The sequence below is a fragment of the Meleagris gallopavo genome, chromosome Z, assembly GCF_905368555.1.
Source record: "Meleagris gallopavo chromosome Z, MGAL_WU_HG_1.1, whole genome shotgun sequence".
Lineage (NCBI taxonomy): Eukaryota > Metazoa > Chordata > Aves > Galliformes > Phasianidae > Meleagris > Meleagris gallopavo.
In genome coordinates this window covers 55849195-56094382 of record NC_139435.1, presented here as the reverse complement: position 1 = coordinate 56094382, position 245188 = coordinate 55849195, and the positions used below count along the sequence as shown (strand labels likewise).

Sequence of the window (245188 nt, the reverse complement as noted above, 5' to 3'; positions counted from 1 at the left end):
GGGGGCACGTGGGCCTGCGCTCAGCCCACTGCCGGATGCAGCCAAAACAAAACTGGTGCAGGCACGGCATCACGTAGCTAGTGTCATCCATAGCGTCCAGGCAAATGGGGCAGAGATGGTCCAGCTCGGTGGCCATGCTGTCCAGCTGCTGTGGTGGGCAGGAGAGCGCAGGGGATGAGGGGCTGCTCCTCAGCCCGCTGCTGCAGCAGCAGGGGTCGCGCTAGGAAAGGAAGAGAGGCCACGGTTACTCGCTGACCCCGTCAGCGGACAAACAAGTGCCCGGGTCCCTCAGGAAGGAAACCCTCCCAGCTGGGCTGCCCAGGCTGAGGCGTCCCTTACCGGTTCCCTTTGCTGCTGCGGCCTCCTGGGTGCCCCGGCTGCCTGAGCCAGGCAGGGCGGGGAAGAAGCTTCAGTGGCTCTGGGGACGAGCACTGAGAGCGGCTGTCGGCAGCTCCCAGAGCACGAGACCAGCTCCAAGGCTATCCTCGCTGCTCGCTCCAAACCTCACGGACACGCTCGGCTGGAGTGCGGGCACAAGGCAGAGTGAGAGACTCTGTGCCCGGCTACAGGCAGTGAGGGCCAAGAGGTCACAATCCACTGCTGCGTATGTCACTATCCCTCACGTAGGGGATGGGTGCCAGTGACGTCACAATGGGCGAGCATCATCTGCAGCACTCCAAGCCCAGCAATGGCATCCGGGTTTTCCGCAGTGCCTCTGTCCCTTCCGTTCCCTATATTGTGTCTGCTCGCTGTTGGCATTTTGCAGCAGTGTCTGGGGCTTTGACTGAGTCTTCCCACGTCGCCCCAGCCGTGACAGATGGAACCCACGTGATGGCTAGTAAAGATGAGAGAGTCTGAGAAACTTAACCGAGTCCTATTTCTCAATTCACCACTCAAACCTAAGTGTAAGTAGTGAGAGGCAGTACAAAGTACTCTAGCAGATACTACTCTCTTGGTCTGCGCGTTGGAGTTCCTCTCTCTCGGCCTCTAGTTTGGTTTCTTCCTGTGTGGCCTTACAATATCCTAGTATTTCCTGTGGAAAACAACTCACGTGGGTAGACGCCTTAGTAAATACAGGATGTATTTTCTTCTAGAATTTACTTAACAAATGTATTTCCCCGAGATGCCATCGTGCACAATCATAGAATCATTTCAGTTGGAGGTGTGGAAAGTGAAAAGTGTTGTTTCTGCATTGATCACTGAAAAGGGGCAATTGAGCTAAAGAATTAAGCTGTAACGTAACTTTAGAATTAGCTGATGTGGAATGCAATAATAGCGTATACATATTAGCAACAAATTTTAGAAACATAGTTACTGGACTGCCTAACACATACTTTCTCACAAAGCTGCAATAGAATTTAAACGTTTTAAACAATGTGGGTATAGTGTTCTGAACTAGGAAACATACTGTGAAGTTGTTCATTTGACCGGCAAGAGTGAAATATATTTAACAAACTTTCAAGGAGTCAGGGCCTTGACACAAAGCAGAGCTGTCCCACACTGTGGGAACGTGAGGATGCCACGTGCAGGCTCCAGGATACTCCCCTCCATCGTCCTTTCAAACGTATCTCATAGAGAGATAAGGACAAATAAATGACCAGAACGATGACTCAGTGTAAAGGGGGGTAATTGACAAGGGGGGTAATTAAACAATTAAGAGGCTGTGGTTGTAAAACAGTCACCAGAGAGTTATGGTCAAACTTGTTAGGAAAGCAATTGTTGGAAAGCAATTAATCAATTAAGATATTTGTGTCTGAACGTTAAAAGATTTGTGCCTACTTGGTATTTGTATGACTAGTGAAGCGTCGCAAAAGAGTGTAAACCTGCAGTACTCAGCCAGTGAGGAACCAGGGCAGAAAGAGATAAGCGTCGGGCAATAGGGGATAAAAGATGTAATTAACGCTGTTTTCTCGGTGCGCTCCTGCTTGCAGGACGCCCGCCATTGCAATCGCAAATAAAATCTGCTTTATCAGGGGAACCGTCCTGGAAAATTATTTGGATATTTCCAACAGAAGGGACACTTGAAGGTCATCTAGCCAACTGTCCTGCAAGGAACAGGAACTTCCTTAGCTAGATCAGGTTGCTCAGAGCCTGTTCCAGTGTGACCTTGAACGTACCCAAAGATCCTGCGTGGTATCCACCACCCCTGTGGCCACCCTGTTCCACTGCCTCACCACTCTTACGGTAAAAAAAAAACGCTTCCTTCTCACCTTGTCACCATCTAAATCTCCCCTCTTTGAGTTGGAAACCATGTCCACTTGTCTTATCAACAAACCCCAGTCTGTGCCCTTCTTTCTGATAGCCCCCGTTTAGATACTGACAGGTCTCCACGGAGCCTTCTCTTCTCCGGGATGAACAATGTTGTCATGATTCTGTCATGAAGCCGATTGAGAGGCCCTCGCCCCAGCAGCTGTGTAGGGCCAGGCCCCGTGGTTGTTGAGTCACAAAGGGAAAGAGGTCCTGCAAGACTGGAGGGCAAGGAGCCACGCTTGTCAAGTTCTCCCTTGAAAAAGTGGCAGGAAGCTGCAGGTGGGACTTCATCTACGCTGTCCCGGAGTGCAGGAGGGCCCTGGGCCAGAGGCAGGAGTTTCTGCTGGGGAGGCGGCTGGGCCTGGGGCAGCTGCGGGGCTGCCCTCCTGCCCCGGGGCAGCGATGCGTTAGAGCCAGTTGTTTGCCATTTTTGATCGCAGCTATCGTTCTGCTTGTAACTTGCAGGTGTAGTGCTGAGTAAGAGCAGTGCCCTTGAACATCTGCCATTTTGCCTAATCGAGGTGCTTGCTCCTAGTTACTTGCAGGCGTATTGCTTCTCTGCGATAAATGTCCCTCCGGACCACAAGACTTCCGTCACAAAAGCAACGTCCTCAAAAGAGGGGCGCGATTCCAGCACAGTAACCAACCAGTAGAAGCCAGGTGGACACTAGGCGTCCTCCTGCAGGGGAACTGCTAGGTCATGGCTTGCACTGGTGATTGGGCACCTGGTGAAGGGGTGAGGCTGGCCTAGGGAGCGCAGGCAAGTGGTTGGCACTTGTGCTCCCTATGTGACCGGAAGGGATGGACCCACCGTGGGCTCACGGAAGGGCCAGCCGTTGTAGGGAGACGTCGCGGTTTGGTGATTCCTTGTCGTCGGTATTCCACGTCAGAACATCCTGTGGACCAGTGTGGCAGTTAAAGAGTTAATGTTCTGGTCCCGCTTACTGTCCCTTATGGGCACTGTGAGTATCGCGATGGGAGGGGAGGGGCGGCATCCCCGGAGGACCTGGAGGGAAGAGGAAGTGAGGTGGAGCTCCGGCCAGGACCCGAGCGTCTGCCTCTCCTTCGGGCACCGGCTCAGCCGTCTCAGCTCCCACGGAGAAAAGCACGTGCTTCCCTTGCACTCTCGTGGTTTGACTCGTACTTCGGGTACTCTTGTCTCTCTCGTTTGGTTTGGTTTGGTTGACGTAGTAAGTTACCGTTCCTCCTCAGATGGTTGCCGTTGTGTTTTCTCTTCGGTAGAACTATCTGCTAGCTCTCTGCCCTTCCCCCTCTCCCGGAGCGCACGTGGCCCGGGGCCGGCCGGGTCGCGTGGCAAACCGTTAGTAGCCCTTCGTTTTTTTTCCTTTTTCCCGGGGCCTGTCACGGGCCCCCTGTCACGGACTTCTCTCTAGGGATAACCCCTTCCATCTAGGGATAAACAGGAGAGCGTGTCTGGGAGCCGGGCTGCCTCCTGCAAAGGGGTGCTGCGTGGCCAGAGAGCTCCTTCCCCATTCCTCCCTCTGCATGTGACTCTGGGCCTACTTGCAAGTAGTTTGCTGGGTATTGCCAAGAAGCTGTCACAAGCCATTTTGCTTCTGCATGAGCAGAGCACCTCAGAAAACCTGTGCCCAAACGTGGTCAAAGTGAGGAGGGGGGACACCTTCCCGAGCAACCATCAAAGACCCACCCTGAACCCTGTGCGCAGGTGCAGAAGACTCAGTTATGCTTGTGTAACCTTGTAAGCATGTCATATATCAATGGGATGGGTATGTGATGGGTGTGGAGTGAAACCTTTGGGACTGTAAGCAGAAGACAGTGTAAGGACACGGGTGCGTTTGATGTGTGGAGATGAGCCAGCTTGTGCCCTGCGCAGAAATAAAGCAGTGCCTCCTCTGTCAACGTTTGCCTTTGCCATGGTGTTAAGGGAGGTTCTAAAGGAACGGTAACAGCAGCATGGGAGGCCTCCAGGGCCAGCAGAGGTCGGACCTCCCCCGTGCACAGCGCTGACCACTAAAGGCACCGGTAGCAACACGGAGACTTTTCTGTAATTTTATTGCAACTCTTTGAAAGGGTAGATAACAGCAGGACAAGGGGAAATGGCTTGAAGTTGAGGGAGGAGGGGTTTAGGTTGGATGTCAGGGGGAAGTTCTTGACAGGGGGAGCGGTGAGGTGGATGCCCCGTCCCTGGAGGTGTTGAAGGCCCGGTCGGATGGGGCCTCGGGCAGCCTGGTCTGGTGTTACACGTGGAGGTTGGTGGCCCTGCCTGTGGCGAGGGGGTCGGAGATTCGTGATCTTTGAGGTCCCTTCCAACCCGGGCCACTGTGTGACTGTGTGGTCTGACAGTCCGAGCCCCTGAGGGCTGGTTGTGCCCCAGCTGCAGGCCCGGCCCTGTTCTCGCCAGCTGCTGGGGCGGTGTCCTAGTGCTGCCGGCAGGGTGGCCTCTTGGCAGGAGGTGCAGAGGCCTCAGAGTTGCTGGCCCTCCTCTTTGGAGCTCGCCGAGGCGCCCTGCATGAGCACTCCCTGCCCGTGCCGGTGCTTGAGGGACCTGGCACTGCCTCCCCCGGCTCCTGCTGGGCTGCTGCTTGGCCCGTCTGCCATGGAGCCGGGATGGACGGAGGCTGGCTGGGACCCTCACTAAGGGCAGCGGTTGAGGGGACAGGAAGCTCCTCCTCCACATTGTCTTCCCTGGTGCTGCTGGAGGGCTGTGGGCCGGGGTCGGGAGTCTGTGCTGGGGGGGCAGCTGCACCAAGGGCAGCTGCGGGGCTGCCCTCCCGTCCTGCGGCAGCATGGGAGGCCTCCGGGCCAGGCGGATGTTGCACCTGCCTGCTGCACAGCCGCGCAACTTGCACAACGAGCCGTCGCACAAAGCTGGCGGCCCGGCTTTGCAGGGAGCAGAGCAGCCGCAGGGCCAGCGCTCCCTCGTTCAGGCCAAAGATGCGCAGGCTGGAGATGACAAGGTGGAGTGCTGCAGAGGCTGTCCTGCGGTCAGCCCCAAAGAGCTGCCTCAGCTCCTGGCGCAACCAGGGCAGTAGGGGCTGGAGCACAGCTGGGTGCTGGCGGAACACAGATGCCCCGGTGGGCACCGCAGGCGCAGGCACCTGCCCTGCAGCCCCTGCTTGGGGTTCGGGAGCTCTCCCTTCCTGCGCAGGCCATCTGACAACGAGCTCTTGAAAGTCGTCGTCCGCACGCACCGAGTGCAAGATGGACTCCACCGTGCCTTTGCAGAGGGGGCACGTGGGCCTGCGCTCAGCCCACTGCCGGATGCAGCCAAAACAAAACTGGTGCAGGCACGGCATCACGTAGCTAGTGTCATCCATAGCGTCCAGGCAAATGGGGCAGAGATGGTCCAGCTCGGTGGCCATGCTGTCCAGCTGCTGTGGTGGGCAGGAGAGCGCAGGGGATGAGGGGCTGCTCCTCAGCCCGCTGCTGCAGCAGCAGGGGTCGCGCTAGGAAAGGAAGAGAGGCCACGGTTACTCGCTGACCCCGTCAGCGGACAAACAAGTGCCCGGGTCCCTCAGGAAGGAAACCCTCCCAGCTGGGCTGCCCAGGCTGAGGCGTCCCTTACCGGTTCCCTTTGCTGCTGCGGCCTCCTGGGTGCCCCGGCTGCCTGAGCCAGGCAGGGCGGGGAAGAAGCTTCAGTGGCTCTGGGGACGAGCACTGAGAGCGGCTGTCGGCAGCTCCCAGAGCACGAGACCAGCTCCAAGGCTATCCTCGCTGCTCGCTCCAAACCTCACGGACACGCTCGGCTGGAGTGCGGGCACAAGGCAGAGTGAGAGACTCTGTGCCCGGCTACAGGCAGTGAGGGCCAAGAGGTCACAATCCACTGCTGCGTATGTCACTATCCCTCACGTAGGGGATGGGTGCCAGTGACGTCACAATGGGCGAGCATCATCTGCAGCACTCCAAGCCCAGCAATGGCATCCGGGTTTTCCGCAGTGCCTCTGTCCCTTCCGTTCCCTATATTGTGTCTGCTCGCTGTTGGCATTTTGCAGCAGTGTCTGGGGCTTTGACTGAGTCTTCCCACGTCGCCCCAGCCGTGACAGATGGAACCCACGTGATGGCTAGTAAAGATGAGAGAGTCTGAGAAACTTAACCGAGTCCTATTTCTCAATTCACCACTCAAACCTAAGTGTAAGTAGTGAGAGGCAGTACAAAGTACTCTAGCAGATACTACTCTCTTGGTCTGCGCGTTGGAGTTCCTCTCTCTCGGCCTCTAGTTTGGTTTCTTCCTGTGTGGCCTTACAATATCCTAGTATTTCCTGTGGAAAACAACTCACGTGGGTAGACGCCTTAGTAAATACAGGATGTATTTTCTTCTAGAATTTACTTAACAAATGTATTTCCCCGAGATGCCATCGTGCACAATCATAGAATCATTTCAGTTGGAGGTGTGGAAAGTGAAAAGTGTTGTTTCTGCATTGATCACTGAAAAGGGGCAATTGAGCTAAAGAATTAAGCTGTAACGTAACTTTAGAATTAGCTGATGTGGAATGCAATAATAGCGTATACATATTAGCAACAAATTTTAGAAACATAGTTACTGGACTGCCTAACACATACTTTCTCACAAAGCTGCAATAGAATTTAAACGTTTTAAACAATGTGGGTATAGTGTTCTGAACTAGGAAACATACTGTGAAGTTGTTCATTTGACCGGCAAGAGTGAAATATATTTAACAAACTTTCAAGGAGTCAGGGCCTTGACACAAAGCAGAGCTGTCCCACACTGTGGGAACGTGAGGATGCCACGTGCAGGCTCCAGGATACTCCCCTCCATCGTCCTTTCAAACGTATCTCATAGAGAGATAAGGACAAATAAATGACCAGAACGATGACTCAGTGTAAAGGGGGGTAATTGACAAGGGGGGTAATTAAACAATTAAGAGGCTGTGGTTGTAAAACAGTCACCAGAGAGTTATGGTCAAACTTGTTAGGAAAGCAATTGTTGGAAAGCAATTAATCAATTAAGATATTTGTGTCTGAACGTTAAAAGATTTGTGCCTACTTGGTATTTGTATGACTAGTGAAGCGTCGCAAAAGAGTGTAAACCTGCAGTACTCAGCCAGTGAGGAACCAGGGCAGAAAGAGATAAGCGTCGGGCAATAGGGGATAAAAGATGTAATTAACGCTGTTTTCTCGGTGCGCTCCTGCTTGCAGGACGCCCGCCATTGCAATCGCAAATAAAATCTGCTTTATCAGGGGAACCGTCCTGGAAAATTATTTGGATATTTCCAACAGAAGGGACACTTGAAGGTCATCTAGCCAACTGTCCTGCAAGGAACAGGAACTTCCTTAGCTAGATCAGGTTGCTCAGAGCCTGTTCCAGTGTGACCTTGAACGTACCCAAAGATCCTGCGTGGTATCCACCACCCCTGTGGCCACCCTGTTCCACTGCCTCACCACTCTTACGGTAAAAAAAAAACGCTTCCTTCTCACCTTGTCACCATCTAAATCTCCCCTCTTTGAGTTGGAAACCATGTCCACTTGTCTTATCAACAAACCCCAGTCTGTGCCCTTCTTTCTGATAGCCCCCGTTTAGATACTGACAGGTCTCCACGGAGCCTTCTCTTCTCCGGGATGAACAATGTTGTCATGATTCTGTCATGAAGCCGATTGAGAGGCCCTCGCCCCAGCAGCTGTGTAGGGCCAGGCCCCGTGGTTGTTGAGTCACAAAGGGAAAGAGGTCCTGCAAGACTGGAGGGCAAGGAGCCACGCTTGTCAAGTTCTCCCTTGAAAAAGTGGCAGGAAGCTGCAGGTGGGACTTCATCTACGCTGTCCCGGAGTGCAGGAGGGCCCTGGGCCAGAGGCAGGAGTTTCTGCTGGGGAGGCGGCTGGGCCTGGGGCAGCTGCGGGGCTGCCCTCCTGCCCCGGGGCAGCGATGCGTTAGAGCCAGTTGTTTGCCATTTTTGATCGCAGCTATCGTTCTGCTTGTAACTTGCAGGTGTAGTGCTGAGTAAGAGCAGTGCCCTTGAACATCTGCCATTTTGCCTAATCGAGGTGCTTGCTCCTAGTTACTTGCAGGCGTATTGCTTCTCTGCGATAAATGTCCCTCCGGACCACAAGACTTCCGTCACAAAAGCAACGTCCTCAAAAGAGGGGCGCGATTCCAGCACAGTAACCAACCAGTAGAAGCCAGGTGGACACTAGGCGTCCTCCTGCAGGGGAACTGCTAGGTCATGGCTTGCACTGGTGATTGGGCACCTGGTGAAGGGGTGAGGCTGGCCTAGGGAGCGCAGGCAAGTGGTTGGCACTTGTGCTCCCTATGTGACCGGAAGGGATGGACCCACCGTGGGCTCACGGAAGGGCCAGCCGTTGTAGGGAGACGTCGCGGTTTGGTGATTCCTTGTCGTCGGTATTCCACGTCAGAACATCCTGTGGACCAGTGTGGCAGTTAAAGAGTTAATGTTCTGGTCCCGCTTACTGTCCCTTATGGGCACTGTGAGTATCGCGATGGGAGGGGAGGGGCGGCATCCCCGGAGGACCTGGAGGGAAGAGGAAGTGAGGTGGAGCTCCGGCCAGGACCCGAGCGTCTGCCTCTCCTTCGGGCACCGGCTCAGCCGTCTCAGCTCCCACGGAGAAAAGCACGTGCTTCCCTTGCACTCTCGTGGTTTGACTCGTACTTCGGGTACTCTTGTCTCTCTCGTTTGGTTTGGTTTGGTTGACGTAGTAAGTTACCGTTCCTCCTCAGATGGTTGCCGTTGTGTTTTCTCTTCGGTAGAACTATCTGCTAGCTCTCTGCCCTTCCCCCTCTCCCGGAGCGCACGTGGCCCGGGGCCGGCCGGGTCGCGTGGCAAACCGTTAGTAGCCCTTCGTTTTTTTTCCTTTTTCCCGGGGCCTGTCACGGGCCCCCTGTCACGGACTTCTCTCTAGGGATAACCCCTTCCATCTAGGGATAAACAGGAGAGCGTGTCTGGGAGCCGGGCTGCCTCCTGCAAAGGGGTGCTGCGTGGCCAGAGAGCTCCTTCCCCATTCCTCCCTCTGCATGTGACTCTGGGCCTACTTGCAAGTAGTTTGCTGGGTATTGCCAAGAAGCTGTCACAAGCCATTTTGCTTCTGCATGAGCAGAGCACCTCAGAAAACCTGTGCCCAAACGTGGTCAAAGTGAGGAGGGGGGACACCTTCCCGAGCAACCATCAAAGACCCACCCTGAACCCTGTGCGCAGGTGCAGAAGACTCAGTTATGCTTGTGTAACCTTGTAAGCATGTCATATATCAATGGGATGGGTATGTGATGGGTGTGGAGTGAAACCTTTGGGACTGTAAGCAGAAGACAGTGTAAGGACACGGGTGCGTTTGATGTGTGGAGATGAGCCAGCTTGTGCCCTGCGCAGAAATAAAGCAGTGCCTCCTCTGTCAACGTTTGCCTTTGCCATGGTGTTAAGGGAGGTTCTAAAGGAACGGTAACAGCAGCATGGGAGGCCTCCAGGGCCAGCAGAGGTCGGACCTCCCCCGTGCACAGCGCTGACCACTAAAGGCACCGGTAGCAACACGGAGACTTTTCTGTAATTTTATTGCAACTCTTTGAAAGGGTAGATAACAGCAGGACAAGGGGAAATGGCTTGAAGTTGAGGGAGGAGGGGTTTAGGTTGGATGTCAGGGGGAAGTTCTTGACAGGGGGAGCGGTGAGGTGGATGCCCCGTCCCTGGAGGTGTTGAAGGCCCGGTCGGATGGGGCCTCGGGCAGCCTGGTCTGGTGTTACACGTGGAGGTTGGTGGCCCTGCCTGTGGCGAGGGGGTCGGAGATTCGTGATCTTTGAGGTCCCTTCCAACCCGGGCCACTGTGTGACTGTGTGGTCTGACAGTCCGAGCCCCTGAGGGCTGGTTGTGCCCCAGCTGCAGGCCCGGCCCTGTTCTCGCCAGCTGCTGGGGCGGTGTCCTAGTGCTGCCGGCAGGGTGGCCTCTTGGCAGGAGGTGCAGAGGCCTCAGAGTTGCTGGCCCTCCTCTTTGGAGCTCGCCGAGGCGCCCTGCATGAGCACTCCCTGCCCGTGCCGGTGCTTGAGGGACCTGGCACTGCCTCCCCCGGCTCCTGCTGGGCTGCTGCTTGGCCCGTCTGCCATGGAGCCGGGATGGACGGAGGCTGGCTGGGACCCTCACTAAGGGCAGCGGTTGAGGGGACAGGAAGCTCCTCCTCCACGTTGTCTTCCCTGGTGCTGCTGGAGGGCTGTGGGCCGGGGTCGGGAGTCTGTGCTGGGGGGGCAGCTGCACCAAGGGCAGCTGCGGGGCTGCCCTCCCGTCCTGCGGCAGCATGGGAGGCCTCCGGGCCAGGCGGATGTTGCACCTGCCTGCTGCACAGCCGCGCAACTTGCACAACGAGCCGTCGCACAAAGCTGGCGGCCCGGCTTTGCAGGGAGCAGAGCAGCCGCAGGGCCAGCGCTCCCTCGTTCAGGCCAAAGATGCGCAGGCTGGAGATGACAAGGTGGAGTGCTGCAGAGGCTGTCCTGCGGTCAGCCCCAAAGAGCTGCCTCAGCTCCTGGCGCAACCAGGGCAGTAGGGGCTGGAGCACAGCTGGGTGCTGGCGGAACACAGATGCCCCGGTGGGCACCGCAGGCGCAGGCACCTGCCCTGCAGCCCCTGCTTGGGGTTCGGGAGCTCTCCCTTCCTGCGCAGGCCATCTGACAACGAGCTCTTGAAAGTCGTCGTCCGCACGCACCGAGTGCAAGATGGACTCCACCGTGCCTTTGCAGAGGGGGCACGTGGGCCTGCGCTCAGCCCACTGCCGGATGCAGCCAAAACAAAACTGGTGCAGGCACGGCATCACGTAGCTAGTGTCATCCATAGCGTCCAGGCAAATGGGGCAGAGATGGTCCAGCTCGGTGGCCATGCTGTCCAGCTGCTGTGGTGGGCAGGAGAGCGCAGGGGATGAGGGGCTGCTCCTCAGCCCGCTGCTGCAGCAGCAGGGGTCGCGCTAGGAAAGGAAGAGAGGCCACGGTTACTCGCTGACCCCGTCAGCGGACAAACAAGTGCCCGGGTCCCTCAGGAAGGAAACCCTCCCAGCTGGGCTGCCCAGGCTGAGGCGTCCCTTACCGGTTCCCTTTGCTGCTGCGGCCTCCTGGGTGCCCCGGCTGCCTGAGCCAGGCAGGGCGGGGAAGAAGCTTCAGTGGCTCTGGGGACGAGCACTGAGAGCGGCTGTCGGCAGCTCCCAGAGCACGAGACCAGCTCCAAGGCTATCCTCGCTGCTCGCTCCAAACCTCACGGACACGCTCGGCTGGAGTGCGGGCACAAGGCAGAGTGAGAGACTCTGTGCCCGGCTACAGGCAGTGAGGGCCAAGAGGTCACAATCCACTGCTGCGTATGTCACTATCCCTCACGTAGGGGATGGGTGCCAGTGACGTCACAATGGGCGAGCATCATCTGCAGCACTCCAAGCCCAGCAATGGCATCCGGGTTTTCCGCAGTGCCTCTGTCCCTTCCGTTCCCTATATTGTGTCTGCTCGCTGTTGGCATTTTGCAGCAGTGTCTGGGGCTTTGACTGAGTCTTCCCACGTCGCCCCAGCCGTGACAAATCTCCAGATCTGTATACAGGACTGAGGTGTCAACAAAACCTATGTCTTCCTCTGAGGCAACAGGACACGGGCCTAAGTTACTCTCCCCACAAGCCAGCACTGCTGCTCTGCCCCTTCCGTGCACTGGTTCCTCCCACATCAGGTCAAAGACGGCCCGTGGCTCGCCCCTGGAGATTTTCTCCTGTTCTTTTGCCCTAGCAGCAGGGCTGATCCCCTCTGCCCAGCACACACCAGGCTTAATCCAGGCTCTACTTCCTTTCTGAGATTGCAGACTGATACAAGGAGTGACACTGCCCGTCCAGACGGACTCACTGGAGATTACGGAGGCCGTGAGGCTGGAGCACTTACCCAGCAGAAACGGCTTGTGTGGCCAGCACCATTTGTCATAGGGCAGAAAAGGAGAATCAGAGTCATAGAATCATAGAATCACAGAATAGCCTGGGTTGAAAAGGCCCACAGTGATCAATAGTTTCAACCCCCTGTTATGTGCAGGGTCACCAACCACCAGATCAGGCTGCCCAGAGCCACACCCAGCCTGGCCTTGAATGCCTCCAGGTCTGGGGCACCCACAACCTCCTTGGGCAATCTTTTCTAGTACCTCAACACCCTCTGGGTGAAGAAATTCCTCCTAACATCTAACCTAAACCTCTGCTGTCTCAGTTTCATTCCCCCTTACACTATCACTAGCCACCCTTGTAAAAAGTCATTCTGACCCTGTTTGTATGCTCACTTCAAGTACTGGAAGGCCACAATGAGGTCTCCCTGGAGCCTTCTCTTCTCCAAGCTAAACGATCCCAGTTCCCTCAGCCTTTTCTCATAGCAGAGGTGCTCCAGCCCTCTGATCATCTTAGTGGCCCTCCTCTGGACCCACTCCAAGGGCTCCATGTCCTTCCTGTACTGGGGGCCCCAGGCCTGGACGCAGTACTGCAGATGGGGCCTCACAAGAGCTGAGCAGTGGGGGACAGTCACCTCCCTCTCCCTGCTGGCCGCCCCTTTTTTAATGCAGCCCAGAACACAGTTGGCTTTCTGGGCTGCAAGCACACACTGCTGGCTCATGTCCAGCTTCTGGTCTGCTAGGACCCGCAAGTCCTTCTCTGCAGGGCTGCTCTCAAGGGGTTCTTCGCCCAATCTGTATTACTGGGATTTTCCCAGCCCAAGTACAGCACCTTGCACTTGGCCTTGTTGAACCTCATGAGGTTCAACATTCTAATTCAGATGGGCTGGTGGTTGGACTTGGTCTCAGAGATCTGTTCCAGTCTTAATTATTCTGTGATTCTGTGTGTGGTAAATTCATGGAGAACCAACAGAAAACCAGGAACTGCCAGCAGCTGGCAGCATTTCCTGCCTCACGATGAAACTGATACCACTAATTAGAATTTTCTCTTGCAGCAACCATGTCTAAACACCAATATACCATATCTACCCCAAACCTGTTTTTTCCAAACAAAAGTAATATGTTGTTCTGAGGTGATGCTTAGTATTCACTGACGCATAGCATTGCCAATATGAGTATGCAATGCCAGTGATTCACTTAGGTTGTGTTACAGCAAACAATGTTTCCTTTGCTGTACAGTTGGCTGCTCAGCTCAGGACACCTGACACCCTGCAGCAATGCCTGTTCATTGCAGCAAAACAGAGGCTCATTTACTCTACTCTGCACTGAAGCCTGGAAGGAGTTACAGCTGGGAAAGCAGTGGTAGGTCACAGTAGTCTGAGTATAGTGCCACATCCCCATAGCAAGTTCTAACATAGCAGTAAAGTACTCACTCTACTATTTACACACCATACTTCACCTAGTAATGAGGAGCACTACCAGGCTAGCAGTGATATTTAATTGCTAGAGATACTTCAAACAGGTTGTATCAAACTATTTGCAGGTATGTATATGTGTGTGAGTCCATCTGTGTGTGTATAAAATGTTTTTATTTGTATCCACAAAGAATGGATTAAAATCACAATAAACAAAAACAATACCCTTGCATATTCTTTTTCAAATTATCTGCCAACATTAATTTTTAATTTTTAATATTTTCAAGCTTTATCAGGCTGTCTTGCTTAATCGTTTCATTGCAAATGCCTGATGTACACATGCAAAATGCAAAAAACGACATTACAGACATCCTGTAGGACAAATAAAAACAACATATGCAGCAAGGCTCTCGTATGATTCTAGGCACAAGCAAGAGGTTTACCCATCTTGATTGTTCTCTTTTGTAGAATGCGGAATGCAAAAGAAACACAAAAGCACTTAGCAGGACAAGATGTTCCTGCCACTTCTCATTACTCACGTTTAAATACTGTCGTGCACCAGAACAAAAATACCTGTTTGTCTCAGGAAATACCTGTGTCAGAGTACCAATTCAGTCTGTAGCTGGTGATAAGGAGAGAAGAATTTAAAAAATGGCAGGAGATAGACAGTAGCAGTGAATTGTCACCACCCTCAAATTTTTGCGCCATGACCATCACAAAAGCATTTTCAGTACATGAAGAAAAATGAGAAAATTTTCTTTGTGGTGATGCCTTGCCCAAAAGATGCTCTTCATTTCCTTAAAAGTGTGAAACCACAGACAAAATTCATACTTGCGCTTTTCCAGTACATTCTTTTACATATTTCACACACAGGTACCAAGCTGGTTTCCAAACAGCTTGCTTAGAAAACTTCACTAGGGTTTTCTGAGAATCAAGGTTTACTCTTACTGACTTGTCCATCTGTTCATTCAAGAAACACTTCCAACAAATGCAGCCTGCCCACAACTGCAGTGTCAGCCTTCATTGTGCATATTTTCCATGTGAACTCTGTCGTGTGTCCCTTTTTTATCCCAGTACTCTGGAAGATAACAGCAGACACAGAAAAACAGACAAAGCAATCTTTCAAACTATCATAGGAAGCCTCTGTCCCACTGATACGAGGAGATAAAAGGAAAGGCCTGAGAGAAACTGAGCACTTTTAAGAGATAATTCAGGGACAGATCTAATGCTTTGACTGGAGAACTGAGCTTGTGACACATATAGCAAGAATTGACACTACACTGACATCAAGAATGCTGTAGAAGACCATGTGGTATAAGACTGACTGTCCTTACTTTCGTCTGGTAAAGAGATTGCAGCAGATCACTTTATTTAATGTAGTATTATCATTCATCCTGACATCACCTTTTCCCAGCCTCTCTGTCTCTTCTACATCAATACTTCTGTTTCTGTGGGAGAGTCACATAAATTTATGTGCCTAATGTCAAAGAATACCTATCCCCTTGTACTCAACCCCATTGTGTCACACCTGGCACATGACATAGCACAAACTGTTCAAGAAAATATAATTTTGTATGCGTTTCTTAATGAATACTGCTGCACAGTGTTGCTTGCTCCAAGAATCTAGAACACATCTCCATATCTTGGTAGTCCTCTTTCCCCAAAAAAAAGTCTCCTCAGCTTTCCTGTGGGTTTTGCTCCACAGTCCTCAAGCTGGGCTTTAGTCCTGAAGGAAGAATGCTTACCAAAACTACATTTGCTAAGGAAAAAAGTCAAGGCAGAAGTATAATAGAGCAGGGAAAAGGTACAGTCAGTCTCCAGAAATGTACACGGAAGAACTGCCATTGTCTGGAGGTTCAGAAGTCAGCCACACACCTCTTTACATAGTCATAGCAGTATGTTGAGCAAAGTCACTTATATTTGCTGTGCCTTGCCTGTCTGAACACAAGCTGTTTCACTCTATTTATCTGTGTTGGGACTGCAATATTTCTTATTGTCTGCACACCATCGTAAAGTAGTAAAATAGGACCCTGAGTGTATCACAGGACCACTGTCCAGATGGAATGTCTGCATATTGAATACTGAATGTACACCCATATTTCCCACTAAACGCAGCTTCCAGACACGGTCTTAGTTTTACATCTAGAATTCAACAAAAAAACCTCTGAGAAGCTCAGGCCTCTGGCACGTATAAAGGAATTATCCTGCAGGACCTATTCACTTTATAGTACAGTTTCTTGACAAACACAATTGCCCTTGACCTTTCTGAGAGGGAGGAGAGGAACCCTACACTCTTCTGAACAGAATTGCAAATAATTTCAACTGTGAATGAAAAAATCCATACCCATCATTTTCCTGCTCTGACCTCAGATGTCCTTTACCAAAGGTAATGCTCAGGAGTTGTCTGAACAGTGTTCCCTCAGTGCAATCAAGCACTCAGCAAACAGCTACAAACAGCTTTTACTGGTGATTTTACTTCAGCTGCATCCTGAGCAAAAGCTTTTTCCATTACGATCAGGTCAAACCTGGATACATTGAGCTCCATGCCAAAATAGAGACAGAATTACATTGCTTTTGCTGCCAACAAAGAGGGAGGAACAACAGAGAAGTCTTTCAGAGAGCACAAAGCCACATTTGGTTCATTCTTGTATTAGCTGCACACTCCTTCCAGGAAGGAACATATCTGATCAAACTGTGAGTGGATGCACTCCATCTTGAGTTATGATTATGCAGATAAATCCTGAGAGGAAAGAGTAAATTGGGAACACTGTCATAAATTCATCTTCATCAGCAAGTTCTGCTTCATCTCATATATCAGAGCAACCTTGCTCAGATTTCAAGCCTTATTCAGAGATCCTTCTGTAATTCAATCACATTCTAGTCAAGCAATGGTGATTTTAGTCCTCATCTGGCTGTTGATAGGATGAAGAGAAGATAATAAATTTCTATTCACACACGATGTTTCTGCAAGTAAGAGTTGTAGAGGGTTAATACACATATTACTGTGACTGTAAGAACTGTGACTGAGAGAAATAACACCAACAAAGGCAGGAACACTGGTTTACTAAAATCAATCATCTTGAAAAGGAGAATGATCCTTAGTTAGTGTTAGTGGACCCCAGGGTGTCAATATGACAAGTGTTGCGCAATTGTGTTGGACAGCTTGTGCTCTAGAGCAGGCAGACCAAATGTGGGCAGGTGACCTGAGCTCAGACGAAGCTGGAGCTACAGAAAGGTCTTTGGCAGAACTAAAATCTCTGAAGCCCTTTTCAGTGTTCTGGTCAGCTGTTGTGCTGCTGAAAACTGCCCTGCATATTCTTCTTGTTCATGAGTTATCTCAGCTCACGTCCTCAAGAAGAAAATCAAAACACTAAGGCTATGATGCAAGACATATGTATATAGGATGAGCAATCTAATGTTTCTTACATGGGTGAAGCATCAGGACAGATACAGAAAATTTGCTTAATTGGGTTAGGTTTTTCTGATCCATATTCTAATTCAACTGCATTCATTTGTATTTACTTTTATGGAGAAAATTAGTTATTCTTAGTGACTAAAATTTGTGATCAGTTTTTAGACCTTCAGATGGTAGCAGTTCGATCCTCACAGTGCCTGTTTCTTGCAGTTCGCTAAAAGTCTAGGTGGAGATAGTTTGATACATTCAAACAGGTTCCAGACAGAACATCTTACACTGCCAGGCCTGTGAGAAGTGACAGTTTGCATCACTCATTTTGGCTATGCAAGTAATGTGCTTTAACTGGGGACATGAAAGTGCTCTCTAAGAGTAAAGACATACATTTCTGACAGTTTGTGTTTGGCAGCAGTGTGTTTGGCACCTATTCCCTTGTATTTGGGAGCAATGTCATGGCTGAGGGATGAGAAGGGAAATGGAGACAAGGGTCTGTGCTGTTCTCAAACTCATTTGCTAGTAGTTGCTTGTAGGGATAGGAAGCAGAAATGGATTATGTAGAATACTAGTGGACACTAGTAGGATGTGTATTAACAAGAAATGGTGATAACATAAAATTCTTTAAAAAAAGTGAAGTTAAGCATATCTGCACAGTATAAAGAAGATTTTCAGGTGTAGACGAAACACAGAATGGCCCGGGTTGGAAGGGACCTCAGGGATCATGAATCTCCAACCTCCCACTACATGCAGGACCACCAACCTCCATATCTAATACTAGACCAGGCTGCCCAGCCCCCATCCAACCTGGCCTTGAACACCTTCAGGGATGGGGCATTCACAACCTCTCTGGGCAGCCTGTTCGAGCACCTCATCACTCTCTCTGTAAAGAACTTCCCCCTGACATCCAACCTAAATCTTTCTTCCTTCAACTTAAATCCATTTTCTTTCTAGCCTTTCAAAGGGGTAGAAAGGGGGTTGACTCCCCTCCAGATTATAGGTTCCCTTAAAGTACTGAAAGTTTGCAATTAGGTCACTCTGCAGCCTTCTTTTCTCCAGGCCGAACAAGCCCAGCTCCCTCAGCCTGTCTTTGTAGGGGAGGTGCTCCAGCCCTCTGATATCTTTGCTGCCCTCCTTTGGATCCCCTCCAGCAGCTCTCTGTCCTTCTTGTACTGGGGGCTCTGGACCTGGATGCAGTAAACACTGTCCCGCTCCAATTTACAGGAGGAAGAGGAGGTTCTTTTAATAACTGTATACCCTGTGTGAGATTAAGAAACAATGGTTCAAATGTTGGTCCGACCAGTTTATTACAGATCTTAATCAGGGAGATGGGGAAGGGGAGGATGGACACTACTATGAATTAGGGTAATGGGGAAGGGAAGGAGGGCGATAGAAAAGATAGGAAAGAAGAAGCAAGAAGTCTTTGTAGGCAGCAAGAGGGAGATAGTCACCACCATGGATCCAGCATTGTTTGTAGTTCAGTTGTTGATCTTCGGTAGTGGTGGGTCATCGGGCATTGTTCTTCTGTTGACGACAACAACGGCAATGGTGACCATGGCGATGATGGCCCGTTTTCAGTGGTTTCAGAGTGGTCGAGTCAGCTGTCTCTGGAGTGACAGCTGAAATCCAAAGTGGTTGAGTCAGCTCTCCTTGGAGTGGCAGCTTCTAGCTCTGAGATCTCAGCAGAAACTCCTTTGTTCCCATCTTCCGGGACTTGCCAGCAGATAAGAGGGAGCAGGGATGCCAATCTGCATCCTGTTTTTCACAGGACACGATGGTATCATTCCCCAATTTTCGCATACCAAGCTGGAGCTATTTAGTCACAGGCCAGATCTTCTGCCAGTAAACACTCCTGAGCACTCTCTTCCAGAGGCAAGCAGCTCTGGAGGAAGGGGCTTTCAAATGTTCCCAAAGTGATGTCGATTGTCACACAATAGCACCCATCACTGGCCTCCTCAACAAATCAATGAGAATCTTATCACAAGAAATACCTCAGGAAGCAAGCTTTGAGCCGAAAAACAAAGAAGGATACTCACCCACACTCATTCCTCATGTGATCAAGCATGTCATCCAGGAGGATCTGTTCCATTTTCTTCCCAGGCACAGAGGTGAGACTCACCAGCCCATAGTTCCTCAGTTCCTTCTTGCTTCCTTTCTTGTAAATCGGAGTGATGCAACCCTTCCTTCAGTCATTCAGGACCTTGCTTGACAGCTATGACTTTTCGAACATGATGGACAGCAGCTCAGCAGCCACCTCAGCCAGCTCTTACAGAACCCTGGGATGCATGCCATTCAGTCCCATAGACTTGTACGCATTCAGTCTCATGAGGCAGTCTCAGATATGCTCTGCCCTTACAGTGGGGGGGGATTTACTCTTCCAGTCGCCACCTAGAGGTTTAGGGATGCAGCGTTCAGGGACATAAGAAATATTAGAATCCTGGCTGACAGTAAAGACTGAGGCAAAGAGCTCTTTCAGTATCTCAGCCTTCTCTTCATCCATTTCAAGCCAGTTCTCCTTATACATTTACTAAAGAAGGTACACTCATTTTGGCCTGTATCTTCTGGCCAATGTACCTGTAGAATATCTTCATATTGTTTATCACATCCCTCATCATGTTCAGTTCTGCCTGCACTTTGGCTTTCCTGATCCCATGTCCACAAGTCCAGACAGCATCCCTGTATTCTTCCCAAGTGACGCACTCATGTTTCCAGAGGTTGTATGCACCTTTCTTTGCCCTCAGTTTGCCCAGCAGGTCCTTGCTGAGTCATGACGGTTTCCTAAATTCTCTGCCCGCTTTCTTATTCAGAGGGATGGAGAGCTCTTGTGCTCTCAGAAAGGCATCCTTGAGCAGTAGCCAGCTTTCCTCAACATCTTTGTCTTTAAGGACAGCATCCCAGGAAATCTTGGCCAACAATTCCATGAATAGCCTAAAGTTTGCTCTTCTAAAGTTCAGGGTCCTGACTCTACCCTTTGCCAGGCCTATATTCCTTGAGATCACAAACTCAACCAGGGCATGGTCACCACAGCCCAGGCTGCCCCCAACCCTAATGCCTTTAATGATCTCCTCTGCATTGGTGACCAGCAGGTCCAGCAACGCTTCATCTCTGGTAAGTCTCTCCAATACCTGAACTGGAAAGTTATCATCAATGGCTTCCAGGAGTCTCCTGTATTTCTTGCAGGTCGCTGTGTGGTCTTTCCAATAGATATCCAGACGGTTGAAATTCCGTGAGCCGTGAGCATGATGCCTCCTGCAGCTGAAGCAAGATGACCTTGTCAACAGTCTCCCCTTTATCAGGTGGCCTATAGTGTACCCTTATCACTAGCTAGTCTTTATTAGTCCTATCCCTAATTCTAACCCATGGGCTCTCAATCTGCTTGTTTCCCAGGCTGTGTGCATTGGTATAAATGCACTTCAGCTGTGCTTTCTGTCTCACCACCTTTCTAGAGGATCTAGGATCCGCTAGAGCAACAGCATCCCCCTGCTCTTCTCCATCCCTTTGTATCTCACCCTCTTCTCCCATCAGGTTTGGTATGAGCCTTCAGACTACCTGCTCAACCCCAGTGGCCTTCATTTTGTCCCCTTCCCCCTTCATACCTAGTTTAAAGACTTTTCAATGAGTCCTGCCAGTTTCTCGGCTAGGATCCTCTCACCCCTTGGAGACAGGCTACTTCCATCTGCAGCCATCATGCCAGGTGTAAATTTCCCCATGGTCAAAAAACAAAAATTCCTGTGATTGCACCAACCTCTAAGCCATTTATTTATGAGGTAGGTTTTTTTGATCCTCTCAGTATCCCTTCCCACAACTGAAGGTATAGAAGATAAAAACACCTGCAGCACCACTCAATCACAAGTCTGCCACCAACTCTGAGACAGGATCAAGAGAAAGCATGTTGCAGAAATAAATTTCTGTAAATGGAAGCTGTCTGATGGTTCATGGAACTTCCAAAACTACTTTAAAAACAACAACAACAGCAAAAAAAACATTTGCAGAGTGAAGAATTTTGGGACAAACTATGAAGACATCTGGGAGGAAGGATCATTCCACACTTCAGTTTCCTTGTGTCTGCAATCACTGTTAGTAAGAAGTCTGGATATTAGGGGATTAGGAAAAAATCCTTCCTCAAAATAGTGGCAATACAATGGCACAGGCAGCCCAGGGAGGTGGTGATGTCACCGTCCCTGGAGGTGTTCAAGAACTGTGTGCATGTAACACTGAAGGACATTGTTTAGTGATGTGGTGGATATGCACTGACAGCTGGTCTAGATGATCTAACTGGTTTTGTCCAGCCTTAATTATTTTATTCTAGGAAGATACTCAACTGACAGATATCCAGGCTAATATAAAAGAGACTCATGGAGTCCTTCCTTTCCAGATGCACTGGGTTGTGTTTAACCAGCAGGAACTCTGATGACTCCTTTCTAAACTTCAGAAAAAAACTTTAAGAAACCTATCAATCAGGAGCTCTACTGAAAGATTTTACTGGATCTGGCTGGGCTCAAGCTAACTTCCCTCCAGTGGCCCAAGCAATGCTGTGCCTTGCACCTGAAGTCAGAACAGCACTGTTGCTGAGCAGTTCTGGGACTGCAGCCAAGCAGTGTGGCACAGCATTGGGGCTGGCTCTCCAGCTGCCCCCAAGGGCCAGCAGGTCAAGGTGGACAAGAGGTCAGGGGACACAGTTGAGCCAAGTTGACAGGAGGGACACTCCATTATGTGTGATGTCAGTCTCAGCAAAAAAAACAGCTGGGGGAAGAAGTTGGGGGCACTCACTGTGAAGGTATTTGTCTTCCCAAGCAACTGCTACGTGTAACAAGGCCATGCCTCCCAAAACGTCGCTGGGCATCATTTGCTGGTGACAAGTAGATAATTACTTTTTTTTTTTCTTCATGGCCTTTTCTTTCCTTTCATTAGACTGCCACTACCTCAAATCCAGAAGTATTTTTTCTCTCCATCTCATTTTCTTTCCCCCAACCTGCTGAGAAGAGAGAGTGAGAGAGGGGCTGAGGGGTAATTGCTGCCTACCAATATTAAACCTCAGCATGAACTCAGTGCTGCATGTAGGAAGTAGAAAACACCTAGGCTTTTGTCTTGATAGTATTTAAGACAATAGTAAAGCAAGTCTTAGAGCACATAACAAGCACTTGTAAAGTGGGGGAAGGAGAAATACAGAATTTGTGCTTTTATCTTACGCAGTTCACATCGTGCTGAATTGGTGTCTGTCGCTAATCACCTACTTCCTACAGAAAGGAAATTTGCTAGTGTTCTTTCACCTGGATTTCAACAAAGCATTCATCAACTGCCAGACATGAAATTTTTACTTAGAATGGAGAGATGGGGAAATAGCAAACAATGCTGGAGTTAAGTAGACGACTGACAAAATGAAGGACAGGAGCAGATAGCACCAAAAGCATTGAGAAAGACTAAGGATCTGAAGCAATTTCAAGGAAATCACATTGATCACACTGATGCTGGTATGTGACTGAAGGTTTCCAGTACATACAAGTATTTCTATGGCTAAGAAAAGGCAGCAGAGGAGCATGAGTCTTTTAAGTAGATTTCTGGTATCTTGAGTAGTGACTAAAACAGTCTTTTGCATTCATTTAACTTTGATAACCATTTTATCAAAAGTTTAAAGCAATTTTTGTTTGAGACCTCTGCCTTATGCATACTTGGCTTCAAAGTAGCTGACAGCTTCAAAATTTTGGAAGGGAACAGAAAAACTGCAAATACACCCACGCACATTTCTCTATAGTCTTTTCCCTCTAGAAAGCTTGGCTTAAAATATTCATCTATGTATAAATAATGTATTAAATTATTTATAATGTAGCACATTTAATTATAATTAAATATTAATTATAATACTAAAAAGAAACAGGCTAAAAAGATCATCTGAAGCATTGAAAGTACAAAGCATTAAACAAGGTTGTCATTCTGCATCACTAGTAGATGATCAGAGCTCTCACATTAACCCCCGCAGCTGGCAAACCTTTGTTTGAAACCAAGTTTGGGAACTCTTCCCTGTGGAGGACAGAGGGGAAAAAGGCCATCTGAGCTGGCATGGAGATGTTCTCTGCTGTTTTTGCTTAAAGTGTTGAATCCATCTGCCTTGAAGATAGAATGAAGTAAATGTATAAGGGGAAGAGAAAAGCCAACATACAATTTGAAAAAACAACAACAACCCCCACCATCCCCCCCCAAAAAAAAAAACAACCTAGAGATTCTGTGGCTCAGCACCAAGTGTTCAGTTTCGCAGTTCCCCTGTGGTGGTGGAGGGCACAATCAGCATCTGTGCAAAGCTTTTTTGTCAGACCTGGAAGAACTCATGCCAACATCGGACTGCCTTGCTCTAGATGCATCTTCGGTTACTGACTCACAACAGCACTTCAGAACAAACAACATAGTCCAGCTCCGTCAGGCTATGCACAACACTGTGTGAAAAGTAAGGCTTTAATGGAAAATGGACACACTGAAAGCCAAAGAGACAGCAGGAAGATACTTCTCCTATCCAAGTGCAGTACATCAGTGCACTGCAGACTCAGCAGGGATATGCATGTTTTCTAGATTCTGCCCTTTTCTTTGGCTTAATCAGATTATTCAGAAATTCAAAGTGTCAAAATATGACCCAGGAAATGGGAGTCATTATGTAATTGTATGCACTTAACAGGTCCATTTGGGAGACGTCCAAGTGCAGATGTAGCACTTCACATTCTCTATAATTAATTAACAAAATAACTCTAATTTTCAGGGAAAAATGTTTTGTTTCCTGCTATCCAGGACATAGTTTTTCTCTTTTTTTTAGATTTTCTTCTTTTTTTTTTTTTTCCAAATCCACTACCCATTTTCTTAGCACATATCTCAGTCATGATCAACAGGCATTTCTGGCATTAGATGTCTATATTTAGTTGCTGACTTTTATAAGCAGTGTTATGTAAGACATTTGATCTGACTTTTGCTGCTCTGATACATTTCAAGCATGGAAGACCACAAACTTGGGTGAAAATTTGAGACAGAAGTGATCTTACAGAAGTTAAGCTACACTAGATGTATGTAGCTGCATTTCCCTCTTTTTGTTTTCTACAGTAATACAGTCACACTGCTGGAGGTGCAGTAAGAGAGAGCAAAGTCATTTAAAATACTTTGCAGTCAGGTATATCTTTGTCAGTTACAGACTTTAACAATATGCTATCACATGAAGACTACTGGTTTTCTTACACAGAACACTTCTTCACCTTTAAGCTTACCTTTAAACACCCTTTTAGTAAACACTGTGATTCTTTCTGAGTTTGCATATGATAACATTTTTCTCTTTGGTTTTCCAGTAAAACATCTTAAAAATAATTCTGCACTTTTTCCTTTCTGTTATCATCATAATTGAATTACATGTAGTGGTATGCATGTGACTAAGAATCACATGTGCACTCAGAAAGACTGCAAAAATAAATAAATAAATAAATAAAATTAATAAACTGGAGGAGGTAAGTTCAAATAATGCCTATAGATTTGGGACCACTAAGTTGAATAGCAACAAGCTGAAGTCCAAATGTCCAGTGAGATATATACATCCATTGTGATATTCATGAATTCATAATTTTACTTGACAGAAAATATTGAAATGTGACCCTGCAATAATTTATTATACGGGTCTTTAAGTATAGTTGCTGTTAAAAAAAGGTTTCCACAACTCACAAAAAACGGTATCTTTCATCAGTCCTTTGCTAATTTGGCAGATCCTATTTCATCAGACAGGGCCTGTACTCTCAGGAATCCTTCTCACAGAAGGATTCCCCAGAATCTGGGAGACAGTCCAATTATAAGTTAAAGAAATTCACAGCAAGGGTGGCTGACTAAAGATAGCACTCTCTGAGACTAACAAGAAAATAGAGAGAAGGAGTAAAAAAAAAAAAAAAAAAAAAAAGTGAGAGACAGAGAGAAAGGGAGCTTCTATGTTTCTCTCTTCCATGTGAGGAGAATTATAGGTGTTATATTATAGGTGTTATATGGGGTTAGTGAAGTCAAGAGCCCAAGGATTGGGTTTGGACTGGTTTGTCTTTCTTCCTTTCTTCTTTTCTTCTGCTACTCTCTCTCTTACCATCTGCAAACTCCATATTTATATGAAAAACTTGTATTTTTTAGGTTTACATAGATTGACAAAACAGGGCTCTTAAGTTAAAGGTCTTTTTGGAGCACTACAGAAGAGCATGGAAGGTTGGTGTCAATCCTGCGCTGACTTAGGGGAGTAGCAGATGGTGGCTTGTCCTGGGAACATGGGGGAGGTTACAGAGAGCCATCAATTTGGAAATCCCTCCCAGAGCAGGATTATCCAGAAATAACAGCTCTTCCCAGCTCTCTTTGGTACTGCCAGATGCCCAGAGGAGGGAATTGTAATGTCATGCCTACAAGGCAAATTAAATGACCGCACCTTCCCATTCCATGTCTGTCACAAACAGTTTGATTTTGATCCCCAAATTGGTATAGAAAAGTGTCCAGTTAATTCAGAAGCATTTGAGAGAGACTGCTGATCAAGCCCATTTACTCTTCTTTGTGATTAAGAGCTCCTGACTCACACTTAGGCAGGCTGGGGAAACCTTACTGTTCAGCCCTTGCAGGCTCAGAAATGTCCTTCTTGCTTCAGATAGCATCACCTTGAGTCAGCAGATTGCCTGAGTGCAAGCTGGGAGCTCTGTGTTAGATTGCTGTTCTCACATGCACTCCTAAAAATGATTAAATTAACTACAAACTTAGCTGAGCACAGCCTGTGTTGGCAGCTTCTGTCAAGCATGGGACAGATGTTGCACAGTATTTTGCCAGTAGATGTAAGTTTAGTCCAGGAAATATACTTTACTGCATCCTCTGTAGTCAGAAATTATGGTGTTTAGTGGAAAGGGGAAATAAAATGGAGGGGAAAACACTGGGTGAAAAATCCCTTTGCTTGTTGAGTGATCAGACCTTAAAGGTATAGCCCATAATTCCGGAGTCTCAGAATTTGTCTTGGTCTACTGAGATTTTACTCTAGTTCAATGAGACTCTCATTTTAACAGCAATTTTTAGGAAATTGTCAGTATTTAATAAATAGTAATAACGCACACAGCAGAGAACCATGGTGGGAAAGTCTGCATTATCATTTCCCATCTTTCAAATGCTTTTCTATACAATTTACCCCTTTCAACGTAGGTTATCTGGGGAAGTCCGAAATTGTTTGTGAAGTACTCTGCACATGAAAAGCCTCTGTTTAAATGTCACATATCTATTATTTACAGTAATAATGCAGGTGCCACAGCAGATAAGTGTAACTGCCTTTTTGAGGCTCATAGATGCTTCCCACCAGTAAGAACAAAGATGTGTCAAGTTCTAGCTCCAACATAAATACATATAACCTCCTTTTGCGAAATTCTTGGCTTAGCTCTAAGTAAAGTAGAAGGATGCCAGAGTGGCACAAGGAACAGTTATGCAGGCAGGAGTTGAAGGTTAATGTCCTCTACATTAGGGGCACTCAGCAGTCCATGATAAAGAAAGACATCTAGCACATAAGCATGGAAGAACAGTTTCTCACTGCCCGTACAGTGCAAAATAGAAAAGGTTGTAAGATGTACATTATTTCAGATGATAGAAATAAGAGCAGCAGCAACATAGTTTCTAGAATAAGCAAACAAGCAGTATATCAGCTGCTGCCTGCAAATTCAGTGAACAAATTCTTCCCTTTGTCCCAGGAAGAAATGTGTGAGAGGATTCTACTCTGAAGATGCCACCAAGGTCTTCATCCTATTCTGCTTAATGGGAGAAACTGTGACATCTCCTTTGCTTTCATCCTACCGTTCCCACAGCCCCAACCAGCTGCTTGAAGACAAGCTGACTTGAATAAGCCCAGTTGTCCACACACCTCCTCACAGCTTGCTGGCATAATGAGGAGAAAAGTCGTCCTTTGCTTCCCTCCCTGCTCCTCGTATCACAGCTAAGCATCCTTAGAAAAAAGAAAAGAAACCCAAAGGCAGCCAATGTCCTCAGCATCCAACCAGCAGGCAAGGCAGTTTCATAAATTGCTGCTCTGAAGAGTCTCAAGGGAAACAAGCAGGGAGCACCAAGTGGCACAAAACCCCTGGAGCAGCAGGCCAGCTGAGACATTATGGCTCAGGACTCAGTGCTAGATTGTACATGGAGTCACTCAGCCATCAGTATTACTGGTCAGTTGGCACCAGACAGCCTGATCTCCTTCCAGAGGGCTGGAGATCAAATCTCCGATTTAATGGCTCCAATTAGCAAGCCTCAGCTAGACAAGCTCTGACAGACACAGGAGAGTTTGTTCCATCAAGACCCACTTTAGTTTCAAGCCCTGTTCTGTCCTGACAAGCTAGCCTCCTTCAGAAATTGCTCCCACAAAAGCTCTCACTCCAGTTTCACAGAGAGTGTGTAGGTAGTTCCTGAAGACAAAGAAATGAATATTAAGCAGTGTTCATCCCCAAGTTAGTGATTAGTTTCCTACACCTGCATTTGTCTAAATTAATCTTCAAATTACAAGCAGATAGTCACAGTTTCCTATACTTCCTTCCCCTGGATATCTATATTCAGACTCATGGGCACATCCCTCCTCCTCTCTGCGTGAGTAAAGATGTCAGTGGGCCTGCTGATTGATTGATGGCAACTTGCATATAGTGCATCCACACCTGCCTCAAGCCAAGAATCACCACCAGTATTTGCTCCAGCTCCAAACTGCTCTGGAGCAGTTAAGTTATAAATTGACTGGCATTTACAAAAAATAAAAATAAAAATAAAAATAAAAAATAATAAAAATAATAATAAAATAAAATAAAAACAAAAAAAATAAAAAGCGTGACAGTTCTGCTTCCAGAACTTTGAGTAAGGACTGCTGTTATTGCTGTGGCAGGAAAAGCTAGCCAAAAGCAGCACTCAGAGAAGGAATGTGGGCTCAAAGCACGGTCTCCCACCTGCTCCCTACCCTGCAGCTCCATGGGAATGCAAGAGAGGAACAGAACTGCAGGTCCAACTCTGTTCCCACAAGCCAGATGGGTATGTCATGTGTTCACAGCACTATGGTACTGCTCTCTTACTCCCGCTACACTGAGGGCTATGACTGAGAAAAAAATGAGTAAGGACAGCTCCTCTCCCATTTTAAGAAGACTGCATTTTCACTTTGCCTTAAAGAGCCCAAACATGCTGTCTGAACAGTGAAAGGCCACCCTGTCAATTGATCAGGTCTTTGAAAGGCAGTCGTAACTTTTGCAAAGATGAGTACATGAATTAGACAAGCTGGTGGCCAGATATGATTTCAGTGCCATGCAACCTGTTCTGATGGACAACTCAGAACAATCTACAGATCACAACAACCTCCTGCTGAGGTTGAGGCTAGACATAGCCATTCCCAAAGGCAAACAAAACTTGCATTTTTGTAAACCTGCCTTTGTTAGATCTCTACTGCATAATGAACCATTTCAAAAAACATCTGAACTTCTCTTGCACTAACCAACTCTAGAATTCTGATCAGCTAAGCAGTACCAGATTTGTTACATAAAACATGAAGTACACATCTGTATTATTTTTAGTGCCATTGTAATGTGACCAGGTTTCAAAAGTGTGACTCCTTCTCCATAAACCTGTGAGGGATAGATGTGCTTTTCTCCATGAAGGAGATGGGGCATCCAGGCAGCCCTGCTTATGGCTCTTCACTCATGTAGAACTAAAATTAGGCTTCTGCTTGGGTACACACTTGGCCTTCTTGTCGTCCACTGTTATCTACAGAATGGCCAGTAGAACAGGATGTTTTCACTTGTTTAAGTAATTGAATACAAATATGCGAACTATACTCTGTTCATTTTAGTTCATCGTGTCTGCAGTCAAGACAGTTGAATGAAAGAAAACACAACCTCTAATTGACAGTGCCCTCTCCAATTGTGGTACCTGTATGGAGGATCCATGCCACATCAGCAGTAAAAACAAACAGCAGGTACTGCTCGGATGGCTGAATTGTGAGCTGCACATAAAGATTTACTTTTACCAAAGTGCTGGAGCAGGTGGAGCAGTGCCGCTCTGACATGGAGAACTGTGGGCATGGGCTCTCCAGCAGCCCCTGCTACCAAAATCTGGCCATGCAAGCCCAGTACAAGATTACAAGTCATTTTCTAATGACTTCCACACACCAAAATAAATAAATAAATAAATAAATGAATGAATGAATAAGTAAGTAAGTAAGTAAAAACCCAAACATTGTTATTTCTACTTTGCTAACAGAGTTAGCTATGGCTAAGTAACAGCTATATTGTTAAATACAGCAGCTAACCCAGTAATAGCTATATAATAGCTACTTGAATTTGTATCAGCTCTTATACCCCTAAGCCTTAATATGTTCTCTGCAGAGGTGGACCTAAACGGTGAAGTTTCTTTGTGGTTTTGGAAGCAGAACCTGTAATTATGTTACCCAAAATGTAACTCAGATTTTCTTAGTTGTGAATGCTGCTGCATAAGTTTCAGCAGCATGCAATGCTAGTAGCATAAAAAAGGCACTGTTGAACAGTAGTGAATCAAGGCAGGTGGCAATATTTGTCAGAAGTACTGGTCAGATATTGAATACCTGGCCAGATATTTTCTAATATTTTAGTGACGAGCTGTAGGTCAACCCTCTTGAATTCACAGAATCCCTGATGTGTCAGAAGTGGTATGAAACAGAGACAGGCATGAGAAATGCATGTTTTTCTCAGAAAACTACACATTCTTGCATTTGAGAGAGCAGCGGCAGGTGTGAGAGCCGCAGGGCCCTGAGCGTCACCGAATCCCGGGGCCAACGGAGAGGAACACCATCGCTCTCTTGCTCCCTGCCCGGGTCCAACTGGGGCACACACCTCCGATCCGGTGCCAGGGAGGTGGGGAACTGGAGGGAACCTCTCCTTCCTTCGTCCCTTTGCCCATTTGTTCGGGGGAGCCTCTCACGCTGCTCACCGACCAGGGTGGACTGCGCTGAGTGCAGCAGGGCTCGGGCAACGGTGGGGTGCCTGGGGTCTGCAGCGATGTTGGCTACCCACTTCAACCCGTCTTGAAACAAGGATCAGAAAGTCCAGCGTGCAAACGAGTCGGCAGCTCACACAGAAGCCCATGGCATGATGAATGTTTCAAGGTACACCATCCTTGGGGATCTGTGAAGGCTCAGCATGAGTATATTGGACCAACCACCAACATCAGGCTCAAAATATTGATTGACCCAGAACATGAAATGGAAAGAGTAAGCATGTACTGTGAAATCTGCAGAAGGCCCTGGGTGCACCACAGGTCCATCTCACCCACCTCGCCAGAGAAGTGGAGCATGAATGTGTGAGCTAGGTCCTGAAAGATGATGAACTATGCCTAAGCAGGACAAAGCCACAGGAAACTCTGGAGGATGTCCTGACATGCACGCTAGTCATCCAATCCAGGTGTAGGGGCAAAAGAGCAATCGAACCATATAGTAGCTGGTTCTCTCTGGAGTTCTCCAAAGGACAGCTGGTGCTCTCAGTAGTGGGGCAGTTTTATCTGGTAAAGTGAATGATTAGAAGTCTTGGGGCTGAAGCAATCTCAACCTATTCTCAAACTTGCAATGGATAAGATGCCCAGCTCACAGGCATGGAGCTGAGCCATGGAATACTGGCTATCAGTAGGCCTTCCAGCCTGCCACCAGGTTTTGGGGCCAGTTTGGCCCAATTCTATGGCTAAATGCAGCGGGGGGGGGGACTATCTATCTTTGTAAAAATTTGATTTCTCTCCTGTTTATAAACACCTTTTAAATATTGGAAGGCCACAGAAGACCAAGACACTGGAAGACAGAAAACCAATTTTAAATTTGAAATTTTAGCTCTTGTGTCTTCACTTCACTTCCATGTGACAATCATCTCTTTGGTAACTTTTTTGATGATAGCTCCAGCTTTACTAACAAGTAATTAGTCATATTGTAAGGTCTCTCTTTCAAAAAACCTGAGAGCCAAGATAGAGTTTTTACCCTTCTGCTCCACAGGAGATGTCCATTGTACCTGGACTCAATCTCAGAAATAGGACTGTAGCTTGACAGTAGATCTGGTCTGCAAACAAGATCTGACAAATCATTATCCAAAACAGCCTCCCCCAAATGGTGTGGTGTCACTTCAAAATAGAGGAGAGCCATTATGGACACATTAGACCAAGGCAACATTCTCCTATTTTCATGAACTCTCAGGAGATCAGTCCATCATACTTGGTAATGGTTACTTTTGGCAGAAGACACAGCATTTAGCGGATGCTTTAATACTTCAGTCTTTTTCTTTGCCTTCCAAAATAGCTGCAATCTTAGATGAACAGCCAGGACTGTGCTAGTTCCTTCCACTAGAGATTTGTCACCAGACACTACAGATTTCTATTCTACAGACACATTCTTCATCACTTCTTGCCATGCTCCAGACTCCACAGGCCCCTGACCTTCAGTGGCAGCTTCTCAAGAACAGGGCATGGATGCAGGTGCTGGCCATACGCCTTGCACAGTTTTCGCCTGACAAGCTCCTTTTTGCTGCAGCAACTCCATTATCTCACCCTACCTTCATTTCATCTTCTACTCACTGCATGAAAAATGGTTTTCTGCTTCTCTTTTAGCATGTTCTCCAATCCTACAGATAGCTTCACACTGCTCCTCAGGGCACCACCAATGATCCACATGCACATGTTCCCCGTATCAAGTTCCTCTACATCTTGGCTTGCCTTCCAGTACACTCATCCAGTTTGGTTCCTAGTTGATAGGCCTTGTCCTCAAGCAGTTCTTGTGAAGTGTCCATCAGCCTCTTCCTTTCCTAGCCTCAGCTTCTCTGCTCATATCCAGTCTCCAGGCTTTTCCAGTCACCTTCACGATTCTTCCCTCCTCCTCCTCCTCATTCTCCTTTCTGCAAATGTCTGTCTCTAGTACTCCTCATGTTGAACAATTCCTTCACTCACACTGATTTCACTCCTTATGGCATTCCTGCCTAGACAGGAAGTTCAGCCTGGAGTTGCACATCCTGAATCAGAAGTAGTCTGTACTTAACAGTGTGCACACCTACTTGCACCATTTGAAACAAGAGTCTTAAGCATGTGAACCTTGCCTGTGCTTTGTCTGAATGTATTAAGAATGACCAAGATTCTCAGAAATCCACCTGGGAAATACCTGACTCAGATGCTATCACCAATATCACGTGAGTTAATTTACAAACCAGAGAGTTAGACAGGTTCATTTGGTAGACAGGGATCTATCTAGCATTTTAGGGTAATTTTCAGTGTCTAGACTTGGACTCCAGTAGCACTGAGTCAACATTACAATAACTTCGAACAGCAAGTGCCACAACCCTAGACATGTTCATTAGTCCAGATTAAAACAGCACTTAACGAAGTTCTCGTTCATCACAGTGAAAACCAGAAGGCATTTTTCCTCCGGGGTTTATATTCACAGATCTGGTGCTATGAACATTTGACTTGTAGTTCATGGATATTCAGATTTGTAAACAACAGGAACATTCATCTGCACGACCATTTAGCAAAGCAAATACCAAAAATACCCTTGCCATTCACAGGAGTGCATTCAGATAAGCAGATACAGTGGATAAATAACATTGTGCTTTGTACTTGTGGCCTAGGGATGATATATGGGCATTAGTGAAGCGAGGCAAATGAAGCTAGATGATGCCTTTTCCTGTTTCTGCACAGCTCCAGGGGCTTTCTTCACAGGTTCAACTTTCAACTGTTCCTGCGTACAGTACGTCAAAATGGTCAGCTGAAAGCTGGGAAAACCTGCCTTCACCCCTGCATTGAAATTGACAAGATGCAAGCCACTTCCAGAGTTCAGAAACCACTTATCCTTATTAGCTGAAGAGGATGTCTTATTTCAGAGTCCTGTGCTCTATTGTTTAGCTTAGTGAAGTTTGCTTGTGACTCTCTTCTACTGTTCCAAGCACAGATTAGAGAATGTTCACCCACCAAGTCATCTACTACTACAGTCTCACAACAGAGAAATCATTTGCTTGTTCCATCTACTTTTGGGACTCTTTGGGGATTAATACAGAACTCAGCATCCCTGCAGAAAAGCTTCTTCAGGCACCTCAGAATTACAAGAAGCATGCATTTTTTCTGCACTGCAAGGGAACTTTGTCATCTGTGGAAATAACTGCATTGTGGAATAAAACAAAGTCTCCAATTGTTTCAGTGTCACCTGAAGCATAAGGGAATCTGACAAATCTGCCTCCAAGAACAATCACAAGCGACATGATCTTTAGGGCCCAATTTGTTGTGTGTGTTTTACAGAATGATCACATGGAAGTCATTATGTGTTAGAACTGCCCTAAGGAAAGCTCAGCAAAATGGGCCTGACTGGAAGAATACTATTGATCCCAATGCAGAAACACAAAAGGCATCAGACATCTGAGGCATTGCCCTCTGCAAAAAAAAAAAAAAAAAGGAAAAAAATCTCTTCTTGCTCATGACAGAAGAGAATCCACTTGAAGAAGTCTCTCCAGGCAGAAACCTTACTTCATCCCTTTGGAGAAATAAAAATCTGCTTAGAGGTAGTGAGTTTGCTCTCATTTTCTGAGGGCAAAAAGCTAAATGCAGGTTTTCATCACTTGTTTCTGCCCTCATCTAGCTTCAGGCTCAGAACAGATTTAAAAAAATTCAGCACAGTTCATCTCTTTCCCAGTTTTTGTTTGTCTCTCCTTTTGTATTTAGAACAGTTTCTCCTCTTTGTCAGACTACACAGGTCCCTTTATCCTTTCGATTGTGGTTAACGCTTTGGTACCTCTTACAGTCTAGGTACAGAATTACCATCCGTATCAGTACTGTCTATTGAGCAACTTGCTCAGCAGTTGTTCATGCTTGTCATTATACTGAGGAGACTGAACCCTGTGCACTTATCCTAAGGCATCTGCAGTCACAGTTTTCCACTTACTCTAACTGTGGGATAGGAATAAGTATGAAAAGAGAGGGAGCTTACACAGGACAGCAGTAAGTCAGAAAAAAGCTCCTGGGTCCTGATTCTCAACCCCTTGCTCAGTTGCTTGCATTCAGAGTGTTGGTATTGTGGAGTAAGGTGAATATGGAGTTCAGTTAGAGCACATTTGGTTAGTGCAGAACCCACTGCTTCTGATTTTTAATGAGTGCAGTTGTTTTGTGCTCTTTAAGGTGCTTTGTTTCAGTTCGTTTTGTTTTTTGTCATAAAAGCATTGAGACATTTTCACCCGCACTCACATTTTCATTCTGTTCTTTATTTCTTATTTTCTCTGGATCCTTTGCATTTATATGACTCCTTGCAATTAGCACAACATCTCCATTGCATTTCCTCTTCATTGTAATGTACACACAATAATCAAAACTCTACAAATCTTTGAGAAACTGTACCATTTATTCCAGGAAATGATTATGATTTATTGTGGACTCTTCAGAGTAATTTTGGACAACCTCTACAGAGTGAAATACGACTAAAGAACTACTCAATGCCTTCTACATAAAATAACTTTTTCAGAAGACTGAACTAAACAAAAGAAGTATATTCTAATTCTTATCTCTGTTCCCTGCAATGAGTTTATTGGGTCTACCTTTTATTACTTCTCATTTGTTTCCTGGAAACAAACATTTATATTGGAGATTAGTAGATCCAAAATAAATTGAAGCAAGAATATGTGCCGGAACAGGCACATACAGACTGGGGATAAGAGTTTGGAGAGCAGCCCTGTGGGAAGGGATCGCAGTGTTCTGTCTGACAGTGAGCTGAACATGAGGCAGCAGTGTGCGCTGGAGTCCAAAGGGCCAACCATAGCCTGTGTGCAGCAGGCCCAGCGCTGCCACCAGGTGAGAGGAGGGGCTGCTCCCCCTGCTCTGCATTGTGCGGCCTCACATCCAGCACTGAGTGCCACAGTACAAAAACGACATAAATCTGTAAGAGAGTGTCCAAAACAGGGCTACAAAGATAATGAATGGTCTAGAGGGTAGGATATATGATGAGAAGCTGTGGTTCCTGTGTGTGCTCGGCGCAGAGCAGAGGAGCTGAGGGGAGGCCTCATGGCAGCTGCAGCTCCTCACAGGGAGCGGAAGGCAGCGCTGAGCTCTGCGCTGTGTGACAGCGACAGGGCCCGAGGGAATGGCATGGAGCTGAGTCAGGGAAAGGGTCTGAGCCAGAGGGATGATGGGCATGGAACAGGCAGCCCTACTATCCTAGTAGAAGGATATCATCGCCTTCCATTGCTGCACAGGAAGATATGCCTTGTGTTCTTGGTGATGTTTCTTTCAGCAGCAGTAATATCTGGTCAGGGATAATTCTGTTTTGGATGTAAAAACAGTTGACCAAGGCCACCCAAACTATCATGAGTGTGCCATCCTGTTTGAAGTTTCTCCTGGTGTGTCTGTGATACTGCTGAAAACATAAAATATGAATACGCAAAGGAGGCACTAAGAATGTCTTTGCAGGCAAGAGCACACAACTAAATGGCTGATCTGGGTGTTTGTTTCCAGAAAGTAAGGTAGTATGATTGTCCAGCAGTAGCTCAAGCATTAACTCTTAGCATCAGATATCTTGTCTTCTCAGAAGTGAAATTCATGCAAACCCTTTGGCTGCATAACATTTTCCATAGACTGTGAATGGTCACCCCTAGGGAGTAATATTTTAACTCCGCAGATGCCTGTCCTGTTCTGGAGACTAACTGATGCTTCCTTAGAGGATACACTTCCTCACTGCAGAAAAACTAGTTTCCCCCAGGTACATCCTTACCTAGTAGCTGCATCCAATTTGCTGTTGTAGTCCGTTCCCTTGAAGCTATGTTCCTCCCTTTTACCCTTTCTCCATTTTTTGTGTCTGAAGGTCAAGAAACAGCACCTAGACAAGAAATAGGCTCTTCCTCACAAGTAGGAAGATTGGTGGTAACGGGGATGCTGAAGAAAGGTGCAAAATGAGAAAAACTTTTCTGCAAAAAAAAGGAGAAACAAGAAAAGCAAATAAAGAAATTAATTAAAGGAAAAGGCCAAAGGCAGCAGTTGAGACCTTATCCTTCAATGACCCAAGTGCACAACAGGCAGCTCTGCATGACCAGGAAACCCATACACCCTAGCACGTCAGGGAAAACATCTTCCAAGACAAGCCAAAGTCACAGCATGTCAATCACAAATTTTGATTATAACAGCAACTGATAGCAGCTAAAATTTTTGGAGAGAGAAGCTAGTGTTGAAAAGTAAAGCACAAGTCTTCCATTGTCTGAGTTTCAGCACAAGAATAGGTGCTTTAAGCAGTCATATGGCTCAAAGTGGGGATGGAAAAGAAGGTAAAGGCACTGCTTAGCTTACTGTATTTCTTTAGATGTAAGCAAGTTCCAGGTTCTCTAGACTTTTTTGCATTTAATTTGATTTTGTTATCAACAATCAGTTTAAAAAGCAAAGCACGAATATTTTTTCACTCACCATAAAACACAAAAAACAGTTTAATGCCATTTGAAATAAATTATTAGGAGAACTAGATCTGTAGTGCCACTTCACAGATTGGCTTTCAAGACAATACGCTATCTCAGAGACCTTTCTTTCACCTCATTATTATTCAAAGGAGTTCAAATCAAATGAAGCTATCAGAAAGCAGAATGGCTTTCCCATATTAAAATTATCAGTGAAGTGATAAATTTTAGTGCTTGATTACATTGCATAATTGCTTCAGGTTGCTTAATTGGTACAATACATAGTGACAGAAATGGTGAAATGCCAAGAATAACGCATTACATGAGAACAGGTACCAGGCTGCGAATGCAAAATAGTTGTAACTAAGAGCTGCAGCTGTGGATGTGTCATTTGGTGCAGAGGTTTCCACAAATCACACAGTAATTTGGATCAAATCTCTTTTTCAATAATAGGTACACATGCAAATACCCTCAAGTCCTAGCAGGTTCTGCCTGATTTTCTGCAGTGAGCATTTCCACTGTTGTGCTGCTAATTTACTTGCACAGTATGTCTCTTCAGTTCTTCAGACTGGAAGTTCAGCAATGTAAGCAGCTCCTAATGATAACAAGACAATAGGCAATGTCAGTAAACTAGGTGGTAAAGTAAAAATAAACATATACTTTCCTCTTATTCCAAGGAATAAAGCTTTTCTGGAATGTCTTACACTCTGTTCTCTGAATTTCCTAATGATTTTATAAATATGTAAGCATTTACATTATTAAACCAGTATAGCAAGTATACAATTGTATCAAAACTTGCTCTAAATGAAGAAATAATCACTGTAGGGGTCTACTTTCATTTTTCCCTTTTCCTGATTTCGGTTTCACAGCTCCGCCACTGGCACTGCCGCAGACACAAAGAACTGTGAAATAAATTCAGGAGTTATGTATCCAGTAAAGCTCTTGAAGAATTACTGTAATGAGAACACAATGATCAAGACAGACAATGCATAGTTTGAAACTGATTAGGACAATGGTATAATTATGCTCTGGAGACTCAGCATGGCTGTTCAGTTCCTACTAAAAACTACCCAGTCAAATGCAAAATATCGTTCTTGAGAAATAACCACAGCATTCAGAAGAAGCATTCAGTGATCAACTCTCTTGCCAACAAGAATCATTACAACTGCAGAGCCATTCAGCAGGAGATGTCAGATGGGCACAGCCTGGGGTACACTGGAAACTGTCACCATATCCATTCTTAGGAGCTAGTCCTGACTCAGCACAAATACACCTCTCCCTCTTAACAGCATTGCAGCTCAGTATGCCTCAGGAACATACAACTTAGGAAAAAGACTTGATAAAGTAGACAATAAACATATTCATCTTTCTAGAGATCTGGTTTGTTGTTTCTACCACCCCCTGGAGAAGGAGAAGTGCTTCTCCCTTGGTTTGTGAGGTAGCTTTCTTTCTCCATTAACTCATCCTGCTGTGCGAGTGGGAGCTTTGCATGTGCTTTGCAGAAGCCCTTTACCTCACAGAGACCTTCATTCCCTGACACTTGGGATGTTGCATGATCTGAGGATCCACGGTGCACATTAAACAGAAGGTGCCAGCTCCCCTGTGAAGAATGCTGCAGTGGAATACATTTGTTTGTCACAAAAGCTGTCCTCAAAAAGAAAGCACATAAACTGCATACTGAACTTATCGCAGACGGAGCGTCATACAAAATACAGTTCCTAAAACAGCTTGGTCTACATATTCAGGAATATAATCATTTCCCCTGATTGCCTGTGATACAACAGTTTCATTCTGCTAAGTACTTCAGAATACTGAAGTGGATAGTGTTGGTTTAGGAGAATATGTTCAATAAAATTTAGGAAATAGAGGAATGCATTTTGGAGTCCTTCAGTCTTGTATTTTTGAATCCTATGCTTACTCTTACCTTGAAATTCTTTGTTTGAGCATTCCAATCTCATGGTCCATTTGCATTACAAGCAGATTATGCTCCTTCTTCACCATCCTCCTTCATCAACTGCACTCATTTGTATTCTTCCTTCACAGAACTAATGCAGCTAGCTAGAATGTAAATCCAAGCTCATCTTCCTCATTCTCCTCTGGAGAACAATTGGGAGGGCAGAGAAGAGAAGAATCAGTCAAAGGTAAACTTAGATAAAAAGCTGAACAGTGACCTAAGAAGGTAGAAACATCTCAGGCATGCTTAAAAGTATTCTCATAGATGCTCAACTTGGCCTTGAAATTCCCATCCTGAAGCATTACAGAAAAAGTCCTGGAGCAGCTAGAATTCCTGTCCTTAAGCTGTTTGTGTATTTATTTTCACACAGTGTATAGTGACCTGTGAAATACAAGCCATTTTGAGTGCATAGAGCAGATATTCACCAACATAGATAGCTGATGGTGAGTGATCTTACCTGGAGTACCTTTGAGAACTGCAGCCCACCACTGCTCTACATACATGGTTTCACAAACCACAGCAGTGGTAAACACATTATATAAGCAGAAAACATACTTTTTCAATTATTCCAAACTGCTCTTTCCTCGATGTTCCTTGTCTCAATGGCAGATTACATAACACTCAAAAGTCACACAAGTGAGAGCCAGTTTCTTTACCTGTGAAGGATGTACAGTATTTTAAAGTCTTGTATTATGATTGCTGTCGGCAGGAGATGAGAACACGTTTTGACTATATCAACAAAGATACTCCATCTACCTTAAATCCACCTGAGCTTTCAAAGCATTAAATATATTCCTGTATGACAGAATCTCCAGATAAGGAGTTCAGGTTATGTTTCTGAAGCAAGGCTCCCAAAACACCTTAAGCCCTATATTTCATTGTACCACTTGTGCACCACACCATTAAGGTGCTGAAAGACTAGTCGTTCAGATTGCCTTGATCTGCTTTTGTCATTTCCTGCATACCCAGACATTTCTAATCTATGCATTTGGTAGCACCTTTTCTCCTGCCACCCCACTCCTTCTCCCATCTGAGAGGGTACATCTCTCCTAAGCCAGTATATCTTCAGACCTTAAAAGAGAGGGAGTATGCTTTCCCTCCAGCATCTGCACAGCCCTTAATACCTTACAGAATTGCTGACAGTAAATTGATATTAATTATGAGGAAAAAAATTGTGTTGGCTGAAAAGGCAGGACAGATTACTGCTGCAGATTTGGAAAGACACTACAAATTTCATGCTAAGGATGAAGAGGAAAATAGAAGCATCAAACCCTTGCCATTCACAGTTCTTAGTTCATCTCTTAGACCAGCCAAAGTAGTGTATTGAATACCTGTTCCCATTGAATATGTTATCTGTTTCAGCAACACTCAGCTTAGTTTGTCCTGGTTCTTTCCTAAGCTCGGACAGACACAAGTCCATCTGATGCTGGAATGGAACCAAAGTGAATTCAGGTCATTTTATATTGTTGGAGAACTGCAGTAAACGTAGCCTTTTCCATGGAAAACCTCAAAGCAGCCATTACGGGGAGCTGTAGTCTCACTTTGCTAAAAATCTAGCCAGTTGCAGCACAGCGTTAAACAGTTGATAAGAACCAAAATTCTGTGTCCTATTAGCAAAGAAAAACATTGAATTTTGTATTCTTCTTTAAGAGGAGACAAGGTAAAGCATATAACCATTTTGCTAGCAAAAACAAGTCTCTCTTAGCTGCAGACTTAGATCAGTTAATCAGTGTAATTAACCATCCTAATTAACATGGTTAACTGTCTGTTTTGACATCAGCCAATATCTAAAAATCTCCTTGTTCAAATTTTTAGTATCATATGATGAATTTATATCCCATTAAACCCAAAACACAGTGGAATTGGAAATATCTGAAATAGCTCAGACACTTTAGTTTCCCAGATTCCCTCCCTCATGAGGGAGTTCATGAGTTTAAATATATTCACATAGGAAGCTTTGTGACTCTTCTATACACTACATTACAATACTCAGGGAAATTGAGTTCCCATATAACTTCTATATTGCCAAATTCATGGATATATTCAGGGAAAAACTGCAAGAAAGCCTCAAATGTCAAGCACTCAGTTACACAAGTTAATCTCGCTTTTATGTCTTGTGATACAGTATAAACACAAACTGAAATATGGACAATTTCAAATAGACTAGAGATTTTTGACAAGAGCATAATTTTAGAGGACTCAGTTCTTTTTTCCTCACAGCAGACTATCAAAGTGAATCTTCATAAACAAAGCTAAAATGGTTCACAAATGGCTATTGTACAAGAATTAATGAAATAAAACTGCTGGCTCTGAAAAATGCATGCAGAATTTATAAGTTCATATTAGCTACATCATGCAGAGGCTAGTGCACAAAAGTTCTGGGTTGTTTTTTTTTTGTGAAGACTAAGAGAGTAATTGATAGCAGCAGGTTATACTTTGAACACAACTGGAAAGGGAAACAACAGATAATAGTTGATAAAAGCATACCTTAATGGTGTTTTAAAAAAAAATATATATATGTTGCTTTTATTCAGGAGTAAAGTTGAGATTGGGCATTAAAGATCAGAGAAAGAAGCAGGAAGCTATGAAGTCACGCAGTCGAAATCAGAAATTGAACTTCTTTTTAGTTTCAAAACTCTAACAAGGATTTAAACTTTTATTTAGAAAAACTAACAAAAACAACATCAACAAAAATCACCTCTACTGAAATTTTTGGTGTGTTTTATAAGGTAACCTATTAATTTGTAAAAAGGATATTCACCTTCACAGTTAAACGGACTCAAGTACACATGAAAGCTGGAAACTCAATTATAATATAGGTGGGAGGAGAGTCTGCTTCTTCAAGTACACTCGGCCAAGGACCTTTCCAATCAAAAGAGTGATAATAAAAGGTAGAAGCCATAAGCAAGACCATCTGGAGACACATACTTGACCAAAAATGTCTGGGGTAGTTGTGAGGCTTGGAAGACTACTCATAGGTAAGTGAACAGCTAATCAAAAGGAAAATGCATAAATTGTGAGCAGGAAAGCTGGGTCTTGGGTTAAAAGCAGGCTGGAGCTTTTCTGCTCTGAGAAACAAATATTTTGTAATCATTCAGAGAAACATTCGATCACATTTTAACAGCACGTGTAGACTATGTATGAAAGGACTGAGAGCAAACATCTAATGGCATCTGTATTTCAGCAAAACTTCTTTTTCAGTTATGAGTAACTTAAGTTCCACAAGACCTACCCAGGTAAATCTGTGCTCCTCCAAAGGCAAAAGAAAGGCCACTTGCTTTACAATTGCTTCACCTGAAAAGTAGGATTAGGAGAAAAGACACACTGAGACCTCTGCCACACGGTAGCCTGCAGCAGGCTCAGAAGCACCATTTCTGGGTGACTTTCCATTTTGAATGGGGAAAAGAACAAATTCCCACAGCAGATCAAACTAAAGGAGCAAAAGTTCTCAATTTTTGATCACTGCGGCTGTGGGAATATAGTGACATTCTTTTCTGGCTCAGATTCTGTGACAACACCATATGGAACTGAAGCATTGTGAATTCTCTCTCTCTTTCTGATAGGTTAAGAGACAAACTTGCAGCTAACTGGTGACTAACAAAGCAAAACTGCAACAGACTTGTGAATGCCTCAGAACAGTGTACTGTACCACTCTTGTGAAAGCTGCAGAACAAATACATGTTGTGTGCCAGCACAATGGACCCTCTGCAGCCACCACAAGAAGGAAGAAGTATGGCTGGTACATCATGCATGCAGTATGTGCTACCAGACACACTCTGCCCAGCAACAGCTCCTGGCCCAATTGGAAGAGACAATCATACAGCATAAAAGGCATTGCCAACACCACAGCTGACAGTGCATGACCCATCACATCATTAACCACCCCAGAAAGAGAAGAAGGAGGAAGACAGACCTTCAGGACATCACGGGATCCACAGCGGTGACTTTCTTTTCTTTTCTTTTTTCTTTTTCCTCTCTTGTTCTCCCATTTTTTAATAAATAAAGGCACTATCTTGCTCGATCAAAAGCTTGACTCCATGCTGAGTCTTAATTTAGAGGGATTGGGATCAATATAATGAACCACAAGCCACTTCAGTTTGCAACAATGGGTGAACAAAATTTTCCTTAGAGGAAACCAAATCAGCCAGAGAGAAATCCTCTGGAGTGAAAAATAAAACATTCCCCATATTTAATACTATCACTGGAGGATAAATGCTGGAGAGGAACCTCAAAATGAAGACTACCTCATAGAAATGTTCATTAAGGTCCCATTTCTCCAGTCTCCTGTTTTTGTCTGTGATTACAGAAGAACTTACTTTGCTGACCACTTCGATACATGTAACAACAACTGGATGGCTATTCTGAACAGCTTTCTTACTTCGGCCAGGTAGAAATAGAATGTGTTACTGATCAAGGTACTTGGGAAGCAAATACAGTGACAACAGATAAGTCCCTCACAGATCTACACATATGTAAGAAGGCAAAAGAAAAACTGAGAAAATGCCGAGATTTTGTTGCATTAACTGTGATACATTCAGGAAAGCATAAAAAGACCACGGGCACAGAGAAAAAAAAAAAAAAAATCAAGAAAGATTCCCCCATATTCCCCTAATGCATCCAATTTTGCACAGTTCTACAGAGTCTCTCATAATTCATTTCCTTAATCCCAGGAGACCCAGGTTAGTCTAGTTAACCTCCTTTTCCACTAATTATAACATTCCAGTTGAAAGTCTGGAAGGCTACATCTGGTTATTGCAAAGATCTGTCCTTCGTGGACAGAAGAGCTCAGCCTCCATATTAAGGCTTTTGTATCAGTGTGTTTACTAATTTTTCTGCCTCTCAGATTCATCGCTTATGTTGAACAGCCGTTAAGCAAATACCAAATACACCAAACCAGATAGCCTCATGTCCCCCATACACTGCAATGCTGTAGTCTGGTATCTTTGTTGTAACACTGGGAATCCTGAGGATAATCTCGGAAATCCTTGGAAAATGGAAGGGTTTTACTTTAAGTTAAAAGAGTGGCTACAGGCCTGTACTTAATTTTTTTATTATTTATGTTATTTTATTTTCAGTTTATATAGCTTGAACCACGTGCAGGAAAATCTCGTTCTCTGAGTGAATAAGCAGCCTCCTTTACTATTTTTTGGAGAAAGGAAAGAATGGAGTAGGTTAGAAATTCTTATTTGTAGGAAATCAATGAATAAGGTTGATTCCTTATTTACATGAGAATGTGATTTAGAACAACATTTTGTTTCCACAATGAATGAGATAAAATAGGAAATGGATATCTGAGGAGGTTAAAAATAATGAAGATATTTTACTACATAAGAATGTTTTGCAGATTGGCATGTCCATCTTCTGCTCTCCATGTTTATAGAATTGATTACTCAATATAGGGCTGGATATTGCATAGAAAAACAGGAAAAAGAACTGACAAGAATATCAAAAGCACAGACCAGAGAAGTGTCAGCTGTCAGAAGGCAAAAATAGTTGTGCTTGCCAAACTTCCTTGTATAAATATCTGCACTCACAAAGAGCCACCAAAGATAATGATTGATGGACATCTCCTAACTAGGATTCAGCTTTCCCCTACCCAATTTTACCCATTCTGTCCTGCAGTGAGCCAGATCTATCATCCAAATGCCCATCACCTTAGATACTGAGTTTCCGAATGACTCCAATTATTCATAACTTCCCTGATAAACTTGTACATTGTATCAGAGCACCTTCTCAGTCTCTCTGAACAGCTCCTTCTGAGCAGGGCTGGGTAGGTTGGGCAGGTTGTCACAGGCTAGCTCAAATGTTGTAGTATTCTTTTCTCTACATTTCAGCTCCCAAGCCACAGAGTACATCGTTCATCCGTGACAAGAAACAAAATTCTGCGTCAGTAGAAGTGGGCAGTATCACTTGAAGATAACAGATGCCATAGCTTGGCAAATCACTTTTGCTGCTGAATACTTATCTAGGATTACTGCTATGAAAACAGCCCAAAATGCCTGAAGACATCTGAAACTTTTTTCTAGAAACAGCTCTGTATTGACAGAGCCAGATTTTCTCTGCTTCTTTCATCTTAATTCATAATTTCATTATGCAGACCAAGAAAAAAAATACATGCAATTAGAAAATTTCAAAATCAGTCCATAAATAGGAAGGGGACAAGCCCACAGTTAGCTCAGTACTTAATGGAGCTGCGTAATATCCACAGCAATTAAGTTGCAAAGTACCATAATTTACATAAACAAAAAAATGGGGATGGATGTAGAAATGTTTGTTTCATAAACAAATTGAATACTTGTTTAAAAAACAAACAGCTCTAATACAAGATAACACTGCCTAGTAATTCTGGCTGCTGCTTTTACACAGTTAAACTTCCTTCCAGATGGAGTGCATTTGGGAAAAGAGATGGACTGTTCCTACCAGAGGTAGAGTGCCCACTTCAGGTACAACACATTAAAGATGTCAAGAGCTATGGAGTATCTAACAAACATTTCTTCCACATCAATGGCCACCAAAAGAGCAACAGAGAAACAGGTTAAATGGGAATCAGCCCAACATTTTAAGTGGTAGGCTACAACCCCTGAAACTTCAGCAAGAATGTTAGAAATCTGAGCATTTATACTCTTCACCATCATGAAAAGGTGCTGACAAGAGTTCTACATAAGACAGCCTTTCCCTCCACCATTAGCAGGAGTGCTGTCTGGGTCCCATAAGAAGAGAGATGCATCAAGCAGTGCCTAAAGATATCTTTGAGGAATATCAGCCTTCAGCTTCATTGGCAAAACTTATTATGCACCCTCATCAAATATCCCAAGTTACATGCTGGTGTTGTAAATGCTCAAGAGGATGGAACCAGCTGATCCTAAAGTTCCTTCACAGCCTTGCTGTCTAATTTGAGTATTTAGGGAACACTCTTGATCCCAGTGCCCAAAGTCCGACTATGTACAGCTAGCATTTCAGGAGCTAGAGAGAACACTCCAGTCCTCTAGACTGTTTCTTTTCAGCCAGTTGCCTGACCGTAATGACATCAGCTTCCAGCTTACTGTGAAAGTCCCAGACAGAGTGCTAGAAGAACTTAAAGGTATATAATTATCTGCAGGAGAAATATTTAATCTCTCCTGTATGAGCAAATATTGATTTCTTTGTTTGTTGAAACACTGCAGTGTCCCCACAGGGCAGAAACTGCAGTTTTAACCAGCTCATTTTTGAAATTTTTCAGTATTCTGCTGCTATGACTGCCACTCCAGACAAATCAAGCGCAGTTCATCTTTCCCGTCTGTACACACAAGCCACAACAGCCAAAGTGTGAGAGAGAAGCAATGCCAACCCCTATTTCTTCAGGTTCCTCTCATTAATGTTTAAGCAGACAACCAAAGGAGTACGGTATCACCAACCACAAAGAAGGCTTTTACTGCTGATAAGTATGAATTATTGGCATTTAGAATTAGTAAATGGTATGTAGAGGAAGGAAATTCCTGAGCAGTTCCAAAACCTGAAAGCTAAAACAAATTCAGTCCTAGAATTGTGTAAATGTCACAGAAGCAATTTCAAAATATTTTCCAGCTCTTTTCCCTGGGGAACTGAAAGCAGCTTAAATTTTAAGTAACATTATGCAGTCAATGTCCTGTGATATTTGCAGATCTCATGTTTCTCCAGAAGAGTCAAGTTTTCCAGGAAAATGGTTTCATTATTTCTAAGTCCTGTCTAAACTCTCAACTACTTTCAAAACTATTTATTGTGAATGGAGAATAACAGAAGACACTCCAGATCAGCTTTCTGACTTTGCTGCTACATGTTTCACACCAGAATCCTCCACCTCCATGAAATAGACTGTGGGTGCTCTCTGTGCTCCAGGTTGCCAGGCCAAGGGCACAGCGTGGTACATGACGTCCATTCTCATACATCACAGCATCTCCCTACAAACTGTCCACAGCAATGCACTCACAACACACTCAAGTCCAGAGGCACACAAACCTCATGGGCCACAGCGCCATATCCTACTAGGATCAGACATGATCTGACCCCAACCTCCCTTCCCTCAGGAAGCTGTAAGCTATTTGGGATCTGGCCACAAGTGGCTCCCCTCACAGCTCTTCACACGTCAACACCTGCATAAATCCTCTCCAAGTAGCAGTTGGGCCCTGGCTGATTCCAGGCTGACATTATCAAGCACAAATCTCCATCCTGTTCCTGGCAGTGCCACCTGCTGAGTAGATGTGCCATGCCAGCACATATCGAGCCACACTGTCCTCTGCCTAAATGGATCCTCTGCCAGCGCAGATCCAGTAAATCCTTCAAATTCTTTTCTTCTCTTCCTCCTTGCACTGGATGAAAGCTACAGTAAAAATAAAAAAAAAAAAAATCAATGTTCTGCATTGCTAGAAAAAGGCTAAAATAATTTAAAAGCAAATAACAGAACAGACTACAAAGCTCTTCTGCTCTCAGTTGAGGTGTCTGGCAGGCAGCATAGACATGAAGCTCACAGTTTTACAGCCCATGGTAACAAGTGAAGACAGAAACAAATATTTAGGGTTTTCACCTGAATGAGTGTTTAAAAACAGAAAAGCAAGTCTCTTGGGCAGGTCTGCCTTTCCTTGCTGTGCAGTCAGTGCAAGGCCAGAGGCAACAGAATTAACTTCTGAATGTTAGCAGTGCTGATGCTCATGAGAGGTGGAATTTCTGTGAACTTCAGCGGTGGATGGGTCGTCCTCTAGGATTTGGTTTGCCATCGACATTGATTGAGCACATTTTCATGCCCATTACAATGTTTAAGCAGTTCTGCTGAGGCAATTCTATTCAAGCCTATAGCTCCCTGATGCAAGATTTCACACATTTAATGGATGTGATGGCCTCAAAGATTCTCCTCAGCTCCTCTCTAAACAAATTAGCAGCATTCACACTTGATGCCTATGGACCTCCCCTCATTGTGGATTAGAAATTATTTACATAGATTTCTTGGGCTTAAACAGATTCATAGCCCTTAAAGGACTGAGTATCTATAATTTGAAGCCTGACCTCATTGGCACTGCACTACTTTCAGGTTGTTACCTACTTACTAGAAAAGTTCCTATATAAGGAAACTTCTTGTGGACACAAATTGTGTAAGAGGATACTTAGCCTTTGGCAGTCTTTAAGTGCTTGGTTTCAGGTATTCATACAGTCATATAGTCTATCTCTGCTATGTACCAGTTAATTTGAGTAATTTGAGTAAGTTTTCCTTAGCATTTACTTGTAAGTCTTGGGTTTGTGCAAGGTTGTATTTCATGTCCTAGCACCAGAAGTTGGTTTGTCTTTTCGAAGTTCTAAGATTTATCTATCTCATTTTGGGTTGAAGTTTTCTGTGACTCATTTCATTCCCTAGGTGGTCTGAGAAAATGAATCTGATGACTGTTTCTGAATTCTGCACACAAGTAAGACGCATTCTTTTGCTGGTTTCAACTTCAACCTGGTAACTCACCTGGCTAAAACATTAGATACTACTCACATTTTAGCTCTCCTATATGCAGTGGACCTAGCTAAGATATATAGCTAAGGTTATATTAAGAGAATTCACATAATGGCTCTGCTTTCCACTGTCGACAATTTGTTGAACTGAATGTTTGTGCAATTGCCCTTGGTGTCACCTGTCTGTACACTGCCTGAGTACAGAGAGAGTTCCACATGCAAACACTAATGTTTGCATTGTCCTTTAACACCATCCTTCTCCAGCTGTAAGTGGAGATTCTCTTGTCCTTAGGATAACCTGCAAGATTTGTAATGGCTTTCTTGGGATCAGCTAGGGTCCTAAGGTTCTGTGGGTACAGAGACCTTGTTGAAATACACTTCTGCTTCACTGCCTGAGAAAGAGACATCACAGGCTTCTATTTCCTATTTCTAAGGAATTTCTATACAAAATTCTTCTCTGAATAATGTTGTTAAATCCAGTGTTAAAAATCAGGAAAGGCATAAACAGATAAGAGATTTGGATTAAATCTTCACGTGCACAGGTAGCTCTATTGTCAGCCCCAAATTTGACAAAAAGTCTCCAGAAAAGAAACACAAAGAAGGTTTCAGAGTCCAGAGGCTGCCAGGTTAAACAAAAATTCTCCTCTAATGTCTCTGAAACAGAATCTGTGCCTGCACGCATAATAAAAGAGCAGTGAAGAACAAAATCACAAGCCAAAGTTTCTCTTTTCCACTCCAGTGTACTTTTGGATAAGAGGAAATCAATAGTAGCTGTGAAACTCTCTTCTGAAAGATCAGCTTATAAGCACAGCTCCCTGGTGCCCTGAGGATGTCTGTGCTGTCCCTGCAAGCAGGTCAGTCTGGTCCAAGGATGAGAAAATCCCACAACAGAGTACACAGCAGTAAGATAAGCCTTAGATCTCTGGTAAATTGAAGGCTTATGGAAACAGGGGAAGGGGACATAGATAATCCAGGAATCTATTTTTTAACTCCTTTGTCTGCAGCAAAACTCAGAGAACATTTCCTTTTTTTCCTCCCCGTTCTCTTTGTTCCACAAAAATTTCTTTGCTGCTTGAGAGGTTCACAACCAAAAAGGGATATCTTAGGATGAAATTTGTCCTGCTGAATAGCAGGTACTTAGTTTTCTCTCTCTCACTAAAATCCAAGGCTTTAGCAAGGTCAGATCTTTGCAGCTTCATCATCATTCTGCAAGTCAACTGCTGGCACAGGGACCTAACTTCTGGCCTGCTACCACAGCATCCACAGACTTGTTCTTAGGAAAAGTCACCTGAAAGTGGATATGAGATTCTAACTTCCATAAGCCATGGAAGATGCTTTCTCTTTCACAAGATTGCACTGAGTTGCAGAGGTAGGGAGCTGAGATTTGCCAATGCTCAACTGTACACGAGTTCAGTGTACCAATGGAAGCAAGCTCTTGAAGAGCCGCATGTCAGGCTGTAAAATGCTGCTGAAGACTGAGCTCCTTTGCACCTGGAAAGGTCATTGTGAGGCTTTACTCTGAGGGAGTCAAGCTGTAGCAATCATCCATTCACCTCTAATCCTTCTTCCTATATACATTCACTCTCCGAGCACATTGCTCCTTGCTCAGTAAGAACTTGTAAGTTCAGAGAGACTTAAGCATGATTATATAACAGTATATTTAAAAGTTATACAAGCAAACACTGAACAAGCAGAAAATTATTTAGGCAGCAGCTTAGCCATAATTTCAAGATTCCACCTTTCTTTTCTCACTGTGAATGTTTTCTCAAAGCTGAGAAGAATTACTGCTAATAGGACCTCTTCCTGTGCTTAGTCTCAGCAGCTTCACTAGGCACAGAGATGTGACAAGTGTGTTCACTCTTCCTGCAGAAAAGAGGTTCCCCAGAGGAATTCTCTGAAACTTGGGCAGTTATCACCAATGGCACAGAGTCCAGGTGGACGCCTGTAGCTAGTGATGTTCTCCAGGGTCCTGTTCAACATACTCATCAATGACCTGGATGAAGGAAAAGAATGCATCTTCAGCAAGTTTGCTGATGATACAAAGCCTGGGAGAAGTAGCTGACATATGAGAAGACTGCTGCCATTCAACAAGACCTGAACAGATTGGAGAGTTGGGCAAAAAGGAACCTGATGGGATTCAACAAGAGCAAGTTTAAGGTCTGTATAATCAATGGATATACAGATGGTATAGTGTACAATCAATGAATATACAGATGGTATATTATATCCAGGAGCTTGGCTGATGTAATTATTATACTGGAGTAGGAAAAGAAGGACACTCACCCTGTCCTAGGATCATGAAAGAGGCTCTGATGGAGCAGATCTCCAGGGAGATCCTTTCCCACTGGCAATCAGCTCTTAAATGGGTCTAGGAGAGGTGGAGCCAGGCTCCACCCCTTCCTGCAGCACAGGTGAATTGCCTTCACCTGTGCTCCCATGGCTGACTCATTGCTTGCCTCAGGTGATTAATCAGAGGCTCAGGCCATGATTCAGCAGTCCCATACAGGGTCCTCTACCTGGAGAGGAAAAACTGCATTCATCTGTAAGGGTCATAGGCTGATCTGCTGGAGAGGAGCTCTGTGGAGAAGGACCTAGGTGTGCTAGTAGACAACAGGCTGGCCATGAGCCAGCAGTGTGCACTGGTGGCCAAGAAGGCCAATGGTGTCCTGGGGTGCATTAAAAAGAGCACAGCGGGCAGATCAAGAGAGGTGATCCTCCCTCACTGCTCTACTCTGGAAAGGCCACATCTTGAGCTCAGTCCTGGGATCCTCAGTTCAAGAAAGACAGTGAAGTACTGGAGAGAGTCCAGTGGACTGCCACACAGATGATGAGGATCCTCGAGCATCCTCTGTAGGGGAAAAGACTGAGAGACCTGATGCTGTTTGGTGTGGAGAAAAGCAGAATGAGAGGGGACCTCATCAGTGCTTATAAATATGTAAAAGGAGAGTGCTAAATGGATGGGCCCAAGCTCTTTTTGGTTGTACTCAGTGTTAGGGTGAGGGGCAATGGGCACAAACTGGAACACAGATCACTGAAATAAATCTGCCCATAAAGGTTGTGGAGTCTCCTTCACTGGACCTGTCTGGATATCTTCCTATACAACCTGCTGTAGGGAACATGATTTAGCAGGGATTTTAACTGAATGATCTCCAGAGGTCTATTCCAATCCCTACAATTCTGTGATCCTGTGACCTCTCCTAAAATCACTGAATATTTGGCAAGGAAACATCAGCCTTACAGTTCTCAGTAAAACAATTCTGTTTAATGCAGTGAGGTACTCACATGAGAAATGCATGAATCATCCAATGATCCAGGTAAAGCTGAAGACAGAGATACTGTTCATGTAACAGAAAGCCCAGCACCATCATTTCTCAAAGACTACTTAGAAGAACATTCCACGTTATAGAGCCAGAATCTAATCTTCACTCACTTTATTTGTGCAAGCATTGACAATTTCCCGCTATTTCCTCATCACACTTCAGGTTCAGGAAAAGTTGCCAACTTGCTTCAATCTGCTTTCAGATCCAAGTTTTTCATGAATCCAACTTCAGCTCCATCTCTGATCCACAGTTATCAAATGCTGTCTAATCTACTTGGCACTCAACACCAAGAGTCTGAACTAGAGGAAAATCTTCCCATCTGCCAGATTGCCTGAACTTCAGCAAAGGAAATCTTCTTGGTTTTACATTGGAATCATTCACAAAAATGACAGTGAAGCACCTGAGCGGAGCTCTGAAGGGAGTATACAGAGCCATTAATATCTATGACTTAATTTTTCTTTCATTTTCCAGAGTTCTCTCCCTGAATGAATGGTTTACCTTGTAAAGATGCTTTCGTCATGACCACCTTAACTATGACAGCAGTATTGACTCTGACATGCTTTGTAACATTTTGTTTGTGATGGGCTGCATCTCACAGAACGTAAAGCTATGAGCACAAGTATTGACACGAATTTTACTACAGTATAAAACAGACTGTGCAAGAAGAGAACAGAAGCTTAAATATCAGATAGCACTGAGAGACTCCCATCAGCATTAAAGTACACTAGCTGCATTGGGAAACACTGCAGTAGTAAACAGACAATATAGTTCTGTTTACCAAGTTAGCCTAAATTGCTGAAATCTTCCCCGTCTGTCCATAAAATGATGCAGTCTTTGCTTCAGGTTACAGCAATTCTCATCTAGAAGGAATCAACTGAAAAAATTCAGTTTCAGAGACCACCTGCAGAAAAGGAGGCAGAACACCATTCTTCTACTCCTTTGTTTCCAGGAATCAATTTGAGGAAGCAAATGTTCCTTAACAGAAAAACTGCAAAACAAAAGAAGCATCCCTTACCAAGTAGATAACCAGAGATTAAAAAAAATAATGATGTTTACTCTGCTCCTATACACAATCAGACTTTCTAGAGTCACAGAAAAGTCCTCAGTCATAGGCATAGGTTTAGATCTATTCTCTGTAAAATACCAAATTTCAGAAACACAACTGAATGAGAATGAGACAACATTATACATGCACTGACATCTGCCTTGATCCCCAAAAATTTTGTAGAGAAAAGCAGGAATTTCTTCACCAAAATGTCATTGTGGAAACTGAGGCTGCATAATTTTTCAAGGAAGACCAGTGGCAGATAAACATGTAGTCATATCAATTATTACCAGCAGAAAGGTAAATGCAAAAGAACTGGCCCCACAGCACCAATACCCAAATACAAGGGCTTGAATAGATTCCTGAGCAGCATAAATGCGCTAAGAAAAAGCCATCAGTATTCAATCTATAGGAGAAGATTTTTTTCTTCAAGTGATTCACAGGAAGACTTTTTAAGACAACAGGAGATATATAATGTTCTTTTTTAAAAAAAGAAATGTGTATAACCCTATTTTTGTTTCAAAATTCACTTTTTTTGAAGAATGTTTGCATGCAGAGACTGAGGGTTTCTTTTTTTCCATTTTCAGCCCATAGTTTATTTTTAGATCTAACCTTTCTTTATGAGCTAGGAAGGAGAAAAATTAGGCAGCAAAAATTCCCAGAAGGGACTAAAAAAAAATGGTGTTGCAGAACATCAGTTCTTGAGGAAGACCTGGAGTGACCTAGCCCATCCTCAAGTCCCCATGAGATGATCCCCTCTATTGGCCTGTGAACACATTTTAGACCTCTGCCCTTCAGTAGGTGACTATAGACCTACCTTTCTCCCTGATCACATCATACATTATTTCCATCTATTTCCAAGATCATGGGAGGATGCTGCAATGTGCAAAAGCCTTATAGGAGGCAGGCCAGCTCACACTTTTGAATATCTAAAATTACATCCATTGTATGGATCAGTGGAGCCTGGCACAGCGCACTGGAAACTTTAATTGTTTAGAAAACACTGTAATCTGGAAACATTCCTTAGTTACAGAGGGGAACAGCAGAATATTTCACAGAAAGAATATCAAATAAAGAAATCTGTTTTACTCAAAACCCATTTAAGCGCTTCCAGGTAGAATTTATGCCACTGTTGACGATTTAAGCTGTTTATGTAACAAAGGAAAAAGGGAGCATTTTTTCATCTTACAGGTAGAGTTAGCTTGATTCCAGGACAACACCATGGATCCAAGAAGTTTCTTATTTTTGAATGCTTAGCCCCTCCTTAGCCCCTTATTTTGAAAAAGAACTATCACAGATTGAGAGAATCACCTTAAGTGCAAATATGTGCTTAAAAATTTTGCTGGACAACAGATGCCATCACCAGAAAGTTCGATTTTGGACTATATCAAAAATATAATATGGATAACTGTCCTAAATGGCAGCCTGTTCCAGCAGTCTGGGTTGTCTTCAAACCTGGAAGCTGTATCAAGAGCCTTTTATTGCCACTTGGCAATAAAAATCAGTCAGATTGGAAGTGCTTACCCAGCATGGTTTGAAGGAAACAGCACTGGCCTCAGCTGGACAAAAGCATGGACTGCAAGGGACTGTGATTTCTCATGTCCTTTCATCTGGAATGGCAGCAGCTTTCAGTCTCACCTCTTCCACAAAGGTACTGCCCAGCTGATAAGGTCAGTCAATCCATTACCTGCTTTGCTCACACTGATCAACATAGTGGTTTGGACAAGCAGCAAATGCCATTTGCTATGCTATATGTGTTCCCTCCAACCCACCAGCTGGGAAGCAGCTGCACTAGCAGAACAACCCATTGCTTTCACATTTCTCCAGAAAGTCCCACACTGCCATCAAAGACAACCAGCATGGGAAGCCACTCTCAAGGACAGCCCTCACAGCAGTGCAGGCTGCAGGGCAATCCCCAAAGAGTGAAGCCTGCAGAGAAGCAGAATCCCTTTTTATTGACAGATGTGGTGGTTTCACACCAGTAGATATCTCAGCTCCACACCGCTCTCACTCCCTCTCCTCAAAAGGACAGTGGGAGAAGATATGATACCTGCAGGGCTGCTGCTCTCTGGTGCCTCATTCCACTCTCCTGTCCGCTGCTGTGCAGCAGTTTAGCCCTTTCTTTACTCTGCTGAAGGAAAGTGTTTGCAAACACTTTTTTTCCAGCAAAGGAACATCCAGCCTGATTCCCAACCACTGTCAGTGGCTTACTGAGCCAATTCTTGGTGGGTCCCTTCAATTCTGGGCAAAGTTTTGCTAACAGAAAGTCAGGTGATTTTACTACTAGAAAGCACCAGGCCTGTGGGTTGTTCCTCCCACAGCCCAACCTCAAAACTCCTGGTTCACAGTTTTCAGGCACTTTAGGAGAGGCTCCAACACCTGCCTTGTAGTTGCAATAAAGAGCCTAAAGAAGTATTTCAGAGCGCTTTGTTGAAACTTGTGGCATAGCAGCCATCAGATGGAAACCCATGTGGGTTTTCATCTACAGCAGAACTGTATTCAAAGTGCCTTTTACCCGTTCTTTAAGATGGCTTTTTTGAATTTCAGAAAGCTTTGGGAAATACATAATATTTTTCCTCTCTGGTACATATAAGGAAGGCTACGAAGATTCTGAAAACCTTGTAGTTGTTTTTTTTTTTTCCTTCTTTTTTCTTTCTTTTTTTTTTTAAGATCTCTGCAATACTTCTTCCACATGGGCTAAGATATGGGATGGTCCAAAGGAGCAGAAGCTTTCCCCAAGACTGAACATGTTTTGTGACACACACGTGCAGGTACATATGTAAAGGGCAGGATTTTGCCTTTCAGTTGGCTTTCTTCCCAAAGATGTGAGGGTTCCCAGCTTCCATTTGTATGAAGAAGGCTAGAAACCCCTTATTCCTGAATATTACATAATGCACCTTCGAAGGAAATTTGAAGGATTTCATATTCCCCTTCTCATCACTTACAAACTCCACCTACTGACACACGCACCACAACAGTTCTTCCTTATAACCCCTTCCACTTCTGCAGCATTTTCTCTTTTCTTTGTGTCATAACAACACACAGCGGCTGCTCTATGCTGCTCATGTGAGTTCAGTAGGAAGAAGAGCAGAAAGGTGGTTCTGAGCTACATGCCTGTCAATTCAAACCATCTAGACTGCAACACAATGCAGTTCTTAAAACCGAGGGAGACAAAGAGATGTGCCAAATCAAGTGCATTTCTACATCTGTTTCCAGGGTATCACTGAACCTCATGAAGGGGAGTAATGGAAACTGTCATCACAGAGCTGTCTATAGAGAACTATGGGTCAACTTATCTTTTCTCAAACACTTGGGAACTGCAAAAGAGCAGATGCTGCCACAGAATGGGCTTGTAGCTGTGATTCATCATAGCTGCACCACTACACATCCAACATTTTTTGAGAGCGACAACTCTACTCTACTGGGAAAGAACAATCTGGTGCTTATAAATTCATATGCTGAGTCCTGAGTCTGACTTGTGGGGAAGAGGGAAACATATCTGTACGTGTGCACTGGTCATTGAGCGAACAGAAGGGGAGCCCATGATGGTATCATGGCTCTTTGTCAGTCTCCTAAAGGAAAATGCCTTTGTGACTGTGAGGCCAGCACTGTTGAAAACTTTCAGAAAATCGTGAAATCACAATATACAGGATAATGGCTTTGGACAAGGGGGGATTCACAGCATTGTATTTCAGAAGCTTTTGTACTTTGGAGATAAGGATAACATTTTTCTGTTGTATCAAAACAGAATGGTTCACAAGATGTAGAACACTAAATGCATCTCTCAATTATGCTTTTTAAGGAAGTAATCATTTCTTTTTCCTGTCTATCTGCTAGTATAATGAAGCCTTCACTCTACTAGATGCACCTCTAATGATAACTTCCTGCTAGCACACAATGATTGCGTTAGGATTGTGGCCAAGGCTCAGTTCTGTACTAAGAGAAAAGTTTAAGGCTGTATTCTTTGGACAAGAATGGCACAGGAAAGATTCTGTATAATACATATTATTTTCCAGACAGCCCCTGCTGCTCAGGAGAGCAAAAACAACTGGTGCAGTCCCAGGGCAGTTGAGATAAGCAGTTATGATGGCCAAAGGTAAAAGCAAAAGCTGTTCTTAATGCAATTCTTCAATTAACAGCCAAGTCATGTCTCCCAGACGCATTTGCTCATGCATGGGGAAAGGTTTAGCTGTACAAACGCAACCTTCAGTGTCAGGGATCATTTTTTCTGTCCACTAGAATAGTCAGACATTACCACAACTGAGAAAAATATCCTTACCAGATGATAAGTCTATCATCATTTCACTTCTGTTAAAGTAACTGACCTTGACTTCAGACTCAATTAACATAACCTCCTTGCTTGCTTTTATGCTGCTGCTTCTCTTGTTTATGAGTCACCAAAAAAGGAAGTGAAAATCCTCCTAATTTCTCCACTTTCTGTATTAATTTAGGTGAATGTCAGTCTGTGGTTACTGGTGTGCTCTTCCCACAGAGAAGTATTCTGCCAATAATTTGCCCATTATCACCAAACACCTTTCAGTTCCTCACTGAAGTGCTCCCAAGTAACCTTTTGTCTCCACTCCCCTGCTGCTCAGAGCAGCCAGCAGCACTGAAATCTCCTCTATTCCTTTTTCCCCAGAGCTCCCCGGTAGCCAGGGGAGGTGCCTACTTGTCTCTTTCTCCCTCCTCCTACATCTATTTTTCCCTTCCTACAGAACTGAGCCTTGGCCACAATCCTAACGCAATCATTGTGTGCTAGCAGGAAGTTATCATTAGAGGTGTGTCTAGTAGAGTGAAGGCTTCATTATACTAGCAGATAAACAGACAGGAAAAAGAAATGATTACTTCCTTAAAAAGCATAATTGAGAGATGCATTTAGTGTTCTACATCTTGTGAACCATTCTGTTTTGATACAACAGAAAAATGTTATCCTTATCTCCAAAGTACAAAAGCTTCTGAAATACAATGCTGTGAATCCCCCCTTGTCCAAGCCGTTATCCTGTATATCGTGATTCCACGATTTTCTGATAAGTTTTCAACAGTGCTGGCCTCACAGTCACAAAGGCATTTTCCTTTAGGGGACAGACAAAGAGCCAGCAGACATGTGAATAAATCAGACTTATCAAGGGTGGGTCACATTGGTGTTTGTGAAAGAGATCTCTGCCTCACAAACCTACCACTGTTCCTTTGATGACTGGGACAACTTGCCAGCTTGAAACAGTTTTGATGGATTTCAACACAGCCCTCAAAAGACCCAAATCTCCCATAGAAGAACAGGTTACACACAAATAAGTGGTTAAAAGAGAAGAAATAAACTGTAGGAGGAAGCAGTATTTTTTTTCCAACAGAGAAAGGTCCCCAAGGAGATGTGCATTAGTGACCTTTGCTGTTCAATAGAGTCTCAAAGAAGTTGTAAAACATCAGAAGGGAATAAGGAGGGCAGAAACTTCACTAATAACACGAACCTAATCCGAGCCATCTAGACAAAAGCCAACTTTGCATATGTACCTGGTAATATTCAGTGACTAGGCAATAAAACAGCTGATGAAATTCCATGTAGATAAGCACAAAGTGATGCAGACATAAAACGATGACCTCTGAGCTAATCATAACCACTCAGGAATAAAGTCCTGGCTAGTAATAAAGGAAAAATACCATGCTCAGCAGTAGACAAAAACATCGCATAGTCAGAATTATTACAAAAGGGATAGGACATGGTAGAGGTATCACAATTACTGCCCTTTATAAGGGAATAGACCTTGAATGCTTTATGTAAAGTTTTTCTGGCACTTAGGAAAATCAAATGGATCTACAAATGATGCCAAAAGACAAGAGGAATCAGATCAGATGTTCAATACAGCTTCTGCCTAATGAACAACCCAAAACATATCTGGAACAGAGGGAGAGGATTATGACAATGGGTAAAGATTATGGTACAGAACAGAAAAAAGAACATGTGTGGTGTTACTTGAAACAGCAAGGAGCTCAAAGAGAGCAGTCAGGAAATTAATATTCTGCTGCCTGGTCTGGTAAAGAGTTGAGGACATCACATGAATCTATCATCTATTTGAAACAAAGGAAAGGAGGTGACTTTTGAAACAACATGTAATCCACCTGTGTAACTCCCCCCCTACCAAATGTGAGAGGCTTATGTGGGTTCAGAAAGAAACTTGGAGAAATTCACTGATAAAAGCCGGTCAGGCAGTTAGCTTAGATCCTCCTTCTGAAAGAGTCCAGGATAAAAAGCTAGGAAAGAACTGCTTCGTGCATGACCCTATTACACAGCTTATGGCACAAGCTAGCTGCTGGGCAGGGCCCTGAACCAGGGCCAGACCTCTGGTCTCATATAGGACAGCTGAAGTGACTACCCTGGGCAGTGACACAGACATTTGAAGAACAAATTATGATCATCCTAAGGAACAAATGTTTTGGACATGCCAGGGCCTAGCAGCAAGCTCCAAGTGCTGTCTCTTTGGGTCTTTGCCCCATTTGAAGCTGAAGCTGGAATTGTTTATACTGGTTAAGAAGCATGAGCTGCAATGATAACTCACAGAAACTGCAGACTCATAGTTAGGTTAGGTATGTAACAACACAACTAAGTCTAACTCTAGACTACAGCTTGCTTTCCCTATTAAATGTTGTTCTAGTATCTATTCCATTATGCATCACAGTATCTGAAGAATGGGGGTAAAGAACATGAAGGACATAGACCTTAGCTGAAGGAAGAAGAAGTTTATGGGGTTAAATAACATCAGTAACACTGATGTCATTCTTTGCAGTGTGTTTTCGAGGCTGTGTGCAAACCGATCTAATTATAGATTATAATTATAAATTCTAGCATGCTGGAATACTAGCACCTGCCAAAATCTATGATGTCAAATGGTGGACATAATTTAAAACAATATAATTGTAATTCTGCCAAGAATCGGCCCTGGCATACTGTATTAACTAACTAAGAGCTGCTCATCAACAGTCTTACTGAGGCACTGCCATTTTCTAGGTTTATAACACCCACATTCAAGTTGCACTATTCCTCTCTTGTTTTCTCCTTGCTCTAAAGAAAGAAGTGCTCAATTCCACTTAACCTCAAAGTGCACAGGTTGCATGCCTTACGAGTAACTTCTGTCTGCAGTCTGCCCACAAATCAAAATGCCTTCCTCTTTGCTTTGCATCCCATTTCCACTGTAAGTTTCAAAATCCTCCACTTGGGTAGTTCCAGCATGGGATTTTTTGCCAAATATTGTCTTAAAGTAGAAGTGGATACTGAGAGTAACCGAGTTTTTTGGTGGTCTTTCCCTCTTTTTTGTTTACATTTTCATGTGCCTTTCCTGCTGCCATGTGTTTGTAGTGATGGACCATCTAGTACATGATATCATGAGGGAGACTGAAGTCTGCTTCTGTCTGAAACAAGAAACAATTTCCCTTTCTCCCTCTCCAAGTTTCTGCCTTCCAGTGTTGGGAGGGAAGCACTCTGAAGCACATCACATCAGGGTGGTGATAAATGAAATTCACTTACTAGACAGAAAAATCACAAACCTGCACAGGTCAAATAATGAGATGTCTTCTGAAGCTCTACTGCAGAGTCATCAGTGAAAAGTATCATTTTCCATCATCCCTCACACCTCCCTACACACACATATTGTTCACTTAGTTTGAACTCCTGCGCTGAGGTTTGTACTAGATCCTTGCCAGGGAGGGGAAGATGTTTGCTTGGTTTTGCTTATAAAGGAAAGTTCTTCCCTGATGATATGGCTATTGTGATTCCCAAGCAGTGATTATCCAGCTTCTGTCTATTCCTTTTCCTGTTTCCAGGTGATCTCCCCTAATATCTCTCTTCAATTTCTTGGTCTTAGGAGCTGTACACATGGAGAGCAGGGCTCCTAGTGGCTAACCAGAATGCTTGCCTAATACAGCTTGTGGTTCCAGCTGTGAGCCAACATTCCAAGCACCATTCTGGGTTCCATTGCTATGGAAGTTTCCTTTGGACTGTAATGTGACCCTTTGTCATGGCAGGCCCAGGCAGGCAAGTTGGCAGGGAGGCCCTTGGACATCTTGCTTCTCCCAGAAATATCTGTCCAACCTCTCGCCCAAGGGCAGATCTCCTATATCCCAATGGGAGTTATGTCAGCATAAGGCAAAGGAGGTGCCAGTTGATTTCCAGTATCATCAGCTCCAGTATCATCAGAGAGTATATTTAAAGTCAGTCACAGCTTAGAATGTTAGCATCCAGACCTTTGTTCACCATCCACCACTTCTGGGAAAGGACTTCATTCTGTAGCAGCCTAAGGGACATTTTCCTTACTGCCGGTGGTAGAGCTTCTCTGATTTCAGAGGAGAGAAACAATATTTCCATTACCAACCTCTATGCAGAGTTTTGCTTGGTTAACCTGTCCTTGTTGCTTCCGGCACAGTTGCTTTCAAGGGATTATCCTCACCAGCTATGCCCAGATCTTTTCAGTCCCCACTGGGGTTGATTTCCCCAACTGGAGCTTGTGACATGGCCAGCCATCCCTGCAACAAGACCCCTCTGTGTGGTATCAACATCTTAGCCAGTTACGTCCCTTTGGAGGTGGAAAAGTACTGCAGGTTTGGCGACACTGCACAGCCAAGGCTATCCTCACTGAAGCGCTCTCTTAGCAAAAAGCCATGTCAGGATTTTGGATACTTCAAGCCAAGGGTCCTATCAGGAACAGACAAAGAGATCTGATTGACAATATTTCATTGAGAGTCACCCTGGACCATTATAATCTGTAAAATTGACATTCTGTTTGGAAATCTAATAAATAATGGTTATTTCAGCCCCAGCTCATCATGATGACCAAAGGCAGAAAGGTGTGTCTTTCCCATCTCTGAGCTTCATCCTCTGTGTCTAACTGTACCAGGCTGAGATGCAGATAGACTCCACAGACAACATAAGGATCACATCCCTTTTTTTGCAAATTGCATAAAAAGGGAATGGAACAGATGTCATATGCTGCTCCTAGTCAGAGAAAATTATTTTTAATTGTAGATTATGAACCATATGTTTTAGTTCAAAGTCCAGTGTCACTTTGAGCAAAAATCAAATATATCTACTCTATTTCTAGAGCTTGGCAGTACATTAAAAATTATGTTTGATACTGAATTTTTCCAAAGTATATAACAGTAATAAATAATAGAGAAATAAGAAAAAAGGTAATTGTAAAATATGTAGTGGTACTTCTCCCTGTACAAAATCATCTACCTGACATTTTTAGTCTCCATAGGCTAAAAAGTTTAATTAAAAAAGAACACAGTTATCAGATCACTTGCAGAAAATTCATTTCAGCACAAATTTCAAGGTGGAATCTGGCTCTCCTGGGGCAATGGTAATTCACTTTTCTGGCCTGACTTCTGGAAGCAGACTAAGCAAAGCAAAGGGAGAGTGACACTAAAGTAGACAGCTATGATCATAGAATTATAGAATCATTTGAGTTGGAAAGGTCCCTTAAAGGCCATCTAGTCCAATTCCCCTGCAGTGAACAGGCCACCTATAGTTGAATCAGGCGCTCAGAGCCCCATCCAGCCTGACCTTGACAGTCTCCAGGGATGGGGCATGCACCACTTTTCTGGGCAACCTGTGCCAGTGCCTCACAATCCTTACTGTAAAAAACTTCTTCCTTATATCCAATCTAAATCTCCCCTCCTTTATTTTGAACCCACCTCCCTGTCCTATCAGGATCTGTATGGTGACATTCTCTGCTTGGATAAAGCAACAAAACAAGGACACAGTCTCAAAAACAGGAAAGAATCAACAAGTTTGCAGGAAAATAACTGAAGATTATATTTATACATTTTATTTTGCCTTGAATTATCAGATATTTTAGTACATTTGGCTGCATTACGCAGAATAAACATTTTCTGAATGCCTACAAGGTTGTTTTTTTTTTTATTACCCACCCAAATCACATTACTGCAGTTTGACTTTAAGGCCGTGGTCTGCAAAATTAAGTAATTGAATTTAAGTGGGGAATAAAATCAGTGATCGATGCTGAAGTAGTTTCACTAATGTATTTTGGGGTAATTTTGCCAGCTGGACTGGTTCTTAATATAAATCAAGGACAGCCAAGCGCAGCTCATTGCTCAAAGAAGAAACGAGTCACGTGAGCAGACCCTGCAGCTCAGCACCACGTCGGCTACTGAAGTGCCACTGGGCGGACATGGGGGCAGCGGCCGCAGCATCATCCCAAGTAGGGTGTGCCGGGCGTGAAATGTCCTCACTTCCATTATACCTGTGCTGAATTAAATACACCGCTCTCCCAACAGGAGCCATGAGAATCACAGAATCATAGAATTGCTCAGGTTGGAAAAGACCTCCAAGATCACCAAGTCCAACCACAACCTAACCATACTACCCTAACAACCCTCTGCTAAATCACGTCCCTGAGCACCACGTCCAAATGGTTTTTAAATGCATCCAGGGATGGGGACTTCAACCACCTCCCCGGGGAGCCTATTCCAGTGCTTAACAACCTTTTCTGTAAACAAGTTTCTCCTGATATCCAACCTAAACCCCTAAACCAAATTCTCATCTCAAAGGTTCTGAAATAGCTAAAAGCCCAAGGCAATGAAAAAATGGCAGAAGATCTGCACCCTTGTGCTAAACAAAAGATGTTTTATTTTACAAAAAGGTGATGAAAAGAGAATGCTGGTCCTTTGAAGATGCAAGATACTACTCAGAAATACTAATTTCAGTTGTTTTGGCTTAATTAAAAAAAAACAAACAAACAACAACAAAAGAAAAAAAACCAGCCACAGAATGCCAAAAGTAATACATGTTTACCACATTTCCTACCACTATGGTAGGAAACGTCAGTGACAGATATTCTGGCAGACCAGGAATGCAGAAGAAAAAGTAATGCTGAACCGTCTGGGTGTTAAACCATCAGCCTCAGCTGCCTTTCTAAAGGAGATGCAATGCAAACCCTCTGCTCATAAAACCCAGGCCAGTAATACCGGCGATCTGAGTGAATGAAGTGAGCTAGTGACTGAAGCCAGAAGAGATGTCCACAAGTTACCATACAGAATGTGAGACACAACTTCAACTTTGCAGGTGTCCATCCTTCATTAGCATTCTTGGCTGTACTGATTTCTTTTGCACAGATGAAAAGGCTTCCCAGAAAATTCTCCTAAGAGAAAAACCTGGATGGTTCATACATATACCCTCTCTGCACTGCAACTTCTGAAACAGAAAAAGCCTTTCAGGGGCACCATAGAAAGGGAACTTGTGAGCTTTCTCTGCACCAGGAGAGTCTCAAGGGTAAGAGTGAAAGGAAACAGAGATTCCTTTTACCTGCTGCAAGCCATCTCTTGGTTAAGCCTGAACAGAAATGCCACTCCTAGAGAATCTTGCTCCAGAGTTATAATCAGAGATATATATTATATATATTATGTGTTCAGAGTTAGAATCACATATTTAGTGAGTTACAAAGGTAAATGCCAGCCTTGGCAATCAGGATGTACACAGGATGTGACTCTCCTGTCAGACTGCCCCTCTCCTTGTGAATTTTGAATCTTGTTGCTTTCAAACAGTGCCACTTCCCGGTTTAAATGAACCACTGCACTTCTAACAGAGATCAGAACAGTCGTGGTGTGGACTAAACACATTGCCTGAGGTAGGAGTCAGTGCAGTAACCCAGCCTGCGCTGCTCTAAGGGACTGAAGTCCTGGGGCTGAAAGTGAGGGACCTTGAGCCAGGAGAAAGTCTTTCCAAAACCTCTTCCATTTCAAGAGTACCTCAGCCAGTTCCAAATCCATTTACTCCTTGTGACTAAATCTGCTCAATAACCATCAAGCTAAAGCACACTGCAGGTATCTCCAGCAGCTCCCTGGTACAAACTCTGCTCATTATCAAGCTCATGTAAACCTCCTGCATTTCACACCTTTCTGTTTGCTGCTCATCACTTGTAACATTCCTCCCAGAGAGTTAAATAAAGTTTACAACCATGAAATAAACAGGAATCACTGTTGCCTTCTCAAGGCTGAGTGCACTGCTTACATCTAAAGTGAACTCCTCATCCAAGGGTCAACAGTTAATTTACTTTACTTATTAGCTGTGAAATCTCTCATGAAACCACACAGCCCTCCAGCTTCTCTCAAAGGCAGGTGATAGTCGGCTGCAGGTGTAAAAAAGGAAAAGCTTGAGCACAAAGAAACACGACAATTATTTAATCACTTGCACGCATTGCTTCCTGTGGTACTACAAATATTTGCAGAGCATCATCTCTGTCTTTCTTCAAATGCAGGATAGATGGCCATAATGTAACTGCAGTGGTTGGTTATTAAGAACACCTCCCTGCAGAGACTTGTGAAAGCGGTTTATGTGATGCAGCTTATACCTACCCCAACCACCTGAGATGCCCTTGAAATATAGCTCAAGGTCAACATGTAGTCTTCTGCAGGCAGTGCTGGCTCCTTTCAGATAGAGGGGTCCAACCTTTTGTCCTGCCTGGGCCATGCTGAGTGAAACGAAATTGCCTTGAGCTGCGTACACATATGTTGCTCTGAAAGTAATGTCTTGTATTTATTTCCATGGAAATTACAAGCAATACAAATAGCACAATAACACTATTTGATAGAGCAAATTTTCAGCTACCAATCACTATTTTTCAATACAATAGCAACCATTAGCTGTGCATTTTACCAGTGATGAAGAGCCTGCGTGCCACACTTGTAAAAATGTATAGCAGTGGAGTGACTCACTGTCACTGTTGACACTGCTGACACGTACTACCCATCACCTCACCATGCTCATCTTCACTGCTTGTTCTCCATAAACATACAGCAAGTGTTGATGAATGTCAGTGGATGCCCTTTTTTCCACATGGAGGACACATCTTTGCTTTATCCACACTTCCATGTCAGCTGCCATTCTGTCAGAGTGCCCCTCTGCTGCTATCTGTCACACAGCAACAACATGTGATGAGATATCGGTGGGAAGGTTCCACCTCTACTGCCATGCCACCACTAACCATAGCTGATGGTGTGGGCAAACATACTGAAATCGGAGGTATTACTTTTGGAGCAGCCCTCACAAAATAAACAATATCGTTATTATAAGTAACAAAAAGTATTTTAATTTTCAATATTTTTCTGAAAGAAAAAAAAAGGTACAGAGCCATAGAACTAGTGAGATATGTGACCTTGTTTTGGTGAAACTAATGCATCAGTCAGGTTAGATGCAGCAGATAATATCATTTGTGAGGTCTCAAGGTGTTTGTCAGAGATTTTTGGTGAACTCTTCCTCTACTTGATCCTTGACAACTGTTCACAAATATGCATATTGCCAAAAGGCGATGACATGAATAAGGTGTAGTTGTGAAGTGAAGCATATTTCTCCCTGGTAAAAGAGGGATTATGAAAGCCTGGTAGACAGACAGTGTCAGATTTTTGAGTTGAATATCTGATTGCAACTCTTTACACTGTATTTGAAAATTTACAGGCCATGTATTTCTACTAACTGAAACTGGTGTCGTAAACATAAATTAATGATTTTTTCGCAGTCTTGAAATCCATTCTCAAACTCCTTTATCAAACCAGAAAGCACAACTGCATATTCTTTGCTGTTCAGAGCACTGTGGTTAGTCAGTGTATCAAGATGCACACAATATTTGCCAGCCCTGGAGTCAGCACTGGCCAGCACTGTCCACCTCACCCCCTGACTTCAGTTGACACAGTGCTAATAGCACACTGATGGTTTGGCTGTTGCTGAGTGATGGGCTCCTCTGCATGGAGAGCTGCCGCCTTTAAACTGTGGGGTAGTTGGCAGGCCGCGCTGCCAGTCGGGCCCAGCTGTGTGTTAAATTTGCCTGCTTTGGCACAAAGCAGTTAGAGGTGCCCCTGCAGAAAGTGGTGCTTTTCAGCTTTAGGTTATGTTCCTCAGAGCCTATGAAAACCTGGGAAGAGCTCCAAAGCAACCCAGTGTTCCAACACTAACTGGACATAGACCCATCATCAGTTTTGTATTGAGTATCTGGAAAAACCTAGATTCACCTATCTGTCCTCAGGGTTTCTGCCAGTCTCTGCTGGTCCCATCCTCTCAGCCCCATTCATTCTGTCCCAGCTGTAAGCCAAGCTCACTAAAACTCCTCTGTACTCACAGGCTGCACAAAAAGAGCTCAGCTGGATGATGAGAGCTTTTCAAATTGATAGTCTGAAACTGGTCAGGTTGGAGGGAAGGCATCAAACATTGCCTCAAATTGAGCTCAGCTTCTGTTGTCCTTCCTACAATTCACAATTAGCTCAAGAAAATCGGCTACAGAGAATATCAATAGGGACAGTCCTAGAATGCAAATTGGCAGGGGGTACAGTGAAAACAACCATTAATTGCTTTTTGAGTGCTCTTTAAATGACAGCTCCCCACCCCCCCTCCCCTCCTCCCCACCTGCCACACAACAGAAACAGTCCACCTCTGGCTATGAACCGCTTCCAGGCTGCCTGGAGAGCCTGTCACTTGGAGGAGCCATCAGGTAGCTGCTGTGCTGCTGTTAGTACCAGCAGCATCCCCTGGCAGCTCAGCATGTACCTACTTTGTCAGCTGTAATTCATTATTCTTGCTCTGGAGAAACTGATTCCAGCCCTAGCAAAGACGAACACAAGAGGAGAGGAATCTATGCAAGTATAATAGCTTTCCAGAAATGATTCCACACTATCATGTTAAAGAGAATAAAACCAACAAAGCATATGGTGCTGATGCACCTGTATCACCTACCTCACAGTTTGTATTCTCAGCAAGGGACTTGCCAACAACACAGGAACAGTATTCTGCTAAAATTCAGCTGGATCCAAGAACCTAAACCAATTCAGTGCTGCCTTTTAATGTGGTGCAACCCGGTTAAAGGCTGTTTTTCTCATTGCTAGGGACCAAAGAGCAAGACATGTGAGGAGCGGCTGCAGTCCCTTGGTGTGCTCAGCACAGAACAGAAGAGCTGAGAGGGGCCCTCATGGCTGGCTGCAGCTCCTCACAGGGAGTGGAGGGCCACACTGAGCTCTACTCTGTAACAGGGACAGGGCCTGAGGGAACGGCATGGAGCCGTGTTAGGGGAGGGGCAGCTGGGGGTCAGGGAAAGGGTCTGCACCACAGGGCGGTGGGCATGGAACGGGCTTCCTAAGTGGGCACAGCCCTGAGCTCAGGGAGTTCAATGAGAGTTTGGACACCACTCTCAGACATAAGGTTTGAGTTTGGGATAGAGTTGGACTGGATGGTCCATATGGGTCCTTTCCAACTTCGGATATTCTACGATTTTTCTCTCTTATGGTGTCTTTCCTCTGTTAATGTAATAGCATATTGGAAATTGTTTAAAAAAAGAAGAAAAAAAAGATAATGCTCTGGAGACACTTGTGAACTCTGCACCAAGAAATCTGGTGTCAACTGCCATTCCCCTGCTCTCCTAGAAATGTTGCTTTATGTTTTTAAATGCTGCTCCAGTACAAGCACAAGAGATTTCTTAAGCACAAGAAGAAAAGCCTTAAAGTGATAGCATAAAAAATCTCTCAAAGGTCTCTTATGTTTTTAAATCCTTAACTTAAGACAAGTGTAACACAAACACAAAAGTTCAAGCAGGCAAAATTCTGAAATGCCAATTTAGGACAAGAAGTCAGTGGCCATCTGGCCCTCAGACTTAAGTGGCTGATGGTGGTGACCGGCTAAATTCCGTTGTGACACCATTGCCCATAGCTGAAGATCTGTCTGGAATTCCCTCAGTCAGAAACTAGACACGCAGCACTTGGCACACATTCTGAAGCACAAGGCCTGGCATACCTTACAATGCAACTTTTCACCCAACAATGGAGGCAGTATTACCTGTACAAGTGACAGTGACAGTCTGGGCCCCCACTCTTCTTGCCCACCTGCTGCAGCGCGCATTCTGAGCTTTCCACAAGTGTGTGCAATTTCCGTGCACAAGAGCACTGTCTGACCTGTGTTTTTTGTGTCCCATGTGTGTCAGGGATGACTCTGCCCGGTTAGAACACATATGAAACATCACTCCAAAGACAGTTTCTTTGCAGAATGAAATTACATGTACTCTGAAAACTGCACCAGCTAAGCCAGGGAACAGCCAGAACTTGGCAGTAAGCTGCTATGTGGCATACATCTCAGAGCTTTTAAAAGAATTTGAAAGACTTTTGAAGTCTGTTCGATGACTGAAATTTTATTGGAGAGATTATTAAAATGGAGTTCTGTTGTTTGGCAAAGCAGCCCTTTCCACATCAGCAGTGCAGCAGAGGCAGATGGCCGAGCATGGGAGGAAAGAACCCCAGTGAGGGTGAAAACAGAACAACTGTGATGGAAGGACATTCTGAAGAGGGATTGTCTCCAAAACAGCATTTGGGCACATGGAGCCAATGGTCCTTCAGCTCACAAATGGTTTGAATTTAGTTTATACAGGAACCAGAAAAGTAATTAATACCCTAAACTTGAACACCAGAGAAGAGCACAACTGGTGGAAGTGCCAGGTAAACGGACACAGCAGCCCGTTGTCTGAAATCAGATGTTCTACATCAGCTCTGAGCTACTCTAAGCAGTTGTGTTCCAGTTTCCAGTGTCCCCACACAGCCCTGTGATTATCAAGCATTACTGACAACTTTCTCTCCACAGCCTTCCTTGCACAAAGGACTGCACTTAAGGGATAGCACATAGATTTCTTTAAAGTGCTGCAGGTCCTCAAAAGCAGATTGGAAGAATTCAGTAGGCATGCTAAGGAGAGTTTTAGAAGTAATTTGCTTTTGTTGTGGTTTAACACAATGTAGATGGTGGTTTCAAATAGCTTATTCAAAATACCTTGTCAATTTCATTGCCTAGTTTTAAAAAGAAAAATCTTCCTGATGTTTCTGATACAACACCTGATGGACTTTTATGCTCTTTAAGGTTCAAGGCAACAGCTGCTAAATAACAAAAAAAATAAAGCAGAATTATAACTTCTTCAAGTTGGCATGTAAGTGAGAAAAACAAGTGTTGTGTTCCCAGTGCCCTGAATAATAGCCACACTAACCTCATTGAGCCCTCTGATAAGAAATGTGCCATCTGTGGGTCTGGCACTCACTCTTGCAGATATTTGGTTGCTTCTTTCCAAGTACAAACTGGGGAACTGCTTTGCTCAGAACACAAAAGCTATGTCAGGGGCTCCTTATCCTGTATAAGCCACCATCTCTGCAGAATAACCATGAAGTCCAACTGCCAGGCATTCAGCTAAGCTGAGACTGTGCATCATTGTCATCCATGTGAAGACAAATTGCAGCAACAGGCATCCTGAAGAACCCTTCCAACATGAGAAACGGGCAAAAACAAATTGTTTTTGCAGCACGAGGAACCTTTTTTCACCTCTATTTAATTCTGAACAAAGACAAATGTGTCCTTGGAAGATTTATCTTCTTTCCACTTCCAGTCCTAGGGATGTCTGAATGCACAGGAACTCAGTAGTTGCCAATAAATTTGCATTCCTGATCCTTAAAATAAATAGGCTGAGAGGTGGCAGCAGGACCAAAGCAATAGGAATGTCACAGGGCTGCACTGTCAGGCTTCAATGTCCCACTGACAGCAACTGGGGAGACTGGCACCCAGGGTCATACAGAGGCCTAAGCCCCCTGATGGAGGGATCTGCCCTATACATACATGTAGATATTATCACTATTTCCATTTTTCACTCAAGGTTCTTGAACAGTTTTTCAGGTTTATGCTGCAGGAGAGGCTGCTGTGAGCTTGAGGCCTGAGAGTTGCAGGAAACTCCCTCTTACAAGTTGCTGGGATCAGAATCAGTGGTTTAAACAGTCTTGCAAAAAAATGTAATCCTGACTTGAATTTTCCCAGTGCTCAGCTGTCTTCTTTGCCACAGAATTCTTCCAGTAGATAAATACATGTGAAGTTTAAAGGCCACAGCGTACATGGATATACACAGGTAAGTGCACTCTACACATGTTGTTTCTGGTGCCATTTCTGTGCTTGCCATTTCTTTGGCTTCCAGATAGAGGAGACTGTGAACATCAAAACTACTCTCTAGATCCCTAAAGACCTGTACCATCAATCTGTTCTTTGATCGACAAAATAAACTAAAACCTGTAATTTCATCCACTTTCTGCTCCATCAAGCATGTACATCTCATTTGGTGTATTCAGAGGACAACCTTTCAGACTTGCAACCCACTACTGAGAATAGAGCGCAGCTTTGTGTGCTGGACTGAAGTAATCAATTTTGGAAGCAGATTCAGAGGGTTAAGGACAAACAGTGACTAATCTGCCAGCAGGATTGCGTGGGGGATTTAAACAGCACCTCAAGACAGATTTTGCTCCAGTACGGACTGACTGAAAGCTGACAGAATTCAACAGGCCTCACTGAACCCCAAATTTGGCTGTGCTGCCTAGAAGCCACACTGAAAGCAAGCACAGTGTTGTAAGCAGAACACTGCTCAGCATTTGTGGGTTTTTTTGCTGCACTGCCCGGATATCTCCTACCGTTCTAAAACAAGCTGAAAATGGATCACCAGCTGGCAAGGAACACAGATTCAGAATAGAAAATCTTCGCACAGCGAGGTAAAAACAAGTACATCAGCCTCAAGAAAATCCAAAAGCTTTTCTAGATCAGCAGGCAGGTATATAACTTTCATGCCCATTGAGCAAGAAGCTGGGCTTCAGCATGATGGAGGAAAAAAAAACAAGAGGCTTCCTGAATTACAATTCTTATGGTGAAAAATAAATCTCAACATCCAACCTAGTGCTAGGGTAGCACATTTTTCTGAGCCTGATCTAGGATAATATGCCACAAGCTGTTGTTCCATGTGCACTGTAGCACTGGCATTCCCTGGGCTATAGCTGTCTGCCATGAAGGAGGTTCTGCAGAGCAGCATCCTGCACAGCTCGGAATCCATCAGACCAGCCTGCAGAGGCTGAAGACTGGCCAGGGGCAGTCCTCCCACACAGCGTCCCAATGGCCTCAATGGGGCTTGGAGAAACCTTGACCAGCGGAAGCAAGTAGCAGCATCCCTGCTTAATTTTGGCTATAAATTATGTGTGAGCAGATGGGATAAATCTGTTGTAAGATCTGGTTATGCAGAAATGCTCTCCTCCTGAGAGCAGGCCTGAAGCAGAGCTGCTCTGCATCCCACTGTTAATATAGGCTCACTCTTCTGATGACACCTGTCAGATGCATCCTGAGGACACAAGCAAGGCCACCTCAACCTCCACTTTCCCAGATGGAAGCACATTTCACTCTTCACTGTTACAGCCAGAGAAGATAGAAATAAGACAAAGGGTTGTCCTTATAGTTGATTCACCCCACCCACTGCCTTGCAAATGTGGATCAATAAGAATCTTACCAAGGAAAAAGAAACAAAAATCCGGAGAGCAAAACAATACAGAAATGTGTGACTAGCAAGCATCACACTATCTGTAGACACTGCCTACTGCATCCACTGGTCTGCAGATAGACAGTAGCAGACAGCAACAGGTTGATCCCAAAGCTCTGCAGTTTTGGTCAGATGAACAGTCCAACATTGTCCTATTACTGTAAATTGTCCAGAAGTAAAAAAAAAACAAGCAGGACATTTGCAGCTATGTCTGTTCAGAACCCAATAACACACAAAGGAAATGCATGTGGCTAAAGCAAATGTGCACTGTCAGTGAAAAGAGCCCTGCTCTAATGCTCCAGCGTGTGCTCAGGCTCCACGATTCATTGCACTGCTCAGTCTAGGAACAAACAGCAGCTTTGCTGGACAGTTACAACTGTTTTTTCTGAAGAAAGAAAGACCCTATTGCTATTTATAGCTGTGTTTGCCTTCAGACCACGCAAGTTCCAGGGCAAAACACAGCTCTTCTTACAAAGAAAGCATAGCTAGTGTAGTAGTCAGAAAAGAAGCCCAAACAGGATAAAAGCACATTCCTATGGCACTGTAGAGCAGAACTGCTGGTCACTGGTGCCAGAACAGCTCTACCACATGGGTGTCACCTCTCACAAATAAGCATGTGCTGCTACAACACTCAGCAGCCCCCAGACCAGGAAAAGCGGCCAAGGGAAGATGAGCAAAGTTGGTGAGGCTTCTTCACATCCAGCAGGGAGGGCTCACCACAGTGACAAGGACAAGCAACCCAGGGAAACAAAGGAAGCAAGGCCAAGGAAGTAAGAGAATCAAGACAGGTTTTGGGACAATTTGCTAATATCACAGAATCACACAATTGCAGGGGTTGAAGAGACCTCAAGAGATCATGGAGCCCAACCCTCCTGCTTTAGCAGGTTCCTTACAATAGATCACACAGGCAGGCATCCAGACAGGTCTTGAATATCTCCATAGAAGGAGGCTCCACAACCCTCTGGGCAACCTGTGCCAGTGCAGCATCATCCTTACCATAAGGACACTCTTCTGCATGCTTGTATTGAAATTCTTACGTTCAAAATTTAGGCCACTGCTCCTTGTCCTGTCACTACACAATACTGAGCCTGGGTTCATCCGTTTGCCCATTAAGTATTTATAAATATTAATCAGATCCCTCGAATCTTCTTTTCACCAGGCTGAACAGACCCAGGTTACACATCCTGAACAGGAGATGCTCCAGGCCCTTCATTATCTTTTGTGGCCTTCTGCTGGGCTCCTTCTAGGAGATCCCTGTCTTTCTTGAACTGGGGAGCCCAGAACTGGACACAGTACTCCAGATGTGGCCTCACCACAGAGTAAAGAGGCAGAGTAAAGGGGGATGATTACCTCCCTCAACCTGCTGTCCAGAGTTTTTAATGTATCCCAGCATACCATTGGTGTTCTTGGCCACAAAGACACACTTCTAGCTCATGGCCAACCTGTTGTCCAGCATATCACAGTCATGATATTGAGGCATCAGTCAAATATAGACGATGCTGAAAGAAGAAAACCATATTGCAATTCAGAACTGAGAATTTCCTGTAAGGTTACCCATCATAGAACTCCCACTCTCTTGGTAGTAACTCTTCTCACGTGTTCAGCTTGAAACGCTCAAAACTCACTAACTTTCTTAAAGTTTTGTGAATCACAATGAAACTATGTAAACTTTTTGTGAGCCTGAGGATCCCAGAATCCCGAAAGCTCTTGGAGAGCGAAGGTGAAGCAGTCATTGGTCTACCAAAATGCATGCATGAAACAGAAGAATGTATCTTTTCTAGCTGATGTGAAAGCAGAACCAGAAGACACATTCTGCTTGACATCCATGTTCACTAATATATCATTAGTCTCTTTCCAGACACTCTGGGAATCAAAAAACACATTTCTCACAAATCCAAGTAACACTGTCACAATCCATTGCAGCTGTTTACAGAGACATTGCTCAAATGGGAACACAAAAACTTTCAGAGAATATATTATGCTGTGAAACACAGACTAAAGCAGCCAGTTCTGCAGGCTGCTGAGAACTAGCAGACCCACACAGAAGTAGCAACAGTATTTGCTGCATCAGCAGTCAGCATTTTTCACAACAGCAATGGTGTGATCTTCGCGCACCCAGAATCAGAGATTTTGTGCTCTTGTGAATAAAGCAGGCCAAACTCAAGGCAAGGGACAGTAAACTTTGCATCCAAGGGGAGAATAACTAAATAAATAATATTAAAGGCTTCCACGAAAATGAAACTTTCTGTTCATCAAGTGTGGGAATGAAGGACTGCATGCTATGGACAGAGGCAGAGAACAAGAACAAGGCTTGTAAGGGCATCATCCTGCCATTGGAATAACCCAGTCAACCTTACCACTGAAGGCAGTTGCTTGGATTTATGTTTTGTTCTTATTTTCATAGAATATGAACATATTCTATGTAAATAGAATATGTACATTTAGGTACATCTGCATACAAGATATGAAGCACAGATGTGCCTAATTCAAGCACAATCAATACAAAATCTCTAAACAATGAAAGTGCAAAAATAATGTGAATAACTACATGTATTTACACCGCTATGGCCCTCATCCTACTCTTCGTAGAGAGTACACCTGTAAACTTTTTTCTCTACCAGGTCCAGGTAACTGCTTGAATTTCTAGTGGAAAAGCTAATTGAGAGGACTTTTGAAAAAACAGAGGAAAAAAAAAAAAAAAGGCCAAATGCATGAAAGACATGCCAGGACTTTCCACACAGCCATGCAGAGTTGCATTGTGTTATAACCCCATCCAGATATACTCATATATTCAATTAATATATTTTATCTTTTTCTGACTACTCCTATCTCAAGAAACTCACAGTCATTGTACAAAAAGAGATATTCTTCTTGTCAACACTGACTAATAGCAAAATACTCAGTTAGTGGAAGAAGTTCTTCATGTTGGATTACATTCTGGGGGAAAAATGTAGTTTGCTGCTCATTAGCTATAGGACAGATCTATGTTTTCAGGGCTAGCTGCACAACTATTAGCACAGTTTCTTACTCTTAAGCTTAGGAACTTCACAGTCAAACAGGAACCGTTTCTGCTGTCATTTAGCAGATTAGCATCGTGTTCAAGTAGCAACAAGAGGAGTTAGTTCTACCCCATCATGTGTTTCTGTTGTTCAGGTTTTCCACAATCCACAAAGCAAGCTAGTTTTAAATGACTCATTTCAAACTAACATAAAGTACTGATAATAGACGTTAAAAGTCAAATAATTTATTTTTTTTTTATGTCCAAACCAAAGCCAGAGAACATTTTGAATTACTACAAGTATATTTTACATGGAACAATATGAAACATTGACTTCTAAAACAATTTTTGCAACAAGTATTTCAAAAGTCACATGTACAACAGATGCTGATGGCATTGCTTTAATCATTCCTTAAGTGAGGTATACACGTTAAGTTAATCCCCATGTAAACCTGAGCAATTTCTCCATGACATAGATGCCAAAGAAAGAGACCACAACTTGTGTGCAGTGTTACGTTGCTATAAACTTTTGCTTGTATAAGAGAAGCAGAGGTTTTCTTTTCCTAGCTACTCCAGTGTATACAGGGATCAGAAAATCTGTAATCACACAGGCATGAAATAGAAGCCCTCTATTCTACTCTGTTCTAGCACATCATCTCTGCACTCCTGGAATAGCTGCTGAAAATGTAAGAAGGGTAGAAGCAAGCTAAACCAGGGCCATCACAGGTTTGTTCAGTGATAGATGAGAGCAACCAAGAGCATGAAGTAGAGGGAAGTGTTAGAATCACAGAAAATGAGACCATGGAGGATTTACAAGAAGTAACACTTGCTCAGAAGAATTAGTGCTAACATTTACCTACTTTTAAGTGACTACATATAGGCAAAGGGACCCTTTTAAGGTGAGTGTCTCATGAGGGTGTTTACATGAAGCTAAAGCGGTGGCAAATGGCTGATCTCCTCAGGGCAATTACATATTGGTACTATCAGTGCAAGTATGAGCTATATGTCAGAACCTCTGACTTCAAACCAGCCCACAGTTGCTGGCAATTGCATACAAGCCAATAGCAAAAAAAAAAAAAAAAAAAAAAAAAAGCCTTAATAGTTCTCTCAGTATATAGACAGCAGTACACAAGCTATGCATTTGCATTACTGCAAAGATACTGCAAGAAATTCAACTACTGTTTTCCCATTTAATGTAGTATCTGGACTAGGTATTTTAATTAATTTCAGCTAAAAAAGAAAACTCTGCATCTATGCTCTGCTCAGGAATTTAAATAAATCTCAGGGACCTTGGGCAGGGGAGGAGGAAAGCTCATGAATTTACCAAGATGGCAAGCACCAATATTTGCCAAATACCACAATAGATCATTTTTTCCAAAGGCAAAGTATATTTGGGTCATAGTAAGTTTCCTATAGGCAAGAGAACTTTCTTCCTAGCAGCTCACAAAGAGGTGACACAAGTGTGACAGTCCCCAAATTAAAATCAAATATGCATGGATATTCTTTGTAATTTGACATGTGACGCTAAGTCACGTCAAATCTTTCATCTAGAATGCTGCAGTCTGCCCTTGTGCATCAGCATCACCAGGCAAAGTCAGACTGAAAGCAACACACAGTTCTCATAAGTACATTTCTATCTACAAATACATATAGACATCAGGGTAACTATGTTTTTCCTGCATGCAGCTGAAGCCATTTCATTTCCTAGCTGGCAGTTATATGCCATATGTTTGTAACAGGCACATCACTGCTCTGAGCAGTGGGGTAATACTTCAGGCCATGCTTTTGTTTGTTTTGAGTAAAATGGGTTATAGACATATCGACTGTGACCATGTCATGCCACAAAATTATTTATTGTTTCAGTCATGCTGGGTTGGTCAGTGCCATGATATTAGGCTGACTAGCTCCTTATATTCCCGAAGGAAAAAATGGGACAATAACTTCCAGCTTGACAGGATTTCAGTTAGTTTCTCTGCTTTTATTAACAAGCATATAATATTAATTGGCAAAACACTGAATACAAGCTTCACTATCATAAAATCAAAACATTAAGCAGTAATCCAAAAAGGCTTATTCAGACAAAACTAGCCACCAATAGTACAAAAATTACACAGCAACACAAAGCATAAAAAATTGTAAACTTTCAAATGAATCTAAGCCAAAAATATGGTTTTACACTGTGACAGTTTCAGTATCTTTATTATGCCACATGAGAGAATAAAGGCTTAGTGGTTGCACTGGCTTATTGTCCCTCAACTGTAAAATAATTTTGTTGCAGAAGGAAAGAACAAACTCTCCTTTCTTTGAATAAGTAACTTGAATTTAAGGTTCTAGTAAACCTATGTTTTCAGTTTCAAATAAAAATTAATTATGCTGGAACATCATTCCAGCCTTTAAAAATCAAGACTCCATCCTCCAGCCACAGCTACCATCACCTGAACGAACCCTCTGATCTCTGCAGAATCATTCAGGCTATTTGCAAAGTTAGCTATATAAGCACTCATGAAACTGGACATTTACTTCCCACCTTCTTACCACTCAACTGGGTAGGCCACTGTGGCTTTGAAAGATTTTCAGGAAGCTCCACAGATGAAACATGATCAAATAGCAAGACTGGAGCTTTAATTTGTATACAAATAAATCATAAATCCATAGTAAAATATTACTATTAGCTTGCCACAGAAAGCAAGTTTCTAGAAAGTATTTGTACTGATTGCAAGTTTTCATGAAAGCAGAGATTGAAGTATTGTTCCCATCTTCCTTAATGTTCTCTCTATAGTTTTTACTTCAGCAACAGATGCCAAGACCTCTCAGATACAGTTAATTATATCTTACGCACAGATTCTGGTGTATAGGACACTTTTTTTTCTCCTCTTATCAACTTCATGCAAAGGAACTGAAGCATTAGCATCTCCAGTAAAATATCCAAACTGAAGTTATCACCTGAGGAAGTAGAGAAACTAGATTTTTCTGTACAGTCCAGCCTTCTGTACAAAATGCATCTTAAGTATCGTTGAGAGTACTAACTTATAGTATATAAGCTTACTAATATTCACCTGCTGATGTACAGACTGGTTGGCTTTTTCCTATTATATTTAGCTTAATGGTAAGATGCATCATGCTGTAAAGCAGGCTAGTTGTATGGTTACATTTACCATCCAGTCGGAAAAAATAAAAATACATCCATCTCCTACAACTAATTATGTTCTTATGAAGACAAAAGAGCCAGATAAGCTTTCAAAGGCTCATAGCCTATTGGAAAAAAATAGCACCATCGTAGTTGTAGTCTGATATTTTTTATGGTCCCATTATCCCCAGAGATTATAGTGTTGTGTACACTATTGCACGACCAAAAAAAATAAATATTTTCAGATTTGATGGTACACAAAGATACCAGACATAACAATGGCACAAAACATTTTCAGATAGGCTGCAAGTCTTGCCGATTGCTTCCACAGTTCACATTAAGATTTCTTGCAAGATCATTTATTTTAGAATATTGCTGACAGACAGTTCTTGTACTCAGACAAATTTAAATCCCGCACTTCACTCTTAAAATAAAATAAAGAACAAATAAAAAAATAACCTTCCCAGAACAACAGTCCCAAATAAAACCCCGTTTGAACAAATCAAAAATTCCATCTACGTTCCTTTTTAACGGTAAGTAGATGCTACATTTACATTTTAAACATATGCCTAATAAATGCATGTTTCAAACCTATTGCACAAAAACATAAGTAATGTTCTTTATCCATACAAAACAAAAACATACAAACAAAAGCTAGTTAAACTCGATGTAAAAGGAAGAAGCTTGTAAAAACATCTTACAATTTCATTTATATGCCCGTACATAAGGTTGGACCATTGAAATCAAAAATACTTGGATGGTAAAATAAGACAGAAGGCTTAAAATAGAATAAATAATTTTATAGAGTTAACTTTTAACATCCCAAATCTTATTTAAATTTAATATCATATATTCTATCTGAATTCTGTTTTTAATGAAACTATATTCAATGAGACTCTGAGCATGGGTGATTCATCAGTCTCATTGCTGCTGAGGGTAACGTAACAAGATACTTCTTTACTGCAATTATTTACCAGCGTAAGCAATTGTGAAAACTACTTCACAGTAGGGCCATCTTGACAAAATCCAAAATAAACTGAGTATGATCTCACTAGGACAGAGAGAGATCTATGCTGAGTCTAACTTTCCGTTCAAGTTTGAACAGAACTCCGGTTCCTATATAATCTTGATATAAATTAACTGTCTCTTAAGCTTCGCAGAAGTGAAACAGAGCTCTGACCCAAAGGAGGCCTCCCTCTCAGTTCAATTCAATTGCATTGTCGTTTTCTAGTAAGGCTAGAGTAAATAAATATGTGGTCCAGACACAATCCCAACCCCTCCTGAGGGAAAGAATATCTATAGCAATGATGCTATGACATATGATTTAGAAAAATAACTGGGATTTCTCTTATATTTTTCCTTTTCTTTTTACTGAAGAGGCTTTATCAAATTAAGGACATTGAAAAAGCAGTTGCACACAAATGAGGAAACAAACAAACAAACAAACCAAAACAAAACAAACAAAAAAAGCATTTGTAGGTATTAATACTGCCTTGAATTTACCTATCTATATAGTAATCAACAGAATTTTCAATATACTGGTAGCACCATTATATATTCAAGTGATTCTAAAGAGAGCTACAAACTTCCAAATACATATTTTGTACTGCAGATTATTATAGCAAGAGAAAGATTTGAAAGGCTTCTGAATTTGCTTTTTTGCAGCTGAGTTCTCAGCTGTACAACTGAGTACAAATTAGTACTGTTCCAACTGCGGTGGAAAGTGGTAAAATCCTAACACGCTTTATAAGCACTGCTTCAGAGTCTAGATGTACAAAAGCTTTCCACAGTACACTCCTTCCCAGGTAGGCAGATCTCACTCAGGAAGCATGTGTGTACATAAAGAGTGTGTATATATCCACACACGTACACATACAAAAACCACCTTAATCAACGTACTCTCTGTGAGCTTTAATTCTACGTCTACATCAGGTGCAGAGAGTGGCCCATTCATAGGCCTGTTTATACTCTCAGTTCCTCACTAGCTACAGCTCGTCCCTTATTTACGGGGGAACGCTAACAGCATGAACAGCTCCAGAAGGGCCCAGCATGTTAATCTGCATGTGCATTTGTAACACCTGCTTTCAGTGTTTTCATTAAAGATTGTAAAAAGACAGACTCTTGATCTCATCTGCTAATTCGTGTTAACCAAAGGTAAAAGCTGAAATAGGTTTGAGCTGGAAATGGCAGAACAAAATTGGAGCCGAGTTCTGATCCCATTGCTCACAGGTGCATGCATGCTCACACCAAAGGCCTGGATATGGAGTTCTGCCTAATGCAAGCATTCAGTCTACCTATCATCTTGCCCTCACATTTGCAGCCTTTTTTAGCATTTGCACCTCCCTTATATCCCCATATTTCAGCAGGCTCCCTTTTTTTCTCTGCCTGCATACCTTTTGCTTTACTTCCCATTCCCATTACATCTGTGACTATAAATAAAAATGAGAAAGATATTTTATCTTTGCAAAGATAAATAGAAAATGGAGCATCCCTTCTGCAGCAGCACAGCTAAGAAAGGAGGGCTGAAAACTCCAAAGAATGAAAGTGCAGGAGATATGCTAAGGAATGTGGTGCTTTGAAAGCTCAAGAAGGTGACTTAAAATGCTGAGATAAACCTCTTGCACTATCAGCTTCCTGTTATCAGTAATAAATTATACTTTCTTGCTGAAGAGAGGAATAAGCACAGACAGACAAAGCAAGGCAGTTACAAGCAAGCTTACTTTCTTATCCAAAGGCAGTTTATAAAAAATAATATATATAGCAGCTAGCATTTGCAGCTGATTGGAAAACCCTTCCAAAAGTTAGAAGGTTAACTGTTTCTAGATATTAATAGTATGTTTGGAGTTCTAGATAACTCGACACGCTGGCAGCCAAACGCTCTTGTCCTATATGTGCTATACAGTATACAGCTTGCAGAAATCACTTTCAACTCTGTTTTTAAAAAGGTGACAATTTCAAAAAGCCTTACAATGCAGTGAACACTGCTAAGTGCTATTGAGGGTGCATTCCATAACACAGTCATGTGGGTATATATATGTACACACATACATGACATTTATGTTACCTTGCATCTGTTAGGGCTGATGCAAGTACTGTTATCAATTAAGGCCAGAAGGTGTGAAAATAATCTTGTCTGACCCTCCAAAACAGTAAGTAATTGTACTAAAGAAAACAGAACTGTTTCACAAGAAAATAGGTGAAGAAAATACAAAGCTGTTACTAAAATATAAAGCTGCTTCTACTTCTCCAAGGAATTTTTAATCAGTGAAAATTGTGCAATATCACCCAATGTTGTTCAAGAGCCAGCGTTTCATTAGCCAGAGAGAATAAGTTCTCTTTTCAGTAAAAACTGATTTCTGCAAGCCACAGCAACATAAGAAATGTTTATATATATATATTTATATATATATATATATTTAAAGTTCATAAACCTAGCACTTTTGAGTATTTATCATTATGTGGTGCAATATATGCCACCGCAAAATATCAGGGCACATTAAAATCAGCTGCAGAGATTACTATTAATCTTACCAATCACCATGCAAAAAAGAGCGTTAAAACTTTACTAAAACAGAAACTAAGGGAGAGCAACAACTGGATAAAACCAACAAATAAACCCATTGTTTTCCCAGATTTTCAAAAGTTTTCAATGCAGCATAATAAATATCACCAGTCACTATATCATTAGTTATGTTCAATGACCCACAGAACTTGATTAAAGCCAATGCAATCAGGCATACTATATAAGACAAGAACACTTTGCAAAAATATATTTTTAAATATTCAGAATGTGAAAAGTAACTAAATGCAACTTGGTGTCAAAAGCAACATTTTAAAATCACCCCATAACATTCTAACTTATTTCTGTGTAACTGTAAGAGATGAGTCAGGCTGAGCTACATGAAACTGTGAAGTGTTTTCAATATCTGTAAACCTAGTGCTGGTAGTGTCTTGTTGAGTTTTGATTTTTTTCATATAAAATAAGTATAAATATTTTCTGTCCAGAAATCCAGATAACACATCCCCAGGAGAAATATTCAGAAGGACAGTCAGCTATGAAAGCACTACAGTCTTCCAAAATTATACGGCTGATTCATATCATATGTGATTAGTGATGCACTAAGAAGGTGCCAGATGATAGTCTCTGCAAAAAGCTCTGTCCAGAAGGACAATAAAGTTCTTCTACAGCAAGTCCATTTTGGGTCTGTAATGTAGCAGTAGAGGTGCTTTCTGCAAGACAGAAATATAAGCTAAGTTAAGAGACAAAGCCAGAATTCATCTTTCCAGTAGATAAAACTTTTGTTTCATAAACCAACGCTTAAACAAACTATCAGAATAGCTGTCTGATCAGTCAAAATTGCATCAAGACAAGAAGGAATTTCATCTGTGAAACTCAAATCAAATGGAGAATCCGTTCCCTTTTGTCAGGAATAGATCACCTTACAATCAGTTCTATCAACACTATTTAACTCAGGAAACCTACTAAGAGAGAAATGCAAATGCCTAGAATATATACTTATACTGTGTATAAGAACACAGTACTTCATATATTTAATAGTTCAATTCCTCTTCTGTGAATGTATCCACTGTTTCTTTTTCTACATAGGTAAACTTTTAAACTTCTAACATCTGCAACGTGTCACATCAAGGAGTAGCTCACCCTGCAAAGAATCATTTCCATTTGTTCCGGAGCCCCTATGAGTCTCATCTTACTCTCTCCACTTATTTCAATTAAGATGTCAGTACACAGTTGCCTTTTCCATTTGATTCAAAAGTACACAAATCTCCATGATAAAGATAAATAGTAGATCAATTTGATGCTCTTGTTCAATTATTTATTTTTCATAAAAATTCCTAGCATTTTTTTCTTACATTAGGATTTAAATCCTCACAAATTCAGTTATCTTACAATTCATCGTTGTTTAAAGTTCAGCACAGTATTATCCCCAGTAACCTACACTGAACTTGAGGAATCATCCATCAATCTCTAATCACACAGAACTGTAAAGGCTTTCTTAAATTATTTGTGATTAATCTGACTTTGCTATCCCAAATAGCCATAGTATTGTTATTGAGCTATTACTGCATTTTCAAACCTCTTTCCTGATCACTCAGGAACAAATTCTAGTAGGATTCTAATTGTGAATTCTCTGCAAATCAGAGGCTGACCTCTGCCTTCTATCTGTATCTGTATGCAGCTGTATGTAGAAAAAAAACTGTTTTACTACACACAGAGAAGGAGACACTTTCCTACTCCCACTTGCACATCTTTCAGACAGTCACCCACAGCCACGAGGTGGTTCTATCTCAGTACAGACTGTAAGCTTGGGCTATGTTTCTTGTCCACTATTCCACCTCTTATTTCAAAGAGCATCAAATACACATACAGTGAATCTGTAGGTGTGACGATTCATAAGTGCCCAAATTTGCAATTTGTTCTTACATCTATTTCACATGAGATGCTATTATTAATGTGATAACTAACACTTATATTGAATGCTCCACTTTATTATTCAGCTGCAAAGGGGCTGTTTAGAGAAACAACAATCAGTAAGTTAAAGATGTACCCAAACACATTTAACGTGCCATGTTTATGCCTACTAAACACTGCTGGAATTCTCCTTAATTAAGGCAGGCAAGCACTGCAACTACTCTTTCTCCCTGAGAAATAAAGTTATCCTGTTCAGCTACAGGAAAGAACCATTTTGAAAATTTCTGCCTTTCCGGTATCACAGTTCCTTTCCCCGCCTACATAGAGTACAATCAGTTTCACCTATCACAGCTAAAATTAATACTTTCTTTTAGCTTCCAATTAATTTGCCAGAGTTGATCACAGTTTGATAGCTGACGCGACAAACCATTTTCCCTTGTTGGTTGTATTTAATCGAATTTAATACTTACTGTTTAAAAACACTGCATTAGATAGCTATGAGGTTGCAGTTATTGCTTTGTAACTGTGAGTGCCACATATTTTAAAAACATTCTTAATCTAGACATTTTATGATTTATTTGAAATCACTGTCATACCTTAAATCTCCATCTTGTAACAACTACAAACTTGAGCGTGTGGTCCTTGCCAAGAATCTCTTCATTGCATAATATGTCCAGCTGGCAAAACAAAGAAGACAGTTAATGTGTTGAGACACAATCTGTGAAATGTTTTTTCAAACAATACTACAAATGTTAGGCATGATTTCTTTTCTCCAAAGACGACGGAACTATTCATCCTGCAGTTGCTCTGCAGACAAAAGTAGTTTTAAAAAAGAAAACAATGTTTTTTTCTCAAAATAGAAGTGCTGTACCTGTCTCTAATGCACTGCACGAACTGGACTTAACTGTTTGTTTGATTTACCTTCCCAAGCAGTGCTAATGCCCTCTTCCCAAAAGCTTTACATCATTTTATTGGGCATTCTAAAAATCTAGCAAAACTCAGCCCTTGAATAACTTGCAGTAAGCAAATGCCTAAAACTTAACGCTTGCTATCACAAATCAATTTCCTGGCCCTAATACACTAACTGCACCACAATTTATATATCCTATAAGAAAGTGGGAGAGGTGGCAGAAGAATAAACAGTACCTGTTACAGTTTGTTCCTTCATTAGGAAGGATAATAGGCTGTTACATCAGAGGCTACTGGCATGGGACAGGGGGCCTTGAACACAAAATCAAAGCTCTGTCTTAAAAAAAATGTCTAATTTAAAGGGGAAAAAAAATCCCCTTTTGAAACAGTGATGCTACTGTTGGGCACCAGCCACAATTCAACAGCTTATAAACCAGATGAGGACAAGAAAGAAGATGCTTCAGTTTTGTTTCAGGTAGCCTAGGTAAGTTGGGGGGCACAAAAATAGAGTGGTGTGAAATTAGAGAAGCTGGAATGCAAAAACAATACAGATACAAACCAGCTGCTGAGAAGTTTGAGTAGAAAAGTGTTGACACCCCAGACTGGAAAGCAAATGACTGAGATGAAAAGAGTCTATGAGCAAGACCCAGAGAAGTAGTCAACAGAAGTTGCATTACATGTTTGCCTTAAGTGTTAATTTGAAATCTGAAATGAGAAAAGTGTGAAAAATTGTCTTTCTTTTGGTACAGTTCACCGTAAGTTCTTTACATGATTCCAAGTATTCCCTTGGAAAGGAAGGGTATAGCACTTTGCTTATGGTAGGCAGAGACTTCACTGACAGCACAGAAAAGAACAAAATATTCATGCTGCTTTCCCTTAAGGTCAACATCAGTAGTGCTTAATTATTTGTTACTGACTGTCCCCTGCAGTGAATGTGAAACTTCTGCAAGGGCCATGTATATGAAACAGCCATATATGCACCTGAATATAATGTATGAAATAAAACTCCTTGAAAAGTCTGTTTCAGTGCATGTAGAACCTCGTAACAAAGCCATTTCATCCAAGTATGGATGTGAAAAGATGCACTGCAGACTAATAGGCAAATCCTTTATAAGCCCAAACTACATTTTAATTGTAACATTTAGGATAAGGAGGTGGTGGAAGAAGGAAAATCTACAGGAAATAAGACCATAAATCCTAAACTGAAAGTGAAAAAAAATATTATGTTTGTAGAAAAATAACTTGTTTAAATTCACCTCCTTAGTTTACAAAAATGACAATACAGAATACAATTTAAGACACTGCGTTTGCTGCTACTTTCAGAAAGTAAAATAAGATGTTGCTTTGAAAAAGAACGATCCCTTTCTTTTGCATATAACTTTTTATGCACAGAATTCTATTTGAAGATTATAATATTACCTCATTAAAAGAAGAAAGGTTTAGTTTTTTGGCAATGAACTTCTTTAGATGCAGGACTGTTGCTTGTGCTGAACAGCGAATCCATTTTCGTTTTAATCCACGCAGTTTGCTGCTGTTGCATTCCAAGCAGATGCTTACCTTCAGGGAAAAGCAAGCAGTCAGGGCTGGGTGCAAGAAGTTACTGCAGTCCTCATTATGTATTCCGTAAGCAGTTTACATTAATACAATGAAGTGAAAAATACTAATATTCCTTAAAGTGAAATGCATGCAGTCCAATTAAAGAAAACATTTCCAAAGAACTTGTCATTTAGTGATAAGCATGCTTGACTAAAAATTCTTCTCTTAATGATGGAAGAAGTATGTGTCAGTGCATATTCACAGGCTGCCAAAAACTCATGAGGGCCCTACATCTAAAAAGAGTCTGAAATATAATAAGAAAATTGTTTTCAATTCTTAACAATTGCTTATACTGTAACTTCTTGCTTTTAATGCAGTTGCTAATTCCAGAGAATTTTAATGTAAGTTTAAAAGAAAATAGCAAATTCAAAAAGAATGGACAAAAATGACGTAACATACTTATAAAATTCTAAGGATGAGCATCAAAATAAAGTTTATTCCATTTCTATGCTTCAATTCTCACTTTTCTCATCTCTCAATTTGTTATTTAGTTTAAGCTCTGTGATGATTCACTTTATGTGCTAACAGGATCTAGTATTAGGCACAATCCCTTTGGAAGCTGTCTTGTTGTATAATTGAAAATTAATCCAAGTTAAATTTACACTGGAGACATAAGGGAAAAATATAAAAGGCATGGCTGGTATATCCTAGCAAGAGATTTCACTTTCAAATGTGCACTGTATTTACAACTTGATGATGGACTTTCTGGCTTTCATACTATTTTGATGGTATAGAACTATTAGAAAAGAGAACAAGGTTTTATTCATAATTATTGATACAATTCAGTTCAGTGTATTAGAATAACACTGAGATACACATATTCATAAAAGGACCCAAATAAGCTGAATCTGTATTAATCTGAAAGCCAGTAAACAGTTTGAAACTCAATAAAATGACAGAAATAGTAGGTTTTAACAAAAGTGCCTTTAAAATATTATCCATTCCTGCTGTATCCCAACAATTAACTCATACTTACACAAAATCATGGTGCAACAATGCATCTTGTTTTTGGCAGAGAACAAACAAACAAACAAACAAACAAAAAGCTTGAAACAGTTGCTTTTCTTTATTAATTTAACAAAGCCCTAAAGCTAAAACTCCAGATACAAATAAAACATGACCTATGAGCCCACCTGTTCATCGCTTCGGTGGTAGTCATTATCTTCTTCCTGTTTTTCCTCAGAAGTTTCTTTGTTTGAATTTTCATCTGTTTTAGTTTCACCTTAGGTAAGAAAGCAGATATGTGGGATAACACTTGTCAGAAGATTCTCATGTTAACATGATTGAAACAGCAGAGTTCATGACTGCAATACAGAATAACTTCTCAGACAGTAATTATTTTGCTTAGCAACACAAGCTGCCAACAGACCCACACATAAAAGACCAGAACAAGTATACACAGTAGCGTTCAGTTCAACTGCTAGCAGTGCAGGAGTTGTGTAGTTTCACTGAGTCCCCATGCGGGTACTACTCTGGAGATAGCCTTCACCAAGAGTGAAGGAGAAGCTAAAAATAAAGGTTACATGAACAAATTAGAGGCAAAAGCAGCCTACGTGCACTGTGTTGTACAGCATGATGAAGCAATTCTTAAAAACCAACTGGACACATACCTCTGGCAGACCTGTTTGACAGTTATGAGCAGCACTCTACCCAAGAAAGAATAAATAAATAAAAACATTTACCATTTCGATGAGAATCCAGATGCTGCTTTGCAGAACATGTCTCCCCTTTGATGTCTCCTGGAACTTCCATGCCCAGTTTGTGATAAAATTCCCTTTGCTTTTTCATTTCCGCTGTTTAAAAAATTGTAAATATTAACCCCTGTAATGAAGTTCTAATACAATACTTCTGAAGTTATTCCAAATCTCTCTCTTCGCAGGCTATCAGCAAGTAGCGATGTTTTCACCACTTAATCCTCTATCTCTGCTATTGCATCAAGTCATGGCTGACCTTATTTGCCAGAGTCAGAATACCAGTCATCTGTATAGCTACTATGATAACATTCTTATTAAAATGAGATAATTTTAAGTACTGTGCTTTATTCTGAATCCCTCCCACAACATTTTAGTCAAACTACCGTTTTTGAATTTTTATTTACTGTTCTGATTTTCAGTATGCTAGAAATAATTTTCATATAATCTATTTAAGCTTGCTTATCAATATCTGAGAAATCCATTTTTCATCATAAGTGAATTAAGATATTCTATTTAAATGAAAGTTGTGACGTAAATAAGTGGCAAAAATATGTTGTGACAAAAATATCATAGGGTAGTTACTGTAAAGTTTATATGAACTTGCTTATTTGAACAGATCCACTCTCAAAGAGAATTATGACAATACGAACTAAAAGCCACCTGTTGAGGAAGAACTCGCTCAGTATAGGAAAACTTCACTGAAACTAAAATCAGTACAGCATTACATTCTACCTCTTGAGAATTCTGGAAATCTGGCATAATAGATCTATGTCCACAGTTTACAAAGAAAAAAAAATGGCAGCTGCATTGTGCCAATATGTAAAAGCTGAACGAATGTTGTGGTTTAGCAGTAGTTGTGGTTTAGTACTTTATGATTAAATATCCCATTTTGCATTTTTTTTCCTCTCCATAAAATTACTGCTAGTACAGATATGAAGCCAAATCAATCACAAGATATAGAACTAATGAAAGAACAAATTTTATGCTGTATATTTTATTTCTCCTCAATTTCCCCTCTCTTCTGTACTTCATCACTTGAAACTGTGAGATTTTTTATTTGGTTGTGGGTTTTTTTTGCTTGTTTGTTTTTTAACTGTTACAGAAGTATGTGCAGAACTGTGTCTAAAAAAGGGATCATACTACAACTTACCTTCTTGGAGGCCTGGCACAAGTTTGTAAACAATATCTTGCATTGTTCTGTCATGACTATCAAGGAGGAAAAAAACAGAATCAGAAGTTTCACTCAACTATCTTGTTTCAAAACATATATGCTAAGCAAGTCTCAGTGCTAAAATGATTTAAAAGCTCTAACTCTGTTAAAAAAGAATTTCAATTCTCAAGCTTTACATGAAACAAGAGACGAGAATAGTTAGAAAGGAACGGAGATAAAGACTAAGATAGAAGGCTCATGAAAGTAAGAGGAAGAATTAGGCTTTTCCCTTCAGCAGCCAGGCACATGTCACCAGTAATCTCAAAATTCCTTTAAACTTCAAGGTAAATACATTTTTAGTAGAAAACAATCACAGATAGTATGTTTTTTGTATCTACAGATTCATCTCTCACCTTCCTGCATTATCCCTACTAGCTTTAATAAAAATGAAAGAAAATAACACACACACACATAAAAGAAAAACGACAACAACATAAAGAAAATTTGATTTTGCTCTTAAGCCATGCTTTTATCTATGAAGCCCATATAGATAATATGCCCCAAATGAAAGAAGCGTTAGAAACTCATACATGCCACGACTAGTTGAAATTCTAAACTCAATAGCAAGCTCACAAATATAAATCTCTGTTTTAAATCATAATTTACTTACTCTTTACCTGCAATTTCTACATTAGTCTAAAATAAGTCACAGTATGAAAGAAATACAGCATTATCCTAAATTCTAATTCATAAATAAAATCAGAAACAATCTAGGTATCTGTCTCAGCTGCTGCAAGGTCATTACCTCAGTAGACCTTGCAATATGAAATCCTGGATCTGACTTAAATAAGACAACGGGCTTACAAGAGTAGTCTCGGGTTTCTCATCACCTGACGTGCACTTCACAGCAGTGGAGATCAGTGAACAATTACAGAAATGGTAACAATTCGAAGAGTGTAATGGATGATTATGTATCTCTTGAAGTAGGACTACATGGAGAATCAAAATATCATTAATTCTAAAATTCATATAATTTCAAGCAATAGCAATCCCATTTATACTCGCTTGGATTTTCAGGCGCCACACGGGTGTTTTGGCAACATCTCCAAAAATATTTCAACAGAAATGAGTGAACCTACCAGCACCTCAACATCAGAAGTGAGCATTTAACATCATTAAGAATTGTAAAAGAGAAAACATACTTGGTTTATAGATTCTTCAGACAAGGGAGATGAATACAAGTGAAGAATTCATGTTTTAACGCATACAGTGAAACTTTTGACTAAGAATTATTTATTCCATAAATAAATAAATAAGACAAAAGTAGGCTAGGCAGATTATTTTAGTCTTAAAGGGACAGTACTTTATAATCATTACAGGTAGAATACTTCCTTTAAAGTATTCTGTGACCAAGAACAACTTGTGAATTCCTTTCTATATTTTCTCAATTTGATGCTCTGCTTCCTGGCCCCTTTTGGCTCTGAAAACAAACTTCTAAGCCAAGGTATAGTATTCTTGTAGCTTTACAGTAGATGAAGATGCTGTCCTGAGCCACATAAATTCCTCCCTTCCTATTGGCATCTACTTGTGCATTCAAAGCATACACTGATAATACCTGACACATACGTATCATATACTATCATATGTATATGTGTATCAGACACTAAAAATAGTTTTGCTGATTTAGTAAAAATATTATTTCTATACATGTTTCATCTATGTAGCTTCTATGATCCAATAAAACTTGCTCAAAAATTAACCAGGAAAGTGCATAGTTTGCATGTTCTTAAGCCTTAAAAATTCTAACAGATGTCAAGGAGTTGAAAATTCATAGGAAAGTCTGATCTTGTATAATAATTGTATATAATTTCATTCAACCTTACATTTAAACTTATAGCCTGCTGATCAGCACATAAGACATTTCAGGAGAAAGCTGTCCTGTATAAAAAGTTTAAAACAACCTAGAGTGAAATTAGTTGCATTTCTGCTTTCATACTTACCCAATATACTGCAAAGGGTGGCTCTGATGTATAACAATTCTACATGTCGGACAGGTGTTGTTTTCTTCCAAATATTTCACCAGGCAGCTTCTACAGACTGATAAAAAGGACATTCATTATTAAAAAGAAATAAAACAAGCATACTGAAAAATAGAAAAGCTTGTTTTTATATCACTGCAAAATGCTTGTTACTGAAATATACATAAGAGCGATTTTTTCCATCATACAAGCATGTCTAACCATGCAGAATGCAGTTTTCAACATTTTTCATAAAGGCTCTTGATACAGGGAAGTGCTGCACTTAGAATCAAAGCACCTTTACACAGACAGAGTCTGCCTAATACAGCACACAACACACAATCCAATTTCGGAACTTACTAGAACAGCTATTTCTATCAGGTCAGCTTGCAGCATCCAGTTTGCACAAATGATATTACAGGCACTATATGCCACTAAGGTACTAAGCCAATTTGCTTTAACCATGGCTGCATACAGAAATAAGGTGTGTGTGGAAATGAAACTAGGACAAACAAGTTAGTAGTATTTTTTTCTTTTTTTTCTTCTTCTTTTTTAAGAATAGAAAACTCTGGTGGTAATTTCACTTCTAACTTTCACAGAGTACATGACAGTACATAACTTCTCTCAGAAAAATAATTAAATGTGGACAGATCTTCAGTATTCATAAAAAGAGGGTGGTGAAGGCTGCTAAAGCACTGCTACGTTATAGAGCTGAATGCCACTGAAATGTTTTCCAGCTGTATATGCATGCTCATCTGCACCTGGTTCAAAATAAACTATTTATTAAGAAACAGTATAGGTAATATACACCACTACATGATTTCCTGACACACTTGAAGTTCTAAATAAAACTCCAACTTTATATGTTAAGGAAAAAAAAAAAAAAAAGCATATTACCTTTCTCTTGGGCAACACCAGTTCATTTAATTTTGGTATTAATGCACTCATTACACAATGTAAAAGAATTTCTGTAACTACAGTGCCATCTAGCTCTCAGATAGGTTGTTGGTACATTTCAATAAACAGCTGGTAATATCAAGAAAATTACACAGCACCAAAGCAGGTATAAGGACTTTTTACTTTATACTGTATTTTCACATTCATAATGACAGTACCACAGCTGGTAGAGGTTATGGTCATGTCAAGACTCATAGCTTTGAACACAAAGCATAGACCTTGCATAGCAATATGTGGCAGTGGAATGCCACATCAGCAGTTCTATTTTCCTATTTCAATCAATCTTCCAGTCTGGAAGAAGTGTACATGAATTCCTACCAAACAGAACTCAGTGTAAGTCAGCCTAGATTCTGATAGGCGTATTAGTCCACCCACAGCAACTAAATCAATGCAATTAGATGGCTTATCAAGAGTTCTGCAGTCTTCTAGATTGATTTTTTGTTTTGTTTTCTTCTCAAGGTCAAGTTGGGATTAATAAACTCTCCTGAACATGGAAGTCCTAGAAATACAGAACAGATAATATGCAAAACATTCTGGAGTCTGAAACAATAGTATTATTAGAGAATTTCAATGAAGTGGGCTTTCAAAGTATCCCATCTTCATTTATCCAAATAGTTGGACACTGATTGTAGCCCTAAACTAGTATATTTTCTGCTTGCTTTCACAGTACACTTAATCATATCCAGGAACATGCACTAGAAAAGGAATAGGGAAGTTGATTATTTATTTGTGCAGCTCCACTCTTCCTGACAATTTCCATTCTGTATCTAGTTCAACAAATAGTTGTTCACCATCCTCATGAGCTCACAGAATACTACCTTCTGTTTCTCATTTCAAAATATCGTTTACACATAAACATCACTGAATATCAAATTGAAAATATGAAAGTTTATAAAGACTTACATATATCTGATGACCTAGAACTCTGACCAAGAGACCAAGAGGAAACTAGGAAAGATTTAATAATGAATTTCTACTATTGAATGTTTTACCTACTCATTTAGAGGCCTGCCTGATACCAACAATCTAGAGATAGAGAAGAGAAATGAAGTATAAAAAGAAGTGAAAAAGTGTGTTTTTTCTCAAGAAGATTCTCACCGCAGGTTTCAACTATTCCTTTTACTGCTGAAAAGTCTATGAATGTCCAAGGAGAGGAATACGAAGAAAAATGAGGTAACTGCGTAGTTATGAGCAGAATCAGAAAGAAAATTACAACTCAGCAGAGAATTCATTATCTCAACAGGCAAGGCACTTTCAGGATAGATTCTGCAAGGATGCTTTCTCAGGAGTGTATATCATTAGTATTAACATACACAACATAAGTATGGAAGTGTGACAAGAACAATAAATTTATTAAAACTGATAACATAACTTAGGAATGATATACAATGGAAAATGTAATCTTAGCTGAGATTACTTAACCTTTCTAGCAAATTTTAGGCGGTAAATAAAACAAGTTAAACAAAAACTTTCAGTGGAGATGAAGCCATTGCAATTAAATAATTAATTCTCTTCCAAGAAAGCTTAGGACAATGAAGATATTCAAACAACATACTAGTTTTATCAGAGTAATATACTATGACAGATGCATTTTAAAATGGTTTCTGAAGTTGCATGCCAAGTACTACTAAATAGACTAATACAGGTCTACACGAACAAAACTAATGATGTTCTAAGCTCTTAGCAGATAAAAGCAGACAAAGAGAGAGTCCAACTTACATATATGTGTTGGTTAACTGAAGAGATTCTGAAGACACAGCTCAAAAAATACTTTTGCTAAAACCTTGTAATATAAAGATATCTTTGAGTGAAGCGTGACAAGAGCCCCATAAATGAAAGTAAAAGGCAAGAAGGCTTCACAGTGACTGAGAATAAAGGCGCTGAAGGGGAATAGTTAGAGATAGTTTATAGAAGTAAGAATGTAGAGCTTGTTATAAAATAAGGGATGGCAGACACTGGGTCTGGGATAGCGAGGGGGATGAAGGCCATACAGATAAGGTTTGAGAACAGCCCGAGGACATCTGGCAGAGAGATGATTAGATGTCCACGGGACTAGAAGAAACTGTTTTGCAGAGATGCCCCTCCAAAAGGTCAGAATTTTACAGCGAGGAAGGTCAGAAGCCTTCGCTCTTCTTCGAAGAGAACAAATCTTCATCCCACAACCCACTACGCACGCGCAAGAGGGGAGGGTTTGCATGGTAATGAACTCTCGGGGGTGTAATGAATATGTAGCCGAATTCGGGGAAAACTATTGATTACGTATTAGTTTGGCCTGTATCTGTAGTACTGTAGCATTTTTCCAGACGGTGTGCAAGCTCAGAGGAATTATCCCCCTCGCACTAGGGCTTTTGTGCAATTGCCAATAAAACATACCTTCCCTATATCCTTACAGGCTATAGGGTTTGATTTCCACACGTCAGTTTGGCACCCCAGATGGGACGTACAGTGGACCAGCTGAGAGAAGGGACACCTTTGGCATGCCCCGAGATTTCTCACAAGGACTCCTTTTTCTCATCCAATCACTGCGGGAGCAGACAAGGACCACCGGCAGACCAGGTATGTGACTGGGAAACGGGACCTGTAAGTCATACGCGAGGAAGAGAGCTATCATTCCCCCTTCAGTTGGTTGATTGGTGACAGGATATAGTTGGTATTCTGAAATGTTGCCTGGGCTCTCCTTGCTGTGGTAGCAGGAGTTTTGGGTTTGCATGCTCGTTTACCATCTATTGCTATATTTGGTACCGTGTATTTGAACAAGTCACTGTATTAGTACCACCGAAATATCCTCTGAGGAATTCTGAGCTTGGTTAAGACTGGTCTTGTGTGTCCTCAGTGAGTGTGGTGTGAGTAAGACATAGCAAAGCTACAGGGTGAGAGTGGAGTCCTGACCCGTGCTTCTGTCCTCCCGTGAGGGAAATGGACAAATGGACGGGACAGACGAAGTGAAAATTTGTCTTTGTCTTGTTATCTGTTTTGTTAATTGTCTCGTTACCTGTTGTTATTATCTTAGTAGTTGTAAAATACCAAAGTCAATTGGGAAAGGGAATGGGACAAACTGTTTTGATGATATAAGAAAGTGTAATTGTTAATGGTATATGGAAGTAGAATTGACAGTATGTGGAAGTGCAACTGAGGGTACAAATAGTGGAATAACATACAAAAGAAAAAGGGTTAAAGAGAAAGTGAGTTCATCTGTGTTAGCATGAGAGCAACCCCCCCGCACCGTTCCCTCGCGAGCAGAACTTGGTGTGAGAGAGTGAGCTGCAGATGGAGACTGCTTCTGTAAACAGCATTACTGACAAAGGGGGAGGTGGAGGAGTAGGGCGCTGGAAGTGAGAATAGCCTTCATCTGCAGAGACCTACAAAACCCGAAATCCCAGTGTTAGCACTGGGAGCCTCTGGAGAAGAGGCGGTAAAACTGAAATATGATGTTAGTAGTTGATGTAATGACAAGAGTTTGGGATGTGAAAAGTTTGGGAAGGAAACAGGCTGAGGAAGGCAAAGATGTGAGAGGGATGTCAGGACTGAAGGGAGGTGAGCGACATAAAGGAAAAACAAAAAAACTGATTGAGAAACAGAGATAGTAAGGAAACTGGGAATAACAGCAGTGTTACAGCACTAGAGCAGGGCTGTAGGACCCAGAGATCCACTCAGAGAGAGGTGGGGGGTCTGGGAGAGTCCAGGGAGGGCTCTGCCCCACTGGAACAAAAGCAGTGTGCAGAGAGGGAAGAGGGAACCATCTCTGGTTGCAAAACTGAAGGATGGGAACCTGGGAAGTTTGCCCTGGCAGATCCACTGGTTAAATTGCAGCTAGGGGAGCAGGATAATGAGGTTTATCTTTTGGTGGATATGAGTGCCTCTTACCACCTGTAAATGAATTTGTAGTAGGAGCTAATGCCCAGTAAGAAAAGGCTTACATTTTGGGATCAATTAAATGCAGGCTGAGAAAACAAGTAGGAATACATAAATTCTTGTACACACCAAGTTACTCTGGCAAGAAATTAAATAAAACTGGAGCTAAGGATCAAAAACTATTAACTGTTGAAAATTGTAAGTTGGGAAAAACAAGGTTGTAGTCCCAGAAGTTACAGAAATCTTGAATAAAATACGCTTAGGAATGTGGGTATCTGGGATACTTTGCAGAGCTAAAAATGCAGCCCTAGATAGAAGTTAAAAGCAAGGATTAACCCAGTCAGGATAAAGCAGTGCCCTTTTAGGATATGTGACTGTAGAAGGATAAAAGAAATAATAGATAATTTTTGGAGTTTGGATTACTAATTGAATATGAATCCAACTACAGGACTCCAAACCTGCCAATGAAAAATTTGAAAGCAAGTGCTATAGTTTGGTTTGATTTGAGAGCAAGTAATAGAATAGTTGAATACTCTCAGTGGTAGCAAATCCATCCACTTTATTAAGCAAGTTAAGGAATGAGTAGGTGAGGTTTACCTGCTGGATTTGAAGGATGCCCTTCCTGCCTGCTTTGGCAAAAGGAAGTCTAAGGTTATTTGCCTTTGAATAGGAAAACCCCAATATGGGGAGAAAAGACTCAGTTAACCTGGACAGTGTTACCCAGGGTTGCGAAAACAGCTCAGTGATTTTTGAGAGCTGGTCAACTCGTGAACCTGAGACTTGAGTTCCTCCATCCCACAGTGAAACCTTACTGCAGTACATGGATGTCACAGAAACAAAAGAGGACTGTGTGCAATGGACTGTGAGTTTGCTGAATTTCTTGGTTTAAATGATTATCAAGTTTCTCAACATAAAGCACAAATAACTCCATAGCAAGTGACGTATTTGGTATATGAGATTACAGCTGGACTTCAAACCTTAAGGACTATCAAGAAAGAAGCCATCTGCCAAGCCCCTGAGTCACAAACTGCCAAGGAACTTCATACGTTCCCAGGAATGACAGGATGGTGCCAACTGCGGATACACAGCTATGGACTGTGGTAAAGCCAAAATTTTATATGAAATGTGGAGGCAAGGAGGGCATTCCCTCAGCTGAAAGAAGAACTCATGAAGGCCCCCTGCTCTGGGGCTACCAGACATGACTAATCCCTTCTACCTGTTCTTGCATGAAAAACAAGGAATAGCCCTGGGAGTCCTTGCCCAGAACCACGGACCCTATCAAAGGGCAGTGGCACACTTCTCCAAACAGCTTGATGAAGTGAGTAAGGGATGGCCGGGGTGCTTGAGGGCGGTGGCTGCACTGGTACTCAATATTCAAGAAGCCAGTGAAGTTATGCTAGGCATTATAAGAATAAGAGTTTTAATATCTCATACCGTGTCTGCTGTATTGGAGGTAAAAGGGGGGCACTGGCTGTCATCCCAAAAGTTACTGAAATACCAGGCCATCCTGATACAGCAGGATGATGTAGAAATAATTGTAACTAATATTGTCAACCCAGTATCTTTCCTTAGTGGAACTCCTGGACAACCAGTGTTTCATGACTGCTTTGAAACAACTGAAGCTGCATATTCCAGCCAGTCAGACCTGAAGGACAAACCCTCAGAAGATGCAGAAGACACCTGGTTTACCAACAGTAGCAGTTTTGTGAGACAAGGAAACCGTAAGGCAGGATATGCAATAGCTGCTACTGACAAGATAATGGAAGCACAACCATTACCTGTGGGGTCTTCCCCGCCCTCCCTGAAATAACTACCTGGACAAGAGTCTTAATTATATGGACAGGTGTTAATTATGTGTTTGCGATGCTACACGCTCATAGTACCATCTGAAAAGAGCAAGGATTGCACACCCAAGGAAAACAGCATGATGTAAATCTACCAAAGAGCGTATTATATTATTTATTGTGAAGGACATCAGAAAGGTAACACTGTACAAGAAACGAACTGAGATGGTGGGTCAGGTGACAGAACTGTAGGTAATTGAAGAAGGCTTTAATTCCAGACGGTAAACTTAAAATCTCTGAAGCTGAGTCAGAACATGTAAAATACTTTAGAGGGAACAGGAATCTAATTAATGATTTAGAAGGAAGGGCAACAATGGCAAATTGATTCCTCGGAACTCCCAAGAAAAGGGGAGTATCTTGGTATGTTGGTATGGACTGATACCTTTTCACAGTGGCCAGAGGGCATTCCCTTAGAACTAATAAGGCACGTGGGGTAACTAAAGTATTGTTACAGGAGGTTATTCCAAGATGCTGAGGAACTACTTGGTCTGCCAAGGAAAGTGCACTGTCAAAATTTAAAGTCAGAAAGAAAAGAGGAGTCAGTTACTAATTTGCTTTATCTCAGTGTACACGGGGTGGTGTCTGTGGGAAGTTGATGTGCTGTTACGTTGTTGTGTGCTGTTACATTTTGTATTTTGGTTGCAATAGTACTATGTTTTGTGTTATATTTATTTGTTTTCTGTTTATTTATTTGTTATTGTTAAATTTATGATTGTCACTCTTCTCCCTTCTATTTGGATCAACCTTACATTTCTATACTTAACAGAGGCTGCTATTAAGGAAGGTAACAACACTCTCATTTCTGGGCATGAATATCATAATGGGAGTAATATAATGAACAGGTGTTGTTTGGGTGGAGGTTTCTGGTGCTGTGCGGAGACGGGAGAGCTCAAACTCTCACTAGGCATAGTGAGAACTATTTGGAGCCAGTATCAAAGTCCAAGGAGGGTTAAAAGGGTAAATACCATTGGTAAGGTATAGTACAGGGTACCACAGCTTCCTGAGAGTCCTTACCCCAGTCTTAGAAGTAGCTCAGCTGGAAAAGGCTGTAGTGAATATCTCTGCAACTCTAGAAATAGCAGAAAATGTCACAACAAACTCGTTACGAGCAATCTAATCTTTGTCCAAAGTGGTACTCCAAAACAGGATGGAATTAGATCTATTAACAGCTAAAGAAGGAGGAGTATGCACAATAATAAATCAGAGTTGCTGTGCTTACAGAAATAAGGATCTGAGAATTGAAACAGACTTAAGGAAAATCTGAGAGCAAACAAAAGTCCTGCACAGGACAAGTATCAGTAACACTGACTGGGCAACAGATCTTGGGGCTCGCTTTCTAGCTGGTTACCGAGTCTAGGATGGTTAAGGTGGCTTTTCTTGGCATGCATTGTACTGGTACTATGGGTGGCCCTTACCTGCAGGTAATGAGGTGTTCTGTGTGCCTGTACCAGAATACTAGAAGGGAGTATGAGGTATGGAAGAGACATGAGTTAAGGCAAAAGGTGGAAAATGGGGCTTATTTCACATGCTAAGAAGTAGTAATCTAGCAGGTAGAAATCTTGCTAGATTAAAGAAAAGGGGGGAATTGAAAGGTGAGAAGGGCCCCATAAATGAAAGTAAGAAGGCAAAAAGGCTTCGCAGTGACTGAGAATAAGGGGGTGAAAGGGGATAGTTAGAGATAGTTTATAGAAGTAAGAATGTAGAGCTTGTTATAAAATAAGGGATGGCAGACACTGGGTCTGGGATAGCGAGGGGAATGAAGGCCATACAGATAAGGTTTGAGAACAACCCAGGGACATCTGGCAGAGAGATGATTAGATGTCCATGGGGCTAGAAGAAACTGTTTTGCAGAGATTCCCCCCCGAAATGTCAGAAGTTTACAGCGAGGAAGGTCAGAAGCCTTCGCGAGGAATAGAACAAATTTTCATCCCACAACCCACTACGCACACACAAGAGCGGAAGGTCTGCATGCTAATGAACTCTCGGGGATGTAATGAGTATCTATCCAAATTCCAGGAAAGCTACTGATCATGTATTAGTTTGACCTGTATCTGTAGCACGATTTTTCCAGACGGTGTGCAAGCTCAGAGGAATTATCCTCCTTGCACAAGGCTTTTGCGCAACTGCTGATAAAACATACCTTCCCTATATCCTTACCGGCTATAGGGTTTGATTTCCGATAAAACATACCTTCCCTATATCCTTACAGGCTATAGGGCTTGATTTCCGCATGTCATGAGGCAGCTACAGAGGACATTTAATACTACTACCATGAGTCTTTTGATTGGAAGGTTAATTCCTCAGATGATACCTACCTTGGCAAAGGAAACTCTGATTCAAAACAAGTAACAGTTCTGGCACTGCCACTTTGGACTAAATTCCTCCACAGAAGGAATGATTTATGTTGAATCTTTCTGGACTTTTATTCACCACCATTTTTCAAAGCTCATCACTCCTATATTCCATTATGTCAGCAACAAGATATAGGGATATAACTTCCAGAGAAACTCTTTGGTTTCTGTTGTTGCTGTTTGTTTTTGTTGTGACCCTTTTTGTTTCTTTGTTTTAAAACTAAGGCTTTGTGATGTTCTAATGCCTAATTCACTGCTGTGAAACTTGAAATTCACAGTGCAACATAACAATCTCAGTAAAATGTTCCAGAAGAAAAACCTATTTCTAGAGTAGAAGGAAATTTACTTATTCCTTATCAAACATGTCTGCTCTCTTCATAGGGTCAGGAGACAAGAGCAAGGAGGCTGCAGGTAGAGAACATATACTGTGTCAAATGTCACGGAAGAGAGAACTATGCATACCACATTCTTTCAGCATGAAAATAGGCTGCATTTTTGAATATGTATATTACCACCTCTGTATGGCTTCAAGTTCATGCATTACAGCTTTAACATCCTCTCTTCACTCAGTTTGTAAAAACAACAACATCATTTTGTTAATTGTTAATTAAAAAAAAAACAGTGGAGAAAAGCACATATTTTTCTGGCTGCTGCACAACAGACTTTTGAATTTCATCTAAAAATCATGTTGCACATCAAGGAAAAAAAAGCAATCTCTTGAATGTAATTATAATCATACTTACATGTATGTAAGCATTCTGTTACAGTGGTAGCATCAATCAGGTATCCATTGCACAGACGACAGGTTATATGGGCATTAATGTCCCAGAGCTTAATCTTTCTTGTTAGCATCTTTGGTGTCTACAGAAAAGAAACCATACAGAAACACAGTTGCAGTGATGAAGTAAAGGAAATTTGGTGATAAATTATTAACTATAATTCACTTTAAATATATGTTTACACAACTTAAGGTTCTCATATAGTCTATAGTCTATTTTCTCAGTTGCTCTGAGAAAACAATTTACAGAACCTATGACTTAAGAAGCACATTGTTACCTTTAAAATATATACACATATATATTTATCTATATACGTATGCATATACCTATAGATATATAGAACATATATATATACTATATATAGAACATACACACACACATATGCTGAGAAGACAACTAAGAGAATTTATTGTCACCGTAAGTTGACAGCATCAATTAAATGGCAGGCTAAACTGGCTTATAACTTAGTACACTCGCCTCCTGCACTTCAGATGTGATCACATTATTACACTGCTCTCTGTTATGGCTCATAAACACTAATAGTTTTCATCTAGTTTAGTAGGGAATACATTTCAGAATTTTTATGCTAACTCATTTGCCCAAAATTTCACAAAGAAATACTTTAACAAGCTTGTCTTACCTTTAACATATTGTATCTTTTCTCTCTTGTTTATTGAAGTGGTATTAAGCAGGAAGGACTATGCATCATAAAGCAAACCTTCATACCAATCTGATCTAAACTAGAGTTGACAAAGTACTTTATGTTCCATTATAACATTGGAAAAGCACATAATTTATCACAAGCTCGTGAAGTTCTGTATTGTCCTATGCAAAATGTACTAGGAAGAATTCTAGTATTCGTGGTTAATTAACAGACAAATATCAAACTTGTTTTATGGTATCTGAGATTTCTTAATTAAGGTAGCAACTAGCTTCTGACCGAAGAATGCAAAGCACGAACTCTAGAACCCAGACCCAAACATATGTCAGAATCTATTCTAGAAACTTAATTACTTTTCTAAATCTTAATTTATAGTTTTATTTCTAACTATTTCAAAAGTAGGTGCATCCTCAACACTTTCAATCTAGCCTATGAGGTATCCAGATAAAGAAGCTACTGCATGAATTATTTAACATTTCTAGTACTCACGGAAAAAGGTTTTTAGCATCATTCTTACAAACAGTTCAGGAGATGGGTTTAAATTACTGTTCATGTAGAGAGCACTTTATAAATCTCAATTCACAATGCGTAAAAGAGAAGTTAAGTTACAAGGATACTTAGGTATTGCTAATACAACTCTACTTGTAGAGACAGGAATGCAGAACGAAGTGCTCAGGATTACCACAGATTGACTCCAACCATTAAAGAGGCAGAAAAGTCAAAGATATTACAGAGAAAACTGAAGCAAAAAAAATATATATATTTTCTAGCAAAAGCTAGATGCAACCTTTTCTGCCACTACAGTAGAGACGTAGTTATTACACTAATCACATGACACAGCACTAGAAAAAACCTGCAGCAAATGTAGATCAATTGAGATGGGACATAATATTAAGAGAACAACAAACAAACCATACAGAGAAAAAGTAAAAATGCTGCAAAGTGTAATAAAGTCAATTTTACCAGAAAAAAAAAAAAGAAAAAAGGATGAAACATCCTCCACTGACCGGATGGGAAGCAAAATTAATCACCCCTCAGCAACAGAAAAAAATACATGTTCAATAAAATATCCAAAGCATGTATATCTGGCAAACTCATGAACTGAAATGTTAAATAAAGTTATCATCTGATATGAAATCATATAATTTCAGAGCACAGACCAGAATGTGAATTTTTAAAACATCGTTTTCAGAACATAACAGCACTTTTTCACAATTTAACACTGCAAATATTAGGTTCCTGTAAAAATTAACAAAGCAAATCTGTACAACACAGTGCTTCATTTGTTCTCCTACAGTTATCTTCTTAGATTGTAACATACTAGAGCAAGTAATCTCAACCTGAAAGAAGTGTAGATATCTTCCTGACTCTCTGTAGACTGAACAGTGACATCTGATCTAAAATGGAAGCTTTTCCCTCCTCACTTAGCAAACAGGTGAACATTAGAATCAAAATACAATGCTCCTCCCTCAAAATCTTGTCGCTGGAACAGAAGGAAGTCACAGTTATCAACCCTAGAATCATGAAACACTCTGAACAACAGATGCTTCCTAATAATCTGAATCTCACCTGCTTTTACAGGAAACATAATACACAGAGAAATGATCACTCAGCAGGCTACAAAGATTCACAGGATCAAGCTGACTGGAAGTAACTTCCCCAAAGTTCTAATCCCACTTTGCACTCAAAGTGACACAATTTAAAAGTGAATTACTCTTGGGCACAGTCCTGCTGCACTAAAACATATCCAGGAATGGATACTCCACAGTCTCTCTAGGCAATCTGTTCCAAGTTCTGACCAATTGTCATTGCCAAAAAAGTGCTCCAAGTATTTAATGGCATTGAGTGGTACTGCGCTGTAATTTGTGTGCAATTCCTCTCATCCCAAGTATGCACCTCTGATAACAGAGTGACTCCATTTTCTTGATTACTGTCCATAAGCATATGAAGATAGCAGCACCATCTTCCCTTACACTTAGAGAAAAAAAAAAAACAACTTAGGACCTTTGTAAGCACAGCATATAAAAGCAGCAACATCAATATCTCAGACAATAGCTGAACAACCACTGTTAACCACTGTTAACTGTTAATATTTAGTACTTTGCACTGGAAAATATTTTTGAATCAGGACAAAATTATTTGAAAGTGTACTGCTTTAAAGAAATAGGAAACCTTCTGGAGTTTGAGAGACCTGAATCAATTCTTGAAAGAAGTCTTGTTTTAAAGTGTTTTAACCCAGCAGGCAGCTAAACACTACAAAACCATTTACTCGTAAAGTGAAAGAAGCAGAACTCACGGAATGAGATAAAAACTATTTATTAAGACAGAAAATGAAGAGAGAAATAGCAGTAATTATCATTATGTGTATGCATAATTACATATATGTACAAAGCCAAGTGATGCACGAGCAATTGCTCACCACCCACCAACTTATCTCCAGCCAGTTCCTAAGCAGTGGTTGCCTCCTGTGCCAACTCCCCTCAGTTTTATATTTTTTTTCCACATGATGTCATATGGTATAGAATATCCTTCGGCCAGATTAGGTCAGCTGTCCCGGTTCTGTCCCCTCTCAGTTCCCTGTGCTCCTCCCATCCAGCACTTTTACTGGCAGAGCAGTACAAGAAGCTGAAATACTAAAACATTATCTGCTCTTTGCAGCACTGTTAAGCAGCACCTGAACCATCATGGTGTTACCAACATTGATTTTCTTCCAAAGCCAAAACACAGCATCATAGTGACATCATTATGAAAATCAACTCTGTTCAAACTGAAACAGGAGACAAAAAAAAAAGAAAAAAAGAAAAAGAAAGAAAGGGGCCCCCAAAATCTGGGCTAGATGAATTTTCTCTGTGAAAAACTAACCAAATCTGCTTTCCTAAAATATGCCATTGATGAATTCTGAAATGGATAAGAGAGCTATCCAAATCAATTTTGAGGAGACTGCTTTCCTAGCAGCTGTGCAATAATGAATTATTAATGAATTATTTAGAAGCAGCCTATCTACAATAGAGAAGAGGCAGTCTAATACGCTGGAACATGGATTCCATGAAGCAAAAAGTTCCATACATCCTGCCAACATGCCAAAAAAGATCACTTGAACCAAGAATCATGTTTCTTCTTAGTTCCAATTGACATTATTTGACACCAGATTGTCAGATCATCATCAGCCTCTGACTGTCTAGTAAGTACTACATCAAGGAGGAAACACATGAAAGGAGGAAACACACAAAGACAACTACAGAGACATCTGCACTGTATTTCTTATCAGTATAAATAAATATAAACAAACAAAAATGAACACAATCAGAAGATGCTGGCAGTGAATATACATGTGTCAGTCAACTGGTTTTAGTCATTTTAGTGCTTCATCCACTAAGGCAGCTTTCCATTAAGATGATCAGGCAGTGTATTACAGATCTCTCCAGTACAACTGTGCCGCCAGCAAGACGTGGCCAAATGCCCCTGTGTAATGCTTTTACCTTTCAAAGAGACTGCAGCACTGAGAACAAATACTAATTGAAGTTCAAAGAGAGGATAAGCAAAGAAACTCCTCAGAAGTTTGGCCTTATCATTAATACATATACTAGTTAGGAATATTTGGGCCTACATGAGGCATACCTCTCAAACCAGCATTTCTTTTCAGAGTTTGCCATCCAGAGACCTGAAAAGATAGAAAAATAGTCTGAAAGTTAACATCCAAAGATCCTCAAAATCCAGCTGCCACGTAGAGGGGGATGGGGCACGTGATTCGTATCTGATTAAGAAAGCAGGAAAAGTCTATCAGAATTAGAAAGTTGGAAAAGAAACTTCAAAAGAAGAAGATGTCAGTCTCCCACAAGACTGTGGGTACCACAGAAGTCCAGCTAGTCCTATTGCCATGTGAAGGCAAAATCTAGAGAAATACATTATCTTCACAAATGACAGAAGGAAAAACAAACAGAAGGATCCACAACCATGGCCTACTTAGATAGTGATAAGTTTGAAAAAAAAGAAGAAAAAAAAAAAAAAAAACAAAGAACAAAAAACATTTGGGATTGGTGATCCACAGCCAGATAAGAATTATTGTCAGCTTTCAAGCTACATTTATAAGTAATCTGTAATATCTAAAAATACTGTAGAGGAGATACTTTATATTTCCAGAATCTCTATGATTTTATTTTGGAAAATATCTACAAAAAAGATGTTTGTATCACCTTCGAGAGAGGATAATCTCATACATATATCACAGAATGAGAAAAGAAGGAAGTTTTCCTTATGAACTGATTCACACAAGGAAAACTCAGATGTTAAGATACAGGTAATGAGTACTATTGCTTCCATCCTCCTGTTCCACAAATCAAAACACAGCCTGCAGATGCTGATTTTAGTGTGACATTGGTAAGGGAATTAGAAATACCATGACACAAAATATTTACAGTAGCATTAGGCACAAATGACAATGCAAAACAAATAAGAAATTCTTCACAATTGTACTGTGAGGTGCTTTTACTGCATTCAGAGAAAAAAATACTGCTAACTGAAAACAAGGCAAGGCTGCATCAGATGCTACTTCATTGCACCCCACAAAAAAGATCTTCACAGAGGAAGTAAGATGCCTCATATGGAAAGGAGGAGAAACAAAGAGGTATCTGTGATCTGCTGCAAGATTTACTTTGCAGCACAACATGGAGAACACTGCAGCCAACTACACAGCTGCTAAAGATGGAGTTAAAAGTTTAACACCAGTCTAAGAGCACACAACAACATAAATCTGTGAGCAACATGATCTTCCAAATAAACTGGCATGCACCTTCTCTCACAGCTGCTGGGAGAGGAGAAGGTCATACCTGAGTTAAGCTGGAAGAAGAAAGTGGTACTTAAATGGTAAGGAAAGAGCCAGCAGACAAGGTTGTCCTAAAACTCCACCATATGCTTCCGGTTCCGGTACCACAATGACAGTGATGCACTACAAATGCTTATTTCAAAGAACTTCAATACGTTTAGAGATATTCATTGAGAACTGGGAAAGCAGACTCATCTGCTGATCCTGGACACCAACTCGTTAGAACAGAGCACTGCTATTCCAGAATGATTTTATTTAAAGGCTTCTTCAAACTGCTACTGCTATTCTTGATAATTTAACAGTTTATCTAACTGTAATTCTCTTTTGTACCACTCAGCACTGTAAGGCAAAACAGGTAGTTGCCTTGACCAGTTACAAATCTAGAACTAAAGTGAATGTCTGAAGGATTCACAAGTCATTACAGCATCACTCTATTTAAAGCATAAGCATTTTGTTTTCCTTCTGCTGAAACATAACATAATGTTACTTCATTAAAAAGTAGAAAAAATAGAGCTCACAGAGAAGAGCCTGAGGAGAAGCAGCTGTATGCAGCAGATGTTACTAATTTTGCAGAATAATTACTGAAAGGCATTAAGATTATACAGCACTGGAAGCAGAAAGAAAACAATGGCAGGTATGCCTCAATTACAAGATCTATGCCATTAAAGTGAAAGTCACAGGTCTAAGAACAAAATATTAAACTGAAGTAACTTTGTGCAGACCCAGAACTTAGTAAATAAATGTTTCAAATCAGGATTTAAGTCTGCAGTAGATTTGTTAGTAACTGCATGTGGATGAAATACAGCACACACACAAATATATATATATATAGCTAAGAGTATCCCTTAAATTTTAGAAAACAAAACACCAGTTTAATATTAATTATCTTCACTTCTACAAACATTTCCATCACAGGACAAGATATTTTATGAGTCAGACATTTATTGCAGGAGAACAGGCATGATCAAAGAGCTACTATAAAAGCCTGTACGGGGCTCTGGAGAATAACAGGGTTATTACCTCAGGTAAACAACTTCAGGTGCAGGACACCTTTCTTCAAGGAATGGAAGGACAGAGTAAACAGAGTATTTGTAGATCTTTTGGCTTCAGATATCAGTAATTTGCTTCAACTGTTTTCAGGTTTTATTATTATTATTTCATGTCAAACAATTTATCTGTCACTTAAAACAGTAATTTCAAATATAGTGAGAAGTGAGAAGGTTCTGAGTTTAGTAAAAATGCATAGATAGTAGAAAAGATTCTTCCAAACTGAGTTATAAAATATCGTAAACTTAAACAAAATTCTTTGTCTTGTATTTGCCAAGCACTATTTAATAAAAGAACCTACCAGAAACAAGTATTTTTCTTAAGCAGGCCCAATGCTTACATTTGCTTTAGCAAGCCAACTTCTGATAAACAGCCAATAAGAAGCCTTTTTATTACATAGTTCATCCACTTAATTAAATGTTAAAGTAGCAAATGTGTACAAGCATTCTTTTTAGTGTAATGCCAGAAATTCCTCACATATCCTAGCAAGTCATTTTTCCTCTTTTAAGAAATGTATCAGCACCAGCAGATGGCACTAGTTCCCTAACTTCATAGAGCAGGTCCACCTACTAGCTTCAGCACTGAGGATATAAAACCAGTGCCCAACTTTCAGCTTGCCTGGTCCGCATTGAGCAAACAGGAATTGTCTTAATGTTTTTTACTTATATATAATGCGTTTTTTATTAAAATGTAAAAAATAGAGAGCAACAGAAACATAAAACCATTGCGATAATGTTTTTGTGATAGTACTGCATCAATGTCTGGTTCAACTGAAATAGCCACAGTTCTTAGTGAACTCTCAAGGCCTGCACCAGATCTTTAATGAAATATTGCTCTTTCTGTACTTTATCCTTGACAATAATTCTTCACAAATGTATGCACTCCAAAAAAGTGATGACATTATTAAGGCATGACTGTGAAGCATGGGATATTTTTCTCTTAAGAAAGTCAAATAAAAAGACATGACCAAATTTTTGAGTTGAACATCTGATTGCAACTCTATACATTCAATTTGAAAAATCAAAGGTAATGTATTTATGTCAACTGAAAACGGAGTCACAAATATACCCAAAATATTTATGACTTTTTGGAAATCCCAAAACCTATTCTCAAACCCCTTTATCAAATTAGAAAGCAGGTCTGCACATTTTTTGCTCTTCACAGGACTGTGTTTAGCTAGTGCATATTTGAAATTATCTGCTGTAACTTGAGCTTGCCATAATTCAAGTTTTATTTCAAACACTATTATGCTTTGAAACACAGCACAGATTAAGTTGTTTTTCACTTTGAAGATGTATGCTTAGCACATTTCAATGAGCAGTCAAATCCACCAAAAATGCTAAACCTATCAGCCATTTTCGATGTTCACATTCTGGCACAAGTTTCCGTTTTGTTATCAAAAAGGACTTGATTTCAATTTGCAAACCATTACATTTTTTTAGTATTTTATCCTGACTTAGCCACCTTCCTTCAAAAAAGTAAATAGGTGTTCGCATAGTCAACATCCATATTTTTAAGGAACTGGAATTGTCGATGATTCAACCCACTGGATTTTACAAAATTCACAGCTTTGATGATGATTTGCATGACATTATCCATTTGTAAAGCTTTCACACATAAATTTTCATGATGTATGACACAGTAATATTTCATCAAATGTGAGTTGTCAGTGGCAATTGCATCTTCTTCTATTAATTTTATAAGTCCTTTTTTCCCAGCCATCACTGAGGCACTATCAGTAGCTATACCAGACATGTTGACAAAGGTCGAAGGAAATCAGTTTAGCATATTTTTTTACTGCTTCATACAAATCAAGCTATCTATTGTGCCTTTTAATGGCACCAAAGAAGCCATTTTCTTTATTACCTCTAATGAAAATGGCAAGTTGAGCCATATCTGCAGCATCAGTACTTTCATCTATTATCAAAGCAAAAAAATTGAATTCAGCAGCTTTACTCTCCAAATTTCTTTCAACAGATGTTCCCATTTCTTCAGCTCATCTGGCTACAGTCTGGTGATACAAATTGATTTTAGAAAAATATGTTTGTTTGTTTTTCTAATCAGGACACATTACGTCTGCCATGCTTTCCATACATGGCTTAATAAAGTCACCATCAGTGACTTTTATGTCACTGGCTTTTATTTTTTTGCAATTAGATTTGCTACCACATAACTAGTTTTTAATAACAGAGTATGTAAGAGTTTTATCTTTTTAAAAAAGATATCAATGAGATAACAGACTTTTTTCAGTTCTGCTATTTTGTCTTTATGAAACATTCCTTGATATGCATTACATTTGGCAGCATGTTTCTGCACATAATGTAAACTGTAATCTTTGAAAACTGACACAATTTCCTTGTAAATTAAGCATCATGCCATATTATTTGTCTTGACAAAGTAGTACCCATCTGTCCATTTTTCCTTGAACACTCTTCATCCATGATTCCTCTTTCGTGGAGGTTCTGTTTTCTTCTGTGATGCCCATATGCAGTCTGAAGTATTTGTATTGGGAATCATTGTGTTATACTCAGCAAACAGCACAAGCGCATGTCAGAAGTAATACACACAGGTTTCAGTGTGACTGAGTGGATACAAGGGGTGCAAGAAGCAGAGTCAGCACTGCTCTGTGCTCTCCCCATGTCCAGGGGCTGGGCCAGGCCATGTAGTGGGGAAGAGTCACTGCCACGATGATGCAGGGCAGTGTGAGCTGTGCCAGGCTGCACGTGGCTTGCAGGCCATTGGTTGAACATGCATGAAAAAAAGCATGCAAGTAAAACCCACCCAGCCTTACAAATCTGTTGTTCCTGCTTTCCCAAAACAAAGAACTATTGAGCACAAATGAAGTATGCAGTTTTATGCTGAGCAGCTTAATGGGGACAAATATAAGCTACCTGACAGATCGAGAGTCTTGAGTTCCATTAGAAATTGAACTATACGTTTTTCAGCATCTCAAAAACTAAAATGGCCTGCAAGAATTGGATGCTATTTGCTTCACTTTTCTGAGTATCTGTCTCGCTGCTATGCGGCTACCACACTACAAAAATTCATATGCAATTGATCCCAGAGAATGTTTTTAAATGATTTTATAATCCATCGTTACAGTACTTCCCCAAGGAATGCCACTTGACTTCTCACCCAATTTTAGCAATAGCTTCTTGAATCACAAGATTCGAGAGCTAGGACAAATAAGAATATAAAACTATTACTGTATAAAAGAGAGCTATGAAGATCTGATCATCTGGGCTTGTGGAGACAGGCTTTGACAAGCTGATGGATCCCATGATGGGCCTTGAAGTAGTGAGGAAGGGTATAATTCACCCATCTTCCTCTCTGGTCTTGAGTGTGCAGATGAGCCATACCACGGAACCTAACAGACCTCATTAAATATGTTCACAAGGCAAAGTAATGCTGTTCTAGAAAGGGTAATACTGAAACTGAAGGTGCAGAACACAGGACAGATCGTCACAGGTGGCCTCCAGCAGGTCTGGTGCCTGGGGCTGTTTCTCTCTGTGCAAGACTTCACCATTTCCCTTGTTGAACTCTATTTGGTTCTTCACTAGCTTGCCCAGGTTCTCTGGATGGCAGCACAGCCCTGTGGTTTATCCACCATTCCCCAGGCCCCATTGCTAGTAAATTACATGTAGAAAGTAATACAAATGTTTGAGATGCAGAAAAATAATCATCAGGACACAGAACTGAAGCTACCTATTTAATCTTTATTCACCTGGCATACTTATCAGACTTCATGTTACAATCAGAGATGAGGCTGTTTCTTACTTTACCATAAAATATTTGTATTTGATTACACAAAATAAGTTATGCCCTGGTATAAGCTGTCAACAGAGATAACAGAGATGACAGTCTAACTTTCTGCCTTGTGCTGTACTATTAAATCACACAACATGGGGGAAAAAAAAAGGAATTAAGTAAGGTAGAAGAAATAGCAATACTGCTGAAGACAAGTTAAAGACCCATAACTGAATCCCCTACCCTTTCACATAAACTTCAGTAATGCATTTTTCATTTCATTTTATATAAAGGAAAAAGGAACAAATACCACTTCATCAGAACTGCTGTAGTAATTAACGTTTTTAGAAAATTCACAAAATATTAAATACCATAAAAATGTTACTATAGCAGAAGAATAGTATTCACATTCAATTTCATTTCAGCATCTTTAAATCTTTCTTTTAGAAGCACCCTACAGAACATTCTTGCAGCTGTACATGTATATATACATACTCTCATCTATGTTTATGCATGCATATGTGGAGGCAGAGAAAGAATGAAAGCACACTTAAACTGTACAAATGGTAATTTGAAAAAGCATAGAAATTAAGTACTCTGCTCCTATAAAGCCAGTGGAAGATTTTAGCACTGAATTACTTTAGCTCTGAAGGTGAAAGCAAACAGTGTGATGAGATAGAAGACTAAAGTCTTCCTGACTACGAGGATTGAAAATAGCATCATATGAATATGGATAAAGAATCAATATTAAATCAAAGATAGCATTTTAAAGGATTCTGTTTAGGACAAGGAACAGTAAGTATATAATACCTATATACAAGAAGTAAAAAGTAAGAGAAAGGCAGATTTTTAAGTATAGAAAATATATATACACACAGTAAATTCAACTTCTCTACTTCTTCATACCTACCATCACAACTGCCGGCCCCATTGTGTCATACCGTGTATCTTTCCTCCCTCAGTCTTCCCACTACCTTAACTCTTTTTACAATCAGAAAACAGGTAAATACGTATTATAGTCAAAAACATGTAGGAAAATGTAATTATGGAAGGAACCATATTCCCATAATTCAGCAAGAAGAGGTCTTTCAAGTGTCAACAGATGGCAGGTATCTCCTATCAGAAATAAAACATGATCATGAATGAAAAAGTATGCACGATGGATTATTTTCCTTTTTTTAATATGAATTTTAAGTTTCTTTTCAGAAGCTAAATAAGTGTAATTACACTGAGCATACAGATTTCAACGATTTCCTTGTATAAGGATGCATTATCTTAAAAGTCAATACACACAAATCACTGCTACAATTCTTAGAAACTACTTCTATATTAAAAAAACAAGAAAAAAAATTATAAAAGCGTACTAAGTAAAAAAATGAAAAGAGCTGACCACTGTCAAGAGCACTCAGAAGAAGAAACAACAATAACAAAAATCATGCATTCATGTAATTAGCCAAAAATGTACAAAACAAAAGATGAATCCAATTCTAAGAGGACATCAGAGTGGCTAAAAATGACTGCTGTTTTTAGTCTTTTCTTGAGGTGTATTAGAACACAATTTTTTCAAATATTATAGCCATTTCACAAGGAGCACACTATAGTCAGTGTTCCTAAATTGCGTCATTCTCGTGTGCACTATTATTGTAAAGCCTGCCTGTGAACACATAAAACACTATCACAAAAATACTGGGACATTTAGTATTATGAATTTATGTGATTTAAGGCACGGCAAAGTTAGTAAACATTTCCTTCTCACAGTGGACATTAGGAGGTCCCACCACAGGGGTCAGAATTTCCGAGTCCTCTACTGACATTCTTCAGACATGGCAGAAAAAATGATTTTGTGAAAAGCTCTGCAGTGAACAACAGTGCCTCTGCAGACTTGCAGGCTAAAAGTATATGATTTGGCCTACACAGCAGCATTAAAACTGTAGGTTTTCCTTTTCTTGCAGCACCAGCTGCTAAGGGAAAACAGCATCTTCTCACCTCCAACTCCAACCTTCCCAATCACTTTTGACCCTGACACAAGTGATACAGTGGGAAGAACTCAGCAACAGAAAGGCAAGGGACAAGAAGGCTTTGGAAATGTCAGAACTCTTTCAAAGAGTAGTGTCTTGCACTCATTTCTATTGTTGTGCTCGCACTGAACTGTACCAAGACTAGAGATGTGGTACTTAAGCTATGTTGTGATCTACTGCAGTAATGTTAAACCCATTCAGAGAAAGCTAGGTTGCAATTATTACCTAGGAATTTTCTGTCCTCTTTTGACATACCCCAGTTGATTCAGTACTATTTCCGACAAAAAACAACCACTATTAATTACAAATAGGAAACGTAAGCATCGTTTGTAACTTCTGCACTCACTGGTTAGCAGATAATGCAGTGATACCTGACCGTCACAGAAACAACAGGCTTACATTTTATCTCAGCCAGTACTTTCCTCTCCACAACAAACCACTTCCACAATGCTGCTTTCACTGCTTTTGAGAGTTGCAAAAGTACGCAAATACTGACTAACAGCAAGCATCTCTGAACAGCTGCAGCATAAGCAGAGACTTCACTTAGTACTAGATAACCTGAAGAAGTGATAGAATCTCATTAGAGGAGGTGGTTTAATGTAGCAAATGCTCCACAACATCAAAATTATTTTTGAAGGTGAAGGTGCAGAACACAGGACAGATCGTCACTGAGTATTGATCTTCTTCCAGTAAGTTATTTCCTAGGTGGCCAAGGATTCTTCACAAGCAGTATTTTCTCCACACAAGAACTATCATTACAAGGCATTCCACTGAGCAGTAAGAAATACTACTTCCTCCTTAGTCTCTCGCAGCTGTTTATGAATCATATAAATGCTAAATCAAAGTAAAGTCCTGGCAACTAAGCATACACCTGAGCTGCAGTTCAGAAATGAGAAGAAAAAGTTTAACCAGCTAAAGATTCCAATTACATATCACCGAGGCACTTAATTATTAGATAATCCACAGTCTCTATGATTCTTTTAAGGAATAAACTTTAAGAAACGCTTTTCTGCTGTGAGGGTGACAGAGCACTGGAATAAGCTGTCCAGAGACTGTGGTCACTTCCTCTCTAGAGAGAGTCAAAACCTACCTGGATGTGTTTCCGTGCAATCTGCCCTAGCTAACCGTACTGCAACAAGGCAGGTCATACAACTACAGAATCAGAGAATGGCTTGGGTTGGAAGGGACCCCAAGGATCATCAAGTTCCAACCCCTCTGCTGCATTCAGGACCACCACTTTCAGATCTGGTACCAGATCTGGTCAGACTAGATGACCTTCAGAGGTCCCTTCCAACCTCAACCCATGTGCTTGTGGTGCATACGTGACTTGCCTGCCCACAACTAGGTTGACAGCTTGACTTCTTCAACTAACACAAAGGTCTCTACAATTTCATTTTGAAACCAACTGCAGTCAGATCTCTATTCTTCCAGAATCACTACTTCAAAACAGAGGCTTACATTAGTTTCACTTACAAGATATAAAGCTATATTTTAAGAATTTCACGAAAAGACCAGGAGGCTACTGTGTTAGCTTTCTCAGCAAAAGCAAGTGTCAATATTTAGTTTTGCTTTTATATATTTCAGTACTTCAGAGGTTTAGGGGTTTTGTTTTTGAGACATATCACTGTTCCCTAATCAATCAGAAACCTTCCTTAGAAGGTGTAATTTTCTACGTTGCAGGCAAGTTCCTGATTTCTTCCCAGAATCTAATATTATCTGATGTTTGTGTCAGAAATACAGTTTCAAAATACTTTCAGTGCCGAAGATATTCACAAAGCCAGTCATATAATTAAGTAAAATGTAGCAGAAAAAGAAGAACAACTACAACGGAACCTAAACCTTTAGCCTACTAGCACTGAAATAATAGTTCTTATGAAGAACTACCAAAAAAGAACAATAAAACTTATTTTGTAGTCAGCAAGCAAAAGCCCCTTCAAGACAGATATCCAGAAATTTTCAATTAATGTATAAACACAAGAAGCCCTATAAGAATAGGGAAGAAAATTATAAAAGAAAACCACTTCATGAGTCCTGTTTTAAACTGGTTACGTGAGTCTATCATTTAGAGAGCCTGTCTGCTGTTCTTTTTGTTTTCTTTCATCTTTTGTCTTGTTTCCATAAGTGATGAGTGAAATGTTTTTCCTTTAACTTCCTGCAATCACAACAAGCAGAGGTAAAACTGCCTCTGTGGAATAAATACAAACTGTTCTTCAAAATTACTCTCAGTATTTTAGTGGTAGGTTTTATTCTAAACACATTTTTAAGTCAGAAATTCTTACTATTCATTAATCATTTCACATTACTCTTAATTTTAAACAATTAAGATATAATGAAGAATCAAAGAGTAGCAGATGACCACAAAAACGGAAGTATGAACATGAGCTTTAGATAACTTGCTTGAAAGAATCATGATTTAAATTTTCTAAAATACTATGACACGCTCATGCTAATGTAAGCCATTAGATAATTATTAAAAAAGGGGGAAAAAAGATAACCACATCATTTTCTGGAAAGTATCTTCCAGAGTCTATGTTTTATTCACTTCTTTGATCTACTAAAGAGACTTGAGAACAGAATATACTTTGGTCTTTCCTGAGGAAACCAGACTGACAGGTTAAAGGGAAACTACCTGGGGTGTAGTCACACCATTACTAATAGTTGCACACAGATGGCTAAGATGTGTACACCCTACAGTGAAACATATTTGCTTTTTACACATTTGTCTCAAAGAATCACATAATCGTAGGTGTTCAAAGGAACCTCTGGAGACTATTAAACCCAAACTCCTGCTAAAGCAGGTTCCCTACAGGAAAACATCCAGGGAGGCTCTGAGCATCTCCAGATAGGAAGACTCCACAGCCCCTCTGGGCAGCACGATCCAGTGCTCTGTCACCCTCATAGTAAAGAAGATTTTCCTCATATTCAGATGGAACATCACATGCTCCAGTTTGTGTCTACTGCTGCTCGCACTGTTGCTGGACACAGCTAAAAAGAACCTGGCCTCACCCACCTGACTCCCAGCCATCAGCTGCCTTTAAGGTCACTGTGCTGCATCCTGTTTATCTTGGAGTCCACCAAGACCTCCCAGGCACTTTCCTGCATAGCTGCCTTCCAGTCAGGTGGCCTCCAGCAGGTCTGGTGCCTGGGGCTGTTTCTCTCTGTGCAAGACTTCACCATTTCCCTTGTTGAACTCTATTTGGTTCTTCACTAGCTTGCCCAGGTTCTCTGGATGGCAGCACAGCCCTGTGGTTTATCCACCATTCCCCAGGCCCCATTGCTAGTAAATTACATGTAGAAAGTAATACAAATGTTTGAGATGCAGAAAAATAATCATCAGGACACAGAACTGAAGCTACCTATTTAATCTTTATTCACCTGGCATACTTATCAGACTTCATGTTACAATCAGAGATGAGGCTGTTTCTTACTTTACCATAAAATATTTGTATTTGATTACACAAAATAAGTTATGCCCTGGTATAAGCTGTCAACAGAGATAACAGAGATGACAGTCTAACTTTCTGCCTTGTGCTGTACTATTAAATCACACAACATGGGGGAAAAAAAAAGGAATTAAGTAAGGTAGAAGAAATAGCAATACTGCTGAAGACAAGTTAAAGACCCATAACTGAATCCCCTACCCTTTCACATAAACTTCAGTAATGCATTTTTCATTTCATTTTATATAAAGGAAAAAGGAACAAATACCACTTCATCAGAACTGCTGTAGTAATTAACGTTTTTAGAAAATTCACAAAATATTAAATACCATAAAAATGTTACTATAGCAGAAGAATAGTATTCACATTCAATTTCATTTCAGCATCTTTAAATCTTTCTTTTAGAAGCACCCTACAGAACATTCTTGCAGCTGTACATGTATATATACATACTCTCATCTATGTTTATGCATGCATATGTGGAGGCAGAGAAAGAATGAAAGCACACTTAAACTGTACAAATGGTAATTTGAAAAAGCATAGAAATTAAGTACTCTGCTCCTATAAAGCCAGTGGAAGATTTTAGCACTGAATTACTTTAGCTCTGAAGGTGAAAGCAAACAGTGTGATGAGATAGAAGACTAAAGTCTTCCTGACTACGAGGATTGAAAATAGCATCATATGAATATGGATAAAGAATCAATATTAAATCAAAGATAGCATTTTAAAGGATTCTGTTTAGGACAAGGAACAGTAAGTATATAATACCTATATACAAGAAGTAAAAAGTAAGAGAAAGGCAGATTTTTAAGTATAGAAAATATATATACACACAGTAAATTCAACTTCTCTACTTCTTCATACCTACCATCACAACTGCCGGCCCCATTGTGTCATACCGTGTATCTTTCCTCCCTCAGTCTTCCCACTACCTTAACTCTTTTTACAATCAGAAAACAGGTAAATACGTATTATAGTCAAAAACATGTAGGAAAATGTAATTATGGAAGGAACCATATTCCCATAATTCAGCAAGAAGAGGTCTTTCAAGTGTCAACAGATGGCAGGTATCTCCTATCAGAAATAAAACATGATCATGAATGAAAAAGTATGCACGATGGATTATTTTCCTTTTTTTAATATGAATTTTAAGTTTCTTTTCAGAAGCTAAATAAGTGTAATTACACTGAGCATACAGATTTCAACGATTTCCTTGTATAAGGATGCATTATCTTAAAAGTCAATACACACATATCACTGCTACAATTCTTAGAAACTACTTCTATATTAAAAAACAAGAAAAAAAATTATAAAAGCGTACTAAGTAAAAAAATGAAAAGAGCTGACCACTGTCAAGAGCACTCAGAAGAAGAAACAACAATAACAAAAATCATGCATTCATGTAATTAGCCAAAAATGTACAAAACAAAAGATGAATCCAATTCTAAGAGGACATCAGAGTGGCTAAAAATGACTGCTGTTTTTAGTCTTTTCTTGAGGTGTATTAGAACACAATTTTTTCAAATATTATAGCCATTTCACAAGGAGCACACTATAGTCAGTGTTCCTAAATTGCGTCATTCTCGTGTGCACTATTATTGTAAAGCCTGCCTGTGAACACATAAAACACTATCACAAAAATACTGGGACATTTAGTATTATGAATTTATGTGATTTAAGGCACGGCAAAGTTAGTAAACATTTCCTTCTCACAGTGGACATTAGGAGGTCCCACCACAGGGGTCAGAATTTCCGAGTCCTCTACTGACATTCTTCAGACATGGCAGAAAAAATGATTTTGTGAAAAGCTCTGCAGTGAACAACAGTGCCTCTGCAGACTTGCAGGCTAAAAGTATATGATTTGGCCTACACAGCAGCATTAAAACTGTAGGTTTTCCTTTTCTTGCAGCACCAGCTGCTAAGGGAAAACAGCATCTTCTCACCTCCAACTCCAACCTTCCCAATCACTTTTGACCCTGACACAAGTGATACAGTGGGAAGAACTCAGCAACAGAAAGGCAAGGGACAAGAAGGCTTTGGAAATGTCAGAACTCTTTCAAAGAGTAGTGTCTTGCACTCATTTCTATTGTTGTGCTCGCACTGAACTGTACCAAGACTAGAGATGTGGTACTTAAGCTATGTTGTGATCTACTGCAGTAATGTTAAACCCATTCAGAGAAAGCTAGGTTGCAATTATTACCTAGGAATTTTCTGTCCTCTTTTGACATACCCCAGTTGATTCAGTACTATTTCCGACAAAAAACAACCACTATTAATTACAAATAGGAAACGTAAGCATCGTTTGTAACTTCTGCACTCACTGGTTAGCAGATAATGCAGTGATACCTGACCGTCACAGAAACAACAGGCTTACATTTTATCTCAGCCAGTACTTTCCTCTCCACAACAAACCACTTCCACAATGCTGCTTTCACTGCTTTTGAGAGTTGCAAAAGTACGCAAATACTGACTAACAGCAAGCATCTCTGAACAGCTGCAGCATAAGCAGAGACTTCACTTAGTACTAGATAACCTGAAGAAGTGATAGAATCTCATTAGAGGAGGTGGTTTAATGTAGCAAATGCTCCACAACATCAAAATTATTTTTAGATTTTGAGAAATGTTTTTTAATCAGATGGACTTGCTAGCCTGAATACATGGTTTATTGTAGAAGTTTGCATATGCACTATCATGCCAGATGCCTTTCATGCAGATTACTGAAGCATATGACTACAGTGAACTTTAGTTAATTAAACTTTTGTATAGAATATCTTTTTATTGATTACAACCTTACAAAGTCAATCTTCCATACATTGTCTTGCACGAAAAAGCTTCTGAAAGTTGCCACTTTTGAAGAACATGTTTAGCCTTATCTGTTGTGTAGCTTCCTTGATTAGCAGAACTCCAGAACTTCGTATTTACATTGTTCCAAGAAGCTCTTAATGGAATCTCACTAAAACAGCACCTTCCACAATAGGTGGTGTTGCTTCAGGGTTTTGGGACATATTGAAAGTGACTCATGAAACTCTATAGAATCTTCTGCTGGATGGAGAAATTCATTTATTTACAGGAAGGTTAAAAGAGAGTTGGAGAACACTCAAGGGAAGAGCCTGTAGTGCACAGTGAAAAGTATGATTTTCCTTTGGCAGCAACAAGCCATTAGTTTGGCCCAACTGCTGGTGAAACCACAGCCTTCAAAACTGATCAGCAAGCTGTATTCAACCCGCCTCTCTCAAATAAATCACACTTGAATTGTTATCAGTGGACTTCTAACATATTTCTAAGAGCAGGCTAACAATCTGTGGGATGCAGAATAGCATCTATGACACAAGTTCTGTCAGAGAACCTAGATTTCAACAAAGTCTTTGACACTGTCTCTCACAATAGTCTCTTGGAGAAGCTGGCAGCACACGGCTTGGACAGGTATGCATGTCTTCTATGTAAAGAACTGACTAGAGGGCTGGGCCCAAAGCATAGTGATGAATGACATTAAAACCTGTTGGTGATTGGTCACTAATGGTGTTCCTCAAGAACCAGCACTGGGGCTAGTCCTGTTTAATATCTTTACTAACGACCTGGATGAGGGGATTGAGTGCACCCTTAATAAGTTTGTAGATGACACCAACTTGGGAGGAACTGTCAATCCTGCTGAGGGTAGTAAGGCCCTACAGAGTGATCTGGATAGGCTGGATAGCTGTGCTGAAGCCAGTGGAATGAAGTTCAACAAGACCAAGTGCCAAGTCCTACACTTTGGCTACAGCAACACCAGGCAACATCCTAAGTTTGGGGCAGAGTGGCTTGAAGACTGTGAAAAAGAAGCTGGATGTGTTGGTTGACACCTGGCTCTACATGAGCCAGCAAGGTGCCCAGATGGCTAAGAAGGCTAACAGTACCATGGCTTGCATCAGAAATAGAGCAGCCAGCAGGAGCATAGAGGCAACTGTCCACTCGTACTCAGCTCTGGCAAGGCCACACCTCAAGTACTGTGTTCAGTTTTGGGCCCCTCACTACAAGAAAGACATTGAGGCCCTGGAACATGTCCAGAGAAGGGCAACGAATCTGTGGAGGATCTGGAACACAAGTATTATGGAGAGCGGCTGAGGGAGCTGGGAGAGAAGAGGAGGCTCAGGGAAGATTTTATAGCTATCTACAACTGCCTGAAAGGAGGTTGTGGTGCAGTGGGAGTCAGTCTCTTCTCCCACATGACTAGCAATAGGATGAGAAGGAATGGCCTCAATTTACACCACAGAATGTTCAGATTAGATATCAGTTATTAGATATTCTTCTCTGAAAGAGTGGTCAGATACTGGAACAGGCTACTTGAAGCTCAGAAGGTGTTCAAAAACATCCAGATGAGGTACTAAGGAACATGATTTAGTGGGTAATATTGGTAGTAGGTGGACAGTTGGACTGGATGATCTTAGAGGTCTTTTCCAGCCTTTCTGGTTCTAGACAAGAACCACTGACTGGCTAGATTTGATTCTACAAAATCAATTTTACATTTCTGACAAAGAATCACTGCCTTAATTACATACAAATTCTTTTTTATGTTCTGCTTTTTCCTTTTTTTAGTGCTAAGGGTATAAGGTCATTTCTGATCAGTGCCCATTAGAATCACTTATAAAACTTGGAAGAGGCCTTAAAATATCAAAGTCCTTAAAGACTGTAAAAATATTATAAAAAACACAGCATTATGTCAGGAGCTAGCTTGCTTTTATTAAGGAACACTACTACAACCTTGTTGAAAATTTAGATCCAAAAACAATTAAAAAGGCACTTAATTTCCATTCAGATCTCATGGATCCAAAACAAAAACTTCAGTGAGATTGTACAAGAGAGGACCTGAACACACATCATTTTTTTATAACGTTTTAAATCAACGCATTTGGGAGAAAGCAATTTATGACTTAAGCACAGCTGAAACAGATTTTAATCTTCATATTGTGCCCTCTTCAGAACAAATGAGTAACTCACAACACCAACATCTTTAGTTGTCACTTGAATTGATGCTGCATTTTCATGGATTGCCTTGTAACTCCATCTGTATGTGGAAGCTAATAAAAGCTTGAAAGGAACTTGGGAAGTCCATCATGGTGAAGCCAGAAGAAGCTTAATGGACCATGTCATCAACTAAAAAAAAAAAAAAAAAAATCCAAACCACATTATGTTTTGATGATTGTTTAAAAATCTTGCCCTTTCTCCTTCCCCTTATAGCCTTAACTTTCAACTTACTTTGTTGAAAAAAATCTTAATTCTAGGTATCAGTAAAACATCCAGATATATGCAATGTTGTGTGTTTCTAAAATACTGAAACCATCCGCTTATTAACAAATAAAAGGTTTATCACTAGTTCGTAATTGCTGGGTAACTCAAAAACATATTTTTAAGCCTTTTATCCAAAGCAGTTACAGAGCTTTACTAGAAATAAGCGTGCCAATCTCATAAAAATATTGCCTGTTTTTAAGAGAGAAAGTTCCTTCATAGAGGAACTGAAAAAAATTCAATTTGATATTCAGTAAAAGGCCTTTAGGAATTCAGGTTTTCAGTCCTTGACTCAATCTTTTAGGATGAAATCTGTGACAAGAAGTTACCAGCAGGTCTGAAATAGGAAGGTACTGCAATTTAACTAAATAAACATTTTATAAACAACCATTTTTCTTTTTAATGTTCTCATGTAATTTAACAAAATCTAGATTACAGCACTTAACCATTAACCAATCCAAACAAAACAAAGATTTGGAAAAAATTATATATTCCTGCCTTTTGCTTAAACAATTTCATTTATCAAAACTTTCAGCTTCACTGATCTGTCCAACAATCATCTTTGAGTTGCTATGAAGATGAGTAATGAGGGACAATGGAATTGTCCCTAGATCACTAAGATGGATGGCAGGTATTTCTGTGTTTTTCTTGCATTCAACTGTACACACAGTAACTTACATACAAGTAGATACTCGATATACAGACAAAGGTGCTCTGCTCTCATTCACCTCTTTCAGAAGTAAATTGTAGCATCCATTTTATAGTTACTGACTCCCCTTTGAATGCTTGCTGCTGCAGATTACTTAATGCAGACACACTCCTGACATTCCAAGTGACTGCATATATTAAAATGACTCTCATGTTTAACTTCTTGTGCAGAAAACACATGATTTCCTTGACATGAAATTATACAGCTGAATTTTAACCAATAGAGCAGAAAAGCTACTTCCTTTCTACCAACATCGAATCAGACTTCTTTATCTTTCAGTATTCAACGAGATAATTCTTACCTTGAAGTCTTGAAACATCAGTTTTGGAAAGATGCTCTATCTTTTTAAAATATAAAAAATGCCAAAGTTTATTAACTTAAGATCCAAAAGAAATACAGTTGTTAGAGTGGAAGACATCAAGGCAATAAGTGTAGAAATTCAGGATCATCTAAGTTGGGACTTGCAGGTGCTGCAATAGAACAAAAGCAACAGAGGACTGTGCACATCACCTTCAAGGACAGAAAGATTTCTCCTTGTTAAAAATACAGAATAATGTGTTACTAAAAGGATCCTTTTATTAACACAGTGATATACAACTGTTTCAATAATACATCATCCCATTAACAGTTTAAGTACACTTGTCAGTCATTGTCAGTGGGAAAAAGAACTCATAGCTGCCAAAGTTCATTCCAATAGCTTGTATTTATTTCTCTGTCAACATACGTTGCAAAGGGCTGCATTCATCATCTAAAATTTACTACTTTACTTTGCTGTTGTGGAATGTTTTTCAAGTACTTAAGTGATCTCCACTCACTATCTCTCAGAACATTTCATTTTGTTCAGTATAAGCAAGTTTGCACTGCTAGATATCATGAACTGAAGAACAACAGTCAATAATGAGTCTTCACTACTTAAATCGAGCTAATTCTTAAAATGGAAATCTTTTTTGTTTTAGACACTGTACCAAATTCTGACACTGTTGTTAATTTCATAGCAGTCAGTATTCACAGAATCACAAGGTTGGAAACAACCTGTAAGATCATCTGGTCCAACCGTCTCCTCATTACCACTGCTACCACAAGCTACTAAATCGCAGCTCCTCACTCAGATGCCTCTTGAACACTTCCAGGGACGGCGACTCCACGACCTCTACGGGCAGGCCGTTCCAGTGCCTGACCACACTCTAAGAGAAAAAGTTTTTCCTAATGTCTAACCTAAGCCTCCTCTGATAAAACTTGTGGCCATTTCCCCGGATTCTGTCCGTTGCCTGGGAGAAGAGGCCAAACCCCTCTTCACCCCAACCTCCCTTCAGGAAGTTGTAGATGCAGTGAGGTCTCCCCTAAGCCTCCTCTTCTCCAGACTAAACAATCCCAGCTCCCCCAGCCGCTCCTCATAAGACTTGTGCTCCAGACCCCTCACCAGTTTCGTTGCCCTTCTCTGGACACGCTCCAGGGCCTCAATGTCTTTCCTGTAGTGAGGGGCCCAAAACTGAACACAATACTCGAGGTGCGGCCTCACCAGTGCTGAGTAGAGGGGGATGATCACCTCCCTGCTCCTGCTGGCCACACTATTTCTAATGCAGGCCAGGATGCTGTTGGCCCTCTTGGCCACGTGGGCACACTGTCGGCTCATGTTCAGCCGAGCATCAACCAACATCCCCAGGTCTGTCTCTTCTTCACAACTCATCCCCAAGCCTATAACGCTGCTTGGGGTTATTGTGGCCAAAGTGCAGGACCTGACACTCAGCCTTGTTGAACCTCATCCCATTCATCTCAGCCCAGCGATCCAACTTATCTAGATCCCTCTGTAGGGCCTCCCTGCCCTCAGGCAGATTCACACCATCTCCCAACTTGGTGTCATCTGCAGACTTACTGAGGGTACACTCAATCCCCTCATCTAGGTTGTCAATAAATATATTAAACAAGATGGGCCCCAGTACCGACCCCGGGGGGACGCCACTTGTAACAGGTCACCAGCTGGACTTAACTCCATTAACCATTACCCGCTGGTCATGGCCCTCTAGCCAGTTCCTTATCCAAAGAAGTATATACCTGTCCAGACCACGGGCAGCCAGTTTCCCCAGAAGAAGCCTGTGAGAGACCGTGACAAAGGCTTTGCTGAAGTCTAGGTAGACTACATCAACAGCTATTCCCTCATCCACCAGACTGGTCACCCAGTCATAGAAGGAGATGAGGTTGGTCAAGCACGACCTGCCCTTCACGAACGCGTGCTGGCTAGGCCTGATCCCCTGGACACCATACACGTGCCGTGCAATCTCACCCGAGATGATTTGCTCCATTACTTTCCCCGGTATCGAGGTCAGGCTACCAGGCCTATAGTTCCCCGGATCCTCCTTACGGCCCTTCTTGAAGACAGGAGTCACATCAGCAAGCCTCCAATCCTCCGGGACCTCTCCAGTTAACCAGGAGCGCTGACAGATGGCTGACAGGGGCTCGGCAGTCACCCCACCATCCCGTGGACTTGGACTTGTGACGGTCCAGATGGAGGAGAAGCTCTCTGTCTCCACCTGAATTGCCAGGGATATATTCTGAGTAGGGTCCCAGACTTCCAGATCAGGTCATAAAATGCCCAGGGGATAACTGGTCTGGGTCTGGCTATTAAAGGCAGTTGTAAAGAAGGCATCGAGGACCTTAGCCTTCACCTTGTCTCAGTGGCCACATTCCCTGCTGCATCAATTATAGGATGAGAAATTTCCCTGGTTCTTCTTTTGCCGTTGATGTATTTATAAAAGGATTTTTATTGTCTTTTACTGCAGTGGCCAATCTGAGTTCAATTTGGGCTTCCTAACTTCCTCCCTGCATACCTTAGCTACTCCCCTGTAATCCCCCAAGTAGCCTGCCCCTTCTTCCAGAGGACATAGACTCTCTTTTTCTCCCTGAGTCTCAACATAGTTCCTGGCTTATCCACACCAGTCATCTTCCCCTACAGCTCGCCTTATGGTACTCAGGGACAGCTTGTTCTTGCGCCTTTAAGATTTCCATCTTGAGGAGTGTCCAGGCTTCCCGGACCCCTTTACCCTTGAGAAACGACTCCCAAGGGACCCGCACAACAAGCACTCCAAACAGATCAAAGTCCACCCTCTGGAAGTTCAAGAAAGTAGTTTTACTGGTCATCCTTTTGACTTCTCCAATAATAGAGAATTCTACAATTCCATGGTCGTTCTGCCCAAGACGGTCCCCAACTTTCACCTCTCCCACCAGTCCTTCTCTGTTAGCGAAAATCAGGTCTAGCAGGGCACCACCTCTGATAGGCTCTCCTACCAGTTGCATAAGGAAGGTATCTTCCACACAGTCTAGAAACCTCCTGGACTGCTTCCTCTGTGCTGTTTTATATTTCCAACATATATCAGGGAAGTTGAAGTCTCCCATGAGAAAAAGTGCTGGCGATCGCGCGACTTCTGCAAGCTGCTCACAGAATGCTTCATCCAACTCTTCATCCTGATTAGGTGGTCTATAACAGACCCCCACCAAAATGTTGCCCTTACAGGCCTTCCCCCTGATCCTTACCCATAGACACTCCACTCTGTCATTCCCAACCCCTAGCTCTTCAATATCAAAACAGTCCTTAATATAAAGGGCCACACCACTACCCTTCTTGCCTCGTCCCTTCTGAAGAGCTTGTAGCCATCTATCACAGCACTCCAGTCATGGGAGTGGTCCCACCATGTTTCGGTGATAGTAACAAGGTCGTAATTAGCCTGACAATCGCTTCCAACTTTTCCTGCACACGCTGTGTGCATTGGTATAGATGCACTTCAGTCGTGTCATCTGCCTCACCCCCAGCTCAAGCAACGTTCCCCTAGGCTCATCCCTTGAGAGTCCTGTTTTGTCCCCTTCCCCCTTCGTAGCTAGTTTAAAGCTCTTTCAATAAGCCCCGCTAGCTCCTGCACTAGTATTCACTGCCCCCTTTGAGATAGGTGGGATCCACGGACAGACAACAGGCCAGGGGCCGAGTAAACTGCCCCATGATCAAAGAACCCAAAATTTCCAGCTCGACACCAGCCTCTGAGCCAATTATTCACTGCTCATGCTTTCTGGTCCCACTCAGTGTCCCTTACTGCTCCTGAAGGTATAGAGCAAAATATCACTTGAGCTTCCGCTCCTTGAACTAAACGCCTAAACCCCTGAAATCTTTTTTCATTGTTTGCAGGCTTATTCTGCAGGTACTTTATGTTTAGAAGATACAAAGTACAGGGAGTATAAATAGCAGGGAACTCAGGCATTATTATGCAAAGCATACAACAAATTTATTTTTAATAGATGTTGATGCAAACAGAATTTTTTTTCTACTGTGACCATATTCAGAGTTTCACAGGAAACTGTTGCAACTACTTCTCAGTGCTGTAAGACCTTAAGTACAGCAGCGGAAGAAAAGGGGAAGAAAAGCTGTGACACTGACACCACTTAGGACACTTCAAAGCCTGAGCAACACCAGTTTTCCTGACAAGTCCTTATTAGTTTTTTATTTCCAACACACTAGCTCAGAAACAGAGGGTGCCAAAGCACTTGTGCTTAAGTCTCTAGCAATCTGCTTCCTGAGTTCCACTAGCCTGATTGAGGAATCAGACAACAGCCTATGGTAATTCAGTTCTGGCCTCCTGCGCTCCTGTTCTCTGCCCCGTTCCTTGAAAACAAAACAAGAAGAAAAAAAAAAAAAAACAACAACAAGAAAACAATGGTTTCAGCACAAAATAAGCCACACTGAAGAACTGACTTTGTCCAAAACTATGCCAAGACATAATTAAAGTATTTGCCCCAAAACCGACATGCAGGAAACTTCATCAAATGATAAAAAACACATCAGTACAATTTTACTTCTCCTTGCTAACACTAATGGCACAAGCCAAGACAACCTTCTGTACTGGGTCCAGCTGGGCTGGAGTTACCTTTTCTCCAGCAGCCCACACAGCTCCTTTGCTTGAAGCAAGAGCAGCAGGCAGTGTGGCACAGCACACAGCCTTTAGGTGCCCCCAGGACCAGCAGGCCAGGAACAGTGGGAACACAGGTACAACAGCTGATCCAAAATGACCAGAGGGACACCTCATCCTGTGTGATGCTGCGCTCAGCAAGGAGAGAAGGAAGAGCTGCAGTGCACTCTACGAAGATGTGTCTTCCAAGCATCTGCTACATGCATGAGGCCATGGCTCACAGGATAGGTGGCTGGGCATCATCTGCTGATATGAAGTAGAGAATAACTTTTCTCCTTTTACTTCTGTATGGATTTTACTTCCCTTTCATTAAGCAGCAAAACTAAAAAAACCTCACTTTTTTCCTCTCTATCTCATTTCCACCCATCTTGCTAAGAAGGAAAGAGATCAAGTAGCTGTACGGTAACATGGCTGCCTTACCAGCATAACACCAGTTTCATTATTCAAAGTGTTTTACCTGCAAAAGGCTTGATTATTTTTAATAAGCATGGAGAATAGGGCACAATTTCTGAAATATATTTAGTCTTCTTCAATTCAGATGTAATGATGATTTCTTCCTAAAAATGTTCTATCCCACGGCAGGGCAAAAAAATCTACTCAGTACAGAGCAAAGAAAGTGAGCAAGCACCTGCCATCCCCAGGAGAGAAATGGATGCACAGCTGGGGCAGAGCCAGGGTGCTCAGCTGAACTCCGACCCTGCAGCTGCCCTGTGAAGCTACAGTCAGACCTATTGAGAACAGCCTACCACATAAACAGCACCTAAACCAAAGACTGACACTTGAGTAATAAAAGTACATATGTTTGTAGTAGGAGAACAAATAGTTGAAGGAATTAGGAAAGAAAAAGCAAGGTTGGTGCATTAAGAAGACTGTAGCCAGCAGGCTGAGGGAGGTGATCCTCCCCTCTGCTCTTCCCTAGTGAGGGTACATCTGTAGTACTGCGACAAGTTCTGGGCTCCCCAGTTCAAGAAAGACAGGGAACTTCTGGAGAGAATCCAGCAGAGAGCTGTATAGATGGCAAAGGGCCTGGAGCATCTCCTGTGTGAGAAACGGCTGAGACACCTGGCAAGGTTCAGTCTGGAGAAGAGAAGGCTGAGAGGGGATCTTACCAGTACTTATAAATATCTAAAGGGCAGCTGTCAAGTGGATGGGGCCAGGCTCTTTTCAACAGTATCCAGTAACAGGACAAGAGGCAATGGTCACAAACTGGAACATAGGATGTTCCATCTGAACATGAGGAAAAAACTTATTTTCTGTGAGGGCACTGGAACAGGCTGCCCAGAGAAGCTGTGGAATTTCCTTCTCTGAAGATAATCAAAACCTACCTGGACACTTTCCTATATAACATAACTATAGGGAACCTGCTTTAGCAGGGGGATATATCTCATGACCTCCAGAAGTCCCTTCTAACTCCTATGATTCTGTGAAAAAAAAAGTAGGTAGGGAAACAAAGTTACTCTCCAGGAAAAAAAAAAAAAAAGGTCATTTAAGACTGAAATGGAATCTGGCTTACTGTGCTGTTCTGTTTTTTTGTTTTGTTTTGTTGTTGTTTTTTTAAATTCTTTTTTTCCACTCAAAATGGCATAAACAATAAAGAACAGAAAAATCCCTACATTTGTGCAAAGCGCATAAGAAACTTTAGTCCAACATTACTCTATCCCTACAATAATTTTAGTTTTTCCAGCTCTTGTCTTATTAGACTTGCTAACAATACTGGCTTAATTGCATTAAAATATGAAAGAGAACATGAAAACCATCCTGAGTTACTGATATTCTGGCCCAACCATCTTAACAGATTTTCATTTTCACAGCTTTTCAGCAAGTTAGTGCATGACTAGATGTAGCAAACAGGACAGACATTTGAAAGTGGTTGGTTTTTTTCGTTTGGTTGGTTGGTTGTTTTTTTTTAACCAAGCACACACAACATTTGTAACTACATTTCATCTTATCTGCCTGCTCCTCATAGGCCATGCGTTGGGGACCTACCACACTGTTCTGGGGATTGGTCACACAGCTCAAAGGAAAGGTACCACAGGCTTTTGGCAGGCTTAATGAAATCATTAGTTAGACCAGCTTATTAGCTAATTAAAAGAATCATAAAGAAATATATGTATCCGTGTAAAGTGAGTACTGCATTTTGACATAAAAGTCAACATTTGTATCTGTTCTAGCAATCTGTTCTAGATCCTAGCAATTTTACTTATTTCCCCCCTTTTTCTTGTGAGGATTGAAAACAATCATCTTTTTCAACTTCCCTTTCAACATCCTTTTTTTTGTGTGCCGCAACAACAACAGTAAAAAATTCTTCAACCTTGCTATGCAAAGAAGCTCACATTATCAGCAGAATAACAGTGCTTGAAAACTTTGTGATTAGAATTTTACCCTTAAAGTGATCACAATGATTTTCATTTCCTTACCATTAGGTATACTGTTTTGCATGAGTGAGAGTGAGAGAAGAGAGAGAGGAGGGTCAAGGTCTAGCAGTATGAAAACATGCCTTATTTTTCACAAATAAATACCATTTCACAAAGAAGGATGCCTGCAATTATCAAACTGTTCTGCATTTATGTTTCCTGGCCATCTTGCAGCAAGTAAGGATTGCCAAAAGTTAACTGTCAAGACATTTTTTCACTGCATAATCTAATCATGTGTTACAGTCGAAGACAGCTTCATGTAACATATGAATCACCATTCACTCATTCCAAGCTTGGTGTTAAAGAGACTATCAACAGGTAGTTTTGCAAATTCTGTTAAAAACAAACAAACAAAACAAACAAACAAACAAAAAAACAATGTTGAAAGCCAGACTACAGAAAAGAGCAACACCATCACATTACAACCATCTCGTCTGTCAGCCCTAACACTGCAATGTGACACCAGTTTAAGAAACATAGTCCTCACAGAAAAATCCAGTGCAAAACGGTGGCACAAGAGGATTCAACACTTATAAAATTGATTTTTTCTGTGACCCAATCCCTGACTCTTGTTTTGTTTTGAATAACAGCAGCAAAATTTTGCTATGCAGTGAGCTAATACTTAAGAGTAGCCAAAAGGCCTGAAGGTCATTACAGCAACAAATTAAAGTGTCTCCACAGAAGACTGGTTTCATTTGACAGCTGCTTTTCTGCTGTTTTGGAAATTACTGGCAGTTAGTGTCCCCTCCCTGCTAGAGAAGGCCACCTTGAGGCAAAAAAATCCTAACACATCATTTAGGTGCTCATTTTAACAGCATAGAGCACTAGCACAACACAGTGATGAAGACACCTTTAAGCCTGTCAATGTAAGCTGAAAGTAGCAGAAGAGGAAAGAAAAACTTCAGAAAAAAGCAGGTGTGCTAGATCCCCCCGCTTGCTGTTAGCCGCAACTCCCTAGGGCTGTTCTTACACTCCAGAGGCTTCAATGGCATATATAAGATCTCCAAAGATGCTAGCCAGTATTTCACTTCCTGACTTACGCTCAGTAAGATTTACACTTCAACAGAGTAGTCATGAAAATGTTTTCTAAATTGCCCAATACCAACAGCTTAGCCCAATCTCTGAGAAAAAGGAAAAAAAAAACACCACCATTTTCCTTTATCACACCCTACTCAGCAGCAGTTGCACTTAAAGTAAGCTTCACATACAGCAGCTAGCAAAAGAATTAACCATCTCTTGAAGTTTTCTTTCTCAGCTCCATATAGTTATTGCATCACATACTTAAATCCAATTTGTTAGAAAACAAGCCACTGAACAGGTTAAGTCATTCATCCTTACCTTGTCACAGTAGTGGTATATTGCAGGATCTAAGATAGGGTAGTTTTAGTCCATCAGTGAATTGAAGATATGTTCTGCGCTGATATCATTGCAGAAAATTCCTCAGAATCCCTTACAATAAGGCACAGATGCCAGCTTACATACATAAGTGATGAATACTGATGAAAAGAGAAATTTAAACATACCTAGCTGCGAGCTACTGGTTCTCTCTTTACAGCTTTAAGTATATATGATAGCATTAACAACAAAGACAGCATCAACAGCCAGCTGAAATAAAATAATAAACTTAATAACAAAAACAAAAATCAGTAGAAATCTAGATCAGCAGTCGAATTTTTATATATATATATTATGCATAATGCCTATTTACTATATATATATATATATATACATATACATATATATACACACAGTAAAAGAGACAGTCATGTGGAAAACTAATATAAAAGCAAATAATCACTGAATGGCTGTTATGTTGTCAGGAGCCAGGTTCACACAGCACCATTTCATATGGACATTAACAGATAGGTTCTGCAGTATATGCACTTTCTAGTTCACAAGAGCAGATCAAACAGCAACAAGTTAAGAAGAAAGCACCTGTAAAAAGTTTTAGCTGACAGATGACTTGCATTTTTACATGAGTCTTTTATTCATTCTATATGAATAACTGTCAGCTATCCATCATTAAAATATCATTAACTTTCAGAATTACCAGAATAGATGGGTAATAGAAATTCAAAGCGATGGCTTTATCAAACAGACAGAAGTCTACAGCCACATGCTGACACATACTATTCAAACAGTTAAGGAAGAAAATATCCTGTGAAAGTGTTCTGTATAACCAGGAACATCTCATGCAAGGAATATTATCAAGTAAATAAATAAACACCACTGTTCTTATTGTGCCATCACCATTAGATTCCAGGTATGCCTCAAGGCTCTCCCAGGAACTTTTAAATGCAAAATCATTTTTATATTATATTATTACTTCCTACCATGTGTTTCAAACACAAGACAGATATGTGACATGCACAGTAGAAAAATGGAAGAAGCTCTCTTAGCTAAAGCTAAGAGAGGAGTGAGCTGACTCCCCCCACACACTATTTGCATGTTAAAACTGTTAAATCTCTGCAGATGGTGATAACAGATGACTAACTCAAAGGTTAATTGTCATGGGAAGCAGTAAGTGGCTAGGGAGTCTGGGAGAAAATAAGTTAATGACAGTGGCTACAGAAAAAGAATCTGAAATATTTACATTTACGCTTATGCTTCATATTTCTACATCTTAAAGACAAATCTCAATGAGTCTTTCCATTCACTTCCAAAAATTCAATTCAGTATCAACTTCTGTTTATGACTGTTGAATAAAGACTCTAACAGGGTGGTGCTTTAAGAACACTAACTCCACTAGGCAAGTCATGTGAACCATTCTGTGGCTGGAGAAATGGAAGGAGGACATGCAACACTGGTAGAAAGTGTCTTTTTGTGGCTCCCAGAGATAAATTGCAAAAACTACTTCATTTAAATACCGTAATTTATTTACGTACTCAATTACAGAATGCCTTATAAGAATACAAAGTTGGCCAAGCACTTATTTAGGTCCCATTGCAATAATTCCAGTAAAAAAAAAAAAAAAAAAAAAAAAGTCTAGGGTAAAATGTTATGGTTTTTTGTTTTTTGTTTGTTTTTGTTTGTTTTTTTTCAAAACACAAAAGGAAAACAAAGTAATATCCTCTCTGAATCTGTGACACTTCTAAATTTCAGCCATTTTCAGGTCTTAACCACACAACCCATTGGCAACAATAACACTTTCAGAATTTGACTGTTACATATTAGAAGAAACATACTCCTAATAAACAATTTCTGGTGGCATCATCTATGCTTGTGCCTCAAAGATTACATTAAAAAACTGACTGCAACTAATATAGAACTTTCCACGCCCACCAGTTTCAAGATATTCAAAGAATGAAACCTCCAGGTGCTAAGAATCACTTAACACCACGTGGATCAGTAGGCATAGATGACTTCTGTTGACATCTGTCAAATTAGAGAATCTGAAGTGCAGGAAAGTAAACTAAAATTAGTTTCACTAGCTATCCAGAAGCTTTTCATATGATCAGCCACCATTTATGCTACTTTAGAAATAAGCTTATAGGGACATACAGTCATTTTCTTGTGGACAGTGGTCAAGATAAGATGCTTGAATAACTCATTTTAGGAATATAAAACGTAAGTCTTCTGTGAAATTATTATGGAATAATCTGATCTTGGGAGTGACATCTACCCGCTCTATCTGGTCAAGAAAAACATGGACAAGATGGGCAAGATTAGAAGGGCAAGATTAATAAATTGGAATGTATACAAAAGATTTGATTTGGTGCCACCAAGACTATCTAACAAAGATAAATATTATTTTTAAAAAATACCTTACAGTTAAAATATTCCTGATCAATAATTAGATCCAAACTTTTGGCAAAATAAGCTATTAGAACAGTATTTTGAATAGGCTAGATTTGGTACTTCACTGCAGGGATAGATGGATAGATGTAGATTGCAGTAATAAAATTTAAACCTTAGAAGTGCAGATTCAAGTTAAAGTAATGCCATTTTATCAGGGCCAAACTCATTAGGAAAAGAGGGTTGGGAAGAAAAAAAAAAGTGTATATATGGATTTTTCAGAAGGAAAAAAAAAAAAAAAAAAGGTCTGAGAACAGGACAGGCATAGTATACAAACACAGCAGAAAGACCTTTTTTTCACCAAGGTTTTAACTAGGTACATCTAAATCCTCATCTAACCCAATACAAAAAGCATGATCATGAAGCTTTAATTGGTTTAAGATACAAGACATCTTTGCAGTCAGTCTTAGGAAACTGTTACAGGAAAAGGTGGTTTAGTTATGTCATTCATTTAACAGATGAAATGCATTCATGCATACTGTTCCTGTAAACTTTCATCTCTAAACCTAGCGCATTTATTTAATGGAGTACAATTTCTGACCATACTGTTTCCATGCTAACACAAAAGAACAGTTTCTCATATGCAGACTTTTGCATAGGACCACACAATGTGCACTTGCAGAAGAAATTCTAAGCTAGCATTCAACAAGTGGTGATGTTATGCTTGATCTTCCCAGAGAAGAAGAGTCAGCTAAGCTCAAAAAGCTGTACACGGGAAAGGATGTGCAAGTCCATAAACAATCAACCAGTACAGTGAGAAAGACTACTGGAAACGCTAACTGCAGAACTGGGTGGCTTTCATAAGCACAGTCTGAGCTGATCATGCAAACAAAACGGAAGAAATAACTCAGGGATGCAAAGAGAATTACTTCAAGGATTAAGAAAGAAAAATCATAAGCCCAAATCCATTATTATTACATCTGGAACAGCACAAAGGGAGTCATATGAAACACAGGAATTTAGTTAAGATCTCAGGCCATTATGACCTCAACTCCGAGAACATAACTTTGACCTCCAACCTCCCTGTGTCCAAATGATTTTCAGGCAAAGCCACTCTGAATGAAGCAAATTTGCTACTGTGTTTAAAAAATAAAAATAAAAAAAAATCTTAAAATAAAGCTTGCTAATAGCCACTGTTAAGCACAACTAACAAAATTGGTAGAATGAAATAAAATTTTTAAGTGCATTTCTGCTGTCTAGTAAGTTAAAATAAATTTAACACTGTCCTTCAAGTAAGTAATCAATTGAGCCCTAGCAGTCATCATGTCAGTCAGGTACTTAAAGTAACAGATAGTTGAGGTACACCAGGAAACATCACAGCCAGTTCTTCATATGTAAAGAATTTACAAGTTAGTCCACTGTATTGTAGCTTTCAGTTTGTTCTTTCAGGTGACAAACTAGGGAAAGAAAAAAAAAAAAAATGATGATATATGAAAAAGTAAAATAAGAAAAAAAAAAATAATCTGCAAACATTGCACTGGCCATACTCACATATTTTCACCAGTAAACGATTTTTGTGGTTACAAACAGATTATGAACATTATGGGAAAACATAGCAGAGATGACTTGTTAAAGCATAATGTCATTGTTAGTTGAGCACTCGAGATTTGCATTTTATTCTGTAAAATGGTAATCATGTAATAATTGTCTGAATATAGTATCATACACTGACTGATTATGAATGAAGAGTTCTTAAGTAAAACAGAAAAACTTGATGACCACTTGCAAGTCAGCAAATAACATGACATTCATTACAGTGACCTGAAAATATAACCTTCCTCTAGTTGACCAAGTACAGCACAGCACATCACTGCACACAAACAAAACACACAGAATGCTTCCCACCTTAAACAGAAATGAAATGATGCTATTCCAAAAGCAAGGCCATCCTCAGTTGTAAACATTATGGATGGTTATGGCCACCAAAACACAAGCCCTTTTAATGCAGACAAAATTTTAAGTTACTTTCAATCACAAAGGCAGAATATGAAGTAGGTATCCGATAATGACAGCCTAAATACATGTCTACAGGAATAAGATGTCTGTTTCTCGTCATTTTAAAGAGATGGAGAAAGTAATGGTAGAACCACTTGCACTTGCCTATTTCTTCCTTACAGTTTCACTTGCACTGCGATGCACACACACACAAACACACACACACAACTCCCCTAAACACCTTCCCCCACAAGCTCTGTCAGTTTTTAAGTGCTATTTGAATGAGAGGCAGCCATTAATGTGTTAAGCAGTCATCTTTTCAGCACAAAGAACAGGTAACTCGAACTCACCAGTTTGTCACTCCCTCTACTTTTGGATGACCTGTGCTACCCCATAATTTTGAAATACTTGTTCTGATTAAAAAAAAAAAAAAGGTGGATAAACAATATCACTGATAATGCCACTGTTGTTCTATTCCCTCCTACAATGCTGCAATATGACTGCAAGAGGTCTGTGCGGAAACAAACTTCAACCAAACTTTCAGTAGCAAATAAGGCTTTCAATCTCATATGGTCTCACCACACTGTGTACTTTGTTTTCAGACTGTTGATTTAAATATAGAAGCACTTATATCCAGCAAAACTAATTCATGAATCTAATTCAGAGAAAAGTAGCAATCTTTCTCTTGGCCACTTAGAGTAAATTACAGAACAAACCAGTATTTACAGCACATCTTCATTCAGACATGAAGCAATGCTATGTATCATAACAGCAAGGAATGCTTTTAATGCAGAATAATCCTTTTGTATCCTTTTTATTACACTTACTTCCATGTATCAATTAAACTTACACTCTAATATACAAAACTTGTGTTTTCAAAGAGGGAGGTGTGAAGAATATGACACTATAAATTTACTTCAAGACAGAACTTCAAGAGATGTCTTGCTTAGTTAAAAGATCCTAGACACGGGCAGTTTCTTTCTGGCTTTTAACTTACTTCAGTCAAGCAGTCCTGAGTAAGTTTCCTCTGTATTTCCTGTAAACCCAACAGTGTGCCTAACCTAGCAGGTTGGAGTGGTTTGAAACATCATTATGCATCCTTACTAGCAATAACAAAAACAAAACCATGTTCAAATCACTGAACTAGTCAGGACTACTGACTACATTCTTTTGCATCTTCAAACACCATTATCAGCACAACCTTTTATTTAGTACCTCTTCTTCCAATTGTGTGTCAACTGGACAACATCTCCAAAACAACAGCAACAACAACAACAAAAAACCACAAGGAAAATGTTTAATACATATAAAGAATATCATTACATTTTCCTTACATTTGTAAGCCAACATCTCTCAAGACAGTGGCTAAGAAATGAAATGCTATCAACATGCATATTTTTCAAAACATTACATTCACAACCACTTTGCACGTTATATCTAGCTCAGAGCTTTAATGGAAGTGCTTCTACTTCTTCTTACAGCCAAGTCAGTGTTTTATTCTGGAACCATTACAGTCTTAGGAGATCTCTGCATCTCCCTGATGTGAGAAAAAAAAATAAGAACAACAAAAGCTAAAAAGGCTACCTAGATTAAACAGTCATTTGGGGAAAGAAAAAAAAAAGTGGAAGCTGTTGAAGCAAATAAAAAAACGTTACCTATGTCTCAAGTATAAAGTTGAGAGGTGACCTTCTCTTAATGATTCTACATAGTGTGAGTAGGCTGAGCAACTGCAGCAACTACAGAAGACTTGGGAGTATTGGTGGAGGTAAGCTGGATGTGAGCCAGCAACATGCCTTCACAGCCCAGAAAGCCAACTGTATGATAGTCTGCACCAGAAGCAGTGTGTTTAGAAGGGCGAGGGAGGTGATCTTGCCCCTCTGCCTTGTGCTGGAGAGGCCTCACCTGGAGTACAGCATCCAGATGTGGAGCCCTCAGTACAGGGGAGACAGGGACCTGTTGGAGTGCGTGCAAAGGAGGGCCACAAAAAATTATCCCTGCCCCTGGTAACACTTGAGGTCAGGCTGAACGGGGCTCTGAGCACCTGACTGAGCTTTAAGTGTCCCTGATCATTGCAGGGGAGTTGGACTAGATGATCTCTAAGGGTCCCTTCCAACTCAAAACAGTTCTATGATTTTATGATTCAATTCCATACTAGCAAGTTCAGGAGATGATACTTCACAACCTTTTAAGAGCAGAAATCTTTCAAGGCGTAGTAATTACCAAGACCTGGAGTTGCATTGATACAAGTTGGTTTTAAGACAAGATTTTAAAAACATTTCATGTTGATTGTCTATGCTGACATTAGAGCCACCAGATCAGGTTGGCTGCATAAACCCACATACAGAACTTAAATAGATTTCCATCATGTAGAATAATGCTTTGAAAGCTGCATCCTTCCAAGGTTCCAGTTGCAGTAGCCTTACACATCTCTTTAGAAAAGGGACAGGTGTTTTCCTAACTAAGTACATGGTCTCACCAAGTACCTTCAGTTCTACTCTGTTCAGTTCTGTATTCTCATAAACAGACTGTAAGATAGCTACAAGAACGACTTAAATTGAAGGAATGAGAGAATGGTTTGGGCTACAAAGGACCTCAAGTATCATCTACTTCCAAGCCCTCTGCCATGGGCAGGGCTGCCCCCCACCTGCTCAGCTGTCCAGGGCCCCATCTGACCCAGCCTTGAGCACCTCCAGGGGATGGGGCACCACAGTTTCTTTGGGCAGCTGTGCCAGGGCATCACCACCCTCTGGGTAAAGAATTTCTGCCTAACACCTAACCTCAATCCCCCCTCTTTTAGTTTAAAATTGTCCTCCTTTCTCTTATCACTATCTGCTTGTACAAAAAGTTGATTTCCCTCTTAAAAGCCCTTTCAGTACTGGAATGCCACTATCAGGTCTCTCCTGAGCCTTCTCCAGGCGGAATAAAACTAGTGGAAGGGTGCAAGGCTTCTATTTCTACTGATTTTGTCACCAACCAAAGGGCTGTGTGAATTGCCCTAAGATGCTGTGAGCTTCATGGTACAGACTCCTATCTGACCTGCCACTAAAAAAAAATAAATGTAAAGTTCATAGGTGCCCTACCAAATGGCAACAACAGTTTAGAAAAAGCAAAACAAAAACAAAAAAAGCCACAGTACCTGGTAGCAAGAAGACCTGTAACAATGCATTTAGCAGGCTTCAGAGAGAGAATCAGTTTGCATTAGAAGATGGATGAGATGAAGTAGTTACGATGAACCTATGTTTGAGAAGCAGCTCAACTTTTCTCCCCCCTCCTTCTCTGTTTTAAAACGTAAATCTTTTCATCCACAACCTTAGCTGTTCTGTGAGACTCCAGAAGGCAATTGTGAAAGGCAATCTGGAGAAATACTGGAAGTATTTGCTGTTTTTCTTGGATGTTCAAGAGCATACAGTGACAATAAAATGGAATTTCTCAGTCCTCGCTCCTCAGACACATCTATTTCCTGCAGAAGGGAGGAAATGGCTAAGCTGCTTCGACACAAAGCCTGCATATAGCGATACTTCCATACTTCCAAAAATACCTGTGAAGCAGCAAAAGAAGACCCAGGCTGTGGTAACAGCAGACCCCCACTGCGCCTCGTTCTGCACGATCGCTCTGAAGAAACGCCCCTCGCTTCGGGTCTTGAAGGAACCAACCTAAGTCACTAAAACTTGCAGAAAACCACCAGAAGCTGACCACGCGAAACGCGCACACCCACAAACCTCGGACTGTGCGCATCCAGCCACTCCAGCGCCAGCAGCACGACTTTATTTCCCGTTTCTCGGGGCTTCAGGCTCCCCCACGCCTAGCTGCGTGCCCCCAGCCCACGGGAGCGGCTGCGCGGAGATCGCAGCACACAGTTCCAATAAAGCCATACGCAAGCCCTGCGCTCCCCACCCCCCCCCCCCCACCGCAGCCCCCGACGGCGCACACAAAGTTGACGCGCAGCCCTCACGCACACGGAGGCATCGGGGTCGCTCCCTCGCCCCTTCCCACCCCCCCGCGGGCCACACGAACCCCACGCACAGGCCGCCCCCCGCCCCGGGGACGCTGCAGGCCCCGGCCCCACTGACCTGCCGGGGTGGGGGGCGGCGCCGTGTCCGTGTGCGGGGAGGGGCGCGGTCTCCGGCCGACGGAGGGGTCCGTCGCTCCGCGAGCTGCCGGCGCCCTGCCCTGCCCGTCCTTCGTGAGGAGAGGGAGGGCGAGAGGAGAGGAGGGCAAGCAAGGGGGGGGGGGAGGGAGAGAGGGATATCGGCCCCTCTTCCCCTTCCCCTCGCGGAAAATGAAAAATAAATAAAAATTAAAAAAAAAATAAAAAACGATGTGTGGGGGAGGTGTTTAAAATTAAAAGGCTCGGCCCGGAGTTTAAAACAAAGAGGCGGAAATAGCCGAGCGCGGCCCGAGAGGAGCCGAGTGGGGGCGCCGAGCTCAGGGCGCATGCGCCGGGCTCGGAGCTCGTTGCTCCCTCCCCCGAGGAGAGCGGCGGCCCGGCCCACGCGCGTGCGTGCCGGGGGGCCCTGTGCCGGGGGCGGTTGCCGGGCGGGGCGGGGCGGGCCGTGCTATGATGTCCTCGCTGTCCTGTCCCCTCGGTGTCACCGCTCCTGGTTGCTCCGGGAGGTGCGAGGCTGAGGGAGGAAAGCATCTTGGAGTGTGCGGAAGGCGTGGAACGAGGAGAGAACGGGAAATGTGTGAGAGAGTGTGCGTTGTGTTATCTGGTGCTATTCGGCTCTGGTGGGGTCCGTGCTGCGCTCACTCCGCTCCTTGTGCGGCTTATCCTGTGTTCCTACTACAGGCCTTCCTATAACATGCAGCTTAGACCGTGGGTTAGAACAGCGTAAAGGTGTATCTGTCACAATCGGACCGGGTAGAAGGTGCAACATTTCAGCAAACTCCTATCGCCCCTGTTCTAGCTGGCCAACTGGCTATAGAGTTTAGAGGTGTATCTGCTGTGGCATAGCTTTATCCACGAGCCACGCTCCCTTCAGATCTGCCAGCTATGTCATGGACCTATCCACAGCCACACATCTTCAAGGTCTGCCTACTCAGGTGTAGATTTACTAATGGGCCACAGCTTTGTACTTATTGCAGCGTGGATTTATCCATAGCCGCTGTTGTTTTGAGGTGTACCTGCCCTGGCACGACGTCTTTAATTGGCCGCAGTCTTTTTAGATACTTGCTGTGCTGCAGTCTCATCTCTGGCCACAGATGCTTCAAGGTATTCTGGCATGGCCTTATCTGCAAACAAGAATGCTGCAAGGTGTACCTGCTGTATTGCAGACTTTTTCATGGCCACAAGTGCACCGGGGTTTATATTCTCTCATGTGGACTTATCCACAAGTCACTAGCTCAAGTTCAGTCTGGAGTTTCAGCCTGCCAAGTACACCAGCATAGGAACAGCAGCAATGCTTTGGCTCTCTACCAGCCCAGGCACATGGCCATGGCTGTTACCAAAGTGATCCCAGGCAGAGCAAAACAGTATGCGAAGGAGTACAGCAAAGAAATGCAGCAGAAGGCAGCCAGTAACAAGCTCTGAACTCTTAGATACAGTAGGCAAGCAAGTCCCATGGCAAGCACAGGAGCCTACCGATTTGCAGCTAAACAGCCATAATATCTATAAATTTGGTGTAGCACACTCTATGCTCCAATCAAATCTTGTCTCCTCCAACCCTTTGTGCCACACAGTGGGCCCAAAAAGCACCTCTTGTGTTTAACAGCAAGCAGCCGAGCCCTGCACAGACACTCACTCACTCTCTCCAGGTGGGACAGGAAAGAAAAATGAAAAGATAAAAGTGTAAGAACTCCTGGGTTGAAGTAAGGGCAGTTTACTGCTCAAAGCCAAAGCCACAAGAGCAAGCAATGCAAAGAAAGGGACTTGATCACTGCTTCCCGTTGGCAGGCAGGTGTTCAGCCACTTCCAGAACAGCAGGGCTCATCACATGTAGTGGCTTCTTGGGAAGATGAATGCCATCACTCCAAACGCGTCCCTTTCTTCTTTCTTTACACCATATATCTTATGTTGTGTGGACGAAAGCCCTTTGGCCTTCTTGGGCCATCTGTCCTGGCTCTATCCCCTCCCAGCTCCTTCTGCAGTCCCAGCTCCTCACTGGCAGGGCAGGGTAAGCAGAGAAGTCCTTGACCTATGTAACTGAAACATCTCTGTGTTATCACTGCTATTTTCATCAAAAATCCGAAACACCACGCCATACTGGCATCTCTAAAATTAACTCTGTCTCAGCCAAAACCATGATGGGACAGAAACAGCAGTAACGGACTATAAGAGTGTAATTATAAACTGCATGCCTGCTTATTTATTTATGTATTTTTGATACCAACTGTTTCCAGAGCCAAACACTATGGATTCAGAAAGCCACTATGTCAGAGTCAATAGATACGGTTTTCTTCTGCTAGAAATGTATTTTAGAAGATGAAACCTGAAGCAAAGTGACATGGCCATGTCTACTCAAGTAGTTAATTTTCTTTAAAATATCCCTTGTCACAAGTGAGTTGTGACCCCGAGAGAGATGAGGCACCAATTTGCTCTCTTTTCAGCCTTTTTCCTGTAATATCAGTTCTAATGCCTTTGGCAATGCTGCTTCAGAGTATGCTAGTCCATCCTATCTGCTTATAAAAGCAGCCAGTAACAAGCATGCTTAACATAATGACAGTCCCCAAGAGAGTAATGGAGCAAGTCTACCCATGCCATTTCTGAATACATGAAGGAGAACATGTCATACCAATGGTAAATTGCAGTGGACCAACTTAGCTACCATTTATAATGAAATAACTGGTTTGCAAATGCGAGGAAAGCTGTAGATGTCAGATAGTTTGACTTCAGCAATGCTTTTGATACAGTCTCCCACAGTATTCTGGCTCCATAGTAGGACATTAGTGTCTGGATGGGTGAAGACTGGGAGGGTGAAATGTTGGCTGTGCTGTTGGTCTCAAAAAGTATTGGTTAATAGGTGGCACTCTGCCTGAAGACTGGTGACACATGAAGTTCTTCAGGGGTTTTCTGGGAACTGTTCAGTACTTTTGTCAATGACTTGGACAATTAAAAATAATGTACATTATCAAGCTTGTGGACAGCACCAAACTGGCTATATAGTCAATACCCTGGATGACAGGGCTGTCGTTAGGAGGGGCCTAGATGGGCAATAGAAATAAAATTCAACAAAACAAAGTCCTGCACCTGAAGCAGACTCCCTGCACAGGACAGGCTAAGATCTGTCTGACTTGCAAGAAGGTAAGATTGTCGAAGATACCTTATGAGTTCTTATGAGACAACAGACTAAATGTGAGCCACAAATATGTCCTGGCAGTGATGAGAAACAACAGCATCTTGGAATATATTAGCAGGCCATTACACAGGAGGTTGCAGTTTCTTCTTCTTACTTGTCACTTGTTAGAATAAGTCTGGCACAGAACATCCATTTTTGGATGCATCAATGTGAAAAAGTTATTGATAAACTTGAGCAAGCCCATCAGAGGCCACCAACAAAGGAGAGGGTGTGAAGAACATGTCCTACCTGGAGAAGCTGAGGGAACCAAACTAGTTCTGCCTTGAGAAGAGAGAGCTTCTCAAGAGAGAGAAGAGAGAGTTAGACCTGCAATAGCATTGACAAGGGAGTTACATACGAAAAGCAGAACTATAATCTCTAGTGAGATAAACAGCAGGAGAATGAGAGACAGTGGTCATAAAGTGAATCAGTGGAAATTCTGTTGGGACAGAAAGTGAAAAAGATCTCTCTGAGGACAGCTTAACTTTCAAAGAGATTTCCCAGATAAACTTGAACCTCTTAGAAGGATTTTGAACCAAAGCTAGGCAAAGCCCTACTTTCAGAAAAAAGTTTTACCTCTGGATGTACTTCTCCACCTGAATGTTTCTGTAATTCTCATTTTAATTGTCAAGCAGAGAAATAAAAAATGTCCAGGCAAATTCAGGTTAACTGAAAAAAAAAAAAAAAGAGAGAGAGAGAAAAAAAAGAGTACTTCAATTGGCTAAGTCATCCTGGGAAGACAGCAACTTTCTCAATCTGCCCAAGAGCAAAACTGTGTCTTAGATGATATGTGAATTCACTGACCTAGGTGACTAAACTTTGACTACTTTTTCTGTATTCACCCTTCACCTTGGCTGATATACATTTTGTATATGTATATAAAAATATAATCTCATATTTTGACATCTGTTTTACACCTTTTCCTCTTACATTAACAGGTTTCTTCTTCACAGCCTTCACTGAATATGTGTATCAAGAGTATAAAAAAATTCCCCCTCCACCAACATTTGCAAAGCTGGCATGCATTTAATTTAAAGTTTCCATTCTTGAAGATGCAAGATGCAAGAAAATTGAAATTTATTTTACAGACTTGTAGGACGTCATATTGCTCTGGGAAATGCTTAGAAAATCTGAATGTGCTTCATTTAACAACACCAGAATTATGCAGGTGCTTTTCTAGCATAAAGTCAGTCATGATATTTTGGAAATACAATCATGATTTTTAAAAACTTTGAGAAGACACCATCAGCATTTCTCACTGAATTTGTAGTGTTTTCTGCCCCATAAGCCTCCTTTTCCCACTGACATTTGTTAACAATAAAGAGAAGGTGCACAGCATTTTTACAGCAGAGTCACAGACTGGTTGAGGATGGAAGGAACCCCTGGAAATCACACTCAGCAGCCTCCTTGCTCATATAGAGTCAACTAGAGCGAGCTATATTACTTCCTCTATAACTAGATCAAACACTGTCATTTTGACAGTACAGATTTTAGTGTGATTATTCTAATGTTTGGAAGTCAGCATTATAGTTTGATTCTTACTCAAGAACCACTGGGAGCTGTGTTCTGAACTTCACCTTTACCACGAGTAAACTCTAGCTTCAGAGATGATATCTATTAATCCTGTCATTAAAAATCCAAGATTTAGTGGATCACTATAGGAAAACAAGCAGAGGATTCAGAAAACTGACATGGCTTGGCAAAAACTTGCAGATCAAATTGCGGGATAAGAAAAACACATACAGGCAGTAAAAACAAGGATGTTTTTACTGGAATGCTGTCTGGACATGCAGAGGAGGGATCAAGAAAGCCAAGAATGCACTCAGCAGGGGATGTAAAAAACAACAATAAAGAAGAGATGGGCCGTAGAGAGTGTACACTCTCTGATACCTGCAAAGAGAGAACTGAGTACAACAGACATGGAGAAGGCTGAGGTACTGAGCAGGTTCTTTGCCCCCGTTTTCACTGGCAGCCAGACTTCTTGCATCTCTCACACTCCTGCATCTCACATCCCTGAACCTCCAGGTGAAAGCAAGGGAAGAAAAATCCCTCCCATTATAAGACTTAATGTGTACAAGTCTATGAGGACAGACGACGTGCAACCCATGGTTCTGAAGGTACTGACAGTGGTTACCAAGCCACCATTCATCATAAGTGAAAAGTTGTGGCTGTCAGGTGAAATTTTCTGACTGAAAAAAGGGAAACATCACTCTCACACTCAAGAAATGGAGAAAGGGAAACCCAAGGTATTTATTCACCATACAGAATATCAGTGGTTTATGGGCTGGTTCGGCCCAGTTCCATGACTAACAGGGCAGAAGAACCAGCAGATCCACATCCCGCAAAGGGGTGAGGGAAAAGGATAGGGAAATGGGCCCCAAAATTAAACAGCAGCAATGATCTGAGGAGAAACAAACTAATTTACTAAATAAGATATCAGAATGCAAGATAACACACTATAATACAATACAATTAGAATTGGAGCTATTAAATCAAATACAGTGAGAGAAAGTGTGTCCAAAAAAGCCTGAAAAGCCTTACACTAATGCTGAGGCGAGGCGTGCGGTCAGGACGAGCAGCAGGAAGGAGAGCCTGACAATCAAAAAGGGAAAAGAGAGACATCAGGTGACCTTGCCAGGGGTTATATCTCCTCTCTAAACACAAAGTCCTCTGGGGTATGTAGGTCTTCTTCTCTTCTGGGACAGATACCCAGAACTGCAGCATTAACTCTTTAACTCCCAGTGCACTACATGTTGTTATGATGTGGAATACCAATAACCAAAAATCATAAAACCATAACATGCTTTACTCTAATGTACAAACTGTTCTGTTTGTTAAAATTGATCCAACTCGGGACCTATGCTGTCCCAGAAACATGATAATAAGCAAGGAAGTCTACCATACAAATCTTGTGCTGGGGGAGCTGTAAATCAGAGGGAATTTGAAAGTTTGCTTCTCCACAAATTCAAACATGTTCTGAATTAATATCTTGTTATAAATTTAATGTAAATGCAATCCATACCTGTTTTTTTACTCACTATCTGCTATGTAACCTCTTTCATGTGCAGAGCAGTAAGATACTTCTGTTTCTTTCAATAACCTTCAATCTTTATGGTTTTTTTTTTTAATGAGTTGAACCTTTCTCCCTGTTGTCGCTGCTGTAGAATTGACAAGGCATGTTGTCACAGCCTCTAGCTGAATAGTTTTATCCCTGTTCTGATCTGCAGCATTTTTGATGATTGAAGGATACCATAAAGCTCCAAGGGATTTAAGCCCAAGAGACATGTATTTAACTATACTGTCAGCCATTTCAACACACCTGAGCTCGGCAGTCCTCTCTGTTGTTTGGCTTTTAAATTCCTCTATCTCCCATTGCAGAACAGGTCCTGATTTTCTCTCAGTTTTGTCAAATTCAAATAAATCAGGTTCATTAAGCCCTCCAGCCAAATGCATTTATCTGCAGAAGACAAGCTGATTCACTGTTTGTTTGGAAAGGATGAAATACATAATTTTAACAAACCACTTAACAGAGTTGTAGGTTTGTAAGTATTCCTGCTGGTGAGAGATTAAGACTAATGGCAGACCATGTCTGCAACCGTTAACTAGCAACTAGAAGCTTCTGATTATATATTCTTCCTCACCAAAAGACCTCAGAATCCCTCAAAAGTGAGAATCAGATTGAAGAATGGAATTAAGAAGGGATCTATCGATTCAGAAAATACCTGTTTCTTACCACTAATTACATGCACACAGCTCAGTTCCCCTCAGGGGTTTATTTTTTAAACACAAATGATTTTGGCTATATTTTTACTGTCAAATGATGAGGTTTACACTGAGAAACAAACAGACATTAAACACAGTTCCTGGGAGTTCTGCATCTGGACTGTTCCTCTCAGAACGTGTAGCTTCTCCAGTAAGAGAAAGGCTATTTCCAACCAACTGCATAGTGCAGGGCATTTTGCCGACCCTTCAACTCTCAGCTGTAGTTTTTGAATTAAGGAGGAAGCTACCTTTCGACTGGTTCAGTTCAGCAGAGGGAGCTACATTTTTAATGACCATCAATTATCATTTGGCTGCTAACACCCTAGTCTACACATACACAAAACACTGGTAAGGTTCTTTGTTGCCTTCACATGCGTTATCCTTAGCACCACCACAGTAATTCCGTCAGTTCAGTTTCAGATGCACTCCCAGACAATCTGTACAAAATCAAAAGCAGAGAAGCAGAGTTAGAAAGATCAGAAGTAAATATTGGGAAGAGGAGCAGGCTATAAGGGGATGTGAACATTTGGGAAAAGGTTTGAAAAATCTTCAGAAATGATCCTAACTGCATGTGCCACTCATGAACTGCAGGAGCGAGGGTCTCTTAAACAGAAAGGCTACAGACTATTAGAATGCAGTACATGATGCCCTTTCCCTCGGGGATTTCTTTCTTTTAATTTAAGTTGAAGCTTTGTTATGATGCTGAGATGCAAGATTCAATGACACTACAGTGAAACTTGACATCTGGTTCTGAAGGGATTGTACAGGGAAAGCCAAAGCACAGATGGAACTGAACTTGGCAAGGCATGCGTAGAATAAAAAAGAAGGGATTCTACAGGTACTCTGCTCAGAAGAGACAGGCTAAGGAAAGTGTTCTCCTTCTGATAACTGAGAAGGGAGGACTGGCTACAACAGACACGGAAAAGGCTGAGGTATTCAGTGAGTTTTTTTCCTTAGTCTTCAGTGACAGTCAGGCTCACGTCTGTGAATCTCTAGGAAGGGTCTAGTGGAGCAAAATTCCTTCTACAAAGAGCAAATCTGAAGCCATCCAATGAAACTGAACTTGTACAAGTCTAAGGAGATCAATGACATGCATCCTAGGGTTCTAAAGGAACTAGTTGATACAGCTGCCAAACCATTCTCTATCATATCAAAAGTCATGGCTGTCTAGTGAAGACTCTCATGACTGCAAAAAGGGAAACTTCACTCTCATTTTTAAAAAAAGGGAGAAAAGAAGACTTAGGAAACTAGAGGCTGGTGAGCCTCACCTCTGTGCCTGGAAAGATCATGGAACAGATTCTCCTGGAGGAGATGTTAAGGCGCACGCAAGATGAGGAGGTGATCCATGATAGCTGCCACAGCCTCACCATGAGTAGATCACACGTGACCTGGTAGCATTCTATAATGGAGTGATGGCACCAGTTGATAAATGGAATCATGGAATCACGATCCATCCAAGATTGGAAAAGACCTCTAAGATCATCCAGTCCAACAATCCACCTACCACCAATATTTTCCACTAAGCCATATTCCTCAGTACCACAGCTAAGCATTTTTACAGGGACAGAGAACTCTACCACCCCCTGGGCAGTCCATTCCAGCACCTGATTACTGTCTCAGAGAAGAAGTATTTCCTAACGTCTGAATCTCCCCTGAGAAACTAACGCGGTTCAACAGAGCCATGTGTAAGGTGCTGCGCTTGGGCTGTGACAATCCCACATATGTGCACAGACTGGGAGAGGAACTCCTTGAGAGCGGCCCTGTGGAGAAGGACTTGGGGGTCCTGATGGATGAAAAGCTGGACTTCAGCCAGCAGCTTGTGCTTGCAGCCTGGAAGGCCAATAGCATCCTTGGCTGCATCAAAAGAGGTGTGACTAGTAAGAGAGTGAGGGGATTGTCCCCCTTTGCTCTGCCATTTGCAGCTCTATCTGGAGTACTACATCCTGCACCTTGGGCAAATGATGTGGAGCTGTAGGAGTGTGTCCAGAGGAAGGCCGCAGAGATGATCAGAGGTCTGGAGCTCCTCTCCTATGAAGAAAATTTGAGGGAACTGGGCTTGTTCAGCCTGAGGAAGAAAAGACTGTAGGAAAACATTATTACAGCCTTTCTGTACTTTAAGGAAGCTAATAAAGATGACAGAGATTTGTCTTTTTACATGGGCAGATAGTGGCAGGACAAGTGGCAATGTTTTTAAACTGAAACAGGTGACATTTAAATTAGATATTAAAAGGAAATTCTTTGCTCAGGGGGTGGTGAAAAACTGTGCTGAGAAATGCTGTGGATGCCCCATCCCTGGAGGTGTTCAGGGCCAGGTTGTAGGGCCCTGGGCAGCCTGATCTGGTGGGTGGCAGCCCTGTCCATTGCAGGAATTTGGAAGTGGATGATCTTTAAGGCCCCTTATAACTTAAGCCATTCTATGATTCTGTGAAACTTGACAGAATTCACTTTCATCTCATTATCACTTCATTTCATTTTCATTTTCATTTTCATTGACGTCATTCACTTACATTGGCCAAAGCACCCTTTACACAAGTCCTTTTTGTCTCATCTCTCTTCAGGTTAATGACTTCTTTTTCCAAGAGGTTGCTTCAAGACCAATGCATAAACCTAACAGGCTTAGAAACCATGCTAAAAGAATGGGTGCAGCTCTGCATGGCTACGTATTTACCCTGCTGAAATTTATCTTTGGTTATGTTGTCCCATACATAGCTTCAACCATCCACATGTGTTGCAAGTCACAGAACTGGATATAGGCCAGTGTGCAATTCATGGTCAACCTGCTACTCCCAACTATTTTTCTGTATATGATCAGTTTTCATCAGGGCTTCTCCAAGCAGAAATATCTTGGATATTGGCTAAAACTGCTGAGCAAAACCAACCTAATACAGAGCTCCACTTATTTCCATTTTTCATTCCTTTTTTTTTTTTTCCTTTTTTGTCTGGGATAAAATCTGCCAATCAGCAGACAGATCATATTTTTAAAATTACAAAGGAGAAGAAGATTCATTTGTCTTCAATATATTCAAATATATTGCCTGCATATATTTTTAATATTTGGCTTTTTTTTCCTTCTATTGAATATGTGATAGAAAAAAAATACTCCTCTACACAAAGCATACCTTGTGAACTGTTTGTTTATACTAAAAGTACTTACAGTTTTATATTTGATTATTTATCTTAGTCAGCTGTAGTTATCAATCACCTCTTACTCACTGATGACAAGCATTTCTATGCATCTTGCCTGAAATTTCAGGCATCAGTTCTAAAAGAATTGTCTAATGAAGATAGAGTGACAAGAGGCACACTCAGGTATCCCTTTAGGATACTCATTTGACTGAATGGAGTATCAGGGATCTTGGCGATCAAACAAGAGTGCAAGCAGGCATGCAGTGTATTATATGTTTCAGTAGAGTTATGTACAGCATGTGATCAGACAGCACTCCAGCTGGAATGCACCACCATTTGTGGAGGACAAAGCAGTACATCACTCCTAATATCATCTGGAGATGTCCCAAGTAATTAAATACATTCCTTCGTTGGACAACAAAGATTCTTCAGTTAAATAAGACAAGAAAAAGGGAGGGAGAGAGGGAGAACTCAGCATAGTTTTTCACCACCCCCTGAGCAAAGAATTTCCTTTTAATATCTAATTTAAATGTCACCTGTTTCAGTTTAAAAACATTGCCACTTGTCCTGCCACTATCTGCCCATGTAAAAAGACAATCTCTGTCATCTTTATTAGCTTCCTTAAAGTACAGAAAGGCTGTAATAATGTTTTCCTACAGTCTTTTCTTCCTCAGGCTGAACAAGCCCAGTTCCCTCAAATTTTCTTCATAGGAGAGGAGCTCCAGGACCAATGTGGAAATGTTGATCCTGCCTATGGGAATTTCAGGCTGGATCTGGTCTTGATGAAAACTCTTGGAGGTATCTGTGAAGTAAACGTGTGTCTCAGCTATATGAAGCGTGGGAAACAGGCTCCAGCCTGTTACCTTTGCACTGAGAAGAGCCCATGGTCCTGAACTTTGGTGGAACTCTAATTCAGTGGGGTTGACAGCAGGGTATTATGCGACCCAAGGACAGGACCATCTAAGGCCTAAAATTTCTGATAAGCAACATTTTATCTTGTGGGTGTAGATACCATGTTATATTCATGCAAAAAGTAAATCTCATTTCACAGTCTGTGAGTCAGTGATACGGGTTTTCCAGTTGTTGATTCTGTTGATCAAACGTCATACTTGAAGAAAGAAATGTGAGGAAGAGCATAGAAATAAACAGGTCTAAAAGATATGATCTAAGATGACAAGGGGAGAATGGAATTAGTCTAAATGCAGTTGAGGGAGACACGTGAAAAATAGATGAAAGTTCTGAGATACTTGGGTAGATATTTTTCCAGTGTCCAACTATGAAGACGCAGAGAAGGTGTTTAGTATCTTGGATAGCCAAGAAGAGGCTAAGGAAGCATCCACCAGAGGCTCGCAACAAATATGTCCATAAATCCAGCTGATTTTGCTGTGGAAAGCTATGGAAAAAAAAAAAAAAAAGCAGACAAGCCAAAAAAGCCCCCACACGACAAACAAAAAAGCAACCAACCAACCAAGAGATTAATAAATAACCAAAAAAATGAGAAGGCTTCCTCATAGTTTGTTTGACTTATTTTTACTTCTGGGAATCTACCTTTCAGCATATCCTCTAAAATTGTCCTGATTCGAAAGGGCCATCATCAAGACTTCACCTTGAGTGAACTTCATATATTCACCAGCTACTTCTATTTAGATTTCAAATACAGGAACTGTTTAGCAATTATAGCATGCACTTCTGGGAATGAAGTATTTTCAGTGAACAATTCAAACTAGTTAGCCTCCAGACATTTCATAGTAAACCAAAGAGGTAATATTTAGCAGCTCCCATTCAAATTCTTCATCTCTTCCTGATGATGCAGCAGCTGTGTTTGATTTTTACATTCTGATTTGTTTTTTTGCAAATGTCTAATTTTAGCTTCATATTTAGTGTGATAGGTCTCACTGGAATTTCCCGTGGTCTGGGGTGAATCATTGCACTGAAGAGGGAATAGCTTATAGAGTTCCACTCTAATTCTGCAATTTTCTTTCTGTATTCATCTGATCATCTTATTCCAGTTGTATCTCCTTACTATATTCTTAATCTGCTGGATGGTACTCCATTTCTAAAGTCAAGCTGGTTTCCAGTTTTTTAATAACATCTTTTAATGCACAACTTCCAAATGAAAATACCTAATTTTCTCTTGTTACATTGGCATCTGCAAGCATGGAAAGGTATGTCCTGAAGTGGAGCAGATTAGATGGGCTGGACTGTTAATTCCCCCAGTGACAAAAGGTATTCAGGAGTACAGTGAATGAAGATCTTACTTGTGAAAGGATATGGGGGATTCAACCTATACTATCCCAGGTAACTGATCAGTCTTTCTCACAAGGATGAGTCTCTCAGCTTTTTTTAGAGCAGGATCTGCTTACATCACCACTTAATTATCACCATCCTCCACAGGAGCATATAAGACACTCAGTTTTGGGCAGAAACTCCCAGGACTGGAACAGATTCAGACATTTATAACTGAAGGAGAAACAAGATGTCTTAAACCAGTTTTGTATTGACTTATCAAGACCTATATCCACTTATAGGATTTTTGTTTTCCAACTTAACCTCAAGCTTACTAACACAGTGAAAAATAACTCTTCCTTCCCCTAATGAGGACAGAGCATAACAATTTGTTGCAAAGCAATTTGTTTTTGGTTGATATTGGTGGTCATACACCACAGGAAAACTAAAGCGCACTCCCTGCCTCTGCAGTGTTTACCGTGGAATAGTCTGTACTTACTACTTCACATAGGAAGAAGAAAGAGATGGAGACCAAATGAAAGAAGATATGCGTAGTGGTGCGTATAAGCCAGCCCTAACAGTGCTGTGTATTTGGGATAGGTCTTGAAGCTGGTGTTTATCAGGGGAACTGGCTAAGAGTAGTTTTAGACACCTCAAATCAAGGCAGCTCTCTTGTAGATATTCACTTAGAGTATTTGGTCTGTTCTGCTCTTTCTTACCATAGAAGCCAGTCATTAAGTCTTCACCTGGTTCCTCCACCTCCATGTCATCTGCTACTTCATGGCAGATGGAAACAGCATTTTTCACTTTTTCTTTAAGAAAAATATTAACTGAAAACACAGGGACAAGTGGGAGCTAACTAAAGATGAAATTCAGTCATCCCATGAACATATTTGCAACATATGGTCCTGCAGAATTTGAGGCTCCATATATTTCCATATATTTCTCCATATATTTATTGTCTTGAGGGAACAAAGAAGGCAGGGAGAAAGAGGAAACCTTCATCCCCAGCACAAGCAGGATGTTTGTTTTGTGTTCAGAGATTATTAATATTTTAATATTAATATTGTCTGGTTGCTGAGTCAAGCAGAGTCCAGCTGCCATGTATGCAGCAGAAAGAGGATAATCTCTCCTGAGGAAAGAAACAGTAGATCAGCAACTGAGGAACAACCAAGGTGAAATCTCAGTGTTTCCACAAATGTCTTGTGTCATTCTGGCTATAGGGTTTCCTTGGCAACCCAGCCAAATTAGGAGAAGAAGGAATTCAACCTATCTGAAAGAACTACACTGACCTGGTCAAAGCTTTCCAAGTTTTTCTGAGGTACTAATGAACTAGCATGAAGGAGAAGTCTGCAATCCATCAAGGTGGAACACAACACTGAAATGGTTTGCTTAGCAGTGTTAGGACGTACAGTATAAATTGGGAACCTCACAACAAGGAAGGAGCTAATAGGGTGCTTATGTATAATATTCAAATGGATGGAGTATCTTTCCTCCAGACACTTTTGTACTAGGCCACACTTTGAAGGTGCTTCAACTTTTATGACTGAGAAGAGTTTTTAAAAATGATAGCCACAGTGTCTGATGTTCCTTCAAATTTTGGAAGGTTGATAGACAGTAAAGCAGAAGTCAAGATTTCAGTAATGCCTTCAAGACACTGCAGTAAATAAGTGTCCTCTCTAAGAGGAAGAATGGTTGGCAGAAGCATCAGAAATTATTCTCTTCTGAACTCAGACAAGCTTAACATGTGACTGACCTGAAAATGGATTTCAGTTTTCTCATAAGTCACAAAATGTTTCTTCCTATGAATAACAGGAAAAAGTAGAAAACAGCTGACCACCACAGGGAAATACCACATATTGACATTCTCATCTGCCACCTAATCTACCAATAAAACTAAACAACTGATGGCTGAAAAGAGCATAAAGTGAGTTGCTTTCAAAAGTATCAAATACACTTCAGGTACTGTAGTCTGATTTTCAAGCTAGTATCATTTTAGCCCCTTTTTATACTCTCTGAACTCTAGTTGATAGTATTACTTCAGAAATTTAAGTACATAATAAAAAATAACAGTTCTGTCTGTATCTAGGAGACAAGGATGGCTCAAGGTTATGAATAACCACCAAAAAAAAAAAAAAAAAAAAATTAAAAAATTGTTGTTCTCCTAAAAAAGAGCTCTGTACTAAAGTGTACTAAACATAGGCACCTAGTCACAACTAGTGGGAGCAGTACACATTTCCCACCCACTGAACAGCTTTCTAGTTTAGGTTACTACAGATAGAAATTGGAGGCCAGAACTAAATAGGCATCCCACTCAGCCACCCCAACTAAGGGGCAAATGACCTCTGTTGGAGCAGCGTGGCAGACAGCTGGAAGGCAGGGATGACCACCATTTCACCTGCATACACCTAGCCAGACTCCCACGTGTTTGCTGCCACTTGCAGAACCTTGCCCTAGGCAGAGCCATCTGTGCTGTCTGCTTCTTGGTGTCAGTCCTGGAGAGATATTACTCAAGGCAACAAAAATAATGGCAGGTTTTATGTTTAAATTATTGAGTACATTTAAATTATTGAATTCATTTTCTGCCTACAATACTGGAAGTGTAGGTTCCCACTGAAATCATGGACATGTGGTCCACACTCCCTTAACACTAATAGGCAATGTTATAAACCAGGCAAGCGCCATGTAGTAATGCACACCTAGAAAACAATGTTATGCTACTCTTCTTCAAAATTATTTCAAACATTTGTCTTCTCTTTTCATCTTGGCTCTTCCCATCATGTTCTTCTCATGCTTAAATTTTGCTTTGGAGGAAGCTTGTAGTCCACTCTATATTTTCACTGAAACATGTACAATGCCCTAAAACCAGGAAAAGCTGGGTTTACTTAATACTTTGGTTGAAGCAAGAGCTTCTGTAAGCTGCACTTGCCACCACATCCACACGTACTGTATCCAAAATTTATGCTCCTCAAGGACTTTTCAGCCTCAGACTCAAAACATGGTTGTGCAGAGTCAGCACTTGTCTTCCTGAGTGTAGCATGACCTACCAACTCAATTGTGGAAAATGCCCTGTGGATATGGGTACAGCAGTGGAAGCAGATCAAGTAGCAACAAAGAGGCCCATCCGGGCTGCTGCTATGTGGCAAGCCATCGCTGCCCAAGAGGAAGATATTGATGTAAAAGTATGTCATGTAGATGATCACATGCCCAAGAAATACACTACTGAAGTACATCAGAACACTGAGCAGGAAGATAAGACTGCAAAAATAAAAATTGCTCAAGTAGACCCAGTCTGGGAAGGTAGGGGTGAGATGTCTGTGGGTCAATGGGTCCACAAAACTTTAAGACATCTAGGAAGAGATGTATACAGTATACAGACAGGCTCATGATTGCCTCATGATTGAGGTGTTGACCTGGTAATTCAGACCGTTGCAAAAGTCACACATGAATGTGCTGCAAGCAAGCAAGCTATGCAAGTAAAGCCTCTTTGGAATACAATGCTATGGTTAGGATTTTTATACAGTGAAGCATGGCAAATTTACTGCACTGGACACTGCCATGAATATATCATACAAGTGCTACATACTATACTCATTACAGTGGAAGCAACTACGTGGTGGCTGGAAGCACACCCAGTATACCTTGCCACCACTTGAAATGCCTTCTTGGAGCTTGAAAAGCGAGTTTTGTGGCATCGTGGTACCTCAGAAATAATTGAGTTAGACTATGGGACTTTCATTCCAACCTTATAATCTCCCAGACAGAGCATTGACTGAATGTTTCATATTCCCTATTAGTAATAAATCTTTGGAAATGTTTGGAGGTATAATAAATTATGCTGAGAGGCATTTGGTGTTGGGGCATAGCATTGCGCTACGGGAGGTTTAGGTTGGATATCAGGAAAAACTTCTTTATAGAAAGGGTTGTTAAGCACTGGAATAGGCTTCCCAGGGAGGTGGTTGAGTCACCGTCCCTGGATGTGTTTAAAAACCATTTGAATGTGGTGTTCAAGGACATGATTTAGCGGAGGGGTTTTTAGAGTTAGGGTGGTATGTTAGGTTGCAGTTGGACCTGATGATCTTCAAGGTCTTTTCCAACCTGAGCAATTCTATGATTCTATGAATCTAAAGAAGCCACTTGAATAGTTAACACCAGAGCAACTGCCAGCCATCCTGATGCTGCTCAAACAAAGCCACAACACACTGTGGGAGGAGGGTATGCAGGGAAATGGCTGGGGAAGGCAGAGTGAGTTGCTTTTCTCCTAGGAAAAGGCAATCCTATTACCCTGTTAATGGCATTGTTTTTGCTTAAAGACCCCTGTGCACTTGGATGGGAAGATCAGTTTTGTGTCTCAAGGAGATTTAACCTTAACTAATCTGTAATCTAAGTTGTATGTTGTAGAAAGACACTGCAGACCAACAGGAGTTAATTCCATGGGGAACTGGGTGAGTGCAGCAAATATTCAAGCAAAGCTAAGCTGGCATCCAACAATCCAGCGTGCTGCTTCTCCTGGCCTGACCGACCACCTCCACAAGAGGCCTAAAAATTTACAGTTTGTCAGTTTGGTAAATGGGAGTAACCATGAAACGGGCAGACAATATCTATATATTTGTCAAGGGGCAGGGTATAGTGGTCATGAGAATGTATAAATCTATTATGTTGGATATTATGATGATCAGAGGATATAAATAGACTAAAGGAAGTGTGACACAAGTCTTTCATAGACTAAACTAGAAAGATGGTATGAAATTATATGGAATAAGAGGTGGAAGTTGTACAGGGTCCAGTTGGGCTGGAGCCACTCTCCTTGCGTCAGCCCGTGCAATGCTGTGCCTTGTGCTTGAAGCCAGAGCAGCACTGTTACTGAGCAGTGCTGAGGCTACAGCCAAGCACTGTGGCATAGCACTGTCATTGGCTTTCTAGCTGCCACCGAGGACCAGCAGGTCAGGATGAACAAGAGGTCAGGAGGGAACAGTGTCAGAAAACTTAACTGACCAGGACATCCCATACCATGTGATGTCGAGCTCAATAAAAGCCGGAGGAATGAAGGGGACTATCATTATGAAGGTATTTTTGTCTTCCTGAGTGATCACTACATGTATGAGGCTGCTGCCTCCCAGAAGATGGCTGGGCTTCACTTGCTGGTGGGAAATAGAAAATAATTCCTTTCTCTTTTTGCTTCTATGTGGACTTTGGTGTTTTTTGAGCTTTTTTTTTTTTTTTTTTTTTTTTTAGGGGAGACTGGGGGGAGTTCTTTTTTCTTTCATTAAGCTGCTCCTGTTTTAAGTCAGTAATAATTTTCTCCATCTCACTCCCTGCCCTCCATCACTGTACTCACATACATATACTACATCCAACATATGTGCTCCTCAGGGCTGCTTCAGCCTTAGAGGCAGTTGTGGAAAGTCAGTACTTGATAGTCATCTTGAATGTGAGCATGAATATCAGCATGTTAGGTCACTGGCAAGCAGTTATCTGCTTTAACAAGATATGCTTTTTAAATATTCCTACTCAGAACAGAAGCTAAAGTTTTTCAGCCTCACTGTCTTTCAAGGACATCTATTTCAATGTATACAGTTCAGTTTGAAAGAACATGTCTATTTTTGTGAGGCTTTGTGCTCTAAGTCACCACCAGATTGGGCTTTGCAGTTCTTCAGGTTGTGGCTGGAGAGTCACAGACTCCGTTGCTGGTGCAGAAGGAGATCTTTATTGTACGTGCTTACAATGCCTTTGTCACACGTACCAACCAGGTGGCTTGTGCATGTTTACATCTGGTGCAAGTAGCTACTAAGCTTGTTTACTCATTTACTTTCTTTGTCCCACGTCAGATAGATAGAGATTTGAAGAGAAAAGGCTTGTCTATGAAAACTGTAGAGTGGGCTTCCCTCAGAAGTGGCTGGGGTATTAATCTTAGGACAACAAGAATGAGACAAAATAATTTGTAAGCTATCAACTCTGAGTGAGATTTTAAACAATTCAGAACACAAAACACTTCCCCAGATGAGGGGCTGAATAGAGTCATGGAACCGTAGAATCATTAACTTTGGAAAAGACCTCCAGATCAACTGAAGATCAACTCGTTCAACCATCCACCTACCACCAATATTTCCCCACTAAATCATGTCCCTTAGTACATCTAAATGTTTCTTGAACACTTCCAGGGCAGCCCATTCCAGCACCTGGTCACTCTTTCAGAAAAGAAATTTTTCCTAACATCCATTCTGAATCTCTCCTGCTGCAACTTGAGGCCATTCCTTCTCATCCCATCACTAGTTAACTGGGAGAAGAAGCCGACATCCATCTTGCTAAGACCCCCCTTCAGGCAATTTTAGGGAGTGACAGGGTCTCCCCTGAGTCTCCTCCAGACTAAACAATTGCAGTTCCCTTGGCCACTCCTCATAAGACTTGTGCTTCAGATCACTCACCAGCTTCATTGCTCATAGTTCCAAGGCTGACTGGTGAAAGGTCTTCTAGCTAATGCAAGTTTCTCCAAATCTTCAAGTTAAAGAAGAAATTTAGCTCCAACATCCAGTGCATAACCTAGGCTACTTGGACAAGCTGCCACAATCACAAGTTGCTTGCTTCAGTGACTATTTATCAGCGACCATGCAGACAATCATCAGTGTTTCTACTGATAGCTGTGAGGAGCCTCACTACAAAAATAACAAATCAGTAAGATCACAGAAAAATAGACCTAACCAGAACCAATGGGGAAGTTTGAGGTTATGATATGCTAAACCAAGCAGAACGCTGAGAGGGAATAGAAACCATGTCCTAAAATACATTCTGACATGCTAAGAGGCTCAGCTGACAATAGCACATCTCAAATGACAAATTTGAATACTCAAGTTCTGGAAATATACATGTAAATTACAGTTTAAGAACAGACATTCAGCCTGCTTAATAAAGTGGAATGTAGTTGTACAGTCAACAGGCTGGTTGCACCTTCTCATGCACTGACCCCAGTGTCTGCAGGGCCACTTCTCTTCCATTTATCACCCCTATTCCCCAGTTGCTGTTGCACAGTAGTTTTAACCTTTTCTTGAATATTGTACCACAGAGGTGCCATAAGCATTGCTGGGGGAATCAGCTTTCCCAGAGGGTCCCATGGAACCGGCATCTGAAGCGGGAACACCAATGGTCTTTTCTAACACTAGCAGCCCCCAGCTACCAAAATGTTGTCATGTTTATGCAGGTGAAGAACTCTGTAGGTTGAATCTGAGATTCTCCTTGGGAAGTAAAAAGCATTTGTTAACAAGAGGGAAATTAAGAGGAATAGTCGTGCCTCAAGCAATGGGCTATTCAAAAGGGAAGGAAGGCTGGGAGATGTGCACCTTGGGATCCATGAGACAAACTAAGCAGGGCAAATGAAAAGATAAAGGCGCTGGGGGAAAAAAAAAAGTTAATACTAAGGGAAAGAAGAATATTGCATAGAAGAAGAAGAGCTGTTCTGAAAGTAGGAAGGGAGAAGGGGAAGGAAGAGGGAAGGTGGAGGAGACATAAGGTTTGTATTTGTTTTTTAAGATTTACAGAAAATGTAGTACCTATACAAAAACGCTTGTTCCCCATTTATCACTTCTAGGTATCTATATAGCAAACACACTGCTTCCTTGAACTCATTTTAACAGTGTTTATTAGGTAATAACATAGTGGTTGGTCTCTCTTCTTTTAGGCTTGATCCAAGAAGAGTATATGGCAAAGGCACAAGGCTGCTACTTTACTTGTGCGATTTGGATTGCATTTCCAAACCAACCCAAATGTACTGCTTTCTCTTGTGCCTTCCATGCAGGAACTGCACTAAAGTTCAGTCAATGTTGTAAATTTACCTCCAACTCTAAAAGGGCATTTTGGCATGTAGACTTTATTCTACAAGCCAGCCACTGTAAATCCCAGGGATTTCTGGGTTGAGCTCTTTCTGTGTAAGGAATCTCCAGGCTGGGGCCCACAGGTAGCCTTTAGCCTTTACCCAGCAGAATGTGAAAAGTCCTGTAGTACTTTCAGGTTTATGACTAATATAACTTTTAAAAAGTAGTTTATATTGGAAAATCCTAAAACTTGTGTAATGTGTGTTAACTGCCTCCTCTAAAGTCTCCTTCACCCCTGTAATATTTGTCCTGTAACAGAACCCTGTGGTGCAGGAGAAATAAATAAAGTGTCTTAGTGGAAAAAACTTACACCCCTGAAGATCTGAAACTTGTTTCTAGAAGCTCTCCTGCAGTGGCCACATGCAAGAGTGGAAACCATCCTCCCAGTATCATGCACTCTCTGGACAGTACTAGGAGCAAAAGACCAGTGAAGCCCTGTCTCTCATGCCCAGGCACCTGGTGTGCTAAGGACTGCAGCTCCATCTCTCAGGAGTGCTGCAGTAAGGTGGTGTCTCCTTGACCCCAGTAAGGTGGTATCTCCTCGACCAAACTGCCTGCTGCCACAGACTTTGTGATGACTGGAGGCTGTGGCCACTACTTTATTGTGGAATATTTTGGAGACTGGAGAAGCATTGAACAGATTTTAGGAAGGGAGAGAATGAACAAGGACTGTTTACATAATCTGTGTTTCTCAGGAAACACAGACCAAAACAAGAAGACTACAGCTTAGTGTGAACCATACAATTTATTTAGATCAGGCATTCCCATAAAGGAGCAAATCATGGCTTCGTGGCACATGTAGCAGTCATCCACTGATTAGCAATCCCCTCCCAGGGGTTAATGAGTCAGCCAGATCACCCACGCTATGAAAACTACTGATAAAGTTTACAAGGCATGTCATTTTCCTTGACAAAAAGGCAGTGCTGATTACTGAATCTTAGTCTGCTGAGGTCCCTATTCGTAGGCAGGAATGTATTTATCCCTTCTGAACTCTGAAGATGATGTTATTCACTAGTGACTAATGGATTAGAGTGTTTTGAAGAGGTGCAGTACAGGAAATATTACATGCTCACTCTCTGAAAATCAGGCATCAGGTTGTGGTTTCTTAAGTCGATACCTTTAGCCTGTTTTGAAATGTTTTGATCTTTAATTTATATTTGTTTGTTTGTTGTTTATTTTTAACGAGAAGCAAAACCAAGATAACAACATACTTTCATCTTTAAACTTCCATTGTAGTTTCCCTGAAGCTTTTTTAGGCTTATATGAACGAGTGCCACGTTTCTCTAAGAATGTAGAATGCTTAGGCCATTTAAACAAAACTGAAGGTTATTCTGTACTACCAATAATTATATTCACCTGCTTAGAAAAGCTAGATTCTAAGCAGAACACTTTTCTGCCTTCTTCAAGCTTCACATGCTGACTTAGTAACACTGTTTTAATCTTTTTAGGGAGCTAGTCCTTGCTGCCAATTTTGCAGTGGGGAGAAGGGGGGAACACCCTGGTGGTAAAGGACATAAGGTCAGCACAAGGCTAACATGGACGATATTGTTTCTGTAGTTAGCACTCTGTGAAATGAGGTTCAGCCACCACTGTCAAACAGGTTTGCAACTCCAAAGTTTTGCATCTAGATCCATGGTAAAGACATTCACATTATATTTCCACTACAAATAAAGAGAGAGTTAAACTTTTACCTGCGAAGTGAGCAGTCTATTCAGTGGGCTGTTGCATGGCTGTGTGGACAATATTGGGACCATACAAGAACAGGACTACAGGTAGCCAGCTGCTCTGGCCTCTTCACTTTGAGATGGCCCCCCAGGATATTCTTAGAGGAGGATTGCTGCCCTTTGGCAGCACTTGGCAGAGGGCAGAACTGGTCCCAGTGCGATCTATTCTGCAAATAGAATTTTTATGAGTAATGCAGGTTTGAACTGGATCCACCACTGAAGGTAAACCTCTAATAGTTAATCTCTGTCCATTTATTTATAGGTTCACATGACACTGGGCAATTCAAAGATATGTTGAATGCTATAACATACAGTTCCCATCTGAGTACTTTCAGCATTTGCAGACTAAGCAGCCATCTGAAAATTTGTAAAAATAGCCTTTTTGGCCAATAATAGCAGCTCAATTACCACAGTATTTGAAATACATACAGTGTTCAGAAATAGTTATAAAAGCATTGCAATAAGAAAAAAATCTGCAGGAGCTGGGAGACCTACAGCTCAGTAAGTGGCCTCAGAAGCAATTAGCCCTAAACCTAACACCAGGTAGACACTGAAAATCCTGTGGCTCTACTGAACAGAAAGCAGTACACGATGCTACTTTTTGAGAAATAGTTCTGGTACAAACAACACAAAATCTGAGGTATATCCTGATTTGGAAGTATGTATAGTCTTGGAATGGTGCAGCATGCAGGAATCATGATACCCTGAAGAGGAGATCCATAGAAACAGCTCTGCTGGAAACAGTAGGGAAGCGCAGAAGTTACTTCCACCATCTGACCTGCTCTGGTTCATTTTGGGTCCCCGGGCTGTCATTGGCACCTGTGTGAGCATAAAACACATTCTGACTTCTTTTCCCAACTGTCCTTCCCTCATTAAAATTCTTCTTTTCCAGCCTCCCTAGAGGTGCTAAGAAATACACTGGCACCATGGGTTTCCGAAGGTACTCATTTATCCCTAGTCAGAAGACACCAGCCTGGGACAGGACCCAGCCCAGATCTGGCATGTCACAGCTCTTCCCAGTGTTCTCTTCCTCCCACACACCCCATGAGTCTCCAGAGAGTGGGTTTAAACACTGACAGGGTTCTTGTTCATAGCCACTCCTCCAGTATGTAATGCCCCTGACAGCATAGCTCCATCTGTGCCACATTTCCAAAAGCATGGGGGTGGATCTGCAGCCTGCAGAATTATTTTCTAAGACTTCCACAGACTCCTGCAGCCCCAATTGGGCAGAAATCTGAGGGCAGAGAAGGTGCTGTTCCACCTTTTTCTCTGCCCACTGACTGAGTTAGCCTTAGTATCAGGAACCAAACTACAAACACGGTGATGATGAACCAAAATGCAGGCTCCTACGAAGCAATGACTGTGATTAATACACTGTGATCATGCCAAGACGTGTGGGTTAGCTTGCTGCAGTTCAGATTTAAAAAGAAAATTGAGAGATGCTTTCTTATTATGAGAAATGCATGGAAGACTCATAGTGACAGGATATTTCTATGGTGACCAGTACAGCACCATATTTAGACTACAACATTAAGAGCGGTTAATGGTGGAGTCCTGGCTCTTGAAGCAACCAGATCTTAGGTAAGCTAAATGCACTTTAGAAGGAACAAGATTATTTCATTTAAAAAAAAAAAAAAAAAAAAAAAGTGTATATAACAGACTGAAAAACTGTTTCGGATGTGTACAAATTCAGACATAACAGCTCTTGGATTCTCAAGTACAACTCTGCAGTAACACTGATTTTTCAGTATTTCTAGTGCAAGAGTCAGAAAACAAGAGGAAACAATAGACACACTTGTGAATCTGGATACTAGAGGAATACAAAGGCTGTATTTTCAGCTTCTCAATAGAAAGATATCACAGTTGTTTTTTTTTTTCTTTTTTTTTTTCTTTTTTTCCCAGCATGCACATTGAGATTTTGTTACACCCAAGCCACCTATCTAGATTTAAACCATATATTGTTTCCTAGAAAATGTCCCACCTTACTTGCTGGTCTTTAACACAGACTTATAGAATCACATAGGCTGGAAAAGACCTTCAAGATCGTCAAGTCCAATCATCAGCCTGACCTACAGAGTCCCAGCTCTAAATTATGTCCTGGAGGGCCACCTCAACATATTTCTTAAATATCTCCAGGGATGGGGATTCTACCACTTCCCAGAGCAACCTGTTCCAATGCTTAACCACCCTCTCCATGAAGAAATTCTTCATAATACCCAATCTAAACTTTCCCTGTTACAACATGACATCATTTCCTCATATCCTATCACTTGTCACCTGGGAGAAAAGACCAACATCCCCCTTGTTGCAACATCCTTCCAGTTTCTTTTAGGTTGAGGTCTCCCTTCAGCCTCCTCTTCTCCAGACGAAGCAGCCTTGGTACCATCGGCCATATATCTCAATTTCCCTTCACCAGCTTTACTGCTCTTTTCTTACTTTTCTACTTCTTCTTTACATGCTTGAACAACTCATCACCCTTTCTGTAGTGAGAGATCCAAAATGAAATACAGTGTTTGAGATGAGGTCTTGTCAGCTCTAAGTACAGAGAGACAATTACTTCCCTAGCTCTACTGGCCAAACTATTTCTGATGGAGGCCAGGAAGCCATTCGTCTTCTTGGCTACCTGGGCAACTGGGGGGTGTCATTGGGTGCAAGTGCATCCAGCTTGATGATCTTTTTGAGCAGCTGACCAGGCTGCGAGAGGTGCCTGGCTGAGGTGTATTCAGCAGTTGGAGAGAGGGATTGACATCTGGTATTATGCACTGTCATTGGCAGACTGACAGCCCTGCCATAGGATCCAGCAAGGGGAAGAAGATAAGCAGGCTTTCAACTTGACAGAGGGCAAACACTAGGATGAGAGAGACTAGATCCTTGTCTCTGCATGGAGTAGAAGGAGAAGCCAACCCCTTGCCCCTGAAGCTTTACTAACCAATAGATATGAAGCTCTGGGAATGGAAGGAGAAAATTATATGAGTAGTTGTTCAGAAATGAAAAGGGGCAATCACATTAAGAAGGTTTAACTGAGATCCTGAGTCACAAACAGCGCCACTAAAAAAGGCAAAGAGCCTTAGTAATTGGAGACTCTACTTAGGGGGACCGAGGCACCCATCTGGTGCCCAGATAATCTCTCTAGAGAAGTCTGTGCCTGCTGAGGGACCACGTTCAGGATATCTGGGAGAGGATACCAGGTATGATAAAGCCAGAGGACTACAATTCACTCATGGTTTTTCAAGCTGGGTCACACAAGACTGTGACTAGTAAATTTAAAAATATCAATAAAGACTTTACATCCCTTGGGAATCTGCTGAAGGGATCAAGATGGAAGGGATGCAGTGTTCTCTTCAATCTCCCCAGTTGGAGACTGAGATCTGGGCAGAAGGAGGAAAACCAGCCAGCTGAATTAATGGCTGCATGGATAGTGTCACACTCAGGGCTTTGGCTTCTATGATCTAAGACACACCTTTGGTAAACTGGGCACGTTGATGTATGGGGCAAGAATATACCAAGGCAGCAAGCTCTTAGGGCTCATCACCAGTGCTTTAAACTAGATTTGATGGGGAAAGAAGAATGTACTGCTGAGTAACAGAGAACAGTCAAGGAATGTTGTCATTTTAGGAATCAGCAAGGTTTTTTGTAGGATTCCTCTAAAAAGATAATATGTCCAATAGCCCAGCTGAAGTGCCTCTACACAAATGCATGCAGCATGGGAAACAGGTAGGAGGAGTTGGAAACTGAGATGCAACTGAAAAACTGTAATCTTAATGCTACCACAGAAACATGGTGAGATGAACTACAATACCATGTTTGAGAGCTGTCAGCTTTTTAGAAGAGACAGGCTAAGGTACAAGAGTGTCACATCCTGCCCTTAAAAGGAAGGGAAGGAGTGTCCAGATTTGCAGATACCCCTGGTTAGATTAAGGTAAAATGATACACAGACGTCTGCATACATCATTACTTTTAATGAGAGTCTAAATTCCACAATCATCCCTAGAATGTTGGCACTATAATACTTAGAATCTACCTTAAACTGTGTGGCTCAACTATACAACCTTAAGGAACGAAAATAAGTCTTGCAACTACTTAACAACTTTATGACTTAACAACTACATAATACATAGAGCTCTTAAGAAGCCAAAATAGGTTTTGCAATTACTTTACAAGAGACGAAGAGCAAAAAGAGAAAACTGAGGAATACAGAGAAACAATGAGTCAGAAAAATGAACAGTAAGATTGATCTCCAGTTTATTTCAAAGGCCTGTTTTGAGGAGTTTCGGTGTCAGCCCACATAGCTGGAGAAGGGATGGGGGGTTAAGTGTGTTCATCTAAAGGTCACAGTCTCAAATGGGCATACAGCAGTGATGACCAACAAGAAAAAGATGAATAAGAGGATCCCGGATTCGCTCTCAGGCAATCTTTAATGCCTGCTAGGTTTGCAGTACACTGTGCTAAGGTCATAGATAAGTGAGTTTGCAATAACAAGTTTGTCAAAAATAAATTTGTAGCTAAAATTTTCTTGTGGGAAGGGTAGGTCGGTTTGACACCAAAGCAGGACTAACCTGTTAAAGGATGGGATATCATACTTGCTGATATCAGACTTCGACTGGTTGTCATGGTGACAGCTTTGCACTGCAAATGTTTGAAAAGTACCAAGCACATCCCAGTAAGTGTTTTTTGATGGTCCTTTACAGAGGCGTAGGGGAGTTGCCCTCTATGTTAAAACGTGAATTCTGCATTTTTATGGGGCCTGATGATACAAATCACAGGGCTCTAAGGGAACTAGCTGATGAGGTTGCCAAGCTGCTCTCCCCTATATTTGAAAAACTGTGGCTGTCACGTGAAGGCAAAAAGAAAAAATAATCATCATTTCAATTTTTAAGAAAGGCAGAAAGGAAGACCTGGGGAACTACAACCTAGTGAATCTCACGTCTCTGCCTGGGAACGTCATGGAGCAGATACTCCTGGAAGCTATGTTAAGGCATATGCGGGAAGAGGAGGTGATCCAAAAACTGACAGCACAGCTTCACCAAGGGAAGGTCTTGCCTAAATAATCTGGGGGCCTTGTATGTTGAAGCGACAGCATCAGTGGACAAAGGAAGGCCAACTGATGTCATCTTACTGTCTTAGGGGAACTTATCTCTACACTTCAGAGAGATCTATTTGAAGGCTTGACTATTAGATGGATAAAGAATTGGTTGGATAGTTGTAGCCAGAGGGCTTTTGTAAATGGCTATATATCCAGGTTGAAGCCTACAATGTGTGGTGCCTCCCAGGGGTCCGCCTTGGGACTGGTGCTCTTCAGCATCTTCATCAATGACATAGACAGTGGGATTGAGTGTACCCTCAGCAAGTTTGCAGATGACACCAAGCTGAGCGCTGCAGTTGACACAAAAGAAAGGATGCTACCCAAAGGGACATGTACAGGCTAAAAAAGTGGCACGCAAGAACCTAATGAGGTTTGACAAGGCAAAGTGCAAGGTGCGGCACTTAGGTTGAGGTAATCCCTCAACCTAAGAATTCACTGAGAGCAGCCCTGTGGAGAAAAGCTGTGAAGTCCTGATGGACGAAAAGCTGAACTTGAGCAAGCAGTGCATAGTTGTAGCCTGGAAGGCCAACAGTATCCTTGACTACATCAAAAGAGGGGTAGCCAGCAGGGAAAGGCAAGTGATTTTTCCCCTCTACTCTGCCCTTATGAGGCCCAATCTGGAGAACTGTGTCCAAGCCTGTGGCCCCCAGTACAGGAAGGATGCGGAGCAGTTGGTGCTGGTCCAGAGGAGGGCCATGAAAATGACCGGAGTACTTTTCCTGTGAAGAAAGGCTGAGGGAACTGGGCTTGTTCATCCTGGAGAAGAAAAGGCTCCAGAGAGATATTACAGTGACCTTCCAGAACCTGAAGGGAGCTTATAAGCACAAAGAAGAGTGACTTTTTACATTGTCTGATACTGATAGGACAAGAGGGAATGGCTTTAAATTAAAAGAGAGGAAATTTAGTTAGATGTTAGTGAAAAATTCGTTACTTAGAGTTTGGTCATGTGCTGGAACAAGCTGCCTGGAGAAGCTGCTGATGCCCCATTCCTGGAGTTGCCCAAGGCCAGGTTGTACGGAGCCCTGTGCAGGCTGATGTGGTGAGCGGCAGTCCTGCCCATGGCAGAAAGTTGAAACTAGATGATCTTTAAGGCCCCTTCCAACCTTGCTCCAACCAGCTATTTTATGATTCTATGATTCTGTCGTCACTGGTGTCTGACCACCAACTGGATTAAACATAAAACATTAAGTGTCTCTTCCTAAAATAGGATAAATCTGGACAGACTAGTTTGAAAAAGAATGAAAATACAATTTTACTTGGTAGGCCTGAGGCCAGGGTGATTTTCTCAAGTGCTTTGCAATAAGTAGTCTTTTTCCCTTATCTCCTCCAAGGTGAGAATCTTTAAGGCTTCCCTTTTCCTAGGTCAAATATCCTGCTATGAAGAAAGAGACTTTGGCTTCTGGTGGGTGCCTTTGATGCTGTCCCTGCGCACCTCTGGCACCATCATTACTGTTTTCCCGCCTCAAGAATGCTGAGTTCATTTTGTATGCAGTGTTACAGCACCCTACTCATTTCTGTCACATCTGTGACTTTCTTCCAAGGAGTCAACACTTTTCCTGCTTTGAGGAGCTCAAAGTGGATGTAGAGCCCCAGATGTGGTTGGGCGCAATGGTGCTAATGCAAGGGGAAAAATCCCTAGCATAAGAAAGAGGTGGCACAGAAACACATTTAGGCAACTAAGGCTACTGAACCTATTCAGAATAGTGACATTGGTTCTTCTCTGCATTTAACTAAGGAATTTTTGGGTCAGAAATTGGGACACACATGATATGGATTTTGCCATAAGGAGACAGAAAATTAGGAATGACACAACAGTTCTTCAACACTGCACCAGCCCTGCAAGGAAAGGCAGTTTATAATAGTCCTTAAGGGATGCTGGAGTAATGTGTTCCTTTTTGCTGCCTCTTACCTAAAGGTCAATTTGATTTTCCTTGGCCCTGTAACAGGGAAAAAAGTGACCACTGAGAATATGAGTAATGCAATTCATTGTCAGTGTTTCTGCAGGTTTAAGCTTGTGTCATCTATTATGTACCACAAGACCCCTGAAATAATTGCTCTAATTCATTTTGTTCTTCATTACTGGCAGATGCTGCTGAGTAAAACAAGGATTCAGAGTCTTGCATAATAAAATGAATGCTCTTCTGCTGCCTGTCTGCCCAGGACAGAAGGTTTCATTGTCTAACAGAAAAAACTGAAAGGCTGCCTAACACTGCCACCTTGGGATGCCTACACACAGCATCCAAATTCTTAAACATTGCTAACCCAGTCTTTCAGTTCATATTTTTGTAAATACATTTTAGAAAGAACACTACAATTGTGTTTTATCAGTTCAAGTAAGATTTAAATTTGAAGAACTGAAACTACCCACTTTAGCCAACTAGATCCTGTATGTTATACTCAGCTCTACCACAATTATTTCAGATAGGAAATTTTTGCAAATAGCCCTGGAGGAGGAGGACGCAGGACCAGTCATTTGAGTGACAAGAGCTTATTGTTCATAAACTACAGCGTCAGCTTCCTCATGTCAGGGAGTTAAGAAACTGAATACATTTGCTGTTTGCAATCGTTTACCACTGGCCTGGGAATCACTGAGGGCTTCTAAATGTGGGCAGTTTGCAGACATAATATAAGCACTCACAGCTGTTAATTCCAGCTCATCTTCACATCTTGAGCTGCTGTCAACAATACGGTGAGGTGAGGCAGTCTTCCTGCCAGCCAGCAGGGCCCAGCTGGGCTGAGAGGACTCTCCTCCATCCTCCAACTGCTGCCCTACACCAGACCTAATGAGATCCCAGCAGCTGGGCTTCTCCTGCCAGTCTGAATCCACTCACTAGGAGTTTGCACAAAGAAAACTGAAGAGAAAATGAAAATGGTGAGGCACACAGTGCAGTACCAGGGGCACAGCAGAACTGCTCCACTGAAGCTAAGCCACTGTGGGTTTCCTGTCTTGCTTTGGATGCTTTAAGACTGAATGCTTAGTAGACCAGGAAACATAGGCCTCGTGAGATGGGATAGAAATGGCTGTCAGGTGACACTGCTTCTGAGGGAGCTTGTGCTGGAAATAAGGGTAATTTTACACTGTCATGAAGGAAGACAAAAAATGCCTGGTGCTGAAAAGGCTGTTATTGAGGAACATCCTGCCTACTGACATTGTATACAGTAGTAAACACTCTGTACAGATGAAGCCTTCAGCTGGCATCAATAAACCTGGCTTCAATAAAAAATGTACAGCCTCACTATGAGTGCAGTTTTGGGATCCACAGCACAAAAAGAACATCAAACTATTAGAGAGTGTCCAGAAGACGGCTACAAAGATGGTGAAGGGTCTGAAGGGAATGATGTATGAAGGGTTTTATCATCCGAATGAAAATCTGACTGGGAAGCCAGCCTATAAAGTGCTCTCTTTCAGTGACTCTGGTGTCTGAGAAGAGCTTCGTGTCATTCATTGTGGTGATAGGTCTACAGCAGAGGAGTAAATGGACAACCAAGAGGAAAAACATGCATATGTTTTTCTTCATAAACGTTTAATACAGCTCCAATGAACTGTGACATAACGCAGCAGAACCAATGCTGAATCTTCTAAAAAGCACCAAGGAATAAAACCCATTTGTATGTATTCTGGATTAAACTTTCTGCAAAATTCAGCTGGATCCAAGAATCTAAACCAAGTTAGTGCTGCGTTTTAATGTGGTGCAGCCCGGTAGAAGGCTGTTTTCCTTACTGCTAGGAACCAGAGGGCAAGATGTGTGAGGGGCAGCTGTGGTCCCTTGGTGTGCTCAGTGCAGAGTCGAGGAGCTGAGGGGACTCTCAGACATAGGGTTCGGATTTTGAGTGGTGTTGTGTGGGGCCAGGAGCTGGATTCAGTGATCCTTGTGGGTCCCTTCCAACTCAGGATATTCTGTTATTCTATAGTTCTATGAAAATAACTATAGTCACTTAGTACATGGGATGTGTTGGCCATGCAGCCAAAATAAAAGCCTGCCAGCAGTGAGATGCCAGGCTTTCAGCTGTGCTGTCCTGCCAGGGCTGTGGCAAACTGTGGGCAGGAAACATCAGTGCAGCCAGTGTGATCAACATGAGAAACCCTCCTGAACAGCACAGCCTCTGGGCGCTCTAACTTGCCTTTTGTAATGATGTTTTCTCACTCAAAATATCCTCCCATTCCCACCCACAGCAAACCACCAGTGGAACTACCAGCAGGAAAAACAGGCTGCACAGCAGAGATAGACCATTCAGCTTGGCTCAGAAGAAGGTGAAGCAAGTGTCAGTTCATTTTTGGAATCCTTTAGGATACTGTTCATAAGAAAAAATACATTCCTGCTCTGAAGTTATTTCATGAAGCCATTTTACAAACCATATGCAGAAATAATCTGAACATGTCTGATGTCATTTATTTTGTCTTTAACATTTTTGTAACAGAGACATCTTGTTATTCTGTGCTCTATGCAGACATTGTTCAAAAAGATGCTTAAAAAAAAATTAAAAATTGGCCTAATAAGTCATTCTTGCTGCACATAAATTGAACAAACATAATTCAGCTGCTGAATCAGATTAAATGGAAGAAAGATGTGAAATTCCTGAACACTGTGTTTTAGAGATGTGTATAGGGCAACAGTATTTCCAGCTCACCTCCAAGTCAAGCTTTATGCTAAGCACAAATCTGGTTATAAAGACCCATAGGGGAAGACATTCTGGGCAGTGCAGAAACTATGTAATGAACAGGGACTGGGATTTCCAGGCCCTCCCTATTGCAGTCCAGGTCTCTCTGCGATGAGATCTGCTTCTCATGGTACTAAATGAGTGCATCTGCATGTGAATGTTAATCTTTCACTAATAAGATCTCTCCAAAAAATGCAGCAGTGAATTTCCAGTCTTCTGGAAAAAAAAAACAACTTTGAAATTAACTGAGGGAATCCTAAAACTTGAAGATCAGGAACCAGTGATATTTAATTTCTTTTGAACAAGATACTTAGTTATGGGGTAGCCATGAAAAAAAAACAAGGCAGAGCAAGCATTAGCTCTTCTTGTTTGGTGAATGCGTAGGTCAGACAAATGGGCCAAAAGCTGATTCCCATTGTATTACTGTTGCATCTCTTGAAAGAGCATTTTATGTAACACATTTTCATTCTAAATGCGCTATTGTCTGAAAGTTGCTCTTTCCCCAATTTGTCCAGGACAGAGAAGTTTCATAACAGCCATTTTTTCCATTTACACTTTTTGCTTGCTCTCCTGCCAGGCCTGTAAATTACTTTACTAAAAATGACTGGGTGGAGATAGGTACCTTCTTGTACAAAAAGAGTTACTGTTTTGAACTGTGCCTTGGCCCTTGGTTTTTAATGCAAACATGCCCTGCAGAGTGGTGGTAGCATCAGATTTGGGAAGCTATTTTCCCCACTTCTGAAGCAGCGACCCTGCAGCAAGCTGCTGTTAGACACCTTGACTTCTAGTGTCTGTACAGAGAGACAGAAGATGCTTCAAGCAAGAGGCGGGCAGCTTCCCATTACAACTGTATAAGGTATTTTTATTCTGGGGGCTGGGCAGATTCAACCAAGTATGTTTTCCAGATTTTTTAAGGTCTGGGATATATCAGCAACATACAACAAATATGTTAAAGTAGTGTTTCTTTACACACTGGCACTATCAAAAAAACTTATACAGTAACATTCAAATGTATTTTAGCCTATTAGTTCCTCTTCAGTATGTGTGGCATATATTTCTGTGTCTTATTAGTGAAATTAGTGAAATTGTGGTATTTTTTGGTTTACCTTCAGCTACACAACATCACAATATGTACTTCCATTTGTTTGTTCATTACTAACTCCAAAATAATAACTCTGGATTAGGGATTGAATGTTATCAAACACCTTTGCTGTTTAGTGATATTATTCTACCTAGTTTTGTGTTTTCCTAATTAGCTAACACGCTGTCATTCTAGTTTGTCAAATTAGACCTAGATAAAAGAAAAGAGCATGAACTTTGTCCTAAATACGTACTTGAAAAGCACTATAAGAGCTTCAGTGGTTGTTTAGCTATGAATATATATGTTGAATTTAAAGGTAGAAAATGGACTTTGTACTACTGCTTTTCAGGCTGCCAACTCTGCTATATGATAGGCAGAAACCAAACAAGAAAATTAGCTAAGTCTGAACATATGAATGTCTTTGATTTTAAGAATGATATCAGCAAATCCTGTGTATGATAGCTTCCCTTTGGAAAACGAAATTGTGAGAGAAAGATTGTATAGCTAAGTTGGAAAGAGAGAAACAGCACTTTCTGCTTTTTCAAAGATGTTTGAAACGTAGAGGGGAACCTTATTATTTGACAGCCTTTGCTTTCACACTAGCACATGCAGATTGCAGCAGTTGTAACAGGGCTCAAGGCAGAAAAACGTACCTATTTGTGTTAGAAAACAGGTAATGGAAGCCAAGATCTTAATCTCAGCCCCAGGACTTACAAACTTCTCCAGCGTTAGAAGTGATAAGCATAAAGCAGGGGAGTACAGGGAAAGCTTATGAACACACCGTGGTAAAGTGCAGGGTCCAGGGAGACCGTGGACTGCTGGTAGAAATCAGTATATTGTACATCGCTATAGATATGAAGTCTGTCTTGATTGGTGACGAGTTAAAAGGAGCCAATTGGAGGGAAAGCACATTTTAACATACAGCCTTCTCCCACTTGATTTTTTTGACCCTCCTTCTAGATTTCAATGCTGAACTGAAAGCTGGTCTTGATTAACTGAATTCCTTATCTCATGCCGACTGTTCAGCAACTCAGCAGAGCAAATAGTTATTTACGGAACTGATACTGGCTGGCACTGGAGAAAAAGTTTTAGAGAGCAGATTGAATTACTGCCAGCAGCCAGCCTCCTCTTCCACAGTAGCAGCCTAGTGGCTCAGGAGGCAGCAGGAGCTTCTATTGTGATTCATGGCACTTCAAATGCAATAAAGATAAGGGCACGCTCCTTTCCCGAATAGCAACTCATTCCTGAATGTACTGGTGAAAAATAAGCAACCTAGCTCTGAAGAAATGAGTGCATGCACTCATCCATTTACATTAAAAAGATGGGTTCTTACTGGCAACCTTTCAGTCACCAAGAGAGTCTACCTAAAAATGCAGTTGATGGCCTGTTCCATGTACAAATACACAGCTGGATTTTAAAACATTCATGCAATGTAATTTTACTGTATGGTTTTTGTATAGTTCTATCTTTGTATGAGTAGAGTCAGCACCGTATATTCCAACATCAGCCTGAATGATTGGATGCATTGGCTTTGCTATTGCAATTTACATTTGTTTTACAAGCAATCAATTCTGCATGAATAATCCTTATCAACCTGCGTCTTTTGAATTTTATCCCATGATCATTTTATGAAAAATCCCTTATGATGTTCCTACGTAACTGTATAACATACCTCCTCAGCAACTGTAAAGGCCAGAATAACACTTAAATCTGAATGAGTTAGATTTCTGCTGGAATGAAAAATAGTTTCAGGTCTATCACTTAGAAGGTTTGCAATGTGTATACTCTATCAGGCTAAATCAGATGATGATTCCCTTTTCCTATTCTTAAGCCACAGGATGTAAAAAAGAGTAATAATTTATACAGATGCTAATTACTCCCTAGGAGTATTCAGAATTATCTGCAGCCACTCTGATTTTAAAAACTTGTAGTATTAAAAACATGTATGCTAGCATCTGTGACAGCAAGGAATAGAAAACATGTCAACTGCTGCATGGTTCTGATGTGAGATTAGCTCTACAGGATCAAGAGTAACCAGTGACTCTGCAGGAATTCCACGTGCAAAAGGAATTCCACGTAACAACTGAAGATTTCTATAAAATCATCCTGGCTTTAAAATTATGCATTAAAACAATTATGCCTTGAAATGAGAACTGAGTTTTTGTCCAAGGTGGGAAGCAAGTGCATAGTTCAATATGAGAATAATAAAAAAAAAAGGTACTTCATGAAATACAATCCCAGTCTAAAAGATTTAAAGTAAGACCTAGACTATTTCTCACACATCTTGTAAGCAACCAGGCAAGAATTATTAAAACTGAAAAATGGAATAAGAAAATAGGCATTAACCATCTGAATTTTACTTTCTGATCTGCTGTAGTAGAAGTACTGAGAAATTGTTCTTTTTACAGAAGCTGTAGCTCCCATAGGTTTCTGTCCAGCATTCACTCTGCCACATTAGTCTCTTCTCTTGGACTTGCTGTAATATCCAGGGTACCCTGCATGAGCCCACCTTATTCTGACTGAGTGGATGGGGGAATCTGGAGGCACTGAGGGCTGTGCTGAGCTTGAAAAAGGAGTTAAGATGCTAACTGCTCAGTCCATCCCTGGCCTGGAGCTTCTGGGGAGTTGCCAAAAGAGAAAATACCTGAGCTCCCACTACCTGCCCTTTGCGCAGTACTGGTCATCTGTCCTCCCAGGTGCCAAGTTTTACAAAATTTATGGCAGAATGGAATAGTATAGTTTATTTGTAAGGGACCAACAGAGATATGAAGTCCAACTGCTTGACCACTTCAAGGCTAACCAAAAGCTGAAGTGTATTAATGAGATCATTATCCAAACAGTTCTTGAATACTGAAAGCCATGGAGCTTCAATCACTTCCCTAGGAAGTCTATTTCAGTCCTTAATCACCCTCACTGTAAACATTTCCTAATGTCCCATCTGAGCCTGGCACATTTCCATTCTGCCATCAGCTCCCAGTAGCAGAGCCCGGCACCCTCTTCTCATTGAGCTGCAGGGAGCAGTGAGGTCAGCCCTCAGCCTCCTCTTCTCCAGGCTGGGCAGCCCAATGCCCCCAGCACTCCTCACAAGATTCCTTCTGCCCTATCACCAGCTTTGCTGCCCGCCTCTGCGTGTTTTCAAGAACCTAAATACCTTTTTATATTTTATATTGTCAAGACCACAGGAGGAGAATCACTTCTTTTGACCAGCTAGTTGTGCTGTGTTTGATGTATTCCAACATATGGTTTGCTCCTTGGCTGCCCAGATACAGCTCTGGCTCCTGCTGAGCTGCTGTCACCAGCACTCCCACGTGCCGTCCTGCTGAGCTGCTCTCCAGTCACTTGTCCCCATCTGTGCCTGTGTTCGGCACTGTTCTGTCCCACGTGCAGACGCAATACTTTCCTTTGCTGATCTTCATGCCACTGCTGATTATCCAGTGCCTCAAGGTATCTACATCTCCCTGCAAGACCTCACATTATTAAGGCATCATTAAAAGACATCAGTCATTGGGATTTACAGCCTTCCATTCACCATGATTGAAGATGGCCAGCAGATATAAAAGTTATCAGATAATAATGCTGGAATTTAGCACCCTAAGATCTACATCCCAGATGTTGTGCTTGGCCCCTTCTCTGCACAAAACTGGATCTCCTGGAGCACTCTAGAGATCAGTGAGTGATCACTTGAGTTACTCAGACAAATCACAGATCTTTCCCTTGGCAAAGAGTAGGATCTTCTAATGCAGTATTGAGGAAGTTGTTCTTTCCCAAATGCTTGCTAGCTCTCATTTCCATTATTGTTGAGGATATGCATGATAAGTATGCTGATCCATTTCTCTACCTTGTGGTCTGGATTAGGACCCATCTTATTCTTTTCTGTTTAACAATCATTTCTTTTCAACAGCTATTTCGTAAACAGAAGAACTGAGACTACTCTTAAGCAGGGCAATTATTTCTCTGAAGCTTTCAAATGCCACTTCCTGCCTGCAGTACCTAATAAAGCCTTGAATTGCACAAAATAACATTGCAAGATGACAGTAAATTAACCACACTTGCCTGTGTGTGCTGCAGGATGTGTGTGAGAACACACTGCGTGTCCTGTTCTCTGGCACAGGGGCTGAAAACCAATACGTTGGGGATTTCAGGCCTACAGAGACAAAGAAAAGGAGAAAGAAGTATGCCACAAATCCTTTGCACTGACTGCTCTGAGATCTGCTACCAGAGCCTCAGTTGCCCTGTGTATTATGTTTGCTCTCTCTATCCCCATACAGGGGGTAAAACAGAAAGAATACATCCATGAATTTGACGACTGAAAAGGAAAAAGAGTTTTGAGAACTTGTCTGCAGTCACTGACGATCATGCACGGCAACATCTTCTTCAGTATTTTAAGTAGTGTTTGGGTAGGGAATTCCCTTTGCCAGGGAGACCATCCAGCTGAAAGTGTGATACAAAGAATGCAAGTCACATGGCAAATATCACAATTGTAATTATCTCACACACACACACACACAAGCCTTCAAAAACACTGCAAAGTGCACTAAAACAGCTGAACACATGCAAGAGAGACACAGATCATCCAACCACTGCTAGTTTTCTCTTGTGGGAACAAGGGCAAGGGAAGAGGAAGAGGAGAAAGAGCAGAACCAGGAACTACAGTGCACAGCTCTTTCTGGGCATATGAACAATGATCCGTTGCTACGTGAATGTGTTGGCCCTCTCTGCCGGGCACGGGCAGCAGCGCGGCCACCAGCGGGGATCGTGGCACAGGGACCATCGCCTGTGCTGGGGAACGCAGCGCCCACAGCCCTTCGGGAATGGACACGGCTCCCAGATGCCTCCAGAAAGCGGTGTGCTCCCACAGGGAGATTTCTAATGGCCTTGGCAGGAAGAGCTCAGTTCTATCCACAGACTAATTTATTGAAAAGGTAATGTGTGAAATCCTTTTAAAGAACAAAGAACAAAGGGAAGGCTGTATCACTAAGACTAATTGTTAAAATTGCCTTTTGCTTCAAGATGGAACACTTACTTCGTTGGATTTTGCACTGACTTTACTTTTAATACTTTAAAACTATTGTCAGAGCTAATGATTCTAAAGTAGTTTCATCTACTGATGTTTACAAAGACAATAAATTGGTTATGTTTTCCATGGGAAAAACAAAATGATAAAATACAATTTATCTCCTTGAGACATTGATCCTGCAAGGCATCAATAGAGCTGACAGTGCACAAACAGTATTTATGTGGTTGTAACAATAATATATTTGCTTCTCTTATGTAAGTGGGTAAATTTGATACAGATGTAGATGGAGAAAACCTGGCTCAAGGATGACTAAATTCCAAAAGAAGAAAACATGTGAAAATATCAAGTAACACTTTAAGCCTTTCATGAATTTATCTTGGGCTTCAGAAAGAGTTAGCAACACAGATATGGCAAGCATGAGTGCGCTTGTCTTCTCATTCTTGGAGTCCCCCAGTAGAAGTAGCTAAGGCATATGTGATTTATTTTGGCCAAAGAAAGTCCCACTCATTTGTAGAATGGACTCTCAGCAGCCACAGCAGAGCAGGAGGAGCCCACCCCAGGCCAGGCCTGACTAAGAGGAGATCAGCCCTGGGCAGCTGGCTCTCTGCCCAAAGAATTGGATGAGTATCTTGCTGTCTCCTTCAGTACCTGTCTGATCTGACTCTTCTGTTTTGCCAAGCCAAGCAACTAATCTCTCTTTCTGGAGAAAAGCGTCTGTTTTTGCAGTCCACGAACATACCCGTACAGTGACTCCTGCCTTCCAGCTTTCTCTCCATACCTGCCAGTTATATGAACTTGCATATATAATAGTTTCTTGCAATCTGAAAAATCAGTTTCGTTTTGCTATGTGTGTTTAGCAAATACCCTGTTTGTTGTTTTTTGTTTGCTTTAAATATATTTTTAATATGTGATCTACTCCAAAATGGGTCTTAAGACTGGTACTGTGATGGTACTGAAATGGAGATTTCACTAGTTTCTTCAAAGGCACCTCCTGGTGTGCACTGTGGAAACCAGCAGGATGCGTCCAGGTATCCACGGTGAGTCTCTGCAGTCTTCTCTGTCATGAGAAATGACAATGTACAAATACAGACTGGTGACAAAAAGATTAGCATTAAAAGGTCTAGACTGGCCAAAATCCGAAAATCCATGCTTAATATCTGGCCTAGAGACAGAACAGAGTAGTGGCAAAAGCACTACATTTTTTGTGGAGCTAAAAAAAATATAGTCTTGCTATTTTAAACAGTAAACAAAATGTCAGAATAAAAGCAGCTGGAGCAATCCTGATCACCTTCCTCACCAGCATACATTTTGCTCTTAATGAGTCTGTATGGTCTTTAATTACACTTGCAGGTACCACTTTTGACTCTGCTTCTCAGAGAGTAAGGAATGCACTCTAGCATGTAAAACCTGTGGTGTCAGCAGAAATCAGATAATCTGTGCAGCAAGGGGAAATTATAAATACTCAATATAAATGAGTAAGATTGCAAATTACTCATTACTATTCAAGCCAAAGATGCACCTATAAAATATCTGCCTTAGTCCTACAGCTGAGGACATTTTATTCTCATCTCCTTCAATGCACAGTATGGGAAGAAGCAGTTCTTCATTCCACGACTGTTTACAACAGGGAAAAGGTCTCTGAAGTCTAAACCAAGGGCAAGAACAGGTCATCTCAATACTCAGAAAAAGAAAGGAGACCACTTTGGCTAAGTATGGAATCATGGCTGAATTCCAATGGAAAAACAAAACAAAACACAGGAGGTGGAAACAGCAATGGGGACTACAAAAGGGAAATGTAGAAACATTGCTTGAGTATGTAGGGATGGTGAAAACCAAAGCTCAGCTAACGCACAGATTTGCGCATCAAGAGTAATAAGAAAAGCTTCTGCTGGCAAATTAGAGGTAAAAGGTTGAACATGGAAAATGCAGGGCTGTTACTGAACAGATGGATGATTTAGTGAAAGCAAGCACAGACAAACTTGAGGAACTCAGTGGCTACTTCACACTAATCTTCACAATCAAGGTCTTTTAGGCCTCAAGACCTGGGATACACGGAGGTGTGGAAGACAATTGGTGAATGAGTGAGAGATTGCTAGAGAAAAGCTAACTCTCATAATCACAGAATCACAAGGTTGGAAAGGACCAAGATCATCTAGTCCAACCATCCTCCCACCACCATTGCTACCACAAGCCTCTAAACCATATCTCGTAGCTCCTCACCCAGGCGCCTCTTGAATATTGCCAGGGATGGTGACTCCACCACCTCCCTGGGCAGGTCATCCCAGTGCCTGACCACTCTCTGAGAGAAAAAGTTTTTCCTTATGTCTAATCTAAACCTCCTCTGGTACAGTTTGTGGCCATTTCCATGGTCCTGTTTGTTGCGTGGGAGAAGAGGCCAAACCCCTCCTCATCACAACTTCCTTTCAGGAAGTTGTACAGTGCAGTAAGGTTTCCTCTGAGCCTCTTCTTCTCCAGACTAAACAATCCCAGCTCCCTCAGCCGCTCCTCATAAAAACCTGTGCTCCAGACAGTTTCATTGCCCTTCTCTGGACACATTCTGGCACCCTGCGCTATATGAACAAGAACATAGCCAATAGGTTGAAGGAAGGGGCTGTTCTGTTCAACTCAGTTGAACTCAGTACTTGCCAGCTATATCTAGAGTACTGTGTTCAGTTTTGGATCTCCCAATAAAAGAAACACATCAATAAACTCAAGTGAGCACAGCAGGGCCACAAAGATGGCCAGACGCTGCATCAGTTGCTTGAAGAGGAGGGGCTGAGGGAATGTAGTTTATTCAGCCAGGGAAGGAAGGCTTTGGTGGATGTGGGAGAATTGTTGCAACATGCCTGGTCTGCTTGCAGTGTTATGTGTAAGGAGGAAAGGGTAATGAACAAGCTGAAAACAGTGTAGTACAGACTATATATAAAGAGAAACCTCTTCTTCATGAGGACAGTCCAGCAGTAGGATGGGTTGCCCTAAGAAGTTGTGTTCGCTCCATCTGTGGAAGTTTTCAAGACCAGGCTGAGCCCTGAGCAACCTGGTCTGACTGTTTTAACAGGAGGTTGGACCAGGCACCTCCTGAGGTCTTTTCCAAAAAGAGAATTACCCTATAATTTGTGAGCGATCAGTACTACAAAACTGCTTTGGATGCAGAATCCTCTCCCAGTCTCTGTCATAAATCATTCCACACCCATTTTATAACCAAGGTACAGAGCCTTTAACTACCCAGTTGTTGATAAACCTTCTTTCACACAGCAACTGTCAAGAAAGTTTTTTCTAGCCCCACTCAGCACACATGCTGTGCAGTTGGGTATATCCAGTAGATATCACATATGATCCCATGTCTGAGACCAAAGAAGCCTCAGTACAAGTGTCTTAAAACTGCTTAGCTGAGATGCACCTGTGACAACTGGCTCAGACTGCCTTTTTCCTGAGAACAAAAGCAAAGATGGCAAGGGGGTACTGGATATGCTGGGTTGGGGAAAGAGAGGGTCGGAGGGGAAGACTGATGGAGATACACCAGGCAGAAGCTGAGCACCAACAAAGAATAGGCAGGTGCAGGGCAGGTGAGGCATACAAAAAGAGGGCTGAGAGACATCTCTGTGCCTCACTCTCTCCTTGCATTCTCCTCTGTCCATGTTCCTGCTCCCCACTCCGCTCCCATCAGCTCCCCGCTGACACCACCGAGCCAGCTCACCCCAGCAGAGCGGGAGCTGCCAATACATACCAACAGCGGGCATTCATCGCCATACGTTCGGCACTGCGCGCCGCTGATGTAGTTTCCATTAGAGCGGGGGCGAAAAAGTAACCCCGGTCCTCCCTCCGCCCCCCTGCCGCCTTGAACACCGCCGGTCTCTCCCCAGCGCCACGCCCGCTCCGCCGCCCGGGACGCGGTGGCAAAGGCCCGGGACCGCCCCGGGAGGCGCAGAGCGGGGCGGGGCCGAGCCGAGTCGAATCGGGCCGAGTTGAGTCGAGTCTGTCCCAGCCGCGATGGAGAGGGGCGAGGCGGCGGGCCTGCTGGCAGAGCGCGGCCCGGGCCGGCTCAAGACGTACCGGCGGAGGTGGTTCCTGCTGGCCGTGGTGTGCCTGCTGAACTGTTCCAACGCCATGGTGAGCGGGGCTGGGAGGCACCGAGCCCCTCAGGCGCGGGGGAGGCCTTTCTAACCGGCGGGATCCGGCGGAACGGCGCGCTGGGGAGGAGGGCTGCGCGCATGTGAGCTCGTGGGGAATCGAGAAGCACCGCGGTGAAGCTAGGCTGGGATGGAGCGCAGGTGGAAGTGCTGATGAGACTCCTTGCGGCCCACTGAGAGGCTCAGAAACGAGTCTGTGAAGGACGGCTTTAGGCTAAAGGAGTACGAATTGGCTGGGCTTCAATGCTGACCTGGGTCAGTAGGCTTATACGTGCAGAATAAGGAGCGGGTGGATCTCCTTCTGGGGTTTGCTGCAAATACAGAATGGTAAAGGAGAGATTTTGTACTAGGCTAAGGAGAGATTTTGCACCACGCTAAGGATGACAGAGCTGTGAGGGGTCTGGAGCACAAGTCTTATGAAGAGCAGCTGTGGGAAGTGGGATTGTTCAGTCTGGAGAAAAGGCAGCTCAGGGGAGACTTTATCGTTCTCTACAACTGCCTGAGAGGAGGTTGTGGTGAGGTGGGGTTCAGCCTCTTCTCCCAGGTGACAGTGATGGGACGAGAAGGAATGGCTTCAAGTTGTGCTAGTGGAGGTTCAGGTTGAATATGAGGAAACATTTCTTACAAAGAGCAGTGATGCAGTGGCGCAGGCTCCCCAGGAAAGTGGGGGAGTTACTGCTCCTGGAGGCATTCAAGAACCATGTGGATGTGGCACTGAGGTACGTGGTTTAGGGAGTATGGGCTGACAGCTGAACCTGGTGGTCCTAGAGATCCTTTCCAACCTTAAGCAGAATGGTGCAGGAACTTACAATTGCCCACAGATACTTAATTCTGAAAGGCCTAAAGAAGGAACGCTAGATCACACCTATTTGTTGAGCAGATGAAATAGTTATCAAGATAAATATTGCAGTTTCCCCATACCAAGTCGGATGCCCAAATCTTCACTCACCAATTCATTGAGGACACTGTTGATAGTTGATCAGGCAGTGTAGATTTATGTGCTTGAGGATTACTATGCCACAAGTGCATGCTCTCTGGCAGCCAAGGTTGGCATATTCATTTGTGGGAAGGAAGAGTGGAGTGCATCTTCCATGATGCAGAAGTGCCGTAGTGGAGAAATGAAAAAATACAGTGAGAATCTGGCTGTATACTGAAACACCAAAAAGCTCAGATACCTTCTTTAGGCAAAATCTCTGTGTCCTCTGAGAGTGCGATAAGTTGTCCTGCAGAAAAGCAATTTGAAGCTCTGCTTGCAGTTCGGTCAGCACAGCACAAGTGCATCATGTAACAGGAAGGCACCACTGCTAGCCTGGATGCCTGTCCTGGCTAGGAGTGGAAGTGACAACATAGGGAAGGATGCTGTACAAAGCTGTTACAGGCTCTCCTGGGAGACTTGAACTTTGCAAATAATTAATAGTGAACTGAAGAGATACTTGAAATGGTCCTTCAGCTACACATGCAAGTGAACCCACATCTTGGGTCATGCTGCTGGAAGGAGGGTACTGTTGTCTGTCTGCTCAGTCTTATGCCAACTTCCTGATTGTTGGCAGCCTTATTTTACCACAATAGCAACTTGGGCCAGAACTTCCCCACATCAGAACTGTGTGCTTAATAGATACCTCCGGTACCAATACTGTTTTGTAAGCCTCTCTGGAATTCACAAGTATGCTGACACAGAAAGTTGTAACTACGTGTTTTCCGATGCAAATGTTTCTCCCAAATGTTGCAGGTGAAAATCACATCAAAACAGAGGGAGTGGTTGAAAGGCCATGAAATCAACTTGGCTGGTTTCTGTTTAAAAGTTCCAGATGGAAAGATTAGCTTACCAGTTCCGTGGCATGAAAATTGCCATGCAAGTCGAGATGTGTCCTTAATTCCTGCTCAGGTGCTGCATGCAGTACTTTGTGGTGGGTATTCCGGTGTCGGTGTGTTTGCAAAATGCAAATGGTGAGCACACCCAACTTCTGAGCTCTCTTATTTGGAGAGAGCAGGTCACCTCATGGGATGGACTGAGCTTCTGTGATGACACCTTGTGTTCTCCTCTTAGTCATGCACACATGCAGCTTTCCTTTTTAGTGGCCTCTGGTGTCAGTGAAAGTGACAGACAGCAGGCAGCCCTGAGAGGAGGATTGTTGTCGGTGTCATGAGGACAGTGTAGGAGCAATTTGTCTGCAGGAAAGCACGCTCAGTCATGTAACAAGGGCGGACTGAGAAATAAATGTTTCTTTGTTCATTCTGTTTTAAAATTCTGATTGAGTGAAGCTGGGCCTGACCATGTGATGATGAAAAGGAAACTACCTCTGCCCTACATCATCTCGTGAAATTCTTTCTCTGTGAGAGAGAATATCAGGGTAGATAAGGAAGGCTTTTACACCAGAGAGAAGTTGTCTCTTCCTTGAACCTCTGTTATTGACCTGGGCTTAAGAGCCTCTGTCTGTGACTGCTCTGTGAAGTGAGTACTGTCTTGCTGGATGTTGGTTATAATATCTCTAAATACTGCTGTTCTGGAAACTGCTAGCTGCAAACATAGTGTAAGAAACCCTTGCGTCGTTTTTATAAAGTCCTTAAGTAGGCATCATCTACTTCATGGATTTTCTGCCTGAAGTCCTGGGCTATGTGGCACTTCTGACCACATCTGGGCTAAGCTTAGGTGATTGCTCTCCAGATGTCTCATGCCACCACTTTTGAGTAAGTGACATTATTATGTGGATGCTCTCCATGTTTGTTTTGCTTAACTGACACCATGTTTTTGAGTGTGTGGGTGTTTAACTTAAAGCTTTACTGTTTACTAGTACCCAGGAAGTGCTGATTGCTGAGGCAAAAGCCTCTTTCTCTTTGCCTCTTTACTGCTGAGTTCAAAGGGTAGAAACTGCTTTGCAAGAGGAACTTCTTGCCTTAGTGCTGCGGACAGAGAAATGCATAGCAGAATGAGTCTGGGAGTGCTTCCTGCCCTGTTCTGTGCTTGTCAGCTTGAGGAAGGTGAAGAGGAAGGAGGAGGGAGCAGCAGGCAGAGCTGGCTCACACGTGGCTGGCTGGCTCCTGACTTGCTCTCCTGAAGGACTTGTACCACCACTTGGTGCACTTGGAGAGGAAGGAGAGCCAAACAAGTGTGCTGCAGGGCTTTGCGCACACACTCCTCGCCCACACCTGTCTGTTCCAGCAGGGCCCTTATAGATATGCATGCATACACAGCTGCTGCTGTCCAGTGCCTAGTCCTGCCTATCTTCCCATGGTCTATAAGAGGCTGAAACTGACATCCAACCTGTCTGAAGATCTCATCTCTGTCCTTACTTCCTAGGCTACTGCATTAGCATGGATGGCATTAGCTGAGGCCAGAGGCTGTTTGCTTCTAGTCTTTGTGTCCATTTTGATGATCAGTTAGCTCGAAGAAGAGAAATCTGGTGTATGGCTTTGGAGGATGAGTACTGTGCGTCACATGGACATCCATGTGACAGGAGGACATCCAACGTCACTTTCATGGCAGCCACACTGCCTTGTCCTGGTGCATGGGAGAGAATGCTGAGACTAGGGAGCTGCTGCTGCCTGATGATTGCTGAGCTGTGTCTGTTGTAAAGAACAAGGTCCCTTTCTTATGAGCAGTGGCTTCTTTTCAGACTGTACAGGAAAGGTGTTAAAGGAGTGTTGCCACACTGTGCACAGCTATACAGTCTGCCTGACAATGAAAAACACTCCAAATGGCAGCTAGTGCAGCCATTAGCATGGCAAAATGCTTGCACCTTATTTGGTTACGCGTGCTTTCCACTCTGCAAAATATTTTGCTTTTCACATCTAAAATCTTGATTTGTTGGTGTTTATGGAGGTAGACATTGGTTAACAGCTTGCATTTCATGAAAACCAACGTTTTTCTACTGTATTTGGTGAGGCTGTTTGTATATGTGATGTATTAACATACATATGGTGTTCCTTGAGATCTACCAGTCCCTGGGTTGCATTTATTTATGCTGCCCTCTCCAGCTGTTACTTAGTGAAGTGTTGAGTCTGTGCTGCTGTTAGCTGCCCCTCATCCTGCTACCAGTGCAGGCAGGGAGGTGTTGGCATGCAGCCTATCAGTAACCTCCTGCAGAAGTGGGAGGGGGGACAGATGCTGGACTCCTTTGGAATGGGTGGAGGGAAACTAGATTGTGAGCATCTTACCAATGTAATTAAGTTGCAGGGATGCTGAAAATCTGTTCTGGTAATGATGGTCATGCTTACTTATTTTTGCTCTCTGTTCTGCAGCTATGGCTGACATTTGCTCCAGTGGCTGACCAGACTGCTGCCTACTTCCACATTTCTCTGGAGATGGTCAACTGGCTCTCAGTAGTGTACCTACTCATCTCAATCCCCTTTGGTCTGGTGGCAACATGGGTTCTTGACAGCGTGGGGCTCAGATGTGCTGTGAGTTGAATCATTCTGTTACCATGAGGGCTTGTCACCCAAAGATGGTGGAGATAACCTCTCTGTGGGTCTAGCAACACAAAGCACTGGCATGTAGATGCTGAATCTTGTCTTGCTAAGTGCAGCAGAGGATGGCTGTGTGGCAAGCTCAGTTCTAGTTCAGTAATAGCTGTCACCACCTTGGAAGGGAGGGAGTTGTAGGAAAATCATAATGAATGTTGTATTTCTCCTGTTGTTTTTCTGCTTGGGATTTTGTTGCTTTAGCTATCTGACAGGGATAGATAGCATGATTCAACTATGTAAAGAATTCAGTGAGATTGGATGGGGTTTTGTAAGGAGTGGTGTTAGCTGAATTATTGTGCTTGTAGGGCCAGTTTAAGGAATGGCAGGGCCAGATGCAAGCAAGCTAATGACTCCTGTGAGCTCATAGTGTGCTGTGTGCAAAGCCAGCCTGGTATCTCAGCACAGTCTTCCCAAAAGCTGTGAGGTTTGAGATTGTGGCACTGAAACAAGCACTAAGGGAACAGAACACTATCAGGACCAGTATACTGGATAACTCATTTCCATGGTCTTTGGATCATCACAGCAAGATATATGGGTGATGGCAAAAACTTGAAAACAGAGTGAAAATAGTGAACTTTGGATTTCTACTAAATCCCACAATAGTATCTGTTGTCTTGCATAAGCTGCATGATGGCGTAGACCAGGAAACCTTGATCCTTAAAGAGTCTGGTAAATAGGTTATCTTTGGATCAGGAGCATCCTGCAGTGATCCAAAGGGGTGGGGACAGTCCGCAGGCAGCTTTCTGTGCAGCCATTATTAACAACTCAGTGTCTCCCAGAATTCATCTGAGACCTTGCTTATGCTATGCTGTTGCATTAAGTTTTGTCCTTCGGGTTGCAATGCACAACCCATGGCTGTTTCTGCTTGCAGGTGATCCTGAGTGCATGGCTGAATATGATGGGTAGCATCATCCGGATGTTCAGCGTCCTGAAGTTCATGAGCTTGGGTTCCCAGAATTACTGGTACCTGTTTGTTGGGCAGTGTCTCTGTGCTTTGGCTCAGCCTCTTGTCATCTTCTCACCAACTAAGCTGGCAGCTTTATGGTTTCCAGATCACCAGAGAGCAACCGCAAATATGATCTCATCCATGTGTAAGTGGTACTATACGGTAACTTTGTTACCTTCCAGAACCTGCTAGCATTTGTGCTGCTTTCAGAGACAGCCAGCAGAGGAAACCTTCTCTACCACAGCTTTTAGGCCTTGCAAATGCAGCTCTGGCCGAGCAATAAATCAGTGCCTTCAAAAGCCTCACACAGGCAGGCATTCTCATGCTACCAAGCGAGAAATGGGCCTCAGCCATGTCCAGGTGCAGAGTTATAAGTGAGGTTCCCAGCCTCCTTCCCCTCTGCCATAACAAGATGACTATCTTTGCTGAGGATAGCCCTCAGCATTACTAAATCTCAAGTCTGCAGTGGCTTTACCTGTGCAGCTTGTTGAGCACCATGTCCAATTTGCAAGCTATGCTTGTGGTCACAGTAACCAAATTCTGTAACTAGACAGAGGTGAGGCTGCAGCAGCAGTTTTGTTCACCAGTTCATCCAGTAGCAAGGCTGGGCATTTTTTCTCAATGCATATGTTTTACACGCATACACATGTAAAACATACTTGATGGGCCATGCAAACACACTGAGTGTGCTAAGTGCAGCAGGACTATGCACACAGAAATCATTTCTCACTTGTAAAGTCCCTAAGCAAAAATTTCTGGAAGCTGGGAAACTGGAGGTACTAGATCTGCTTTCTCTGACCTCATCCCTTTCTTGATTCCTTTATCTGCTGCTAGAGTTAGGGTACTGCACTTAAAAGACGTGTTGTCTCCTTCTGTGTGACATTTTCCTTGACTTCTCTCTTCCTTGAGACGTGCCCAAAAACTGGGCTGACCTACTGGTTCCAGCTGTCAAATCATTACCTGGAGGTATGAGAAAGATCCCACACTGCCACAGAGTTGTGTCAGAAGGGATAAGTCAGGGGAAAAGGCCAATTTAGAAGGACACCTGTACAGCTTTCCCAGTGCTGCTGGTAAACTCAGACTATGAACACTTATTTAGAAGGATGGATATATGTGATGTTAGAACAAGGCAATTCTTTTCGCACCACCTTCCCTAGAGTAGGGTACACAGTTACTTCTTTCCCAGGACTGAGATAGATCTTTACCTTCCTTCTGGAGAAGGAGCTCTGTTGTAAGTGTGTTGTGATAACAATACTACCAGAGGAATTCAGAAGGTGCTGGTGGGCACCACTGGGCACTGCGGTCCTTTGCTGCGATATGAAGGATCACAGAGTGTAGAAATTTGATTGTTTTAAGTGAGAGAGCAGCCAGAGCAGCTAAATAGTATACCATTGATGTAGTGACCTTAGACCTTACATGAATAAGTGGATTTAATTGTGGGAATTAATAAAGCTGAAGAGCTAGGAATAGTAGATACTCAAGATTTGAATCTGTTCAAACTGTGGCTTGCTGAGTTATCAGTGTGAGGACTGAATGGGCTGTGATAATTATCTGCTACGATGCCTGCATATTGCTGTCTAGCAGGCTTTCATTAGTAGTGTCTGGTTACACCCATTACTGTCTGCTGTATAAAATCAGAATTTCATTTTTAAAAAGAGTTTGAATATTGCCTAGAAGGAGCATCTGCCACAGCCTGTTCATTTACTTCAGTAGTTAATTACCTTACTAACAAATGCCTACACGTTACTTCTCATGCTCGTTGTGCCCTGGCCATTCAGTCGTGTTGAACCTGTTTGGCAGGAAGTTAAGGGCAGTCACCTCAACTTGGCTTTGTCTAGGAAGACTGAAATGCTCCAGTGCATTTTACAGGCACATTTCCCTTTTCCTTTTCACACATATATCCATGTCTGCTCTCAGCTTGTTTCAGTTTATCAATATCCATTTCCTGTGTTAATGCTAGAGCAGTGCTCAGTGTTGGAGTACTGTCTGCACCAATGCTGTATGCAGAATCTGGCCCTGCCAGTATCTCCACAGCTTCTGGCAGTACCTCTAAGCAGGATTTGCTGTTTTTTTGCGTGCAGATAGAAACAGATCCTCCACACACGATCCAGCTGAGTAGTTGAGATCACTACTACTCATCGGTGCTCCTCAGTGTTTACCATATGCAGTCCTCTTATCATTCCAGAGACCTGCTCATATAGAAGCAGTGCAGGGCCTAGAATGGATCCCTGTGAACACCATGAGAAATTCTCCTGTTTGTATTTTACCCAACTATAGAAGCTTTAATACATCTCCTTGGGAACTGTTCTTTAACTATTTCCATTTAGAGTTACTTTGGATAGTATTTCACCTGGATTACATCAGTGAGTACCTTCCAAATACAGAGCAAGAATGCTGTGATTGTTGTGTGCTGTAACAGTATTAATGATGCTTTGGCAGAACTGCCCTTGTTCTATACAAAATATTGGTGTAATTCAGTGGTTGAGCTCTGGAATGTCCCACACATCAGTAATACTCTCCTACTGGACTCTCCTACACTGGTAGAAGGTGTGCGCTGTGTACATGCTATGTGCTTATTGGACAGTCTTCACAAAATGTAATATGAGGCTGCTCTGGCTGGTTCCCTAGCTGTATGGATTCTCATTATTTTAAAAGGACATTTTGCTGACTTTTTGTTCCAGACTAAATATTCATACATCTACAGTGCTATCAGGTCCTGGCATGTTTGCTGCTTCTGAGAATAAAATTGACAAGCACATCCAGTGCATGTGCCAGAAGGTAGCCAGACAATTCTTGGCACCTACCACTTTTTGATATGCACACTGTTCTTGTGGGAGAAGGGTAAGATGAACCAGCTGTGGCTCAGCTCCTTCTCCTGAACTGCAAGTGCCTGCAGGATGTTGGTTTTCTACTTACTGTGAAAAATTAGTCTTTTAAGACTGGCTGGCTGTGACAGTGGCTGATCATGCTGCAGGAAGATACAGATGAATATGGAAACAAAGGTGCTAGTGAAGCACTCAGAAGACATTGAACTTGGAGGAAGGCTGAGAAATGACATGTGAAGGCATCACATTGCATTCAAAAGTGTCCCAGCTAGTGCTAGGATACATGTTTTCCTAGCTCCAGACTCAGGTGGGATTCTGAGGTTGTCTGGATTTCTCCTGTGTATGTTGCTGTTCCTATATAACATCAAGACATGTAGTGGTTCATCTTCATTAAGTCCCTATGTTACTGGAACAGCCTTGTGAGGGTGCAGATACCATAATTTGTATATGAAAATCAATTTCCAGCTCTAGCTCTTGTAGGAAAATGGATGTATAAATGGATTTCCCGACGATGAGGGAACAAATGTGACAACAGTGAGACCACACAGTTAACTTCTCTCACATGTTCATCTCCTGGTTTCTCCATTGGTCTGACTGTACTTGTTGCTTTTTTGGAAGCTGTTACTCTGGTACTGAGTGATGGTATAGACTAATAAATGATTATGACTGCTTGCATGAAAAACATCTTTTTATTTTCTTCTAGCCAATCCCTTGGGTATTCTTATAGCAAACGTTCTGTCACCGGCACTAGTTCCTGAAGGAAGGCACATCCCATTGATGGTAAATGAAACTGATTTTATCAGCCACTGGGATTGGTTGGGGTTTGTGTTTGGAACAGTAGACCTGCAAAGACATGTAACATTGCTTTGCTTTCTGTTGTGTAGCTAGGTGTTTATGCCATTCCTGCCCTAACGGCCTGTGTTCTAGCCACTGTGGGGATTCGTGAGAAGGTTCCTCCAACACCTCCTTCAGCCAGTGCCACTAATTCCACCTCTCAGCCTTTCTTCATGGGGCTCAAAATGGTAAGTGCTGTAGCAGAGAGAGGAACCAGTGTTTAAATGAGAGATGCAGCTTTGACAGGCGGGGATGTGTTAAGGAATCTGCTGAGAAAGTAGGCTCTGAATTTCGCTCCATCAAGTCTGCCATGGAAGGTTCTCTTCCTCAGGGAGTGAATTCTGCTCACAACAAAGCTGTGAGGGATACTATCTGACCATGTAGCCATGGACTGGTTGCTCTTTAGCCAGTACAAACAAGAACACTGGACTCCTCCAAGAGGACTATGCAGCCTGAGCTTTCTGAGGTGGTAGCAGATACGGTAACAGATGAAGAAGAATTTGGGCATTGAAGAGATCCCTCCTTCTTACACGGCCTCTGTTTTTTAACTTGTCTGCTGGCCGAACTGACAAGGGGTTCCATACTCCTCTGATACTCACAGGGTTGCCCTCAGCATTTCTAACTAAGTGGTCAGAGCATCTAACCCCCTAGTCTGTTGTCACAGCCTGGCCCTTTTTCCTTCACCATTTGTTTAAGTATGTTAACTTCTTTCTCTAGCTCCTGAGAAACAAGCCATACATCATCCTGGCAGTGTGCTTTGGAGGAGGAATTGGGATGTTCACCTGCTTTTCAGCTCTGCTAGAACAAATCCTTTGTGAAAAGGGTTATTCAAATGTGAGTTTTCTCCCTTCCTCTCCACTGACCACATCTTCTATGATCCAAATGATTTCCTTGATAGGTAAATCAGAACAAAATGAAGACAATTGAATATGTTGCATTGTCTCATATCTTATTTGCATGTAGTCTTTAATGTATGTTAAGCAGTACATTAATGCCCAGCACAGTCAGTCTTTCAGTGTAATGGATGATCTAAGTTTTTATTACTGCCTTTGTCCAGGCTCACCTTTGCAATTTAAAAATCTTTTCTCCCCAAACACTGTTTAGGATGTTGCATTTTCCTAAGCTGTTCTAGAACACAGATGTTTAAGCAGCCTTCTGACACCTTTCTCAGAGAGGTGTGGAGGCTCATGTGGGCCCTAGAGTGAGCAGGCTGCTGAAGGCTGGCTGGTGCAATTGCATTTTTACTTTAGGCAGTCTTACATGAAGCCAAGGCAGTAGGAAATCACAGGTACTGTGACATATCTGTTTCTCTTTTTTTCCCAGGGTACTGGCCAGGTGCAGCTGTCACAGCTGTATGCAGGGTTTGCACAGCTGGTTCCTCCTGCTGTCTTCCTGCAATAGCAAAGGGCTGCACCAGTTCCTATGTTTCCCCTTAGCACTTTAGTCCCACTACTTGTGTCCTTCTGGAGTCCTCTTAAAACACTCTTAACTCCAGCTGCTAGATGTCTGCACATTGACTTGCCTTGCTGCATGCACGTTCAGCCTCCCTTGATTTGTCATCCATTGAGACCTCAAGATTACAATTATCCTGTTGTCGTACACATGTAGCAGCACTGATTCTGGGCCCAGTTGTTTGCAGCCCACAGCCTTGCAATGAAAACTTGCTCTGCCTCAGACACTGACCCGCAAGCAGCAGGCAGGTGGGTCAGTCAGTGACATTAAAACCTCACTCCTAACTACTGTGTTTTCTCAGCTACTTAATTTTTATGTCCACTAGGTATTTGCTGGCATGGATGGTGCTCTGTTCACAGTGTGTGGTTTGTTGGGTGCCTTCCTGCTAGGACTGTATGTCGACCGGACAAGGAATTTCATAGAGTCCACTAAAATCTGTTTCTGTCTGAGTGCCCTTGCCAGCATCGTTTTTGCAGTGGTGAGTTCTCCCTTGCATTGCGCCACACCCATAGGCTTACTTCTGTTGCCATCTAGTAAATCATCAGCTCATAACAGGGTCATTTGATATCACAGTATTTATTAAGCTTTTATTAACGTAGGATTTTTAACAGAAAAACCTTTTTCTGGAGATTTCACAGAGTAACTTTGGAGCCTCAGACAGAGCTTCAGGACCTAAATGAATTGATGCAATTTACTTCCTTACGTTGGATCACTTCTTTCCTACCCCTCCTTTTCTTCCTCACCCTTGTCCCATACAGATAATCTACTAGTCCAAAGCAGTAAAATAAAACCCACCCATTCAAATCTGCTAGATGTTTTGAACTCTGATTTCAGACACAGTTTGGATTTCACAAGCTCGATCTAGGCCTCTGGAGCTGTGCTGCAAGACACCTGCTGTTTCTTTGGGAATTTAAAGCATGATTAAGGAATGGGGTTACCGACACTCTGGCTGCAGGGCTTATGCTCCTAACTTTCCTAGTGGTGACACAAAGCCATTTTTTTTCCACCAGACCTAGGAATGAGGCTGCTTTGGGCACTAAACTTAGCACCAAAGTTTGTAGATAATTCAGGTTTTTTCTTTATGTTTTTTTTGTTTTGTTTGTTTGTTAGTTTTTAAATATCCTAGTATTACAAACATGAATCTAACATGATAAGGAATAGTTTTAACTGTAAACTGAGCTGTAGTATCCCAGTGAATTCTCACATGTAATTCACTGCAAATGCCAGTTCTGAAATGCTTGTCAAGATGAGTGTGTGTTTTCCTCGGTTGTGGAGATAAAGTAGGTGCACTTGGGGTTAGTAACTGTTCAGAAAATAATGTCACAGAACTGTGACTGCATCCACATTCTTCACATAATTCTGCTGATCCTCTGTTGCCTTGCTTGAAAAGCTAAATGTTCACTGAGTAGCAATTTGTTGACTCTCGAGGTTTGAAGAATAAAGAAATACAGTGCTGGTAGTTAGCAAATGCTTGGGACTTCCTGCAGGTCATGAGTTCAAAGACTTTCTGTGCAGCAAAGTTGACAGTAAGATTTTTGTGCTATTTTTCTGCTTGCAGGCTTCTCGGTTCAGAGATCAGGCCGTTGCTCTGGCCATCTCCAGCTCAATCTTTGGTTTCTTTGGTTTTGCCATGTACCCTGTTGCCATGGAGCTGGCAGTGGAGTGTTCCTATCCTGTGGGAGAAGGCACATCTACAGGACTGATTTTTGTTGCAAGGTAAGTAGACAGGTTAAATCGGGGTGACAGTTGAACGTGGGTTCCTGCATATAACAGGTTCATGGATGCAGAGAGAGCAGAATGAGCATCACTGTCAGCCGTGCCACTGCCTTTGTGCAAGGGGTGAGGTGGCTGGCTGAGCTGTGGAGCTGATGAACTTCCACTAAAGGTTTTGGTACTGTTCTGCTGCAGGAATGACTGAGCCCTAAGCAATGTTGTGCCTGCTCAGTACCACTTTTGTGTAACGAGTGGAGCTGCAGCAGCAACAAACACCAGTCAAAAAGGGGAAACAGACACTTGATTTGAAAGCTCTTGTCTCCCACTGATTGTGAACTTCATTGCTGCTACCAGCCAGCTGTGATGAGGAGGAGGCTGAAATCTTTTTCCCATCCTCACCCCTGCAATGAGAGGTATTTCCAAACCTCTGTCCAGTGACTAAGCCTCAGCACGTTGACAGCTATAGTTCAATACCTTCCCACCTTTGCAGTGATTGCATCGTCATCCTGCTGTGTTGGCAGGGTGTTCTGAAAGGCTGATGTGGCCTGTGAACCAGAGCTTGTTAGCCAAGGGTGTTGGTCAGGAACAGCTGATTGCAGCTTTCTCCGCAAGAAGGACTCTGTTTTGGAAATGGGCATTGCTTTCTTTTATTGAGGAAACTGGATTTGTCTTTGTCATTGGCAAAAAAGGTAGTTACTGCATACTGGCTTCTCTCCACAGCCAGATTGAAGGTGTGATTTTTATGATTCTGCTGCAAGCCCTCACTGTGCGTGTTTCTAAGGACCCATCTTCTACCTGTGCTCTTGACCAGGATGGAGCCCTAGACTGGACAAGTAAGCACATCTTTAAGAAACAATGCTGAATGCTCAGCTGCACACTGCACTCTCCAGTCCCACCCATGTGTCACTGATAAAGACCTTGCAAGACTGATTTCTACTGCACCTGTCTCTGAGCTTCACCACACAGCTACTTTTAGCAGAAAATCCTATCCATGTAGCACACACAACCTGTGCTGCTATGCAGTGTGGCAGGTCAAGACTACATACACACTTCTGCATGCACAGATGTTACATGGTTTGTAATGTGCCTGCGCAGCTTTGTTCTGACTTATTCCACACTACTGTTCCTAGTCAGGAGAGCACAGAAACTGAGATGAAATGGAGCACTGATATGCTCGCACTGTAGGCTAAATTCTCGTTTTGATCTCCTCATTTATGTAATACTAACATCAGTTCATAGGGACACACTGTAACACAGAGGCTGGCAAGCATTTTTTTTTTTTTAAATCTTCAGCTGAGCAGAAATCCCCAGAACCAACTTTACTTGCTGACAGGGAACAAGACTTCACTGTCCCCAAAAAGCAATTTGGGCTCTTCAAGATGGTGAGGCTCAGAAAAGCCATTGATGTCCCATCCCTGGAGGTATTCAAGGCCAGCTTGGATGAGACCCTGGGCAGCCTTAAGTAGGGAGTGGCAACCCTACCCGTGACAGAGAGTTGGAAATGGGGCTTGTAGTTTTCTTCACTAGCCCCCAACATGCAGCTGTACACACACATACACACAAACTCCCTGCGTGCAGTGCTGTAAGACCTCCAACCTCTGGGCCATGCAGGACTAGAGTCCTGGCAGATTTCAGTCAAATCATCTTTCAGAGTCCTTGTTATGTGAAGTGGGATTTGGCTTTCACCCAACCAGTGTTGCCTAGTCTTAAGCTGTACATTGTCCTCAGGCTAGCCTTAGGAAGATTATCATCTGGACCATGCGGTTGCTCTAGACTTTTGCAACACTGGAGAATGAGGATTCAATTCACCAGCTAAAGGTGTATCTTGTTTGCAGCTCCAGTCCTGTTGATGGCGGGCCTCTGCAGTGCCATGGCTTGTTTCTATGTCATCTTCTTTCACACTGACTACAAGCGGCTCCATGCTGAGACAAGCAGTAGTGACACGGTCAAGGCAGAAGATACAGGATCAGATGTTCCTGAAGTCTAATCCATCTGAAGAGGGCATACCAAGGGACCAGTGAGGGAAGGACTCAGGCCTGTGAGCAGGGTTCAGGACTGCATGTGCTCAGCTGGCAGGCAGGGATATGGGTCCTGCTGCAAAACAAGCACTTTAGATTTCAGAAGCGGGGGGCTGCAGCAGTCATTGGGGCACATTTGCTGTGCTTCCCCCAGCCTGGTATTTATTTGTGAGTGTACCAATGGGCTGCCAGAGAAACCAAAGAAGAACTGGACAACTACACAGATAACAGGGATTTTTCGCTGACTTGTTTCAAGCTGAAGAAATGTTGCAGAGGACAGGAGCATCATATTTCACCATTTGTGCATGTGTACTTGAATGAGAAGAGAAGCTTTCAGAGGGGTGGAAGCACTTCCTATCACAAACATGGTAGGAACTGTGGTTCTCATATAGTGTAAAGATTCTTCCTGTTAAGTGTGAAGCTAATTGTGCTTCCTAGGAGGCACAATAGTGTGGCAGGAGCTACATAATTCTGTTGCAGTGAGGAGATGTAAGTGTATGATCTGCAATATAAATCTGTTGCAAGTAAGATACTTAGTCCTCTCTTAGAAACAGGAAAAGAAACAGGACTGTTAGAGAAAAAATGAGTAAGCAGCAGACATTAAGTATGCCAGTTTTCCTTGCCCTGTCTGGTCACTTGCCAGATGCTGAGACATTTTAGATCAGTTTGTTTTAACTGGGCTCCTGTTGTTTCATCATCTGTCCTGCAATTCTATTGATTCAAGCTTTGCGCAAGAAGACAAACTCACTGATGTGATTAGGGTTGTGTGTCCCACCAAGCCAAGACATGCTTTCCCATAGGAGGGCATGCAGAAGTCAGGTCACTTTTTTGTGAATGGTGTGGTAATGCTTGGTGGCACAGAACTGGCAAGAGAACTGGCAAGATGACCATGTAGAGAATGGATGGCACCTGCACGAGTTCCTGCAGATTACAGGGTTTTTTTTTGAGGAAGATCAAGTAAGAAACAACATCAAAAACCTTCAATTTCTCTCTGCAACTGACAGCTATTCTTCTGTGTTTGAAGAGATTGTTATTGACACAAAAGATCCCTTTGGAGTTCAGTTATGCTACCAATTGCAGTGGGTACAATGTTCTTTTCATTTTATAACAATACTTGCACAGCAGTCCAGTATCTTGCTTTGATGTTCAGGTCTTAACGTATAACTTCAGGACTTTCTACCTTCGAATATTTTGGTGCTAAAAAAACTAGATGGTGGAACTTGGGGATGTTTCATACCATGCAGCTTGCAGGGGGATCTCAGAATTGTTGACCTCAGAAAACAGTGACTGTTTTTCTCCACTCTGGTTAGATGATCACAAGGCAAAGAATGCACTTTCCCTAAGAAATAAGGTAAAAAAAGAACTCTCTCAATGACTGAATTCTCTTTTGTGTTGACATTTATAGCTAACCACATGCTCTGTTCATTGCCAGGATGATCTTTAAAGGTTCTTTCCAACTCAGATGATTCTGTGATATGGAATTCTCTCACTTTATAAAACAAATTCCTGCATCTTTCTAGGGAGTCAGCTAATTCTTACAGCTCCAGCTTTGCTGTCCTTTGCAAGCACTGATGTCTGTCAGGGTGAGCAAGAAGGATGTCTTAAACTGAAGTGAAGCAAGATGAATACAGATCTGTCAGAGGAATGAAATTAGCCATCTTTGACACTAACTTGTTGGTAATTTCTGCAGCCCTGGAACTAATATATGAAATTAACACCAAATACACCCATTCACTTCTGAGTCCTGCTGTACTGGGAAGCAAAAATTACTTGGTACTTCATAAATTTATGTATTAACAAATGCTTATGTTTTTTAATAAAGGGTCATTTAATATTAAGAAAAAAATCATCTTTTCTGACTGTATTTTACAGATGCAAGGGTGCATCACATCTGCTACAGCAGAAATCAAAGGTTTCTGTGCTTTGCATTTGTGCATTGTGTTTGAAATCACAGTGTTGAGTGGTATCTTACATCTCTAAAAAAGGCAGTATGAAATTAGCTGAAGGTGATACTACAGTTACCTTTATGCACAAGGACAGGTTAAGAGAGAGAGATAACTAATAGCAGGCATCTTCGAAATCTGTAGTCCTAGTGAGAATCTACCTTATAGGAGTCAAGTACTCTTATCTTTATCCAATCATATAAGGGAGATTTGAAAGGCAACATTTTTTTCTCCATCAGACATACAGGTGTGCAAAGCTTATTCTGCACTCCTAATATAATGTGAAGTGGGCTGCTCCTTCACAAGTGTTATCATATACTCACAACATACTGAAAAGGCATTATGAGGCAGCTAACAGTGGAGCTAGGTAGTTTGTGCACAGCTTGCACTACCATTTACTTGTACTGGTTATGCTAACTTATCGTTTAGTCTCCAGAACAAGAGAGTCAAATTTCTGCCCAGGTCTAGCCATGGCTACAGCTAGCTTACTGCTCTGTGTCCTTCTCAAGGGTGCATAACTCAGCTGCTGCTCATAGGTATTGGGAAGCCTATGGAAGCTGAAATCTTCAGGATAGAGGAGTTTTGATGTTAAGGCATGGACCTGGCATGCTGGATTGATGGATATGTGTCCTCTTCCTGCCAATGGTCTGCTCTGATGGCATTAGCAAGCTTTCTGTGACCCCAGTAACTCTCATTAAAGGCCTTGGTAGTAGGTATCACTGGTACTGCAGAAAACCAGTGAAGATGGGTGGTCCTTGCAGTGTTCTGGTCTCCCTAGAGGCTTTCTGGTTTTCTAAAAGGCAAAGATGTAAAGGTAATTTGATGGGTCAGCCAACTGCTCCCATCAGGTAATTCTGGATCTTAAGGGAGTCCTTTGTGAAGGGATACACATTCTTTCCACTGTTCTCACAGATGAGACTAAGACAACACTACTGTTACAAGAAAACCGGGAGCAGGACTTGAAGACCCTGCAGCAGCTCATTTCAAAGACTTTCTCATTTCAAAGAATGACTGTACATGGTGGGAGATGGTTGTAGGCTTCCTACAGCTCCTCAGAACAGCCAGCTCTCTGCCCTCTTGATGCAATCTCCCCTTGAGACTGTATGGGCCTGTCAAATGAAGGCCAAGTTCTCAGGAGTCTAGGGGTGAACGTGCTGCACCCTGGATACCAAGCATTTCTCACCAAACAGTTCTCACCTGCACTGTGCTGTAGAGACCAGATTTAACTGTAGATGTGAGGAAGGCAGAAGGAGTTGTGCAGATAAAAGCACTGTATAGGATGTTCCTTTGAATACAGCAACATAAGAGCCCTGCGGAGAGGTCAGATGAACTGCCATGGGGTGAGCTGCCAGTCACCAGTGCTGCCATGCAGCATTTCTGATGGAGCATGTCAGTAAAAAGCCTGCTGCCTCCACAGCTATTTGCCCACTAGTACAGGAAGCCAGCACCGACAAGACTGGGTAACCTATGATATAGACTAGGGTATAGTAGGTGCACCTCTTGGTCTGTAGCATGTTAAAAACAGGTGGCCCTGTTCTCAGTTCCAGTGTGTTCACATGGCTTTGCAAACAGCTCCCTCTGTAGCTTTGGCTCAACTCAAAATGGTGGTTTAGGATGGAAGAAAATATGTCCCAGCACCACATATGCTGCAAGAATGAACAAAACTAGACTACGTGGGAGGCTTAGTGGAAAAAGAATTTGGAAGGGTTTTAGGAAAAATATTAACTTTCTGCCTGGGCAAGTTTCTCTCATGTACACCGTGTGAGATCCCGTTTCAGGAACTCTCAGACTCTCAGATCAGTCTCTAAGAGTGTGGTGATAGAACAAACCTGGCCTTCAGAGTATATAGTTGTGACCACTGAAGACAGCAAGGTACTTCTGTGGGGCAGTCCTGAATTTGGAGCCTGTAGTTTCTAGACAGGAAGAACCAAGGCAGTAGCAGAAGGCAGTAGAAGGCTGGAAATAATGGGGCTTCTGGAGCATTGGGCATCTCAAAACTCTAGAAATCCCCTGAGATCCAAGCACAGAACAGCAGTAGGCAGACAGCATTTTTTATAGTCAAATCCCACTGGTGGCAAAAGTCAAGTTGTTGGTTTTCCTGAAGCCCAGACATATGTGACAGCTAACTCACTCTGCTGTTAGTGGGAGCAGCTGAGGCTTAGGGCCTCTGGTAGCTGTATTACATTGCTACCTCAAATCCATGGGCTGGTATTACACCATCACTGCTAGCCTCTTTCTGAGACATGTCTGTGAGATGTAGGTGTAAGATGTCAGATTTGGACTCAGGAGAGCTGGAAACCTAGGCTGGGCATCGTTTGGAAGGGATCAGAAAGGAGTTTGAAGGCCCAGAGTCAGTATTTTTTGGTGCTTTTGGAACCCAGAAGCAGGGTTGGGGATCTTTGGGTACCTTTGTTCAGAGTTTGGGTCTTTTAAGGGAGTATGGAGAGCTTGGACAGATTTTGTTCTTTAGAGTCCCTGAAGCATACTTGGATGGTGCTGGAAGTGGAGTTTCAGGAGTGTTTTGGGGCCATAGGACAGGTTCCAGCAATCAAAGGCAGAATTGAACATCTCTGGAGATATTTGTTCATGATTTGGGATCTTTTCAGGCCCCTGGGTATGGTTTGTACCGGTGTGGGGGAGGCCTCTTGGGGCAGGGAAGCAGAGTTGGTTGATCTGGGACATAGGGGCAGGCATGGGGATGTTTTTTGTCCCTAAGAAAGAGGTTACCAGGATCTGGGGGCTTAGGAACAGGATTCAGCAGTAGGGACCCCTTGTGGCAGATTAGCTTGTGCTTTGGGAGCTCTGAGGCAGGGTTGGTAGCTCTTTGGTAGCAATTGAGTAGATGTGGACACTGATGACTTGAGTTCTTTGAGTGCCCTGAAACAGGTTATGAGGGTGTTTCAGGACCCTGATATCACTGAGAAAACGGGATGCTGAAGCTGTGTTTGTGGGAGAGATCTCAGGAGATGACTAAATTTCTCCTGGGGCACAATTTTGTGTGTTTTGGGTTTGGGGTCTTTAGAGGCACTTGGGTGTGTAGCTGTCAACATCGCTGGGAGCTTTTTCAACAAGGTTTGTAGCCCTATGGAAAGGTTTTGGGCTGGTCTCTGGGGGTTGTGAATTAAAGCAAGGTCTGCTTGAGGTTCTGAACTGATTTGGAGTTTATTGAGAAAAACTGGCCAAGCTATGGGATCTCTTGCAGCCAATAATTATGCAGAGGTTATAAGGATATGTGAAGTTTGATGGAAGCTTTCGGCAGTGTTTGTGGACCCCTAACCATGCTTTGGTGGAGTCTGGGCTGTTCCAAAGCAGAGTTTAAGGTGTTTTGTGTCCCTTGAACTGGTTAATAGGTGGTCTTTGTGGGCATTTGAACTTGTTTTGAGTTATTCTGTGGGGTTAAGGGAAAGGCTTCTGGGTGTTTGAAATGATGACAGCCCTGAGGAGCATTATTAAGTGTTGGAGGGCCTTGAAACAGTTTTTTTGGTATTTTTTTGGTCTAGCACAGACTGAGGTCTTTGGGGTCAGTGATGCAGCGATCAGGAGCCCGGGAGCAGTATTTCGGTCATTTCGAGCAATATCTCGAGGACCGTGAAGCAAAGCACTGTTAACAGCGTGACGCCCACTCTCAGGGCTACCACTACGCCCCCGAGCCGCCTCCAACCCCACAGCCGGCAGCCTCCACGCATGCGCAGTGCCGCTTCCTCGGCGGGCCACTCGATAGCCCGTGGCCGCACGGGGGCGGTGGTGCCGCGGTGGAGGCGGGGGTGGAGGGGGTGGGGGGAGGGAAGAGGAAGGAATGACAGAGGAAGGGGGCTGACAGGCGCGTGGATGTGCGTACGCATGCGCAGTGGCCGGTCTCCGACCTATCGGCACAGCCGAGCGCATGCGTTTGTCTGTATTGTCTGTATCTTGATTAGTGGTCAGGAGTCGTGCGCGTGCGCATGGTTCTGCCCGCAATATGAGCTGAGCGCGGGGGGAGGGAGAGGGAGTGCGCATGCGCTTGGTTGCGCCCTCAGTGCGCAGCTCTCCGCGGTGCGGTGTGCTGTCCTCTCACTCGCAGTTCCCGTCTGCCACCGAGCTGCGTAGGCACTGGAGAAAGAGAGGAAGACTCCCAGACACAAGAAGAGTCCATCTGTAGCTGTCTCAGCGGCTCCTCCGGCCTCCAGAGGTCCTGCTGGCAGCTCTGGTACCACAGCGCCCAGTTGTGATTCAGAGTGGAGGAACTGTGGCAGCCATAGCGCAGAAGCAGACAGGAGAGGGCACACACAGCTGTCGGCCGGCAGTGGTCAGGTGTTCTTGCTTCTCTTTTGTGGGAGGACAGAGCAAGGGCTTAGAGCTAGGATGCTCAGCCCCTGGGGATGAGAAGTGCTGCACACCTGCCGGGCACCACCAAGGCTTACTCCTCTTCCAGTAGCCACAGACTCATTTTCCACAGCAGGGGCAGGTGTACCTGGAGTGCAGAGTGAAGATGTTCTCTAAACTTGGAAGGGTCATAATGCTGCATTTCTGTCGTCTTGTGGTGTAGAGGTACTTTGTCTGGGTTCACAGGGTGCTGCCAAGGCTGTACGCTGTGTTTTCTGCTCCTGCTTTGCACAACCATGTGCAACCTCAGGCTCCCAAATTAAGGCAGAGCCTGCCTGCCCTTCCCGGCCACAGCACAGGATCCTTTAGGGGGCTAGAAGCAGAAGTCAGCTGGCAGCTAATGGCACATAATTAACAAACCAATAAGTAGCTTTGATTCTAACTGTAAGCCATGGACTGAGCAGTCCTACCTTGAGAGAGCAGAGGAATCCGCCTTGGGGAGGGGTGGCAGCTCAGCTAACATCATTTACAGAATGGCATTCAAGGCTATGGTTACCCTAGGAAGAACACATGCACTGGCTTGTAACCATGTTTGTATTTTGGCTTGGCTTAGGTGACATTTCACACTGTCACTGCTATATTGCTGGTCTTGGTAAAGGAGAGCCTTCAAGGGCTGGAGTTTGTGACCAGATGTTTCCTACATCTCCAAGGTAGATACTCAGAGATGAATCTGGTGTCTTTATGCACAAGCACAACCCCTAATTTCACAGGGGTTGACCCCAAAGTATATGTTCACAGAATCACAGAATGGCCAGGGTTGGAAGGGACCTCAAGGATCATGAATCTCCAACCCCCCTGCCACATGCAGGGACACCAACCCCTGCTTCTGTCCTAGAATATGGAATCACTGAGGAAAGAGGAATAAGTGAGGAAGCACAAGATGAAAGCAAGTGAAATCACTCAGCTGAGTAGCTGGGAGCATATCCTTTAGCCAACTTATGCTCTGGCAAAATACCTGTCATAAGTGTTGAAATAAGCCACAGATTCAAGCCACCATCGGGAGGCATCTCCCAGCCTCCTTGGGAGGGGATTGCTTCAAATTTACACTGTCCACTGCATTAAGCAATTTAATGGACAGTTACGATTTGTGAGGAAGGAAATAGGTTTTGTTCAAAGTGTAGTAGATGCCTGTTGTGCTTCTGGGCTCTGCTGGATGAATGGTGAGGATGTTTCTCTTGGAACAGCAAAAATCCATTTTCTTCCACTTTCATTAGCAGCATTGAGATTGCTCAGCGTGTCACATTACAAAGTAGTGCCTTCCCTCCAGATGTTGGTGTCTGGAAATATGGTATGATCCATTCAGCCGTTGTGCAGAATATGTGATTTTGCTGGGGTTATTTTTCTTTCTTTTTTTTTCTTTTTCTTTTTTTTCCCCCTAGGTAGTGGTTCAATAAAGTGTCTTCGTACTCAGCAGTCCAGTGGAAATGGATTTAGTCTTCATCTGTCTCTGGATCTGACCCCTAAATGTGGTGGTTTTTTCCCTCCTGAGGGGTTGCTGTTAACAACAGCACACGAGCTTTGTCCAGAGTGCATGGTTACTCCTACTGTGGCATTCTTGCATAACTGAAGAGCCTGCAAAATGTTGAAACTTGGTTTTAAATAGTCCTATGAAAAAACAAAGCTGCCCATCTGGTACATTAGCCGACAGGCAGAGTGAGTGTCCTCCCCTGTCCTGACTCTTGCACTTTGTGTTTAGCTGGTGCTGCATGTACGTAAATGTGACTAAAACTAAACACAGGCTGTCAAAGCAAGCAATTCTGCTTCAAGGGAGGCAAGTAATAAGTCAAGTTTTACAGTTTTCATTTTCAGTGACTTCTGAAAATGATTGCGTGAAAGGCTGCCTTTTCGTAGCTTCATCAGCCCTTCATCTGGCCTGTTCATTTGCCTTTCATCTTGCAATTTACAGATTATCCATACTAGCAGAACTTCTTAGAACCAAGAAATGGGACACTTGAAAATGTCTCATAGAGTGAAGGGGAATTGTCAGGAAGTTCCTGAATTAGGCTCAGCACAGGAAAGGGTGGAAGTTTCTGAAGTTTTTGGTCATTAAGTGGTTACAACAAGCAGTAATCCTGCTTGTGTTTACTTCAAATAAATTGTGAGGAAGAGCAATATGAAACTATGATGGGTAAAATAATTGAGGCTGAGCTAATAGGAAGCAATTAGTTACCCCTAGTTTTACTGACACGACTTTCTGGTTTTGCTTTACAGTGGAACTTAAGAGGATCAGCAGTGATTTTCATGTCTGTGAGTGTTGCCTACAGCCTTTTGTTTGTGTTTGTTTGACAACTTTCTGCATAGTTTACCAAAGTGGTAATTAATAATACTGTAATTGCCTACCATATAAAACTAGATAAAACTGTTTATGAACATATTGCATTTAGTTTTAGATATATGCATCACAGGTGTCCATGTGGCAAGGTCTTCCATTTCTAGGGATGTTTACTACTGTGATTGCATGTGATTCACTGGAAACACATCTTGTCACTCCTTTGGACGGTCTTGGGAAGGTTCTGCATGGGGTTGGTATGGATAGCTGATCTCATGGTGTGGCTTGTGGACAGTTTAAGTACTCTGGGAGCAAGCACATAGTTAGCTGCTGAGCTTGTGTTGATACCACTGAGTGTTTATTCCTGAAGGCATGGATTTCTGAAGACTCTGGCAGGCCTGGGTCTCACAGGAGCAATGGCAGTGCTGTGCTAAGCCCTATGGCTGCCTTCAGGAAGGCAGGTAGAATGGGTGGGTTACCGTTGGCTCACCCATCAAATCACTGCTATACCTCCTTCTCAGCAAGAGGGGGAGAGAAAATGCGTAGGTTGAGATAAGGACAGGGAGATCGTTCATCAATTACAGTCACAGGCAAAGCAGACTCAACTCAGGGAAAAATATTTTGATTTATTGCATATCAGTAACAGAGTGGAATAGTGATAAATAAAAACAAAACTGAAAAATAGCTTTTCTGCCTGTATGTTTTCTCATTCTCTTCCCTACTCCCCACTCTTCCATCTCATCCTCCGACAACTCTGAGCAGCACAGTGGGGTGGAGAATAGAGGTTGTTGTTAGTTCACAGCACTTTGTGCTGCCCCTTCCTCATGCTGCTCCTGTGTGTGGTCCCTCCTGAGGGCTTCATGAGTTGCTTCAGTGTTGGTCCACTCCACAGAGTACAGTCCACCAGGAATAGATAGCTTCAGTGTAGGTGTCCCGCAGGCCACAGTTCCTGTCAGGAATCTGCTCCTGCATGGGCTCTCCATGGACTGCAGCTTCCTTCAGGCCAGATCTGCAGCAAGTGGAGTCCATTACAGGCTGTTCAAATACAGTCCTCCGCAGGCTGCACAGGGACAGCCTGCTGGTCTTCTCCACAGGGACACTTCTCTAGTGAGGAGCACCTCCTTCCTTCCTTTTTCTCTTCATGGCTGTTATCTCACAGCTTTCTCTGGCATCACTACATCGCTGCTGTGCAGTGGTTGTTTTGTTTTGTTTTGGTTTGGTTTTTTCTCCTTTCTTAAATTTGTTATCACAGAAGTGTCGTCAGGATTGCTGAGGTGCAACCAGTGAGAGGTCTGGGTGGAACTGGCTATGACTGGAGTCAGCCCCATATCTCTTCTCACATGGAAGGCCAGCCCTCAGCTCCGTGCACTATCAAAATTGTGCCACATAAACCCAATACATCAAGGGCTTTCTTGTACACTGAGGGCCGCTTATGCCAAGTTTTCATGTTTCTGATCTAGCATCTTGTTAGCAGTCCTGGTGCATCAAAACCTCCTGCAGCCACTCACAGACATCTGTGACGGGGACACTGACGCACTCAGATGGAAGAATACCCAGCACCTGGCCCTGGTGTCTCTGGGATAAGTGAGTCTAGCAAGTATGTGGATTAGAGAAACACAGGACCTATGAGGAAATCTTAAATTTCTTTAGAGAGGGCAGAAGTCTGTGTCTGAATAGAGGTGAGGACAAGAGCAGTGGAGCAATATCATGAACTGGAGCAGCTAGAATTGAAGTGTCCAGCCAACTATTCTGTTTTCTATTCCTGCCTATCTGTTGCACAACAGGATCTGAATTCATTTACAAGTGTATCAACAAATCCAGCCAGAGAGAAAATGACACTGAGGTGTGTATCCAGATAGATAACTTGTGAATCACGGAAAGGATAGAGATCCACTCTGACTAGGCACACCTGTGTTTAAAAATAAATAGAACACTTCTGCATATACTGATGTCTTGATTTCAGGACCTGCATTAATGTTTTACTCTCTTTTCCAAAGAGGATACTTGTCCTCTGCCATGCATTCAAAGATGCCTTCACTATTATCTTGCAGAGCGTGCTTTACTAAATCTCTGTCTCAGCAGCATTGCCACCATAAGCAGCCCCTTGTCTTCTAACTGTGCTATAACATGCAGCTGCATATGTCTGGCACCACAGTGGCATGATTTCTGTCCTTCTCCAAGACTAAAGATGTTCAATTACAGTGAGCCATTCCTCTCTGCACAGAGAGCAGATGTAGATGCTTCAGCTTCACGTGCACTCATGCTGCTCCCTGTAATCTATGCCTGCCCAACCTGGTGGAAGAAACACCTGGGCTGGTTCTACGTGTCACAATCCATCTGGCAGCCCCCAAGCTTCAGGATGGCCTGCTTATGGCATTGGTGGGGGAGGCTGCTTCATCATGGCATAGGGTGCAATGCTAGAGACTTCACTTCTGGCATGGTCAGGTGATATGGCTACTTCTCACTTTACTGCTCTCTTTCCTTATCACAAATTTTCAAGCTGCTTTTTGCTTATTTTCAAGCCAACTCTTTGTGTCAGAAGTCTTGTCTATGATTCCTTAGTTACTGTTTAATCCAGCTGATGATCATTTTACTCTCTAGCGTTATCACTTCGGGGTTTCTCAGCACCTGGGACTTCTCAGCATAGTTTAGTGAGTTTCATTCACATGGACATCTCAAATTACACCCCTTTCTAATCAGATATTATTATCCATGCCATTTCACAAAGGGATAAGTGTTTGCATCCTCACATCTCTCTGTTACTCTTGCAAGGTATCTGATCCTTAATGGCATATTCTCCAGTATTGACATGTTGATCCTCCCCTACAGTCTTCAAAGTGCATTAGCTTCCCTGTGAGTGGCACTAACAAGCCTTCAAGACTCACTTACTGCTGCTTCTTTACCTATTGTAAGAGCAATTTTCTTGCGAACTGCATCTCTTGTCATGATGTGGTTGAGCACTGCTTCTCCATACCATTGCAAAAGTTTCTTTACCCTACTGTAATTCTCTGATTGGAGTTACCTGTTTAATCATTTCCTTCAAACAGTGTACTCCCTCACTCCCCCTTTACCACACTGAGGCCAGTGTTTGAGTCTCTGTATTATTATTATTTTTTTTTAATACAATTGTGAGTTGTCTGTCTTCTCTTCCTGGACAAAGTGTACCCTAGGAATGTGTGTTTTGATTCATTTCAGAAGAACTGAGCAAATCCTGAAGATTATTGTTGGGAACATATCAGAGTATTTTGTTTAATTTACTATGTCTGCTTTTCAGAGCATACTTCATTATCCTTGAACTGTCTGGTTTTTTTCCATCCTCTCAATTTTATGTCCCTAACAAACTGCAAAGGTTTCAATTTTTGTATGTCTCAGGATCAGATATCCTTGTGCGAGAGTACTGTCTTATAGCACCAAATGGCATGACAGAATTAACGCCTCATCCATCCCTAAATATTACTTTTGTCTTCAACTGCACGTCCAGCATAATAGAAGTGACTGGAGTGAACAGAAAGCAGCTGCCCTGATTCCTGAGGATCCAGGCCTGGCAGGGGTTGTCCTGCAAAATTCCAGCTTTAACCTGGCTCCTGCCAGGTCGTACATGGTGCCATCAGCATTTTGCTGCTAGGTGCTGGTCTCCATATTCCTGTCAAATCCTACTCAAAGACAGAACCATATTGCTAGATACTTCCTGCTTGGAGTTTCTCTAGGAGGTCTTCTGAGTGGCTGAAGAGGTGAGAGTTCTAACAGACGGCTGAATATGAAGATGCTACAGCTCTTTTCACCCAGACAACACAAAGTACAGAAGATGTAGCCCCCTTCCCCTCTGCCTGTGTCTCAATGGTACACAACTCAAAGCTAGACAGACACAAGCAGGGACTGAGCGTGTGCCCAGGAGGGACTCATTGCCCCTGCTTGGGATTGAGATTGTGGGGAGGAGGGAAAGATCGCAAGAACTCTCAACCCAAGCTGAAAAGTCCATTGGCAGAAAAATGCAGGACACCCCCTCCTGTCCCTGGCCTTTTGAAATCCAGCACAGACTACAGGCTGGCAAAATTGCCCAAAGATCTACATGGTGTTTCCATGTCCAGACAGTGCTTTCAGTGAAAGAGAAGTAGGTGCCTCTGCAGAAGATGTAAAAACAGTGAAAAAAACTGTTAAATGTCATTAATTGTATTCATGGCTTGCCTTTATCTGGCTCATGAATAGAGTGGAGTGGGGAAGCAGAGCAACTGAGCTGGGGAAAGCAGGGTGTTTACAAAATTCCCAGCTGCAAAGCCATCAGCAGTGGGCACGTGGAGAAGGGAGAATGAGGACAGTTGTCTGCCTTTCATGGAAGTGCTTACAGGAAAGGGTACACTGAGGAGGACATGAGTCTGACTTGGGTTATGTTCCCCAGCTTCTGTGTCTGGGATAGGGCAGAGGAATTGCAGGGAGATCATGCTACAGGTGTGCACTGCAAGTTACACGGGCAGTTGAGAGAAAGCAGAGGGGGGACACAAACTCATTTTTCTAGGAAGCAGCTCTAGAGGCACTCGAGTGCAAGCACTGGAAGCGCTGCAGACGTGCTGTCTCGAGTTAGGTACAATCTGTGGAGATGTGAAAAGCATCTCCCTGGCAGCAGTGCCCCCCCTCCATGCAGCACACACACAGCTGTGTGCGAGGATCGCTGGCATTTGCTTCTGATCAAGGAAAGGCTTAGAGTGCCTGGGACTCTGAGTCCCAGGCTAAGCAGCTAGCCCCTTTGTGTTTTGATTTAGTGAGCCAGCACTGAGCTGATTTGGCTCCTGGGGACTGGAGAAGCACACAAGATAATGCACTTCTCTCTCCAGGTGGGAAGCTGGTTTGGTGCCTTATTACTGTAATTGCCAAATCCATCAGTCACTGCAGACTCTCCCTTGGACTTCATCTTCTTTTACCCTCTGCTCTGGAAAGGATAGACAGCCAGTTTGGACAATGCTTACTGAAAAGTGCTTGGGATTTTTTTATTCTGGACTGTGTCTCTGGGCACCCTTGTTCCTGTCTTTCTTTAAAGGTAAGGTAAGCTTGCATGTGGTTGTCCATCTTTATTATTTTCCCCCTAAACACCAGTTACACCCACCCCAGCTCTGTTTTCAGGACTCGTATCTGCATGTAGTTTAAACTTCATCAGAATCCAGTATTGAAGTTGAGGGGAGTTTTGTAATCAGTTTGTCTAAGTCTGTAGATCTTATGCTACTGAGCACCCTCTCTCAAAAAAGGAAGAAGTGTACTTTTTTAATGACAGCTGAGCTGCTTTCACTCTCTGAAGTTAATTGAAATGATTGCATTTGAGGACAGAAGTGTTCTTTCTTTTTAAATTTTTATCAGTGATTTTATTTTTTTTTGGTGGAGAATGAGAAACTGAGGCTTTACAGGATGGATATGAGAATCATATAGGTGAGTTGCTGAAAGAGTGTTTTTCTACAGAGAAAATACTATCAGAAGAAAAAATTTAACTGTTTACTTTATGTGCATGATTTGCTAATACTTGCGGCTGCATAAGCACATGAATTTGCTATTCATAATTTAATGTTTTTCTCTTCTATCTTTTAGTTTGTTTCAGTAAGAATCTTTCCAGACCATGATGGGCGTAAGCTAGAAATATTTAATAAAAACAATAATGGGCTCCTGTAGGCTGAGGTGTTACCGGTGACTAACCTGTCTTCTGAAGTTTCTGCATGTTACAAGTGAAAGTAATACCTGTGTTCCAAAACATGAAGGATTGCAAATGATAAAAATTTTTGAAGTGAAAAGGAAAGCTGAAATCCATAGTTTTTAAAGATGTTCAGGTTTCTACACAAAATATGCTTTCTTATCTAATACCTTTTTATATGAAGCATACATACCTGCAACAAATGTGAATTTTAAAACTGAGTATTGCAGTGTGTTGAACCGTGTTGTGTTATCTGTGGTTTCTGCATAAAGAAAGGAGGATTGTCTTTATAAAGCAGAAAATGTAGTTCCCATGCTTGGGAAATGCAAAAGCACAGGAGAATTACCTATATGTGATGTTGCACTGGACTGTAAGTGTCACATAGTTCACTGGTTCACCTGAATCTGCAAAACAACTGTGAATTTCACTGTTACAGCTCCACATTTCAGCTGCCTGATGCAGCAGTAGTATTTCAGAAAATGTTCCTCCACCTTGCTAAGTTAAGAGATTGCTACCCTTCTAAGACGTTTCTGTGCTACTTCAGAGCTGAGCTGAAATCCAAGTGATGGCTGCTAGTTATTGATTTAGCTCTGTTTATATACAGGCACTCAAAATATGTCCTTTCAAATAGTTAGTGATCACTAATTCACTGAGGAGGATGTTCAGTTTTTGTGAGTAGCACTTGACTCAAACTGCTTTTATAAATAATTGAGAGGATTTTTTATTAGGTGCTTTTACCACAAGTTTACAAGTATGTACTGTTACAGATAACTGCTAATACAGCATAGAATGAACCTCTAATGAAGATGGGCCATGTTTACTCTCTGCTCTATGGATATATCTATTTTCTTCAAGAAAAAGAAAAGCCACAGCAATTGGGCAGTTGGACCAGAAGAAAAAAAAGTTGAGATGATCTTAACGTGGTATCAGTAGCAGAGCCTTTTAAGTAATGAACTTCAGATGAACTCCCACAGGACTGCTTAATGCATGGATGTTGCAGCAAGCCTGTCATAATTAACATCACTCTCAGGTAGTGCTGTGTTGTTTCAACAGAATTCGCAGTATTAGTAATTTCTCACAACTGAAAGCTCCAGGGGAGCTGGCTGACAGGCAAGTTGTAAAAATGATTAGGAAAAAAATGGCAAGCCACAGCAACAACAAAAAAAAAAAACAAAAAATCACAAGTCTTTTTTTTTTTTTTTTTTCCCCCCATTCCTTTCCATGACTTTCTGCATCAGCAGCTTCATCCTGCTGCTGGGAGCCCTTACAGATGTGGCTTCCTTGTTAGGTCATTGCACCCCTTCTTGCCAAAGTGCCCCCAATGCTTTTTTGGGGGCTATAAGACCTAATGAAGATAGGCAAACTCGTCATCAGCTTCCTTGGATCCCAAATTACTTATCTCATAGCCAGATGTCCATTCCAGGCCCAATGCAGAGTCTGAAAGAGCATCTATAGGATGGAAGTGCTCTGTGAATCCAGCAGATGCATAGCAATTTCAAGAGGAATGTCTGGAAAACACTGCTCCAGGGAAGGATGGCAAGGAAGGGATGAGAACCACACCTGCTGTTTGCCTTATGCGTGGTGTACTCTGAGAGTCAGGGTACGGATGACTTGCAATGGAGTTCTCCTGAGAAACATATTCCATTGACCACACTGAGACCTAGCCTCCCCAGGCAATGTTTCCTTCAGCTCAGTGTGCAGTTCTTTGCTGGGTTTGAACATTGAAGTTAAACACACACTTTGCTGAATATCAAGCTGAAAATCTCCAGCTAACCCATGTATTCTAATTACTCTGATTACTATTTTATGTACACCCTTTTGTTGTTGTTGTTTTAAAGTGAAGCTACTTAACTGCCACACACCCCACACAGAGCAGGGTCAGACCCCTTAGTTTCTGTGCTCTGTGCAGGCTGACATTAGAGCCTGAGTCTGGCCATGTGATTTTGAGAAGTCCAACCAAGACAAAGGCAAGGTAAGGACAGAGATCCTCCTCTGCAGTCCTGAGGGAATGGAAGGTCTAAGAAGTATGTAACACATCCTGTGGCAGGGAATGCTGCAAACAAGCTCAACAGCTAAAGGACAGAAATGATGAAATAATTCAACATGACTTGTTTCACACCAGTTGAGTAAACCAGCTTCTCTTTGGCTCATTTACCATAGAGTTGAATTCCTATGTTACACTCATCTTGTGCTTGATCATAGTTCTACAGACTTAGAATGATCACATCAGAATACAGCTGGTGATCTTTATAAGCAAATCCTCACTAGGACACTGGCTTTGGTTCACTTCTGTGCAAGCGGGTGCTGTTTCTGCAGCAGCAAAATCATTGGCAAGACAGTCCCAAAAGGCCAGATTTTGCTGCCAGGCTACAGTTTCTTTACTGTGAGCTAGTTAGTGACAGGAGTTCAGAGATCTCTGTAGCAGGAAGATTCAAGGCGCTGTTTAAATGCTTATCTGTGAAGTCTAACCTTTGGGGGCCTTAATTGCATAGGACTGATGGAACTGCAGTGAGCTGTGAAGATCAGACTGGTTTAGTCCGAAGAGACTGTTAAGTAGATGCTAGAAGTTCTGTGTCTTAACAGAATACCATGTACTTTCATGGCAATTTAGGTATTCAGTGGAATGGCTTCACCTTCATAAACATTAGCAGATCAGAACCAGATATCAAAGTCAGATAATCTGTAGCCTTTCATAATCTTCATTTGAAGTTTAAATGTAATGTTTAGCCCAGATCTTCCAAGCTGATCCTCTCTGAGTTGTGTCGCTCCACTGGTAGATACATTATACAAAAGATAGCAATGCAACTGGCAGTTAAAATAGGATTTATATGAGGAAGACCTTTGCTTGCAGATGTTGGTGTCTTTTTCCATGTTGGTTTAAAAAGATTCCATGCATGACCTTGCAGAGTTGGGAAATTACTGCTAAATTCTTGTCATTGCTGTATTATCTGGAAGCAAAGGCACTGGAATCTAGTCACTCTGAATACTGAGTGTGCAAGGAGATGACACATACATGGATTTAGACAGGACTGAATATACTGCTTGTGGCACAACTTCGTCCATAGGCATTGCTCTTTTCTGTGATCAGAAATGCCAGAGAAGAGGTACAGATCAACACTCTTACAGTAGATAAGCAGAGCTTTAGGCAAATCTGTGAGTTATGGTCTGCAACAGTTGCAGACCAGATGGTGCGTCTGGAGCCTTCATCCATGCTGCAGCATAGGGGGACATACAGTGGTTTCAGAGCAGAAATTTGTACCCAACATTCAGGTTCTAAAGGTGGCTCCAATTTTTTTGTTTGTTTGTTTCTCTCTGTTTTGTTCTCCAAACAGAGGTGCAGAAGAGGATGAGTTAGCAATGGCAATAAAATATTGGATGATTTTGTCAGGAACTTTTCCAAGCCCAGAAAGAGAGAGGTACTTGATATTTATATGGTGCAGCGGGTACAGTGAACAGCAGCATCCCTTCTCATACTGTGTGAAGATGACTCTTCCCAGAGTCTAAGAAAGGAGTTACATTAGTCACGAGGCAGGAGATACAAGCACAATGGCTGTGATTTTCAAGGGAACAGAAGTACTGAAATGCCATTCGATTTCACTGTATGGTCTGAACTAAGGTTTAATGCAGTATTTTACCTATCTGTTTGAATTGATAGAGAAAAATTTCTAGAGTGTTTAAAGTAGATCAAAACCTTGGGTTCACTCCTGGTATGGTTGTTCAAAGACAACTGCATAATATAATTAAGGAAGGAGTAAAGCTACCTTAGATTAGTAGGGCTAGGAATGGCGATCAGCAAAACCCAAGGGAGTGAGCAAGGTAGACAAGAGTTTATTGCTGCTGTGGGACACACTCCTGAGCAAATATAGCTCAAAGAGTGTTGTTTATCAGATACTTGTATTGTCATTCAGGACAAGAGCAACTCTGGTCCCTTCCTTTGACCAAAATCAAAACATCATGAAATATAATGGCAGATGGGAGGTTTGTCAGCAAAAACAACCTAAAGCTATAATTTGCAGGTTGGGTTGACAAGAGTGTAGACTGTGTTCCCTGAAGTTCAACTGTGGCTGTGTAGAAGGGAATCTCTGGATCACTTTGATTTTCACCACGCCAAGAGAAAAAGATGGTTTGTAAGTTGGAAAATATGTATTTGTGGCTGCTGGAGTAAGTGAAGATTTGGTCTCTGGAGTAGTAGACTTTTAGATCATCAACTTGTAGAATAATTCAGCTGAAAGGGATCTGTAGTTTGCTCTGTCCAGTACCCCTTCTCAAAGCAGGAACAGCTCAGTGGGATTAATTCTGGTGTCATCAATCTGGGAAGATCTCCAAAGATCATGGTCTCCCTTATGTTGAGCATAAGGGAGGAAATAGACTGCACTGATCTCCTGGAAATGAAATGGATGTGATTTCTGTCTGGTTGGTGATGTACCTGAGCACTTCACATCAGAGTCTGGCTCCATTATCACAGAACCATAGAAGCATAGAATTGCAGGGGTTGGAAGGGACCTCGAGAGATCATTGAGTCCAACCACCCTGCAAAAGCAGGTACCCTACAATAGGTTGCACAGGCAGGCGTGCTGACAGGTCTTGAATAGCTCCATAGAAGGAGACTCCACAACCTCTCTGAGCTCCAGTGCTGCATCACCCTTACTATAAAGAAGTTCTTCCACATGTTGTACGGAACTTTCTATGCTAAAGACTTAGGCCACTGCTCTTTGTCCTATTGCTACACACCACCAAGAAGAGCCTGGCCTCAGTGATTTGCCTCCCAGCTCCGATTAGATATTTATAAACATTTATCAGATCCCCTCTCAGTCTTCTTTTCCCCAGCCTGAACAGACCCATGTTACTCAGCCTTTCCTCATAAGGGAGGAGCTCCAGTCCCTTTGTCATCTTTGTAATTCTCCACTGGACTCCTTCTAAGAGATTCTTGTCTTTTCTGAACTGGGAAGCCCAGAACTGGACACAGTAGTCTAAATGTGGCCTCACCAGAACAGAATAGAGATGAAGAATCATGTCCTTCGACCTACTGCCTCAGGTCACTCTTTTTAATGCACCCCAGGATACCACTGGCCTTCTTGGCCACCAGGGCACACTGCTGCCTCATGGCCAACTTGTTATCCACCAGAACATCCAGGTCCTTTGTGTGCATTGATTTTGGCTAGATGCTCTCTGACCAGATCCTCCTTGACCAACAGAACGTTTTCCTTTACCCAGACTCTCTTACCTCCAGGTTTGGGGTTCCTGGTAGCTAGTCTTAGCAATGAAGGCTGAAGCTAAGAAGGCATTCAGAAATGCCTTCTCAGTGCCCTGTTACCAAAGCACTCACCTCATTTAGTAGGAACCCAATATTTTTCCTAGTCTTCCTTTTACTGTTGACTTACTTAAAAAACAAAACAAAACAAAAAAACCTTTCTTGTTATCCTTTACCTCCTTTGCAAGGTTTAATTCCAGCCTTCCTCATTTTATCCCTACATGCCATGACAACATTTCCTTTATTCTAAAATGTAGTATATATAAGAGATGTGAAAAGTAACCTGGAGGATTTCTTTAGATACACTGGTCAGAAGAGACAGGCAAAGGAGAGTGTACCCTCTCTGATAAATGAGAAGGGAGAACTGGCTTCAACAGATATGGAGAGTTCTTTGCCTCAGTCTTGTCTCACAGTCAGGCTTCCAACTTCTCTCATGTCCCCGAACCTCTAAGCAGGGGTTGGGGGGGCAAAACACTTCCCAGTATAAGAGTGGAGCAAATTTGGGACCACCTCATTAGGATGAATGTGTACAAGTTTGTGGGGCCAGGCAATATTCATCCCAGGTTTCTGAAGGAACTGGCTGATGTGGTTACCAAGCTGCTCTCCATCGTATTTGAAAAATTGTGTCTGTGAGGCAAAATCCCCAGTGGCAGGAAAAAGAGAATCATCACTCTCATTTTTAAGAAAAGCAGAAAGGAAGATCTGAAGAGCTGCAGAACAGTGAGCCTCATGCCTGTACCTAGATAGACCACTGAGTGGATCTCTCTTCAAGATATGTTAGGGCACATTCAAGAAAAGAAAGTGATCTTAGGCAGCCAGCCATCTAGTAGCTTTCTGTGATGGAGTGATAGCATCAGTGGACAAAGGAAGAGCAACTGATGTTTACTTGGACTTCAGCAAGGCCTTTGACAAGATCCCATACCACATCCTTATTTCATCGAATCATAGAATCACTCAGGTTGGAAAAGATCTTAAAGATCATCAAATCTAACCGTTGACCTAACCGTACTACCCTAACTAACAACCCTTCGCTAAATCATGTCCCTGAGCACCACATCCAAGCAGCTTTTAAACACATCCAGAGATGGTGACACAACCACCTCTCTGGGGAGCCTATTCCAGTGCTTAACAACTCTTTCTGTGAAACTGTTTTTCCTAATATCCAACCCAAACTTAGTCTGGCACAACTTGAGGCCATTTCCCCTCATCCTGTCACCTGTCACCAGTGAGAAGAGACCAACCCTGCTCTTACTGTAAGCACTTTTCAGATCTTGAAAGAGAGCAATAATGTCTCCCCTCAGCCTCCTCTTCCCCAGACTAAACAGCCTCAGTTCCTTCAGTCTCTCCTTATAGGGCATATTCTCCAAGCCCTTCACAAGCCTTGTTGCCCTTCTTTGGACCTGCTCCAGTACCTCCATGTCCTTTCTGTACTGAGGTGCCCAAAACTGAACACAGTACTCAAGGTACTGTGTGAGCACTCTAAACTGGAGGGAGATGGATTTGAAAGGTAGACTATTGAGTGGATAAAAAGTTAGTTGGAAGATTGCAGCAAAAGGGTTGTGGTTTATGGCTCCATGTCTGGATGGAAGCTGGTGGTACATGGTGTCCCCGAGGATTCTGTCTTTGGACTAGTGTTCTTCCACATTTGTATCAATAACATAGATGGTGGAATAGAGTGCACCCTCAGCAAGTTTGTTGGTGACATCAAGCTGAGTGATGCATTTGACGCAACAGAAGGAAGGGACGCTATCCACAGGGACCTTGAGAAGTGGACCTGTGTGAACCCAATGAGGTTCAATAAGACCAAGTGCAAGGTGCTGCGTTTATGTTGGTACAATCCCAGGTATGTGTACAGAATGGGAGAACTCATTGAGAGCAGCCTTGTGGAGAAGGACTTGAGCGTTCTGGTGGATGAAAAGCTGGGCATGAGCCAGCTGTGGTGCTTGCAGCCCAGAAGGCCAACTATATCCTGGGCTGCATCAACAGAAGAGTCATTGTTACAGCGAGAGAGGAATTATCACCCTCCGCTCTGCCCTTGTGAGACTCCATCTGTAGTAGTACATATACATCTGGGGCCCCAAACACAGAAGAGGTGTAAAACTCCTGGAACACATACCAAGGAGGGTCACAAAGATGATCAAATGGCTGGAGCATCTCTCCTCTGAGGAACGGTTGAGGGAGTTGGACTTGCTCAGCCTGAAATCATAGAATCATAGAATTACTCAAGTTGGAAGGGACCTCAAGGATCATCAAGTCCAACTGCAGCCTAACCATAGTACCTTAACTCTAACAGCCCTCTGCTAAATCATATCTCCAAGCACCACATCCAAACGGCTCTTAAACACATCCAGGGATGGTGACTCAACCACTTCCCTGGGGAGCCTATTCCAATGTTTAACCACCCTTTCTGTAAAAAATTGTTTCCTAATGTCCAACCTAAACTCACCTTGGCGCAACTTGAGGCCATTTCCCCTCATCTTGTCACCTGTCACCAGTGAGAAGAGACCAACCCCGCTCTCACTGTAAGCACCTTTCAGGTACTGGAAGAGAGTAATAAGGTCTCCCCTTAGCCTCTTCTTCCCCAGACTAAACAGCTCCAGCTCCATCAGCCTCTCCACATAGGGCTGATTTTCCAAGCCCTTCACTAGCCTCGTTGCCCTTCTCTGGACCTGCTCCAGTACCTCCATGTCCTTTCTGTACTGAGGTGCCCAAAGCTGAACACAGTACTCAAGGTGAGGCCTCACCAATGCCAAGTACAGGGGCAGGATGACTTCCCTAGTCCTGCTCACTACACCATTCCTGATACAAGCCAGGATGCCGTTGGCCTTCTTGACCATCAGGGCACACTGCTGGCTCATGTTCAGCTGACTGTCCATCAGAACACCAAGGCCCCTTTCCATCAGGCAGCACCTCCCCAAACCTGTAAGGGTTGCCTGGGTTGTTGTGACCAAAATGTGGGACCCGACACTTGGCCCTATTGAAACTCATACAGTTTAACTTGGCCTATCGATCCAGCCTGTCCAGGTCCCTTGTAGTGCCCTTCTCCCCTCTGGCAGATCGACACTGCCTCCCAGCTTGGTATCGTCTGCAAACTTACGGAGGGTGCACTCAATCCCCTCATCAAGATCATCAATGAAGATGTTAAACAGAAGCGGACCCAGTACTGAGCCTTGGCGGACACCGCTCGTGACTGGCCGCCAACTAGATCCAACTCCATTGACCATGACTCTTTGGGCCCGGCCATCCAGCTGGTGCTTCACCCAGCGGAGCGTACACTCATTCAGACCATGGGAGGAAGAGGGAGAAAGCAGCATGGGTAGGGACAGCAACGCCAACAGCCTTGTCAATAACACGGAGACTTTTTCTTTTTTTCTGAACGTATTTTTATTTTCTCTCCAAACAGCAGGCTGGGAGGCAGGTGTTGGCCTCCCAGCCCACCAGGGGCGTGCTTTGATGGCAGTGGGATGACGGCCTAGCGCCGCCGTCGGGGCCGCCTCTTGCGGGGTGGGGACGAATCCTGGGGGCTGCTGCGGGTCTTCCTCTTCGGGGCGCGCCGGGGCCCCCCACACGAGCGGTCTCTGCTCTGGATGGAAGGGCCCGCTGCTGCTGCCTGCCCTGGCTCTTCCTGCGGCTCCTCTGCTGTGGTCGCAGAGGCGGTGCTGGGGTGCCCAGGTCCCCCAGTGGAGCTGCCGAGCAGCTCCTCGGTGCCAGAGGCAGGAAGATCCCGATGGGAGGTGCTGATGCTGGAGCTGGCTGCAGGGCCGTCCTCCCGCCCTCCTGCAGCATGGCCGTCCCGCTGGTCCAGCTGGCAGCGGATCAGGGGGCCATACAGGGCTGCGGCGATGCTGATGAGGCGCTGCACGAGGGGCACCACGTTGCCATTGGTGATCACCTCCAGCTCCTGTACCAAGGCCGCCTGGTCGAGCCCGTGCTCACAAAGGAGGTTCACAGTGGCCCACAGTCCCAATTGCACCTCCCACCAGTTGTCGCCGGACATTGCCCGGATCTCTTCCTGCAGGCAGAGGAGCAGGGGTGCGAGGTCTTCTGGATGTTGTTTGAAAAACGCAGCCCAGACCTCGGCTGGGAAGTTGTGCTCAGGTGGAACGAGCACCGGCTCTGCAGGCCCCTGCTCGTCCTGCAGGCCATCATCTGAGTGTCCCGTGGGCTGCGGGATGGAACACTCAAGATAATCGTCATCCGCCCTCATGGAGTAGCGGATGCTAAGTATTTTGTGCCCACATACGGCACAACTCGGCTGCTGCTTGGCCCACCAGATGGCACAGCCATAGCAGAGCCGGTGTTGGCAGGGGGTCACACAGGTGACATCCTCCCGACCTTGCCCGCAGACGGGGCAGGTCCAGTTGGATGGCACGTCCATGGTCCCGGGCTCTGCGGTGGGCTGGGGAGAGCTGAGGTCGGGAAGCTGCTCCCCTCACTGGTGCTGCAGCAGGCAGAAGGTATTACAAACTGCAAAAGAGAAAGAGAGGCCACAGTCGCTTGCTGCCCCAGGGGCAGGCAGCAGTGATGCCCCCCGCCCCCGGTCCCTCAGCAAGAAACCCTCCCCCTCCTCTTGTTTTGCAGAGCGGGCTCTGGGGCCTACTGCTAGTCCACCGCTGGATGCAGTGGAAACAAAACTGGTGGCAGCATGGCATGGTGTATGCCACGTTGTCCCAGTTCTCCAGGCATATGGGACAGTAGGTGCCTAAGGCTGCTTCCACTCTTCCACCAGTTGCAGTGGGAATGGAGGAGTGGGAGATGACAATTTTCTCCCCGACACTGATGCTGTGGCAGCAGGTGTCTCATTGGAAGAGGACAGGAGACCCCACGGGCATGGACCAACCTGGGGAGGGTTCCTCAAGAAGCATCCCCCCAGCTGCCAGCGTGAGGCATTGCCACGCTGCCTACCTGCACTGCTGCACGCGACTCTGCACAATGTCCCGTCTGCCTGCTCTCAGCAGGGTCAGGGTACAGCACAAGTGGCTCTGAGACGGCCGCTGAGAGCTGCGCTAGCAGCACCCAGAGCACGTTCCAGCTCCAAACTCGCCCTGTCCACACTCCAATCCTCGCACACACGCTCAGTCGGAGGCCAGGCACGAACTGATCGGCTGGGCTGCCGCACCTGCATTAAAGCAGGGTGCGCCGAGCAGTCACAATCCATCGCACACTGATGTCACAAACATCGCTTGGCCGTGTTGCCAGTCCTCAGCTTCACTCTGGGTCGTCAGCACCCGTCCCACAGTGATGCCGCCATCCATGGCTTGGTCATCACAATGAGCTGGCCTCACCTGCTGCACGTGTGCCAGCAGCACTCCAGCCCCAGCACGCGTTTCTGGGCCTTCCCCAGCACCTCTGCTTGTTCCATTCCTCCCCACATCTCATGTGCTTGGCATCAGTGTTTCACACCAATCACCAGTGCCTGGGACATGTCTTCCCATGGGCCCCATCGGGTTGCCCAGGCCACGGCACGCAGCCCCAGGCATGTACAACAAGAAGGTTTATTCAATAAAAGGTCACACTTCCCTCTGTCTCTTGGACTAGATGATTGTAGAGGTCTTTTCCAGCCTTAATGATTCTAAGAGGTTTGGCCTCTTCTCCCAGGCAACAAACAGGACCCGGGGAAATGGCCACAAGTTGTATCAGAGGAGGTTTAGGTTAGACAGGAGGAAAAACTTTTTCTCTTGGAGAGTGGTCAGGCACTGGAATGGCTGCCGTCCCTGCCGGCAGTGGTTGAGTCGCTGTCCCTGGCAGTGTTCAAGAGGCATCTGGATGAGGAGCTGCGAGATATGGGTTATTAGCTTGTGGTAGCAGTGGTAATGAGAAGACGGTTGGACCAGATGATCTTATAGGCCGTTTCCAACCTTGTGATTCTATGATTCTATGATTCTATGATTCATGCAAAATATATAAATTTCAGCTGTGGAAATTAGAGAGAGAAAAGCAGACATCCAGATGCAATCTTTATTCTGTATATATGATGCAGATGGAGCATACAGCATAGGATCGGACAAAATCCACATCATTTCAACATCTGCATTAGCTACTCTTGTATTATATCGTGCTCCTAACTGGTGTGCTAATGAAGAAATGCCAATACAAAAAAAAATAATCCTCAATGAAGCAGCAGGTTAGGGCATCTGCATTGTGCTTGCTAGAAGAAGCCCACACGTGTTTTGTTAGTGCTGTCGTGAGTGCCAATTTCTGGTGGTGGAAATAAAGTAGTGATTCTACACCCTGCCACGGGACCAGAAGAGGGAGAAAGCAGCATGGGTAGGGACAGCAACGCCAACAGCCTTGTCAATAACACGGAGACTTTTTCTTTTTTTCTGAACGTATTTTTATTTTCTCTCCAAACAGCAGGCTGGGAGGCAGGTGTTGGCCTCCCAGCCCACCAGGGGCGTGCTTTGATGGCAGTGGGATGACGGCCTAGCGCCGCCGTCGGGGCCGCCTCTTGCGGGGTGGGGACGAATCCTGGGGGCTGCTGCGGGTCTTCCTCTTCGGGGCGCGCCGGGGCCCCCCACACGAGCGGTCTCTGCTCTGGATGGAAGGGCCCGCTGCTGCTGCCTGCCCTGGCTCTTCCTGCGGCTCCTCTGCTGTGGTCGCAGAGGCGGTGCTGGGGTGCCCAGGTCCCCCAGTGGAGCTGCCGAGCAGCTCCTCGGTGCCAGAGGCAGGAAGATCCCGATGGGAGGTGCTGATGCTGGAGCTGGCTGCAGGGCCGTCCTCCCGCCCTCCTGCAGCATGGCCGTCCCGCTGGTCCAGCTGGCAGCGGATCAGGGGGCCATACAGGGCTGCGGCGATGCTGATGAGGCGCTGCACGAGGGGCACCACGTTGCCATTGGTGATCACCTCCAGCTCCTGTACCAAGGCCGCCTGGTCGAGCCCGTGCTCACAAAGGAGGTTCACAGTGGCCCACAGTCCCAATTGCACCTCCCACCAGTTGTCGCCGGACATTGCCCGGATCTCTTCCTGCAGGCAGAGGAGCAGGGGTGCGAGGTCTTCTGGATGTTGTTTGAAAAACGCAGCCCAGACCTCGGCTGGGAAGTTGTGCTCAGGTGGAACGAGCACCGGCTCTGCAGGCCCCTGCTCGTCCTGCAGGCCATCATCTGAGTGTCCCGTGGGCTGCGGGATGGAACACTCAAGATAATCGTCATCCGCCCTCATGGAGTAGCGGATGCTAAGTATTTTGTGCCCACATACGGCACAACTCGGCTGCTGCTTGGCCCACCAGATGGCACAGCCATAGCAGAGCCGGTGTTGGCAGGGGGTCACACAGGTGACATCCTCCCGACCTTGCCCGCAGACGGGGCAGGTCCAGTTGGATGGCACGTCCATGGTCCCGGGCTCTGCGGTGGGCTGGGGAGAGCTGAGGTCGGGAAGCTGCTCCCCTCACTGGTGCTGCAGCAGGCAGAAGGTATTACAAACTGCAAAAGAGAAAGAGAGGCCACAGTCGCTTGCTGCCCCAGGGGCAGGCAGCAGTGATGCCCCCCGCCCCCGGTCCCTCAGCAAGAAACCCTCCCCCTCCTCTTGTTTTGCAGAGCGGGCTCTGGGGCCTACTGCTAGTCCACCGCTGGATGCAGTGGAAACAAAACTGGTGGCAGCATGGCATGGTGTATGCCACGTTGTCCCAGTTCTCCAGGCATATGGGACAGTAGGTGCCTAAGGCTGCTTCCACTCTTCCACCAGTTGCAGTGGGAATGGAGGAGTGGGAGATGACAATTTTCTCCCCGACACTGATGCTGTGGCAGCAGGTGTCGCATTGGAATAGGACAAGAGACCCCACGGGCATGGACCAACCTGGGGAGGGTTCCTCAAGAAGCATCCCCCCAGCTGCCAGCGTGAGGCATTGCCACGCTGCCTACCTGCACTGCTGCACGCGACTCTGCACAATGTCCCGTCTGCCTGCTCCCAGCAGGGTCAGGGTACAGCACAAGTGGCTCTGAGACGGCCGCTGAGAGCTGCGCTAGCAGCACCCAGAGCACGTTCCAGCTCCAAACTCGCCCTGTCCACACTCCAATCCTCGCACACACGCTCAGTCGGAGGCCAGGCACGAACTGATCGGCTGGGCTGCCGCACCTGCATTAAAGCAGGGTGCGCCGAGCAGTCACAATCCATCGCACACTGATGTCACAAACATCGCTTGGCCGTGTTGCCAGTCCTCAGCTTCACTCTGGGTCGTCAGCACCCGTCCCACAGTGATGCCGCCATCCATGGCTTGGTCATCACAATGAGCTGGCCTCACCTGCTGCACGTGTGCCAGCAGCACTCAAGCCCCAGCACGCGTTTCTGGGCCTTCCCCAGCACCTCTGCTTGTTCCATTCCTCCCCACATCTCATGTGCTTGGCATCAGTGTTTCACACCAATCACCGGTGCCTGGGACATGTCTTCCCATGGGCCCCATCGGGTTGCCCAGGCCACGGCACGCAGCCCCAGGCATGTACAACAAGAAGGTTTATTCAATAAAAGGTCACACTTCCCTCTGTCTCTTGGACTAGATGATTGTAGAGGTCTTTTCCAGCCTTAATGATTCTAAGAGGTTTGGCCTCTTCTCCCAGGCAACAAACAGGACCCGGGGAAATGGCCACAAGTTGTATCAGAGGAGGTTTAGGTTAGACAGGAGGAAAAACTTTTTCTCTTGGAGAGTGGTCAGGCACTGGAATGGCTGCCGTCCCTGCCGGCAGTGGTTGAGTCGCTGTCCCTGGCAGTGTTCAAGAGGCATCTGGATGAGGAGCTGCGAGATATGGGTTATTAGCTTGTGGTAGCAGTGGTAATGAGAAGACGGTTGGACCAGATGATCTTATAGGCCGTTTCCAACCTTGTGATTCTATGATTCTATGATTCTATGATTCATGCAAAATATATAAATTTCAGCTGTGGAAATTAGAGAGAGAAAAGCAGACATCCAGATGCAATCTTTATTCTGTATATATGATGCAGATGGAGCATACAGCATAGGATCGGACAAAATCCACATCATTTCAACATCTGCATTAGCTACTCTTGTATTATATCGTGCTCCTAACTGGTGTGCTAATGAAGAAATGCCAATACAAAAAAAAATAATCCTCAATGAAGCAGCAGGTTAGGGCATCTGCATTGTGCTTGCTAGAAGAAGCCCACACGTGTTTTGTTAGTGCTGTCGTGAGTGCCAATTTCTGGTGGTGGAAATAAAGTAGTGATTCTACACCCTGCCACGGGACCAGAAGAGGGAGAAAGCAGCATGGGTAGGGACAGCAACGCCAACAGCCTTGTCAATAACACGGAGACTTTTTCTTTTTTTCTGAACGTATTTTTATTTTCTCTCCAAACAGCAGGCTGGGAGGCAGGTGTTGGCCTCCCAGCCCACCAGGGGCGTGCTTTGATGGCAGTGGGATGACGGCCTAGCGCCGCCGTCGGGGCCGCCTCTTGCGGGGTGGGGACGAATCCTGGGGGCTGCTGCGGGTCTTCCTCTTCGGGGCGCGCCGGGGCCCCCCACACGAGCGGTCTCTGCTCTGGATGGAAGGGCCCGCTGCTGCTGCCTGCCCTGGCTCTTCCTGCGGCTCCTCTGCTGTGGTCGCAGAGGCGGTGCTGGGGTGCCCAGGTCCCCCAGTGGAGCTGCCGAGCAGCTCCTCGGTGCCAGAGGCAGGAAGATCCCGATGGGAGGTGCTGATGCTGGAGCTGGCTGCAGGGCCGTCCTCCCGCCCTCCTGCAGCATGGCCGTCCCGCTGGTCCAGCTGGCAGCGGATCAGGGGGCCATACAGGGCTGCGGCGATGCTGATGAGGCGCTGCACGAGGGGCACCACGTTGCCATTGGTGATCACCTCCAGCTCCTGTACCAAGGCCGCCTGGTCGAGCCCGTGCTCACAAAGGAGGTTCACAGTGGCCCACAGTCCCAATTGCACCTCCCACCAGTTGTCGCCGGACATTGCCCGGATCTCTTCCTGCAGGCAGAGGAGCAGGGGTGCGAGGTCTTCTGGATGTTGTTTGAAAAACGCAGCCCAGACCTCGGCTGGGAAGTTGTGCTCAGGTGGAACGAGCACCGGCTCTGCAGGCCCCTGCTCGTCCTGCAGGCCATCATCTGAGTGTCCCGTGGGCTGCGGGATGGAACACTCAAGATAATCGTCATCCGCCCTCATGGAGTAGCGGATGCTAAGTATTTTGTGCCCACATACGGCACAACTCGGCTGCTGCTTGGCCCACCAGATGGCACAGCCATAGCAGAGCCGGTGTTGGCAGGGGGTCACACAGGTGACATCCTCCCGACCTTGCCCGCAGACGGGGCAGGTCCAGTTGGATGGCACGTCCATGGTCCCGGGCTCTGCGGTGGGCTGGGGAGAGCTGAGGTCGGGAAGCTGCTCCCCTCACTGGTGCTGCAGCAGGCAGAAGGTATTACAAACTGCAAAAGAGAAAGAGAGGCCACAGTCGCTTGCTGCCCCAGGGGCAGGCAGCAGTGATGCCCCCCGCCCCCGGTCCCTCAGCAAGAAACCCTCCCCCTCCTCTTGTTTTGCAGAGCGGGCTCTGGGGCCTACTGCTAGTCCACCGCTGGATGCAGTGGAAACAAAACTGGTGGCAGCATGGCATGGTGTATGCCACGTTGTCCCAGTTCTCCAGGCATATGGGACAGTAGGTGCCTAAGGCTGCTTCCACTCTTCCACCAGTTGCAGTGGGAATGGAGGAGTGGGAGATGACAATTTTCTCCCCGACACTGATGCTGTGGCAGCAGGTGTCGCATTGGAATAGGACAGGAGACCCCACGGGCATGGACCAACCTGGGGAGGGTTCCTCAAGAAGCATCCCCCCAGCTGCCAGCGTGAGGCATTGCCACGCTGCCTACCTGCACTGCTGCACGCGACTCTGCACAATGTCCCGTCTGCCTGCTCCCAGCAGGGTCAGGGTACAGCACAAGTGGCTCTGAGACGGCCGCTGAGAGCTGCGCTAGCAGCACCCAGAGCACGTTCCAGCTCCAAACTCGCCCTGTCCACACTCCAATCCTCGCACACACGCTCAGTCGGAGGCCAGGCACGAACTGATCGGCTGGGCTGCCGCACCTGCATTAAAGCAGGGTGCGCCGAGCAGTCACAATCCATCGCACACTGATGTCACAAACATCGCTTGGCCGTGTTGCCAGTCCTCAGCTTCACTCTGGGTCGTCAGCACCCGTCCCACAGTGATGCCGCCATCCATGGCTTGGTCATCACAATGAGCTGGCCTCACCTGCTGCACGTGTGCCAGCAGCACTCAAGCCCCAGCATGCGTTTCTGGGCCTTCCCCAGCACCTCTGCTTGTTCCATTCCTCCCCACATCTCATGTGCTTGGCATCAGTGTTTCACACCAATCACCGGTGCCTGGGACATGTCTTCCCATGGGCCCCATCGGGTTGCCCAGGCCACGGCACGCAGCCCCAGGCATGTACAACAAGAAGGTTTATTCAATAAAAGGTCACACTTCCCTCTGTCTCTTGGACTAGATGATTGTAGAGGTCTTTTCCAGCCTTAATGATTCTAAGAGGTTTGGCCTCTTCTCCCAGGCAACAAACAGGACCCGGGGAAATGGCCACAAGTTGTATCAGAGGAGGTTTAGGTTAGACAGGAGGAAAAACTTTTTCTCTTGGAGAGTGGTCAGGCACTGGAATGGCTGCCGTCCCTGCCGGCAGTGGTTGAGTCGCTGTCCCTGGCAGTGTTCAAGAGGCATCTGGATGAGGAGCTGCGAGATATGGTTTAGTAGCTTGTGGTAGCAGTGGTAATGAGAAGACGGTTGGACCAGATGATCTTATAGGTCGTTTCCAACCTTGTGATTCTATGATTCTATGATTCTATGATTCATGCAAAATATATAAATTTCAGCTGTGGAAATTAGAGAGAGAAAAGCAGACATCCAGATGCAATCTTTATTCTGTATATATGATGCAGATGGAGCATACAGCATAGGATCGGACAAAATCCACATCATTTCAACATCTGCATTAGCTACTCTTGTATTATATCGTGCTCCTAACTGGTGTGCTAATGAAGAAATGCCAATACAAAAAAAAATAATCCTCAATGAAGCAGCAGGTTAGGGCATCTGCATTGTGCTTGCTAGAAGAAGCCCACACGTGTTTTGTTAGTGCTGTCGTGAGTGCCAATTTCTGGTGGTGGAAATAAAGTAGTGATTCTACACCCTGCCACGGGACCAGAAGAGGGAGAAAGCAGCATGGGTAGGGACAGCAACGCCAACAGCCTTGTCAATAACACGGAGACTTTTTCTTTTTTTCTGAACGTATTTTTATTTTCTCTCCAAACAGCAGGCTGGGAGGCAGGTGTTGGCCTCCCAGCCCACCAGGGGCGTGCTTTGATGGCAGTGGGATGACGGCCTAGCGCCGCCGTCGGGGCCGCCTCTTGCAGGGTGGGGACGAATCCTGGGGGCTGCTGCGGGTCTTCCTCTTCGGGGCGCGCCGGGGCCCCCCACACGAGCGGTCTCTGCTCTGGATGGAAGGGCCCGCTGCTGCTGCCTGCCCTGGCTCTTCCTGCGGCTCCTCTGCTGTGGTCGCAGAGGCGGTGCTGGGGTGCCCAGGTCCCCCAGTGGAGCTGCCGAGCAGCTCCTCGGTGCCAGAGGCAGGAAGATCCCGATGGGAGGTGCTGATGCTGGAGCTGGCTGCAGGGCCGTCCTCCCGTCCTCCTGCAGCATGGCCGTCCCGCTGGTCCAGCTGGCAGCGGATCAGGGGGCCATACAGGGCTGCGGCGATGCTGATGAGGCGCTGCACGAGGGGCACCACGTTGCCATTGGTGATCACCTCCAGCTCCTGTACCAAGGCCGCCTGGTCGAGCCCGTGCTCACAAAGGAGGTTCACAGTGGCCCACAGTCCCAATTGCACCTCCCACCAGTTGTCGCCGGACATTGCCCGGATCTCTTCCTGCAGGCAGAGGAGCAGGGGTGCGAGGTCTTCTGGATGTTGTTTGAAAAACGCAGCCCAGACCTCGGCTGGGAAGTTGTGCTCAGGTGGAACGAGCACCGGCTCTGCAGGCCCCTGCTCGTCCTGCAGGCCATCATCTGAGTGTCCCGTGGGCTGCGGGATGGAACACTCAAGATAATCGTCATCCGCCCTCATGGAGTAGCGGATGCTAAGTATTTTGTGCCCACATACGGCACAACTCGGCTGCTGCTTGGCCCACCAGATGGCACAGCCATAGCAGAGCCGGTGTTGGCAGGGGGTCACACAGGTGACATCCTCCCGACCTTGCCCGCAGACGGGGCAGGTCCAGTTGGATGGCACGTCCATGGTCCCGGGCTCTGCGGTGGGCTGGGGAGAGCTGAGGTCGGGAAGCTGCTCCCCTCACTGGTGCTGCAGCAGGCAGAAGGTATTACAAACTGCAAAAGAGAAAGAGAGGCCACAGTCGCTTGCTGCCCCAGGGGCAGGCAGCAGTGATGCCCCCCGCCCCCGGTCCCTCAGCAAGAAACCCTCCCCCTCCTCTTGTTTTGCAGAGCGGGCTCTGGGGCCTACTGCTAGTCCACCGCTGGATGCAGTGGAAACAAAACTGGTGGCAGCATGGCATGGTGTATGCCACGTTGTCCCAGTTCTCCAGGCATATGGGACAGTAGGTGCCTAAGGCTGCTTCCACTCTTCCACCAGTTGCAGTGGGAATGGAGGAGTGGGAGATGACAATTTTCTCCCCGACACTGATGCTGTGGCAGCAGGTGTCTCATTGGAATAGGACAGGAGACCCCACGGGCATGGACCAACCTGGGGAGGGTTCCTCAAGAAGCTGGGGGGATGCCCCAGCTGCCAGCGTGAGGCATTGCCACGCTGCCTACCTGCACTGCTGCACGCGACTCTGCACAATGTCCCGTCTGCCTGCTCCCAGCAGGGTCAGGGTACAGCACAAGTGGCTCTGAGACGGCCACTGAGAGCTGCGCTAGCAGCACCCAGAGCACGTTCCAGCTCCAAACTCGCCCTGTCCACACTCCAATCCTCGCACACACGCTCGGTCGGAGGCCAGGCACGAACTGATCGGCTGGGCTGCCGCACCTGCATTAAAGCAGGGTGCGCCGAGCAGTCACAATCCATCGCACACTGATGTCACAAACATCGCTTGGCCGTGTTGCCAGTCCTCAGCTTCACTCTGGGTCGTCAGCACCCGTCCCACAGTGATGCCGCCATCCATGGCTTGGTCATCACAATGAGCTGGCCTCACCTGCTGCACGTGTGCCAGCAGCACTCCAGCCCCAGCACGCGTTTCTGGGCCTTCCCCAGCACCTCTGCTTGTTCCATTCCTCCCCACATCTCATGTGCTTGGCATCAGTGTTTCACACCAATCACCGGTGCCTGGGACATGTCTTCCCATGGGCCCCATCGGGTTGCCCAGGCCACGGCACGCAGCCCCAGGCATGTACAACAAGAAGGTTTATTCAATAAAAGGTCACACTTCCCTCTGTCTCTTGGACTAGATGATTGTAGAGGTCTTTTCCAGCCTTAATGATTCTAAGAGGTTTGGCCTCTTCTCCCAGGCAACAAACAGGACCCGGGGAAATGGCCACAAGTTGTATCAGAGGAGGTTTAGGTTAGACAGGAGGAAAAACTTTTTCTCTTGGAGAGTGGTCAGGCACTGGAATGGCTGCCGTCCCTGCCGGCAGTGGTTGAGTCGCTGTCCCTGGCAGTGTTCAAGAGGCATCTGGATGAGGAGCTGCGAGATATGGGTTATTAGCTTGTGGTAGCAGTGGTAATGAGAAGACGGTTGGACCAGATGATCTTATAGGCCGTTTCCAACCTTGTGATTCTATGATTCTATGATTCTATGATTCATGCAAAATATATAAATTTCAGCTGTGGAAATTAGAGAGAGAAAAGCAGACATCCAGATGCAATCTTTATTCTGTATATATGATGCAGATGGAGCATACAGCATAGGATCGGACAAAATCCACATCATTTCAACATCTGCATTAGCTACTCTTGTATTATATCGTGCTCCTAACTGGTGTGCTAATGAAGAAATGCCAATACAAAAAAAAATAATCCTCAATGAAGCAGCAGGTTAGGGCATCTGCATTGTGCTTGCTAGAAGAAGCCCACACGTGTTTTGTTAGTGCTGTCGTGAGTGCCAATTTCTGGTGGTGGAAATAAAGTAGTGATTCTACACCCTGCCACGGGACCAGAAGAGGGAGAAAGCAGCATGGGTAGGGACAGCAACGCCAACAGCCTTGTCAATAACACGGAGACTTTTTCTTTTTTTCTGAACGTATTTTTATTTTCTCTCCAAACAGCAGGCTGGGAGGCAGGTGTTGGCCTCCCAGCCCACCAGGGGCGTGCTTTGATGGCAGTGGGATGACGGCCTAGCGCCGCCGTCGGGGCCGCCTCTTGCGGGGTGGGGACGAATCCTGGGGGCTGCTGCGGGTCTTCCTCTTCGGGGCGCGCCGGGGCCCCCCACACGAGCGGTCTCTGCTCTGGATGGAAGGGCCCGCTGCTGCTGCCTGCCCTGGCTCTTCCTGCGGCTCCTCTGCTGTGGTCGCAGAGGCGGTGCTGGGGTGCCCAGGTCCCCCAGTGGAGCTGCCGAGCAGCTCCTCGGTGCCAGAGGCAGGAAGATCCCGATGGGAGGTGCTGATGCTGGAGCTGGCTGCAGGGCCGTCCTCCCGTCCTCCTGCAGCATGGCCGTCCCGCTGGTCCAGCTGGCAGCGGATCAGGGGGCCATACAGGGCTGCGGCGATGCTGATGAGGCGCTGCACGAGGGGCACCACGTTGCCATTGGTGATCACCTCCAGCTCCTGTACCAAGGCCGCCTGGTCGAGCCCGTGCTCACAAAGGAGGTTCACAGTGGCCCACAGTCCCAATTGCACCTCCCACCAGTTGTCGCCGGACATTGCCCGGATCTCTTCCTGCAGGCAGAGGAGCAGGGGTGCGAGGTCTTCTGGATGTTGTTTGAAAAACGCAGCCCAGACCTCGGCTGGGAAGTTGTGCTCAGGTGGAACGAGCACCGGCTCTGCAGGCCCCTGCTCGTCCTGCAGGCCATCATCTGAGTGTCCCGTGGGCTGCGGGATGGAACACTCAAGATAATCGTCATCCGCCCTCATGGAGTAGCGGATGCTAAGTATTTTGTGCCCACATACGGCACAACTCGGCTGCTGCTTGGCCCACCAGATGGCACAGCCATAGCAGAGCCGGTGTTGGCAGGGGGTCACACAGGTGACATCCTCCCGACCTTGCCCGCAGACGGGGCAGGTCCAGTTGGATGGCACGTCCATGGTCCCGGGCTCTGCGGTGGGCTGGGGAGAGCTGAGGTCGGGAAGCTGCTCCCCTCACTGGTGCTGCAGCAGGCAGAAGGTATTACAAACTGCAAAAGAGAAAGAGAGGCCACAGTCGCTTGCTGCCCCAGGGGCAGGCAGCAGTGATGCCCCCCGCCCCCGGTCCCTCAGCAAGAAACCCTCCCCCTCCTCTTGTTTTGCAGAGCGGGCTCTGGGGCCTACTGCTAGTCCACCGCTGGATGCAGTGGAAACAAAACTGGTGGCAGCATGGCATGGTGTATGCCACGTTGTCCCAGTTCTCCAGGCATATGGGACAGTAGGTGCCTAAGGCTGCTTCCACTCTTCCACCAGTTGCAGTGGGAATGGAGGAGTGGGAGATGACAATTTTCTCCCCGACACTGATGCTGTGGCAGCAGGTGTCTCATTGGAATAGGACAGGAGACCCCACGGGCATGGACCAACCTGGGGAGGGTTCCTCAAGAAGCTGGGGGGATGCCCCAGCTGCCAGCGTGAGGCATTGCCACGCTGCCTACCTGCACTGCTGCACGCGACTCTGCACAATGTCCCGTCTGCCTGCTCCCAGCAGGGTCAGGGTACAGCACAAGTGGCTCTGAGACGGCCACTGAGAGCTGCGCTAGCAGCACCCAGAGCACGTTCCAGCTCCAAACTCGCCCTGTCCACACTCCAATCCTCGCACACACGCTCGGTCGGAGGCCAGGCACGAACTGATCGGCTGGGCTGCCGCACCTGCATTAAAGCAGGGTGCGCCGAGCAGTCACAATCCATCGCACACTGATGTCACAAACATCGCTTGGCCGTGTTGCCAGTCCTCAGCTTCACTCTGGGTCGTCAGCACCCGTCCCACAGTGATGCCGCCATCCATGGCTTGGTCATCACAATGAGCTGGCCTCACCTGCTGCACGTGTGCCAGCAGCACTCCAGCCCCAGCACGCGTTTCTGGGCCTTCCCCAGCACCTCTGCTTGTTCCATTCCTCCCCACATCTCATGTGCTTGGCATCAGTGTTTCACACCAATCACCGGTGCCTGGGACATGTCTTCCCATGGGCCCCATCGGGTTGCCCAGGCCACGGCACGCAGCCCCAGGCATGTACAACAAGAAGGTTTATTCAATAAAAGGTCACACTTCCCTCTGTCTCTTGGACTAGATGATTGTAGAGGTCTTTTCCAGCCTTAATGATTCTAAGAGGTTTGGCCTCTTCTCCCAGGCAACAAACAGGACCCGGGGAAATGGCCACAAGTTGTATCAGAGGAGGTTTAGGTTAGACAGGAGGAAAAACTTTTTCTCTTGGAGAGTGGTCAGGCACTGGAATGGCTGCCGTCCCTGCCGGCAGTGGTTGAGTCGCTGTCCCTGGCAGTGTTCAAGAGGCATCTGGATGAGGAGCTGCGAGATATGGGTTATTAGCTTGTGGTAGCAGTGGTAATGAGAAGACGGTTGGACCAGATGATCTTATAGGCCGTTTCCAACCTTGTGATTCTATGATTCTATGATTCTATGATTCATGCAAAATATATAAATTTCAGCTGTGGAAATTAGAGAGAGAAAAGCAGACATCCAGATGCAATCTTTATTCTGTATATATGATGCAGATGGAGCATACAGCATAGGATCGGACAAAATCCACATCATTTCAACATCTGCATTAGCTACTCTTGTATTATATCGTGCTCCTAACTGGTGTGCTAATGAAGAAATGCCAATACAAAAAAAAATAATCCTCAATGAAGCAGCAGGTTAGGGCATCTGCATTGTGCTTGCTAGAAGAAGCCCACACGTGTTTTGTTAGTGCTGTCGTGAGTGCCAATTTCTGGTGGTGGAAATAAAGTAGTGATTCTACACCCTGCCACGGGACCAGAAGAGGGAGAAAGCAGCATGGGTAGGGACAGCAACGCCAACAGCCTTGTCAATAACACGGAGACTTTTTCTTTTTTTCTGAACGTATTTTTATTTTCTCTCCAAACAGCAGGCTGGGAGGCAGGTGTTGGCCTCCCAGCCCACCAGGGGCGTGCTTTGATGGCAGTGGGATGACGGCCTAGCGCCGCCGTCGGGGCCGCCTCTTGCGGGGTGGGGACGAATCCTGGGGGCTGCTGCGGGTCTTCCTCTTCGGGGCGCGCCGGGGCCCCCCACACGAGCGGTCTCTGCTCTGGATGGAAGGGCCCGCTGCTGCTGCCTGCCCTGGCTCTTCCTGCGGCTCCTCTGCTGTGGTCGCAGAGGCGGTGCTGGGGTGCCCAGGTCCCCCAGTGGAGCTGCCGAGCAGCTCCTCGGTGCCAGAGGCAGGAAGATCCCGATGGGAGGTGCTGATGCTGGAGCTGGCTGCAGGGCCGTCCTCCCGTCCTCCTGCAGCATGGCCGTCCCGCTGGTCCAGCTGGCAGCGGATCAGGGGGCCATACAGGGCTGCGGCGATGCTGATGAGGCGCTGCACGAGGGGCACCACGTTGCCATTGGTGATCACCTCCAGCTCCTGTACCAAGGCCGCCTGGTCGAGCCCGTGCTCACAAAGGAGGTTCACAGTGGCCCACAGTCCCAATTGCACCTCCCACCAGTTGTCGCCGGACATTGCCCGGATCTCTTCCTGCAGGCAGAGGAGCAGGGGTGCGAGGTCTTCTGGATGTTGTTTGAAAAACGCAGCCCAGACCTCGGCTGGGAAGTTGTGCTCAGGTGGAACGAGCACCGGCTCTGCAGGCCCCTGCTCGTCCTGCAGGCCATCATCTGAGTGTCCCGTGGGCTGCGGGATGGAACACTCAAGATAATCGTCATCCGCCCTCATGGAGTAGCGGATGCTAAGTATTTTGTGCCCACATACGGCACAACTCGGCTGCTGCTTGGCCCACCAGATGGCACAGCCATAGCAGAGCCGGTGTTGGCAGGGGGTCACACAGGTGACATCCTCCCGACCTTGCCCGCAGACGGGGCAGGTCCAGTTGGATGGCACGTCCATGGTCCCGGGCTCTGCGGTGGGCTGGGGAGAGCTGAGGTCGGGAAGCTGCTCCCCTCACTGGTGCTGCAGCAGGCAGAAGGTATTACAAACTGCAAAAGAGAAAGAGAGGCCACAGTCGCTTGCTGCCCCAGGGGCAGGCAGCAGTGATGCCCCCCGCCCCCGGTCCCTCAGCAAGAAACCCTCCCCCTCCTCTTGTTTTGCAGAGCGGGCTCTGGGGCCTACTGCTAGTCCACCGCTGGATGCAGTGGAAACAAAACTGGTGGCAGCATGGCATGGTGTATGCCACGTTGTCCCAGTTCTCCAGGCATATGGGACAGTAGGTGCCTAAGGCTGCTTCCACTCTTCCACCAGTTGCAGTGGGAATGGAGGAGTGGGAGATGACAATTTTCTCCCCGACACTGATGCTGTGGCAGCAGGTGTCTCATTGGAATAGGACAGGAGACCCCACGGGCATGGACCAACCTGGGGAGGGTTCCTCAAGAAGCTGGGGGGATGCCCCAGCTGCCAGCGTGAGGCATTGCCACGCTGCCTACCTGCACTGCTGCACGCGACTCTGCACAATGTCCCGTCTGCCTGCTCCCAGCAGGGTCAGGGTACAGCACAAGTGGCTCTGAGACGGCCGCTGAGAGCTGCGCTAGCAGCACCCAGAGCACGTTCCAGCTCCAAACTCGCCCTGTCCACACTCCAATCCTCGCACACACGCTCGGTCGGAGGCCAGGCACGAACTGATCGGCTGGGCTGCCGCACCTGCATTAAAGCAGGGTGCGCCGAGCAGTCACAATCCATCGCACACTGATGTCACAAACATCGCTTGGCCGTGTTGCCAGTCCTCAGCTTCACTCTGGGTCGTCAGCACCCGTCCCACAGTGATGCCGCCATCCATGGCTTGGTCATCACAATGAGCTGGCCTCACCTGCTGCACGTGTGCCAGCAGCACTCCAGCCCCAGCACGCGTTTCTGGGCCTTCCCCAGCACCTCTGCTTGTTCCATTCCTCCCCACATCTCATGTGCTTGGCATCAGTGTTTCACACCAATCACCGGTGCCTGGGACATGTCTTCCCATGGGCCCCATCGGGTTGCCCAGGCCACGGCACGCAGCCCCAGGCATGTACAACAAGAAGGTTTATTCAATAAAAGGTCACACTTCCCTCTGTCTCTTGGACTAGATGATTGTAGAGGTCTTTTCCAGCCTTAATGATTCTAAGAGGTTTGGCCTCTTCTCCCAGGCAACAAACAGGACCCGGGGAAATGGCCACAAGTTGTATCAGAGGAGGTTTAGGTTAGACAGGAGGAAAAACTTTTTCTCTTGGAGAGTGGTCAGGCACTGGAATGGCTGCCGTCCCTGCCGGCAGTGGTTGAGTCGCTGTCCCTGGCAGTGTTCAAGAGGCATCTGGATGAGGAGCTGCGAGATATGGGTTATTAGCTTGTGGTAGCAGTGGTAATGAGAAGACGGTTGGACCAGATGATCTTATAGGCCGTTTCCAACCTTGTGATTCTATGATTCTATGATTCTATGATTCATGCAAAATATATAAATTTCAGCTGTGGAAATTAGAGAGAGAAAAGCAGACATCCAGATGCAATCTTTATTCTGTATATATGATGCAGATGGAGCATACAGCATAGGATCGGACAAAATCCACATCATTTCAACATCTGCATTAGCTACTCTTGTATTATATCGTGCTCCTAACTGGTGTGCTAATGAAGAAATGCCAATACAAAAAAAAATAATCCTCAATGAAGCAGCAGGTTAGGGCATCTGCATTGTGCTTGCTAGAAGAAGCCCACACGTGTTTTGTTAGTGCTGTCGTGAGTGCCAATTTCTGGTGGTGGAAATAAAGTAGTGATTCTACACCCTGCCACGGGACCAGAAGAGGGAGAAAGCAGCATGGGTAGGGACAGCAACGCCAACAGCCTTGTCAATAACACGGAGACTTTTTCTTTTTTTCTGAACGTATTTTTATTTTCTCTCCAAACAGCAGGCTGGGAGGCAGGTGTTGGCCTCCCAGCCCACCAGGGGCGTGCTTTGATGGCAGTGGGATGACGGCCTAGCGCCGCCGTCGGGGCCGCCTCTTGCGGGGTGGGGACGAATCCTGGGGGCTGCTGCGGGTCTTCCTCTTCGGGGCGCGCCGGGGCCCCCCACACGAGCGGTCTCTGCTCTGGATGGAAGGGCCCGCTGCTGCTGCCTGCCCTGGCTCTTCCTGCGGCTCCTCTGCTGTGGTCGCAGAGGCGGTGCTGGGGTGCCCAGGTCCCCCAGTGGAGCTGCCGAGCAGCTCCTCGGTGCCAGAGGCAGGAAGATCCCGATGGGAGGTGCTGATGCTGGAGCTGGCTGCAGGGCCGTCCTCCCGTCCTCCTGCAGCATGGCCGTCCCGCTGGTCCAGCTGGCAGCGGATCAGGGGGCCATACAGGGCTGCGGCGATGCTGATGAGGCGCTGCACGAGGGGCACCACGTTGCCATTGGTGATCACCTCCAGCTCCTGTACCAAGGCCGCCTGGTCGAGCCCGTGCTCACAAAGGAGGTTCACAGTGGCCCACAGTCCCAATTGCACCTCCCACCAGTTGTCGCCGGACATTGCCCGGATCTCTTCCTGCAGGCAGAGGAGCAGGGGTGCGAGGTCTTCTGGATGTTGTTTGAAAAACGCAGCCCAGACCTCGGCTGGGAAGTTGTGCTCAGGTGGAACGAGCACCGGCTCTGCAGGCCCCTGCTCGTCCTGCAGGCCATCATCTGAGTGTCCCGTGGGCTGCGGGATGGAACACTCAAGATAATCGTCATCCGCCCTCATGGAGTAGCGGATGCTAAGTATTTTGTGCCCACATACGGCACAACTCGGCTGCTGCTTGGCCCACCAGATGGCACAGCCATAGCAGAGCCGGTGTTGGCAGGGGGTCACACAGGTGACATCCTCCCGACCTTGCCCGCAGACGGGGCAGGTCCAGTTGGATGGCACGTCCATGGTCCCGGGCTCTGCGGTGGGCTGGGGAGAGCTGAGGTCGGGAAGCTGCTCCCCTCACTGGTGCTGCAGCAGGCAGAAGGTATTACAAACTGCAAAAGAGAAAGAGAGGCCACAGTCGCTTGCTGCCCCAGGGGCAGGCAGCAGTGATGCCCCCGCCCCCGGTCCCTCAGCAAGAAACCCTCCCCCTCCTCTTGTTTTGCAGAGCGGGCTCTGGGGCCTACTGCTAGTCCACCGCTGGATGCAGTGGAAACAAAACTGGTGGCAGCATGGCATGGTGTATGCCACGTTGTCCCAGTTCTCCAGGCATATGGGACAGTAGGTGCCTAAGGCTGCTTCCACTCTTCCACCAGTTGCAGTGGGAATGGAGGAGTGGGAGATGACAATTTTCTCCCCGACACTGATGCTGTGGCAGCAGGTGTCTCATTGGAATAGGACAGGAGACCCCACGGGCATGGACCAACCTGGGGAGGGTTCCTCAAGAAGCTGGGGGGATGCCCCAGCTGCCAGCGTGAGGCATTGCCACGCTGCCTACCTGCACTGCTGCACGCGACTCTGCACAATGTCCCGTCTGCCTGCTCCCAGCAGGGTCAGGGTACAGCACAAGTGGCTCTGAGACGGCCGCTGAGAGCTGCGCTAGCAGCACCCAGAGCACGTTCCAGCTCCAAACTCGCCCTGTCCACACTCCAATCCTCGCACACACGCTCGGTCGGAGGCCAGGCACGAACTGATCGGCTGGGCTGCCGCACCTGCATTAAAGCAGGGTGCGCCGAGCAGTCACAATCCATCGCACACTGATGTCACAAACATCGCTTGGCCGTGTTGCCAGTCCTCAGCTTCACTCTGGGTCGTCAGCACCCGTCCCACAGTGATGCCGCCATCCATGGCTTGGTCATCACAATGAGCTGGCCTCACCTGCTGCACGTGTGCCAGCAGCACTCCAGCCCCAGCACGCGTTTCTGGGCCTTCCCCAGCACCTCTGCTTGTTCCATTCCTCCCCACATCTCATGTGCTTGGCATCAGTGTTTCACACCAATCACCGGTGCCTGGGACATGTCTTCCCATGGGCCCCATCGGGTTGCCCAGGCCACGGCACGCAGCCCCAGGCATGTACAACAAGAAGGTTTATTCAATAAAAGGTCACACTTCCCTCTGTCTCTTGGACTAGATGATTGTAGAGGTCTTTTCCAGCCTTAATGATTCTAAGAGGTTTGGCCTCTTCTCCCAGGCAACGAACAGGACCCGGGGAAATGGCCACAAGTTGTATCAGAGGAGGTTTAGGTTAGACAGGAGGAAAAACTTTTTCTCTTGGAGAGTGGTCAGGCACTGGAATGGCTGCCGTCCCTGCCGGCAGTGGTTGAGTCGCTGTCCCTGGCAGTGTTCAAGAGGCATCTGGATGAGGAGCCCATGGAGTGGAGTTGGAGCTAGGTAGTCTTCAATATTCCTTCCAGTCTAAGCCATTCTATGACTCTATGACTCTACAATTCTGTGATATCCACAAAATTTTAATTAGCCTACCCCAGCCCTAAGAGAAGTGTTACCTGTGCTTGAAAGCTAAAGATCCTCACAAACGACTTGTGAATCATATTACTTCTCTCCTTTGCAGTCCTGCTTACCTTCCTAGACTTCTCACAGATTTGATATTAGTGCTTGTGTTTATCATTACATATTCATCTCTTCTTTCATCTCTTACCCATTTTAGTTTATAACACTTTCCTACCAAGTATCTGTTCCAAGTCTACTGAAAGACAGAGGTCTGACCTCCACTGAGACCTTCTAGCTGATGCTATGATACAAAGCTAATCTACATCACATGCTAATTTGAGACAATTCCAGTTTAAAGAACTTTGTTACGCATACAAAATTACTTGAAGTCTCCATGCAAATGGTACATGCATGTAGATTCTTCCAGCAGACTTCCCAAATTCAGTGTTTTTCTGTATGGAATGAGGCTTTCTCCCCTCATACACTTAAACTCTCCATACTGATTGACTGTTTTAAAAGCCTTAAGCAAAATACTTGCTTTTCTAATGTAGTCGAGCAGCTACACTGTAGCATACTCTGCAGGCACATTTTGTTCAAGGTCTAGGACTTCTTCTAATGTGTTCTTCAAAGATACTGGGTCCCCAGCTTCCACTAATTTAGTCATCCAAAACTATTAGATTAACATCTGCCTGCACATTGCCAAAAATGCCAGTGGGAGGTCATAATGATTAAGAAAAGATAGATGAACTGAGAAAACGTGTAAGTGAGGAAAGGTGTCATTCAACTGCAGAGGACCTCTGCCAAGCTGGGCAAATCATTTCCCAAAATGCTCTAGCAGAGTCAGGAAGTCTGAACACAAGGCAGCATTGGGTCACTTTTTGCTTTTCAGACTAGTTGGGGTCTCTCCGAGTCCAAGCAACACAAAATCTGCCATCTTATCACAAGATGATGGCCATACACCACATGGACATGCACATTTTTTTTCAATTTGCACTGACATAATTCATAGAATCATAAAAGGGTTTGGGTTGGAAGGGACCCCAAAGATCATCAAATTCCAACCCCCTGCCACAGAAGGAGCTTTAGATTGAAGTTACCCAGGCTGCTGATTGAAAAGAGTAAAATCATGTCAAAAGCAGGCTCCCCAGATCATCATTGCCTAGGAGTTCCTCATTTTCATGTAAAATTCTTTCTTCCCCTTATTGGGATTTGAGTCAATCAGCCAATGCAGTTTTGGCTGCCAGAAAACAGCAGTGAAAGCCGTGTATTTCATATTCCTATTGATCCCAACAGAACCAGGACATGAGAAAAAAAACAACAAAAAAAAGAATTTACCATCCTGATAACAGAAATCGATGCTAATAAACACACATGTCACTGAGACTTGGTGACATTCAGAGTATGGAAAACAGCTGTGTACTTCATAATACAGACTGAGTTCTGCCATTTCATATGCCCAAAATCAAATCTGGCTGAATCAGCCAAATCAAACAACTTCGTATGATTTCGTATGTCTGAGTTCAGATCTCTGCAGATCTTTGTTTTTTTCATCACAAGCCTAATTTTCTAACAGTTACCCATTTCCCTCATCAAGACAGCCTTAGAAGGAGCTTTTGTCTTCAACAGGGAATAAATTCAGACTCCCTGTTGGGAATTTTTGTGCCTATATTTACAGCTCCCTTTGTGTTTGAAGACCTGGATCACCAAAGCTTGGAAAGATGTATTTTCCTATTTCCCAGTTCAGGTGTGAAGCACAGACAAGGATGAAAAATGTTCAGCTGTTCAATATGCTGTCAAAATTCTCAACAGCAAAACCCACATCCCTTTCACAGGGCTCTGACACCATGTTTCTTGTCATCTGTCATTTGAGTATCTGACAGAGGAAAGACAAGCTTGCAACTTTCTTAACAGGTCTTACGTTGTCTATCAGTGCTCTGCCTATTCCTCTCAAACATTGCAGCCCACTTACTTTGTTCACAGGCCATAGATAAGGATTGAACAACATAGGAAGAGGATACAGGAGTTAACCCTGTCCTTGCCTTTTGCATCCTCAGTATCTTTGGTGCTTTGTTTTGTTATGCAAGTGCAGTTTTCTGGCTGACAGGGCAGAAGTTCATCATTAATTTCCTAAATCTGGGAAAACCTAGTTGGACAGATAGGTGTAATAATTGCAGGTATCAAAGCAGATAAGGAAGTCTGGTGAAGGCTCAGAAGATGATAGTTAAGAAGAAAGATTTTATTTTTCTAAACCCAAAGCAGATAACAGTAGTGCTGAAGGCTGCAATGGCATGTTCAGTTTGCTGTGCAACACTATTGTCCAGTCTCCATTTCCTACTCTGAAAATATTATGAATAGAAAATATTGTAAATGGAAGAAAGAGAAAGATGAGATGACCTCCCAAGAAGAGAAATGTTTCCAAGACGTGAAGAAAGCAAAGATAAAAATCAAGCATAGTTCTCCCATTTGTTAGTCACAAACTTCTCTCTACATGATGGAGGAAGTGGTGTCCTTTTCACAGGTCAGAGGTGAGGGAGTGGCCTTGCCTCAAAACTATTGCCATATTGTGAAGGTTCTTTGGCACTGGTGATAGTACAAAATTGCTCTGGAAGAAGCAGGAGACAGGTCAGAGTGAAAATGTTGTGAATTTTCCTGTGGAAGTGAACCACTTAGTGTGCCCAAACACACTGCAGTGGCTCTGGTCTGTTGCAATGGTGTTTAGTGGGCTTGGAGTGAGTTCTTTTGTCTTACTAGCAGCACTCAGTGAAGCTCATAAGACTTTCCTTAGGAGGGCTTTCCCTTGATTACTGGCTTGGGTGCTGATATGTGCAGAGGTGAAGGGTTGCGACAGGCTACCCTGCAAACCAGTGTGTGTGAGGAATTCAGAAGCCCACTCCAATCTGCTGGTGACCATGTCCCTTGTGCCTCACTTTTACCATGTGATTTTATGTCTTTCCACGGGCCTCCATCACTTCTTCTCCTGACATATCCTGGGATGGCTGGCAGGAGTCATCTCCACACAACCACAACTCCCTCTAACATGTTTCGGTGGGGGGGTAGAGGAGGGGTGGATTCCCACTCCTAACCCTTGTCCATCTTCCTCCTCCTCTGCTACCCGCTTCTGTTATTGTAGTAACTACACTTATATTGCATGGAGCTGATGTAAACTAGCATCTCAGTAAAAATTCTGTTTTTTAATCCTGTATGCCTGCAGCCAGTTTCTAATCTGGAGCAATGAGGTTGTTCAGATAACTAGCAAATATTTGAGAGGTATGCTGCTGTTAATATCTTAATGCATGTCTCTTCATCTTATATGCATTTCTCAGCCTTTAAAACATCAGCACCAAGCCATCAGGACCACTGAAAAAATAATCCCGTCCTTTCATTATATAATGGCCTATATACTCTTTTTAGCATGTTGTCATGTGCCTGAAGTCTTTGAGTTGAAACCTTTCCTCACGTACCCTTTAATACCCTTCTCTGCTGGGAGCTCTTTATCTGGTAGAAGGGAACAGAAATGACCAGTGTCAGGAAGAACAGGTCCTTTTTGCCTGAGAAAACATGGCAGTTCTCACATTCCTCTGGGTATCTAATGAAATTTGAATGTAAGATGCAAAAACAATCTGCGCAGTGAAAGCTGAGAATAAGAGTCAAAGATTACCCAGAAGGGAAGCAGATTAAAAAGAAGTTTTAAATGAGGGATGTATTCAAATAAACATTACTTGCACACACATGGGGCTGAGGCAGCTGATACGATTCCATTGTCCTGTGTGGCTGTACTCTCCCCTGAAGATGTGATGGTGTGCGTTTTAAATCAAAGGGCATTGAAAGAAATAATGCTTTTACAGCCACAGATAAAAGCGAAAATGCTGCACATAAGAACAAAAGCGGATGGGACACATCTGTGTCTCTGGGGATTAAGTGACATATGGTAGCAACATGCTTTACATTTTCAGAAAGTGGGAAAATATACAAAATAAGGTGAGTGCTTTTTAATAGTTACCAAAGCAGTGCAACTATACTATATTTTTGTAAGTGTTGTTGCCATTCCAATTATTTATGTCAGTGAAGTCACCTGTGAAACAACTTGGTTTTAATCCACTCCTGTTACTTCCCTAATTATTCATAGTTGTATGTGCTTCGTATCTTCCTGTGATCATTCTATTTGCATTCTTGCAAGCATAGCTAAAATTCCTGAAAGCACACAGTGATAAACTAAAAAGCAAATAAATAATGAAATGCTCTGGAAGAATCTGCAGTTTGTTAGGAAAATACTTGAGAATTCCAGGAGCTAGCTCTGCTACTCAAGGGTTTTCCTAATGGCTTTTGCTGTAAATGTTCCAGTCACACTCATATATTAGGTAATCGTTATACAATTAAATATAAAAATACCTATCAGTATAAGGACACTGGTTTTCATGGAGTCCAGAACTCCATCAGTTTCTTTTGCAAAACAGTAAAAAACAAAACTAACAGAAACACACCCCTCAAAAAGGGAATGTGTCAAGAGAACAGTACACAAAGAGGAAAATGCTACAGAAATATTGTGAAATACCTGCAGAAAATACAAAAAGAGTAAACAAATAGGCACAGTATTTCTGCAGTTTTGGACCTTTTCTGAACAGCAGGGGACAAAACGTTTGAACACATAATCAGCCAGGAATATGCTCTTGATTTTAACAGCTGGGCTTATGCAAATTCTTCTTGGAATGGTTTTTGAAAAATATAAGAAAAAGTCATGCTTTGTAACTCAGAAACAAATCGGCATGCAGATATGTCAATAAAAATGGCATAGGAAGAATAGGACGTTTGAACTGAAAATGCTTTAGGTACGAATAGCTCCCATAGTCCTGCATGAATAAAGCAGTAGCTCAGGACTGTGCCAAGAGAAATGAGCAACAACCAGAAAGAGTTCTGCTAGAAGCTGGTTCAATGCAGACAAAATAAAATAAAATAAAATAAAATAAAATAAAATAAAATAAAATAAAATAAAGAGATTATAGAAATACATCCAGGGAACAACATTAACGAGAGGTGGAATGATCAATAAATGTAAATAGGATGGCTCAGATTGGCTTGGAAATCTCTGTACTTCCACCTTCCCTCCTATTAATGTTTCATTGTTTAGTTGCTCTGCACAGGAAGACATTCTGTGGCCCACACAGAAATACTAGATCAAGGAATTGACCCCTTTTGGAGCAAACCTGGTGAGCTAGCAAGGCTGTCTTGGAGCTCAGGGAGTTCTGCATGCCAAGCAGAGCAGTAGGATCTAGCAGCCAAGATATGACAGCCCTGCTCCTAGGAAAGGAGGGAGCATCTGACCTTCCTGAGCATATTACAGGTGCAGTCTATAAAGAGATAGTTGTGATTGTGACAGCCTTTCTTACCAGACAACACTGAGCAGCCTCCAGACCAAACAGCCCCTTTGACAGCTCTGAAGCCAAACCCACAGAAGGTGCAAGGAGTGTTGTGTTGGCACAGTAGGAAGCAGGATGCCACTCCAGCACAGAAGAAGCAAGCCAAGTCCAGAGGAGCAAGGCAGACAGAAATGGTAGAAGAGGTCTGTGGTCAGCCCATAGCCACTTGTCAGGAGCCTTGTGTTTCTTCAATAGGACAAGCAGACTGTTACTGGAGGAAGCCAGTGCAAGCCATCAAACCACATGCAGCACACAGGATAGGGGTAGTGGCTTCACTAGATAGGTCAGATTAATGTCTTTTTCTTTTTTTCCTACCAAGAGGTTTGGGGTCATTTAAACACCTAATTTTAATTCTGTAGAAAGCACAGATACCTGAGTCACACTCAGGCCAATGTATCTTATGTCACCACAAGGCACACATGCCAACACTTGCAGCTCTCCTTGACATCGGTTGCAGCAAGACATTTTGTGCTTGAGTGCAGGCATGCCCAGTTATTGAGTTCGAGCTGACATCAGCCAACACCAGCTTGATCTAATCTCAGTATCTCAGAGAATTCAAAACCCTTTATAGGTGCCATGGTGGCTCATAGTCAGTATGAGACACCATCTGTGCAAATCTTATCAGAGATGCCTCTCTCCTTCTAGCTGTTAAGCCACACTTATCCAGATTCCTGGATGCAGTTATTAACTTGCTTCTAGATTTGCTCTGAGGAGATCTCTGCAGCTTAACTACTAAAGCTTTGCAGATGTTTATCTGATAACCAAATATTTCGTGTTTTTTTTTCCTACTGACTCTGCCTAACCTGTCTGAGGAATTGCAACATGTCTGAATCTAACAGTGCTGAAATCCTACATGCAAACTGTGCGTGTGCAAAGAAAGATGGAACCAAACTGTGAGCTGGTAGCAAGGTGCCTTTTTTTATTTCTTGCAGAAATAACTTAGGGCAAACATGCTGTAGGTGAATGGCGAAGAAGGACAGCTGTTCCCATGCATTTCAGAAATAAGCCCATAGAGAAGCCACATCCTGATTTTTCATTTATATCATAGGACTCCCTGATCCAGCATACCACACTGCTCCCTACAAGGGATTTCTCTAATCTCACAATAATAAGTTTGGAGGAACACATATTTTACAGTATTTCTTGTTGGAGAAGATGGTAGCATACTGCAATAGAGAAATATTTCCTGGGCAGGTTACCTTGCAGAGTGGTTCTCAGCAGCTCTGTCCTAAAAAGAAAGACAAAATTTCATTATAATGTATGTTTCCAGAAGAATTCTGTAGCTGCTTATGGGTCACAATTATCAACTGGTGAACACTGCAGTGTGGGTGTGTTGCAGACTTTGCACAGGCTGCTGTATGAGAGGAGATTCAGAGAGGTACAGAATACATTAACATTGTTCATGAATACACCTACTCTACATAAAGCTCTTCACAGTACCATAAGGGGACTTTATCCCTGCCATGGGTTAATTGTTTTGTGCCTACCAAATGTCTGCAAACTGCAGGAGCAGCTTAGGGAACTAATTTAGGTTACACAGAGTGTAAAGCTGAGTCACAACATACTCCAAAATTCTGCCTACCTTTAGC

The 245188-nt window shown here is 43.5% G+C and overlaps 11 protein-coding genes and 1 long non-coding RNA gene across 17 annotated transcripts; 2 read left to right on the top strand and 10 right to left on the bottom strand.

The window, feature by feature from the left end:
• Nucleotides 1-4551: 4551 nt before the first annotated feature.
• Nucleotides 4552-5594, bottom strand: LOC146542313 (uncharacterized). The gene has a single exon (XM_085213082.1). It carries the CDS (start codon nucleotides 5592-5594, stop codon nucleotides 4650-4652), a length of 945 nt encoding a protein of 314 aa, XP_085069208.1. The 3' UTR covers nucleotides 4552-4649.
• A 4415-nt stretch (nucleotides 5595-10009) lies between these two features.
• Nucleotides 10010-11067, bottom strand: LOC146542312 (uncharacterized). Its single transcript, XM_085213039.1, has one exon. The coding sequence runs from the start codon at nucleotides 11050-11052 to the stop codon at nucleotides 10108-10110; it is 945 nt and encodes a 314-aa protein (XP_085069165.1). The 5' UTR covers nucleotides 11053-11067; the 3' UTR covers nucleotides 10010-10107.
• A 63565-nt stretch (nucleotides 11068-74632) lies between these two features.
• Nucleotides 74633-139368, bottom strand: PCGF3 (polycomb group ring finger 3). Of its 3 annotated transcripts, none has more exons than XM_085213984.1 (10): nucleotides 138980-139193; nucleotides 138448-138547; nucleotides 100075-100192; nucleotides 90310-90406; nucleotides 88310-88365; nucleotides 87148-87258; nucleotides 86599-86687; nucleotides 85289-85426; nucleotides 83557-83637; nucleotides 74633-81759 (listed from the first exon to the last, which is right to left on the bottom strand). In XM_085213984.1, the coding sequence occupies exons 3-10, from the start codon at nucleotides 100181-100183 to the stop codon at nucleotides 81712-81714; spliced, it is 729 nt and encodes a 242-aa protein (XP_085070110.1). In that variant the 5' UTR covers nucleotides 100184-100192; nucleotides 138448-138547; nucleotides 138980-139193; the 3' UTR covers nucleotides 74633-81711. The 3 variants fall into 3 exon arrangements, with proteins under 3 accessions (XP_085070110.1, XP_085070109.1, XP_085070107.1); XM_085213983.1 differs by lacking the exon at nucleotides 138448-138547 and adding an exon at nucleotides 104390-104432 and having other exon boundaries at nucleotides 138980-139104; XM_085213981.1 differs by lacking the exon at nucleotides 138448-138547 and having other exon boundaries at nucleotides 138980-139368.
• Nucleotides 93382-196951, top strand: SLC49A3 (solute carrier family 49 member 3). 4 transcript variants are annotated; one of them, XM_085213979.1, is made up of 11 exons: nucleotides 93382-93482; nucleotides 93677-93840; nucleotides 185096-185254; nucleotides 186189-186408; nucleotides 189792-189868; nucleotides 189973-190110; nucleotides 190640-190756; nucleotides 191700-191852; nucleotides 192933-193090; nucleotides 193808-193920; nucleotides 194923-196951. In XM_085213979.1, exons 2-11 carry the CDS (start codon nucleotides 93718-93720, stop codon nucleotides 195072-195074), a joined length of 1410 nt encoding a protein of 469 aa, XP_085070105.1. In that variant the 5' UTR covers nucleotides 93382-93482; nucleotides 93677-93717; the 3' UTR covers nucleotides 195075-196951. The 4 variants fall into 4 exon arrangements, with proteins under 4 accessions (XP_085070105.1, XP_085070104.1, XP_085070106.1 ...); XM_085213978.1 differs by lacking the exon at nucleotides 93382-93482 and having other exon boundaries at nucleotides 93501-93840; XM_085213980.1 differs by lacking the exons at nucleotides 93382-93482; nucleotides 93677-93840 and adding an exon at nucleotides 175750-176631.
• Nucleotides 139385-145282, top strand: LOC146542311 (uncharacterized). Its single transcript, XR_014880617.1, has 2 exons — nucleotides 139385-139604; nucleotides 143122-145282. It is a non-coding gene; the product is annotated as an uncharacterized LOC146542311 (long non-coding RNA).
• Nucleotides 196952-218073: 21122 nt separating the features above from the next.
• LOC146542310 (uncharacterized) lies at nucleotides 218074-218979 on the bottom strand. Its single transcript, XM_085213601.1, has one exon. The coding sequence runs from the start codon at nucleotides 218977-218979 to the stop codon at nucleotides 218074-218076; it is 906 nt and encodes a 301-aa protein (XP_085069727.1).
• A 2045-nt stretch (nucleotides 218980-221024) lies between these two features.
• Nucleotides 221025-221930, bottom strand: LOC146542309 (uncharacterized). The gene has a single exon (XM_085213600.1). It carries the CDS (start codon nucleotides 221928-221930, stop codon nucleotides 221025-221027), a length of 906 nt encoding a protein of 301 aa, XP_085069726.1.
• Nucleotides 221931-223975: 2045 nt separating this feature from the next.
• Nucleotides 223976-224881, bottom strand: LOC146542308 (uncharacterized). Its single transcript, XM_085213599.1, has one exon. The coding sequence runs from the start codon at nucleotides 224879-224881 to the stop codon at nucleotides 223976-223978; it is 906 nt and encodes a 301-aa protein (XP_085069725.1).
• A 2045-nt stretch (nucleotides 224882-226926) lies between these two features.
• On the bottom strand, nucleotides 226927-227832 carry LOC146542307 (uncharacterized). The gene has a single exon (XM_085213598.1). The coding sequence runs from the start codon at nucleotides 227830-227832 to the stop codon at nucleotides 226927-226929; it is 906 nt and encodes a 301-aa protein (XP_085069724.1).
• Nucleotides 227833-229883: 2051 nt separating this feature from the next.
• Nucleotides 229884-230789, bottom strand: LOC109364034 (uncharacterized). Its single transcript, XM_019610579.2, has one exon. The coding sequence runs from the start codon at nucleotides 230787-230789 to the stop codon at nucleotides 229884-229886; it is 906 nt and encodes a 301-aa protein (XP_019466124.1).
• A 2051-nt stretch (nucleotides 230790-232840) lies between these two features.
• LOC146542306 (uncharacterized) lies at nucleotides 232841-233746 on the bottom strand. The gene has a single exon (XM_085213597.1). The coding sequence runs from the start codon at nucleotides 233744-233746 to the stop codon at nucleotides 232841-232843; it is 906 nt and encodes a 301-aa protein (XP_085069723.1).
• Nucleotides 233747-235797: 2051 nt separating this feature from the next.
• Nucleotides 235798-236703, bottom strand: LOC146542305 (uncharacterized). Its single transcript, XM_085213596.1, has one exon. It carries the CDS (start codon nucleotides 236701-236703, stop codon nucleotides 235798-235800), a length of 906 nt encoding a protein of 301 aa, XP_085069722.1.
• Nucleotides 236704-245188: the final 8485 nt, after the last annotated feature.

Excerpts from the sequence above, each read along its gene's own strand:
- LOC146542313 (XM_085213082.1), bottom strand. The coding sequence starts at position 5,594 with ATGGCCACCGAGCTGGACCATCTCTGCCCCATTTGCCTGGACGCTATG.
- LOC146542312 (XM_085213039.1), bottom strand. The coding sequence starts at position 11,052 with ATGGCCACCGAGCTGGACCATCTCTGCCCCATTTGCCTGGACGCTATG.
- SLC49A3 (XM_085213979.1), top strand. The coding sequence starts at position 93,718 with ATGGGACGTACAGTGGACCAGCTGAGAGAAGGGACACCTTTGGCATGC. Across the intron at positions 186,409-189,791 it reads AAATATGATCTCATCCATGT|CCAATCCCTTGGGTATTCTT; the intron begins GTAAGTGGTACT and ends ATTTTCTTCTAG. Across the intron at positions 189,869-189,972 it reads GAAGGCACATCCCATTGATG|CTAGGTGTTTATGCCATTCC; the intron begins GTAAATGAAACT and ends TCTGTTGTGTAG.
- PCGF3 (XM_085213981.1), bottom strand. The coding sequence starts at position 139,345 with ATGCGCCCTGAGCTCGGCGCCCCCACTCGGCTCCTCTCGGGCCGCGCT. Across the intron at positions 90,407-100,074 it reads AACAGAATGCTTACATACAT|TCTGTAGAAGCTGCCTGGTG; the intron begins GTAAGTATGATT and ends CCTTTTTATCAG. Across the intron at positions 86,688-87,147 it reads TCTGGATTCTCATCGAAATG|GTGAAACTAAAACAGATGAA; the intron begins GTAAATGTTTTT and ends TTCTTACCTAAG.
- LOC146542310 (XM_085213601.1), bottom strand. The coding sequence starts at position 218,979 with ATGGACGTGCCATCCAACTGGACCTGCCCCGTCTGCGGGCAAGGTCGG.
- LOC146542309 (XM_085213600.1), bottom strand. The coding sequence starts at position 221,930 with ATGGACGTGCCATCCAACTGGACCTGCCCCGTCTGCGGGCAAGGTCGG.
- LOC146542308 (XM_085213599.1), bottom strand. The coding sequence starts at position 224,881 with ATGGACGTGCCATCCAACTGGACCTGCCCCGTCTGCGGGCAAGGTCGG.
- LOC146542307 (XM_085213598.1), bottom strand. The coding sequence starts at position 227,832 with ATGGACGTGCCATCCAACTGGACCTGCCCCGTCTGCGGGCAAGGTCGG.
- LOC109364034 (XM_019610579.2), bottom strand. The coding sequence starts at position 230,789 with ATGGACGTGCCATCCAACTGGACCTGCCCCGTCTGCGGGCAAGGTCGG.
- LOC146542306 (XM_085213597.1), bottom strand. The coding sequence starts at position 233,746 with ATGGACGTGCCATCCAACTGGACCTGCCCCGTCTGCGGGCAAGGTCGG.
- LOC146542305 (XM_085213596.1), bottom strand. The coding sequence starts at position 236,703 with ATGGACGTGCCATCCAACTGGACCTGCCCCGTCTGCGGGCAAGGTCGG.